This window comes from Pungitius pungitius, chromosome 17 (assembly GCF_949316345.1).
Source record: "Pungitius pungitius chromosome 17, fPunPun2.1, whole genome shotgun sequence".
Classification (NCBI taxonomy): Eukaryota; Metazoa; Chordata; class Actinopteri; order Perciformes; family Gasterosteidae; genus Pungitius; species Pungitius pungitius.
The window spans coordinates 4,018,849-4,242,931 of record NC_084916.1 but is presented as its reverse complement, the minus strand read 5'-3'; the positions used below and the strand labels follow the sequence as shown (position 1 = coordinate 4,242,931).

The 224,083-nt window shown below is 44.5% G+C and overlaps 12 protein-coding genes, 1 long non-coding RNA gene and 1 pseudogene across 13 annotated transcripts; 7 read left to right on the top strand and 7 right to left on the bottom strand.

Annotated features, from left to right (window-relative positions):
• Positions 1–12,762: 12,762 nt before the first annotated feature.
• On the top strand, positions 12,763–103,572 carry LOC134107147 (proteasome subunit beta type-7-like; annotated as a pseudogene).
• LOC134107136 (proteasome subunit beta type-8-like) lies at positions 20,965–28,453 on the top strand. The gene is made up of 6 exons (XM_062558595.1): positions 20,965–20,986; positions 21,052–21,186; positions 21,341–21,449; positions 26,863–26,995; positions 27,184–27,343; positions 27,979–28,453. Exons 1-6 carry the CDS (start codon positions 20,965–20,967, stop codon positions 28,065–28,067), a joined length of 648 nt encoding a protein of 215 aa, XP_062414579.1. The 3' UTR covers positions 28,068–28,453.
• On the bottom strand, positions 72,150–75,080 carry LOC134107058 (uncharacterized). The gene is made up of 2 exons (XM_062558341.1): positions 75,021–75,080; positions 72,150–73,122 (listed from the first exon to the last, which is right to left on the bottom strand). Exon 2 carries the CDS (start codon positions 73,103–73,105, stop codon positions 72,416–72,418), a length of 690 nt encoding a protein of 229 aa, XP_062414325.1. The 5' UTR covers positions 73,106–73,122; positions 75,021–75,080; the 3' UTR covers positions 72,150–72,415.
• Positions 103,573–103,928: 356 nt separating the features above from the next.
• LOC134107067 (proteasome subunit beta type-8-like) lies at positions 103,929–107,691 on the top strand. Its single transcript, XM_062558350.1, has 6 exons — positions 103,929–104,426; positions 104,647–104,788; positions 104,945–105,053; positions 105,592–105,724; positions 105,918–106,122; positions 107,105–107,691. The coding sequence occupies exons 1-6, from the start codon at positions 104,274–104,276 to the stop codon at positions 107,191–107,193; spliced, it is 831 nt and encodes a 276-aa protein (XP_062414334.1). The 5' UTR covers positions 103,929–104,273; the 3' UTR covers positions 107,194–107,691.
• Positions 107,692–110,855: 3,164 nt separating this feature from the next.
• Positions 110,856–124,044, bottom strand: LOC134107052 (major histocompatibility complex class I-related gene protein-like). The gene is made up of 6 exons (XM_062558330.1): positions 123,887–124,044; positions 121,462–121,728; positions 113,069–113,338; positions 112,322–112,618; positions 111,695–111,799; positions 110,856–111,310 (listed from the first exon to the last, which is right to left on the bottom strand). The coding sequence occupies exons 1-6, from the start codon at positions 123,954–123,956 to the stop codon at positions 111,234–111,236; spliced, it is 1,086 nt and encodes a 361-aa protein (XP_062414314.1). The 5' UTR covers positions 123,957–124,044; the 3' UTR covers positions 110,856–111,233.
• A 12,593-nt stretch (positions 124,045–136,637) lies between these two features.
• On the bottom strand, positions 136,638–142,329 carry LOC134107046 (antigen peptide transporter 2-like). The gene is made up of 11 exons (XM_062558322.1): positions 141,764–142,329; positions 141,480–141,594; positions 141,243–141,373; positions 140,869–141,074; positions 140,162–140,359; positions 139,932–140,060; positions 139,539–139,727; positions 139,192–139,365; positions 138,659–138,818; positions 138,191–138,327; positions 136,638–137,318 (listed from the first exon to the last, which is right to left on the bottom strand). Exons 1-11 carry the CDS (start codon positions 142,278–142,280, stop codon positions 137,112–137,114), a joined length of 2,163 nt encoding a protein of 720 aa, XP_062414306.1. The 5' UTR covers positions 142,281–142,329; the 3' UTR covers positions 136,638–137,111.
• Positions 142,330–142,574: 245 nt separating this feature from the next.
• LOC134107061 (proteasome subunit beta type-9) lies at positions 142,575–156,281 on the bottom strand. Its single transcript, XM_062558344.1, has 6 exons — positions 156,070–156,281; positions 155,921–155,988; positions 155,176–155,307; positions 154,755–154,884; positions 143,957–144,098; positions 142,575–143,791 (listed from the first exon to the last, which is right to left on the bottom strand). Exons 1-6 carry the CDS (start codon positions 156,118–156,120, stop codon positions 143,664–143,666), a joined length of 651 nt encoding a protein of 216 aa, XP_062414328.1. The 5' UTR covers positions 156,121–156,281; the 3' UTR covers positions 142,575–143,663.
• A 1,356-nt stretch (positions 156,282–157,637) lies between these two features.
• On the bottom strand, positions 157,638–159,831 carry LOC119218855 (proteasome subunit beta type-6-B like protein). The gene is made up of 6 exons (XM_062558351.1): positions 159,700–159,831; positions 159,194–159,264; positions 158,936–159,067; positions 158,563–158,692; positions 158,323–158,466; positions 157,638–157,923 (listed from the first exon to the last, which is right to left on the bottom strand). Exons 1-6 carry the CDS (start codon positions 159,745–159,747, stop codon positions 157,795–157,797), a joined length of 654 nt encoding a protein of 217 aa, XP_062414335.1. The 5' UTR covers positions 159,748–159,831; the 3' UTR covers positions 157,638–157,794.
• On the top strand, positions 159,780–162,637 carry LOC134107055 (proteasome subunit beta type-7-like). The gene is made up of 8 exons (XM_062558333.1): positions 159,780–159,906; positions 160,076–160,160; positions 160,502–160,599; positions 160,959–161,099; positions 161,190–161,305; positions 161,438–161,496; positions 161,776–161,927; positions 162,415–162,637. Exons 1-8 carry the CDS (start codon positions 159,845–159,847, stop codon positions 162,548–162,550), a joined length of 849 nt encoding a protein of 282 aa, XP_062414317.1. The 5' UTR covers positions 159,780–159,844; the 3' UTR covers positions 162,551–162,637.
• Positions 162,638–163,265: 628 nt separating this feature from the next.
• On the top strand, positions 163,266–167,128 carry LOC119218720 (proteasome subunit beta type-8-like). Its single transcript, XM_062558335.1, has 6 exons — positions 163,266–163,489; positions 163,783–163,924; positions 164,081–164,192; positions 164,935–165,064; positions 165,253–165,457; positions 166,295–167,128. The coding sequence occupies exons 1-6, from the start codon at positions 163,337–163,339 to the stop codon at positions 166,381–166,383; spliced, it is 831 nt and encodes a 276-aa protein (XP_062414319.1). The 5' UTR covers positions 163,266–163,336; the 3' UTR covers positions 166,384–167,128.
• Positions 167,129–178,184: 11,056 nt separating this feature from the next.
• Positions 178,185–181,549, bottom strand: LOC134107146 (serine/threonine-protein kinase pim-1-like). Its single transcript, XM_062558611.1, has 11 exons — positions 181,516–181,549; positions 181,048–181,214; positions 180,179–180,335; positions 179,985–180,095; positions 179,736–179,864; positions 179,512–179,606; positions 179,385–179,432; positions 179,071–179,280; positions 178,795–178,975; positions 178,516–178,683; positions 178,185–178,416 (listed from the first exon to the last, which is right to left on the bottom strand). Exons 1-11 carry the CDS (start codon positions 181,547–181,549, stop codon positions 178,292–178,294), a joined length of 1,425 nt encoding a protein of 474 aa, XP_062414595.1. The 3' UTR covers positions 178,185–178,291.
• A 2,296-nt stretch (positions 181,550–183,845) lies between these two features.
• LOC119218721 (uncharacterized) lies at positions 183,846–185,065 on the bottom strand. Its single transcript, XR_005120416.2, has 2 exons — positions 184,906–185,065; positions 183,846–184,582 (listed from the first exon to the last, which is right to left on the bottom strand). It is a non-coding gene; the product is annotated as an uncharacterized LOC119218721 (long non-coding RNA).
• A 3,566-nt stretch (positions 185,066–188,631) lies between these two features.
• On the top strand, positions 188,632–193,175 carry LOC134107049 (tapasin-like). The gene is made up of 8 exons (XM_062558325.1): positions 188,632–188,767; positions 189,485–189,670; positions 190,125–190,373; positions 190,479–190,838; positions 191,008–191,331; positions 191,844–191,945; positions 192,112–192,140; positions 192,301–193,175. The coding sequence occupies exons 1-8, from the start codon at positions 188,707–188,709 to the stop codon at positions 192,310–192,312; spliced, it is 1,323 nt and encodes a 440-aa protein (XP_062414309.1). The 5' UTR covers positions 188,632–188,706; the 3' UTR covers positions 192,313–193,175.
• An 8,690-nt stretch (positions 193,176–201,865) lies between these two features.
• On the top strand, positions 201,866–207,916 carry LOC134107145 (proteasome subunit beta type-8-like). The gene is made up of 7 exons (XM_062558610.1): positions 201,866–201,923; positions 203,808–203,864; positions 203,965–204,099; positions 204,256–204,364; positions 206,328–206,460; positions 206,649–206,808; positions 207,442–207,916. Exons 1-7 carry the CDS (start codon positions 201,866–201,868, stop codon positions 207,528–207,530), a joined length of 741 nt encoding a protein of 246 aa, XP_062414594.1. The 3' UTR covers positions 207,531–207,916.
• The last annotated feature ends 16,167 nt before the right edge of the window (positions 207,917–224,083 follow it).

Below are 224,083 nucleotides of genomic sequence, written 5' to 3'. Positions count from 1 at the left end.
GACATTGATGATGGCACGGGGTCCAATAATGTTCCTGCCACGTCTCCTGGTTTTACCGAGGTTAAAACCGGCCTCATCTACAAAAAGTAGCTCATGTCCCATGTCCTCTGCTTCTAGTTCCATCCCTCTCTGGACAAGACAAAACAAGTGCAACACATCAGGCCCATGCACAGCACTACAGTATGCACTTCCAAACTCAGAACATATGACCCTATAGCATACCTGCACACAGTCATATCGCAGGTGCTTTACACGTTCTGTGTTTCTCTCGAAAGGAACTCTGTAAATTTGCTTCATTCTTATTCTGTGGCACAAGAACACGACTTAGTGCAGAAATGCTTACACTGTGTATATTTTGAAAGATGGTGTCGTTATCAAGTATGCGCTGCTGTATTTTGCTCAGTCTTATTGCATTATTGTCAATCACCATGTTCACTATGTGGGTCTCTTGCTCTGGAGTGAACATTCTTCCTCTGCCCCCAACATCTGGACATCTAGCAATTCTGCAATTTCAGTAATTTTCCATGTATGGTACTGCTGATCTTATTAGAGTATGGCAGTGCTACAAAGTACTTACCAATTCTCATTTTGAAATTTCGAAAACAGTTGTGGTTGATGACATGGTCCACTATTGTAGCTCTGATGTCATCAGTTATTAGTTGGAATGCTTCAAGCATTCCAAGTATTGTTCTTCTAATCTTTATTCCGCCTTATTCATCTTCTTCATATTATTAGTTGGAATGCTTCAAGCATTCCAAGTATTGTTCTTCTAATCTTTATTCCGCCTTATTCATCTTCTTCATATTATTAGTTGGAATGCTTCAAGCATTCCAAGTATTGTTCTTCTAATCTTTATTCCGCCTTATTCATCTTCTTCATATTATTAGTTGGAATGCTTCAAGCATTCCAAGTATTGTTCTTCTAATCTTTATTCCGCCTTATTCATCTTCTTCATATTATTAGTTGGAATGCTTCAAGCATTCCAAGTATTGTTCTTCTAATCTTTATTCCGCCTTATTCTACTATTTCTTCCGCCGCACCTTTCAACTCCTTCACACTTTCAGCTATTAAGACCATTCAAATATTAAAATGTTCAGCTCATTCAGGGGAGGGGTGCTATGACTTTTCAGCTTTTTAGCTCTTATAATTGAATTAATATAAATTAATATCTTCAACCTTTTTAACATGGTTTCCTAATGGATTAAATTTTCAAATCCTTTCAAAACTTCTTCAACTTTCAACTTTTTCAGCTTTTCCAATCTTTCAGCTAGAGACACCATTTAAACTTTAAAATGTTGACACAAGTCTTAACAATTTTATAAAAAAAACAGCTTGTTGATATCTATTATAGTTTTTTCATAAACACTAATTATGTTTCATTAGTTTTGGGGTTTCTTTCGAATTTAGAGTGGAGTTTTCCGGATTGTCCCGCGATTTAGAGTGAGCGCCGTGTGAGGATTCAGTAAAAAAAAAAGAGGCACTTTTATCTTTACGGCCACAATATTCACTTTTCAGCCTTCATTTAAAAAGAAAACATTAGCCGTGCTTGTGCTGGTTGGACTCGTATAAGTTTGGAATGTCAGAGTTATTTACTTTTTGCGTGAGGAGCCTGATTGTGAGACAAAGTCTGCCCCGAGCCCCATAAGCTTCCATACAAATCTGCCAACATTTAAAAAAAAAAAAACACAGCCGGTACACTTTTTGTAAACGGCTGTTTGAGCAGTTTTAAAACACATAGAGACATACAAACTACACTCAAACGTTCGGTAGAGTCTTGTGTCTCTCAAAATGTCATTATTTTTTGGCTACTCCAAATAGTTTTGCTCCAGGAAGCATTTGTTGGAGGTGTGGATTTTGTCTAAATCTCTTCACTCTCTTCGCCGTGAGCTAATTAGCGATCAGCTGTTGATCTATGGCCATAAAGACGTAGCTCAGGGACGTGCAGGTTTAACCGTGGTTAGATAACGGTACGTGTGGACGTGCGTGTCGTGAGTTGGGACGGAGACCCGGGATGAGCAGACCGTAAGTAATGTGGAGGCTGGACCGTAAGATATTTGAGACATGTGAGAGCCATAAGTACTAGATTGCTAGCTAGCTAAACTGCTAACGAGGCTACTCCCCGCTGGAGACTTAAACCGTGGTTGTGACGTTGTTCCTTCGGTGTTGTCATTAAGCTGCAGGCACGTGAGTTTATTTTTTTACGCGAGTGATACTATTAATAACCTTTTCGCGGACCGCAAGAAGGTCCGTAGGTTAATAAGCACGTCAAAAGTTACGGGGAGTGGCGTGACGTTGTTCCTTCGGTGATTGAACTGCAGATACGTGAGTTTGTTTTCTTACGCGAATGACAGGAGATCGTTTGGTCTTTATTTTACGCAACAAAGCGTCAACTTAATATACTATTAATAACCTTCATCGGACCGCAAGAAGGTCCGTCAGTTAATAAGCACGTCAAAAGTTACGGTGGACCAGCCGGGGTTAGGGGGGAGGAGGGGGTCCGCTGGTGGGCGAAACTGCGCACTGAGGAGTGAACAATTGTAATCGAGATGGGGGCTGTAGTATTTGTGTGTGTCCACTAACATTTAATTGTCCAAGTGAAACACGTAGTACTTGTATTAGTCATTGGCGCTGTATGCGTCCATGTTTATTTCACAAAACCGCGCATCTTTATGACATCATCAAGACATGACGGTTAACTTATCCGGAAGTATCCAGGAGCGTTTTTGATGGCACCGCCACGAAGCTTTCAGTAATTTCTACACTATTTGCAAACTTTTGAGGCACTCACCAACCATGCAAAATGTTTTTATATTTTATTTTGACTTGTTGCCAGGATCTTCTCCTGTCTTGTTTATTCTGTGCACATGGGCAGGTGCCACTGTGTATGGTAGGTTGTGTCATCAGTGTATTAATGGGTGAGAGATGTCATCTAGTATTAAAGCGCTTTGAGTTGTCAGAAGACTAGCAAAGCGGTGTACAAGTTCATTAAGTTTGAATGAAAAAGATTCAGCAATGTTTAGAAGTAATTTAAGCTTTTATTAGTTCTGTATTTTGTCAAATTCATAGAAGCTTCCCCCATTTCTGTTTTTTCCAATTCTTTCAAGTTCGTTTCAGCTTTTCTCATTTCTGTATTTTTAGCAATTTTTAAATGTATTTCAGCCTTTTTTATTTCAGCAATGTTTAGAATAATTTCAGCTTTTATTATTTCTGTGATATCAAATTCATAGAAGCTTCTCCCATTTCTGTTTTTTTGATATTCTTTCAAGTTCATTTCAGCTTTTCTCATTTATGTATTTCAGCTTTTTCTATTCTTTCAGCAATGTTTAGAATAATTTCAGCTTGTTGCATTTTAAGCAACTTTTTGAAATTAATTCCAGCTTTTATTATTTCTGTGATTTCAAATTCATAGAAGCTTCTCCCATTTCAGTTTTTTTGCAATTGTTTCAAGTTCATTTCAGCTTTACTCATTTCTGTATTTTCAGCCATTTTAAAATGTATTTCAGCTTTTTCTATTCTTTCAGCAATATTTAGAATAATTTCAGCTTGTTTCATTTCTGTACTTTAAGCAACTTTTTGAAATTAACTTCAGCTTTTTGCATTCCAACGCATTTTCAGCAGGAAATGCATTTTCTAGTTATTCTTCTATTTCTTCCGCCGCACCTTTCAACTCCTTCACACTTTCAGCTATTAAGACCATTCAAATATTAAAATGTTCAGCTCATTCAGGGGAGGGGTGCTATGACTTTTCAGCTTTTTAGCTCTTATAATTGAATTAATATAAATTAATATCTTCAACCTTTTTAACATGGTTTCCTAATGGATTAAATTTTCAAATCCTTTCAAAACTTCTTCAACTTTCAACTTTTTCAGCTTTTCCAATCTTTCAGCTAGAGACACCATTTAAACTTTAAAATGTTGCCACAAGTCTTAACAATTTCATTAAAAAAACAGCTTGTTGATATCTATTATAGTTTTTTTATAATCACTAATTATGTTTCAGTAGTTTTGGGGTTTCTTTAGAATTTAGAGTGGAGTTTTCCGGATTGTCCCGCGATTTAGAGTGAGCGCCGTGTCAGGATTCAGTAAAAAAAAAAGAGGCACTTTTATCTTTACGGCCACAATATTCACTTTTCAGCCTTCATTTAAAAAGAAAACATTAGCCGTGCTTGTGCTGGTTGGACTCGTATAAGTTTGGAATCTCAGAGTTATTTACTTTTTGCGTGAGGAGCCTGATTGTGAGACAAAGTCTGCCCCGAGCCCCATAAGCTTCCATACAAATCTGGCGACATTTAAAAAAAAAAAAACACAGCCGGTACACTTTTTGTAAACGGCTGTTTGAGCCGTTTTAAAACACATAGAGACATAAAAACTACACTCATGCGTTTGGTAGGGTCTTGGGTCTCTCAAAATGTCATAATTTTTTGGCTACCCCATATAGTTTTGCTCCTAGAAGCATTTGTTTGAGGTGTGGATTTTGTCTAAATCTCTTCACTCTCTTCGCCGTGAGCTAATTAGCGACCAGCTGTTGATCGATGCCCATAAAGACGTAGCTCAGGGACGTGCAGGTTTAACCGTGGTTAGATAACGGTACGTATGGACGTGCGTGTCGTGAGTTGGGACGGAGACCCGGGATGAGCAGACCGTAAGTAATGTGGAGGCTGGACCGTAAGATATTTGAGACATGTGAGAGCCATAAGTACTAGAGTGCTAGCTAGCTATACTGCTAACGAGGCTACTCCCCGCTGGAGACTTAAACCGTGGGTGTGACGTTGTTCCTTCGGTGTTGTCATTAAGCTGCAGGCACGTGAGTTTATTTTCTTACGCGAGTGATACTATTAATAACCTTTTCGCGGACCGCAAGAAGGTCGTAGGTTAATAAGCACGTCAAAAGTTACGGGGAGTGGCGTGACGTTGTTCCTTCGTGGATTGAGCTGCAGATACGTGAGTTTGTTTTCTTACGCGAATGACAGGAGATCGTTTGGTCTTTATTTTACGCAACAAAGCGTCAACTTAATATACTATTAATAACCTTCATCGGACCGCAAGAAGGTCCGTCAGTTAATAAGCACGTCAAAAGTTACGGTGGACCAGCCGGGGTTAGGGGGGAGGAGGGGGTCCGCTGGTGGGCGAAACTGCGCACTGAGGAGTGAACAATTGTAATCGAGATGGGGGCTGTAGTATTTGTGTGTGTCCACTAACATGTAATTGTCCAAGTGAAACACGTAGTACTTGTATTAGTCATTGGCGCTGTAAGCGTCCATGTTTATTTCACAAAACCGCGCATCTTTATGACATCATCAAGACATGACGGTTAACTTATCCGGAAGTATCCAGGAGCGTTTTTGATGGCACCGCCACGAAGCTTTCAGTAATTTCTACACTATTTGCAAACTTTTGAGGCACTCACCAACCATGCAAAATGTTTTTATATTTTATTTTGACTTGTTGCCAGGATCTTCTCCTGTCTTGTTTATTCTGTGCACATGGGCAGGTGCCACTGTGTATGGTAGGTTGTGTCATCAGTGTATTAATGGGTGAGAGATGTCATCTAGTATTAAAGCGCTTTGAGTTGTCAGAAGACTAGCAAAGCGGTGTACAAGTTCATTAAGTTTGAATGAAAAAGATTCAGCAATGTTTAGAAGTAATTTAAGCTTTTATTAGTTCTGTATTTTGTCAAATTCATAGAAGCTTCTCCCATTTCAGTTTTTTTGCAATTGTTTCAAGTTCGTTTCAGCTTTTCTCATTTCTGTATTTTCAGCAATTTTTAAATGTATTTCAGCCTTTTTTATTTCAGCAATGTTTAGAATAATTTCAGCTTTTATTATTTCTGTGATATCAAATTCATAGAAGCTTCTCCCATTTCTGTTTTTTTGATATTCTTTCAAGTTCATTTCAGCTTTTCTCATTTATGTATTTCAGCTTTTTCTATTCTTTCAGCAATGTTTAGAATAATTTCAGCTTGTTGCATTTTAAGCAACTTTTTGAAATTAATTCCAGCTTTTATTATTTCTGTGATTTCAAATTCATAGAAGCTTCTCCCATTTCAGTTTTTTTGCAATTGTTTCAAGTTCATTTCAGCTTTACTCATTTCTGTATTTTCAGCCATTTTAAAATGTATTTCAGCTTTTTCTATTCTTTCAGCAATATTTAGAATAATTTCAGCTTGTTTCATTTCTGTACTTTAAGCAACTTCTTGAAATTAACTTCAGCTTTTTGCATTCCAACGCATTTTCAGCAGGAAATGCATTTTCTAGTTCTTCTATTTCTTCCGCCGCACCTTTCAACTCCTTCACACTTTCAGCTATTAAGACCATTCAAATATTAAAATGTTCAGCTCATTCAGGGGAGGGGTGCTATGACTTTTCAGCTTTTTAGCTCTTATAATTGAATTAATATAAATTAATATCTTCAACCTTTTTAACATGGTTTCCTAATGGATTAAATTTTCAAATCCTTTCAAAACTTCTTCAACTTTCAACTTTTTCAGCTTTTCCAATCTTTCAGCTAGAGACACCATTTAAACTTTAAAATGTTGACACAAGTCTTAACAATTTTATTAAAAAAACAGCTCGTTGATATCTATTATAGTTTTTTCATAATCACTAATTATGTTTCATTAGTTTTGGGGTTTCTTTCGAATTTAGAGTGGAGTTTTCCGGATTGTCCCGCGATTTAGAGTGAGCGCCGTGTCAGGATTCAGTAAAAAAAAAAGAGGCACTTTTCTCTTTACGGCCACAATATTCACTTTTCAGCCTTCATTTAAAAAGAAAACATTAGCCGTGCTTGTGCTGGTTGGACTCGTATAAGTTTGGAATGTCAGAGTTATTTACTTTTTGCGTGAGGAGCCTGGTTGTGAGACAAAGTCTGCCCCGAGCCCCATACGCTTCCATACAAATCTGCCGACATTTAAAAAAAAAAAACACAGCCGGTACACTTTTTGTAAACGGCTGTTTGAGCAGTTTTAAAACACATAGAGACATAAAAACTACACTCAAACGTTCGGTAGAGTCTTGTGTCTCTCAAAATGTCATTATTTTTTGGCTACTCCAAATAGTTTTGCTCCAGGAAGCATTTGTTTGAGGTGTGGATTTTGTCTAAATCTCTTTACTCTCTTCACTGCGAGCTAATTAGCGATCAGCTGTTGATCGATGGCCATAAAGACGCAGCTCAGGGACGTGCAGGTTTAACCGTGGTTAGATAACGGTACGTATGGACGTGCAGGTTTAACCGTGGTTAGATAACGGTACGTGTGGACGTGCGTGTCGTGAGTTGGGACGGAGACCCGGGATGAGCAGACCGTAAGTAATGTGGAGGCTGGACCGTAAGATATTTGAGACATGTGAGAGCCATAAGTACTAGATTGCTAGCTAGCTAAACTGCTAACGAGGCTACTCCCCGCTGGAGACTTAAACCGTGGTTGTGACGTTGTTCCTTCGGTGTTGTCATTAAGCTGCAGGCACGTGAGTTTATTTTTTTACGCGAGTGATACTATTAATAACCTTTTCGCGGACCGCAAGAAGGTCCGTAGGTTAATAAGCACGTCAAAAGTTACGGGGAGTGGCGTGACGTTGTTCCTTCGGTGATTGAGCTGCAGACACGTGAGTTTGTTTTCTTACGCGAATGACAGGAGATCGTTTGGTCTTTATTTTACGCAACAAAGCGTCAACCTAATATACTATTAATAACCTTCATCGGACCGCAAGAAGGTCCGTCAGTTAATAAGCAAGTCAAAAGTTACGGTGGGCCAGCCGGGGTTAGGGGGGGAGGAGGGGGTCCGCTGGTGGGCGAAACTGCGCACTGAGGAGTGAACAATTGTAATCGAGATGGGGGCTGTAGTATTTGTGTGTGTCCACTAACATTTAATTGTCCAAGTGAAACACTTAGTACTTATTTTAGTCATTGGCGCTGTATGCGTCCATCTTTATTTCACAAAACCGCGCATCTCTATGACATCATCAAGACATGACTGTTAACTTATCCGGAAGTATCCAGGGGCGTTTTTGATGGGACCGCCACAAAGCTCTTGGTAATTTCTACACTATTTGCAAAAAGATTTTTATATTTTATTTTGACTTGTTGCCAGGATCTTCTCCTGTCTTGTTTATTCTGTGCAAATGGGCAGGTGCCACTGTGTATGGTAGGTTGTGACATCAATGTATTAATGGGTGAGAGATGTCATCTAGTATTAAAGCGCTTTGAGTAGTCAGAAGACTAGCAAAGCGTTGTACACGTCCATTTACCAAGTTCATTTAGTTTGAATGAAAAAGATTCAGCAATGTTTATAAGTAATTTAAGCTTTTTTCGTTCAGTATTTTGCCATTTCTGTTTTTTCCAATTCTTTCAAGTTAATTTCAGCTTTTCAAATGTACTTCAGCTTTTTCTATTCTTTCAGCAATGTTTTGAATAATTTCAGCTTGTTGCAGTTTAAGCAACTTTTTAAAATTAATTTCAGCTTTTATGTCTGTGATTTCAAATTCATAGAAGCTTCTCCCATTTCAGTTTTTTTGCAATTGTTTCAAGTTCATTTCAGCTTTTCTCATTTCTGTATTTTCAGCCATTTTTAAATGTATTTCACCTTTTTCTATTCTTTCAGCAATGTTTTGAATAATTTCAGCTTTTTGCATTTTAAGCAACTTTTTGAAATTAATTTCAGCTTTTATTATTTCTGTGATTTCAAATTCATAGAAGCTTCTCCCATTTCAGTTTTTTTGCAATTGTTTCAAGTTCATTTCAGCTTTTCTCATTTCTGTATTTTCAGCCATTTTTAAGTGTATTTCAGCTTTTTCTATTCTTTCAGCAATGTTTAGAATAATTTCAGCTGGTTTCATTTCTGTACTTTTAGCAACTTTTAGAAATTATTTTCAGCTTGCATTCCAACGCATTTTCAGCAGGAAATGCATTTTCTAGTTCTATTTCTTACTCGTCTTACCCTTCCTTTTTCCCCTCCTTGTCCTCTTTTTGCTCCTCCTTGTCCTCTTCCTCTAACTTCCTCTAACCTTCTCACTTCTTCAACTCCACGTCCTCTTCCTCCAACTTCTTCACCTCCTCGGCCTCCTCTGATCTCACTCTTCTCACTCTTACTGCTCCTTTCATTGTACTCCACACAGACAGCTCACCTGTGGCTTATTTATAGTGCTTAGGCTGATTGCAAAGTGAACTAATTATCTAGAACAAAGCAAAATAGTGTTAATGATAGCCATACATGTGTCTAATTTTGCTAGGAGTGTGTTGGAAATTTGGTAATTGAGTGTAAGCAGTCAGTTGTGTTTAAATTTTTGCAAAAAGAGTGAATTGTGCCTACAGATATGTAAAGTGTGTGTTACAAAATTGCAAACTGAGTGAAAAGCAGTGTTTGTACTTTTAGTTTTGCAAACTCATTGAGTGGTTTTGCTAAACATATTAATAGTTTTAGAAAATGTGCTACAAGAATCACGATTAGCGCTTAAGATTAAGTACGATTAAGTATTGAGAAAAAACACTAGTACACTAGTGTGTTCCCCCTGATCTGAAAGTGTACGCATATGATGCATGTATGTGTCATCAGAATTACATTTTGACAAAGGAATGTTAGGTTTGGATAGTAGAGTTTAGGTTTTTATAGTAGTTTCAATTTGACACAGATGTGAATGGTATATTTCCCAGTGTTGTGTCATGTTTACTTGTGTGTGAGTTTTGGGACAATGAGCAAAGTTTTGCAAAATGTGTTCAAGCAACAGTCCAAAAGTGTAAAGACATTTAAATGTATCAAATGTAATCAACGTGAGCACAAGTAAGTTGTAAAAAAACCGAAGCATAAACTAGGCTTTAAACCACTGGTCAAGTAACATTATTTTTCTTGCATTAATAAAGAGACAAGAATCAGACTGGAGACTTTAATCAAAGCAATATGACAATGTTTATTTGTGACAGGAGTATTCTGTCCTGCAGTCATGGGCTCACGGACCTGTTTACAGCCATTTAGCAACAGCCGAGAAAGGGCCCTTAACACAGAGTGCGCTCGCATTATTTAGTCTTTAAGAGCATTTTGGATTGGTTTACTATGATGGAGGCGGTAATTTCTGGCTACCAAATTACTTATTTAAGCAGAGGACTGTTTCTCTTTGTGGGCATCCCCATGTGGTTCTGTGGCTTCAGATGTTTCTCTTCAACTTTCTGCACTTACAAACTTGTGGCTTCCTGTGGATCTTCTCTGCACACAACACAAGGCCTGCTGTGCTCAGAGTTGTGAGAATACCACATAACACAGCTGCTGTAAGGTAACCACTTGCCAACCTGAGGTGGTTCCTGGTTGAGGGTGTTACTGATTACGTTTGCAGCTCTGTTTTCATGCGTCCACTAGATGGCGCTCATAAGCAATGATTCAGCCCTTTGGAGCCTTCAGAGAATCCCCTCATTGGGCCAAAGGCAGTTTGCAGGAAATCACGTGACTTCTGATTAAATGGAAAATGCAACCAAACCGAGGCGCTTTTACACTATCTCAAAGGACTCAGCACAGGTCAGGACTGGTGTGTCTTTGCTAAACTGACAGGGGATCAGTTTCTGTCAAACACATAAAACAAGATCAGTTTTTTTGCATCACACCTTCCTTTATGAAGTGGAAATGTCCTTAAAAGGTGTGTTTTTTTGAATGCTTTCCCCTTTTCATCAACTGAGGAAACCACACAGCAGCGTAGTAACACTGTGCTGCATTAATGTTACAATCCTCATTGGGGAAGTTAGTGGGTTGATAAAAGACAGGGGGGGGGGGTATCAACAGTATCACGACTTATCAAAAGGACTCATTTTCATATTAAGGATCAATAGTTGATCATGTTTGACCTTTTTCTATTGAGATGCTTCTGTCACACTGAATGAGACGAGTGTGGAAAAGAAGCTGCATCACTTTCTGTTGTGCTTCATGCTGCATCAGTTGCTCTCTTTCTTTTTGGCTCCTAAAGGAGAAGAGAAGCCGGCATCATGTGACAGTGAAGCCAATCTATCCAGTGACTCAGTCACCAGAGCTTGGCTCGGTTGTGTCTTGGATGAATTGGGTGCTCAATGAATGCACAACAAGCACAGAAAGTGAAAGTAACAAGAGCTCAGCACTCAGTGGTGCACAACAAAAGCTGCTGAGCGCATACGCACATCCAAAGATACACATTTACACACTATATAGGTGCACAAAAGGTTTCAGGATGCACAATCATCTTTTCTAGATTTCTAGATTTTATATTCACATTCATCTGAAAATCTCACTAAGATGTCGAGCCTTTTGCCCTTTTGCCTCCTGTTATTGGAACCTGCAGGCAGCACTCAGGGTTGTAGATGTTTACGAGTCTGTGAGCCAAAACGTCGCCTTTATAAGAATAAGAATATGAATTTGTCCATATCTTACATTTACAGCAGAACAAGATTCTTGTGATGATCAAAGTACACATAAATGTTTTAAATGTAAATGAGTAAACTGTGTTCTGGGTGTACATGTCATTGTTCATTCAGGAATCCCTCACACTCAGGATGGTGACGTCCAGGAGAAGCAACAGCAGCACGTGTGTGGACACGTGTCTTCAGTCCCCATTTTGTGGAGACATCGTAACAAGATGGCGGTTAACGTTGCCGATGCTGAGCCTGATCTTTGTCAATAGAGGGGTTGGTGTTATGGCACAAAGCCTGATGTCACTTCCGTGTTCGTTGGTTTCCATGAAATGTCATCAGGCAACTTTCCAAAAACACACCTGCAGTCAAACCAGAAATACAAGAGACCACACAAACACTAATATGTAGTTACAAAAGCTCAAAGGCCTCAAACTACTAACCAGTAGAACAAATTCACAATCACCACCTAATAATTGTCCTGTATTACGCGTTTTCCTCCTTTTCTTTGCACTGTGTGACTCAGTGTGACTCATGCCGAGTCAGTTGGGCCTGAATAAAACCTGCAAACTCTGCTAAACCCCAACTTAATATATTGTGCTTTCACTTTGTCCTCTGTTGAGTTAATTAGCTTTATTTATTTAGCACTTTACATGCACATAATTCTGCACAAAAGGTACTTACACATATTTAATTACCATGAACAAAAAAGTAGGAAAGAATATTTGTAATATTTGTGAAATAAAACTCCACTAAGTGGTAAATCCTATGTTTAGAGGTGTCTTGGCTCAAAGTGACCTCAAAGTAAGAAAGAGCAGCTTTGATGGATCTTCTGACTCGTGGAGGATTATCAAATGATGATGGAATCCGTCACATAAAGGAGCATAAAACCTCCCAGTTGATGACTGGGAGGTTTTATACAAGGCGAGAATAATACAAGGCGTTACGTTATTTTGCCAGGCCATTTCCTTCAGAAATAGTACTACATTACTGTCGTACTCATTTGGGAGAGTTTCAAGAAGTCTAAATTCCAGGAGCCAACATCAGACTGAGGATGAATATGACTCAGTGAGTGCAGAGAACTTGTGTTTAAGAGCAGGAATTCATCAGATGGATTAGACTTCATGATAGCTCATTAATAAGTTTGTCATGATTAACTTGTCTTTTTAATGACAGGATACACATCTTGGTGAGTAACTGCCTCATATGAGCAAATTTCCTGCATTATCAATGCTGTTATGTAGATGGTTGAGAGCTGGATGCACTAAACACATTAATAGGAATCACCACACAGATAAAATGAATGGAAATGTAGCTACTTGTCGTGTACCTTTGCCTCTACTGTACATAAGAAGTAGTGAGAAGTGATTGATGGTATAGAACTTTTCTAAAATACAAGCCCTGAGGGACATGAAGACGTACCTTGTTTTCACTGGTCATGTCCAGAGAGATGGTTATTTCATCCAGAATGAGGACCTGTGGCTGCCTGACCACAGCTCGAGCGATGGATCAGTATAAACGCATCCTTTCATGCTCACAGCTCGCTCTTCGGGGCCAATTGTGTGGATGCAATAACTTTTCTATGGATGTTGAGTTTAGCAGCTTAAATATTATTAAATAGAAAGTCAAACAGTTCTATCATTAATCAAGCTCTACAAATGGTGTGTTCTGTGCTTTAAGGTAAAAAGAGAGCTCACCTGCATCGTAGCCCTCCTCCAGCTTCATGATGAAGTTATGTGCGTTGGCTTTGCGTGCTGCTTCCTGGATCTCATCCAATCAGCATTCAGCGAGCCCGTAGGCGATGTTGTCTCTGATGGAGCCAGAGAAGAGGACAGGCTGCTGGCTCACCAAAGCAACCTGTCAATCACACTGTCATCAGCCTCCAGTTCCCAGGACCCCTGTGGCCTCCAGGTATCTATGCATGTATGGTTTTCCTTTCTTACTGATGGACTGTAAAAAATCGCTGTGATATCCACAGTTATTTACTGTGTTTGTGAGCAGTAAGCTACTGTAAAACCATTTCACAGTAATTTACTGTATATTCAGTCAAAGATTTGTCACGGATCGGGCTGGTGCAGGTTGAAGGAGGTAGGCAGGCAGGCAGGCAGGACTCAGACGCAGGGTCTTCTGACGAAGTGCTCTTTATTCAAAACAAAAACCAAAGAACGTGCACCAACGATGAGAGACATCAAACAATGATGCGACAAAGAACAACTGGCACACAGGGCTTAAATACACAAGGGAGGTGCAGGTGATTGGACACAGGTGGAAACACTCAAGCAATCACAAGACAAGGCAGGAGGTGAAGTTAACCCAGGACCACAAGGAACATGAAACTTCAAACTAAAACAGGAAGAGAGACCAAACCGTGACAAGATTACAGTAGTCAATAAAAAAGTACTGCAGAACATTACAGTAGCCAAATAGGTACTGCAGTAAATCACAGTAAGTAAAATGTACTGTTGTAAATCCCATCAACACATTGTGTACACAGTAAATATAAAAGCACTGCAGAACATCACAGTAGCCAAATATGTACTGTAGTAAATCACAGTAAGAAAAAAGTTACTGTTGTAAAGTAAAGCAATACATTTTGTACTGTATAAAACACAGGAAATATAAACGGTACTGTAGAAAATCACATTAAACAAATATTGTGAAATAGTTTTTGACTGTGCTTGTGAGCAGTACTACTACTACTACTGTAAAATCACAGTAATTCATTGTGTATTCATTCAAGTCCGTAATTAACTGTATAATATCAAATTAACAATTTGTGTACTGTAGAAAAACACAGTAACCAAATAGTCACAGTCATTAAAAATGTGAGAAAAAATTACTGTAGAAAGTCAGCAAGTAGTGTACTGTGTATTTATTTATTCAACATATGATGGTATTTCTTTACAAATTTCACAATATACACCATATTATGCAAATAGGTTAGTTTAGATGGTAAAGCTCTTAATTGCAATCACATTAAATCAATACGATTGTTGGAACTTGAAAAGTTGAACTTTATGTGCATGGACCGCAAATAGTTAATCTCAAGTTACTTTTTTGTAAAGTGGAGTATTCGTTTGAACTCTCTTTTGGGCACAGCTGCACCCATTCTGTGACTGATTTCAATGGATAGGATGGTCGTACAGCTCAGCACAACAGTACTGGAGAGGAAATAACAAGTTACCCTGCACGACTAGCGTACTAAATTGAGTTACAGGATTTGTGCTGGTTACATTTTTTTTCATGCCACATTTTTTAACGAACAACGAGTGGGACACAATTGAAGGACTGGATCTGAAAAGACAAGATAATTGCCTGTTAGTTGAATGTTTTTCTGAACATGCTCTGTCCTGACTAAATCTAGCATTAATTATCAGTTCAGTAATTTATTTGTAGTGTTTTATGTTAGCAAAAATGTTTTTTAGTTCCAACCGTTTCAAAATTGTGTTTACCTTTCTTCCGTTAACTTATCCAAATGCCATACTAATGTATGGTTTGTAAATTCAGTGCAGCGTCAATTTCTGCATTCATTTTACATGTCTCTTGCGTCTCCTTCCTGTAATGATTGGGTACAGGATCAAAACTGCACCTGAAGGTGATGTTTGGCAGTTATTGCTCAAGCTGAGGGAGGTTGTTGATCTGATATTTGCACCCAAGATCCTCTCACGGTTTGGGTCCTCTTCCTGTCTTATTTTGTAGTTTTCTTGTCTCTCGTGTCTCTGGGTGAGCTTCACTTCCTGTCCTGTCCTGTGATTGCCTGATTGCTTCCACCTGTATCCAATTACCTGCACCTCCCTTGTGTATTTAAGCCCCGTGTGCCTGTTGTCCCTTGTTGCGTCATTGTCTGATGTCAAGTTGTCGTTGGTGCACGTTTTTCCTCGGTTTTGTTTTTTTGGAATAAAGAGCACTTGTTTTGGAAGATCCTGCGCTTGAGTCCTGCCTCCTTACGCCTGCACCAGCGAACCACAGCCTGACAGAATGATGCAACCACGGAAGGACTCAGCAGGGTTTGATTTTGTGAACCCGTTTTTGGGAACCTTGCTGGGCCTCGACGGCCCCCGCAGCGTGCAGCAGCGTTCCGGTCACCGCCCTCGCCGCTCTCCAGGCCCCGCTTGGGCCTTCGCCGATGAAGGCCAGCGTCCAGCCCCCAGTCCTCAGCGCACGCTGGTAGCAGGTGCTGGAGCTGGCCGCCCACCTCCAGGCCACGTATGACACCCACGCCCTGGACCTCCGCGTTCGGCGGCAGAGACGGTGTCAACGACGCCCGTCTCCGCCAGTCTCCGCCCGAACCGGCCCCAAGACCCCCGTCTCCGCCCCTCCCGGCCCCAAGACCCCCGTCTCCGCCCCTCCCGGCCCCAAGACCCCCGTCTCCGCCCCTCCCGGCCCCAAGAACCCCGTCTCCGCCCCTCCCGGCCCCAAGACCCCCGTCTCCGCCCCTCCCGGCCCCAAGACGCCGGTCTCCGCCCCTCCCGGCCCCAAGACGCCGGTCTCCGCCCCTCCCGGCCCCAAGACGCCGTTCTCCGCCCCTCCCGGCCCCAAGACGCCGTTCTCCGCCCCTCCCGGCCCCAAGACGCCGTTCTCCGCCCCTCCCGGCCCCAAGACGGCAGTCTCCGCCCGCCCCGGCCCCAAGACGGCAGTCTCCGCGTTCGGCGGCAGAGACGGTGTCAACGACGCCCGTCTCCGCCCGAACCGGCCCCAAGACGCCAGTCTCCGCCCCTCCCCGGCCCCAAGACGCCAGTCTCCGCCCCTCCCGGCCCCAAGACCCCCGCCTCCGCCCCTCCCGGCCCCAAGACGCCCGCCTCCGCCCCTCCCGGCCCCAAGACGCCAGTCTCCGCCCCTCCCGGCCCCAAGACGCCAGTCTCCGCCCCTCCCGGCCCCAAGACGGCAGTCTCCGCCCCTCCCGGCCCCAAGACGGCAGTCTCCGCCCGCCCCGGCCCCAAGACGGCAGTCTCCGCCCCTCCCGGCCCCAAGACGGCAGTCTCCGCCCGCCCCGGCCCCAAGACGGCAGTCTCCGCCCCAAGACGGCAGTCTCCGCCCGCCCCGGCCCCAAGACGCCAGTCCCTCCCGTCCCTTGATCCTCTCCCCCCCCACCCCTGGGGGCCGTCTGGGATCCGGCCCTTGAGGGGGGGGTCAGGGGTTGGGCCGGCGCCCCCCGCCACGACGCCGCCGGAGCCGCACAGCTCGGCGCCCCCCGCCCTGACGCCGCCGGAGCCGCACAGCTCCGGTTCTGCTCCCCTTTAGGACCGTCTGGAATTTGGTGCTTAAGGGGGGGTTCTGTCACGGTTTGGGTCCTCTTCCTGTCTTATTTTGTAGTTTTCTTGTCTCTCGTGTCTCTGGGTGAGCTTCACTTCCTGTCCTGTCCTGTGATTGCCTGATTGCTTCCACCTGTGTCCAATCACCTGCACCTCCCTTGTGTATTTAAGCCCCGTGTGCCTGTTGTCCCTTGTTGCGTCATTGTCTGATGTCAAGTTGTCGTTGGTGCACGTTTTTCCTCGGTTTTGGTTTTTTGGAATAAAGAGCACTTGTTTTGGAAGATCCTGGGCTTGAGTCCTGCCTCCTTCCGCCTGCACCAGCGAACCACAGCCTGACAGATCCATACCAACCAACTGGCATATCTCAAGATTCTTATTGAGGAATACCTCCATCAAAAAGCACTTTGTTTTCAGGAAAGTCGCTAAAAGCCAAACACCACTACCTTCTGCACAACCATGAGCTCATTCTTCATTTTGGTCCACTTATTAGATTGTGGACATTGCGCTTCGAAAGAAAGCACAGCTATTTTAAGCAGTGTGCTAGAAAAATGCCTAACTTTAAAAACCTCTGCAGTACTTTAGCTGAAAGACACCAATTGCTACAAACATATTTATACTCCGGCAGCTTGTTTCCTCCAATGCTTCAAATAGGGGAAGCAACTAAGTTTGATGACCAACTATACCAGATTTGCATTCAGAGGGCTATCAGGCTCAAAGGCCTTTGTCCAGAAGACACCATTGAAACACCTTCTGTAACACAGGTACACTGTACAAAAAAGGCATGGCAGCTACACCTTTGGAAAAATTGTGCTTATCCTGATCAATCAGTCATGTGTGCATTTTGTTGTAGAGCTGTATTGGTCAGTGCCTGTCGTGGATCTTGGTGTGTCTATAAATCACTAATTCTGCTCATGATGAGTGTCTGACCATTCAGTCTCGCTGATTACTACCCATTGAATGAAAACAATAAGTTTGGTCTTCACTTGATTGCTCTTCACCATTCTGTGTGTTACATGTAAAAGACGAATAAATGGATTCTATTGAGAGTGTGATAAAGGCATTGCTGCCACAACTAGATGGTGAGAGACTGAAGACGGTTGTTACTCAGTTGGTGTCCAAGTTTGGAGTGGAATCACCAGATGATCTACAGTTCATCACGGAGGGAGACATTGGACATCTTCTAACACCCGTTCAGTGCAGAAAAATTATTAATGGCTGCAAAAGAGGTAAGCATTTCGATGTAGAAGCTTATTTTGCTCTGCTATTTATGTACATGTTTGAGTTGTTTGTAGCTCAAATGATTCCAATAATCTTCCAGAATAGATGCAAATATTCTTCTCACTTTTGTTTTTGAATGCAGATCAAACAACATCAACCTTGGCCACATCTTTACCTGAGGCCGAAAACGAGTGGTTCCTCATGTCGTATTTTACCAGTCCAATCAGTTCACAGGAGAACAGCATTTGCTTTATTTGTCTCTCAGAAGAGCCATTGACAATGATGATAGACCAGAGGTAGAAGATCGCAGACACATGGTGAAAGACATCTGCGATTCCATGTGTGGACACTGCTTGAACCCCACACGAAAAGACTGTACAGCAGTAGCAAAAGCTATAACCCAGAAATATCCTGGGAGATTTTTAGATTAAAACTGATGAGGGAGAAATAATCGATGCGGATACTTCAGTTTACTGAATCAGCTCAAGACTAGCGTTGAGTATGTCAACAGTGGCAACACCCTCTCCCGTCTCAGGAATCCCAGCTACTCTCAGACCAGTGATGATGACCAGCCAAGGTTAAAATGTCTAGATTAGTAGTACGTATAATATAAAAATATTAGAAAACAAATGAAGGGGGAAAACTAGTAACATTGGACACTCACACATTCATGCACATCAAGGCTATTGGCAAGACTCTGGTTGACACGACCGTGTATTTCTGGGACCATCAGGTACTGTATGCATGAGTTAGACAGTAATTTCTGTGATGGCCACCAGGTAATTTGGCCAGTTCTTAAGCCTTGAACATTTAAGGCTGTAAAAAATGTCTTTTGTGTCTGTTTTGTATAAGAGACTTTCAAATGAAATGCAGGTCTCAAAACGGCCTGATTCCAAATATTAACATCCATTTTCATTTGTATTAGTTTCCTTTGTCAGGATCAACCCAGAATCCAGCAAATGTGGTGGCAAATTCAAAAAGGGCCAGGAAACCGGAAGACCGGTTAAACGCAAAAGCTCAGGCATCAACCAACGCGTCATATCATTCATGAGGGACTTCTCCATGTTCAACCCTGCTAAATGATTAGATGGAGGTGAGGCTTGTATAATGATGTGGCCTTTAAATTAAGGGGTTAACTGTTTATTTGGGGTAACTGGTTATTTATACATGAAGAGGTTCTTATCTGTCTTTTAATTGTATGTTTTTTTTTGTTAATGTTCATGTTAAATGTGATATTAGCCTCTACAATGATTACATTACATGTCATTTAGCTGACGCTTTTATCCAAAGCGACGTACAATAAGTGCATTTCCACATAGAGATACAAACTCAGAAGAACAAGTAACAAGAAAGTACATTTTTTATCAAATAAGCAGTTTCAAAACATGTTATAGAAAAGTGCCATTATAAGTAAAATTTAAGTGCTTAGTCCGAAGTCAACAGTCAGGTCCTGAGTGGGCGAGTTTTTTCCAGGGAAGAAAAGTAGTTCGGTCTTGTCGGGGTTGATCTTCAGGTGATGAGCGGACATCCACTGGGAGATGTCAGTCAGACATGCAGAGATCCGTGCCGCCACCTGAGTGTCCGAGTCGGGGAAGGAGAGAATTAGTTGTTCTTGTTTAATTAATGTTAATTAATTAATGTTCATGTTAAATTTGATTTTCCCTTCAAAAGAAGTGTTTTTGTTAAATTTGCCTTCAAAATGTGAAAGGAAAATTTCATTTACAAATAAAACCTGCATGGAGTGAAGAAATTCCAATCTCTGTGGTATTCTGTGGGTCTTCGTTACTAAGTTCCTGATAGTTAGATCCGGTGGTGTCTAGTCCGATAAAGAACCAGCCGTTATTATATTGAGTACTGAATTTTATTCTGCAGCTAAAACAGTGTTACCATAAAAGAAACCGTACCACTTATTTTACAGGTCAAACTAACTTGTGAAAAGTGAAAAAAAAATTGTGAAAAAAAAATTACACTACTTGGAGATGGCGTTTATATTGCGGTTATAACACAATTACTACAACAAGAAATATGTTGTTATTACATTTTTAATTATTTGTTTCACTCTTATTTCACAATCGAAAAACTATTCAAAAATGCAATACATAGTAACATTTACAATATTATACTGTGATTTGTTTTACAGTAAGTATCTTGTCACTAGCTGCCAGTTAATAAGTGTGATTCTTTTTACAGTAGTATATTGTGATTCATTCTATAGTAAGTTACTTGTCACTAGCTGCCAGTTAATAACTGTGATTCCTTTCACAGTAGTATATTGTAATTTATTTTACAGTTAGTTACTTGTCACTAGCTGCCAGTTAATAACTGTGAATTTCACAGTTTGTTCGTTACAGTGTGAGTTTCATTCTTTAACACTGTTAATCAAAGTGTACAACACTATTTCATCCTTTCATCACTACATAACTGAACAGTTCACAACTATGATGATAAATACATAAACACACTGAGGGGATCTGCCCAGTGTATCACAGCACTGCTGGGGCCTGTTTAGCTCCAGGGGCCCACTGAGGTATAAAGGCCTCGTTCTAGTGTGAACCAAAGGGAATAATTGTGTAACAATTAGAGTAACACACTTCCCACTGGGTCTGTGTGGGTGCAGGATGGAGTGGTTCTGGGAGCAGACACAAGAGCCACATCCAGTGAAGTAGTGGCTGACTAGATGTGCACCAAGATCCATTACATTGCTACAAATATATAGTAAGTCTTGTATACGCACACTGAAAGACAACCGGAGATCCACCTTTAAAATACTCTCACTGTCATCAGGCTGAATTGTATGTTCCTTCTTGTGGACGTGGTTCCATAAAGTGTCTCCTTTACTTGTGATTTCCTACATATTCCACAATGCCTGTTGAAGTAAAAATGAAAAGATGCTGAAGTTCCTCTTCTCTCTCTTTCCCAATTCTCTGTAGCCTTTTTCATATTTTCCCTCAACTCTTCATTCACAAAACCCTACTTTCTCTGTCCTAGTTGTTGTGGAGCAGGTACAGAAGCAGATACAGAGAAGACCACTGAGCTCCTCTCCTCCAACCTCACCATCTTCTCCCTCAACAGCGGGAGGAACCCTTGTGTCGTCATGGCCGTCAACATCCTCCAGGAGATGTTGTACAGGTTTGTGTAGCACATGAGCTTGTATCCACAGGTGTGTGAATGAGTTCAAGTTCCCTGTTAAAAACCCTGTTCTGATCTGTGTGATCTGTGTGATCTTCAGGGTTTCTCAGAACGTGTAACCGTGATGGTGGTGTGAGTATAGACCTGAACCACGGGACGACCACCCTGGCCTTCAAGTTCAAATATGGAGTCATTGTGGCTGTGGACTCCAGAGCCTCAGCAGGCCGTTACTTGGGTAGACACGTTTTTATTCCTTACGCATCATATCAAAGATGTGTGCAGCTTTGAATCGTAACACAGAGGAACATGGAGCCATACAAAGTAAATGAGGCAACAAGAGTAACTAATTACAAAATGTCTTCTTTGCACAAATGTGTCCCGCTCTGCAGCATCCAACGACGTCAACAAGGTGATAGAAATCAACCCCTACCTGCTGGGCACCATGTCGGGCAGCGCTGCAGACGGCCAGTACTGGGAGAGACTCCTGGCCAAAGAATGCAGCTCCATCTGCAGTGGTTTGAACATCAATGTGTCCCTTCTGACATCTAATGCTCTGTGTGTCTGTGTATTTGACTGTCTGCATACTAAATGTGTTCCATGCAGAGTTGAGTAAAGTATCTGGTCTACGAAAGAAACCGGAGAACACTCTGATCTGGTTTAGTTGGTTTGAGTGAAGCAAAGAGGTTCAGTGGTGAGGAGGACTGAGACTTTAACCCAACACGGGCCGTCTGACGCCTCCCTGTGTGGAGTGTGTGAGGATATGAGTGTGTGAAGACATGGGTGTGTGAAGACATGGGTGTGTGAAGGCATGAGTGTGTGAGGACATGAGTGTATGAAGACATGAGTGTGTGAGGACATGAGTGTAGGAAGACATGAGTGTGTGAGGACATGAGTCTGTGACGACATGAGTGTGTGAGGACATGAGTGTGTGAAGATGTCACGTGCTGGTACGTATCGGGCGGAAAGGATCCACACGCAGAGGGAAATCACAGAAATGAGGGTTTTAATATTCAACTGAAACAACGAGCCGAGCTCGATGGCAAAACATAGAACGAAAATGTATTCTCTAAGAGACCAGCTAAGCAAAAGGCAAAACACAAAGTAATCCTCCGGACGGGAAAGTCTCCTCCTTGATGAGGGAAGCTCGACAGGAGCCCACGGGATGCAGCCCCCGCGGCACGACGCTGGAGACGGGGCGAGCAGGACTAGGCTGTGCGTAAAAGACAGAGGGGGTCTTGAGGCTGCTGGACAGGGCAAGAACTCGACTCACAATAACAATCCGACAAGACACAAAGGGAACACATGCAAGATATAGACAGGGTGATTAGACATGACGAGAAACAGGTGTAACAGCAAACGGGGCGGCAGGTGGATGGGAAGACTATGTGAGAAGTGGGTGTGTGCGCTAAGGTGAGACTAATGGGTAAATGAGTGTGTCATTGAATGTATATGGCAGAGGGGAAGAGAGAGAGAGAGACCCGGATCCTGACAGAAGACATGATTGTGTGAGGACCAGGATTATTTATTTATCTCTGTTCATGAACTTTTTCTCCTCGTTACCCTGAACGGAGATAAATAAATAATCCTGGTCCGACGGGATGTGTTAGCAGCAGTAGTTGACTACACTCGCTGCTCCGCCGCTGCAACGCATACGTCCTGACGTCAGCGAACCGTCGGTCATTTTATTTTGTATAGCCCAAAATCGCAAATTACAAATTTGCCTCACAGGGCTTTACCGTCTGTACACATGCAACATCCTCTGTCCCGAAACCCTCACATCGGCACAGGAAAAACTCCCCAAAATATGAAAAAACCCTTCAATGGGGAAAAAAGGGAAGAAACCTTAGGGAGAACATCAGAGGAGGGATCCCTCTCCCGGGATGGACAGACTGCAATGGATGTTATGTGTACAGAATCAACAATGTAGAAGATGTACAATACATTTAATTTCTCTAACAGAAATGATACAAGTAATTGCAAGTAGCAGAACAGGTGTACGGCAGGACCACTGCAGGGACAACCTCCATCAGATAGAACCACCATCCACAGAGGCTTCTGTGGGGAGGGAGAGCAGAAAGATGTTGGTTTATGATGACAGTAATATGAATCATATTTAAAGTAATGACGATGGCAGCAGCCGGTGTCAGCAGAGCCATGCCAGGAGTCAGAACCGGGGTCCGCACGAAACTATGATTGATGGAGACCTGCTAGGCGAGAAAGCACAAAAAACTCCCGGAAAGAAGCTTAATTAGTGATGTACATTAATAAAACATGGATGATTGTGGAAGGAGAGAGTGAGAGAGTGAGAGTGAGAGAGGGGCTCAGTGTGTCCTAAGAAGTCCCCCGGCAGTCTAGGCCTAGAGCAGCTTAACTAAGGGCTGGTCCATGCTAACCTGAGCCAGCCCTAACTATAACTAACTATATATAAGTGCAGAGAAGTTAATACAGGAGTTATATGATCCCATTTCTTACTTCTTGTTAATACACGTGCTGCAGCATTCTGAATCAGCTGGAGAGGTTTAAGCGATTTACAAGAGCAGCCTGATAACAAAGAATTACAGTAATCCAGTTTAGAAGTAACAAATGCATAAACTAGTTTTTCTGCATCACTTTGAGACAGGAAGTTCCTGATTTTCGATATATTACGTAGATGAAAAAAGGCAGTCCTTGAAGTCTTCTTTATATGAGAGTTGAAGGACATATCCTGGTCGAAGAGAACTCCAAGATTTCTGACGGTGCTGTTGGATACCAGAGCAACTCCATCCATAGAGACTGTATCACGTGACAGCTGACTTCGAAGGCGCTCTGGGCCTATCTGTCATGGTTTTGGGCTCTTCCTGTCCCTTTTCCTCCCCCTACTGGTCTTTAGTTACTCATACATTGTTTCCACAACTCATCAGCTGAATCCCATTATCTCCCCCCCTTTCACACTGTTCTCTATGTTGTTAATTATTTCTGCTATTTCTAGCCCCCCTTTTCCTCTGTTCTCTGTCAGATTATTTCGCTACCCAAGCAGGAGGCACACTCACCGTCTCTTATGCTCAGTCATGTCCTGTTGCGCCTTGTTTTTTACCGTCCAGACTCAGCGTCCGGCCCCGCCGAGTTGGAGGATCCCCCGCTGAACAGCCGCCACCCCGGCCAGCCGACTTTGTCGGAATGACGGACAGTGAACGCCTCTTCCCAGCCACTAACCTCTAGTGCCTCATTTAACCCAAGAGACCTTCTGTTTATTTCTTGAGAAGACTTCAGTTGTCATTTTTGTGCCTGCCTTCGCGGCTACCCCTCAGTTACCACCTTCTGATTAAAGATCATTATTTTTTCTGCATCTCGCTTTTGGGTCCTCTCTCTCCACATCACACTATCATGATAACTTCCGTTTTTTCAGAGTTTAACATCAGGAAGTTGCAGGTCATCCAAGTTTTGATGTCTCCAAGACAATCCTGAAGTCTAACAAGTTGGTTGGTGTCTTCTTGCTTGATCGATAGATACAGTTGAGTATCGTCTGCATAACAATGGAAGTTTATGCGGTGTTTTCTGATAACGTCGCCCAAAGGAAGCATGTACAGGGTAAATAGAATCGGTCCAAGCACAGAACCTTGTGGGACTCCGTGACCAACATTGGTGGTCCTTGATGATTCACCGTTCACAAACACAAACTGGGATCGATCCGATAAATAAGATTTAAACCAGCTGAGTGCAGTTCCTTTGATGCCAATCAAGTGTTCCAGTCTCTGCAGCAGGATACGGTGATCGATTGTGTCAAATGCAGCACTGAGGTCCAGCAATACAAGAAAAGAGACAAGTCCTTGGTCCGACGCAAGTAGAAGATCATTTGTAATTTTCACCAGTGCTGTTTCTGTGCTATGATGCACTCGAAATCCTGACTGGAAATCCTCGAACAAACCATTGTTTTGTAGAAAGTCACATAATTGATTCGTGACAGATTTCTCAAGGATCTTAGCGAGAAAGGAAAGATTAGAGATGGGTCTGTAGTTAGCCAACACCTCTGGAGCTAGAGTAGGTTTCTTAAGAAGAGGTTTAATTACAGCTACCTTGAAGTACTGTGGTACATGTCCTGTCAACAAAGACAGATTCATAATATCCAGTAGGGATGTGCTAATTAACGGAAAAACTTCCTTAAGCAGCTTAGTTGGAATCGGATCCAGGAGACAAGTGGAAGAGTTGGATTTCAAAATTGTAGTCAGTGAAGTCAGTTGATCAAGATTGATGGAAGAGAAATCATTCAAGTAGGTATCAGGACCCACGGCTGCATCCAAGGATCCTACATCCGAGGACGGGTCAGCTCCGTTTGGGGGCAGGAGACCATCAATTTTCTCTTTGATAGTCAGAATCTTATTATTGAAGAAGTTCATAAAGTCGTTACTACTGAGGTCCACAGGAATACACGGCTCGACAGCGCTGTGACTCTCTGTCAGTCTGGCTTCAGTGCTGAACAGAAACCTGGAGTTGTTTTTATTTTTCTTGATTAATGATGAGTAATAAGATGCTCTTGCGTCACGGAGAGCCTTCTCATATGTTTTAACGCTGTCTTGCCAAGTTAGCCTAGATACTTCTGATTTGGTGGAACGCCATAACCGCTCAAGTTTCCGCACATTTTTATTTAAGTTTGAGAGTTATACCAAGGAGCGAACTTCCTTCTTGTTGCCATTCTTCTTTTGAGGGGAGCAATACCGTCCAGTGCCATTCTCAAAGAGCCTGTGGCAGTGTCGACAAGATGGTCAATTTGTGACGGACTGAAGTTTTCACAGGAGTCTTCTGATATCTTGAGACAGGACACTGAACTTAGAGCAGAGGGAATGGCTTCTTTAAATGAGGCTACAGCGGTATCCGATTAACATCGACTGTAGAAACCCTTGGCAGGAGGAGGAGATTCTGGCAGTAGAAATTCGAAGGTTATCAGACAATGGTCCGACAAGAGAGGGTTCTGTGGAAAGATTGTTAAGTGTTCTATCAAAATACCATATACAAGAACCAAGTCGAGCGTGTGGTTAAAACAATGAGTTGGTTTATTTACAGTCTGACAGAAACCAATTGATTCCAGCAAAGAAAGAAATGAAGTACCAAGGCTGTCGTTATCAACATCCACATGAATGTTAAAGTCACCCAGAATAATTACCTTGTCCGATTTAAGGACCAAACTCGTTAAGAACTATGAAAATTCACATAAAAATTTAGAATAAGGACCCTGTACACTATTACAAAGAGAACCGGCTGGATTATTTTCCAGGTTGGTTGTGAAAGACTGAAAGTCAGATTTTCAAATGAGTTATAATCCAGTTTAGGTTTAAAGTTTATTAAAAGGCAGGAGTCATAAATAGCTGCCACTCCACCCCCTCGGCCTGTGCCTCGGGGGATATGAGTATTAACATGACTTGGAGGAGTCGCTTCGTTTGAGCTAGTACTCCCCATCCGATAACCATGTTTCAGTAAGACAGAAAATATCAACATGGTTGTCAGATATTAGTTCATTTACTAAAACAGCTTTAGAGCACAGAGATCTAATATTCAAAAGTCCCCCTTTAATTCTCCTAGTTTGTTGCACAGTTGTATTGTTACATTTAACTTTGATTAAGTTATTAAATATAACTCGGTTGTTTACCTTTAACTTAAATAACAGTGTCCGTGGGGCAGAAACAGTTTCTATAGAGTTGATTACGCTGAGTGACTGCACGGAATGAAGCGCAGAGAAGTGTGTAAGTCTGCGACTCTGCTTCCTGGTGTGAACTCTGGGTCATGGATTAAGTCCATTAGGAAACTAGGTCAGGTTCTTAGAAATGAGTTGAGCTCCATCCAAAGTTGGATGGATGCCGTCCCTCCTAATCAGACCAGGCACTCCCCAAAACAACCCTGATGGATGTTTCTATTGATTGGTTTCATGACTTGGTCCCTCCAGGCTCTACAGGCTGAGGAGCAACCACAGGATCTCTGTGGCTGCTGCCTCCAAGCTGCTGTGCAACATGATGCTGGGCTACAGAGGCATGGGCCTCTTTATGGGAAGCATGATCTGTGGATGGGACAAAGAGGTGAGCTGTGGCTTTGAGTCTCACCGTCTGGGCCCAAACATGAGAATCCTTTTTCTTCCACTTACTGTGAAGCAGGGCCTAGAAATACAAATGTCCTCACTGCACTAGATGATTGGGAGGTTGTCTTCTGAGGCAGGATGTTTAATGTGGATCTTTTATGCTCCTGTTGGATGTGTCTGTGTCTTCAGGCCGGCCGCATGTTCTCTACCGGCTGTGGGAGCAGCTACGCCTACGGCGTGGTGGACAGCGGCTACAGGAAGGACATGGCGGTGGAGGGGCGGTCAACAGTGAGTCCACTCTGGTTTCCATCTAGCAGACAGCAACATCCGTCTCACATTGTCTCCGTCAGTCCTCTTTGGTCCAGACTGGTGTCTCCACTATTGGACGGGTTACTGGGATATTTCAGGACTAATTGTGTCCCTTTGGTGATCCTCTGACCTTCTATGTATCAATATCAAAGGTTCAAAAGGTCAACTTGTCCTTAAGTTTAAGAACTAAGAACATTTGCATGCAACTATTCTCACTTAAACTTTCCATGAGTTCCCTTTTAATCATCTCTGCTCATTCTTTTATAACTGCAGTAGGACAACAATTTACATCTATTTTGACTGCAAATTATTTCCTCAATTCAGTGTCAAGAAAACGTTCATCCAAGTTGCTTAAAATAAAATATATTATGTACAACTGACTAAAGGTTTCAGCCTAACGTTGTAACACCAATGATCCTCTGTGGTTCCTCACTTTTTCAACAGAAATATACAGTTTTTTCTGTTTTTCAAAGGGTTATAAAATCGTATGCTTTGACTGTCGATTTGTGTTCCATTATAAAGTAGCAAATAGAAGAAATATAATAAATTGACCTTAAGAGATGCATCAGAAATAAGGGAAGAGAGCAATGCAATGTATGTAGCCATGGTCTGTGACCACTGGAAACATCTGTGTCCTTATGTGTACATTGGAGTAATGTGTGTGTGTGTGTGCAGTGTACCACATGCAGCAGGACGGCTGGATAAAGGTGTGTAAGGACGACGTCTCCGAGCTGATCCACCGCTACAGGAAGGGAATGTTCTGAATGCTCAGCACTCTGAACACGACTGATGATGCCTTTCTTTCCAGAAGCTTCTTTGTGCACTTTTCTAGTAGTGATTTTGGAGATGATCCCACTGATGTCTCACAGCAGAGAAATGCTCTCCAAACGTTTCTTTCCTTCCACAAGAACCTGAAGTCTACAGGACCAAAGTGTCACTAAACTGCTGAGCTCATTGGGTGCTGTTTGTTGCTAGTGATGTAATGCAGGTGCTGTGTGTGGTGGTTCTCACATGTTTCTGTGTACTAGTGTGTTCTTTGTGTTGACCACACATGCTGTTTAAAATACTTTCACCAACACAACACACCAATCCCAAATACAGCCCTGCTGTCCTGTGATGATTGACATGAACCAACCAAGAAAAAAATTGAGTGTCACGGTTTGGTCTCTCTTCCTGTTTTAGTTTGAAGTTTCATGTTCCTTGTGGTCCTGGGTTAACTTCACTTCCTGCCTTGTCCTGTGATTGCCTGATTGATTCCACCTGTGTCCAATCACCTGCACCTCCCTTGTGTATTTAAGCCCTGTGTGCCAGTTGTCCTTTGTCGAGTCATTGTCTGATGTCAAGTTCTCGTTGGTGCACGGTTTTCCTCGGTTTTGGTTTTTTGGAATAAAGAGCACTTGTTTTGGAAGATCCTTGCTTGAGTCCTGCCTCCCTTCAACCTGCACCCTTGTCACCTGACGGTGAGGGGGTCACATGTTGATGAAAATGGGAAGAATTACATCTTAAAGCCTTTTTATTCTTTCAGTTTTTCTGTCCTTTTACTGTCAACCACATTATTTCTTTCAAAGAAATCCTGTTGTCAAAGTACAATAAATATTTTTTCAAATAATAATTCAGCTATGAAAAACAATTTTTTGGATGCCTGGTGTGAAGGTGACATCAATTAGTTTTATTATTGATGGGCATGAAATGTGATTAAAACATACAGGAAGTGTCAAATCTTCCCAGAACTAAAGCTGTTGGGTAAAATGTTCAAAGCTCTCGTGTTCCTGATGACTGGTCACAGTCTGACTATTAAATGACTATTAAATACTAATTAATATTAAATGAACTGGGTCATATCACAGGGCAAATTATACGTGTATATATTTAGGTTGATTACATATTCATAGTTTAATGTATAATGAAATGATATCATTTTGAGAACGGCTCTGATGTCATCTGTTTCCAGGCAGAACCACAAACACTTTTGACAAAGGAAGTATATTGGTCGGTATGAAAAAAGGTTAAACGTCTTAAGCTTCACAGGTCTGTGAGGATGTTTGTTTTCTTTACCTTAAGTTCAACTTTAAAGGTGCCAAGATTCTAGCAGTGAAGAAATAAACAATTTTCTTTATATAGTAAAGTAGAAAGGCCCTGCAAAGATTTGTTCAAATATATGAATGTATACATACATATTAGTATTTTATAATGTAGGCATAACATTATATACGTACATACATCAATAAGAAGATGTATTTAAAAGAGCAACAGAACCTCCTGACGTTATAAAGTCATCAGTTGCCGGGCAGATTCCAGTGCAACAAGTTTGTAAAGAAGCAAACTGAGGACAAAGAGCAGGAAGACACATGATGAGCAATCACAAATAACATGAATCACATGTATTATTTCTTCTTATGGACATATAGAAATAAATATTATATATATTTATATATATAATATATAAATATATATAATATAGAGGGTGGCGCTGTCGGGGTAGAAACCTGTAGCGTGGCAGCTGACTGGAGAGGAGGGAGTCTTCTGGAGGAGAGACACTGAGGGACGCTCTGGAGACACAACAGAGGGACGGGTAAGAGGTCCTTTATTAATATTTAATGTGTATTAATATCACTCATCTTTGATGTAGTGTATTTATAATGTATTTAAGTTCAGAAGAAGAATGAAATGGAAATAAATATATCTAAAGTTTCATTGATTAAAGAAGGGAGACAAACAGATGAAGAGGGGTCAGACAGATTAGAAAGGGAGGAGGACAGTGTGAGAGAGTAAAGAGACTAGCGAGATGGACAGAAACACAGCAGAGACAAAGACAGAATGGAGGGACAGAGTGGGGACAGGTGTGAGGGGGGAAGTGAGGGAGGGAATGCAGTGAAGGAGAGAAGGAGTTAAGGGGGGGAGACATTTGGGAGACACAGTGGTTCTCTGTGTGTTGCTGACATGTTGCTATGAAACAACAGAAGGTCTAGGAGCAACGTGTCCATGGAAGGACATTAGATCATGTGATCCTACCGGTTCTCATCAGAGAGCTCCTCCCGTAGTTCACGTACTTCTTCAGCGACTCGGGACACAAATGAGTCAGGTAGTTCTTCCAGTATGCTATATCAGCTCTGTTATGATCTAACTTCTGTTTGGGGATGACATGCTGCTGTTTTGGAGCAACCCATTGCTCTGTCTCCAGGTCAAATGATATGATGTCTTCTCCATCATAACCATGCTGATTATAACCCTTGACCTTGTTGGTGTCATCATCCCATTCACAGCCGACCATGAACTGGTAAATGTGGACACCTGAGAGAGGGAGAGAGAGAGAGAGAGAGAGAGAGAACATGTTGACATATTTGCTTGATTAAAGAGTTTAGTCATCATCTGATTATCAACGTTCATGTTGATAATCAGGCGAACCGTCAGTTCATGGGGATGCTCCAGGTCCAGGTGGGGAGGCAGGCCCAGGCGCTGGAGCAATTGGTGGAGCGGTCGGGACCCGCACCTCCACCACCGGGGCCGACAGCGTTGGCAAGCCTGACCCTCCACCGCATGACAGCAGAGGACGACACCCAGGCGTTCATGGAAGTCTTCGAGGGAACGGCGGAGGCGTGCGGATGGCCGGAGGGGGAATGGGCCGTGAGGCTGCTCCCGCTGCTGACCGGGGAGGCGCAGACGGCCGCCATAGGGCTTCCCCCGGCGGCCCGGCGGGACTACCCTGCGGTGCGGAAGGCCGTGGTCGACCGGCTGGGACTGCTGCCCGAGGACCACCGCCGGCGATTCCGGAGTGCCAGGCTGGGACCGGAGGACCGACCCTTCGCCTACGGGCAGCGGCTCCGGGACGCGTCCGCCAGGTGGCTCCAGCCGAACGGGGTGGGGACGGCGTCGGAGGTCGTGGAGAAGGTGGTACTGGAGCAGTTTGTGGAGGGGCTCCCGGCCCGCACGGCGGCGTGGGTCCGGTACCACCGCCCACCGGCGCTGGAGGCAGCCATCACCCTGGCCGAGGACCACCTGGCGGTGCACCCCAGCGGGCGCGACGGCCGGGAGGGCGCGCCACCCTCGACCCTGGAAGCAGCCGCACCACGGGGAGGGGGCCAGCAGCTGACCACAGGGCGACCCCGACCAGCCCCACGGCGGGAGCCGATGACCCGACACCGGGACCCCCCGACCGCAGCAAGCCCCGGCACTCTTCCTGACCCACCCGGAGGTTCTCAAACGCCAGGGCAGGAGTGCTGGAAGTGTGGGCAGCCTGGCCATCTGCGGAGGGAGTGCCCGCTGATGGAGGTGGGGCAGGTCATCCGGGTTGCCGGCGCTCCATCACCCTCCCCCGGCCCGGGAGCGACGTACCGCGTTCCGGTAAGAATCCAGGGGGGTACACGCCAGGCGATGGTGGATTCGGGCTGTTCGCAGTCCATGATACACCAGAGCCTGGTTCGGCCAGGGGCATTGGTAGAAGCGTCGCGGGTGAAAATAAGGTGTGTGCACGGGGACATTCACGAGTATCCCATAGTGTCTGTCGAACTTCGGTTCAGGGAAAAAAAATATAGAATAAAGGTCGTGGTTAGCTCCCACCTGACGCACCCCGTAATTTTGGGAACGGATTGGGAGGGATTTAACACGCTAATGGGGCAGGCTGCGGGGGTGCGTTCACGACCGACAGGGACATGCGGTATGTGTGCGGTGCTCAGCGGTGACGCGAGGTCGTCCGACGCCGCCGGGGGAGAGGGGGAACCGGCGGAGCCTCCCGAGGAGACCCCGGCGGTTCCCGAGTTCCGCTCCATGGAAGATTTTCCACTCGAGCAGTCTCGTGACGATACTCTACGCTCAGCCTACAACCAAGTGATAAGAATTGATGGTCATTTGGTGCGCCCTGACGCAGCACAGTCGTACCCGCACTTCTCATTGATTAGGGACAGACTGTATAGAGTGAGTCGTGACACTCGAACAGGGCAGGAAAACACCCAGTTGTTAGTACCGAAAAGCCGCCGGGAAATGGTTTTCCAGGCGGCTCACTATAATCCGATGGCGGGTCACATGTGATACGGGAAAACACTAGACCGGATAATGGCCCGATTTTATTGGCCAGGCATGCGTCCTGCCCAGAGTGTCAATTGGTTAATTCACCAGCCATACCACGTGCCCCGCTGCGGCCGCTACCATTGGTGGAGGTTCCGTTCGAGCGCATCGGCATGGACCTCATCGGGCCATTTCACCGGAGCGCACGCGGATACCGCTTTGTGTTAGTCCTCATGGATTACGCAACCCGGTATCCGGAGGCAGTGCCATTGCGCAATATCTCTGCAAAGAGCATCGCGCAGGCTCTGTTTCAGGTCATCTCCCGGGTTGGAATCCCGAAAGAGATTCTAACAGACCAGGGCACCTCGTTCATGTCGCGCACACTGGGAGAACTTTACGGGTTACTGGGCATTAAGTCCGTCCGCACGAGCGTGTACCACCCCCAGACCGACGGGTTGGTAGAGCGGATGAATAGGACGCTGAAGTCCATGATTCGTAAATTTATTAGCGACGATGAACGTAATTGGGACAAATGGCTTGACGTAAAAATGTACAATACATTCAAATCCTCTAACAGAAATGATACAAGTAATTGCAAGTAGCAGAACAAGTGTACAGCAGGACCACTGCAGGGACAACCACCATCAGATAGAACCACCATCCACAGAGGCTTCTGTGGGGAGGGAGAGCAGAAAGAGGTTGGTTTATGATGACAGTAATATGAATCATATTTAAAGTAATGATGCTTACTATAATTATGATTAATATTACTGTCATCATAAACCAACATCAGCACAGCCATGCCAGGAGTCAGAACCAGGGTCCGCACAAAACTACGATCCACGGAGACCTGCTAGGCGAGAAAGCACAAAGAACTCCCAGAAAGAAGCTGAATTAGTGATGTACATTAATAAAACATGGATTATTGTGGAAGGAGAGAGTGAGAGTGTGAGAGTGAGAGAGGGGCTCGGTGTGTCGTAAGAAGTCCCCCGGCAGTCTTAGCCTAGAGCAGCTTAACTAAGGGCTGGTCCAGGCTGACCTGAGCCAACCCTAACTAAAAGCAACATCAAAGAGGAACGTTTTAAGCTTTATCTTAAATGAGCTGACCGAGTCTGCCCCCCGGACTGAAAGTGGAAGCTGGTTCCACAAAAGAGGAGCTTGATAACTGAAGGCTCTGGCCCCCGACCTACTTTTTAAAACTCTAGGAACCACAAGTAGCCCAGCATCTACGGAGCGCACATGCCTTGTAGGGCAATACGGTGTAACAAGCTCTTTAAGATAAGACCGTGCCTCACCAGCAAGTGCCTTGTAGGTGAGAAGAAGTACCTTAAATTCAATTCTTGATTTAACAGGAAGCCAGTGCCTTAAAAGTTAATACAGGAGTTATATGATCCCATTCCTTAGTTATTGTTAATACATGTGCTGCAGCATTCTGAATCAACTGGAGAGGTTTAAGCGATTTACAAGAGCAGCAGGATAACAAAGAATTACAGTAATCCAGTCTAGAAGTAACAAATGCATGAACTAGTTTTTCTGCATCACTTTGAGACAGGAAGTTCCTGATTTTTGATTTATTACGTAGATGAAAAAAGTCAGTCCTTTAAGACTTCTTTATATGAGAGTTGAAGGACATATCCTGGTCGAAGAGAACTCCAAGATTTCTGACGGTGCTGTTGGATACCAGAGCAATTCCATTCATAGAGACTGTTTCACGCGACAGCTGACTTTGAAGGCGCTCTGGGCCTATTATGATAACTTCCGATTTTTCTTCGTGGTCACAGTTATTTACAGACGTGCGTCTCTGTGACTCACAGCTGATCCGTATTAGCTGATTAGTGCAGTCTGACATGACCTGAAGGTATTCAGGTTTTACAAGGGACATTTCAGAACCTTCCTTTCCTTGTCTCCACCCCCCCTCCTCCCGAGGTGCTCCTTTGCAGTGGATAGTTTCACACGCGTGCTGCACTCTGTCTCACACAGCTGAACTATAACTGCTGATTAGTGGAGTCACATGACGCAGCTATGCTTTCTATCAACAGACCATCATCATGAACTCCCTTGCTTGCCCACCCCCCAATCCCATAATTTCAAAATGAACCCACCATGGAGGGAAATCTTACTGTAATGTTTGATGAGGCCCATAGATTAATAATTTCTTAGTTTTCTTAGTTTAGGGTCACTGTGGGTGAGTGGGGACGTCCTCCAATCAAAGGGTTGGCGGTTTTAATCCCAGGCCCGGCTAACCTGCATGTCAATGTGTCCTTGGGCAAGACACTTAACTTTCACTTCCCAGCATTGCTCCTCTAGCTGGGACTACAGTGTGTGAATGTTAGTTACTGATGGGCAGGTTCCACTGTGTATGGTAGGTCTTGTCATTAGTATATGAATGGGTGAAGGATGTCATGTAGCGTTAAAGCGCTTTGAGTGGTCAGAAGACTAGAAAAGCGCTGCACACATAAAAACACAATAAAAGCCTCAATGATTATCTGTACCTCAACCATAAAGCACAGAATGAAGCTGTTTTGTTGTATGTATGTAAGTATGAACTGCTCTTTCAAATACTAGTACTTTCTTCTACTGCTACTACCACTAGTACAACTATAACTAGTACTACTACTTCTATTACTACCAAAATACATGTTTTAATTCTCAACTTTTATTATTTCTGTATTTTTTTCAAATTCAAATCAGCTTCTCCCATATTTGTATTTTTCGCAATTCTTTAAAATTAATTTCAGCTTTTCCTATGTCTATTCTTTCAGCAATGATTAGGATTCTTTTCAGCTTTTATTACTGTATTTTTTTAAATTCATATACGCTTCTCCCATTTCGCAATTATTTCAAGTTCATTTCAGCTTTTCTCATTTCTGTATTTTAAGCAACTTTATAAAAATTAATTTCAGCTTTATGCATTTAAACACATTTTCATTAAGAAATGGATTTTCTAGTTAGAAATGTTATGCCAGGGCAAGCACAGAATGGATTGCTGGGTGAGGAGGAGAAAGGCCTCGATAGGGGCCCCCGGACCGTACATCCTGTGGTCTGCACTGAAGGGGACAAAAGACCAACTGGGCGGACTTTCTCTTATTTCAAACTGTTTCGTGCCTCGGCCTGCTTGTGGGAGGGGGTGTGTGTGTGTGTTTTGATTTGTGTTCCCACAGGTGTTCTGACACACCCACCATGCAGTAATCTCCACTGCCCGCTCCCACTAGTCACCCTCACCCACAGTCAATCAACCTCAGGATGCATGGCTTAAAAGGAGGTCGGGAGGGAAAAACAAGCGGCAGAGCTGTTGGAGAGAGCAGAAGGACTGTTGTGAAAAATAACTTTTGGAAGGAACTATTGTTTTGAGCGGAGCTGTGTTCAAGTGACATTTTGTTTTGTTTACATATGCATTTGGTCATTTGAACTGGTGAAGGTTAAGTTATTTTTGTTATTCTGTCTGTTTTTATCACGTTGTTTGTACTATTCAGTTTTTGTTTCTTCAGTTGGGAAAAGGGGACCGCACAATGGGAGTGTGTAGGTAAGAGACCCTGGGGTTTACATACTACCCGTAGATAAACCTCTGTCTATATACACTAGGAAAGAACCGGGGCGGACCACCCCCTGTATTTATCATAGAGAGTTTAGCAGACTGGGTTTGGACTAGATAGGTTTGAGTCTTTTTCATTGGTTAATTTCTCTGCTTTGGTTCGGCTCAGTTCCTTTTCCCCCACTACCGTATTATAGGTAAAATAAACCTTGTTGAAACAATACTGTGTTTTGTTGGTTCTGCTTGTGCGGCCACACAATTTTTTCACTTCACCCACCTTGTGGCCAGCTCACGTGTGACAGCGTGTTACGGTATCCTCTCTTTAGAGGAGTAACACAAACTGTACAGTAAAGTTTTATGGAAATATACATGGGCATCGAGGAAAGAAAATGACAACTATAGTGGCATTTTTGCTGACTTTGCCTTCAATCTTAAAAAGTACACAGTAATATTTGATGGAAATGTACATGGTTATAGAGAGGTTCCTCTGGACATCCTGAAGTTTGTCTACAGAGCCAACAGGACTGTAGACGATTCTGTCAACATGGCCCTCCACTTCATCCTCCAGCATCTGGACTCCCCAGGAACCTACGCCAGGATCCTGTTTGCGGACGTGAGCTCTGCCTTCAACACAATCATCCCGTCTCTGCTGCAGAACAAACTCTCAGCTGCACGGGCCCGACTCCACCAAGTGGATCACTGACTTCCTGTCCAAAGCGAAGCAGCACGTCAATCTGGGGAAACATGTCTTTGCCTTTTGGTCCATCAGCACCGGTTCCCCCCAAGGCTGCGTTCTTTCCCTCCTGCTCTTCTCCCTGCACACCAACATCTGCACCTCCAGTCACCAGTACGTCAAGCTCCTGAAGTTTGCGGATGACACCACCCTCATTGGACTGATCTCTGGTAGGGACTAGCTCGCCTACAGGTGGGAGTCTGACCATTTGGTGTTGTGGTGCAGCCATAACAATCTGGAGCTCAACACCTTGAAGACAGTGGAGATGGTTGTGGACTTCAGGAAGAACGCAGCCCCACCTTCCCCCCTAACCTTGTGTGACTCCCCCATCACCAATGTGGATTCCTTCTGTTTCCGGGGGTCCATCATCACCCAGGACCTGAAGTGGAAGCTAAACATCAGCTCCAGCACCAAAAAGGCTCAGCAGAGGATGTTCTTCCTCAGGCAGCTGAAAAAATTCAACCTGCCAAAGACGATGATGGTGGACCTCTACACGGCCATCATCGAGTCCATCCTCTGCTCCTCCATCACCGTGTGGTACGGTGCAGCCACAGCAAAGGAGAAGGGCAGGTTGTAGCGTGTAATCATCTCTGCAGAGAGGGTGATTGGCTGCAATCTTTAGTCTCTCCAGGACTTGTTCGCTTCCAGGACATTTAAGCGGGCTAGAAAGATTGTAGTCGACCCCTCTCACCCCGGACTTCCCGCCACACTAACAGTACCTTCCCTTCGGCAGTTGGGTTTTCAACCGAGCCGACTGACTCTCACTCTCATGTACATACACTTTGTCACTTTCACTTGTAACTTTCTGTTTAGCTGCTGTAATTTATCATTATTTCTTAACTTTCTAACCTATAGCTTTAGCGTACTAACCCATAGCATATATTTTATATTTTGATCTTATTGCTGCACTACGTTGTCTGTTGTCCATTATTGTACTGTCTTCCGTCATGCACCAACCGCCAAGTCAAATTCCATGTATGTCAAACATATGATGGCAATAAACGTTTCCTGATCCTGATTAAGTGTCAATAGTGTATTACCCAGCTTGGATCTGGTTTAAAGAGTTCAAAGATTAAAAAAAGAAAAATACAATGGCATTATTGACTTTTCCTTCACTTTTCTCAAAATCTGTACAGTAATATTTGAAGAAAATGTATATGATATAGAGGAAGTCAACCTGAACTAGGATCAAGTGTCAAGAGTGTTAGCCAGCTTGCATCTGGTTTAACCCTTTTAGTCCTATAGGCGTTTTTTAGGCTTCATGCTCGAAATTGCATTTACACACTAAAACTTTCCTTGTGGACCAATGTAGGTAATATATATATTTTGCTGTGAGACTGGGTTGTCTAACCTGGAGTTCTAGTTAGGATGAGGGGAAATATTTATCCTCAACAACACAGAAAAGTATGTTTATATCCTTATATTTAGGAACTGGAAGCAGAAAATGTTTCAGTCAGGAAAAGACCTCCAACTGTTTAATCTGTGTGTGTGTTTATGTACTAACAAAAGGATGTAAATATAAACATAGTGTGAAACATAAACAAACCTCCAGTTTGGTTGAAGCGTTGTTTTGCTGTTTCAATGTTGGCTTTGAAGTCCTGCTGTTTGCCCATAAGGAGCTCAGTGTACCTCTTCCAGTACTGAGGATCATCCTCTGTGACTCTGCTCATCCAGTCCTGTCTGGGTTCTACTCTCCTGGTGTTACTGTCATAGTGAACAAACTCTACTTCATCCACCAGCCCAACAGATACAAACTCTGGGAAGTTTGGGACTCCAGAGGACCCAGTGAAGAAATACTTCAGAGAGTGAATCCCTGGAACCAAAAAGGAATCATTTTCACTTCTGATGTCACACTTTAATAAATCAATAATGATGTTGTTTTCCTGCAAACAGAATTCAAAAGAAACACAGAACATCCAAGACACCCTGATAACATTTGCTGTGTTTAACAACTCAATAAATACAGAAATAAATGTTTACTTTGATATTTATGATTTAGCTTCTAAAACATTATATTCTGAAATGAAATATTAAATAAGTCACATATTCAGATCATCATTTGTGTTCCTGACTTTCAGGGATAGAAATCAGTTTGTTAGCCATGTCCAATAATAACGGGGCTATAACTCTCCTTTATGCCATCAGTGTGGTTTGTGTCTGTAAGATTCAGTAATAAACAGCTGACATTTGTACATTAACAGACTGTATTGGACATGAACTAAGCGGAAGTTAAACGAGAGCGTACAGCCGGTCAGAATATGCTTCTTCTTCTAGTTTTGAATTCATTTAATGATGCTGAGATCCTTCGACAAGATGTTAGGAGTGATTGGCGAAGTTTTGAAACCAGGAACGCGCTTGAAGAAGCACATGAGCCGCTGTAGCGGGTGGACACAATACGAACTGCAAATAGCGCAGCGTCTTACATAAAGGGATGTACGTCTTAATGCGAGGCTTTAGAAATGAACACAAAGGGAACGAGAACCTGAAACGAGAACCCATTTTTCAGTGACTGTGTTACGTGCCTACTGGACAAAAGAAATGTATAACATTTTGGCAATAAATGTTACTGATCTGTTTTACTTTATATCAGTATTAGCGGGATGAATTAGAATATTTAAAAGTCTCAGCACAGTAAAATGTCTGCAGGTGTCTGAGAGTTTCGAATTATGTTTCACAATCCTCCAATGTCCTTTTTGTCTGAATTCATAAGTCATATTTAGGAGTTTTTATTTCAGCACTGGTCACTAAAACGTTTTGCAAATCTCTGAGAATAAATCTATTTCCTGTTATTAACAAACACTCAGAGGGTGAAAAGTTTTGAAAATGTCATTCGGGCCCATTCTTCCACACAGTTTTCAAATCTTGAAGGTTCCGTGGGCCTCTTCTATGAATCTTGATCTTCAGTTCTTTCCATAGATTCAATGGGATTTGAGTCAGGTAATTGTGGGCCATTCTAGCAGCTTTGTTTTCTTTCTTTGAAACCAGTTGAGCGTTCCCTTGGCTGTGTGTTTGGGATCATTGTTTTGCTGAAATGTCCACCCTCGTTTCTGTTAGGAACCCGATCTGCATATCTGTTGTTTTTTTGCCCTGTCTGTTTTTTTCCATATAGTTTCCACCTCTGGGCCCCACCTTCAGCCCTGCCCCTCTCTTGGGAGCTCAGCTGTGGCTCATTGCAGTGATCACCTGTGGCGGGTATAAGGCCTTCAGTGTTCCCAGGCGCGTCGTCAGTTCGTCCCAGTTCCCAGGCTGGTCTCAGGTGCGTCTACAGAGCTCTCGGAGTTTGTTCACTGTTTTGCATTTTTTGTTCTTTGGGTCCTGCAGAGCCACGTAGTACCACGGAGTACACGGCGGTACGAGACTCGTGATTGTGGTGTCGGACCGCGGGCTTCCACACCAGAACCCTGCCCCAGCTCGGACTACAAGAAGTCGGTGGAGTTGCCCTCCCGGCCCCTGTTGAGCCTGAGGAGCATTTTGCTTTACCTTTTGAAAGATCTGCTTTGTTTTTGATTCACCTTCTTGGCACAGCGCAAAATAAAAGAATCGGCTGGACATAGTGCTGTTGTGTGCGTGCTTTTGGGTCCACCGACTACACACCCCTAACAGAACGAACTGACCAAATAATGGACCCAGCCCCCGCAGCAGCACCCCCCTCTAAGGACCACCTGCAGAGGGCGGTTTCCAGCCATGGCACTCTTCTCGGGCAACACCAGCAGGTGCTGCAGGAACTACACGACTCCCAGCGTACCCTCGGGGCCCAGATGACAGAGCTCGGAGGCATGATGCAGAACCTGACGCTCCAACGTCCACCTCCTCCTGAACCGGTGCATGAGGACTTATCCAGCATCCGTGAATCTTTTGTCCCCTCACCCGTACCTTTTGATGGGGCGTCCGGGGAGTGCAGAGGGTTCCTGCTACAGTGTGAATTTGTTTTTAACCAGCAACCCCGCACTTTTTCTTCAGACAATGCTAGGGTAGCCTACACAGTGGGCTTACTGCGTGGCGAGGCGCTGGTGTGGGCTGAAGCGTGGCTCAGCAGGCGCAGTGCAGACCGAGTCACCTACCCGTCCTTCATAGAGCAGTTCAAGAAGGTCTTCAACCACCCGGTTTACGCCAGGGATGTGGTCCAGCATCTGCTCAGTCTTCGCCAGGGGACGACCAACGCCGCAGAGTATGCTGTCGATTTCCAAATCCTGGCCACGGAGTCTGGTTGGGGCGAGGAGGCGCTAAAGGGGATTTATCGCAACAGCCTTTCAGATCTGTTAAAGGATGAGCTTCCTGTCCGGGAGGTGCCTGAGTCATTAGAGGAGCTACTCACACTCTCCATCAACATTGATAACCGTATTCGGGAACGCCGTCGGGAGAGGAACAACAGGCCCACCATCCCTGCTCGGCAGCTGACTTTCACCTCCACCTTTCAGTTTACGAGCCCTTTTCAACAATGCAGCCCTGCACGCCACCTCTCTCCCACCTCAGCACCTTCCCCCATGGAGCCAGAGGAGCCGATGCAGCTAGGACGGGCCCACCTCTCTCCTGAGGAAAGGGAGAGGCGTTTTCGCTCCGGAAGCTGTCTCTACTGTGGGCAGTTGGGACACCGCCTGGCCGTCTGTCCTGGTCGGCCAAAAGAGAGAGCTCGCCGGTAAGAGTGGGGGTGCTGGCGAGCGATTCAGGGGAGGTTCCTCCTTCCTGGCCCCAATCATTGTTTCCTGTCACCCTGTACCTTTCGTCTGGACCTGTGCACCTTTCCGCACTTATTGACTCAGGGGCCGAACAGAACTTTTTGGACACCACTTTTGTTATGAGTCAAGACATCACTCTGGAAGCATTAGAACGGCCTCAGCTGGTGAGCGCGTTAGACGGCAGTTCATTGGCTGAGATAACACACCGGACTCAACCCATCTCCCTACTCGTGTCTGGGAATCACAGTCAGAGGATCCAGTTCTATGTTTTCCCTTCCCCTCAAACACCGCTGTTCTTGGGCCTTCCCTGGCTCAAGGATCATAATCCCCAGATTGATTGGGCAGGGGGTAGGATCACAGGCTGGAGCTCCACGTGTCACTCTCGTTGCCTCCGGTCTGCAGTTCCCCGTCAGTTTCCACCCTCAAGCAAACCAGACACCGCCCTCAGCCTCCCCGCGGTGCCTGAGGAGTACCAGGACCTAGCAGAGGCATTTAGCAAGGAGCGGGCCTTCTCACTTCCTCCTCATCGCCCCTATGATTGCGCCATTGACTTGCTCCCGGGCGCTCCACTTCCCACAAGCCGGCTATATAATCTCACCCGGCCTGAGCGCGAAGCCATGGAGAGATACATCACGGACTCTGTTGCTGCAGGAATCATTCGTCCCTCTTCTTCACCGGTGGGAGCGGGATTCTTCTTCGTCTCCAAGAAGGACGGGACCCTCCGTCCCTGCATCGATTACAGAGGTTTGAATCTAATTACTATCAAGAATAAATACCCATTACCGCTTATCTCCTCTGTTTTCGGGTCCTTAGCTGGAGCCAAGATATTCACAAAACTGGATCTCCGCAACGCTTATCATCTGGTGCGTGTTCGGGAGGGGGATGAATGGAAGACTGCCTTTAATACACCGTTGGGACACTTTGAATACTTGGTGATGCCATTTGGATTGACTAATGCCCCTGCAGTCTTTCAGGCACTGGTCAATGACGTGCTACGTGACTTTCTTAACCGGTTTGTGTTTGTGTACATTGACGACATTCTCATCTTCTCTCCCAATCCCCAAGAGCACATTAACCATGTCCGCCAGGTTCTGCAGCGACTGCTGGAGAATAAACTATTCATTAAGGCTGAGAAGTGTGAATTCCACGTCACCTCCGTGCAGTTCCTGGGTGTCTTCATCGAGGAGGGGCAAGTGAGAAAGGACCCGGAGAAGGTAAAGGCAGTGACGGAATGGCCCGTACCCACCTCTCGTAAGAAGCTACAGCAGTTCCTGGGGTTTGCTAATTTCTATAGACGATTCATACGGGACTACAGCCGTACAGCTGCACCCCTGACTCAACTCACCTCCTCCAAGGTACCTTTTTCTTGGTCCCCAGCAGCAGACAAGGCCTTTTGCGCCCTCAAGGGCCGTTTCGCCACAGCCCCAATCCTGGTCCACCCAGACGAGACCTGCCAGTTTGTTGTCGAAGTTGACGCCTCAGACACCGGCGTCGGAGCCGTACTATCCCAACGGTCAGCTGTCGACTCTAAACTCCACCCTTGTGCTTTCTTCTCTCACAGACTTTCCCGGGCAGAGAGGAACTACGACGTGGGCAACAGAGAACTGTTGGCAGTCAAGTTAGCCTTAGAGGAGTGGAGGCACTGGTTGGAGGGAGCGACACACCCCTTTGTTGTCTGGACCGACCACCGCAATTTGGAATATATTCATACGGCCCGACGTCTCAACTCACGCCAGGCCCGCTGGGCTTTATTTTTTGCACGTTTTAATTTTACAATCACCTATCGGCCGGGACACAAGAACACAAAGCCGGACGCCCTCTCCCGTCAGTTTGGCCCCGAGGAGGGTGACTCAACTCTGGACACCATCCTTCCTGCCTCGTGCGTGCTTGGAGCGGTTACCTGGGAGATCGAGAGGGTGGTACGTGAGGCCCAGAACACCCAACCCGACCCCGGGGGGGGGGGGCGCCGAATCGCCTGTTTGTTCCGGTGTCCGTCCGTTCCAAGGTCCTAAGGTGGGCCCATGAGTCCCGCCTCTCTGGTCATCCTGGTATCCGACGAACGATACAGTGGCTTCGCCGCAGTTTCTGGTGGTCATCCCTTGAGGAGGACGCTCGTTCGTATGTGCTGGCCTGCACTACATGTGCCTGCAACAAGGCATCACACCGCACCCCGATGGGTCTGCTGCGACCACTCCCGGTACCCCAACGTCCATGGTCACACATCGCAGTGGACTTTGTAACTGGTTTCCCTCCATCCGACGGCCACACTGTCATTCTGACGGTGGTGGACCGTTTTTCGAAGGCGGCTCATTTCGTTCCCTTGCCCAAGCTCCCATCAGCTTGTGAGACCGCCGATTTGCTGGTTCAGCATGTCTTTCGGCTTCATGGCATCCCTGCAGACATAGTTTCCGACCGTGGCCCGCAGTTCTCCTCCCAGCTTTGGAAGGCATTCTGTCACACCCTCGGAGCCACGGCCAGCCTTTCTTCAGGATTCCACCCCCAGACTAATGGTCAGACAGAGAGGCTGAACCAGGAGCTCGAGGCCTTCCTCAGGTGTGCGACCACCACCGATCCCTCCTCATGGAGCCGTCACCTTCCATGGATTGAGTACGCCCACAATTCCCACACGTCAACGGCCACTGGCCTGTCCCCATATGAGGCCTCCTTGGGATATCAGCCCCCCTGTTCCCCAGCCAGGAAGTTGAGGTTGCTGTTCCATCAGTCCTGAGCAATGCCCGTCGTTGTAGGAGAGCCTGGAAAGCGGCTCGAGCAGCGTTGCTTCGCACAGCAGAGCAGAACAGGAGGGTGGCGGACCGAAAACGCGCATCTGCCCCCACCTACCGAATCGGCCAGTCTGTGTGGCTCTCGTCCAAGGACATCCCCCTGCGCACTGAGTCTAGAAAGCTCTCCGCCAGATATATCGGTCCCTTCCCCATCATCTCAATCATCAACCCAGTCTCTGTCAAATTACAGTTGCCACGCTCCATGAGGATTCACCCAGTATTCCATGTCTCCCTCCTTAAGCCAGTGGTCTCCAGCCATCTCAACCCCCCTCCAGAACCCCCTCCACCCCCCCGTCTCATTGAGGGGGGGCCCGTCTACACTGTTAATCGACTTCTGGATGTGCGCCGTCGGGGAAGGGGGCATCAGTACTTGGTGGACTGGGTGGGTTACGGACCAGAGGAGCGATGTTGGGTGCCCCGTTCCCGGATCATGGACCCGGAGCTCATTAGAGATTTCCGACGTCGGAACCCAGATCGTCTGAGCGGTTCGCCAAGGGGCTCCCGTTGAGGGGGGGGGGGGTACTGTTAGGAACCCGATCTGCATATCTGTTGTTTTTTTGCCCTGTCTGTTTTTTTCCATATAGTTTCCACCTCTGGGCCCCACCTTCAGCTCTGCCCCTCTCTTGGGAGCTCAGCTGTGGCTCATTGCAGGGATCACCTGTGGCGGGTATAAGGCCTTCAGTGTTCCCAGGCGCGTCGTCAGTTCGTCTCAGTTCCCAGGCTGGTCTCAGGTGCGTCTACAGAGCTCTCGGAGTTTGTTCACTGTTTTGCATTTTTTGTTCTTTGGGTCCTGCAGAGCCACGTATTACCACGGAGTACACGGCGGTACGAGACTCGTGATTGTGGTGTCGGACCGCGGGCTTCCACACCAGAACCCTGCCCCAGCTCGGACTACAAGAAGTCGGTGGAGTTGCCCTCCCGACCCCTGTTGAGCCTGAGGAGCATTTTGCTTTACCTTTTGAAAGATCTGCTTTGTTTTTGATTAACCTTCTTGGCACAGCGCAAAATAAAAGAATCGGCTGGACATAGTGCTGTTGTGTGCGTGCTTTTGGGTCCACCGACTACACCCCTAACAGTTTCATCTTCATCCTGGTAGATGGCAGCAGATTTCGGTCAAGAATTTCTCTGTAAATTCGCCCATTCATCCTTCCTTCAATTATGTGAAGTTTGCTAGTACCATTTGCTGAGAAGCAGCCCCACACCATGATGTTCGCACCTCCAAACCTCACTGTTGGTATGGTGTTTTTAGGGTGATGTGCAGTGCCATTTCTCCTCCAAACATGGTGTGTAATAGGGCATCCAAACAATACCATTTTGCTCTCATCTGAGCACACTACATGCTCCCACTGGCTTTTCCAAATGTTGAGCTGCAAACTTTGAACAAGCTTAAACATGTTTTTTTCCCCCCCAGCAATGGAGTCTTGCGTGGTGAGCGTGCATACAGGCCATGGCGGTAAGAGTGTATGGATGCATGTAACTGTAACTGGAGTCACGTGATATCGATAGCACCATGTTCCATATAAGGGCAATGTTTCCGCCCTTACTCTCTCTCTACCGGGTCTCTCCCGAGAGCGGGCAGTTTAGCATGTTTTGCAGGTAATACACAATGCCACGAGCTCAATGGCTGAAGAGATAAACGTCTGGACGTCCGTTCATCCTCTGGTATTATTACTTCGCTGCGAAGGTAGGCCAAAGGAGTAAGCCTACCTAAAAACAGGTTATGGGCCCAGGAACCGGTAATGATTCCAAAGTTTGACGGACTTGTGCGTTGATAGCTAGCACGACCACGCTAGCATACAGAAGTATCCAAAAGAGCTAGTTTAGCATCGGGAGTACCGGGAAGCTAACGCTAAATCAAAGGGAGCTAAACTGAACTAAAAACAACCATAGCAAACCGAAGCAAGAGCCAGTGGCCCACGTTTGACAGGAGAGCAGAGGAGTATGAGCTCTGGGAAGAGAGGATGCTGTGCTGCATGCACGGGGTGGGGCTGAAGCAGACCTGATGGAGCCCGCTGAACGACTGTCGGAGGAAGAGAGGACTAAAGATGATAAGCTGAATGCGGACGCCTACTGTGCATTGGCGCCACTACTTGACAACACAAGCTTGGGGCTGATATTCAGAGACACAAAGGACAAGGGCCGAGAGAGCCTCAAAGTATTAAGAAAACACATCAGAAAAGGTAGGCCCCGGATTGTTTCCCTGTACATAACAATGACAGCGCTGAAGAAAGCTGACAATGAGACTAACCAAATACATCATCAGAGCTGAGCAGATCATTACAGCAGTCAGGAGTGCAGGCGAAGCACCGAGTGAGGGACTGATGATGGCGATGATCATGAGGGGATGACCGGAGAAGTACAAGCCGTTCACACTGATGGTGACGCATGGCTCAGCCGACATAACACTGGGAGAGTTCAAAGCAAAGTTAAGGAATTTTGAGGCCTCCGAAGACGCAGACCCAGTCCCAGAAGAGGCAGGAGAAAGGGTGCTGAGGGCACAAGCGGCGCCGAGGAAAAAGACCGGGCCAGCGGAGATGGTGTGTTGGCGGTGCGGAGAAAAGGGCCACAGAAGGGATGACTGCACAGAGAAAGTCTGTTGCAGTTTTTGCAGAAGCAGGGGGCACACGGACAAAGCGTGCACAAAGAAGGAGCGTGAACGGAGCGCCCGGTGTGCGTGTGTACAAGATGGCGGCGGTGGCCGTAGGTCCGGTTGTGAACCGGACGGCGACCGGGTAGCCGTGGGAGGAGAAGACCGTACCTTCAGAGCAGAAACAGGAAATGCCAGTCTCTCAGGGAAGGCGCTGCATACCCAGAGAAGGGGAATGATCGTGGACACGGGCGCGTCGTCCCACATCCTCAACGATAGGAGTAAGTTCAAAAGCTTTGACAGCACTTTCAGGCCGGAGAGACACAGCATGGAGCTCGCCGATGGGAAGCATACTGTCGGAGTGGTGAAAGGGAGGGGAGACGCACAAGTATGTCTCATAACCAGTGAGGGGCGCCGGTGTACAGTGACTTTAAAGAACGCTCTCTACATTCCCTCGTACCCTCAAGAACTCTTCTCAGTGAAGGCTGCTCCCGCTAACGGTGCCCCCACTAAAGTGTTTTTCTACGAAGGAAAAGACGTTATAGTCACCGGATGGCGCAAGGTTTGAAATCTATGTATACAAGAGAATGTACTACCTGCAAACCGAGTGTGATCTAGATGATGCGTGTCACGTCAGCCATGATATCCAGACATGGCATGAGGTAATGGGTCATTGTAATTTTGACGATATCTTGAAACTGCAGGACGTGACAGAGGGCTTGCACATTAAGGGTCCAAAGCGCAGGCCTGGTAAAGAATGTGCAGTATGCATAGAGGGGAAGTTCACGCAGACGAGAAACAGAGATCCGACTGACAGAGTAAAGACACCGCTTGAGCTGGTGAACACAGACCTAAACGGCCCCCTAGTTTACTACCCCGGTAAAGGAAAAGTGCAGAAGCACAGGCTGGTAAAGTTTGTCATCAAGACGACCTGTGAAAATGAGGCTCAGACACAGGAGCTAGGACTGGATCTTATAGGAGATCGCGATAAGGAAGTAGAGACTTCACAGCCTAGTGTACCGAACACCGATATATTGACTGATGGTACACAATCCGCATCAGAGGACAACCGTGAGAAGCACCCTAGGGTGACACCACACGACAGTGGGAGATACCCTACCATAGAGCGTAAAGCCCCGGGGTATCTCAGAGATTATTCTCTGGAAGATGCTGATGACGACAGTACACTCACTAGTGTAGATTATTGCTACCGAGCAGTTTGTGGTGTACCTCTGACCTTTTAAGAGACCATGACATCAACTGAGTCAGGAAAGTGGAAGAAAGCAATGGACGAGGAAAAGAGGTCCCTAGAGGACAACCAGACCTTTACCATGACTAAGCTACCAGAGGGCAGGAAGACAGTGGGAGGAAAATGGGTGTATTGGATCAAGGGAGACATTGACGGAAACGACCAGTACAAAGCTAGGTTTGTAGCAAAAGGATACAGCCAGAGAGCAGGGATAGATTACAGCGAGACATTCTCACCAACAGCGAATCTGACAAGTATACGTGTAGTGATGCAGAAGGCAGCCCAAGACAATTTGATTTAGCATCAAATGGATGTGAAAACAGCTTACCTACACGCCCCCATTGATCAAGATATCTACATGGAACAACCTGAAGGTTACAAAAAGGAGGGAGATGAGCTGGTGTGTAAACTAGAGAAGTCAATCTACGGCTTGAAGCAGTCAAGGCAAAATTGGAATGAGATGCTCCACATGTGCCTAGTAGATGACAACTTTATTCAGAACCCGACAGACCACTGTGTTTACACAAAAGAGGAGGACGATGTCCAGGCGTTCCTGGAGGCCTTCAAGGTGATGGCGGGGGCATGCGGCTGGCAGGTGATCCGGGTGGCCGGCGCTCCAGCCCCTTTCCCCTGCCCGGGAGCGACGTACCGCGTTCCGGCAAGAATCCAGGGGGGTACACGCCTGGTTCGGCCCAGGGCATTGGTAGAGGCATCGCGGGTGAGGATAAGGTGTGTGCATGGGGATATTCACGAGTATCCCATAGTGTCCGGAACTTGACTGACGCACCCCGTAATTTTGGGTACAGATTGGCCGAGGTTTAACAAGCTAATGGGGCGGACTGCTGCGTTCACGGCCGACAGGGACATGCGTTATGTGTGCTGTGCTCAGCGGTGACGCGAGGTTGCCCGACGCTGCAGACGGGGAGGGGGCACTCCCGTGGAGACTCCGTCGGTCCCCGAACTTCACTCCATGGAAGATTTTCCACTCGAGCAGTCTCGGGACGACACTCTACGCTCAGCCTTCGACCAAGTGATAAGAATTGATGGTCAATGGGTGCGCCCTGACGCAGCGCGGTCATATCCGCACTTTTCATTGATTAGGGATAGACTATATTGAGTGAGTTGTGACACGGGACAGGAAAACACCCAGTTGCTGGTGCCGAAAATCCGCCGGGAAACTATTTTCCATGCGGCTCATTATAACCCTATTACGTCCTCTACCATTGGCTGAGGTTCCGTTTGAACGCATCGGGATGGACCTCATCGGGCCATTCCACCGGAGCGCACGCGGATATCGCTTTGTGTTAGTCCTCATGGATTACGCAACCCGATATCCGGTGGCAGTGCCATTGCGCAACATCTTGGTGAAGAGTGTCGCGCAGGCTCTGTTTCAGGTCATCTCCCGGGTCGGAATCCCGAAAGAGATTCTGACGGACCAGGGCACAACGTTCATGTCGCGTACACTGAGAGAACTTTACGGGTTACTGGGCATGAAGTCCATTCGTACTAGTTTGTACCACCCGCAGACAGACCTGCTGGTAGAACGTATGAATAAGACACTGAAGTCCATGATCCGTAAATTTATTAGCGAAGATGAATGTAATTGGGACAAATGGCTCGATCCTCTGTTGTTTGCAGTCCGGGAGGTCCCCCAGGCCGCCACGGGATTTTCTCCCTTTAAACTTTTGTTTTGCAGGACACCGAGGGGGGTGCTGGACCTTATTAAGGAAAACTGGGAGAAAGGTCCGAGCCCCGGCAAGAATGAGATCCAGTACGTCCTGGACCTGAGAGCAAAGCTCCACACACTGGGTAGGACGTCACGTGAGAATTTGCTCCGGGCCCAGAAACGGAAACAACGGCTGTACAACAGATCAGCCAAGCTGAGACAATTCACACCGGGAGAAAAGGTACTTTTATTACTTCTTCCAGCTCTAAACTCCTGGCTAAGTGGCAAGGGCCCTTCGAGGTCACACGCCAGGTGGGGGATGTTGATTATGAGGTGGTGAACCTCCTCAAAGCCTGGAGGGAGGCGGAGTCTGTTTCTCTGGTTTCCTCAGTATCAGAAAGAGAGGACCTTGGGCCGGAGGTGCCAAAAGCGGCCAATCCCACCCCGCTCCCGTGTGAGGGCCATCTCTCTGAGGACCAGAGGACAGACATTGCCCAGTTGCAGAAGCGGTTTGCTGATGTGTTCTCCCCCCTGCCAGGCCGGACCAACCTGATAGTTCACCACATCGAGACTCCCCCAGGGGTGACGGTAAGGTCACGACCCTACAGGATGCCCGAACCCCCAGGGGTGACGGTAAGGTCACGACCCTACAGGATGCCCGAACACAAAAGAAAAGTAGTTCGGGAGGAATTATTACTATGTTGGAGAATCAATGTAGCCCCATCGTTCTGGTGGCTAAGAAAGATGGGGCTGTACGGTTCTGTGTGGACTATCGCAGGGTGAACGACGTGTCACGATTCGATGCCTACCCAATTCCCCGGGTCGACGAACTCCTGGACCGGCTGGGCACTGCACGTTTTTTTACAACCCTGGATTTAACTAAGGGCTACTGGCAGATTCCGCTGTTGCCAGAGTCCAAAGAGAAAACTGCTTTCTCCACTCCGTATGGTTTGTACCAATTTACCATGCTTCCCTTTGGCTTGTTCGGTGCCCCGGGCCACGTTCCAGCGCCTCATGGACGGGGTGCTGTGTCCGCACGACGCATATGCGGCTGCCTACCTGGATGATGTCATCATCCACAGCACCACCTGGGTGGAGCACGTGCGGCGGGTGGGTGCCGTGCTGGAGTCGCTGAGGTGGGCCGGGCTCACCGCCAACCCGGGGAAGTGTGCAGTTGGAAGGAGGGAGGTACGGTATCTGGGGTACCACTTGGGGGTCGGGCAGGTGCGCCCTCAGGTGGAAAAGACAGCAGCTATTGCGGCCTACCCGCGTCCCAAGACGAAAAAGAGGTGAGGCGGTTTTTGGGGCTGGCGGGGTATTACAGGCGGTTCATCCCCGGCTTTGCGGACCTCACCAGCCCCTTGACCGACCTGACCCGGAAAGGTGCGTCAGATCCGGTCCAGTGGTCGGAGCAGTGCCAGCGGGCGTTTGAGAAGGTAAAACAGACTCTCTGTGGGGAACCGCTCCTCCACACACCTAACTTCTCTCTCCCCTTTACTCTGCAGACCGACGCGTCGGACAGGGGGCTGGGGGCCGTTTTGTCCCAGGAGGTGGAGGGGGTTGACCGCCCCGTGTTTTACATCAGCCGCAAACTGTCGGAAAGAGAGGCCAGGTACAGCACGGTGGAGAAGGAGTGCCTGGCCATCCGGTGGGCTCCCTGCGCTACTCCCTCCTGGGACGCTCGTTCACCCTCTGTTCGGACCACGCCCCGCTCCAATGGCTCCACCTCATGAAGGATACCAACGCCCGGAACACTTGGTGTTATCTGGCTCTACAGCCTTTTAACTTCAAGGTGGTCCATAGGCCGGGGGCACAGATGGTCGTGGCAGACTTCCTCTCCCGCCCTCTCGAGGGAGGGTGGGGAGTAGGCTAGGCCGGACGGCTCCCCGGCCTAAGTCGAGCGGTGGGGGTATGTGGTGGCGGGCGTGGTTTTGGCTCGGCTGCAGGGGGGAAGAGAGGGGGAGTGGTTCCGGGAACGGCGCCAGGTGGAGGCAATAAGCCTCAGCTGGGGGGAAATAATGATCAATTGTGTCCCTATATAAGTTCCAGGGAGGCGGCGAGCAAGGAGGACGAGCGAGCGGGACGCCTCACGAGCTGGAAGCACGAGAAACCTAAAAATACACAATAAAATATATTGAACCTGCACTCTCGCTGCCTTCTTCCGGAGCCCCTTGCACCCACAGCGTTACAGTAGGCCAAAGGAGTAAGCCTACCTAATAACAGAGTGCATTACTTACTGCATTACTGTTTTCTTTTAGACAACAAGTGCCATTGCGCAACATCTTGGTGAAGAGTGTCGCGCAGGCTCTGTTTCAGGTCATCTCCCGGGTCGGAATCCCGAAAGAGATTCTGACGGACCAGGGCACAACGTTCATGTCGCGTACACTGAGAGAACTTTACGGGTTACTGGGCATGAAGTCCATTCGTACTAGTTTGTACCACCCGCAGACAGACCTGCTGGTAGAACGTATGAATAAGACACTGAAGTCCATGATCCGTAAATTTATTAGCGAAGATGAATGTAATTGGGACAAATGGCTCGATCCTCTGTTGTTTGCAGTCCGGGAGGTCCCCCAGGCCGCCACGGGATTTTCTCCCTTTAAACTTTTGTTTTGCAGGACACCGAGGGGGGTGCTGGACCTTATTAAGGAAAACTGGGAGAAAGGTCCGAGCCCCGGCAAGAATGAGATCCAGTACGTCCTGGACCTGAGAGCAAAGCTCCACACACTGGGTAGGACGTCACGTGAGAATTTGCTCCGGGCCCAGAAACGGAAACAACGGCTGTACAACAGATCAGCCAAGCTGAGACAATTCACACCGGGAGAAAAGGTACTTTTATTACTTCTTCCAGCTCTAAACTCCTGGCTAAGTGGCAAGGGCCCTTCGAGGTCACACGCCAGGTGGGGGATGTTGATTATGAGGTGGTGAACCTCCTCAAAGCCTGGAGGGAGGCGGAGTCTGTTTCTCTGGTTTCCTCAGTATCAGAAAGAGAGGACCTTGGGCCGGAGGTGCCAAAAGCGGCCAATCCCACCCCGCTCCCGTGTGAGGGCCATCTCTCTGAGGACCAGAGGACAGACATTGCCCAGTTGCAGAAGCGGTTTGCTGATGTGTTCTCCCCCCTGCCAGGCCGGACCAACCTGATAGTTCACCACATCGAGACTCCCCCAGGGGTGACGGTAAGGTCACGACCCTACAGGATGCCCGAACCCCCAGGGGTGACGGTAAGGTCACGACCCTACAGGATGCCCGAACACAAAAGAAAAGTAGTTCGGGAGGAATTATTACTATGTTGGAGAATCAATGTAGCCCCATCGTTCTGGTGGCTAAGAAAGATGGGGCTGTACGGTTCTGTGTGGACTATCGCAGGGTGAACGACGTGTCACGATTCGATGCCTACCCAATTCCCCGGGTCGACGAACTCCTGGACCGGCTGGGCACTGCACGTTTTTTTACAACCCTGGATTTAACTAAGGGCTACTGGCAGATTCCGCTGTTGCCAGAGTCCAAAGAGAAAACTGCTTTCTCCACTCCGTATGGTTTGTACCAATTTACCATGCTTCCCTTTGGCTTGTTCGGTGCCCCGGGCCACGTTCCAGCGCCTCATGGACGGGGTGCTGTGTCCGCACGACGCATATGCGGCTGCCTACCTGGATGATGTCATCATCCACAGCACCACCTGGGTGGAGCACGTGCGGCGGGTGGGTGCCGTGCTGGAGTCGCTGAGGTGGGCCGGGCTCACCGCCAACCCGGGGAAGTGTGCAGTTGGAAGGAGGGAGGTACGGTATCTGGGGTACCACTTGGGGGTCGGGCAGGTGCGCCCTCAGGTGGAAAAGACAGCAGCTATTGCGGCCTACCCGCGTCCCAAGACGAAAAAGAGGTGAGGCGGTTTTTGGGGCTGGCGGGGTATTACAGGCGGTTCATCCCCGGCTTTGCGGACCTCACCAGCCCCTTGACCGACCTGACCCGGAAAGGTGCGTCAGATCCGGTCCAGTGGTCGGAGCAGTGCCAGCGGGCGTTTGAGAAGGTAAAACAGACTCTCTGTGGGGAACCGCTCCTCCACACACCTAACTTCTCTCTCCCCTTTACTCTGCAGACCGACGCGTCGGACAGGGGGCTGGGGGCCGTTTTGTCCCAGGAGGTGGAGGGGGTTGACCGCCCCGTGTTTTACATCAGCCGCAAACTGTCGGAAAGAGAGGCCAGGTACAGCACGGTGGAGAAGGAGTGCCTGGCCATCCGGTGGGCTCCCTGCGCTACTCCCTCCTGGGACGCTCGTTCACCCTCTGTTCGGACCACGCCCCGCTCCAATGGCTCCACCTCATGAAGGATACCAACGCCCGGAACACTTGGTGTTATCTGGCTCTACAGCCTTTTAACTTCAAGGTGGTCCATAGGCCGGGGGCACAGATGGTCGTGGCAGACTTCCTCTCCCGCCCTCTCGAGGGAGGGTGGGGAGTAGGCTAGGCCGGACGGCTCCCCGGCCTAAGTCGAGCGGTGGGGGTATGTGGTGGCGGGCGTGGTTTTGGCTCGGCTGCAGGGGGGAAGAGAGGGGGAGTGGTTCCGGGAACGGCGCCAGGTGGAGGCAATAAGCCTCAGCTGGGGGGAAATAATGATCAATTGTGTCCCTATATAAGTTCCAGGGAGGCGGCGAGCAAGGAGGACGAGCGAGCGGGACGCCTCACGAGCTGGAAGCACGAGAAACCTAAAAATACACAATAAAATATATTGAACCTGCACTCTCGCTGCCTTCTTCCGGAGCCCCTTGCACCCACAGCGTTACAGTAGGCCAAAGGAGTAAGCCTACCTAATAACAGAGTGCATTACTTACTGCATTACTGTTTTCTTTTAGACAACAGTACCGGTTAATTGCAGGTCTTTTTGAAGCTCTCCATGAGTGGTCCTTGGCTCTTGGACAACTCTTGTGATTATTCTTTTCACTCCTTTGTCAGAAATCTTGCGAGGAGCACCTGGTCGAAAGAAATTTCTGTTGAAATGATTGTCTTTCCTCTTCCGTATTATGGCCCCAACTGTGCTCACTGGAACATTCAGAAGCTTAGAAATGCACCTATAACCAATACCCTCATTAGGTTGCGAAAGTCTTGAGACCGCTCTTTGCTTTTACCCATCATTAGATGTGTCTTGTGTGACACCTTGGCAATGAGACCTTTTTGTAGGCCATCAGTTGGGACTGAACCAGCTGATATTCATTTGCACTGACAGGGGTCTGGATTGCTTTTTAATTACTGATTAATTTTTGATGTTTTCAAGTGTTGTCTCGGCTTTACCTTTTTGCACCTCCTTTTCTTCATGTTCAATCATTTTTCCCTTGTGTCATTTTACATTATTACACATAACTTTATTTCTGAACTTCTTTGTTTTGAGTTGTTACCAACATCTGGTGAAAATGTCATGTCATTGGCTCTTTTGGAAATATATTTACTGAGAAAAATGGTGACCTGTTCATAACTTATTTCACCCGCTGTACATACACTCTTCAAATTCTGCAGAGAGATGCTGGACGTTTGAGGCTGATTCTGACGAAGGGGTCGGCGCTCTCCGCCATCGACGTGTCCTTGACCGCGCTGTACGTGAGGGTCACGCTGTAGGCGGCGGGCTTGTCGCAGCCTTTCCTCCCGCAGCCGCATATCTTGCGGAAGGTGGCGCGGAACTTCTGCGACATGGCGTTGTAGATGACCGGGTTGACGGCGCTGTTGAGGTAGACGCAGACGCGGCAGAAGAGCACGAACCAGCTGTCCAGGTAGGCGTGGTCCAGGAAGGAGTTGACCACCACCAGGGTGCGGTACGGCATCCAGAGCACGGCGAACAGGATCACCACCACGGCCAGCATCTTGGTCACCTGGTTACCCAACAAGGAAAGACGTGAGAACGGATGCTGCAGCAGAACACCTGCAGGAGTCCGTGGGCGCCGAATCCGACCTGTTTGAGGAAGACGCTAGCTTCTTTCCTGTTACAAGTTTGAATTCACCATTCTTAAAGAGAGCATTCTTTAAGTCGACAATGAGAAAGTTCTGGACATTAAATGGTACATGGACTTGCCTCAGAGTAGAGTACAGCGCCTTTCTAGTCCTTTCAAGCCTCAAAGCGCTTTCACACTAGACGTCACTCAGCCATCTTTCACACACCGACGGCGCTGCCTTCAGGAGCAATTTAATTTAATTTAGTGTCTCGTGGAGGTCCGGGATAATCTCAGCTGTTAAAGGGTGAGTTCACCCAAACTACAAGTGTTATGATTCAAAAGACATAATATCATTTAACAAAGACCCCCCCACTCTTGATCGTGTCAGTACTTAACCCTTATTACACGTTGTACTCTGAGAGGCTTATATACCTCACATATGTTTGATAGCAGTAAACTGATTCATGATAAGTTCACTCGTTCGTCTTTGTAGTTGCTTGGGCCCGGCTGGCTTTGATGCTACGCTTGATGGCAACTAATGAGAAGTGAAACATTTTGGTCTACCATTCTCAATATAATCAAACTCGAACCTTCATCCTGTTTGTCTCCATTTAGCTCATTAGGGGCTCTCTGGACGGACACAAATGAGTCTAGCAAGATGGGAAGTGAGCCAATTATAAAGCAGGAACGACAGCCGGGAAGTGAAGTGACGGATCCATATGAGGTTGACGGGTCACCATTTGGTTTTATTCATCGCGCGCGTTTGGGCAAGACTGCTCAGTGCCCAGCATGTCCCTTTGTCAGTCTTTGCAGATTTGGATAATTTTGCCGCCTGCCATTCAAACCTACATCAAACCGAGGTGATTCACGTCTGCACGACGAACAAACACGAGACGAGTGACGCATCAAAACAAAGCACAATGCACATGCTCGCAAACAGCACGCTCTGTTTCTCTTTAGCACAGTAAAAATAAATAATGAGCTTTCTCACGGAGCGCGAGAAACTTCACAGACCTCATTGAGTCGAAGGCTCCTGCCTTTAAATCCCTTTGTAACGCGTGTGACAACATTGCGTCCTCCAACAGCAACAAGCTTTATTTTCATCCCAAGGTGAATTTCTTCTCTGCATGTATTAACTATTCTTTGTGATGATTCCTGTCAAATTTATGAGGATTATTAGCTATTACCTAGAGTTACTATTGATTACAACAAGCCATATTTTTGTGTCATCCAAGTCCCTGACACAGTCACACTGCCTTGTAAAAGTCACACATGTAATAGAAGTCAGAGAAACATCCTTCCGTTAAACCTCAAAAATCAAAGGCTACAGGGATACTAACTCATACAGACACACCTGTGAATAATTATTCACAAACTGTTTGTGTGCTTTATATTTTTTAGATGTTGGAAGATAACGGAAAAACAAGATCTCAGAGGGATTGTGAGACTTTGTGAAATCTGGGCTTAAGGCTTACTGCAGGTAGAGAAAAAAAGGACTTAAAATGCAACGAGTGAGCCATTATCTTTTAAGAGACTGAGTCCCAAATTCATTAGCAGTATCCACACCTTCATTAAGTGCATATTGCATTGCATATCTTACTTCAACTGGCTTTGTTGTCGTTGTTAGGTTAAGATGTTACGCTACGATGTTACGCTCAGAATTTAAGCATTTAGCTGTGGATATGTATAGAACTTTTTTTTCCCCCTACCCTCGCCATTTTCTTCATCTAGAGAGCACATATTGTGTTAATCTGGAGTGTGTGTGTGTGGGCGTGTCGAATGGCGGGGCAAAGCCATCAGGTTGCTGGAGTGTTTGGGATCAAAGCACCAAAGCCTGGTTTCCCCACTACAGAAACACTTAACCTTACAGATAAATTGCTACAGATGACAAAGTGCCTGAACTCCAGTCCCTCCCCTCACTGTGAGTGTGTGCAGTCAACTCAAGGAGTTTAGTTCATTTCATTTAGCCAAGAATACATTAGCACTGCGTCTCCTTTTTCCAGATGTTTAATTCTCTTTTTTATGGGCTTTTTTTCACTCAAGCTTCCATGTGCTGAATACGGCCAGTGAGCCCTTCTTTGTCAAAGCTTGTTAAAAAAAAACTGTGGTCTCTATCACTTCCTTGGAAGCCATAATCGATTATTATATGGACAGATTTTTTCTTTTCTTCACCACTGTTTTCCAGCAGTACATACACACAACCACCTATACACATGGTTATGGAAATAACTTATATATATCTTGTCCAGCCATCTACATAAAACTCGTGGATTAATTTGAAACGCCCTGGTTTTGCATAAATCTCTAGCTGTGACAAACTTAAACAGAGTGAGGTAGATTCTTAGTTAGTATATTCTTAGTTTGGTTTTTCTTCTCTTTTCATTCATGTTTTTCCCTTTCACCCTACAGGCTGCATCCTAAGTGTGCTTTTTCGTCTACCGTTCTCTGCTGTCGATAAAGAATGGACCACCTGTCTTAGGTCGGGTGTGATGCATTGCACTTGTTTAATTTACATGCAATGTTTATCAGACAGTAGTCTACAGAAGTGAATGTACGTGTAGCAATTAACAAACAGACCACCTGTCTTAGGTCGGGTGTGATGCATTGCACTTGTTTAATTTACATGCAATGTTTATCAGACAGTAGTCTACAGAAGTGAATGTACGTGTAGCAATTAACAAACAGTCCATCTCCATAGGAGATTGGCAGCCTTTCGCGGGCTCTGAGCTTTTGGGAACTGTAGGATATAAAAAAAGAAATTGACGACCAGGTTCATAAATTAACTATAAATAAAATGCATTTAGTGTACAACAAAACACAACCATGATTGTGGAGATATGTTTTCAATAAAGTAATGGGAGCATTGTAAAACCACTGTCATTTTGAAACTGTAAACAATAGAACAATACCAATGTACAGTTATGGTTGTATTCAATTTAATGCAATCTACCGAAATGTATTGTAATACTTGATAGCACCACAACTGATATTGACCGAGAGGCCTTCGAAATCCGAGCTACGTTGAACCCACCAGGAGACCACTCCCAGGGGGCGTGGTCACTGACTTTACACCTCCACTGATCTGTGTAAATACTTGGAGTTCTCTGGAGGAGACAGCAGACTAGGGATGGTCAAAGGACTCCCCGTGGTCTGTTGGTTTGTGGAGACCAGCGGCTCCTCAGCTGAGATGTTCTTTTTAGCACAGCACCGTATCTTTTATTAAATACTTTTTTTTTACTGTTCATTCCAAGATGTTTCCAACCGTCTGGTGTTACTCGAGAGAAATGGAGTCAAAGCTTTTAGTGTTCATGAGGTTCAGACGAAGATGCCCTTTCTTCCTTGCTAGAGAAAACTAAAAAACAGCACTGAAGTAGCAGCTTTTCATGAGCAATATTATTTTTATTGTTATATATTTTGAGAGGAGGAAAAACTGTTGAGTGTTTTATCACTCTTCCCTTTGCGCATAAGAATCAGCTCTGTTGGCAGGTTATCTAGTAGTTTTACCTTTTGATATTGATCAGAAAAAGTATATTTCATTGCTAATTCTTTTTGCTTTATATACTTTAGGTTCATGTTCAGGGTCTTTGACTTTAACACTTTAATTTGGACTGCATCAAAATCCCTAAAATATATCTAGTACACATTAAATTCAGCACTCTCAAGTCTCAGTCACCAAATAAACCTAATTACGAGAGTGTAAAATCCAAATTTTAATCTGAATAAATTGTCTCTTAGAGCAGTAGTGAATGATTTGTAAGAGAAAACGCTGACGGCGAGAAGTTGGTATAAATTACATTTGTATTCATGATCATAAAATTGCATTGCCATGTGTGCTTCCATCAGACTCAGTCCAGGCTCTGCAAGGTTTCAAAGCTCGCTCTTGAGTTACGAATCAGGTGTCAGACAGACGCAGCCCGCCGGCTGCTTAAAGAAATGTTTTATCTAGTGGACTATATTCGTGTGTAGGATATTGTTTTTGGATCCACAGCAAACATACACTGTATATTTTACTGTATATTTGACTGGTCTGTCCTGGTCATATATAGATTCAAACAAGGGACTTCAATGACAGCAATTAATCGGCCATCGGTGTGACTTTCATTCCCGGGGCTGGGGCCTTCTGAGAAAGTGTCTCGCCTCTGCTGATGAGTCCACGAAGGCAAACAGCCCCCAGCAGACTATGTCAGCAGAGACGTGCGTTGAAACGTCCAGGGGGGGATAAGAGCCTCTCCCTCGGGACGGGTCGTTGCTCCTGCGGTTTTAATTCCATTGCTTTACAGTCAGAGCGCGGAAACTCATTCTCTTTGACACTTGAGATCCTCGCAGAACAGTGTACCACCTGGTAGTAAACAAAGCAATCTAACAAGAAGGCACTGAATCCGAATTATCACCCAAGGGAGGAAAAATGAAATGAATTTTCTGTTTTGTATGTAATGCTACTATTTGTCTGTCATGAATCACTTTCGTTTTTGCCTCCTGCTCTTCTGTCTTTATTCAATCTTTGGCTTCTGTGGTGCGCCTCCTGTCCAGCTGGCTCTTGCTCGGCTGAGGTGAAGTGGAAGGCATGCAGCCAGTCGCCTGAGATTGAATCCAGAATATTTCCTGATGGACGAGGAGAGAGAGAAGGGCGGGGGGGGGGGAAGTGCGCCAGCGAGGAGCGACATTACATTTTCTCAAATCAAAGTTCTCTTTGTGTTATAGTTCGGCGGGAGCAGCTCTTTCATGGCAAATTCTGACTTATCGCTTATACCACTCATGCAGGCAAATAATAATAATAATGAATGCCAAGTGCACATTGTTCCTGGTGTGCACGGGTTGTGTGAGTGACGAATTTCTAAGAAAGCATATAATAAATGCATCCAAGTGCTGAGGGAACGAATATTACCAATGACCTCATCATTTCTAAAATAATGGCTAGACTGGAACAAATACTTGGCCCCTAAAAATAAGTAACTAAAAGAACAAAAATTGCTTATCTAATACCCGACAGGAATACCAACTCCCAAAAAAACCCTCTTTGGGGAGAAATACATAAAGGACGGCAATTAGCTTTCGTCCCCAGCTTTTAACATCACATGGTGACAGGATGTTAATTTGTACAGTATTTATGATTTACATGACTATAAATTGTTATTGACTATAATGCATTCAGTTCACCTAACATACAAATGTAATATCTACTCTCACAATCATCACACAAACTACAATTCTACACTAAACATTACTACATGTAATATACTATACGCTAGGTGTGCACTTCTACTTAAATCCCTTCTTCTTAAAACAAAATACATCAGAGTAAACTATAAAAGCTGATTTACTTCACACTGTAACAGATTCTGTTCTTTGTTGGCAGCTGAATGAAAGATGGTGTATCTCAATTTAGGATAAAAGTTGATTCACCTCACATTCCCCCACTGGTAGGGGCTACCATCCACGATGGCACCTGCCCATGAGGATTATCCAACTCACACACCGCACGCAAGTTTATTTGGGGTATGTTTCCAACACAAATACGGTATTAATCTATGTTTTTAATTAGAATGACTGAGCCATAATTTGAAGCAGTGGGTCTCAACCTTTTTTTTAGTGACGTATTTCTTAAGGAATATTTCTTACAGTCAAGTGCTGTATGAATAAAGTTGGTACCCCTTAAGCAGTGCAAAGCTTTTTTTGGTTGAAAAAAACATGGTAATAGACAGCAGTGTTCCCTCTGAGTCTGATTTCTCAAACCGAAGCAACACTTTGGGTGGGTTGCACCTTGTGGCCGTCTTTTCTGACAGGTGATAACAATGCGCCAGGTTGGGAAAAAGCATCTTGGTATGGAGGATGTTTTTTTTCTCCGGAAAATAGCGTACAGAATGTCCAATTCAGTTAACGAATTTACACTTATTTAATATTTATTAAACTATTTTTGTTCAAGGTTTTTAAAATGGATGTCAATTTTAAAATGTATATATTTAAAAATCTCAAATACCCTGTAGTGCCTTCCAATAAGGTCACTTCGGACGCCTCAGGGGTTTCAATAGGCTTGTTCATTTATTCCAGTGTTTCTTTCACGTATAATAACAAAAATAAACTGTCACTAAACTTATAAATAAACCAACAAATTAACAAGCAAAAACTAACAACAACAATTGAAAAACCATATGCCTGCTGGCGTCCACGTCTTCCCACCACTCAACACCGAAGCAAAAAAGACAACTTCCAGGATCGTTTGTCTTCCTGTCCACTAATTGCCACAGGTGTGCAACTTCGACCAGCAGGCGTCACCCAATTAACTTTGCTTCAAAAATGGCTCCTACACACCGGCCCTCTTATTGCTACCGGCTAAATAGGTACAATAACAAAGAAACAAAACAAAATATGGAGCCATTTCACAATATACAGTACACAGTAAAGATATAAATCTGTCGAATCATCAATGATCACGATTGGTCACTCATACAAACATGAATACGTTGGTTTCATTTGAAACACGTCAAGTTTTTTTTTTTTTCCAGTTCATTTGTGACCATATTCTTTTCAATTCAAATTAAAGTCCATCAATGAAATAGTAATGCAATCAATGCCCTTTTTTCAGAGTCCTTCTTCAGTGTATAACGCAAATAGTCCATTATGCCACAAAGGCGTTGTGCGTTCAAAGGTCCATGTTAGTGTGCATTGGTATATTTATGTACGCATGTGTGCAGGTTGCAAGAGATTCCTTGCTTGAATTGTCCATAGTCCATTGTGCGTGTGTAAAGATCAGTATACATGTCAATTCCTACAAGGTGGAGTAAACATTACACATACATTGGACATTCATACCCACATGTGATTTTCCAACAATAAGCAAACCTTTGTTATCGGTCTGTCTATAACGCTAGTCTTTGTTTTTAAAGTCAAGCTACGAACGATCCCCTTTGAATCTTTCTTTGTGTCAATAACTCTCCCCAACATCCAAGATCCCCTAGGGGCAGTAGGATCTGCAATTAACACGATGTCGCCATTTGCATAGTTTCTTTTCTCTTTAAACCATTTTTGTCTTTCTTGTAGGTTTGGAATATACTCTCTAACCCATCTTTTCCAAAACATATCAGCTAAGTACTGTACTTGCTTCCATCTGCGTCTACTATACACATCTGCTTTCTGAAATAAGCCAGGGGGTAATGTGGGTTGTCCTTTGAGAAGTAAGAGGTGGTTGGGTGTTAAAGGTTCGAGGTCATTTGGACTATCTGAGTTTGAGGTAAGTGGGCGACTATTCATTATGGCTTCTACCTCACAGATGAAAGTGTGAAGGGATTCGTCGTCTACTATTTGATCCTTTGTTAGTGATAGAAGTATTAGTTTGACCTGTTTTATTAACCTCTCCCATACTCCTCCAAAGTGTGAAGCGGCAGGTGGATTACAAATCCATTCTATGCCATTTTGTTGCAGAGCAACTTGAAGTTTGTTGCTTTGGTTCCATTCCTTTATGGCATTTTTTAGTTCACGATCAGCTGAAGTCAGGTTAGTTCCATTGTCAGATCTTATTTGGCGTACTTGCCCTCGTCTGCTTATAAATCTGCGGATTGCGTTGATACATGAATCTGTGTCAAGTGAATTGGCTATTTCCAAATGTATTGCTCGAGTTGTGAAACACGTAAAAATGACACCATATCTTTTCACTTCACTGCGTCCTCTTTTCACTATGATTGGACCAAAGAAGTCTGCTCCAACAAAGGTGAATGGTGGTAAATCTGGTGTTATTATTTCTTTTGGCAAATCTGCCATTTTTTGTTCTCCCAAATTTGAATGTAGGCGTCTACAGAACACACACTCAGATCGTATCCTTCTAGCAAGGGAAGTTGCTGCTGGAATCCAGTACTTCTGTCGCAGTTTGGCCAACATATGGTTCCTTCCACAGTGGCCTAGTTGTTCGTGAACGTGTTTTAACACCAGCTTGGACACATGATGGTGTTTTGGAAGAATTGTAGGATGTTTTCGATCCTCGGGCATAGCCATTCGGCTTAATCTTCCTCCTGTACGAAGTAATCCGTCTTGCAGAATAGGATCCAGTTTACGAATGTGGCTCTGATGACTGACATGAGCGTTTTCCCTTTGCAAGGTTTTGATTTCTCCTGGAAATGCCTCCATTTGTGTAAAGTGTACGATTGCCTTTTCTGCCCTTTTGACGTCTTCTAAAGTAATCTGCTGCACATTCATGCGTTTTTTGACTGTTTGCATTTTACTTTCCATCAGACGTTGTTTCTCTGCATCTAAGGTCTTAATACTCATGTTGGTAAGTATTTCCTTTCTTTTCAGACTTAATTGCAAGAGAACGTCTTTTAACTTAAGTAGCCATGCTACTGCTCTGGTTAGGTTGTTCCACTTTGAGTGATAATGTATGAATGTGTGAGTAGGATTTTTTTCTTCTTTTACAATCAAGTTCATGGTGAGAACATCTTTCTTCACTTCCGCGTCATCATCATCATCTTCATGTGTTTGTATGGCAATGTCAGAATTTGTCCATTCAGATTCCTGACGTTTGAGAAATTCTGGACCATTCAGCCACACCTTTGAATTCAGAAGAGCACTGGCTTTGAGACCACGGGATGCACAATCTGCAGGATTTTGTTTAGTGTTTATGTATCTCCATTGTTTTACTTTGCTCATTTCCCTGATTGTGTTCACTCTATTAGCCACGAATGTTTTAAATCTTTTGTTCTCATTCTGAATGTACTTCAGTGTTGATGTACTATCCGTCCAAAACATGGAGTTCTCAAGAGCAAGTTGTAACTCTGCTTTGATCAGTTTATCCATTTGTACTGCTAGTGCTGCTGCAGTAAGTTCCATTCTTGGCATTGTAGTTTGTTTTAGTGGCGCAACGCGTGATTTCCCCATTATAAAGGAGGTGTGCACTTCATGCTCTGAATTTGTGAGACGGAGATACGTGACACAGCCGTAACCACTTTCAGACGCATCACTAAAGTGATGTAGTTGTGCAGATGTTATCGGATCAAAGCCTTTTGGCTTGAAACATCTGTTGACACGGAGCTCTCCAATGCAACTTAGGCCTGCCATCCATTCATGCCACAGCTGTATGTAGTGGCTTGGTACAGTTTTGTCCCAGGCGTAATTCAGTTTGCAGAGATCCTGCAGAATGTTCTTAGCAGTAAGGACGAATGGAGAGATGAAGCCGAGAGGGTCGTATACTGAGGATACGATGGACAGTATTCCCCTTCGAGTACATGGCTGTTGTTTCGGGCTCACTGCGAAGGTGAGTTTGTCACTTTCTATGTGCCATTGTATACCAAGAGTCCTTTCTGTAGGAAGATCACTGGATTCCAAGTTAAGGTCTTTGACTTCTTTTGATCTGGCTGCTTGTGGGAAGGACTTTAGGACTGTTCTGCTGTTACTTATCCATTTGTGCAAATGAAAGCCTCCCATTGAGCAAGCTCTTTCAAGCTCTTTGCACAACTTCGCAGCATCGGCTTCAGTAGCCACAGCTTTCAAGCAATCATCTACGTAGAAATGTTGCTTAATTGTTTCCACTGTTTCGGGCAAAAAGAGATCTTTGAAATCTTCGGCAGTTTGTCTGAGGGCGAAACTTGCACAACTTGGTGAAGACGTTGCCCCGAATAAGTGCACTGTCATTCTGTGTTCTTTGAGTGGTTGACCTGTATCACCATTTGGCCACCATAAAAAGCGCAAAAAGTCCACGTGCTTCTCCATAATTCTCACCTGGTGGAACATGCTTTCCACGTCTGCCATAAGAGCGATTGGCTCCTGGCGAAAGCGCAACAAGACGCCTACCAAGTTACTGGTGAGATTTGGACCTTGCATCAATTTGCTATTCAAGGATACCCCCTGGAAGGATGCGGAGCAATCGAATACAACTCTCAGGGAGCCCTTCTTCGGATGGTGCACTCCATGATGTGGAATATACCACACCTTTCCACTTTGTGTTTCCAGTTCATCAGACGGCACGACTTCTGCGTGGCCCTTCTCAAGCATTCCTTTTAGAAATGCAGTGTATTCTCTGTGAAATTGTTCGTTCTTTTCAAATTTTCTTTTCAGAGACATGATACGTTGCTGTGCCTGTTGGTAGTTGTTTGGCATCATTACATCATTTTCTTTAAAGGGTAACGGTAAGTAATAATGACCATTTCTTAGTTCTTTTGAACTTTCCATCATAGACATGAACTGTTTGTCTTCGACTGACATCTCTGATTTCTCCTCAGCTGCCAGTTCAGGAAAATCTTGATGATACTGTTTAATCAACAAGTCATTCAAATCTGCTACCGATATGCGATTAACTACAGTACATGAGTGACTTCCTTGCGTTTGACATGTTGTTTCTTGCATGAGCCCATTGACGACCCATCCTAAAGGAGTTTTAACAGCATATGGCCCATTACCTCTACTGTTTATTACTTTCCAAGGCTCCATAAGCTTTGCAGCATTTGTGCCTATTAACAACTCAATGTCAGCATCCAATTGTGGAACCTTCACCTCATGTAAGTATTTCCATTTGTCTATTGATTCTTGTATTGGTATGTGTTGTTTTGAAACTGGTAATTTTGTTTGAGTATAGACTTCTGGGAGTTTGTGATACAGTAGGCCTTCCATACTGCTGACTTCAAGACCAGAGACTACACTGCTGTGGACATTTTTCTCCTGCCCCATTGTGCACAAGAGAATTGTGGTGTTTTTACCAGTGATGTTTAACTTTCTTTTCAATGAGTCTGTACAAAATGTAGCTGAGCTACCAGGATCTAAAAATGCATGGGTATTTATGACTTTATCTGAATTTGCTACCTTTACTTTCACTGGCACGATTGCAAGTGTGCATTGTTTTGATTGACTGACCCCCATTAGGTCATCGTCTTCTAACGAAACCATAGCACTACTCAGTGGTTTGTTTCCAGTTATCACACCTTCATTTCTAATTCCATCCTTTTCCCTGCCAGTGTGAATGTGGAGGATGGTTGGATGAGACAGAGAACATGTTTCGCATTTCATTCTGTTTTTGCAGGTTTTGCTAACGTGCCCCATGGTTAAACATCCAAAACAGATCCCGTTTAATTTCAGGAATTCTATTTTCTCGCTGTTTGGTTTAGACTTAAACTTTTCACAATTTTCAAATGTGTGATCTCTTTTACAAAATAAGCAAAGCCTTTCAAGTGCACGCTTACTTGTATTCAGTTTGGGTCCACATTGTGACTCGTTCCTTTTTAGTTCAGGTGCTTGAGCAACTGTAGTGGCAAAGCTGGTCCTCCCACCAAGTTTGGTGAATGGGTTTTGTGGTTTAGGTCTTGATGTTACTTTACTCTCTGTCGAGTTGTGTATGTCGCCGAAAATTGGATCAAGCATTGCTCTGGACTGTCTTTCAATGAAGCCTACCAAGTCCTTGAACGTTGCTCTGTTCTGGTTATCTTGCATGCTACACACATTTGCTCGCCATCTATCTCGTAGCCTAAATGGAAGTTTAGACACGATGAGTCTTAAGTTGGTGAAACTTTCAAGCTCTTTTAGGCCATCAATATCTTGCATTGTATTGTGGCAGCTTTGTAAAAAGAGAGCATATGATCGCAACCCATTGCCATCCTCTGGTCTGATGGTTGGCCAGTTCACAACTTTACTAATGTAAGCAGATGCTATTTTATAGCTGTTTCCAAAATTGTATTCTAGCTGCCTTTTAGCTTCTTTATACGCAATGGAGGAATCCATATGCATAAAGCTACTGATGAGGTTTCTGGGTTGGTCTCTTGTATACTGTTGTAAGTAGTATAGTCTGTCATCCATATTAGTTGTTTTATTCTCAATACATTGCTCGAACGCTTTAATGAACGTCCTGTAATGAAGAGCATCACCGTTAAATATGGGAATTTCTCTATCTGGCAAAAGAGAGAGTGTTTGCTGTTTCACTAACATTTCAGTTATTTCTGTTTGTCTCTTTAATACATCCGTGACATTTGTATCATTATGATCCCAGTGAATTCCGCTTCCTATCGGTGCTGAGGCGCTCTGATTGGCATTTTGTTGTGCACCTACAGTTTGAGGGGCTAATCTCTCTCTCTGGGATCTCATTGGTCTTTGTACTGTTGCAGGGGTATCATCTTCCGTTGGTGTAACGTATCGGTATACGCCCGACACTGAACGTTGTTTTTCAGCTTCTCTGAATACTTTAACTCTTGCCTCTGCAGCAGCAAGTTCGGAATCTATGACCATTTTTTCTTTTCGTGCCTTTAATTTTGCAATGATATTTGCTTCTTCAATATCAAGATCAAATTTGTTATCCAAAGCCTGCGCCTTTGCTCTAATTGCCGCACATTCAGCTTCGGCCTTTAGATGAGACGTAGATTCTCGTGACGCGCAACTGAGAGCGCTTGTTGCTTTGCGGCTATGCGTGTCACTGTGCGCTACCTGAGATGCGCTATCTTGTGGCTTAACAGCCCCTATATCCTCCTGCTCTTCTTCTTCCTCATTAACTTGATCAACCTCGAGCCAATTCATGACATCTTTTAAGAAGCCTTTGTGAAGGTGATATTTGGGTTGGTACCAGTCTAAGTTATCAGCCTCCCTTTCGTATTCGTCTTTTGTCAATTTTTGTACGGCTGCTTGTAAACTAATAAACTCAGAGAAAAATCCTTCAAACAAATTAACTTGTTTCCTAACAGTTTCTTTGTCCTGTCCAGCTTCAATTAAACTATGGATTTCGTTTCGTTTGCGTGTTAAAACACCAAGCTTCCCCCTACGTGTTGCTATTATTTTAAACAGTTCCTTTTCTTCATTCCAATCCAGCTCTTCAGGCTCTTCGTCAGCCATTTTTCAAAGATTAACTCAAGAGTTCATCACACACGAAATAAATAGCATTTCAAAGTCAACGTTCAGTTTGTAGTGTAGGCTAAACACGGCAGCTCACGTTCAAAGTCATTATATGAGCGCGGCGGCTCGCTTCAATTCAGCGTTTTACTCACAAACGTCCAAGGAAATAATGGTTGAATCCTCACGTATTTCCAGCGGGAACGTATATAATCCACAAACTTTAAGGAATGCAGCTCCCAATCTTCCAAGTATCCTCAGGGTATGGCTGTAAATCCAACTTTCCAAACTCAGGTGACTTCCGTATATTCCAATGTAGCAGGTTTTCATTTTCCAGTTGCAGAAGGTTTTTCAACTTATGTAGTGCCTTCCAATAAGGTCACTTCGGACGCCTCAGGGGTTTCAATAGGCTTGTTCATTTATTCCAGTGTTTCTTTCACGTATAATAACAAAAATAAACTGTCACTAAACTTATAAATAAACCAACAAATTAACAAGCAAAAACTAACAACAACAATTGAAAAACCATATGCCTGCTGGCGTCCACGTCTTCCCACCACTCAACACCGAAGCAAAAAAGACAACTTCCAGGATCGTTTGTCTTCCTGTCCACTAATTGCCACAGGTGTGCAACTTCGACCAGCAGGCGTCACCCAATTAACTTTGCTTCAAAAATGGCTCCTACATACCCCTTGAAGTGCCTTCACGTGCCCCCAGGGGTACATGTACCCCCATTTGAGAAACACTGATCTAATGCATCCCCACATACTTGTATGTAATATTGTAAATACTATACACAGCACTTAATAGTATTAATACAGAAAACGCAAGTAATACAATTAAAGGCCAATGAAAATTGAAACAATAAATCATAATTTACATGACGTTTTATTTAAGTTGTGAATGATGTCAGATTTCAGAATCCTAAGATCATCAATTTGTTGGAATATGAATTCTTGGCTGACAGCTGCTGACGTCTTCTCTCCGTGGGGCTGGGGCGGGTGGTCTTGGGGTGACAGGTCTGGGACTCACCAGGGTTCTGAGAGGCATTCAGGGGTCTGTGGGGGGTCTGGGTCTGCTTGGCACGACGGGTAGGCTGACTTCTACTCTTAGCTGTCCCAGGAGTTAGACAAGTCTGGAGGAGTCTCTCCCTGTTAAACACAAACACAAGTGATGAAAACATTGAGCTCAACTACACAACCTTTAGATTGTTGGATTGAATCTTTATTATCTTGATACTTCAGTAGTCTTAGTGAGGGATTACTTACTTGGCCCAGTGAAAGAAAGGCGCCAGCCGCTCTTTAGTCGTCCATCCTTGTCATCTGGTCCTGTGTAGTCGTCCATCCTTGTCATCTGGTCCTGTAGTCGTCCATCCTTGTCATCTGGTCCTGTGTAGTCGTCCATCCTTGTCATCTGGTCCTGTAGTCGTCCATCCTTGTCATCTGGTCCTGTAGTCGTCCATCCTTGTCATCTGGTCCTGTAGTCCTCCGTCCTTCTGATCTCTTTGTGTATTAGGCTCATTACTGTAAAAGAAACTTGAAAACCTTTTCTTAACGTCTGGTTCAGTCACCTTCACCTTAATTTTCTTAACTATAAAAGAGACTTTCTGGAGACTTCTGTCGGGTATGCATGTTATTAAAAAGCATAGACTTACCTTTGTCTGAAAAAAACATCTAGACTACATGAATAAAAATACAACACAGAATAACAACCATCCCCTGTAACTTACCTCTGGCCTCTATGAATAGCATCAACTATTAATCAAAATTAAAATGTATAAAGAAGAGATAGTATCTGTGTGTGGGGGGGGGGGGGGGGGTGAGTGAAGGCCGTGAAGTGGGGGGGGGGAAAACCACCGGTAGCCATCTGCTGGGCTCTTCATTAAGAAGGGGCAGAGGCATGAAATGTAGGGAGCTGACTCAGTGTAGTCCTCTTCCCTGGTTCTCTTAGTGGAGGAGGAGCCTAGACGTGAAGTGCAAGGGGCTGTGTCCACATGGTCCTCGACAGTCCCTCTGTCTTTTCACACTTACCTGCCCTGTGTCGTCCTTTTGCCTACTTGGAGGAGACTCCTGACATCTGGGGGACTGGGATTAGCGCTTCATCAGGACATTCCACAGGAGAAGGGAGTGGGGGAGATTGCACTGGACGCAAATGTATCAATCCATAAAGAAGAGATACCTAAAATCTCTTCTGCAAGATGCTACCTATAGCCAACCTCACGGAACACGGGGAATGGCGGCTTTACATCCTGCAGCATGTTGCTGTTAATTCAAGTTTCTGCTTTCAGCCCACTGCCAGCATCTTCTGTGTGTGGGGGCTGAGGCCTGAAGATGAGGAAGGAAACCACCGGTAGCCATCTGCTTCGCTCTTCTTTGAGGAGGGACCGAGGCCTAAAGCGGAGTGTGCTGACTCTCTGTAGTCCTCTTCCCTGCTCCTCTTAGTGGGCCACGGGCCTAGACCTGAAGTAGAAGGGGCTGTGTCCAAATGGTCCTCCTCACTTGGTAGATAAGGGGCTGTCTGGGGCTTTATCAGTCCTGACCAGACACAAAGGTTTCACATCCTGCAGAAAGCAAGCTGTCGCTCTCAATTCAAGTCGCTGTTTTCCGCCCACTGCTAGTATCTTCTTGTCCTCTTCCCTGGTCCTCTTAGTGGACGAGGGGCCTAGACCTGAAGTATAAGGGACTGTGTCCACGTGGGGGAGATTGCGCTGGTCGCGAATTTATCAATCCATAAAGAAGATATGCCTAAAAACTCTGCTGCAAGATGCTACCTATAGCCAACCTCACGGAACACAGGAAATGGCGGTTTTACATCCTGCAGCATGTTGCTGTCAATTCAAGTTGCTGCTTTCAGCCCACTGCCAGCATCTTCTGTGTTGAGGCCTAAAGATGAGGGAGGAAACCACCGGTAGCCATCTGCTTCGCTCTTCTTTGAGGAGGGAAAGTGGAGGCCTAAAGTGGAGTGCACTGACTCTCTGTAGTCCTCTTCCCTGGTCCTCTTAGTGGGGCAGGGGCCTAGCCCTGAAGTGCAAGGGGCTGTGTCCACATGGTCCTCGACACCGTCTCTTTGCCTTTTCACACTTACCTGCCCTGTGTCGTCCTTTTGCCTACTTGGAGGAGACTCCTGACATCTGGGGGACTGGGATTAGTGCTTCATCAGGACATTCCACAGGAGAAGGGAGTGGGGGGGATTGCACTGGACGCAAATGTATCAATCCATAAAGAAGATATGCCTAAAAACTCTGCTGCAAGATGCTACCTATAGCCAACTTCGCTGAACACGGCGGAAGGCGGTTTTTATATCCTGCAGCAAGCAGAATGTCGCTGTCAATCAAGTCGCTGTTTTCAGCCAACTGCCAGTATCTTGTAGTCCTCTTCGCTGGTCATTTTAGTGGATGAGGGGCCTAGCCCTGAAGTGCAAGGGGCTGTGTCCACATGGTCCTCGACACCGTCTCTTTGCCTTTTCACACTTGCCCTGTGTTGTCCTCTTTTCTGCTTGGAGGACACTCCTGACGGAGTCAGCGCTTCTTCAGGACATCAATCCGAGTCGCTGTCTTCCGCCTGCGGCCAGTATCTTCTGTGTGTGGGTGGGGCGAGGCCTGAAGTGGAGGGTGCTGAGTTCCTGTAGTCCTCTTCCCTGGTCCTCTTAGTGGAGCAGGGGCCTAGCCCTGAAGTGCAAGGGGCTGTGTCCACCTGGTCCTCGACACCGTCTCTTTGCCTTTTCACACTTACCTGCCCAGTGTCGTCCCTCTGCCTACTTGGAGGACACTCCTGACATCTGAAGGACTGGGATTAGTGCTTCGTCAGGACATTCCACAGGAGAAGGAAGTGGGGGTGATTGCACTGGTTGCAAATTTATCAATCCATAAAGAAGATATGCCTAAAAACTCTGCTGCACGATGCTACCTATAGCCAACCTCGCTGAACACGGCGGAAGGCGGTTTTTACATCCTGCAGCAATCAGAATGTCGCTGTCAATCAAGTTGCTGTTTTCAGCCAACTGCCAGTATGTTGTAGTCCTCTTCCTTGGTCATTTTAGTGGATGAGGGGCCTAGCCCTGAAGAACAAGGGACTGTCCACATGGTCCTCGTAACCGTCCCTCAGCCTTTTCTCACTTACCTGCCCTGTGTTGTCCTCTTCTTGGAGGACACTCCTGACGCGCTGTCAGCGCTTCTTCAGGACATCAATCCGAGTCGCTGTCTTCCGCCCACTGCCAGTATCTTCTGAATGTGGGTGGGGCTCGGCCTGAAGTGGAGGGTGCCGAGTTCCTGTAGTCCTCTTCGGCTGTGTCCACATGGTCGTCCTCATCCCTCTGCCTCTTCCTACTTACCTGCCCTGCGTCGTCCTCTTCCCTGCTCCTCTTGGTGGACAATCCTGACGTCTGGGGGACTGGACTCGGCGCTTCTTCGGGAAGGTCCACATGTGAAGGAAGTGGGGGATGTTGCAGTAGTACAAACTGCAGGAAAGCTTCTTGTTGCATTTCTTCCGTAGGTGCCACCCAGTCCATCCAATCGTCCTCAGAAAGGGAGTCGCACACAGACATGGAGTCGTACCCAGAATCCTTCCAGTCCTCATCATCCTCTTCCTCCTCATGGTGTTGCTCCTCCAGAAAATACAATGCTGCCTCCAGACCAAAGTGCATCAGTTGCCTGTCCATTGCCAACATGGGCCGCTCCTCTTCCTCCTCCTCTTCATCCTCCTCTTCATCCTCCTCTTCATCCTTTTCCTGCTCCTCGTTGTCATCCGGGAAGGCCAGGGGAATAAAATCAACTTCACCCACAGCATAAATGTCAACCTCACCTACCTCATCCGAGGAGTTGAGGAGAACGCCGTGGTCCTCGCCGAGGGGGCAGGGTTGTGTGGGACGTTCCATGATGCAGGTAACACCAGCTTTAAGATAAAACATTTAAACTGTCAGGATTTCTCATTACATTAAATATTTCTGGATCACATCAGCAATAAAGTTTTGATTTGTAAAGAGCAGATCACTACAGTAACTATGACTGCAGGACCCAAGGGAGTCACTAACACACACAATGTAATGTAATTATTGTCCTCTCTACTGTCATTCTGTGTAAAAAAAAAACACGGTCGGGTTTCTAGTATTAAAAAGCTTTTTATCAGCCAGTTAGCGGGTCAACTAAGACACTGTTCACGTTGATTCTGCAAGTGTGCGCACGTCATTGACTTGCAATAAACAGCGTGGACGTGTTTTATATGCAGTGCGTCAGTGAATCACGGCGGCATTGATACAACAATGAACTTCTTTAATTGATCACTCTTAATTCTACGAGTTGCACATCGCAGCGCGTGGAGGTGGTGCAGCACGCGCACATGCAGTCCCATACGGTTACTTAACAAATCGCTCTCTTGTCACCAGTAATCTGCGGTCACTGGAGGCAGTGCCTTCCTTATGCCATCATGAAATGTAAAAAAAAGATATATATATATATATATCTGTGATCTGATCTGTGATACAAGTGTAATTATAAGATTACAATCAATCCAATGATTATTATGGGCAATATCGCTGAATTTGTGTATTTTCCTGTTCAAATACGTCAGCGACGAGCGCCTCTCGGATTGCGCAATCCCTCAAAAACCCGGATGACCTGCTCTGTTTTTGCTCAATTTGAGCACGTGCAATTAATGTCTCTATATGTCAACAATGTAATGTAATGGTTGTACACATATTTGTATATATAGTTAGCATCTGCTGGCTAAAACAATCAAGTAGCGAACGTCAAGTGCACATCATCCGTCCTTTAAGACTGAAAACGTACAGTCTGAATCGTACAGACCAAAGACGAGCAATAATGTCTCATACGACAAAGAGACCGAACTTAAAGACGACTTTTGTGCCATAGTGGTTGATGATCAAAAATATTGACATTAACTTGTGCATTCCAGGTCTCGTTGCAAGATATTCATTCATTCACAGCACTCATGACGTCGACCTGAATTGTCCTCTTTGGCTTAAAAGGAGCCCTTAATTGATTACGAAAGCTCGCTTTCCCCAAACTCCTCATTTGCGCGTTTCCGGGATGTTTTTAGGCGATCGCCACCGAGCTAAAAACCAAAATGACAACCAACGGTAGCGAAAATTCACCGCACTGAAACAAGTACATTATGGCTCAAGTCAGTACACCCCGTGACTCACTCTCAACTAATCAGAAAGCTTGATTTCATCTACCCGTATACAATAGGGTATATGAAACATAACCAGTAGTCAATGTGCAAGCAGCCAGTTGAATGGTGAATTGATGCTACTACGTCACTGCTTGTAACTCTTATGAAAGGCATCGACCACGAGCAGAGGCATTTCAATGTAAATATCAGAGAAATAGTGTACGGAGCATGTAACAATACATTCATAAGTACGTTTCAACCACGTGACGTACGTTGACTAGACCTGCACGTCTTGACGTCACACGTCAACCGTCTCCATGGACCCGGTGGTTTCCAAATACATTTATTGAGCGTTCCATGGCGTTCTGAGCGCCATCTTTTTTCACAAATTGCAATGTTAATCTTCGACAATTTGATACTCTCAAACCAAAATAACAGTGTTTTAAAACATCTACACTAATTGTTGACACACCCCAGAGATGTCCCGCGAGATGTAACACATCCCGCCCCTCCAATAATCATTTTACACTGAGAAATCCTCGACTGAGTGTCTTTGTCCATCAAATCGTATTTCTTTCACCGTTAAACTCAATGTCTCGTACTCATTTGTAACATGGGGACCCTTCTAAGGGTGCAAGCAGATCAAAACGTTGTCTTACTTGAACACTGAAGGTTCCAATCAGCCAACTTCCTTCAGCCGGTGGTCGTCCTCGATGCTCCGCCGCTCCTCCGCCGCTCCCGAGGGCCTGTTTCAGCCTCGTCTGTGCTCCACTAAAGATGTTATACAGTAGTTCACTTCTCCAACAATATCGGTATCCAGTAGAATCCGCTCAGTAGTCAAAAACTCAAAGGTTTTGTTCTCAGCAGTTTGCTTTCACGGGAGGTTTAAAGTTCGCGTTCAAGTCAAAGAGCAAAGGGAACGTTCAGAAAGTGCGCTGACCTTATATACCCTCGGTCGGGTCATCGTTCGGTTGCCATGGCATTTTACGGCGCGCGTGCGTGCGTGTTTCTACGTGCTCTCGTTTTTATTAAATATATATATCGATTTTTTATTTATTCCGGTATTATTTCGTTATTATTTCGTTCTGGCCATTCAATACAGTTTAATGAACATCTGTTTCTGCAACTTTCCAAAAAAAACGACAACAGCGAAACATGTCGTTTTTACCTGTTTTATATCCGGTCTGCTGAACACAGGGAGACAAACATTTTAGTTGTTTATCATGCTATGTTGTGAACACAGCTTAAATAGTTGTTATTAACTGCAGCAGTTCAATAAATTGCCTTAAGGACTAAGTGGGAAGATGTTCAATGATATATAGGCCTACATGTGATTTCTTTTCATTACAAAGTCTGTCTTTTTAATAATGGAGGATTTATAGTGAGATTTAGATGAACCCACCAGAAATAAAACTGTTCAGATGCTACATAAAAAAATAATATCTTTTGAAATGAAGATAATGTATAACTGATAATATGATTTAATAAGCGTGTAGCGGCTAAGCCTAACTTAAAGCCACTGAGGGGCTGCGTAGACAGGCTAAAAGTAGGGTTTGACGCGCTGGCCACTGCACATGTTTCGTTCGGTAAAATAAACCCGCTTACGCCGTTGATTCTGTGTTTGAATATTTGGTTTATTTAGCACAATGTGGAGTCCATTTAGCTGTCACTTACAACCACGTATTGTGACAGAGAAAACTGTGTGCTCCTCCGTCTCGCAACACCTGCCACCTGGCTGAAAGTTCCCACCTAATAAAGCAAGTGCACCATGGTGACACCTGCTGGCTCAATTTGGTATCTTCCACCCAATGTCAATTAAAACTGGCTCCTACAAAGCGTAGTAAAATATTACATGGAATCTTACACGGAATCCATGGCAGCATCTAGATATGTATTTGTCCGTCTGTCTATCTATAAATCGATAAAACCAGAGGTATCACGTAACAAAGTACAAATACATTGTTACTTTACTTATGTAGATATTTTTACAACTTTTTACTTCTCGTTACATTTTCACGCAAATATCTGTACTTTCTACTCCTTACATTTTAAAAATAGCTTCGTTACTCCTATTTCATTATGTCATCGTTCAAAAACTAACACACACACAAAAACTATCCGGATAAATCGCCTGAATTTGATTGTGGTTGGATGAGAAGCATAAACATTTACCATTCAAACACCCTTGGTTTGCACAATGTTTCCCCATCATTATGACAGCGGTGGTCTTGAAGGCACCTTCCCACCGTGTTGTAACGGACTGTTTGTCCTTAATGGACATTTTTTTCCCCCTCTGTTACTTTTCCTTTTATACTTTAAGTAGTTTTGAAACCAGTAATTTTATACTTTTACTTAAGTAAAAAGCTTGCGTTAATACTTCACTTTCTCCACAAGTATTTTTAAACCCTAGTATCTATACTTCTACTTGAGTAATGAATGTGAATCCTTCTGACTCCTCTGGTCAGCATTCATTGCGTGTGTATAGCTTTTTACAAATCAGATGAGGAAATAACCGAGAGAATTGCAAAGTGATGACATGGCAGTTTTAATCCATTTCTAAGCTTCTGCCTCTACCTAATTCTTAAGACACACTGAGACGTTATGTTTCTCACACTGCCGGCCAGCGAGCGGTGCCCTGCATCACCCTGAGTGAGCGAGAAAATGTGTCTGTGTGGGAACTAAGCTGACATTGCTCCCTACCAATTTGGCCCTCTGGTTCAGCAACATGGGTGAGGTATTCATGAAAAACATGCTCACACTGCTCCATTGCAGAAGGCTCAAGGGGCTCTTGTAAAACCCCTGGTAACACACATCTTTCATTGCACAGTTTTTGATGCAATTAGATTTAGATTTGTCCTTATCCAAGCTTAGATGCATGAGGGACAATGTCGCGCCTGTTTCATTGCTGCAGCCGCACGCCGATCGGCCTGTGAGTCGCCCATTCCATCCCATCCTCACTCGGGAACAACATCCCAAGATACTTGAACCCCTTCACTTGCGGTAGACAGTGCCCCCCCCCCCCCCCCCCCCCGCAGAGAGCGATACACCTGTTTCCAGCAGAGCACCAGGGCCTCAGATTTGGAGGCGGTAACCCTCATCCCTGGCGTTTCACGGACCACATCACGTTTTGAAACATGTGAAAGGAGACAGTTTGATCGGTAGGGTGGCCGAACTCTATTTCCCTGTGGGTTGAGGATTGTTTTTTTGTTCTCACTGCCTGATAAGTGTCCCAAATCCCTGATCACAATCCCTGCTGGCGAGTCAGCTGCTGCATGTCTGACCGGGTGTGACTTCAAAAAACAGCAGGTGGTCTACCTCAGCAAACACAGGGTCCGACTCGAAAGTTGTTTTGAGAGTTCAATTACTTGCAAGATAAAGTAACAACAATTCAGCCTCTAAAATGTTAATGTTTCTCTAAATCTATTTAATTGTCTTGTTAATTTCTTATTTGTGTTGTTTTGCTTTACTGCCAAGACAGAATTGCTCTGTGATCATTGTGCATTGAGGGCTTGAAAACGCTACAGAGGACAATAATTGGCTGTAAATCTGAACTATGTTGTGGAATATTTCAATAAGCTCGGTAGAAGAGAATGATTTGTCTAATAAAAACGGAGTCTTGATAAATGATCAAAGTTGCAGAAAGTCCATTTATTGCTTGCAAGCAGGAGGTCAACTACACAGGCACGTATCACGGTGCTCTGTGGAGATGCACAGCAAATTGAGCGGAGTCAAATTAACACTATTGGAGTTAAATTTAACACTTTAAAAGTGTCCCATGGGGTCCACACTCGACAGTGTCAATCTAACACTTTTTAAAGTGTAGCCATTTTAACACTGTTATAGAGTTAATTTTAACTCTTATATAGTTGAAATTGAACAATACTCAAGTGTTAGTTTCTTAACACCAGTGTGTAGTGTTAGAAATTAATACTCAAAGGAGTAATTAATTAACTCTTATAGTGTGATTTGCATACTATAAAAGGAGTTTCCTCATTAACTCTATAAAGTGTTGTTGCTACTCCCCACCCCCCCTCATTAATTTAAATGTCAATTATAAATCTGTCAATAAAAAAAATCTGAATGACAAGTTGAGTACTTTAACAATTTTATTTTTTCAAATGCATAAACATTGCCAAAGCTTTCATTGCTGTCAATTTATCTAAATGTAACAATAAGGCACTATGTACGCTCTTTGACTATTCTCGTTAGAGCACTGCTTGTCAAATGGTCTAAAATAAGTCAGTGCCTTCACATATATGACAGAAAACAGATCCATTTGGTCTTCTATACAGTATGCACTAAAGTGTTCATCATAGTACATTGTTCGTACATTACAGGATATTATGAAAGCATTCTGATCATGTATTAAGATATCACAGATCTTTTTGAACACAGGGAGATCATCGGTACATTCGGTGCATATGTACAACCCAACCTGGTATTCGGTACCGTAATATTTGACCCATCTTGTACTTGTAACATTTGAACAGGCTTCCAAATGTAATGTCTCACTAATTTCCTCCCCACCTTGCAAGTTGTAGATGTTTTTGGAGGATGTAGGACCAAATTCAAACCTTCTAAAGCAATAATTTTCATAGTTAAATGCCAATTGACGCTGATGTTGTTTTACTAATGATTTGGTGAGATTCTTAAAATTTTTGCGACATCTTTTGAAAAAATTGTGTTTAGCTTCAAATCGCATGCCCCACATATGGATAAGAGGGCCAATTTTTTTAATGCATCTAGGATAGTGTACCATCAAGTGGTGCTTGGGAATCAACCTCTTGTCAGGAAACAATGCTTTGAACTGAGTATGGTGATCACAGATCAGATGTTTCAAGTAACATATCATTCCATCAGTTATGGCATAGGAAAACACTATATTGACAATCTGGATCAAAAGCAGCAGAAAGTTCCAGTGACTGTTATTCTTTTCAATAACATCACCAAATATTAGAGGAGCGTTACGCAGGAGACACCATGACTGGATGGCATTCAAACCTAGATCTTTGCTCTTATCATCCATTTTTATCCCACTTGGTTTGTTTTTTACGGTCTGTGTAACCATAATTAAAGCTCTGTATCCTTTCTGACAATGTGTTCAAAGAGATATAGCCCTGTTTAAGAAGGTACTCAAAATTCAGCTTAAGTTCGTACTGTACCACACCCTCCAGCAGATCATGCATTATATCAACAGCATAGTTATCAGTGCAATGGAAATACTGCAAGGAGTTGAGCACACATGACTTTTTAACACCATATATTGACCGCAGTTCAGGATTTTCATTTAGTGCCTTACAATGTCCAGTATGAAGCTCTTTGGAACGGAAAATTAACCCAGGATGATCTTCAGTAAATACAGATTGAATTTCTTGCTTACTGATTAAACAAAATCTACAGAAATGGGTTGCACTGAATGATTCTACAAAGCCCAACAAGCCATTTAAAGCCAAATTATCTCCCGTTACTTGAATAACTGAGCCAAACAATGGTTGTTCAAAACAAGGAAGCTTTAAGCCTTTGGTTTCTAAAAATTTCAGGTCATCAATAAGAGGCTTTAGTATTACATCAAAACCATATTTCTTCAGGTCTTCAGAATGAAAAAGAGCGGCCAGATGTACATTCATCAGTACGGAGTTACACTTGGGTGGAAGATTTTTTAAAGTAAAGTAGACACAACCTAGTTTGTGGATCCCCTTTTTGGAACCAAGAGGGTTAGCGGTTTCAAAGTCATCGTAATAAAGTAGAATCTGTAGTGCATGTTTTTGCTGTGAGAAGAGGGCATGGTTTTGGCAATATGACCCATCATTGATGTCTTTGTAAATGCCATTTTCACTCTGTTTGTCCTGTAGAAAGCTTTCTCTTACTTGGTCATTTTTGAATATGGATTTAAGTGTACTTAGAATGGGTACATAGGTAAACTTGTCCGTTACAGGAACCTCACTGTATAGCCTTGTTATTCTATCTCTGCGCAAATCCAGCCTCACACCAAGGACAAATTCTTTAGGTTCAACTATTTCCAATTTTTCATTATAATATTTGTGCCTTTTTGACTCTGTGTTTAATGCTGTAAAAGGATTACCTAATTGATCAAAACAATCATCTATTCTGGATCCTGGAGTGTCTGAACTTATATTTTCAGAAGATAACGTTTTAAGAACTGCATTTTTTGCCTGACTTTTAACATCATTGACAACTTCTTCCATTGAACAAACAATTGTTTGGACAGCACTTTCAGAGAGACCTGATGCTTGCAAATGCGCAACAATTGATCCACACATTGACGATAGTTGAGTCGTATCAACAGAGCTTTCTGGGTTTTGCAAAGTGGCAACAACATTTGGGGAATAACTTGAACATTCCGCCTCACATTCTCGCTGAGTTGAAACATCATGAACAATATCAACCTCTTGATCAACCTGACTATGCACCTTGCTGAGGTGCTTTCGGAAGCCACTATAAGTACAAAATGATAATGGGCAATGGAGCTCTCCACATTTTAAACGCAACTTTTTGCCAGGATATAAACCATGTTGGAATTTTAAATGTTGACAAAGAACCACACATGTTTTGTGGTGTGTTTTACATACAAAACATGTGAACATCTTCAAGGCTGTTTATCGGTTACAGCACCTCGCTGCAGCAGTCGTGCTCGAAGTTCTTTAACACGCGGGCTCTCCTTTGTTCTTCCGACATCGATGTTGTAAATAGTGGTTTGGATGAATGTGTAAAAATTACAAAGCGCTTCGTCATATGAGAGACTGAAGACGTAGTGGGCTTTGAACAGTTCATCAAAAGCTGCCACTGATGTGTGTGCCTTGCACGGAATTGGTTTTTGGTCGATAATGATGTAGAACCTTTGGATATTCTTCTTTTGCTCACCGATGCAAAGGAGGAACGGTTGTCTTGCGTCGACACGCCCAAGGAAGGTAGTCATACTGGCTCCTTCCTGTAGGTCAGTTAAGGGACATAAATTACTATCACATCTGTGCATTTCTGCAGATATACAGAGCAAAAATGTGTCAGAATACCAACCTATTCAGGGATTCTTGGTGTAGATTCAGATCTATGTTTAAAAAGGAACTTTTGCATACCTTAAGATATCTAACAAGATGGCTGGTTGCTTGAGCTGAACTGATCTTGGCATTTTTTTTCTGGCCCCTTGAAGTTGGAGGGAGCAGATGCAGCAGCAAAAGGATTAAAGACATATCACTGTCCCATCCTAAAGGCATAAAAAGTATTTATTTATTTAGTAAAACACAGAAATATATATTTCAAAACTTTTTATACTGACCGTTATCTTCAGATTCAGGTTCAGTTGCTGACAGACACTCATCCATATTCTTCGCAGTCTTGCATTCTGTGATGATGTTTGGCTTGAAGAAGGTTGACCACTTGGACAGGAACTTCTGAGACACTTCGTCACCAAACATCATTGAGAAATCCTGGTCGATCTACAAACAGGGAAACCAATATTTTAATATACAGGTTTAAGCATACATGACAAAATTGATGAATGGTCAAATACTAAAATGGAAGATTGAAAAGACGATTGAAGACATTAAAGTATAGTGCAGTAAAATATTATATTGTCCTGCACTGTACTATATTACTGTTCTACACCAGACAGGACTACTACTGCCAAAGCAAAAGATGTTTCTTACCAATCCAGGTACATCATGAAAACGAGGGAACACATCAAGGACTGAAGATGATGCATCATCCCCAACTATCTTCTGTCGATACTGGAAAGTTGCTCTCATCTTCTCTTTGACCACAGATTCATCGCTGGAATGTCTTAATGTAGATATCGCCTCCCTGCACTCCTCACCAAGTAGCTGTTGACAGGTTGACAGAGATTCTCGTCTGGTTTTTGGACCATCCTGAAAAAGGGTCTTGGAACGACCCCGCGAGCCAGAAAAGGTGTTGCGTTGAACAGTCTTGATCCTCCATGAAATAAAGCCAGTATTGCCCTCAGGGTCATAGTAGTGTTCCTTTATAAAGAAATCCAAACAGAGGCATCTCATGCTTCACTATAAGAAACAGTTACTCAGTAATTGTAGACAGTGAATATACTGAAAAACATATTTAAAAAACAGGTTGAAAATGCAAGAATGAGCAACCTCTAAAAATGCATCTGAAACAAGATGAGTACAACTAGAAAAGTTTGAAATCACACCGATTTCGTTTTCAGATAGAACTTACATATCCAAGTTTGGAGAATGGATCCTGGAGGTATGGAAAAAGAGTCACAATTCCCAGTGCATAATTTCTTCTTACACTTGACGGTGGAACCCTCCTTTAAAAATAAGTCAGTTTACTTTTAAGCATGTATGTTTTGTAAAAATAAATAAAACTTATACAGAGCAGCATTCTATAGCTACAACACATGACTGTCCCAATAACCAAGTGAACTGCAATTCTTACCCATGTAGCTCTATCATATCTGCAACCAGGATGTTCACCATTTGTTTACGTGTTGCATCAGTTAGTGATTTAGTCTTCTCATACTCATTGAAGACTTCGTCCCCCTTTGGATTGGCCCTCAGAACACCCTCAACTATCTGCCAAAAGATATTAGATTGCTATGGCATGCCAACGATAATTTGGTGTTTTTCTTTTAAAAGAATTCTATTTTTCTAATGACATTACTTTATAATGAGAATACATTTACAAATCACTTAACAAAAAAAACTAATTAATTTAGGATTTCAAGTGAATGTATTAAAAGCTTACCTGTTTTGCTTCATTCTGGTCAATTAACCCTGTTGGGTTCCTCCTTTTTCTTGTGGACTCCAGAATAACGGTGGTATCAGATGAATGTGATTCAGCTGGGGATAGTGCAGTCTGTGCCACTACCACGGATGAATGGGATGAAGTTGGAGACAGTGCTTGATCTGAGACCACCTCAACATCCAGATCTACAAAATGGCAGACACAACAAAGACAATTTAAATGTCAGTAAAAAAACAATCTTAAATAAAGTATTTAACTAGTTCTAATAATTATTTTCTTCCTTAATTACTACCCAGTTATAGCATGAGGTCTCAAAGATATATTTCCGACAAAACTCTGCTTTCTACTTGACGTGATACCTCATCAAACCCCCGCCTTCACATCCTTACCCATTACTGGTACAGGGACTTTGAAGGTCAGGACACCTGACTTGACAAGCTCATCAAAGATATCTTCATCCACCTCTGTTCCTGACAAATCTGTGATGGTGAACTGGCCCTCACTAAAGCTGTCTGGCTGCAGACTAAACTTCCCTTTCACTAGAAGAATAAAAAGTATAAGTTAGTACGAAGCAATAACAATATAAATTAGGCTAGAGATTTCTTTCATGTTTGGACAAAACCAATTTGGTCATTAATATGCTTATAACTGTTAGGGAAGTGGTGGTGTTCGGACCCCAAAGCAGACACGGAGGAGCAGGTAGTGACAAAGGGAGGTTTATTAGTCGGAAACGTAGTTGGCAGGCTGAAGTGGCCGGGTGCAGGCTGGCTGGAGGTTCCGCGGTGAGGCGAGGAAGACAGCCGAGCGAAAGGGCACAGGGAGATTCACGCTCTCACGGAGCACGACGGAATACTCTGGCGCCGGTTGTGGAGCGGGCCAGATCCTTATAGTGGTGTGATTGGTGATGGAATGCAGGTGTGCCTGCAAGGGGAAAACGGGAAGGGGAGGTGGAGAGACAAGACAGTAACGCAGAACCACCCAAATCCTCACAGTACCCCCCCCTCAAGGGACGCCTCCTGGCGGCCTGCCCGGTTTATCCGGAAACCGGGCGTAAAAGTCTTTGAGGATGGAGGGATCGAGGATCAAAGACCGGGAAACCCATTGTCTCTCCTCAGGCTCGTATCCCTTCCAATCCACCAGGTATTGGAACCCTCGGCCTCGCCGACGTACGTCCAAAATCCTGTTCACCGTGTAAGCCGGGTGGTCGTCAATGTTCAGGGTGGGAGGAGGGGGCTCTGCTGGAGGGCACAGAGGACTTGAGGACACTGGCTTGAGGAGGGAAACGTGGAAAGTAGGATGAATCTTCAGGGACGGGGGCAGCTTTAGTCTTACTGCGCAAGGATTAATGATCCGATCGATCTCATATGGTCCAATGAATCTGGAGGTCAATTTACGGGACTCTGTCTGAAGAGGCAGATCCCGGGAAGACAACCAAACCCTTTGCCCTGGCCGGTAATCCGGGGCCGGTGTTCGATGACGGTCGGCGATCCGTTGGTTGCAGGCAGAGGTCCGGATGAGCGCTGCCCGGGCCTCGCGCCAGACCCGCCGAGCGCGTTGAAGATGCTCCTTGACCGAAGGTACTGCCACGTCAGTCTCCTGAGAAGGGAAAAGCGGAGGCTGATACCCATTAGTAACCATGAATGGGGACATACCTGTGGCGGAGCAGATCAGGGAGTTGTGAGCATATTCAATCCAGGGAAGGTGTGTGGACCAGGAAGCCGGGTGTCTTCCCGTAACGCAGCGTAGGGCTGCTCCCAGATCCTGGTTAGCCCGTTCCGTCTGACCATTTGTCTGCGGGTGGTACCCTGAGGAAAGGCTGGCAGATGCCCCCAAGGCCTGGCAGAACGCCTTCCAAGTCCTGGCGACGAACTGCGGACCCCTGTCAGAGACAATGTCAACAGGAATTCCATGAAGGCGGAACACGTGCATAACCAGAAGATTGGCGGTCTCGAGGGCGGACGGTAATTTCTCAAGAGAAATGAAATGAGCCGCCTTTGAAAAACGGTCCACAATGGTGAGGACCACTGTCTTGCCCTCGGAGGGGGGAAGGCCAGTGACAAAATCCACAGCGATGTGCGACCAAGGGCGGTGCGGGATGGGTAGGGGGCGCAGCAACCCCGCAGGAGCCTGGTGCGAAGCCTTGCTTCTGGCGCAGACCGAACAGGCTGCGACGAAGTCCCTTGTATCAGCGGCCATGGACGGCCACCAAAAGCGTTGTTGAAGGAGTCCCAGGGTCCGACGACAACCAGGATGGCAGGCGATCCGGGAAGAGTGCCCCCACTGAAGAACTGGGGACCTGACCGCCTGGGGGACAAACAGCCGATTCGGTGGACATCCTGGTGGAGCTGGCTGATCCCTCAGGGCCCCCTGGACCACACCTTCGATGTCCCATCCTGCTGCTCCCACCACACAGGCGGATGGCAAAATGGTGCTCCCGGAGGTGTCCTCCACAGGAGCAGCAAACTGGCGAGACAGTGCGTCCGGCTTAATGTTCTTCGACCCCGGTCGGAAGGTAAGTGTGAAGTTGAACCGCCCCAGGAACAACGCCCATCGAGCTTGGCGTGAGTTGAGTCTGCGGGCAGTACGGAGGTAAGACAGGTTCTTGTGATCAGACCAAACTAAGAATGGGTGAGTGGAACCTTCCAGCCAGTGTCTCCATTCCTGTAGCGCCAGCACCACCGCCAGCAGCTCCCGATTACCCACGTCATAGTTCTTCTCTGCAGGGGAGAGCTGGCGGGAGAAGAAGGCGCAGGGGTGCATCCTCTGGTCAGAGACTGTGCGTTGGGAGAGCACAGCCCCTACCCCAGAATCGGAGGCATCCACCTCTACAACAAACTGGAGAGCAGGGTTAGGATGAATCAACACAGGTGCAGAGGAGAACAAAAACTTGAGACGGGCGAATGCCCCCTCAGCTGCCGGTGACCATATAAACGGCATCTTAACCGACGTCAGCTGGGTGAGCGGTGTGGCAACTCTGCTATAGTCCCGGATAAACCTGCGGTAAAAATTGGCAAACCCGAGAAATCTCTGAAGTTGCTTTCTTGATGTCGGAGTGGGCCATTCGGCCACTGCCTTAACCTTGGCAGGGTCGGCTTTGATCTGCCCCTTCTCCACAATAAACCCCAGAAAACTAACAGAAGCCACATGAAAATCACATTTCTCCGCCTTAACATACAGTCTATTCTCCAGGAGTCTCTTCAAGACAATGTTAACATGTTGTACATGCTCCTGGAGGTCACGGGAAAAAATCAAAATATCATCCAGATAAACGAACACAAAACGATTTAACATGTCTCTTAACACATCATTTATAAGTGTTTGGAACACCGCTGGGGCATTTGTGAGGCCAAAAGGCATGACCATATATTCAAAGTGACCCAGGGGAGTGTTAAAACCTGTCTTCCACTCGTCCCCCTCCTTTATCCTCACCAAATGATATGCGTTGCGAAGGTCCAATTTGGTAAACATAGTAGCTTCGTGGAGGGGACCAAACGCGGAGTCAATGAGTGGGAGGGGGTATTTGTTCCTTACAGTAATGTCATTAAGGCCCCTAAAATCGATGCAGGGGCGAAGAGACTTGTCTTTCTTCTCCACAAAAAAAAATCCTGCCCCCAAAGGAGAAGAGGAGGGGCGAATGAGTCCAGTGGCCAAAGAGTCAGTGATGTATTTCTCCATGGCCTCTCTTTCAGGCTTGGACAAGTTGTACAGTTTACTGGATGGGTAGGGGGAGCCAGGGATCAAGTCAATGCCGCAGTCATACGGTCTGTGGGGTGGAAGGGATAGCGCTCTATCCTTACTGAATACCTCCCGGAGGTGGTGATAAACAGACGGGACGGGACTTAGATCCACTGGTTTAGGAGGAGATGGAGTGGTGGCTAACGTGGAGGGAATGGCAGAATGTAAGCAGTGTGAGTGACAGAATAAACTCCAATTAGTGACTGAGACGGTAGCCCAGTCTATGTGAGGATTATGCAGCTTTAACCAGGGGAGACCTAACACAACTGGGGCATTTGGAGAAGGGATCAAAAAAAATGACATAGCCTCATGGTGGTTACCGGAAAGTTGCAAAGAAACGGAAATGGTGCGGTGAGTGACATGGGCGAGGATCCTACCATCCAGTGCAAACACCTTCCTAGGGTGGGGAAGGGGCTGAGAGGGGATTCCTGACTGGGCAGCAAAATCAGAGTCCATGAAACTATCGTCCGCCCCAGAGTCAACTAAAATAGAAATAGGCAGGGAGGCCTGAGCCCAAGATATAGTACCCTTAAGGATCAGGCGGGGAGGAGAAGAAACAACCGCTGAGTGGCTCACCAACGCTCCTCCCGTGGTTGATGAGCCTCCCCTTTTGGTAGAGAAGGGCAGTGTGTCAGCAGGTGTCCGTCCTGCCCGCAGTAGACACAAAGTCCGCTGAGGCGCCGCCGTTGGCGTTCTCTAGGCGTGAGTCTCGTCCTCCCCAGCTGCATGGGTTCCTCCGTGTTTGTGGGGGGAGGGTCGATCCGCGGCAGAATCCTGCTGGAGCCTGGCTGAGGCAACGGAGAGGGCGCAAACCCCTGAGAAACGGGGTACATTGTCCGAGTCACGGGGGGGGCGTGGCCAAGCCTCCCGGATCTCTCCCTGCGCCGCTCGTGAAGGCGATTATCTAAGCGTATTGATAAAGAAATAAGATCGTCCAGCGAGGAGGTCTCATCACGAGCGGCTAATTCATCCCTCACCTCATCTCTGAGTCCCCTGATAAAAACCCCCTGAAGTGCTTTCTCGTCCCACCCGCTCTCTATAGCGAGGATACGGAAGTCTACCGAGTGCGCTGCCACGGAGTTATTCCCCTGGCGAAGAGACAGGAGCCGGCTGCTGGCCTCCCTGCTGCGCAGCGGGTGGTCAAAAGTCTTAAGGAACTCCTCAGTGAAGGAGGAAAAAGAAAAACACGCTGGAGAACTGCTATGAGCGATGGCAACAGCCCAAGCCGCGGCTTTCTCCGACAGGAGACTCATGCAAAAGGCGATCCGCGACTTGTCCGTGGAGTAGGTGAACGGCTGCTGATCGAAAACAAGATTACACTGATAAATAAATTCTCTGCCGGAACCTGACTGTCCCGAAAACCTGGCGGGCGTGGGGATGAATGGCTCCCGCGGCTGGATGGGGAGAGCGCCCGAGGACGCAGCAGGTGGAGGTGTTGTAGCGGGATCCGGAGCCGGGGCTGGAGCGGGAGCTGGGACTGCAAGCGTGGTGAGGTGAGTCGTCAGCTGTTCCATGCGGGCCCCGATCTGCGCCACGTTGGAGGTGAGGGTTTGGAGGGTTTCCATCACCTCGTGTAGAGCCTTCTCATGGATTCCCACACGGGTTCCTTGGGACGAGAGGGCCTGTCGGAATTTCTCCGCGTCTGCGGGGTCCATCTTCTTGGCCAGAGTATTCTGTTAGGGAAGTGGTGGTGTTCGGACCCCAAAGCAGACACGGAGGAGCAGGTAGTGACAAAGGGAGGTTTATTAGTCGGAAACGTAGTTGGCAGGCTGAAGTGGCCGGGTGCAGGCTGGCTGGAGGTTCCGCGGTGAGGCGAGGAAGACAGCCGAGCGAAAGGGCACAGGGAGATTCACGCTCTCACGGAGCACGACGGAATACTCTGGCGCCGGTTGTGGAGCGGGCCAGATCCTTATAGTGGTGTGATTGGTGATGGAATGCAGGTGTGCCTGCAAGGGGAAAACGGGAAGGGGAGGTGGAGAGACAAGACAGTAACGCAGAACCACCCAAATCCTCACAATAACACTAGTACTTTAGACCTCTTTATTCAGATCATTTTTAACATTGCATGTTAAACTACAGTGAGAACAGTAATACATGCAAAATACATAGCCATTAACTACAAACCTTCTTGAAGGAACTTATCAAATTGAAAAAATCCATCAGTCTCTGGAATTCTCACGTATTTTAGGACCCCTCCTATCTCCACTTTAGCCAACATTTCCTGTTAAATGATATAGAATACCATGTTATTCAAGACAGATTTATTCCAAATAGAATCCAGTCATGCCTCTCTAAAACAATGTTTTTTTACACACAAAAACATGAATTAGCACAGAAATGTAGTCAATTATCAAAGCCGATTGAATTTTTCTATTGTCCAGCAGCTCTTGGCTGAGTCAGTCGGTAGAAAATAAATACCCATTTTGCTACTTTAACATGTAAATTAGGAATTCTGGTGTACTCCCTGAAGAAAATAAGACAATATTTTCTTTAAAAAATGTCACATTTATTAACCTATAAACTGGTCAGTTAAATACAAGATTTTTGCCAGATTAGCTGCTACTAGATTTACCGCAAAACTTGCATCTGTGTATCCCGATAATTGTCCAGAAGAATCGCTAACGAGAGAGCACTCCACCCCAAGAGGGACCGATGGGGGAAAGAACGCGCGTGTTTTACCCGCCGCTCCGCAACTCTGCCTTCGTCTGCAGTGGCCTCCAACACCAGATGAAATAGCTGCCAAGAGCCGTATTAACAGTTATTAAACGGGGGGGGGGGCGCGGATTCACTGCCGCGCACAAACACGTCAGACGTCAGGCAGCCACCCGTCACTGGGCCAACAATTATCCGCATACCCCCGGTCGTCATCTTAAAACCCGACACCGCCGGACACCCCCACCCCCCCCCCCCCCAAAAAAAAGAAATCTACACGATTCACGTAAATGACCTATTTTGAGTGAAAACGGCGAATTTCGCCGAAAGGTGACTAGTTTGCAGGTATGCATTGAGCGTGACAGTAACTCCAGTATTTCAACCTACCATAATGACAGCGCCCCCTAACCCGAAATTATCTCCCGCCCCCCTAAAAAAGTATTTTTCCCCCACGTACGGCGATTCCCGCTAGCTTGCGCACGTTAGCTTGCCAACGTTAGCTTGCCAGTTACCATCCAGTAGGCGAAGACGTTAGTTTGGCTTAGGTTACGGTTGCTAGCTAGCTTACATTAGGCCTGGCTGAGTAAAGACGGCAGTTAGCCTACATTATAGCAGGTATAAATATCATTCCAATGTCTAAATATATGTCCATCTGTATATTATAGTAGCATTCATTATGTCATCTAATAAACTGAGACACGAGACACGTTTTCTTCAACTTAGAACATACTCTCTTCGAAAACATGCTGTGCGTTGCGTTCCAGTTAAGTTGTGCAGCGACTGAAGTAAATTACTTGAATCCCGCCAAATTGTTGCTCTCACGAGATTCTTGTTCCCACGAGACTAGAGGGCAGTCACTCCGTACACCCTAGCTGTGAGAATGACGACTCTCAGAGTTGGTTTCACAATAACACTCCATTTTGACACCAACTCTTTTGTGGTGCAGTGTAAAATCGAACAGATTTAACAACATACAGATTTGGATCAACTCCATATAAAGTTTGATTGACTCCAGCTTTATCAACACCAGAAATTTGACTCCGCTCAATTTGCTGTGTAGAGAAAACTAAAAAACAGCACTGAAGTAGCAGCTTTTCATGAGCAATATTATTTTTATTGTTTATATATTTTGAGAGGAGGAAAAATTGTTGAGTGTTTTATCACTCTTCCCTTTGCGCATAAGAATCAGCTCTGTTGGCAGGTTATCTAGTAGTTTTACCTTTTTATATTGATCAGAAAAAGTATATTTCATTGCTAATTCTTTTTGCTTTATATACTTTAGGTTCATGTTCAGGGTCTTTGACTTTAACACTTTAATTTGGACTGCATCAAAATCCCTAAAATATATCTAGTACACATTAAATTCAGCACTCTCAAGTCTCAGTCACCAAATAAACCTAATTACGAGAGTGTAAAATCCAAATTTTAATCTGCATAAATTGTCTCTTAGAGCAGTAGTGAATGATTTGTAAGAGAAAACGCTGACGGCGAGAGGTTGGTATAAATTACATTTGTATTCATGATCATAAAATTGCATTGCCATGTGTGCCTCCATCAGACTCAGTCCAGGCTCTGCAAGGTTTCAAAGCTCGCTCTTGAGTTATGAATCAGGTGTCAGACAGACGCAGCCCGCCGGCTGCTTAAAGAAATGTTTTATCTAGTGGACTCTATTCGTGTGTAGGATATTGTTTTTGGATCCACAGCAAACATACACTGTATATTTTACTGTATATTTGACTGGTCTGTCCTGGTCATATATAGATTCAAACAAGGGACTTCAATGACAGCAATTAATCGGCCATCGGTGTGACTTTCATTCCCGGGGCTGGGGCCTTCTGAGAAAGTGTCTCGCCTCTGCTGAGTGCGCCAGCGAGGAGCGACATTACATTTTCTCAAATCAAAGTTCTCTTTGTGTTATAGTTCGGCGGGAGCAGCTCTTTCATGGCAAATTCTGACTTATCGCTTATACCACTCATGCAGGCAAATAATAATAATAATGAATGCCAAGTGCACATTGTTCCTGGTGTGCACGGGTTGTGTGAGTGACGTATTTCTAAGAAAGCATCTAATAAATGCTTCCAAGTGCTGAGGGAACGAATATTACCAATGACCTCATCATTTCTAAAATAATGTCTAGACTGGAACAAATACTTGGCCCCTAAAAATAAGTAACTAAAAGAACAAAAATTGCTTATCTAATACCCGACAGGAATACCAACTCCCAAAAAAACCCTCTTTGGGGAGAAAGTTAGGAGAAATACATAAAGGACGGCAATTAGCTTTCGTCCCCAGCTTTTAACATCACATGGTGACAGGATGTTAATTTGTACAGTATTTATGATTTACATGACTATAAATTGTTATTGACTATAATGCATTCAGTTCACCTAACATACAAATGTAATATCTACTCTCACAATCATCACACAAACTACAATTCTACACTAAACATTACTACATGTAATATACTATACGCTAGGTGTGCACTTCTACTTAAATCCCTTCTTCTTAAAACAAAATACATCAGAGTAAACTATAAAAGCTGATTTACTTCACACTGTAACAGATTCTGTTCTTTGTTGGCAGCTGAATGAAAGATGGTGTATCTCAATTTAGGATAAAAGTTGATTCACCTCACATTCCCCCACTGGTAGGGGCTACCATCCACGATGGCACGTGCCCATGAGGATTATCCAACTCACACACCGCACGCAAGTTTATTTGGGGTATGTTTCCAACACAAATACGGTATTAATCTATGTTTTTAATTAGAATGACTGAGCCATAATTTGAAGCAGTGGGTCTCAACCTTTTTTTTTGTGACGTATTTCTTAAGGAATATTTCTTACAGTCAAGTGCTGTATGAATAAAGTTGGTACCCCTTAAGCAGTGCAAAGCTTTTTTTGGTTGAAAAAAACATGGTAATAGACAGCAGTGTTCCCTCTGAGTCTGATTTCTCAAACCGAAGCAACACTTTGGGTGGGTTGCACCTTGTGGCCGTCTTTTCTGACAGGTGATAACAATGCGCCAGGTTGGGAAAAAGCATCTTGGTATGGAGGATGTTTTTTTTCTCTGGAAAATAGCGTACAGAATGTCCAATTCAGTTAACGAATTTACACTTATTTAATATTTATTAAAAAACTATTTTTGTTCAAGGTTTTTAAAATGGATGTCAATTTTAAAATGTATATATTTAAAAATCTCAAATACCCCTTGAAGTGCCTTCACGTGCCCCCAGGGGTACATGTACCCCCATTGGAGAAACACTGATCTAATGCATCCCCACATACTTGTATGTAATATTGTAAATACTATACACAGCACTTAATAGTATTAATTAGTATTAATACAGAAAACGCAAGTAATACAATTAAAGGCCAATGAAAATTGAAACAATAAATCATAATTTACATGACGTTTTATTTAAGTTGTGAATGATGTCAGATTTCAGAATCCTAAGACCATCAATTTGTTGGAATATGAATTCTTGGCTGACAGCTGCTGACGTCCTCTCTCCGTGGGGCTGGGGCGGGTGGTCTTGGGGTGACAGGTCTGGGACTCACCGGGGTTCTGAGAGGAGTCTCTCCCTGTTAAACACAAACACAAGTGATGAAAACATTGAGCTCAACTACACAACCTTTAGATTGTTGGGTTGAATCTTTATTATCTTGATACTTCAGTAGTCTTAGTGAGGGATTACTTACTTGGCCCAGTGAAAGAAAGGCGCCAGCCGTCCATCCTTGTTATCTGGTCCTGCAGTTGTCCATCCTTGTCATCTGGTCCTGTAGTCCTCCGTCCTTCTGATCTCTTCCTGTATTAGGCTCATTACTGTAAAAGAAACTTGAAAACCTTTTCTTAACATATGGGGGATATTACTTAAACGTTGTCTGGTTCAGTCACCTCACCTTAGTTTTCTTAACTATAAAAGAGACTTTCTGGAGACTTCTGTCTGGTATGCATGTTATTAAAAAGCATAGACTTACCTTTGTCTGAAAAAAACATCTAGACTACATGAATAAAAATACAACACAGAATAACAACCATCCCCTGTAACTTACCTCTGGCCTCTATGAATAGCATCAACTAATAATCAAAATTAAAATGTATAAAGAAGAGATAGTATCTGTGTGTGGGGGGGTGGGGGGGGGGGGGCTGAGGCCGTGAAGTAGGGGGGGGGAAAACCACCGGAGTCAGCGCTTCTTCAGGACATCAATCCGAGTCGCTGTCTTCCGCCTGCGGCCAGTATCTTCTGTGTGTGGGTGGGGCGAGGCCTGAAGTGGAGGGTGCTGAGTTCCTGTAGTCCTCTTCCCTGGTCCTCTTAGTGGAGCAGGGGCCTAGCCCTGAAGTGCAAGGGGCTGTGTCCACCTGGTCCTCGACACCGTTTCTTTGCCTTTTCACACTTACTTGCCCAGTGTCGTCCCTTTGCCTACTTGGAGGACACTCCTGACATCTGAAGGACTGGGATTAGTGCTTCGTCAGGGCATTCCACAAGAGAAGGAAGTGGGGGCGATTGCACTGGATGCAAATTTATCAATCCATAAAGAAGATATGCCTAAAAACTCTGCTGCAAGATGCTACCTATAGCCATCCTCGCTGAACACGGCGGAAGGCGGTTTTTACATCCTGCAGCAAGCAGAATGTCGCTGTCAAGTTGCTGTTTTCAGCCAACTGCCAGTATGTTGTAGTCCTCTTCCTTGGTCATTTTAGTGGATGAGGGGCCTAGCCCTGAAGAACAAGGGACTGTCCACATGGTCCTCGTAACCGTCCCTCAGCCTTTTCTCACTTACCTGCCCTGTGTTGTCCTCTTCTTGGAGGACACTCCTGACGCGCTGTCAGCGCTTCTTCAGGACATCAATCCGAGTCGCTGTCTTCCGCCCACTGCCAGTATCTTCTGAATGTGGGTGGGGCTCGGCCTGAAGTGGAGGGTGCCGAGTTCCTGTAGTCCTCTTCGGCTGTGTCCACATGGTCGTCCTCATCCCTCTGCCTCTTCCTACTTACCTGCCCTGCGTCGTCCTCTTCCCTGCTCCTCTTGGTGGACAATCCTGACGTCTGGGGGACTGGACTCGGCGCTTCTTCGGAAAGGTCCACATGTGAAGGAAGTGGGGGATGTTGCAGTAGTACAAACTGCAGGAAAGCTTCTTGTTGCATTTCTTCCGTAGGTGCCACCCAGTCCATCCAAACGTCCTCAGAAAGGGAGTCGCACACAGACATGGAGTCGTACCCAGAATCCTTCCAGTCCTCATCATCCTCTTCCTCCTCATGGTGTTGCTCCTCCAGAAAATACAATGCTGCCTCCAGACCAAAGTGCATCAGTTGCCTGTCCATTGCCAACATGGGCCGCTCCTCTTCCTCCTCCTCTTCATCCTCCTCTTCATCCTCCTCTTCATCCTTTTCCTGCTCCTCGTTGTCATCCGGGAAGGCCAGGGGAATAAAATCAACTTCACCCACAGCATAAATGTCAACCTCACCTACCTCATCTGAGGAGTTGAGGAGAACGCCGTGGTCATCGCCGAGGGGGCAGGGTTGTGTGGGACGTTCCATGATGCAGGTACACCAGCTTTAAGATAAAACATTTAAACTGTCAGGATTTCTCATTACATTAAATATTTCTGGATCACATCAGCAATAAAGTTTTGATTTGTAAAGAGCAGATCACTACAGTAACTATGACTGCAGGACCCAAGGGAGTCACTAACACACACAATGTAATGTAATTATTGTCTTCTCTACTGTCATTCTGTGTAAAAAAAAACACGGTCGGGTTTCTAGTATTAAAAAGCTTTTTATCAGCCAGTTAGCGGGTCAACTAAGCCACTGTTCACGTTGATTCTGCAAGTGTGCGCACGTCATTGACTTGCAATAAACAGCGTGGACGTGTTTTATATGCAGTGCGTCAGTGAATCACGGCGGCATTGATACAACAATGAACTTCTTTAATTGATCACTCTTAATTCTACGAGTTGCACATCGCAGCGCGTGGAGGTGGTGCAGCACGCGCACATGCAGTCCCATACGGTTACTTAACAAATCGCTCTCTTGTCACCAGTAATCTGCGGTCACTGGAGGCAGTGCCTTCCTTATGCCATCATGAAATGTAAAAAAAAGATATATATATATCTGTGATCTGATCTGTGATACAAGTGTAATTATAAGATTACAATCAATCCAATGATTATTATGGGCAATATCGCTGAATTTGTGTATTTTCCTGTTCCTCTCGGATTGCGCAATCCCTCAAAAACCCGGATGACCTGCTCTGTTTTTGCTCAATTTGAGCACATGCAATTAATGTCTCTATATGTCAACAATGTAATGTAATGGTTGTACACATATTTGTATATATAGTTAGCATCTGCTGGCTAAAACAATCAAGTAGCGAACGTCAAGTGCACATCATCCGTCCTTTAAGACTGAAAACGTACAGTCTGAATCGTACAGACCAAAGACGAGCAATAATGTCTCATACGACAAAGAGACCGAACTTAAAGACGACTTTTGGACCATAGTGGTTGATGATCAAGAATATTGACATTAACTTGTGCATTCCAGGTCTCGTTGCAAGATATTCATTCATTCACAGCGCTCATGACGTCGACCTGAATTGTCCTCTTTGGCTTAAAAAGGAGCCCTAAATTGATTACGAAAGCTCGCTTTCCCCAAACTCCTCATTTGCGCGTTTCCGGGATGTTTTTAGGCGATCGCCACCGAGCTAAAAACCAAAATGACAACCAACGGTAGCGAAAATTCACCGCAATGAAACAAGTACATTATGGCTCAAGTCAGTACACCCCGTGACTCACTCTCAACTAATCAGAAGGCTTGATTTCATCTACCCGTATACAATAGGGTATATGAAACATAACCAGTAGTCAATGTGCAAGCAGCCAGTTGAATGGTGAATTGATGCTACTACGTCACTGCTTGTAACTCTTATGAAAGGCATCGACCACGAGCAGAGGCATTTCAATGTAAATATCAGAGAAATAGTGTACGGAGCATGTAACAATACATTCATAAGTACGTTTCAACCACGTGACGTACGTTGACTAGACCTGCACGTCGTGACGTCACACGTCAACCGTCTCCATGGACCCGGTGGTTTCCAAATACATTTATTGAGCGTTCCATGGCGTTCTGAGCGCCATCTTTTTTCACAAATTGCAATGTTAATCTTCGACAATTTGATACCCTCAAACCAAAATAACAGTGTTTTAAAACATCTACACTAATTGTTGACACACCCCAGAGATGTCCTGCGAGATGTAACATATCCCGCCCCTCCAATAATCATTTTACACCGAGAAATCCTCGACTGAGTGTCTTTGTCCATCAAATCGTATTTCTTTCACCGTTAAACTCAATGTCTCGTACTCATTTGTAACATGGGGACCCTTCTAAGGGTGCAAGCAGATCAAAACGTTGTCTTACTTAAACACTGAAGGTTCCAATCAGCCAACTTCCTTCAGCCGGTGGTCGTCCTCGATGCTCCGCCGCTCCTCCGCCGCTCCTGAGGGCCTGTTTCAGCCTGGTCTGTGCTCCACTAAAGATGTTATACAGTAGTTCACTTCTCCAACAATATCGGTGTAGCAGATGTGGTTCCTCGGCTCGGTTTCCCGGAGGCGAGACAAACGGACACCAGGCAGCTCTGTACGTTTTAATCTTTTTATTTATGTTTTAAGGTTGTCGCTCGCTCGTTCCACGCTCGCTCCTGAGCGTCCGGTACAACCCCCCCCCTCCAGATCCGCTCACTGGTTTTAAGCACAGGAGAGACAATTAGGCTGATGCCCCTCAGCTGTGCTTGTTAGCGGCCGGCACCCCTCCTCCCAGCTCTCCCCCCCCCCCAGCAGCTGAGCTAATCACACCCCGCCACCACAATCGGTATCCAGTAGAATCCGCTCACTAGTCAAAAACTCAAAGGTTTTGTTCTCAGCAGTTTGCTTTCACGGGAGGTTTAAAGTTCGCGTTCAAGTCAAAGAGCAAAGGGAACGTTCAGAAAGTGCGCTGACCTTATATACCCTCGGTCGGGTCATCGTTCGGTTGCCATGGCATTTTACGGCGCGCGTGCGTGCGTGCGTGTTTCTACGTGCTCTCGTTTTTATTAAATATATATATCGATTTTTTATTTATTCCGGTATTATTTCGTTATTATTTCGTTCTGGCCATTCAATACAGTTTAATGAACATCTGTTTCTGCAACCTCCAAAAAAAACGACAACAGCGAAACATGTCGTTTTTACCTGTTTTATATCCGGTCTGCTGAACACAGGGAGACAAACATTTTAGTTGTTTATCATGCTATGTTGTGAACACAGCTTAAATAGTTGTTATTAACTGCAGCAGACCATAACTATTATTCAATAAATTGCCTTAAGGACTAAGTGGGAAGATGTTCAATGATATATAGGCCTACATGTGATTTCTTTTCATTACAAAGTCTGTCTTTTTAATAATGGAGGATTTATAGTGAGATTTAGATGAACCCACCAGAAATAAAACTGTTCAGATGCTACATAAAAAAATAATATCTTTTGAAATGAAGATAATGTATAACTGATAATATGATTTAATAAGCGTGTAGCGGCTAAGCCTAACTTAAAGCCACTGAGGGGCTGCGTAGACAGGCTAAAAGTAGGGTTTGACGCGCTGGCCACTGCACATGTTTCGTTCGGTAAAATAAACCCGCTTACGCCGTTGATTCTGTGTTTGAATATTTGGTTTAGTTAGCACAATGTGGAGTCCATTTAGCTGTCACTTACAACCACGTATTGTGACAGAGAAAACTGTGTGCTCCTCCGTCTCGCAACACCTGCCACCTGGCTGAAAGTTCCCACCTAATAAAGCAAGTGCACCATGGTGACACCTGCTGGCTCAATTTTGTATCTTCCACCCAATGTCAATTAAAACTGGCTCCTACAAAGCGTAGTAAAATATTACATGGAATCTTACACGGAATCCATGGCAGCATCTAGATATGTATTTGTCCGTCTGTCTATCTATAAATCGATAAAACCAGAGGTATCACGTAACAAAGTACAAATACATTGTTACTTTACTTATGTAGATATTTTTACAACTTTTTACTTCTCGTTACATTTTCACGCAAATATCTGTACTTTCTACTCCTTACATTTTAAAAATAGCTTCGTTACTCCTATTTCATTATGTCATCGTTCAAAAACTAACACACACACAAAAAAAACTATCCGGATAAATCGCCTGAATTTGATTGTGGTTGGATGAGAAGCATAAACATTTACCATTCAAACACCCTTGGTTTGCACAATGTTTCCCCATCATTATGACAGCGGTGGTCTGAAGGCACCTTCCCACCGTGTTGTAACGGACTGTTTGTCCTTAATGGACATTTTTTTCCCCCTCTGTTACTTTTCCTTTTATACTTTTAAGTAGTTTTGAAACCAGTAATTTTATACTTTTACTTAAGTAAAAAGCTTGCGTTAATACTTCACTTTCTCCACAAGTATTTTTAAACCCTAGTATCTATACTTCTACTTGAGTAATGAATGTGAATCCTTCTGACTCCTCTGGTCAGCATTCATTGCGTGTGTATAGCTTTTTACAAATCAGATGAGGAAATAACCGAGAGAATTGCAAAGTGATGACATGGCAGTTTTAATCCATTTCTAAGCTTCTGCCTCTACTTAATTCTTAAGACACACTGAGACGTTATGTTTCTCACACTGCCGGCCAGCGAGCGGTGCCCTGCATCACCCTGAGTGAGCGAGAAAATGTGTCTGTGTGGGAACTAAGCTGACATTGCTCCCTACCAATTTGGCCCTCTGGTTCAGCAACATGGGTGAGGTATTCATGAAAAACATGCTCACACTGCTCCATTGCAGAAGGCTCAAGGGGCTCTTGTAAAACCCCTGGTAACACACATCTTTCATTGCACAGTTTTTGATGCAATTAGATTTAGATTTGTCCTTATCCAAGCTTAGATGCATGAGGGACAATGTCGCGCCTGTTTCACTGCTGCAGCCGCACGCCGATCCGCCTGTGAGTCGCCCAATCCATCCCATCCTCACTCGGGAACAACATCCCAAGATACTTGAACCCCTTCACTTGCGGTAGACAGTGCCCCCCCCCCCCCCCCCCCCCCGCAGAGAGCGATACACCTGCTTCCAGCAGAGCACCAGAGCCTCAGATTTGGAGGCGGTAACCCTCATCCCTGGCGCTTCACGGACCACATCACGTTTTGAAATATGTGAAATTAGACAGTTTGATCCGTAGGGTGGCCGAACTCTATTTTGCTTGGTATTGTTGTTTTTCCAGCTATCAACTAGTTCAATTTATTTTTTTTTAACCACTGGCGCTGCAGGCTTTCTTTTACTCTCCATCGACTTTCTGGCAGCCGTCGTAGTTTAGAGGTGTTTGATCACTTCCCCCTGCGCCAATAATTCATTTGACTCAGGAAACCAAAGCAAGACTGCTTTCTTAAACAGAATGGATATTTCTAATGGCTCTGTGGTCAGAGCTGCTTGGAGCTGAAAACATCCCTGTGGGTTGAGGATTGTTTTTTTGTTCTCACTGCCTGATAAGTGTCCCAAATCCCTGATCACAATCCCTGCTGGCGAGTCAGCTGCTGCATGTCTGACCGGGTGTGACTTCAAAAAACAGCAGGTGGTCTACCTCAGCAAACACAGGGTCCGACTCGAAAGTTGTTTTCAATTCAATTCAATTCATTTTATTTTGTATAGCCCAAAATCGCAAATTACAAATTTGCCTCAGAGGGCTTTACAGTCTGTACACATGCAACATCCTCTGTCCCGAAACCCTCACATCGGCACAGGAAAAACTCCCCAAAATATGAAAAAAAACCCTTCAATGGGGAAAAAAGGGAAGAAACCTTAGGGAGAACGTCAGAGGAGGGATCCCTCTCCCGGGATGGACAGACTGCAATGGATGTCATGTGTACAGAATCAACAATGTAAAAGATGTACAATACATTCAATTTCTCTAACTGAAATGATACAAGTAATTGCAAGTAGCAGAAGAGGTGTACGGCAGGACCACTGCAGGGACAACCTCCATCAGATCGAACCACCATCCACAGAGGCTTCTGTGGGGAGGGAGAGCAGAAAGATGTTGGTTTTTGATGACAGTAATATGAATCATATTTAAAGTAATGATGATGGCAGCAGCAGGTGTCAGCAGAGCCATGAGCCAGGAGTTAGAACCGGGGTCCGCACGAAACTATGATCCACGGAGACCTGCTAGGCGAGAAAGCACAAAAAACTCCCGGAAAGAAGCTTAATTAGTGATGTACATTAATAAAGCATGGATGATTGTGGGAGGAGAGAGTGAGAGTGAGAGAGGGGCTCGGTGTGTCCTAAGAAGTCCCCCGGCAGTCTAAGCCTAGAGCAGCTTAACTAAGGGCTGGTCCAGGCTAACCTGAGCCAGCCCTAACTATAAGCAATATCAAAGAGGAACGTTTTAAGCTTTATCTTAAATGAACTGACCGAGTCTGCCCCCCGGACTGAAAGTGGAAGCTGGTTCCACAAAAGAGGAGCTTGATAACTGAAGGCTCTGGCCCCCATCCTACTTTTTAAAACTCTAGGAACCACAAGTAGCCCAGCATCTATGGAGCGTAGATGCCTTGTAGGACAATACGGTGTAACAAGCTCTTTAAGATAAGACGGTGCCTCACCAGCAAGTGCCTTGTAGGTGAGGAGAAGTACCTTAAATTCTATTCTTGATTTAACAGGAAGCCAGTGCAGAGAAGTTAATACAGGAGTTATATGATCCCATTTCTTAGTTCTTGTTAATACACGTGCTGCAGCATTCTGAATCAGTTGGAGAGGTTTAAGCGATTTACAAGAGCAGCCTGATAACAAAGAATTACAGTAATCCAGTCTAGAAGTAACAAATGCATGAACTAGTTTTTCTGCATCACTTTGAGACAGGAAGTTCCTGATTTTTGATATATTCCGTAGATGAAAAAAGGCAGTCCTTGAAGTCTTCTTTATATGAGAGTTGAAGGACATATCCTGGTCGAAGAGAACTCCAAGATTTCTGACGGTGCTGTTGGATACCAGAGCAATTCCATCCATAGAGACTGTATCACGTGACAGCTGACTTCGAAGGCGCTCTGGGCCTATCATGATAACTTCCGTTTTTTCCGAGTTTAACATCAGGAAGTTGCAGGTCATCCAGGTTTTGATGTCTCCAAGACAGTCCTGAAGTCTAACAAGTTGGTTGGTGTCTTCTGGCTTGATCGATAGATACAGTTGAGTATCGTCTGCATAACAATGGAAGTTTATGCGGTGTTTTCTGATAACGTCGCCCAAAGGAAGCATGTACAGGGTAAATAGAATCGGTTTTGAGAGTTCAATTACTTGCAAGATAAAGTAACAACAATTCAGCCTCTAAAATGTTAATGTTTCTCTAAATCTATTTAATTGTCTTGTTAATTTCTTATTTGTGTTGTTGTGCTTTACTGCCAAGACAGAATTGCTCTGTGAACATTGTGCATTGAGGGCTTGAAAACGCTACAGAGGACAATAATTGGCTGTAAATCTGAACTAATAGAGTCATGCAGCAATTGTACAGATTTGTGTAGCACATGAGCTCGTATCCACAGGTGCGTGAATGAGTTCAAGTACCCGTTAAAAACCCCGTTCTGATCTGTGTGCTCCTCAGGTATCACGGCCAAATTGGGGCCAGTCTCATACTGGGAGGAGTAGATTGCACTGGGAACCACCTGTACACGGTGGGGCCGTACGGCAGCGTGAACACGATGCCTTACCTTGCAATGGGTACCTACGAGATAGAAGGATATTCTCTAAGCATCGTGGCTCCAGAACATTCACCATTTAGAATAACATTTGAATCTGCTGTATTTATTCATTGGATTCCTTCTCAGACCTCATGTCTGTTTCATCCTGCAGGCTCTGGGGATCTGGCTGCTTTGGGGATTCTAGAGGACGGGTACAAACCCGACCTGGAGGTACGCCTCCTGGACACCTGTTACACACTGTGACAAGGATTGATAGTCAGGATCATTTACACACCATCACAACGTTATTTCACTTACTTTTGGTCATCTTTAACTTAATAATTGGCATAAAGTGGGATTGTAGGTCAAATAATCAGGTACATGCAAACAATATGGAAAATGTTTTTAAAAAATGATTCCTGTCACTATTGAATGACGAAATAGAAAAACTGTTTGGGTATTTGGGGAGTTTCTCTCTGTCATTTCCCTGAATTCTTGCAACTCTCCCAGCTGGACAAGGCCAAGGAGCTGGTGCGTACCGCCATCCACGCAGGAATCATGAATGACCTCGCCTCAGGCAACAACATCGACATCTGTGTCATCACCAGAGAAGGAGCGGACTACATCAGGCCGTACCAGGTGTCAGAGTACACAGACAAAAGGTAGGAGTGTGACTGACATCTGCTGTATGGATCAATTCTTAAAGGAGCTGTGAGTAGGATTTAGTCTCTGGTGACGAGGCTGCAGATTGTTTCCCCTTCCTTTCCAAGTGAGTCAATGATGTAAAAACAAGGACGGCTCCATAGAGCCAGTATTCAGTCTGTAGAAACATGGCTGTGCATGAAACTCCATGAAGAGGAGCCGCTCCTGTAGATGTGAAGGGCTCATTCCAAGCTTAATAAAACACACGATTCTTAGCTTTAGGTGATGATACTTTAATGAAAATATGCTATGAATATTACACTGAATTTATTTTCATTAATACCTCTAATCCTACACACTGCTCCTTTAAAAAGAGATTATGTTGAACCATGTGTACAAATAAGGTTTCCCTCTCAGAGTGGTAGATATCATTCTGTATGTCATTATACACATAATACTTTTTAGTTATTGAATCCCTCTAACCATCCATTCTTCTATCCTAGGAAAACAAAATACAAATATGGTGCAGGTACAACAGCGGTTCTGACGGAGAAAGTAGTTCCTGTAAAGCTGGAGGTTGTAGAGGAGACTGTGCAGCGGATGGATACAGCTTGATCTGTGATGCAGTCACACCTTAAAACAACACATTTAGCAGAAAAGTGAATAAATGTCTTTTTTTCACTTAAAAAATAAAATGCAAGCCGTGAAAACCATTTAATGAACATTGTCATGTTTTCTATTCTTCACTGTGAGGTGACAGAAATGCATGAAACAGACTGTTTCGTCTATTGTATTTCAGACCAGATGAAAAAAATATAAAATGTGGCAAAATAATTCAAATTGAATGAAAATCTATTCCATCCCTCGCTGTTTATTTTCATGTTTTGAAATGATCTGCTAAATGTATTATTAATTTCAAGCCTAAAGCAGTGTATTTATTTATAATAATATTCCATCAACCCGACTACAGTAGATACAGCGTATTGTTATAAATATGAATTTCAAACACGCATTGATGACGTCATTACACCTCCGCTGCTGGGTTCAAACCTGATCGCTGCATTTCGCTCAGTAACTGATGACGAAACATAAACAGAGCTCTCCTATTGGTCGATGCAAGATGTATGCATGATTGTTTTTATTAACAGTAAGATTCTAACCACAGTTTTCTCTTATATGTTTAAATCGGGTTTTAAGTTATATAATGTTCATCTGAATGTATTCATGTAAACTTGTTGGTTTTATGTAGTTATCTGGTTCTTTTAGCATGCAGGGCTACAATAAAACAGCTTTTAAACCCTTTCACTTTCGAATTCGTCGTCCCTTCCCAGGAAGTTATCCGTGACGTTCTTCAGACACCTTCGTCATTCAGGAAAACTTAAGAGCAGAATATAATTCCAATATAGTTGGATACATGATGGCTCTTTTCCAAGTATCTGGTTTTAAGTCTTATGCTGAACTCCGTGAGCAGATTCTTCCAGCCAGACAGACGCATCTCTTGGACCGAACCAACCACTACAACTTCGGGACCAGAACTCAGGAATTTGCTGTCCCTCTGGGTGTAGACGTGAGTATCATTTCACCGAGTTTTGCTACGAAATGAAAAGTCGCCATCGTATCAGGTGACCCTGATGCAACAAGCGTGACGCGTCAGACGCGCTGTGGTTCAACGTCTTTTACGCGTCTGTGGTGCACGTGCGCTTCTCATGCAGCTTCAGATGATGCATTCACCTTAACAGTTACTGTGGGATAATATAACATGTATGATATTCCACTTTCTATTTCAGCCTTCAGGGTTTCTCAGAACCTGTAACCGTGATGGTGGTGTGAGTATAGACCTGAACCACGGGACGACCACCCTGGCCTTCAAGTTCAAACATGGAGTCATTGTGGCTGTGGACTCCAGAGCCTCAGCAGGCCGTTACTTGGGTAGACACGTTTTTATTCCTTACGCATCATATCAAAGATGTGTGCAGCTTTGAAATGTAACACAGAGGAACATGGAGCCATACAAAGTAAATGAGGCAACAAGAGTAACTCTAATTACAAAATGTCTTCTTTACACAAATGTGTCCCGCTCTGCAGCATCCAACGACGTCAACAAGGTGATAGAGATCAACCCCTACCTGCTGGGCACCATGTCGGGCAGCGCTGCAGACTGCCAGTACTGGGAGAGACTCCTGGCCAAAGAATGCAGCTCCGTCTGCAGTGGTTTGAACATCAATGTGTCCCCTCTGACATCTAATGCTCTGTGTGTCTGTGTATTTGACTGTCTGCATACTAAATGTGTTCCATGCAGAGTTGAGTAAAGTATCTGGTCTAGGAAAGAAACCGGAGAACATTCTCATGAGTGTGTGAAGACATGAATGTGTGAGGACACGAGTGTGAGGACATGAGTGTGTGAAGACATGTAGTAACGCATCAAAACACAAATTAAAACCAAATGACTAAATTGTAATAATATAAATGTAGCCACAGTAATTATATCATAAATGTGTTGTTTCTGTTCATTGTTGAGATTCAAACAGACACAAAGGTCGACTTGGACTCGAAGCCGAACAGATCCCTGACTTTACAAAAAACGTCCATAAGCCAAAGATAACAACAACAGGGTCAATGATGCAGTGGTGATGTTTTGGACGGACATGGATGTAAAATGGAACATGACAGGTCGACCCTGGAAACAACCCTGATGGATGTTTCTATTGATTGGTTTCATGACTTGGTCCCTCCAGGCTCTACAGGCTGAGGAGCAACCACAGGATCTCTGTGGCTGCTGCCTCCAAGCTGCTGTGCAACATGATGCTGGGCTACAGAGGCATGGGCCTCTCTATGGGAAGCATGATCTGTGGATGGGACAAAGAGGTGAGCTGTGGCTTTGAGTCTCACCGTCTGGGCCCAAACATGAGAATCCTTTTTCTTCCACTTCCTGTGAAGCAGAGCCTAGAAATACAAATGTCCTCACCTCACTGCACTAGATGATTTAGAGGTTGTCTTCTGAGGCACAATGTTAAATGTGGATCTTTTATGCTCCTGTTGGATGTCTCTGTGTCTCCAGGGTCCCGGTCTGTACTACGTGGACGACCAAGGGACGCGTCTGTCCGGCCGCATGTTCTCTACCTGCTGTGGGAGCAGCTACGCCTACGGCGTGGTGGACAGCGGCTACAGGGAGGACATGACGGTGGACGAGGCGTATGAGCTGGGACGCCGGGGCATCGCTCACGCCACACACAGGGACGCCTACTCTGGAGGGGCGGTCAACAGTGAGTCCACTCTGGTTTCCATCTAGCAGACAGCAACATCCGTCTCACATTGTCTCCGTCAGTCCTCTTTGGTCCAGACTGGTGTCTCCACTATTGGACGGGTTACTGGGACGTTTCAGGACTAATTGTGTCCCTTTGGTGATCCTCTGACCTTCTATGTATCACCATCAAAGGGTCAAAAGGTCAACTTGTCCTTTAGTTTACGATAAATTACCTCAAAACTAAGAACATTTGCATGTAATTCTTTGCACTTTAGTGGTAAACAAAACCATTGACAGACTAGAGAGAATCAAACCATAAATAACAGTGATCATTATTAAATGAAATAACCAAAGGGAATCATTATTGATCTGTCCAGTCTGCAGCATTTTGCTCTTTAATTATGAATGAAACTATTCTTACTTAAACATTCCATAAATTCCCTTTTTATCATCTCTGCTCACTCACTTTCATAACCGCAGTAGGACAACAATTTACATCGATTTTCACTGCAAATTCAGTATTTCCTCGATTCAGTATCAAGAAAACGTTCATTCAAGTTGCTTAAAATAAAATATTATGTACAACTGACTAAAGGTTTCAGCCTAACGTTGTAACAGCAATGATCCTCTGTGGTTCCTCACTTCACAACAGAAATATACAGTTTTTTATGTTTTTCAAAGAGTTATAAAACTGTATGCTATGACTGTCGATTTGTGTTCCATTATAAAGTAGCAAATAGAAGAAATATAATAAATGAACCTCATTAAACAAGAACAAGCTGATGCTGATGAGTCGACCTATAAACTCACACGTGTTTGATGTCGTTCTCGTCTTCCTCTCACACTCATTTCACGTCTCTACTGATACCTGCAAAGAGATGCATCAGAAATAAGGGAGGAGAGCCATGCAGAGTATGTAGCCATGGTCTGTGACCACTGGAAACATCTGTGTCCTTATGTGTACATTGGAGTAATGTGTGTGTGTGTGTGTGTGTGTGCAGTGTACCACATGCAGCAGGACGGCTGGATAAAGGTGTGTAAGGATGACGTCTCCGAGCTGATCCACCGCTACAGGAAGGGAATGTTCTGAATGCTCAGCACTCTGAACACACTGATGATGCGTTTCTTTCCAGAAGCTTCTTTGTGCACTTTTCTAGTAGTGATTTTGGAGATGATCCCACTGATGTCTCACAGCAGAGAAATGCTCTCCAAACGTTTCTTTCCTTCCACATGAACCTGAAGTCTACAGAACCAAAGTGTCACTAAACTGCTGAGCTCATTGTGTGCTGTTTGTTGCTAGTGATGTAATGCAGGTGCTGTGTGTGTTGGTTCTCACATGCTTCTGTGTACTAGTGTGTTCTTTGTGTTGACCACACATGCTGTTTAAAATACTTTCACCAACACAACACAACAATCCCAAATACAGCCCTGCTGTCCTGTGATGATTGACATGAACCAACCAAGAGGGAAATTGAGTCAGTGGGTCACATGTTGATGAAAATTAGAAGATTTAGATCTTAAGGCCTTTTTATTCTTTCCTCTTTCACTTTTTCAGTCCTTTTACTGTCAACCACATTATTTCCTTCAAAGAAATCCTGTTGTCAAAGTACAATAAATCCTTTTTCAAATAAATATTCTATGATAAATTATTTTAGATGCCTGGTGTGACGGTGACGTCATTTTGTTTTATTATTGATGGGCATGAAATGTAATTAAAACATACAGGAAGTGTTGAATCTTTCCAGAACTAAAGCTGTTGGGTGACATGTTCAAAGCTCTCGTGTTCCTGATGATGACAGTCTGACTATTAAATACTTATTATTAAATGATCCGGGTCATATCACAGGGCAATTTATTCATATTTACGTTGATTACATATTCATAGTTTAATGTATAATGGAACGATGACATGATTGTGAGAACGGCTGTGATGTCATCGGTTTCCAGGCAGAACCAAACACTTTTGACAAAGGAAGTATATTGGTCTGTATGAAAAAAGGTTAAACGTCTTAATCTTCACAGGTCTGTGAGTATGTTTGTTTTCTTTACCTTACGTTCAACTTTAAAGGTCCCAGGATTCTAGCAGTGAAGAAATAAACAATTTTCTTTATATAGAAAAATGGAAAGGCCCTGCAAAGATTTGTTGTTCAAATATATGAATGTATATACATATTAGTATTTCATAATGTAGGCATAACATATACGTACATACATCAATGAGATGTATTTAAAAGAGCAACAGAACCTCCTGACTTTATAAAGTCATCAGTTGCCGGGCAGATTCCAGTGCAACAAGTTTGTAAAGAAGCAAACTGAGGACAAAGAGCAGGAAGACACATGATGAGCAATCACAAATAACATGAATCACTTGTATCATTTCTTCATATAGAAATAAATATTACATACATACATATATACACATATATATATATATATACACATATATATATATATATATATACATATACACATATATTAATATACACATATAAACACTCACCGGCCACTTTATTAGGTACCCCATGCTAGTAACGGGTTGGACCCCCTTTTCCCTTCAGAACTGCCTTAATTCTTCGTGGCATAGATTCAACAAGGTGCTGGAAGCATTCCTCAGGGAGTTTGGTCCATATTGACATGATGGCATCACACAGTTGCCGCAGATTTGTCGGCTGCACATTCATGATGCGAATCTCCCGTTCCACCACATCCCAAAGATGCTCTATTGGATTGAGATCTGGTGATTGTGGAGGCCATTTGAGTACAGCGAACTCATTGTCATGTTCAAGAAACCAGTCTGAGATGATTCCAGCTTTATGACATGGCGCTTTATCCTGCTGAAAGTAGCCATCAGAAGTTGGGTACATTGTGATCATAAAGGGATGGACATGGTCAGCAACAATACTCAGGTAGGCTGTGGCGTTGCAACGATGCTCAATTGGTACCAAGGGGCCCAAAGAGTGCCAAGAAAATATTCCCCACACCATGACACCACCACCACCAGCCTGAACCGTTGATACAAGGCAGGATGGATCCATGCTTTCATGTTGTAGACGCCAAATTCTGACCCTACCATCCGAATGTCGCAGCAGAAATCGAGACTCATCAGACCAGGCAACGTTTTTCCAATCTTCTATTGTCCAATTTCGATGAGCTTGTGCAAATTGTAGCCTCAGTTTCCTGTTCTTAGCTGAAAGGAGTGGCACCCGGTGTGGTCTTCTGCTGCTGTAGCCCATCTGCCTCAAAGTTCGACGTACTGTGCGTTCAGAGATGCTCTTATGCCCACCTTGGTTGTAACGGGTGGTTATTTGAGTCACTGTTGCCCTTCTATCAGCTCGAACCAGTCTGGCCATTCTCCTCTGACCTCTGGCATCAACAAGGCATTTCCGCCCACAGAACTGCCGCTCACTGGATGTTTTTTCTTTTTCTGGCCATTCTCTGTAAACCCTAGAGATGGTTGTGCGTGAAAATCCCAGTAGATTAGCAGTTTCTGAAATACTCAGACCAGCCCTTCTGGCACCAACAATCATGCCACGTTCAAAGTCACTCAAATCACCTTTCTTCCCCATACTGATGCTCGGTTTGAACTGCAGGAGATTGTCTTGACAATGTCTACATGCCTAAATGCACTGAGTTGCTGCCATGTGATTGGCTGCTTAGAAATTAAGTGTTAACGAGCAGTTGGACAGGTGTATATATATATATATTTATTCTTACTTAACAAAGCAGCAAATTATACAGGAGAGAAACCTAAATAATGTTATTGTCACAGCAGTTGAAGCGTTGTTACTTTAGGACGCCATAGTGTGTGACCTCCCAGCAGAGAAGCCTGGAGGAGTAACTGGTGTGTGTTTTCTCAACTAGGCGGAGACGCAGACCTTGGAGAAGCCTTGACTCAGTCAAGTTTCTTGTTTAAGGAAAAGTTAAATCCTCTTCAGATATTTGAAGGATCACTGCTTTGCTCCAACAATGTTTACTCTTCTTGCTCTTTTGTTGGACGTCTACAGGTCAAAGACTCGTCCATTTGTCCTCAGAGACAACAGAGGACACTGAATATTCACATCATTGTAGATTCTCCAACCACAACATGTGCTGATAAGACTCAGGATTTAGAAATGTTACTCTGTTATAATAAAATGATCTCAGGTGATGAGAGTCTTCCATCTGCAGCAACTCCCACATGCTTTAAAGCAGTAAAGTGAAGAACCTCACGTTTAGAGGTCAAAGGGCAACAACAACATGCATGTGATTGTGGCTGCAGTCACAGAGGGGAAGCACATGGAATCACAACAACACAAACATCTGGAGCAGTGGAGCATTTATTGAACAGCAAGACAAAGGAACAAAAAGGGAAAATGGAGCCACTTCATCTACAAAACCACAAGTGATTTAGAGCTTTACTGTTCAACTCCCACGAAAACAAGAAGAAACACGTCCATCGATCCTAAACAGCAGTAAGAAATTTTAAACTACATTTCAATCAATTACATGATTCAACCAGAAACCCAAACAGCAGAAGCATCAAAGAGTAAATCTGGTGGATTAGTTTGAGATGAACACACTCGTAACAAAGAGAAAACTAAATAATTTACCACAAACTACTTTGACTCCATTTGGATAAAGATGTGTTAGTGAGTTCCTAGAAGTTAATGTAAGAGCTTTAAATATCAGACTGTAACAGCTGGGTTACTAGGGGGGAACGTAATGACCCACAGGCACCTGTTCACCGTTGGTAATGGTCTTTATTATTTCTCCGGCTTGCTCTCGCCCCCACACTTCTCCCACTCGCTCCAGTCTCCCTCTTAAATACAGGGAAGCATTTCCTCAATTGGCCTCAGCTGGAGGTTCATCACCTCCAGCTGTCACCATTCCCCGAGCCACTCCCCCTCTCTCCTCCTCGGCAGCCGAGCCGAAACCACGCCCGCCACCACACAGACTTTATCTGAGGAGCTGATGTGAAGCTTTGTGTGTCTTTCTCTTAATAATCTCTCATATCTTTGTTGTAGAAAAAGTCAAAGAGTGTCTTTACATGAGAAGCTCCTTGTGCTCATACTGAGGGAAGCTTTGTGAAGCAGCAGCTGGGAATAGTTCATGTCCCACGTGGAGCTACTCACTGTGTGCAGGACGCTGACTTCAAGCTTTAGGATTCAGTTCCTCAGCGAGCTCAGAGCCTTCAATAGAAGAACGGAGTTTGTCTGAAGAGCGTTTGGCTGGAAAAAAAAGGAAAGAGAATTTTAGGGTCAGTGTTCTAACGGCTTCCTCCCAGTAGATACAATCTCAGTTTTTTATACCTATTTTCTCTTAAAATTACTATCTGATGAATGTGTAGAAACAACATCAACAACATTTAAGTGTCTGTCTACAAAACAAGTTTTGTCTTAACGTAGTATTGTCTAAAAGGTAAATTATACTAAACATATGAAGTATATAAGCTAATATGATTTAATAACATGTACATAGTAATACATCTTACAAAGATATGAATTTGCTTCTTCTAGTGATGACATCATGACATCATGTGACTGATGAAAAGCATCAACTCAAAGCCTAAAATCAAATGCTCCTCAACACTGGTCTCTGATTGGCTCTCTCACCGTTCCTATTTCTCTTATACACCAAGAATCCAACCACAGCAGCGATGAGGCCAAGAATAGCCACAGCAGCGATGATGATGATGAAGGTGAAGCCAGCAGGTTTCTCTGTGGAGCACAAAACAACCAAAGAGTCTCAAGATGAACAGATGAAGCAGGTCACAAAAGAAGATCCACTGAACACACACCATGTGACGTCATGTCTTCATGATGACTGAGACACATATTGGATGAACTTGACTCTGTCTGATTCACTGATGGATACATGGATTAATCCCAGGATTTACTCATCTTTAAGGGACCAGTAGTTGTGTGAATGCAGATTCTACAATGTTCCACATTACAATAGTTCACCATGGACTCAAATGAAGCTCTTACCTGGAATGACTTTACAAAAGGATGGTGAAAAAGAAACTTATTGACAAAGTCAAATATTGACACATTTGTGTATTAATGTCGACTAGTAAACAGAGTTCAGAACTCTTGCTGTGGTTTGATTCTTAAAATGACTACAAATAAAAACGACATGAAACAAATGTAAGAAAACACAACTTTCCAAATCCAAAAAACACAAAGTGAACAAAGTGAAGGTGTGCGTCCCTCCTTCACCGCTCCGGGTCTCAGACCTACCCGTGTTGGTCCTGGTCTTGTCCAGTTTGGTGACCATGTCCTCGTCCACACCAGACAGCTGGAACACACACTCGTACCTCCTCCAGTCTTCAGCAGGGACGGAGGACAGTTTCAGGTCAACCCTCATCTGGAAGGTGCCGTCGTGGTTGGGGAGGACCTCTCCGAGGTCCACGTCCTCATGGAGCTCCTCTCCATCTTTCCTCCAGAAGAGGGTGGCGCTGTCGGGGTAGAAACCTGTAGCGTGGCAGCTGACTGGAGAGGAGGGAGTCTTCTGGAGGAGAGACACTGAGGGACGCTCTGGAGACACAACAGAGGGACCGGTAAGAGGTCCTTTATTAATATTTAATGTGTATTAATATCACTCATCTTTGATGTAGTGTATTTAAATTGTATTTAAGTTTACTAAAAGAATGAAATGTCTCTAAAGTTTCATTGATTAAAGAAGGGAGAAAAACAGATGAGGGGTGAGACGGATTAGAAAGGGAGGAGGACAGTGTGAGAGAGTAAAGAGACAGCGAGACGGACAGAAACACAGCAGAGACAAAGACAGAATGGAGGGACAGAGTGGGGACAGGTGTGAGGGGGGAAGTGAGGGAGGGAATGCAGTGAAGGAGAGAAGGAGTTGAGGGGGGGAGACATGTGGGAGACACAGTGGGTCTCTGTGTGTTGCTGACACGTTGCTATGGCAACAACAGAAGATTTATGAGCATCGTGTCCATGGAAGGACATCAGGTCATGTGATCCTACCGGTTCTCGTCAGAGAGCTCCTCCCGTACTTCTTCAGCCACTCGGGACACAAATGAGTCAGGTGGTTCTTCTTATGTGCTATCAGAGCTCTGTCATTATCCCACTTGTGTTTGGTGATGACAGCCTGCGGTTTAGGAGCAATCCACTGCTCTGTCTGCAGGTCAAATGATATGAAGTCTTCTCCATCATAACCATGCTGATCATAACCCTTAACCTTGTTGGTCTCATCATCCCATTCACAGCTGTACATCCTCTGGTAAATGTGGACACCTGAGAGAGAGAGAGAGAGAGAGATTTGATTTTTTTTTGATTTTTTAAACAAACGCTTTATTTACATCTTTATAGTCTTTTCAAATTCAGACATGTTAAAAGTTCACGTTGTTTTGTTTTTCTTTAAAAATATACACCCTTCATTTTTTAAAAACTGGTGCAAACACCAACTCATTTTTGATCACAGAACAAACAACATTATTAAAACACCAATTCAATTCAATTCATTTTATTTTGTATAGCCCAAAATCGCAAATTTGCCTCAGAGGGCTTTACAGTCTGTACACATGCAACATCCTCTGTCCCGAAACCCTCACATCGGCACAGGAAAAACTCCCCAAAATATGAAAAAACCCTTCAATGGGGAAAAAAGGGAAGAAACCTTAGGGAGAACGTCAGAGGAGGGATCCCTCTCCCGGGATGGACAGACTGCAATGGATGTCATGTGTACAGAGCGTACACCAGCGTTGTTTAAAAGCGTCTACGTCTCCAATGTGCTTATAAAAACAAAACTCGAGGCCGAGCCTGGCCCTGATGTTCACCAGCCACACTGCCCTGGCTTCCTGCCCCTCTCCGTTCTTTACTTTGGCTTTCCGGCTCAGGTAGATGGCCATTTTTGCTTCCCCCGAGAGATAGTTAAGGAGCTGCCACTTTTCTTTTTCTGCTTTTTTGTAGGCAGCTCCCATGATAAAAATTTTCTCTGTAAAAACCACATTAAAAAGATTAAAAACCAATGTTAAAAGAGAGAAGAAACTCGCAAGTCTCTTGCACTCAGTAAAAACATGATAAATAGTCTCTCGGAGGTCACAGAAGGGGCACTTGCTCAGGACAGTGGGGTTGATGGCAGAAATAAAAGCGTTGGAGGCGACAGCACCATGTAAAATTCTCCACTGGAGGTCGGCAGTCCGTTTTTTTAGGGGAGGTTTGTATAAAATCCTCCACTGTGGGCCAGGTCCATTTTGTCCCAGTCTGTTTGACCACACAGTGGGTAGTCTGTTGCATAGTCCAGCCCGGTTTATGCCCTTCACACAGTTAAAATACAGAGTCTTCTTGTCTGCCTCATGTAGTGTTAGTGCCTCCGGGCGTGTTGTAGCGAGCAGGGGGCCGGTGAGGTCCCCCAGCCCCGGGCTCAAATAAATCTCGGGGAAAGGGTCTGCAGGGTCCGGCTCCAATAGGCTCTGGCTGTAGTTTTTGAGGAGGGTCCTTTCCTCTCCCGTCAGCCTCTGGTTCCACAGCTCAAGGACCATCCTTGCCACTCGGACGGAATGCAGTCCCAGTAGAGAGCCCAGGGCCGGGGCGTCGTTCAGCGTCGGCCCCACTGCGTCCACCAGCTGCTGCAGGCACAGGACTCGTGCTCTCAGCAGCGCCCCCATCAGGCCAGGGGTACCACTGCTGCAGATGTCTAGCTTCGCTGCATGAATCAAAGGTTCTCTCAACAACCAGTACAGAGAGGAAGACTGTGGGCACCTTTTACGCTTAAAAAGGGCCCAAGACTTAAAAACACCCTGATAAAACAGAGGTAGCCCATTTAGCTTTAAAACATTAGAATCAATTAAAAACAGAGCAGTATCCAGCCCCATGTTGTTTGCACGCCTGAAAATGCAGCTTGCCACGTCTCTCCACACTAAACCATCTGGACCTGTGAGGTATTTCTGTATAAACTGGAGTCTAAAAGTGGCCGTCCGGCTGGCCAGGTGGACGAGGCTCTGTCCCCCCTCCTCCCTGGCTAAAAACAGCACCCCTTGTGGCACCCAGTGTAGACCCCCCCAAAAAAAGTCTACCATTTTTTTTTGTATGTGGGCCAGGAAGCCCGAGGGAGGGTCTAAACAAGTGAGTCGGTGCCACAACTGAGATGCAATCAAGTTGTTTAAAACCAGAATTCTACCTTTAAAAGACATTTGAGGGAGCAGCCACTTCCACTTAGAAAGTTTCCCTTCAATTCTTTCTGTGACGCCCTCCCAATTCTTCTGGACCATGCTCTCTTGTCCGAGGTATATTCCCAGATATTTAAAACCGTCCTTCTTCCACACTATGTTCTGGGGAAGAACTGGGAGGCCGCCACGCCATTCACCGACAGCGAGGGCTTCACTTTTCTTCCAGTTCACCCTCGCTGTCGATGTTTTGCTAAACTTCTTTACAATGTCGGTTAAAAGGTCTGCATCCCTCTGGTTTTTAATAAAAACAACAACATCGTCGGCATACGCCGATAAAATCATTCTTCCTCTAAAACCAGGCAAAACCAGGCCTTCCAGGCTAGAGCGTATTTTTTCAAGGAGGGGTTCCAGGGAGAGTGCATAGAGCATCCCGGACAGAGCACAACCCTGCCGGACCCCTCTATACACTCTAAAAGGTGCACACAGACTTCCGTTTATCTTCAGCACACTCTCAACGTCCTTGTACAACACTTTGATCTTAGCTATAAAACCAGCGCTGAACCCATACTTCCCCATGACTTTCCAGAGGAAGTTGTGCTCAACGCGGTCAAAAGCCTTTTCCTGGTCTAGAGAAATCAGGCCAGTATTAATGCCCAATGAGCTGGAGACCTCCAAAACATCTCGAATGAGGTAGACATTATCTACCATGGACCTGCCGGGCACACAGTAGGTCTGGTCCCGATGGATGACCTGCTCCATAGCTTCCCTCAGCCTGGAGGCAAAGACTTTGGACAGAAGCTTGTAATCCACACACAGCAGGGACACAGGGCGCCAATTGCCGATGTCCTGCAGGTTTCCCTTTTTTGGCAGCAGTGTTATTATGGCTCTGCGGCAGGACATCGGCATGGAACCAGAGGCCAGACTCTCATTGAACACATCTAGTAGGTCCCCTGCAAGGATGTCCCAGAAAGTTTTATAAAATTCAGCTGTGAGGCCGTCAATGCCTGGTGCACGTCGTCCGTACATTCCCATCAAGGCGGTCCTCAGCTCCTCTACGGTTATGGGCTTGTCTAGCCACACGTTGGTCTCATCAGAGACTTGAGGTAGTTCGTCCCCGAACTCCTCTGTCAGTGGTTCCTCCCCCCTGTACTCACTGGCATACAGGGAGGAGAAAAACCCCACAGCTTGCCTTCGAATCTGGCATGGTTCCACAACTGGTTGCCCTGCGTCACCTAGCAGTGAGTGGATCACCCTCCCCTGCCCACTCTTCTTCTCCAGGCCGAAGAAGTAGCCAGAGGGAGTGTCCATCTCTGTGATGTTCTGGAATCGGGACCTGACCAGTGCACCCTGGACTTTAACATCAAACAGGTCGGCCAGAGCCATTTTTTTCCCTTTGAGGACTTCAATATGTCCTCGATCTTCTGTGGACTCGCTTAAACGCTCTAGTTCCACTATATCAGTTTCCAGGTCCTTCATAGATCTGGTGATGTCTCTGGTAACGTTGAAGGTGTGCTGTTGACAGAGGAGCCTAATCTCAATCTTACCATGATCCCACCATTGCCTAAGACTGCTAAAATCGCTCTTCCTCAGCCTAAAAACACCCCAGAAATATAAAAGGACCTCTCTAAAATTCTTAAAGTTAAAACTGAGTTAAAATGCCAATATGCACTTTTAGGTGAACAGTTTCCAATAAAAACATTACATAGAAGCAACGAATGATCGGTAAAACCAGCAGGGACAATATTGCACATCTTAAAAATATTAAAATGCTGCTTAAAAACATAAAAACGATCTAATCTGGCTAAGGAGATTCTACCTTCTCTAAAATGGGACCACGTGTACTGCCGACAGTCTGTGTGCATCCTTCTCCACACATCCACCAGGCCGTGAGAGTGGACCAGCTGCCTCAGAGCGTGCTGTGAAGCTGGATGTGGCTCTGCGTGATTACGGTCTTTTAATTCATTTTCCGTGCAGTTAAAATCCCCCCCAAGAATAAAAAATCCTCTGAGGCACAGCTATATAAAACATCATCAATTCTTTGTAAAAACAGCTTCCTTTCTGCACCGATTGTTGGGGCATACACATTGATAAAAACAACAGTAAAAAGGTCGAACCGCGCCTTGACTAAAAACAACCTCCCCTCGATGATGTGTTTGACCTCCAGTGACAAAAGATTAAAAGACCTGGAGAAGAGGAAGCCTACTCCTCCACTGAGGTTGGTGTTGTGGCTTAGGAGGACTTTCCCTTCCCACTCCTTCATCCAGTCGGCCTCGTTGGTGCTGTCGATATGGGTTTCTTGTAAGAAGAGAACATCAATACACTTAATTTTTTTTAATTCATAAATAGATGCTCTCTTTTCATCTCTGGCTCCATTCACATTTAAACTCCCAACTTTAAAAGTATTCATTGTGGGTAGGTATGCAGAAAAAAGTAAATAAATTAATAAAAATCAATAAATTAATTAAAACACACATTGGAGATTTCAACATTACCCTTCTTCAATGCTCTGCGTACTTTTGATAAGTTTTTTTAATCTAAAACCCTCCTGCTCAGTGAGGCCAGCCTCCTCCCTCCGACTCATGTGGTGTCTAGCAGAGGTGTAAAACAAGTTTAGGTCTGGAAAATAATCTATCACTTTTATTCCCTTTTTGCCTTTTGTTTTTTTCAAGAATGTTCCTATTCTTTCAGCGGTGTACATCTTCTGCTGCTGGCTGTTGCTAAAAAAAAACGTCGGCGCCTCACTGCAGTCTGAGAGCTCCCCTTCACTCTCGCTGTCCTCTGACTGCCTTTGTCCCCGACCCGTCTGTGGATCTTCCCCGCCCTTGCTGGCCTTGGCTTCGCTGCCTGTATTCTGGGCTTTTTTTTCCTTTCGGGGGCAGTTGTTTGCTCCCCTGCCTCCTCCTCCTCCATTTCAGCTTCCTCTACCTGTTCTGCCCACCCGCGCCCACTTGTACCTTCCCCAACTCCTCCGCCACCCTGCTCTGTTTCCTCTGCAGGCTCCCCATTCTTTTCACCCATTCCTTTCCTTTCCCCTCCATCCTCTCCATTTTCCACCACACCCAAAGCCTTCCCCCCACTTCCCTGGACACCATCACCATTCACACTCCTACTCATACTCACCCCGTGCAGGTCAGGCACAGCAGCGCTACCACTACGCCGCCTTGGCACAGAAACGGGCGCCGCAATCGCCCTTCCCCCGCCGGAGACGCGACCGCCGGGGGCCCGACTGGAGCGGCGTCCGCCAACCCAGTCTCCAAAAAAAGCGTGAAATAGCTACGTTGGTCCACCGTGATAAACGTAGTCATGTTACGTTTTCCCTCAAAATAACGTTACTATGTTACGTTTCTTTTGGCCCATTCATTTACATTGCTTTGCAAATAGGTCACGTGACTATCAAGTTTCCCGTTAGTGAAAAGAAAAACATGGCGGACGGTCAGCATAATCTCTGTGAAAAACACAATATTTTAAGAAAGCATCAGCATTTGTATGCATTTCGATGGCATTTCTAGCGAGAAGTATGCGTTATTCTTTCATAATCTTCTATCAGAGACTGTAGAAGACCTTCCGTTTATTCGTTTCTGCGAAGATTTGAGTGTCCCTTTGGGAAAGCGTGGCTACGCAACGCCTTTAACGGCGCATTATTAAAAAAACACTTCCAGTGGGGGCGTTACCGTAAAGAAGCGTTCAGCCTTAAAGCCACTAATCGCCAAACAAAACAAACTCAAAGCACTCGAATCACATTATGACTTTTTAAACATAAATTCCGTTATTCCGCCTAAAACTCTCGGTTGTTGTGTGAGTGCAACTTCCCCCCCCCGAACATTACGTCTTGTTTACATGGGAAAGGGGGGCGGGGCTTCGCCCTCAGAGCGGAGCGTCATTTCTCGCTCCACACGTCTCCTCTTTTTACTGGCCAGGAAAACGGGCGATCCATCCCACGTGGGTCTGGCTCCATTCCATTGGCTCTGACGAATCCATAGAGAGGCGGGACTTATAATTTGCCCGGCAAACGGAGAGATTTGAGCTGCATTGCTTGCCCTGTGCGTGAAGTGGCCGTGAGGCCTCCACTAAAGTCTCTCTCTATTTGTTCTGCTTTACTCAATAAAAGTAAAACCTTTACAGATATACTGTCCACACACTAGGCTAACATAACGGAGACTTCCAGGCTTCGTCCTTTATGTTTTATGGGGATAAAGCCCCTGTAAGTAGTTTTTTCCCAAGCAAATCTGAGTTTCTTCTTTTTTTGTGTGTCCCATACAAATATCAAAATATATATACTGATTTTGACATCCAAACACACTCACTTATGTTCCCTTTTATCATGACAACAAGAAATTTCAAGATATACCTTTTGCTTTCATAAATATGACAGTTTTAGTGTGTAAATGCCCAGCAGTGTACGGTCCGGGGGCCCCATGTTTTTCTTTTCACTAACGGGAAACTTGATAGTCACGTGACCTATTTGCAAAGCAATGTAAATGAATGGGCCAAAAGAAACGTAACATAGTAACGTTATTTTGAGGGAAAACGTAACATGACTACGTTTATCACGGTGGACCAACGTAGCTATTTCACGCTTTTTTTGGAGACTGGGTTGCGTCCGCCGGGGGTCCGACCGGAGCGGCGTCCGTCGCGCCCCCCGCCGGAGACGCGACAGCCGGGGGCCGGACCGGAGCGGCGTCCGCCGCGCCCCCGACCGGAGACGCGTCCGCCGCCGGAGACGCGCCCGCCGCGCCCCCCGCCGGAGACGCGTCCGCCGCAGCCCCCGCGGCCGCACCCGGGCCAGGTGGAGCAGGGACCCCCCGCCTCGGACAGGCTCTCACGGAGTGCCCCTCCTCACCGCAACCGAAGCATTTCATCAACGAGGATGTTGCAAAAATCACGTATTCATAATCATCTACCTTAACATGGAAGCGGAGGTTGAGCTCTACATTCCGGTTGTTAAGGATCATATACAGGTGTCTGCGGTGAGACACTACGTGCTTCAGCAACGGAGACTTACATCCAGACAAGATCTTTTTGATCGGTGAAACCAACTTTCCGTGTCTAGAGAGCTCTCTGCTGAGGAACTCGTCGGTAATAAATGGAGGGACATTGGACAAAACAATTCTTGTTGCCGGTTGCGTTAGCGGCAACACCTGCACAAACAAATCATTCACCGTGAGGCCTGTCTCGACGACGCGGTTCACCTTCTCCACCTGGTCCAGGAAGATGACCACGGCGCCGTTCATGCGGGAGGCCGATTTAACGCTGCCGTGCCCGACCTTCTCCCCCACAGCCAACCCGATGTCCTCTACGCTACACGTGAAGTCAGCGGCGATCTTGATGCCGTGCTTCCTCGTGAGCTTGGACAACGTGTCTCCATTTACCATGGCGTCTAGAGACGCCGACCGGCGAGACACCGGCAGGAGAAAAAGAAACCACCAAATAAAGAACCCAAAGACTAAACCCTCAACTAAGGTGAAAAACAAGCCATTAACCACATTAAATTAAATATATATAACTAAGAAGAAAAACAATGTAAGAAAATCGCTCAATTCGCCACTCGCCCACACACGCTCACACACACTCACTCCCAGCATGCACCGAGAGAGAGAGAGAGAGAGAGAGAGAGAGAGAACATGTTAAGCTATTTGCTTGATAAAAGACTTTAGTCATCCTCTGATTATAAACATTCATGTTGATTCATATAAATAATTCATCATCTAATTGATTGATGTTTCAACACTAAAATCACTGAATGTTTCTTATAAACACTGCAGTCCACTTTAGTTCATGAACTCTCATCTGTATCATACTCCAGATTTCGGGCTCACACTAATAATTCTAGTCTTTGCAGATGATGTCATAACTATTTTGAATGAATCCATGAATTGTTCACACTGTAAAATGTCAGAGAGGCTGATGAAACCTTGGAAGTGCTTCTTTAGTGGGAACAACACTGAGCAGTATTTCATTCATCACCATTTCAAACAGACAAAGAGGAACAAGTCGTCTCAGTGAGAAACCTCAACTAGAAAATGTTGGACGTCATCTGATAAAAACCTGGAATGAAAAACTGCAGCATCGACTCCCTGAGATCAAGTAAAGCTCATCTAATGGGAAAAGTATTCATTATGTTTATATACTTTATAAAAAACTTGTTTCAGTCAAGAAAAGACCTCAAACTGTTTAATGTGTGTGTGTGTGTGTTTATGTACTAACATAAAGGACACAAATATAAACATAAAGCGTGAAACATAAACAAACCTCCAGTTTGGTTGAAGCGTTGTTTTACTGTTTCAATGTTGGCTTTGAAGACCTGCTGGTGGCCCATAAGGATCTTAGTCCCCCTCTCCCAGTACTGAGGATCCTCCTCTGTGACTCTGCTCATCCAGTTCTGTCTGAATTCTGCTCTCCTGGTGTTACTGTCATAGTGATAAATCTCTACTTCATCCACCAGCCCAACAGACACAAACTCTGGGAAGTTTGGGACTCCAGAGGACGCAGTGAAGAGATACTTCAGAGAGTGAATCCCTGGAACCAAAAAGGAATCATTTTCACTTCTGATGTCACACTTTAATAAATCAATAATGATGTTGTTTTCCTGCACACAGAAATAAAAAAAACACAGAACATCCAAGACACCCTGATAACATCTGCTGTGTTTAACAACTCAATAAATACACAAATAAATGTTTACTTTGATATTTATGATGATTCAGCTTTTAAAAACATTATATTCTGAAATGAAATATTAAATAAATTGCTTATTGAGATCATCATTTCTGACAATTCTGGTTTGTAAAACCACATTAATTGTTATTGTATAATGTTCCTTATATTTACATTTAATTTGATCGTTTACATCAAACTATTTTATGTCATAAATTGTGACCTCAGACGTTTCTTCTTGTGAGGTTTTAAACATTAACTTTGAACTCTGAGTTTCTTGAAGTGAAGTAGCAGCACAAACAAGTTCAAAGGTCATTTATTTCTGTTTATATTCTATATGATTAAAATATTTATTCATTCTGTTCTTTTTTGGATTCAACTGTCAAGAAACAACAAACAAATCTGACCAGCTTCTTGTGTATTTCTATATTTAAGCTTAACTTTAGAATATCTTTATAAAAAACTAAAGTATAAACACAAGGACACAGATTTAAATGTAAGAAACGTCTCCTCAGTGATTTGTGACTGACTGACATCCCTTTTTTTCACTGGTCGCTGCCTTCACTTTCACATACAACACAGTTGGTGATCTGTTCACTGGTGCACTTGATGTTTTACTTTCATTTCAGCTTTTCTTTTTTATTCTACATCCCCTTATCCTTTAGCCTTTGATTTTATACTGCCGAGTTAAATTGTAATTTAAACATTCCATTTCTCTTGCATGTTATTTGTCTTGTTGTCCATTGTCTCATTGTCTTACTGTCCAATGTCATGCACCAAACACCATGTCAAATTCCTTGCATGTCTAAATGTTACGGATTTATTTGACTTTCGATCAGCTGGATGAAAAGAATCTAAGAAGATTAGAATATTATTCTAAAGTCTCAGCACAGTAAACTCACTGGTTGTCCTTGATCTACAAGGCTCTCCTCGGTATGGTCCCGTCTTATCTATGTTCACTCCTCCGTGGAGCAGAGAACCGGTACGCTTTAAGGTCCAGCGACATTTACTGCTTGTACATTCCACGAGTGCGGACTGAATTGGGGATAAAAGCATTCAGTTTTTCCGCCCCATCAACATGGAACAATCTCCAGGCTGACCTGAAATTCTCTCAACTTGTGTCTTTTAATGTTTTCCGACGTCTCCAAATGGACAGACAACAAAAATCTAATCAACGGTGCCTCTGCTTTTGACCATTTTTTCTTTGTATTTTAGTTTTTAACTTAATTTGTATTGTGGTTTTAGTCATGTCATGTATATGTATTTTATGGCTGTTTTTTAACGACGTGTGCTGCTGCCTTCTTGGCCCGGTCGCCCTTGAAAATGAGATCTCAATCTCAATGGGACTTTTACCTGGTAAAATAAAGGTAAAATAAAAAAAAATAAAAAAAAATGTTTTTTAATCTGTCAGAGAATAAATCTATTTCCTGATAATGCATCAAATACTGCAGAGAGATGCTGGACATTTGAGAGTCATTCTGACATCAATAAAGTCTAAATATCAAATATTTTAGCTGATAGCATTTTTTAATATAAACACATGAGCTAAACTCACTGGATTCAGATGGATAAGTTGTTGTTTTTGTGACTGAGACACAAACTAAGAGTTTAAAATCAACTTTGAGCTCAGACTGAGTTTGACATTTCTTCACTTCTTTCTTCTCACTCATGAGACAACAAGCTGATGTCTACAAGGAATATTGATGACTGATTCATCGGTCCAGATTGACCAAACAGCGTCAGTGTGACGTCATCTGTGACGTGCCGCGTCATGTCTGCTAAAAGAGCGGTCCCTCCGTTTAATGTCCCGAAGACAGAGACAGCAGAGTGAGACAAACACACTTCTGTCCTTTACACAAACTCACGAGAGGAAACACGCGCGCACTTTGACAACATTTGTTACTTTTTACAACTTTGTCTGACGTCATCAAGAAACATCAGAGACACTTCACCTGATGACTGCAGCCTATGAGGACACGAAGCGTCTCTTCTTCTACAATTAAACAAAGCGTTAACTCACGTGGTGCAGCGGCGTGAAGGCTTATCATCAGGAGAGCCAGAACCGAGCTCTGCGCACCGAGACGTCGCATTTTAAGTTCCGCTTGTTTTACCGGGAAGGAGAAAAGGTTTCACCGTCCGTTCTGTTCCGGGATCAGTCCTCAACTGAGGGAGGAGGAGGTGGACCGCTTCTTCTTCTTCTTCTTCTTTGGGATTTTACGGCAGCCGGCATCCAATGAGTTGCATTGCTGCTGTTACAGGTCTCAGGATGAGAGAGCCTGATGACAGACTTGTGCCTGAGGAAAGTAGAAATAAATTACACCAGCAGACGTGTGGCTTCTTCTATCAGCGTCTCCTCAAGCAATGATATTTATTTCACCATTGAAGTGAAAGCAAGCATATACAAATGTCTACATTTTCGCCTGACAACATACTTCAAAGATACAAACAATACAAATTCACAGACCAAACCATAGAGGCTTGCATTAATACTCTGGATTAAATCCGTACTTTTGGTCCAAATAACCGTGACTTTGGCAAGGTGCCCACACTACTGTGGTGTATGTGAGAAGGACGCCATTGAAGATGGCGGCGCTGCTTCTGATACAGCAAACGGCTAACACGTGCTAACAAACATTTTAAATACATTTTGCAGTCACATGAATTAGCATATGAAATCTGAGTCAACCTAACATCACATCACATAACAAAACATAACAAATTGATTGGTTTGATTACAAAGGAAAAGTATAGCGTTTACGAGCCAGATAGAACAAGGAGGTAAACAGGGCTACTATCATTCTAGCTAGCTCTCGACAGTGGGTCCTTCTTAACAACGTAGCGTTAGCTACTGAATAAAACCAAATTGTCCCTAAGAATTGCAGGTGGTTAATGTCGAACTTCTAAAAGTTGTTTACCCATATTGGTAAGTGCACTTTACTGGTTACTGACCTGAGGAAAGTAGAAATAAATTACACCAGCAGACGTGTGGCTTCTTCTATCAGCGTCTCCTCAAGCAATGAGACGCTGCACGCACAAATACAGAGTTAGGACCCCGAGGCGAAGCCACAACGCTGCACTGCCACCTACTGGGCATAGATAGCGCCACACACAATGACGAAACGTTCATTTAAATGAATAAGAATTAAACCCAAATGTGACCATACACCGTGTGTGCGTCACACTGCCATCTATGGGCCTATCCCACTATTGCTTTACACTCTGTCATACACTCCAGCATCTCTCAAAAATTTAACAAGGCATTTCTTTCCCCACTCGCTTACTCCTAGAATATTTTCCAGAGTTAGATCTTCCACGCCAATTTCTCTCAGTCCTGAGAATAGCTCCTGCCTTTGCCGGTCATACTTCCTACACAACATCAGCACATGCTCCACTGTCTCAGGTTCCATACATGAGCACAGGCCACTCTGATGCTTTCCTATAATATATAAAGTGCTGTTCAGTCCTGTGTGACCAATTCTCATTCTAGCCATAGTAACCTGCTCTTTACGACTGCCCCCCCCTCTGCTTTTATTGATATTAACCGTAGCATGTACCCTGAATAGCTGCCTCCCTTTGGCTTCCTGCTCCCATACTTGCTGCCACTTTAGCATTGTTTCCTGCCACACTACACTTTTACCTTCTGCCTTAGATAGGCTTAAATTTACCTCTATAACCTCTTTTTGAGCAGCCCTTTTCGCCAATTTATCAGCCTTTTCGTTATACGTAATGCCTACATGAGCTGGAACTTGCAGCCATATAAATACTCTGCCTCACCTCGATTTCGTTCCTTTCAACATCCATTGTTTCCTGATCTGACCTAAAATATCAATCACTTATTTCTATAAATCTCTCCCATTCTGCTTTATTGAACATCCACCTTCCATACCGAACTTCTGTGCTCCCCCTTACCTCAACATTCAGTTTACATATGACTGGGTAGTGGTCACTTCCAAAAGTGCCGTCTTTATACACTTCCCACTCACATTTTAAAGCCAGCCTGCTAGACACAAGTGTAAGGTCTAATACTGACTCCCTGCCCGATCTAACATCTATCCTAGTCTTTCTACCATCATTCATACACACTAACTTCCTATCATTCATTATCTCCTCAATCACCTGTCCATTATTATCTGTCTTATCCCCCCCCCACACTGTGTTGTGAGCATTAAAATCTCCACACCATACAACATTATCCCTATCCTGGCCTTCTATTTCCTCCATTTCTTTTACTTCTGGCTGACGTCCAGGAGGAGGGGGCCACGCTGGACTACGAGGGCTTGCACCAGAGAGGGAATGCGTCCCTGATCCTGCGGGAGGCTGAAGTGCGTCACTCGGGCTTGTATATTTGTACGGTGTATCTGCCCCACCTCGTGGCTCAGGTGACCATGGAGCTCCAGGTTGTAGGTGAGGGAAAAGGGACGCTGTTGTTGTTTAGTACCTGCTGTCATACGAGGCTGAAATGAAGAGTTCATAAGCTCCAGAAGAACCGAGAATCCATCGCACCACATTGTTATTAACTTTCTCTTACTGTCTCTCTTTGTCTTTGCTCCTCTCTTCTCCCTCTTGTTCCCAGAACCTCCATCCCTCTCCATCCACCCGTCCCCTCTGCCCCTCGCAGTCCCCGGCCAGTCTTTGGCGGTCCAGTGTGAGGCGTCTGGCTTCGCCCCCCTCGGCCTGGAGCTGAGCTGGGAGTTCAAAGGCTCCGATGGGAGGTCCAGGCCTCTGGGGTCGGGCAGCTTGACGGGCCACCGGGAGGCCTGAGACGGAACCTACAGCCAGAGCACCCGGCTGGAGCTCGACTCCACCCAGCTGGACCTGGGCCCAGGAGGGGAACTCACCTGTGTGGCTGTCCATCTCGGGGGCCCCCGACGGGCCAGCGTGGCCCTCAACCGCATTGGTAATGCTGGAGAATGTGCCGAGTTCTTTATGAAGCACCTTTGGTGGACTTTGTCTAATGAAAGAGGCCCAGTGGGGATTTTTCTGCACATGGCCAGTGTTTGTGGAACGAGAAAAGGATTGACGTTAAACTGTCCACACGTTGTTGTGAAGGTTGTTTATTATGAGATTTTTATTATTTTTAAGTTTTTTCCTGGTTGTAAAGGAAGCATTCCAGTTAGGTGATGTCATCTTTTGTTAAACAGTGCTGATAACATCTGACCTTCTTAGTATAAAACGTGGAATAAAAGGAGCTCGTATTATCAACAGAGTGAGGAGCTCACAATGCTGGCGTATACAGCTTATGACTGCTGTTTGCCCAGTAATGACATCCTCCACATCTACTATATATGTGATGGCCTCTGTGGAATATGGAAGTCTTTAAATAAAAGACTTGAATCCAGCTGGTCCACTAAGATGGACGTCCATGTGTAGGAAGTATTTAAGGCTTGAACTCCTCTCTTGTCCTGTCAGGGTTCAGCTCCCCCTCCATCGAGGACTCCATGGCGATGGTGGGTGTGGCGCTGGTGCTCTACGGTCTCATCAAGTTTGTCTCTTGGACCGTCACCAGCTCAGGTAACAAAGAACCCAGACACAAAGCCACGTGTACAAACTAAGAATTGATTGATTGATTTGAAACTACAAGACAGATTGATACTGTCTCACCCTTTTCATTTAATTATATTGATTAATAAGATATTTTAAATCCGTTTGTGTGACTCTTCATCTTTTTACTGCACAGGCTCAGATGAGGCTGGTCAACAAGAAAAGGTGATGATGCTTTTTAAACTATTAACTAATCCCAAATGTATGTTCCTGGATGCTTTCACCCAGACCGCTGGTCCACTCATGTCACGGTTTGGTTCTGCTCTATGTCTTATTTTGTAGTTTTCATGTCTCTCGTGTTCCTGGGTAACTTCACTTCCTGCCTTGTCTTGTGATTGCGTGATTGTCTCCACCTGTGTCCAATCACCTGCACCTCCCTTGTGTATTTAAGCCCTGTGTGCCAGTTGTCCTTTGTCCCGTCATTGTCAAATGTCTCCCGTGGTTGGAGCACATCGGTTTTTGTTTTTTTGGAATAAAGAGCACTTCTCGTGGAAGACCCTGCGTCTGAGTCCTGCCTTCCTGCCTGCTTCCGCCTGCACCCCAGCCCGATCCTGACAGAATGACGCGACCACAAAGGGACTCAGCAGGAGTCAAGTTTGTGAACCTGTTTTTGGGAACCCGTCTGGCCTTTGGTGGGCCCCGCAGCGTGCAGCAGGCCGCCCGGCGCAACGCCAACCCCGGCTCGCCAGCAGGCTCCGGGCAGCGTTCCGGTCACCGTCCTCGCCGCTCCTGCCGCCCCACGCTGACCTCAGGGGAGGTCACCACCGGGCATTTTCCGGCCCCGAGACGCTCGCCTCCGCCCGTTCCGGCCCCCAGAGTCTCGCCTCCGCCCGTTCCGGCCCCCAGAGTCTCCCCTCCGCCCGTTCCGGCCCCCAGAGTCTCCCCTCCGCCCGTTCCGGCCCCCAGAGTCTCGCCTCCGCCCGTTCCGGCCCCCAGACTCCAGTCTCCGCCCCCGTCCCCACGGCCCCTGACCATGACCCCTCCCTCCCACCCTCTTGGGACCGCCTGGAAGTCGGCCCTTGAAGGGTGGGTGGGGTCAGGGGTTGGGCCAGCGCCCCTCGCCACGACGACGCCGGAGCCGCACAGCAATGCGCCCCCCGCCACGATGCCGCCGCAGCCGCACAGCTCGGCGCCCCCCGCCACGACGACGCCGGAGCCGCACAGCTCGGCGCCCCCCGCCACGACAACACCGCACAGCTCGGCGCCCCACGCCACGACGACGCCGGAGCCGCACAGCTCGGCGCCCCCCGCCACGACGACGCCGGAGCCGCACCGCCCGGCGCCCCCCGAGACCCTGAGGCCCGGCCGCCGACCCGGCAGACCCCCCGAGACCCTGAGGCCCGGCCGCCAACCCGGCAGACCCCCCGAGACCCTGAGGCCCGGCCGCCAACCTGGCAGACCCCCCGAGACCCTGAGGCCCGGCCGCCGACCCGGCAGACCCCCAGAGCCCCCCTACGCCCGGCCGCCGCCCCGGCAGGCCGCCGGACCATAGCTGTCGGGTCCCTACCCTCCCGCCCCTTGTCTGATTTTCATGGTTCTGCCCCCCTTTAGGACCGTCTGGAATTCGGTCCTTGAGGGGGGGGTTCTGTCACGGTTTGGTTCTGCTCTATGTCTTATTTTGTAGTTTTCATGTCTCTCGTGTTCCTGGGTAACTTCACTTCCTGCCTTGTCTTGTGATTGCGTGATTGTCTCCACCTGTGTCCAATCACCTGCACCTCCCTTGTGTATTTAAGCCCTGTGTGCCAGTTGTCCTTTGTCCCGTCATTGTCAAATGTCTCCCGTGGTTGGAGCACGTCGGTTTTTGTTTTTTTGGAATAAAGAGCACTTCTCGTGGAAGACCCTGCGTCTGAGTCCTGCCTTCCTGCCTGCTTCCGCCTGCACCCCAGCCCGATCCTGACAACTCATACTTTATTATAACCCTGAAGAGGCTCCTGCTTGTTTTGCACGTCTCAATCAATAATGACTTCTACTCCTTCCACTTACAGAAGGACAAGTGAAGAAGACTGAAGTCCACTGCTGGGAAGTGTCCAACAGAACCAACCGAGCCGCCTGTTTTTGGTTCTAAGGCATCAGTGAGGAAGGGCCTATGTTTTAAAGTATAGTATATATATATATATATATATATATATATATAGTGCATCTTGTCACCCTTGAAAGGGGCAAACTTAGAGGAGTATTTTTGTGGAAGATGCTTCATTATGAATCTCCTTTATATTTAAGAAATAAAACTAAAATGATATCTTTTGTAAAGAGTACATGACAGATAAATAAATATAAAACCCACAAAATCCTCTTTTTGTAAATATTGAAAAAGAAATGTATGTGTATTGTGATATTTTGGTTTGTTGTTTGTGTATTGATCTCATTATGTGTCTGTAGGAATGCTTCAACAGCCTGGAGTATTGCACAATCAAATATATACAGTTTTGAGGAAACATATTTCTATCACAAAGAAATTTAGAAATTCTAAATTAGTGTTTAAATTCAGATTCTAATTAGTCCGCATCTGAAATGAAATATTTCTACATTTCTTTCTCAACCTTTTGCTGGTAGTTTCCTGTTTTAAATGATCATCAAGCCTGCTGGTGTGATATAATGTTGGAAAATAAACTTTAAATGATTATCCGTGGATTTAAGATAGTATAATTGGCAAATCTGTTCATATACATATTTTAAAAGACTTGGTTTTGGTTTTGATGTTTTTGTTTTTGGACTTTTAGGTCTGCAGGGATGAGACATATTTATTACAGTTTTTCTCGATTGTTTAGACACATTTTCCTAAAGCATGCCTCATACTCTCAGAACTCTACACACAAATCAAAAAACACACACACAATGGGCAAAACGCAAAACCCCTCAATACTCCTGAAAATCGCTCAGCATGTCCAATCCAGCCATGAAAAGCATAAACTGCTTTATCTCCACATAGCTTGGAGAAGGGGGATATGCGTTTGTGGATTTCAGTCACACACGTTCCATCTCCAGGCAGAAAAGAATTTCTCAATAGCTTTTGTCAACCAAAGTGATCAGAGTTTACGGTCCTTGGCCTTCCTCGTCCTTGTCCTCCTCCTCCTCGGCCTCTTACTCTCACTCCTCTGGCTCTGTTTCTAATGTTGTCATCCATTGCTCCAAAACAGAAGAGCTCACCTGTTGCCCTTTTATGCTAAAGCTCCGATTCCTAATTGTAACACTGTGTGACAGGTGTTTTCCCATGTGACGAGTCAGTGTGCTTAGTAGGGCAATTGACTTTAGAATTTTGAGTGAAAGTGTTTTTCTTGTGAAAACAAAAATTTCTTCTTCCTTGTCCTCTTTTGGCTCCTCCTTGTCCTCTTCCTCAAACTTCATCTAACCTTCTCGCTTCTTCAATTCCACGTCCTCTTCCTCCAACTTCTTCACCTCCTCGGCCTCCTCTGATCTCACTCTTCTCACTCTTACTGCTCCTTCCATTGTACTCCACACAGACAGCTCACCTGTGGCTTATTTATAGTGCTTAGGCTGATTGCAAAGTGAACTAATAATCTAAAACAAAGCAAAATAGTGTTAATGATAGCCATACATGTGTCTAATTTTGCTAGGAGTGTGTTGGAAATTTGGTAATTGAGTGTAAGCAGTCAGTTGTGTTTAAAAGTTCTGCAAAAAGAGTGAATTATGCCTACAGTTTTGCAAAGTGTGTGTTACAAAATTGCAAACTGAGTGAAAAGCAGTGTTTGTACTTTTAGTTTTGCAAACTCAGTGAGTGGTTTTGCTAAACATATTAATAGTTTTAGAAAATGTGCTACAAGAATCACGATTAGCGCTTAAGAATTCAGAAAAAACACTAGTGTGTTCCCCCTGATCTGAAAGTGTACGCATATGATGCATGATTATGTGTCATTTTGTCATCAGTTACATTTTGACAAAGGAATGTTAGGTTTGGATTGTAGAGTTTGGGTTTTTTATAGTGGTTTCAATTTGACACAGATGTGAATGGTATATTTCCCAGTGTTGTGTCATGTTTACTTGTGTGTGAGTTTTGGGACAATGAGCAAAGTTTTGCAAAATGTGTTCAAGCAACAGTCAAAAACTGTAAACACATTTAAATGTATCAAATGTAATCAACGTGAGCACAAGTAAGTTGTAAAAAAACAGAAGCATAAACTATGTCACAATCGGGTGGGTGCAGGTTGAAGGCAGGCAGGACTCAGGCTTCTCCAGGTTTCCAAAAGTGATCTTTATTCACCAAACAAATCCCAGGAACATGCACCAACGATGAGAAACATGGGCAATGACGCGACAAGGGACAACAGGCACACAGGGCTTGAATACACAAGGGAGGTGCAGGTGATTGGACACAGGTGGAATCAATCAGGCAATCACAGGACAGGACAGGAAGTGAAGCTCACCCAGAGACACGAGACACAAGAAAACTACAAAATAAGACAAGCAGACCCAAACCGTGACAGAACTCCCCCCTCAAGGACCGAATTCCAGACGGTCCTCAAGGGGAACAGAACCAGAGAAAAACAGACAAGGGGAGGGAGGGTGGGGACCCGACGATCCTAGACCGCGCAGGACACTCAGGGTGATGGCGGCCACTCGTCGGGTCTTTCGCGGGGCCGACCGCAACGGCGGCCGGGCCTCAGGGTTTCGGGGGGTCTGCCGGGGAGGCGGCCGGGCCTCAGGGTCTCGGGGGGTCTGCCGGGGAGGCGGCCGGGCCTGAGGGTCTCGGGGGGTCTGCCGGGGCGGCGGCCGGGCCTCAGGGACTCGGGGGGTCTGCCGGGGCGGCGGCCGGGCCTCAGGGTCTCGGGGGGGTCTGCCAGGGCGGCGGCCGGGCCTCAGGTTCTCGGGGCGCGCCGGGCGGTGCGGCTCAGGCGTCGTCGTGGCGGGGGGCGCCGAGCTGTGCGGCTCCGGCTGCATGGCGTGGGGCTCCGGCCCAACCCCTGACCCCACCCCCCCTTCAAGGACCGACTTCCAGGCGGTCCGAGGAGGGTGGGAGGTAGAGTGGGGGCCGGGACGGGCGCGGGAGGGAGACTGGGGGCCGGGACGGGCGGAGACGGGACTCTGGGGGGCCGGGACGGGCGGAGACGGGACTCTGGGGGGCCGGGACGGGCGGAGACGGAACTCTGGGGGGCCGGGACGGGCGGAGACGGGACTCTGGGGGGCCGGACGGGCGGGACGGGCGGAGACGGGACTCTGGGGGGCCGGGACGGGCTGGGGGGCGGGACGGGCGGAGACGGGACTTGCGGAGACGGGACTCTGGGGGGCGGGACTCGGGGGGTTCGTCGTCTTCTCCCCCCCGGTCTCCTTCTCCTTGGATTAAGGAGATCCCGGAGCCTGAAGCATTCCTCCTGGTAGCTTCTGGGGCCAACAACGACATTTGTTTTCCATTGAAAAATTGGGCTTCTCAAGTCGAGGTAGTCGGCCCCAGGTCGCTCCAGGAGTCCGCTGGCAAACCGGTGCCGGTGTTGCGCCGGGCAGCTCGCTGAACGCTGCGTGGACCCCCACGAGCCAGGCGAGTTCCCCAAAAAGGGCTGTTAGAATCGAAACCTGCTGAGTCCTTCTGTGGTCGCGTCATTCTGTCACAATCGGGTGGGTGCAGGTTGAAGGCAGGCAGGACTCAGACGCAGGCTTCTCCAGGTTTCCAAAAGTGATCTTTATTCACCAAACAAATCCCAGGACCGTGCACCAACACAGAGTGCACTCGCATTATTTAGTCTTTAAGAGCATTTTTGATTGGTTTATTATGATGGAGGCGGCTCCTTGTTTAGGACCCTCAGAGTCCCATTGGATCACAGGGACGTCCATCCCTTCAAGCTCTCGATCATCAGGCCTCTCGTTGTTCACAAGTTCACTGCATATCAGCATGTTTTGCGGTGCATGTGTTTACGTGTGAGAGCTAGGCTGCAGCCCCATATATGGACATGTTGGAGTTTCCTGTTTTTTCTACATTTGACCGTGAGAGTGCATGCAGCTTTTCATCTACATGTTTGTGTGCTCCAGCCAGACGCTGCCTCCACTCAGTAAAGCTTAAGCGATAGTTCTGGAAGGAAGACTCCCCTTTCACGGTGGGTTAATAGGGGTGGCTGGCGTCTTAGCTGTTTACAAACAGCGTAGGGGGCGGGGGAGGGTCGTTTCCACCAGTAACAAACAACCAACCAGAAGTGGCTATGGGTCGGGTGACCAATCATAGCATTGCTGTCAAACTTTTTAAGGAGTGATCTTGGCGGGTCCTGTCAGCTGTCATTTCAGGTCGGACCTGACGCAACCCTCCTTCACCCCAGGCACCTCCGGTCTAACAACAGGCAGCATCGGCCACTACAACTTCCTGGCGTCACCACCACCACCAATGTCTGGACTCTAGGGGGGAATTCTGGAGGAGCCGTACTGTACCGCCTCCCCCGATTATCCTGTTCGAGGATAGAGTCCAAATCGCCAAAGACTATAATTCTGTTTCATTCGTAATAAAGGGGTCTATTTGCAGAACGAGTCTCTCCTGATTGAACTGTTATTATTCCATTATTATTCAAGTGTAATTACAGTCTAGCGTGAGCATGCATGATTATATTTAATACTCAACAAGTGTGTTGGAAAAACTGGAATAATGTTCTACCACCATACGCCAGGAAGTCAGAGCTCTTCCACATTGAGGCACATTCTGGGTCCTCTGATAATCAACATGTTTGTGCGTCGATGTTATTACCAGCACCTGGGTTTTGTACAGAGCCCCCCCCCCCCTCTGTTATATTATGTTTATCTTCAAACCACATATTCCTGCTCCAGAGATGAAAACCTTTGAGTCGGCTTGGTGCATGACTTGTATGTGTGTCGACTCTGTCTCTATCTGCAAACATTAAATGTTCTGTTGTGAAACCAGTATTCAGTGTTAATTAGGGTTAAAAAGGTTGAGGTCCACTATGTCCCATCAGCATCTGAACAATATCTCTGTACGCCATGTGCATCAACATTGAGCTTAAAGATGTAAGCAGTTCATCTCTCTGAATGATGGACAAAGGAGTCTTTTTGGTGCAGAACATAGAGCGTTTCAGCATTTATCAATTCACTATATTAGTCATTATTATTATTTATTTGGTGCACAATACTGTTTTTTGGTTTTATCACTGTTATGTTTAAATAAGTTCCAAGTTATTCAAATGTTAATATATGCTAATAAAGTTTTTCTGTTCAACATAAAATCAACTACGTTTTTTTAAGGTGGGGGGGCTGGTAGACCAAACCTTACATGTGTTATATTACATGTAATTTCTGGCTACCAAATTACTGAGGAATGTTTCTCTTTGTGGCCCTTTGGAGCCTTCAGAGAATCCCCTCATTGGGCCAAAGGCAGTTTGCAGGAAATCACGTGACTTCTGATTAAATGGCAAATGCAACCAAACCGAGGCGCTGTTACACAGTCTCAAAGGACTCAGCACAGGTCAGGACTGGTGTGTCATTGCTAAACTGACAGAGGATCAGTTTTTGTCAAACACATAAAACAAGATCAGTTTTCTGGCATCACACCTTCCTTTATGAAGTGGAAATGTCCTTAAAAGGTGTGTTTGATTGAATGCTTTCCCCTTATCATCAACTGAGGAAACCAGACAGCAACGTAGTAACACTGTGCTGCATTAATGTTACAATCCTCATTGGGGAAGTTAGTGGGTTCATAAAGAAAGACGGGGGGGGTATCAACAGTATCACGACTTATCTAAAGGACTCATTTTCATATTAAGGATCAATAATTGATCATGTTTGACCTTTTTCTATTGAGATGCTTCTGTCACACTGAATGAGACGAATGTGGAAAAGAAGCTGCATCACTTTCTGTTGTGCTTCATGCTGCATCAGTTGCTCTTATTCTTTTTGGCTCCTAAAGGAGAAGAGAAGCCGGCATCATGCGACAGTGAAGCCAATCTATCCAGTGACTCAGTCACCAGAGCTTGGCTCGCTTGTGTCTTGGATGAATCAGGTGCTCAATGAATGCACAACAAGCACGGAAAGTGAAAGTAACAAGAGCTCAGCACTCGCTGGTGCACAACAAAAGCTGCTGAGCGCATACGCACATCCAAAGAAACACATTTACACACTATGTAGGTGCACAAAAGGTTTCAGGATGCACAAACATCTTTTCTAGATAATTTCTTTATTTTATATTCACCGTCATCTGAAGATCTCACTAAGATGTCGAGCCTTTTGCCCTTTTGCCTCCTGTTATTGGAACCTGCAGGCAGCACTCAGGGTTGTAGATGTTTACGAGTCTGTGAGCCAAAGCGTCGCCTTTATAAGAATAAGAATATGAATTTATCCATATCTTACATTTACAGCAGAACAAGATTCTTGTTATGATCAAAGTACACATAAATGTTTTAAATGTAAGAGTAAACTGTGTTCTGGGTGTACATGTCATCGTTCATTCAGGATCCCTCACACTCAGGATGGTGACGTCCAGGAGAAGCCACAGCAGCACGTGTGTGGACACGTGTCTTCAGTCCCCATTTTGTGGAGACATTGTAACAAGATGGCGGTTAACGTTGCCGATGCTGAGCCTGATCTTTGACAATAGAGGGGTTGGTGTTTTGGCACAAAGCCTGATGTCACTTCCGTGTTTCTTTGGTTTCTATGAAATGTCATCAGGCAACTTTCCAAAAAGCCTCACTGCCAGAATGAAACAAAGGGCAGGGAGTTGGGACTTTCCAGGTCGCTCACACAACAAAAACACACCTGCAGTCAAACCAGAAATACAAGAGACCACACAAACACTAATATCTGGTTACAAAAGCTCAAAGGCCTCAAACTACTAACCAGTACAACAAATTCACAATCACCACCTAATAATTGTCCTGTATTACGCGTTTTCCTCCTTTTCTTTGCATGGTGTGACTCAGTGTGACTCATGCCGAGTCAGTTGGGCCTGAATAAAACCTGCAAACTCTGCTAAACCCCAACTTAATATATTGTGCTTTCACTTTGTCCTCTGTTGAATTTATTAGCTTTATTTATTTAGCACTTTACATGCACAGAATTCTGCACAAAGGGATTTACACATGTTTAATTACCATGAACAAAAAAGTAGGAAAGAATATTTGTAATATTTGTGAAATAAAACTCCACTAAGTGGTAAATCCTATGTTTAGAGGTGTCTCATCTGTCTGGGGTGTCGTGGCTCAAAGTGACCTCAAAGTAAGAAAGAGCAGCTTTGATGGATCTTCTGGCTCGTGGAGGATCATCAAATGATGATGTAATCCGTCATATAAAGGAGCAGCCGGGCTATTTTTGGAGGATCGGAATAAAAAGGGTTACAGAAGTAAAGACTTCAAACTAAAGCATGAATAAGGCCGTTCTGGTTAATGAATTATACTGAACTTTACAGTCCAGGTCCATATCTAAAATCATTTATTAATCTTGTTTGACTCATTTACAACATCCAATGTCATTTCAAAAAAATAAATAAGAACAGAAGTCTAGTACTAGAGTTGAGGAGGTTCCACGTCTTTTAACTGAAAATCATTGGTCCGCTTTCTTTCATTTTTAATATTCACAAAACAATATTTACACAATTATTAAAGGTATGTTTGTATATGTACAGCATGTGTGTGGCCTTTGTCTTCATATGTTCTGTGAGCTCTTTATCACTTAAATAAATCCTGATATATTCTTTGCGGCTGCTGGTCCAACGTGGTCCCACAGAACAACCGTCCCACAGATGGGTCCAGGGGGACAGCGCTGCGTCACTGGGCTGGATTTTCCTTCTCAAAGAGCTCCTCCCTCAGTCGGTAGTAGCTCCCCTTCAACTCCATCAGTTCCTGGTGAGTCCCTCGCTCCTGAACTCTGCCGTCATACATCACGACAATGTGATGGGCCCTCTGGATGGTCCTCAGCTTGTGGGCGATCACCAGCAGGGTCTGGTTAGGACAACTGGCCAAAGCCTGGTGAACCTGTGCAGGGTCAATGACACACACACATTCCTCTGTGTTGTTAGAGGAGAGCAGGGCCAAGGGGGTCACAAGGGACTTTAGACATAGGATTTTTTATGCTTTCTGTAAATGTATTTAATAAGCACACATGGTATTATCTAATTAAATAATGTGCCTTTAATTAATTGGCAGAACAGAGACGGGAAAGTTCAAATTTCTTAATTTTCAAAAAAGTAAAAGCTCAGCGAACCTCGTTTAAATTTCACACATTTTGAAGAGATATAATAATAACAGATTTCTCCATAAAACTTCCCAGTGGATGACTTTCTAAAACAAAGTCACAGAACTGCCCAGAACCTGAAAGCAAAGTTTTTGCCTGAGTTTCCTCCCCTCAATAAACAATAAAAGAATAAGAGAATAATACAAGGCGTTACGTTATTTTATCAGAAATATTTTCGTTATATATTTTCATTTGGGAGAGTTTCAGGGAGTCTAAATTCCAGTAGCCAACATCAGACTGAGGATGAATATGACTCAGTGAGTGCAGAGAACTTGTGTTTAAGAGCAGGAATTCATCCGATGGATCAGACTTCATAATTGCTCATTAATAACAGTTTGTCATGATTAACTTGTCTTTTCACTGACAGGATACACATCTTGGTGAGTAACTGCCTCATATGAGCAAATATCCTGCATTATCAATGCTGTTATGTAGATGGTTGAGAGCTGGATGCACTAAACACATTAATAGGAATCACCACACAGATAAAATGAATGGAAATGTAGCTACTTGTCGTGTACCTTTGCCTCTACTGTACATAAGAAGTACTGAGAAGTGATTGATGGTACAGAACTTGTCTAAAATACAAGCCCTGAGGGACATGAAGACGTACCTTGTTTTCACTGGTCATGTCCAGAGAGCTGGTTATTTCATCCAGAATGAGGACCTGTGGCTGCCTGACCACAGCTCGAGCGATGGCGATCTGCTGCCTCTGGCTCTTAGATAGTTGGCCCCCACCCTCACCCACCTCTGAGGAATGGACATGATGACATCATAAGGGGTTAAGGTCAGTCGCCCGGGTTGGACCCTGTTGTCTCAGTTCACACGTGACGTAGTGAAGCAGATGCCGGACGCTTGTGATGATGCTGCGTTTGTCTGTAATGTGATACTTGACTTGTTCCTTTACAAAACCTGTACACAGGCAATAAAGAGGTTCCTCCAATGTGAGGGATGACTTCACTGACAATTCCTCCTGGTCATTGTACAGCTTTTTACAGGTTACACTTGCATCCTCCATGATGGACACTTGTTACCTTTTGTATTCTTCACAGTTCATTTTGTTTGTTAAAAGAGAGCTTACCTGCATCGTAGCCCTCCTCCAGCTTCATGATGAAGTCATGTGCGTTGGCTTTGCGTGCTGCTTCCTGGATCTCATCCAATGAGCATTCAGCGAGCCCGTAGGCGATGTTGTCTCTGATGGAGCCAGAGAAGAGGACAGGCTGCTGGCTCACCAAAGCAACCTGTCAATCACACAGTCATCAGCCTCCAGTTCCCAAGACCCCTGTGGCCTCCAGGTACCTATGCATGTATGGTTTTCATTTCTTACTGATTGTTCTTGTTGATGCACTATCCACTTTGCTGCAGTATAAGTACAAATGTACTTGCTGTGGTACTAATGAAGAATAATCTCATCTCATTATATTTTTTATTTACTCGTCAGGCCACTAGTTAACATGCAGCACAAGTTATTGTTCACCTGCATACTGGTCTAAATATGCCAGTAATTTTTTCTCAATAGGCTTTTAATCTATAAGAAGAAATAAAACACAGTTAAGAGACATTGTCCTAAACAGGGGAGTGGTTTGTGTGATCAGAGACATGTTGCTGAATCACCTTCTTGTGGAGGAATCGGTGGTCATAGGATCTCAGTGGTTCGTTGTCCAATAGGATTTCTCCATCCTGCTGCTCATAGAAGCGCTGCAGCAGACTCACACATGTGCTTTTTCCTTGTCCAGATGTTCCCACCAGCGCTGTCATCTGACCTGACTTCAGCTCCAATGAAAAGTCCTAAAAGAGGAGATATCAATGATACAGAAAATAGAGATTGGTTTTTGTAGTTTATCATCCATACATTTATAGGTAAATACCGAGGGATCCCTTGTGTACATTTACTTTAGCTTGTCACTTGTATAAATTCAGGCTAAAGAAGTCGCCCCCTGTCTCTGCCGGCCAGAGCTCACCTGCAGTACTGTTTTGTCGGGGTAAGTAGGATAGGCGAAGCTGACATTGCGGAAGATGACGTTCCCGGTCAGCTGATCCGGTTTGAGTTTCCCCTCCATGCTGACCTGAGCTTTACGGTCCAGGTGCTCAAACACTTTCCCAGCAGCCCCCACCGAGTTCAGCATGTCGCCAAAGATGTAGGTCAGTGTCTAAAAAGAACATCAAACTGAGCTTATAACATGACTTTGTTCTTTAGTCAAGGCCGCTGTATGTTGAATATGATTATTTATGCATGCAATCATGTTTAGAGTCTTTAAAGCTAAGAGCCAATTAATTATCACACCCAGGATATTTATTAAACATCAACCACAAAAACCCTCAATAAAACACAACCAAACCAAGCAGTTATTTACCCTGATATTGTCTCCAAGATCTGACTGGTAGAGGATGAAGGAAACCAGGTTTCCAGTGGTCATCTGTCCGCTCCGGATGAACAGCCTGCCGTAGTACATCATGACCACCTGCATGCCTAAGCCTGTCAACTGTACACACACACACACACACACACACACTGTTAATGGAGGTGATACACAAGTACATACTCAGTAGTACCTGTTGTCCAAAAGAACTACAAACTTCTCACCCTGCGTGCGAGAAGGTAAACAGCGCTGACAGCGTTCTGGCGGGTCTTCAGGATGTGTGTGTCCATCAAGCGGTCGTCATAGCGACGGGCTTCGTGTCTCTCTGTGTTGAAGCTACGTACTACATGAATACTGGACACGACCTCGTTAGCAACTTCATTGGCCAGAGCCATCGAGTCGTGCACTGCCAGGGACAGCCGCTGAGGGGGGGGACACAAAAGTCTTCTTAGGATTAAGGGAAGGGCAGCTAACTTATATTAGAAACTTTAAAAAGACGGAAGCTAACTGAAACGTCAAAACGTCCAAGAAGATCATGATGAGATGTTCAATCGTTAAGGAAATAGAGAAGTTTTCAAAACAAACTAAAAGTGAAGGAAAGAAACTACAGCTTTTGTCCACAGGAAGTGTAAAAAAAAAAATCAACACAAAAGCAAAGTTTAACATAATAGCTTTGAGTTGAACGAGGTAAAGGAAAAAAACTTTTTTATATATTATAATAATATATTGTCACAAAAGATGATCAACCTATTTTTGATTCATCGCGTCATTTCTTTTTTGAAAGGCATAAGAACCTTTCTGCTACATTATTTTGATAGAAAGATTTTTTTGGATGCCTTGAAATGTCTTAAAATAGCTTGTTGGGGATTTAATCAAATGATCCTTTAGATCTCAGAGTTAATTCAGTGTTTGTCATGAACCTGCCTTTCACCTGGTAGTGTGTGTCATAGATGTTCTGAATGAGGCTGGTGATGGGCACCTCCATCAATACGAGGAACGTGAGCTTCCACGAAAGATTCATCATCAGGGAGATCATGCCCAGCGTCTTGATGAACGTCCTCAGCAGCACATTGACATTGAGACAGACCGCTCTTCCCATCAGGGTGGTGTCTTTAGACAACCGTGATGTGATTTCCCCTACACACAAACACAGAGTTTACATTCGGTCTTATTCTGTGACAATCCTTCTATGTATGTTCTGAAATGCCTTTTATCCAAATGATTTATTGCTATGACATGTTCCATTGGTCCATCGAGTACTCATACAGTAAACTGTAGTATATGTGTGTTATATGAGAGCCTTACCTGTCTTTGTTGTCTCAAAGAAGCCAATCTCCTGTTTGGTCAAAGCCCCAAACAGCTGGACTTTAGTTCTGCACGTGAAGGAACTGATGGCACACATTAAGAAACCTCCTCTGCAGCATGCACTAAAAGAGCTAAACGGATCATAAAAAGACAGAGACAGTCACATATTACAGTGTGAGCTACAGGCGCATGCCCCTGAATGAGAGAGAGTGAAGAGGGGGACGAAGAGTCTTATACCTTCCCAGAGAGTAAAGTCCCATGAATAGAAGCGCAGATACAAATTCATTGGGCAGATACTGAGTGCCAAGAATGTCAATGACTCTGCCAGTGTAGAACGGGATGAACATCTCACCTGAATAGATGGACATGCAGAACCAAGTCAAGTCAAGATCATCATCATCATCATTCCAGCTTTACTTGAACCTGAGCTCTTGACTCCACTACCTTAGTAAATCCTAATCTAAATCCTCTACTGGTATGACATCATCACCCTCACATCATGTGACCTAGTCTATACTTACACAAAACTGCCAGCGTCAGCATCACCAGCCCCCCAAAAAGCAGCAGATATTCGGGTTTGTACAAGCCCAGGACTCTCCCAAACAGCACTCTGGCCTTCTGTTTCTTCTCGTCACCGGCGGCAGCATCTTCCGCGTCCGGCACGGTGATTTCCCAAAACAGCGCAGCGAGCAGCGACGCTGCGGCGCAAACGAGCCAGCAGCGCGCACCCGCCGCCGGGCCACATTCGGTGTCCTCGTGGTAGAGCGCTTTGGTTCCGGTCTCAAACACCGCGGGCAGCAGGCTGTGCGACGCGATAACACGAATCAGCAAAGGGTTGAGATCTCCGAGGGTGAGCAGAGTCACGGCGCTCAGTGCCGAGCACCGGAGAGCCGCGTGGACCCAGAGACGCGCAAAGTGTCCAAACACGCTGCGAGTCGCCACCAGTCCCGCTGCGTAAAACAAGGACAGGTCGACGCACACTGCGGACACCAAAGCGACGCCTTTGCGGGTTATTTTTGCCATTTCACCTGTCATCATGCAGCTGGAGTCGTGTGCAGTCTGCCACTGATGTTTAGTCCACTTTCACTTTCATTGTGTGCTTTGTGACGGTGGTTTCCCCGAAATCCCAACGGCTCCCTATTGAACTATTTTGGACTCCTAAACTGAGTGGGTTTCACACGTTAACTATCTTTTATTATTACTTATATATAACAACTTGGATGAACACGGTGCCAACATCCTGTTTCAGTTACTGTCAGTTCAGTTTTCTTCAATGAGAACTTTACACCAGCATTAAACCCCAAACACATTCATAAATAAATAGATCATAAAATCTTTCTACACAGGCTTTTATTTATTTTTTAAATTGCACATAAAAGAAAAGCATATGCAGGCACACTTGCATAATGATTTATAATCAGAAAGCTTCTAGACTGGCGTTTAAGCAGGTTGACCTACTATCAACTGCCCAGGCTTCTTACATGTGAATCAATGTAACAAACTTGACTTTGACTGTTTAGATGCTTGTGACACTAAATACCACAGAGACAACCACTGCTGCTAAGTGAGAGGCTCATTCTTTACTTTTATTTACCAAGAATTGTAGGTTTATGGCAGAGAATCTGTTTTCACAGTGAGCTTTGACCATCACAATTGAATCAGTTGAAAATGGAATTACTCATTTCAAAGTTGTCCAATGCAGCACTGACCATGATGCATGCTCTCCTCTTATCCTTCAAAAGAAAACCCCTAAATACACTGTATAATATTTGCAGGCAATTGTTGCTATCTTTCCTGTGTTTGCTAGACATTTGGTTTGTAAAGGCCTTAAATAATGTGTTTAATGTGATGTTTTAAGCCACTGTTTTGTTTAATCAGATACAAAAATAAAGATAACAACAAAGATGTATCATTACATTACACATCATGCTGCTTGTTCCTCCCTCACTGAGAGAAAAGCACTCGGCGAGATCGTGACTCTTTGCTTCATTGCTCCCAGATGGTGGAATGAGCTCTCTGATGACATCAGGACTGCAAAGAACCTTTACATCTTCCACCGAAAACTCAAGACACACCTCTTTAGACTCTACCTTGACTAAAACAATAACTGTAGCACTAACAAATTAAAGCACGTAAATTGTACTTATAGCGTTTTGAAACTGCTTATTTGATGAAAATTGCACTTTCTTGTTCTTCTGTCGACCACTAATTAAAACATTACTGTTAATTAACCAAATAAGTCACCGTTTGTTATAATTCTCTTCATAATTAACCACAAATTACTTTTGGATTTGTAATGACCTCATATGAAATAGCATTGTGTATCACACAGCCATGCAATGATTCTATTTAAATCAAACTTTTTAGTAAAAGTATTTAGATGTGATGTTTGAAAAGCTGCATTAGCTGAAACAGGAAGTGTCACTGGTCAAAGAAGGTGGGTAAGTCATTTCCTAGAACCACTTTCTCCTCCGTGCCGTGTTCATCAATGGACACAATATAGGCCACGCCTCCACTGGAGCCATCGCGGTTCATCGCCAAAGACAGAGCTGTGAGAGGAGAGGACGAGAAGAGAAGGTGTGAGGAAGGAGAGGAGAGGTTACCTCCCATAAATAAAACAAGCAATCAGTAGGCAGCAAATGTCTGGTGTCTCTTTCACCATCCAATCAACTGTCTGAGAAAAGCAAAGCTTTCTGTGGAGAAAACCAACGTACTGTTGACAACAAACTGCTGGCACTCCTCCTTGCTCATGCCTCTGTGAAACTCAGCATCAACAAAGCCATAAACATATGAGCTTCCAGAGCCCCCCACGGCAAAGGGCTGCCTCGTCAGGAGACCACTCAGGGTTGCAAACACCTGGAGAGGTCAAAGGGCACAGGAACAGAGAGGAGCAAGTCAGATGTAGGGTCTCCTGTAACATCAGATCTGTTGGCTGGGTGGGATTTTATCTTTGATATGCAACCTTAACGTCACTTTAGTGAAAGTTGCAGACATTCATTTTGACATTGTTGGGTTCTGAAGGCCGAAGGGGAGACCAGCTTCCCTTTGTTCTCGTCCAGGCAGGGTACAGTGAATCAAAAGTCAACTAGCTCGGGTTTTAAAAATCAAAAAGTATTTAATAACTAAACAAAGAGTAAGGCCTACAATTACAAAGTGAAAAACAATTGTGAATAGTGATATATTTCGCGAAATAGAGATTTCCCCGGCCAAGTCAAAAGTGACTCCTCAGGACGGCTGCAGGAAAAATCTGCCTGTTCTTCTCCCGGTTCGATGATTTGAAGCTCCCGGGGGGGTTGTCTTCGGGGTGTATTCGAATGTCATTGGCTCCTTCAATGTATCTCCTCCTGGTCCAGCCTTTTCACACCTAGGTGTGAATCTGCTGCAGTAACCTGAAACCCTCTCTGTCTCTTCTGTCCCTCACACTCCAATGCATTCTCTTGTAAACATCTGGCTTTATGCCTCAAAGAGTGAAAATAACATCATATACATAGTTTGTCTTCATCTTATAACTAGTACACTTCAATTACAACACAACATATAAGATCACAGTACTTAATGGTTTATCACAGTTTATCTGGTGCAACACATTGCCTCATGCGGCTGTCTTGCATCCAATTGCTAAATTAATACCTGACAGGAACAAAAACTCCTACCAAAAACCCTCTCTGGGGAAAGGTAGGAGAAATCCATTAAGGACGGCAATTAGCTTCCGTCCCCAGGTTTTAACATTACCTCATGACAGGATGTTAATGTATACAGTATTTATATGACTTTGAATTGTTATTGACTATAATACATTCACTTCATTTAACATACAAATGTAATATCTACTATCTAACATCACACAACTACAATTCTATACTAAACATTGTTATATGTAACATACTTCTCACCGCTAGGGGTGCACTTCTACTTAAATTCCTAACAAATTCCCTCCTTGCTCACAGTTCACTGTGAGCATCTCTCAGGGACAAAAATTATCACACAGTCATATCCATCAACAAAGCTTGTCCTTCAACATTTATTCGCTACCGCTTTCCCTATACTCTAATCTCCCTAAGTGCTGACCCATGTTGACGAATCCCTGCTGGAGTCCAAAAATGCAGGAGTTGTAGCTTCTTCCGCAGTGGACTAAATTACAACTGTAACACAAGAAGGGTTAACGTAGACAAGAACACACTTTTCCATTGTGCAAAAATACTGACAAACCCGTTGGTGAGAGGATGGTTGTCGCCTTAGCTGTCTGTCAGCTGCTGGTGGTGCCAGTCAAGCCGGTGCTCTGGTCACCGAGTCATCAGGAGCTGTGTTGTCGGAGATGATCGCACAACAAACAGACCCAAACATTTTGCAGAAGCTACTGCTTCCAGCTACCATCATGTCTAAAGCCACTTTATTATTCCAGGCCATGAGTCTCATGCATCTAATGACTCATGCAGGTCTTCATTCGTAGCACCTGTTGTTATCAAATGCAGTTTCATTCAATCAACAATTTTATTACTGTTCACAAATCCATCTGCGATCTGATTCTATCTCATGTCAATCTCCTGTGGCACCCTCCTTGGCACTTTCATAGCATCCTTTCTCTTACAAATGTGACTTTTAGACTAATGTAGTTCATTCATGCTTCTCAAGGCTTTCTCTGATGGTATTTTCCCAGTGATGTGATCTTAACTACCAGTAACTGAGTCTATTGTTAACCCTCTTTAGGTGACTCGTGAGTCTCTCCCCTGAGAAACCAGTGTAGTTCTATCACAAAAAATCTTATTCAATCTTTTCCCCTTATGGCTGCTGTAGGAAAATCTTCCTGAAGATGTTCCTCTGGATCTCCTTGTGAATTTAATCTGTGAAGTAACTTAGTTGTTTAAGGTTTAACACACATTAATTTGCAAGAGACAAAGTATCTGAAACTAAAGAACAAGTATTATAAGGAATATAATTTACCCCCGCTAGGGGCAGCTCAGGATGTGACTTTCAAAAAATGCTCCCCCTGTTTGTTTCCAGAAGGATGACATCATCAAACCGGATATCCGTTTTATAAATGGCAGCGCCACAGTGCTTTATAATAAAAATTACACATTAAGGAAGAGAACATAACCACCGGGTCAATGGATGTGACCTTGTCCTTTATAGTTTTACCCTTCTTCACCAATGGACACACTCTCTCCACCTGTTGTTGTGTGGAGTCATTTGCATTGAAGAATGATCTCAGCCCTGTTTGGAGTGAAATGGAAACAGCACATACAAGAACCTCTCGCCATCTTAAAACAATTATCTCTGTAACGACAAATCCTTTTAACTTGAGAAAATACTGCAGTTATCTAATTTAAGGACAATTCTACGAAATGGTGAACTTCTCTTTCACCGTATGCCCAGTAGATCACATGTCGATGTGTCTAATGTTGCTTAATTTTAACCTCGGTAATAATGGTCATTGTGACCCTATAGCTGCTCTGAATGCATTCAAACCCCTCAAATTCTGTTCTGCTTTAATCTCCTTGGCATTTGTTTCTATGCCTCCTGATCATGTCCATCATAAGTGTATTCAAATGTAACAGCAGCTCCTGGCCCTCCTCTACTCTGGAAATGGTGTGTGACATCAGCTCAGTGTTCGTGGATTTCTTTGTTGTGTGTGAGTGTGTCTATACTTCTCTTTGATGTTCCTCTACTGGAACATCTGTTGTGGTCAGCAGGTTGGTCCAATGACACGTAGCTGCCATCCTAGACGTGTGATTTAGCTTCACACTCCCTCCTTGGTCCTTGGACACCCACAGTTCCTATGAGCTGTCTGCTCTGAGAACAAGATTCCTCAATCCGCTGTTGAATAGAGAAGCACAAGTGGCGCGGCTATGTGTGCATGTGTGTAGATGTGTGTGAGAGAGTGGATGTACGTGTGCTCTACTCCCGTTGCTAAAGCAAATCAGTTCTACCATCTAGTGTGTGCATATTTAAACCATAACTGGAACTCAACATTTTACCCAATCATTTCCCTAATACTCAGTTATTTGTATCATCTGTGTGTCTCATCAGTCCTTGTGTCTGTGAATGAGAAGAGCAATGTTACTACACATCCGTTCCAGAAAGAAAAGTCAGCTTGGTTCGTCCTGCGTCTGCTGTTATCTCAAAACCGCCACACGAGTATCTAAACTCCTTTGGGACCTTCAGGGGTTTTGCCACAAACATTCTAATCATTTTGGAAGTAATTTCTACGAGAACTATTAAGTAAGACTATATTTTCTTCTTAACACCTTTGAATCAATGAAATCTACACATCTATGTTGGAATAGACATTCTAACTCTGTTATTTAAAAGCTGATGTTTTTGGTTTACTCTCTAAAAGCATACTATAATTTCCTAATTGGCAGAATCTCTAGTTGTACTCAGTCTCTAGGTGTTATAACATCCTTTAGCCTCTGTAATGCTAAACACCACCAGGCCTCCTTCTGCCTCACGAAGGCGTAAAGCCCCCTCAACGCCGTTTCTACTGGGTGTCGTAGCCGATCTGGACTTTCTTGCATTGAAGTCGCCTGTTCCTGATTGAAAAGCAAAACAGAGTTAACAATTGTCATGCACTGATATTTGAGGAAAAATGTGTAAGTTAAAAGTATCATAGAAAAGGATTGCTTCCGTTCAAACCGTGTGTGATGCTCAAACCTGCATGCGTGACTCTGAGATGGAATACAACCTGTGGATTTTATGGCTCCACCAGATTCCTCCTCTTATCAGTCGTTGTTGCAGCAGGGAGTCCTGCTTACTTACCTCCCCCATGTCGCCATCACCTTCCAGACTCTGCATCTCTTCTGAAATGCAGCCTCTCAAACTTGTCCCTAATTTACTTCTAATTCTATATCTGCTCATTGCTAGTCCCTCTAACTCCTAAATCATGGAAAGAGTTCTCTACTAATATTAGGACAGCATAAAGCCTATACAGCTAAAAATACTTCTCTACCCACTACAACTAGAGTAATTAGCACCTAGATGACACTTGTAAATCTTGCTTTCTTAAAAGGAAAATCTCTTCTTTGTTCTTGCTGTACTGGTCCTGTTCCCTCATGCTCAAACTCCCTGCAAGTTGCTTGGGATTAGAACATCAGCTGATTAACAATGTTATGCATGCCACTCAAACAATGCTTCTGCATAAATCTATCTGACCCTGGTGTATTTACCTATTGCTTGTAAAAAATACTCTCTTCTAACGGCCTTGTTTCCGACCAAATTGAGGAGCAATTCAATTATCAAAAATTCAAATATCCTATATAACTGATTATTGACCCCCATGGTCAACTCAGAAAAATTAACACCCCTGTTGTCATAAATGCCCCGTTCGATGTTCTCTTTGTGTTTTCGCTTGTAGGTCCCATCCCAAAAGTGTAATATGACAATTCCATGTCTTAATCAACTTCATCCACCAAACCATCTTTGTTCATTCTAACCTTGAAGCAATAGATCTGCTCACGCTAGGATTCACAAAAATATTGCTTCACATTTCACCATCCTACAATCAGTTCTCTCATTGCTGTTAAACTATTCAACATCCTTTACCTTCTTTCCACTTCCACTTACCCTCTGTCATACTTTCAAACACCTGGGCTTTTCTCTCATAACCTTTCAACTTTCTTTACTCTTCTTCACTTACTTACTTCCTTATTTTCCTTCCTATAGATAAATCTAGATAAACCATCCAATGGCCTCATTGAGGTCCCCCATCATTACAGTCAATCTGCTATAACCTTGTAAACCACAGTCACTAGTGGATGAGCATCCGCAGATGTATTGTTGTATCATTAAAACCCACAGCTTAAACAATGTATCAGAAGGTTAGTCTCAACCCCCTCAGTGAAATAACAAAAGGTTCTCTAACCCTTTTAAAACGGGGTCACAAAACAACAGGGAAGATAGTGATTCCCTTGATCCTGAAAAGCACCCAGAGATAGTGAAATCAATTTGCATCCGACCCATCTGGTCAGGACCTCCTCCACTACTTTGTCCTAAGTGTTAATCTCCACTTTTACTGCTCTGCCGCCCAAAAGCAAAGCAGAGGATCAGGGAGGCATCTCTGTTACCTGCAAACTCAAACTTAGCTCGTGTCCAAGTTTAGATTCCATACATTCACTCATTCATTCAACTCTGATAGATCACAGATCTTTCATGTTTAGCACAGTCAAATGTAGCGTGTACTCTTCATTGAACCATTACAAGACGACCGTCTGTAACTAAGTTCCCATATTTCCTGTACTGCTACTATCAATGTTCCTTGATCAGACATTTGCTTCCATCATCAAGATACTGTATCAAGTGTATCGTGCACTATACACTCAATGGCAGCACTCAACAATTTACAGCTCATCTCTGAGTGTAGGAAAAGACTACAACAACAAACATTAATACCAAAACACGACACTATACACAAAAAGTTCTCCTCATTACTCATCACCTTCACTCCTCATTTAAATCTTTCATAACCTTGTCTCCTAGTTTTCAATGACTGTTTCCCTTCCCTTATTTTAAATCAATCTTCAGCTGACACTCTTAGCGGTCTATATTCTCTATTCTTCCTCTTCTACCTGGAATGTGAGTCGTAAACTGTGGAGGCTAGGGTCTTTATCTGCGCAGTTGGTAAGGAGCGGGGGTCGGTGTGTCACCAGTTAGTTGTTGGGCTTTGTCTGCTTTGGGGGTTTGGCATAAGTGGGGTGGGGGTGAGGTGGATCCGTCCTCTGGTTCTGCTGGGGCGGCGTTGGTGCAGTATTGAACCGCATGTTCCTTGGGCAATCTCTCGACCAATGACCCTCTCTTCCGCACATGTAACATTCATTTCCAGTTACTCCTTGGTGGAATTCTCTCCTCCTGTTGCATTCACGCCATCTGCCTCGGCCCCGCCCCCTGTACTGTGGTGGTTGGTGGTGACCCATTGAACGGTCTCTGAATGCTGGGGCTGGATATTGGGCCTGTGGAGGAACGGGGATTTGGGTCTGTTCATCACTCACCGGCAGTTGTTTTTTGGCTCGCTGTTTACTCTTTGCTTCAGCATCTACTTTTCCCAGTTGGATCTTTAGGAGCCGTTTTGTCAGTCTCTTAATTTCTTCCTGTTCGCTCGTCTCCACTGCCTGCTGTCTCTGGTGATAGTGGGTGAGACAGTCTCTCCATGTGGTGTCATCCATGCTGTTCAGTCCCACTACTCCTCCCAGCGCTGTTTGAATTGGCAGGGACAAGCCTTGCTCCACAGTGTATCGCCAAACTACACAACTAGCTTCATTACTATTGTGTCCTTCACCTGTGGCCTCATGCCATTCCGTTTCTGCTCTCCTCAGATACTGAGACATGTCTTCGTCTGGTTTCATACTCAGCCCCATCAGGATGGTCAACCTTAGTTTTGTAGGCCAGATGTTTCGCATTGTGGCCCAAAAGACTCCTCTGATTTGATTGAATGGAGTCTTATCTTCGTGGTTGGTCGTTCCTGCTCTCGCTTCTAAGGCTCTTAAATTGTCAGCACCCTCCTTGTGGGCTATTAAGGCTCGTATGTCTCCAAGAGCCAACTCATCATCTTCTGTGTGCCTTTCAAAGAGCAGGATCCATAGGCTAGCTCCTCCACCCAATGGCGGCAGTCCCTTCTCCAGCGCCACCATATCCCGATGACTCCAGGGCACAAACTCTGTCTGATCGTTGGCTTTTCTTAGTAGTGGGCACTGTGTGACAAAAGAGGCTGCAGGCGGCTCAATTCTTACAGGGAGAATGTAGTCTGCGTGGCGGTTTGGAGCCATCTTCACCAGGATTGAATGTCTATAGGGATGATGTCCTCCAACAGCACCCTCTCCTTCTTCGCCGTTGTGTGGATGAGTTCTCTGCACATGTAGTTTGATAGACAGGAGTCCTGTTGTGATATGCAGCTCTTCTGTGACCCTCTGGCTTTCACTTGGTGTTTTCCGGCCATGCTCACAGCTACCTGCTTCGTCTTCTTCCAGTTCATCATCAGAGTGGGGAGTGGCTGGGTCGACTGACTTCCAGTAGGCAAGCAGCCGCTTGGTGCGGACACATCTCTTTTCCTCTTTTTTGAGGGCTCTCTTCTTACTCAATCTATCAGAACAGCTGGCTCCTACATAAGCCGTAGTGGCTTGATCTCTTGCTGTTACAGTCTCTCTCCACACCTTGCGCCTGTCTTCACCCACTGGTGGTGACACTGTTGGAAACCACCCATTCTTTTGCCATCTTTTCAAACAACTCTTCATCCTACTCCACTCCTTCTCTCTTTCCTTGGCCTCTGTCTGTTCCTCCATCCGCTCTCTGGCCCTACCCAGCAACTCCTGAGTCGTAAACACAGCCATGATACAACCTGGTGTATTCTAAACACAAACAGTCCCTTCTGTCGAAGATGTTACTCTGATACTAACTGTGAAGAAATCCAAAACGAATTAAGTCTAACTCTCTGAAGAAGTGTCAAAACAAACTATAACCATAACTTGATGAATACAGTATAAACATCTAAACCTGTAAAGAAACTAAATGAACAACATCAAATCAACTACCCCAATGCAATTTTAAAGCTATCCTGTTAGACCGCCAAGCTGAATCAAATTAAAATTATTCCTATCCGAAAAATATCTATCTAAAATCAAATCAATAAATGAACTTTAACGGCCAAAATCAAACCATACCGTACTGAAAATGCAAAATCAACAATCCAATTCAAAGACTATAATTACGATTGAGCAGAGCAAAAGGAACGAGTGGAGAGAAAACTGGAGAAAAATTAAAGTCAAAAAATTAAAAATTAAGATTAAAATTAAAAATTCATAAATGTCAACATCAAAATTCAAATTTAGTATCAAAGTCCAAAGACCAAAGTCAACCGAAAATAAATTTTCTGTCTAAAAATTATTCAATCCAAATCAATAATTAATTCACAAAATTAATCAAAGTTATGATGGTACAGTCAAACTACTGGTGATTTTAATCAGTGGTAGAGCGGAGTCATCCCCTCAAATGCTGAAACAAAACAAACAACGATGCAACATGAACAATGATGCAACCCCCAACCCACAGACAATGCAATGACAGTCAATCTGGAATCAGTTCAACATTCAAATCAAAACCAAACACGTTCACCACGGCTTCTCAAATTACACATCAAAATTAAGTCAACCCTCAGATCCAATTTAAAATCAAATCCAACCCAGAGTACAAACCAATTCCAACGCCACACTACAACACACAATGTTTGAAATAAATTTCAACACCAATCCAGATATCAGTCAATCAAGTTTTCTTATTAATCTTTACACAACCCCAGTAAACAAAGTCAAGTGTACATCAATGTCAACGTCCGATCACAGCAAGATATTGATATGATATGAAAATATTGAACTCCCCTCTTTCACCCACCAGATGGCACACTCAGGGGTATTCCCCTCAACGTGCACTTACTACTCCAAACCACACAAAGCGCTGTCAACACAACAGCTGACGATCGAACAAAGAACCACCAAAGAGGAAGTTCCTCGACACCAAAGCACATGGATCGTAAACCGCCGAGCACATGGATCAAGCTAAATGCTATCCCACGTTGTTGCAAAGCTAATCACCAGCCGTGCTATCAGCACCCCGCAGGCCTCTGTAGATCAGACCGTTTCACCAACACTTTAATTTCCAACAATATAATGAACCGACGCCGGAGATGGCCCGTCTCCTGATCGGATTCTATTCATACAAAATTATCTGCCGCCCTCTCTCCATTAAATATCCTATCGTACCCAATTGTATAGAATTTCTAGAGAGTGGAAAATGTTAAGCAGAACCCAATCCAGGCGACACTGGAACCAGACGACACTGGAATTTTACCAACCATTAATCCAGACGACACTGGGATTTTACCAACCATTCATCCAGACGACACTGGGACCAGACGACACTGGAATGAATAGAGTGAGCTCTCCTCCCCCCCCCTCTGTAAATCCCGCTATACCTAATTGTGCAAGACTTTATGAACAGAGAGGAGAAATGAAGAGAAGAAAGCCTTCCCCTCTACCATTAACCATTAATCCAATTAAAGACAGCGTAATTATTGTGAGATATCCTGGGAACTACGCGGGTGTCGTCACACGTCGCGGGAACACCCTCTCATCTCATACGGGTCTATTACTATTAATTTGTACCGCGATTCTCTACGATCTCGCAGACCAGTTTTAAAACCGGATTTCCTAACGCTCAAGGTCTGTACCTGAACGCACCAAATAGCGATTTGGATTTTCTAAAAGAAACAAAACCGGCTCCCATTCACATTCACTTTGCAAGAGTATGCCTCTATAGTTATGCAATAAAAGCTTATTGCATTCATAAATGTTACAGTACTAGCTTTAACCTTTAGCTTACAGGCCTCGCCGCCAGCACCATTCTAAGTTGTCCTAAATCTACCTATCACAGATTTCATGAAAAAGGTTCTGTTTACCTTGTCATCGGGCCCAATGGTACTCGCGGCCAGAACTCCTCAGCAACGTCTATTCTCCCCTCTCGAGCCCCACGTTGGGCGCCAATTGTTGGGTTCTGAAGGCCGAAGGGGAGACCAGCTTCCCTTTGTTCTCGTCCAGGCAGGGTACAGTGAATCAAAAGTCAACTAGCTCGGGTTTTAAAAATCAAAAAGTATTTAATAACTAAACAAAGAGTAAGGCCTACAATTACAAAGTGAAAAACAATTGTGAATAGTGATATATTTCGCGAAATAGAGATTTCCCCGGCCAAGTCAAAAGTGACTCCTCAGGACGGCTGCAGGAAAAATCTGCCTGTTCTTCTCCCGGTTCGATGATTTGAAGCTCCCGGGGGGGTTGTCTTCGGGGTGTATTCGAATGTCATTGGCTCCTTCAATGTATCTCCTCCTGGTCCAGCCTTTTCACACCTAGGTGTGAATCTGCTGCAGTAACCTGAAACCCTCTCTGTCTCTTCTGTCCCTCACACTCCAATGCATTCTCTTGTAAACATCTGGCTTTATGCCTCAAAGAGTGAAAATAACATCATATACATAGTTTGTCTTCATCTTATAACTAGTACACTTCAATTACAACACAACATATAAGATCACAGTACTTAATGGTTTATCACAGTTTATCTGGTGCAACACATTGCCTCATGCGGCTGTCTTGCATCCAATTGCTAAATTAATACCTGACAGGAACAAAAACTCCTACCAAAAACCCTCTCTGGGGAAAGGTAGGAGAAATCCATTAGGGACGGGAATTAGCTTCCGTCCCCAGGTTTTAACATTACCTCATGACAGGATGTTAATGTATACAGTATTTATATGACTTTGAATTGTTATTGACTATAATACATTCACTTCATTTAACATACAAATGTAATATCTACTATCTAACATCACACAACTACAATTCTATACTAAACATTGTTATATGTAACATACTTCTCACCGCTAGGGGTGCACTTCTACTTAAATTCCTAACAACATTATTAACACCCCCCCAGTAATCTTTGTTTGTCTTCCTTTCAGAAAGGAGCCATGTTTTTACTGACCTGTCCCCCATCTCTTCTGTCCCAGCCGGCCACGATGAGATGGGCCGACAGCTCCTCTTTGTACTTGTACGAGATGTTCCTCACCAGAGTGGCTGCTGAGCGAACCTGTGGGTCCTCATCGATCTCAATGCTGACGGAGGGAGGACACAGGACGTCCAATGAAAACAGCCCAAGATAAACGCTGTGTGCATTGTGGTTTAAATGACTATTCTTAAAGGGAAATATAATACAACTAATCACTTGAATCACTGTACAAACTTTGAAACTAGATTTTTACTGTGTGTTTTTTTCTTTGAGAAAGCTTTGCAAAATTTGCACTAATTTAGGAAACAATTATCTGAGCAGCTCCTGACCGAGTTAAACTGCATCATGGGATATTTGATTAAAGGTCGACCAGGTCTCGTTTTGGACGTGTCTTCACCTGTGGACATCGAGCTGGTAGTTGACGACCTCGGCGATGGTCTGAGCGTCGGCTGCAGAGCCGGACAGAGCACAGTAGATCTTGTCATGGAGGGGAGACAGCTTGTTCATCACCCTGTTCACCACCGAATCCCTGCAGGGAGGAACAGGGAGAGCTGGGGTTTGATACTTCTTGTATTTCTGGTTGGAGGCTCAGCTGTGTGTCATTGTCTCAGTAATGATCAACACCCAGCATGCAACGCTACTGATAGCACTGATGTTCAACTCTACCCTCTGATTCCAGTGTGTTCATTGTGTGTCTCTCTCTGCTCACATTTATTCCTTAAGTAGTCCTGTAGTTCTATGTAGAACCTTCTGATATTAGAACACAGTTAAGTGTATTTGTCTAGCAAACGATACTTGGAGTGTTACAATAGCCACTATTATTTTATGTGAATGAAAATATGTATTATTATTTAAAAAAACACATATATTATTCTCTCTAATCATCCGAAATAATGTTATGTGTGATGCATTGAGTGGGTCGGTCTGACTTCCTGGTCCACTCCCCCCCCCCAGTCCCCCCTGAGTACTTGTTTGTCTAAACTAGAGACACTGCATGTTAGTAAAGATGAGAAGGTGGAGGATTTAGTGTCAGTAAGCATTCATGCAAACACTATCTAACACATATAACACTATGTTTCCTCAGAGAGAGAGGTAGTATCATGCAGACGCAAGTAGGCGCGCACGCGCACGCACGAGCTCACCCTGCAGACACTCTGGAATCAGAGCCCAGCACGACCCCTCCGTCAAACTCTATGGCGATGATGGTGGTCTACAAACAGAGGAAAAGGTCCTTCATGATTCCTATCCAGCGGTTCTCGGCGCTGTCTCCGACGTGTAGGACTCTACTTACTCCGGTCTTCACCTCCTGAGACAACCACTCCGTCCCCGTCTCCTGCAACATGTGGATCCGCTTCTGGTACCGACCGACCGATGTGGAGCCAAACGTCCACTCGAGCAGCTCCGGGTTTACGACGTTTTCCTCGGAAAGCCTCTTTGAATCTGTGGATCTGTTCTCACGCGTTTGGCCACACGTCAGACGGACTCCATGTTGTCCTCAATCAAAGTGAACTTGTCCCTCCTGCAATGAGCTGCAAACACGTACAGTGGGTCTAAAATATATTACATGGGTAGATGTGATAAATCAGTTTACAACGCCTTTGTAAAAGTCTTGTTTAAATAAATAAAGTTTAAATAACTGCTCACAACAACACATGTGGAGCCCATTTTTTTTGCAGTATAATAACACTAGAAAGAATAGATAGTTGACCTTTGACAAACGTCTTAATTTCACAGCGAGTGTAGCTGAGTGTAGGAAGAGAATTCAATGAGAGGACTTCATGGTTCATCAGACCACAAATGAGACAGGAATCTGCCTCACTTCTAGCCTCCAGGGGACCCTCTGTCCAAGAGGAGAGCAGGTCAGCTGAGTCAAGGGATCCGTTCCTGCTTAACAGATGTGAAGCCCCCTTCCTTGGTGAGGTGGTGATAAGGGTCGGTTGGGTCAAGTTGAAGGGGACACACTAGCAGACAGCCTGAAGACACTGGAGACAGTTAGCTGTTAGCTGTAGCAACTCCAAAGGACCCCAGTGTGGGGAGTCACTCACTATCAGTACAGTCAGTAAAAGGAGGAACAGCAACATTTGTGCAGCTACAACCATGAAGTGGTTTTTCGCAATATAATAATGTCCAATACATTTTCTTTTCATCAAATACTTGATTTAAAAGCTATAAAATATACAGCTGAGGAAAACAGCTGTGAACAATAAGCAACTTTGATTGTCTTGGCACATGTTGGACTGTGTCTGTCACGGTTTGGGTTTGTTTCCTGTTTTATTTTGTTGTCCCTGAATAGTGTCCCTACGTCTCTACGTTCCTGGTCTTCGTCTGCGTTTGGATTTGAATTTATTAAAGTATTTCTCTGTGCAGAATTCTGCGTTTGGGTCCTCCTTCCTGCCTACGTTGGTCTTGACAGTGTCTTGTTCATTCTGGGCCCTCCTGCCCTGTGACACCTTTGAGTGACGACCTCGTCTTTAAGTGTGTTTCAGACTGTGTGACGTCCTCACTGTTAGATTGTGTGGACCAAAGTGAATCCACAGCCATGAAACAGTGAAGACATACGCTATGCATCAGAGTACATTCTAAGACCTTAAAATGATACATGAAACTACAACAGAGAACACGCATATAATAATGATCAAGATATTTTAATGCACTCAACAAATAGAAAGTGTAGAATGTAAAATCTTCATTTATACTTCAAATATTTCCAAACATCTACTACACAAAATGTGAAGGCTGATGGAGTCGTTTTTAAGGTTATTGACTTTGTAAGAACTATGAAACTTATCACCACTGTTGCCATATCTATAATTTGCAATTAGCAGGAATCATTTTCATGGTCTTGTTCTTAAGGTGTGTGTGTGTGTGTGTGTGTGTGTGTGTGTGTGTGCAGAATGTGTTACATTCCAGTCCTATACAGGACATTATTGATGAGATTGTGGATCAGGAATTTCAAACAGTTACTGAAATAAAGCTGAAAAACAAAAGTCAAGAATTCCTTGTTTGTTGGACGCTGTCACTCGTTGTGAAACTTGGGCAGCTGGTTGCCGGGGACAACCACGTGCTCCACCCCAGTTTCCGTGATGACCACAAGGTGAGCCACGCCTCCGCTGACGTTGTCTCTGCCCATAGCAAGAGCTAAAGCTGTGACCCAGAGAGAGAGCAAAGGGGGGGGCAAAGCGGGGGGGGGGGGGGGGGGGGACAACAAGCGGGACAAATACAGGTTTAACAACTGAAGTTGAGCAGCATGCAGCGTTTATACACCTCCTAAAGGCTGCATGGTCACCAACTACAACATAGATGTACATCACACCACTCAATCTGAGTGCAACCAGAGGCCTTTGTCCCGGCTGAGCTGTGGGACATTATGTCAAACTCTCATATTATAATATTTATAATATTATGATATTTACTGAACACCTATTCTCATTGTCTGCATCATACTGGAATCATAGAATCACAACCCAAGATCCCCCCATTGAACACCAAACAAGTAGCAGCGTATTTAGGTCAGCGTGCACAAGTAAACCAACAGGACCGTAACATTAGTGGCAAACTGCAGGCATTCCTCTCTGCTCATGTGGGCTTTGTATTTGGCGTCGACGTAGCCGTAGATGTAGGTGCTGCCTGAGCCTCCGATGGTCACCGGCTGACCGATCAACATCCCACCAAGAGACACCACGTACACCTGGAGAGGGACGCAGGATATCAGCAGTAGGTGGAGTTACTTTGGACTGCTGTGGTCTCTGCTTCCTGTGTGACTGTCATCCCGACCAGCCCCCACCTGAGGTCCCTTCTTCCTGTCCCAGCCTGCTGTGATGAAGCCCGCCTGCAGCTCCTCTTTGTTGTTGTAGCACAGTTCCTGCAGCACCGATGCTGCTGCTATCACCAGTGGAGGGCTCTCCATCTGCACACTGTGCAAAAACAACTATTGTTTTGGGCTCTCTAATGATTTTATATAGCTGTCATTGTAACAAGTGTTTAGGGTTAGTTCGTTAGTTGTTGTTCTTCTCCTCTTGGAGGATTAAAATGAATCAATAACCAGCGTGATTAACAAATTATTCTATTAATGAGTGATTTGAAAATGGGATTTAGCTTCCTTTCTTAACACAAGTTTAGTTAACATGTGCTATTGTATTCATACGAGTGTGTGGCACCTATGGAGTGACAGGTGGAACTTTGCAGCCTTGGTGACAGCCTGAGCATCTGCTAGTGAGCCGGCCATGCAGCAGAAGATCTGGTCATGAACCTGGACCACCTTGTTGATGGTCTTAGATGACACGTATTCCCTAAAGAGAGAGAGGAATGTATGTGATGAAGTGACTTGGATCCACCACAGTCACAGGGACATTTCTGTTTCTTACTAATGGCTTTAACAATGGAGGCATCTTCATGTATATTCCCAGCACCCTTACCCTCCAATGGAAGCCCTGGAATCTGAACCAATCACAACCCCTCCATCAAACGTGGCAGCCAGGATGGTGGTCTGGGGGAAAGGGGGGGGGATATGTTCTCACATGCAAGTAATGAATAAGTAGTTACATCAAGCCAAACACAGCAGGAGACATAACACGCACGTGACTCCTGGCTTCCGTGTCCATTTCAGCCACTCTGAGCACCGCTATGCATCATGGGATTTAGAGTTTCTGGAATGATTGTTTTAAAACTGAAAATAAACGTGTAGCTTGTCGCTTCTTTGTGTGTCCAGTTCTAAAAGATGTTGTAAAGATGTGACTCATTCAGGACTAACGTGCAAACACGTGGGACATTAAAACACGCGACAGCTCCGGTCCTCGTAGTGTTTGGCTTCCTTTCAGGTAACTTCTAGTCTCACCTGTTTATGCGCAGAATCACTGATCGATCATTTGATCCTTCAGCAGGTTCTCCGATGACACTAAGGAGCCGGTCCGGATGTACTCACCCCTGTGCTGACTCCTTTGACCCGTGAGTCCACGCTGCGTTTCTCCATTTTCACAGCAAAAGCGAAAGAGAAGAAGGAGGTGACGCTCCAAACAGCGACCTCAGGCGCATCGAGACGCGCAGAGGAGCCGCAGTCCAGGATCCATATGGCGCTATCCAATGTCCTCCAAGCTCCTGCAGCGGGGTTTAACTTCGACCACGCAGCCAGGTAGAAGCTTCTGTTCGGCTCTTCTAGGCACCACTTGGTGTCGGTTTAGATGTAGAAAACCAATGAAGCTTTCAGATCCATTTGATCCGTTTGTTTGTCACGTTGATCAATGAAACAACTTGGTTATTATAGATATTACATCCATTAATAAGTATCTCCCTCCCTGTAGGAATGCTGAGTTTGAGGCTCTGTTTGATGGACAGGTACCTAAACCTGTGAAAACAGGCACCACCATTGCGGGAGTGGTGTTCAAGGCGAGTACACAAACTTGTGTTAATCTGCATGTGTATGAAAAGGGAAAGAAGTGGAACGTTTAGTCCATAAAGCCTGAGTTTCATTCTTTAACACTGTTAATCAAAGTGTACCTCACTATTTCATTTTCCTTTCATCACTACATAACTGAACAGTTCACAACTATGATGCTAAATACATAAACACACTGAGGGGATCTGCCCAGTGTCTCACAGCACTGTTGGGGCCTGTTTAGCTCCAGGGGCCCACTGAGGTATAAAGGCCTCGTTCTAGTGTGAACCAAAGGGAATAATTGTGTAACAATTAGAGTAACACACTTCCCACTGGGTCTGTGTGGGTGCAGGATGGAGTGGTTCTGGGAGCAGACACAAGAGCCACATCCAGTGAAGTAGTGGCTGACAAGATGTGCACCAAGATCCATTACATTGCTCCAAATATATAGTAAGTCTTGTATACGCACACTGAAAGACAACCGGAGATCCACCTTTAAAATACTCTCACTGTCATCAGGCTGAAACGTATGTTCCTTCTTGTGGACGTGGTTCCATAAAGTGTCTCCTTTACTTGTGATTTCCTACATATTCCACAATGCCTTACAGAGCCCTCAGATAAGCACTTGGGTTTTTGTACTTGCAGTGCATTCTGGGTTGTTGAGGCTAATGCAGTAGATGGAATAAGTCTGTGACTTTTGGGGTATAATGGATTTCTATAACTCTTCTCTCTCTTTCCCAATTCCCTGTAGCCTTTTTCATATTTTCTCTCAACTCTTCATTCACAAAACACTACTTTCTCTGTCCTAGTTGTTGTGGAGCAGGTACAGCAGCAGATACAGAGAAGACCACAGAGCTCCTCTCCTCCAACCTCACCATCTTCTCCCTGAACAGCGGCAGGAACCCTCGTGTCGTCATGGCCGTCAACATCCTCCAGGAGATGTTGTACAGGTTTGTGTAGCACATGAGCTCGTATCCACAGGTGTGTGAATGAGTTCAAGTAGCCGTTAAAAACCCCGTTCTGATCTCTGTGCTCCTCAGGTATCACGGCCAAATTGGGGCCAGTCTCATACTGGGAGGAGTAGATTGCACTGGGAACCACCTGTACACGGTGGGGCTGTATGGCAGCGTGAACACGATGCCTTACCTTGCAATGGGTACCTACGAGATAGAAGGATATTCTCTAAGCATCGTGGCTCTAGAACATTCACCATTTGGAATAACATTTGAATCTGCTGTACTTATTCATTGGATTCCCTCTCAGACCACATGTCTGTTTCATCCTGCAGGGTCTGGGGATCTGGCTGCTTTGGGGATTCTAGAGGACGGGTACAAACCCGACCTGGAGGTACGCCTCCTGGAAACCTGTTACACACTGTGACAAGGATTGATAGTCAGGATCATTTACACACCATCACAACGTTATTTCACTTACTTTTGGGCATCTTTAACTTAATAATTGGCATAAGGTGGGATTGTAGGCCAAATAATCAGCTACATGCAAACAATATGGAAAATGTTTTTAAAAAATGATTCCTGTCACAATTGAATGACAAAATAGAAAAACTGTTTGGGTATTTGGGGAGTTTCTCTCTGTCATTTCCCTGAATTCTTGTAACTCTCCCAGCTGGACAAGGCCAAGGAGCTGGTGCGTACCGCCATCCACGCAGGAATCATGAATGACCTCGCCTCAGGCAACAACATCGACATCTGTGTCATCACCAGAGAAGGAGCGGACTACATCAGGCCGTACCAGGTGTCAGAGTACAAAGACAAAAGGTAGGAGTGTGACTGACTTCTGCTGTATGGATCGATTCTTAAAGGAGCTGTGAGTAGGATTTAGTCTCTTGTGACGAGGCTGCAGATTGTTTCCCCTTCCTTTCCAAGTGAGTCAATGATGTAACAACAAGGACGGCTCCATAGAGCCAGTATCCAGTCTGTAGAAACATGGCTGTGCATGAAACTCCATGAAGAGGAACCGCTCCTGTAGATGTGAAGGGCTCATTCCAAGCTTAATAAAACACACGATTCTTAGCTTTAGGTGATGATACTTTAATGAAAATATGCTATGAATATTACACTGAATTTATTTTCATTAATACCTCTAATCCTACACACTGCTCCTTTAAAAAGAGATTATGTTGAACCATGTGTACAAATCAGGTTTCCCTCTCAGAGTAGTGGATATCATCTGTATGTGATTATACAATAACGTTTTTGCTTTTTAGTTATTGAATCCCTCTAACCATCCATTCTTCTATCCTAGGAAAACAAAATACAAATATGGTGCAGGTACAACAGCGGTTCTGACGGAGAAAGTAGTCCCTGTAAAGCTGGAGGTTGTAGAGGAGACTGTGCAGCGGAATGGATACAGCTTGATCTGTGATGCAGTCACACCTTAAAACAACACCTTTAGCAGAAAAGTGAATGAATGTCTTTTTTTCACTTAAAAAATAAAATGCAAGCCGTGAAAACCATTTAATAAACATTGTCATGGTTTCTATTCTTCACTGTGAGGTGACAGAAATGCATGAAATAGACTGTTTCCTCTATTGTATTTCAGACCAGATGAAAGAAATATAAAATGTGGCAAAATGATTCAAATTGAATGAAAATCTATTCCATCCCTGTTGCTGTTTATTTTCATGTTTTGAAATGATCTGCTAAATGTATTATTAATTTAATATTTCAAGCCTAAAGCAGTGTATTTATTAATAATAATACTCCGTGAACCCGACTACAGTAGATACAGCGTATTGTTATAAATGAAGGATTTCAGACACGCATTGATGACGTCATTACACCTCCGCTGCTGGGTTCAAACCTGATCGCTGCATTTCGCTCAGTAACTGATGACGAAACATAAACAGAGCTCTCCTATTGGTCGATGCAAGATGCATTGTTTTTATTAACAGTAAGATTCTAACCACAGTTTTCTCTTATATGTTTAAATCGGGTATTAAGTTATATAATGTTCATCTGAATGTATTCATGTAAACTTGTTGGTTTTATGTAGTTATCTGGTTCTTTTAGCATGCAGGGCTACAATAAAACAGCTTTTAAACCCTTTCACTTTCGAATTCATCGTCCCTTCCCAGGAAGTTATCCGTGACGCCTCTTCAGAGGCAGACACCTTCGTCATTCAGGAAAACTTAAGAGCAGAATATAATTCCAATATAGTTGGATACATGATGGCTCTTTTCCAAGTATCTGGTTTTAAGTCTTATGCTGAACTCCGTGAGCAGATTCTTCCAGCCAGACAGACGCATCTCTTGGACCGAACCAACCACTACAACTTCGGGACCAGAACTCAGGAATTTGCTGTCCCTCTCGGTGTAGACGTGAGTATCATTTCACCGAGTTTTGCTACGAAATGAAAAGTCGCCATCGTATCAGGTGACCCTGATGCAACAAGCGTGACGCGTCAGACGCGCTGTGGTTCAACGTCTTTTACGCGTCTGTGGTGCACGTGCGCTTCTCATGCAGCTTCAGATGATGCATTCACCTTAACAGTTACTGTGGGATAATATAACATGTATGATATTCCACTTTCATGTGCTGTTGCATGCACCCCCCCCCCCCCCCCCCCCCCCCCCCACACACACACACAATGATCTCTTTGGTTCTATTTCAGCCTTCAGGGTTTCTCAGAACCTGTAACCGTGATGGTGGTGTGAGTATAGACCTGAACCACGGGACGACCACCCTGGCCTTCAAGTTCAAACATGGAGTCATTGTGGCTGTGGACTCCAGAGCCTCAGCAGGACGTTACTTGGGTAGACACGTTTTTATTCCTTACGCATCATATCAAAGATGTGCGCAGCTTTGAAATGTAACACAGAGGAACATGGAGCCATACAAAGTAAATGAGGCAACAAGAGTAACTCTAATCACAAAATGTCTTTTTTGCACAAATGTGTCCCGCTCTGCAGCATCCAACGACGTCAACAAGGTGATAGAGATCAACCCCTACCTGCTGGGCACCATGTCGGGCAGCGCTGCAGACTGCCAGTACTGGGAGAGACTCCTGGCCAAAGAATGCAGGTCCGTCTGCAGTGGTTTGAATATCAATGTGTCCCCTCTGACATCTAATGCTCTGTGTGTCTGTGTATTTGACTGTCTGCATAATAAATGTGTTCCATGCAGAGTTGAGTAAAGTATCTGGTCTAGGAAAGAAACCGGAGAACACTCTGATCTGGTTTAGTTGGTTTGAGTGAAGAAAAGAGGTTCAGTGGTGAGGAGGACTGAGACTTTAAACCCCACACGGGCCGTCTGAGGCTTCCCTGTGTGGAGTGTGTGAGGACATGTGTGTGTGAAGACATGAGTGTGTGAGGACATGAGTGTGTGAAGACATGGGTGTGTGAAGACATGAGTGTGAGGACATGAGTGTGTGAAGACATGAGTGTGAGGACATGAGTGTGTGAAGACATGAGTGTGAGGACATGAGTGTGTGAAGACATGTAGTAACGCATCAAAACACAAATTAAAACCAAATGACTAAATTACATTAATATAAATGTAGCCACAGTAATTATATCATAAATGTGTTGTTTCTGTTCATTGTTGAGATTCAAACAGACACAAAGGTCGACTTGGACTCGAAGCCGAACAGATCCCTGACTTCACAAAAAACGTCCATAAGCCAAAGATAACAACAACAGGGTCAAATGATGCAGTGGTGATGTTTTGGACGGACATGGATGTAAAATGGAACATGACAGGTCGACCCTGGAAACAACCCTGATGGATGTTTCTATTGATTGGTTTCATGACTTGGTCCCTCCAGGCTCTACAGGCTGAGGAGCAACCACAGGATCTCTGTGGCTGCTGCCTCCAAGCTGCTGTGCAACATGATGCTGGGCTACAGAGGCATGGGCCTCTCTATGGGAAGCATGATCTGTGGATGGGACAAAGAGGTGAGCTGTGGCTTTGAGTCTCACCGTCTGGGCCCAAACATGAGAATCCTTTTTCTTCCACTTCCTGTGAAGCAGAGCCTAGAAATACAAATGTCCTCACTGCACTCGATGATTGGGAGGTTGTCTTCTGAGGCAGGATGTTTAATGTGGATCTTTTATGCTCCTGTTGGATGTCTCTGTGTCTCCAGGGTCCCGGTCTGTACTACGTGGACGACCAAGGGACGCGTCTGTCCGGCCGCATGTTCTCTACCGGCTGTGGGAGCAGCTACGCCTACGGCGTGGTGGACAGCGGCTACAGGGAGGACATGACGGTGGACGAGGCGTATGAGCTGGGACGCCGGGGCATCGCTCACGCCACACACAGGGACGCCTACTCTGGAGGGGCGGTCAACAGTGAGTCCACTCTGGTTTCCATCTAGCAGACAGCAACGTCCGTCTCACATTGTCTCCGTCAGTCCTCTTTGGTCCAGACTGGTGTCTCCACTATTGGACGGGTTACCGGGACGTTTCAGGACTAATTGTGTCCCTTTGGTGATCCTCTAACCTTCTATGTATCACCATCAAAGGGTCAAAAGGTCAACTTGTCCTTTAGTTTACGATCAATTACCTCAAAACTAAGAACATTTGCATGAAACTATTCTTACTCAAACTTTCCATGAGTTCCCTTTTAATCATCTCTGCTCATTCTTTTATAACTGCAGTAGGACAACAATTTACATCTATTTTCACTGCAAATTAAGTATTTCCTCGATTCAGTGTCAAGAAAACATTCATCCAAGTTGCTTAAAATAAAATATATTATGTACATCTGACTAAAGGTTTCAGCCTAACGTTTTAACACCAATGATCCTCTGTGGTTCCTCACTTTACAACAGAAATATACAGTTTTTTCTGTTTTTCAAAGAGTTATAAAACTGTATGCTATGACTGTTTGTGTTCCATTATAAAGTAGCAAATAGAAGAAATATAATAAATGAACCTCATTAAACAAGAACAAGCTGATGCTGATGAGTCGACCTATAAATTCACACGTGTTTGATGTCGTTCTCGTCTTCCTCTCACACTCATTTCACGTCTCTACTGATACCTGCAAAGAGATGCATCAGAAATAAGGGAGGAGAGCCATGCAGAGTATGTAGCCATGGTCTGTGACCACTGGAAACATCTGTGTCCTTATGTGTACATTGGAGTAATGTGTGTGTGTGTGTGTGTGTGTGTGTGTGTGTGCAGTGTACCACATGCAGCAGGACGGCTGGATAAAGGTGTGTAAGGACGACGTCTCCGAGCTGATCCACCGCTACAGGAAGGGAATGTTCTGAATGCTCAGCACTCTGAACACACTGATGATGCGTTTCTTTCCAGAAGCTTCTTTGTGCACTTTTCTAGTAGTGATTTTGGAGATGATCCCACTGATGTCTCACAGCAGAGAAATGCTCTCCAAACGTTTCTTTCCTTCCACATGAACCTGAAGTCTACAGAACCAAAGTGTCACTAAACTGCTGAGCTCATTGTGTGCTGTTTGTTGCTAGTGATGTAATGCAGGTGCTGTGTGTGTTGGTTCTCACATGCTTCTGTGTACTAGTGTGTTCTTTGTGTTGACCACACATGCTGTTTAAAATACTTTCACCAACACAACACAACAATCCCAAATACAGCCCTGCTGTCCTGTGATGATTGACATGAACCAACCAAGAGGGAAATTGAGTGAGGGGGTCACATGTCGATGAAAATTAGAAGATTTAGATCTTAAAGCGTTTTTATTCTTTCTCTTACTGTTTTTCAGTCATTTTACTGTCAATCACATTATTTCTTTAAAAGAAATCCTGTTGTCAAATTACAAAAAATATTTTTTCAAATAAATATTCTATGATGAAATATTTTAGATGCCTGGTGTGATGGTGACATAATTATGTTTTATTATTGATGGGCATGAAATGTGATTAAAACATACAGGAAGTGTAAAATCTTTCCAGAACTAAAGCTGTTGGGTGAAATATTGAAAGCTCTCGTGTTCCTGATGACTGGTGACAGTCTGACTATTAAATACTTATTATTATTAAATGATCTGGGTCATATCACAGGGCAAATTATACGTGTATATATTTAGGTTGATTAATTATTTATAGTTTAATGTATAACAAAACAATGACATTGTGAAAAGGGCTGTGATGTCATCTCTTTCCAGGCAGAACCACAACACATAGCTTTCGATAAAGGAAGTATATTGGTCTGTATGAAAAAAGGTTAAAGGTCTTAATTTTCACAGGTCAGCGGGGATGTTTCTTTCACTGAAGTTCAATTTTAGAGGTCCCAGGATTCTAACAGTAATGAAATAAAGAATTTTATTTATATAGAAAATACAGTAAAATGGGCTTGCACAGATTTGTTGTTAAAATATATTAATGTAAAAAATGCATATTAGTATTTTAAAATGTAGGTATAGCATACATCAAAAAGAAGGACAGAGTGTAATTAAAGGAGCAACAGAACTGAAATATCTCCTGATGTCCTAAAGCAGTGTTTCTCAACTGGTGGGGTCGCAGACCCGTTTGTAAAGGGGTGATGGTGGGTCCCGGAGCCAAACCAGTTGAGAACCACTGCACCAGTTGAGAATCACTGCTCTAGAGCAGGGGTCCCCAAACTTGTTCCTGTGAGGGCCAGATAACTTTTCCCTTCCCTGGAGGGGGCCGGGGTCAGAAAAAGTGTGACGATTGCAGTGGGTGCCTAAATGTAAACATTTATTGTCTTCCAGAAAGCCACATATAACCAAATAATAACAATCCGTGATCTTCACAGAAAAAAAGTCAGGAAAATAAATAATATCACTTAATGAAATAAATAATAACCAAATAATCTTCTCTGGGATCTTTACAGAAAACAATGAAATAAATAATAACCGCCACCGCATCTTGACAGAAGAGAGCATTAAACAAACAAATAATCGTTTGACCAATGCAGGTTAAATACCTGCATTCTGAATCAACCTTTTCTCCATTATTCCGTTCTACTTCACAGGGGCTAGTCTAGGATTTGCGTGGCCAGACTGAAAAAAAAATCATAATGCCCCTCTGGTATTGTTCAGGGGGCCGGGCCAAATGTGGAGGCGGGCCGTATTTGGCCCGCGGGCCTTAGTTTGGGTCCTCAAAAGGGGCTCTTTTACCCCTGGGGGTATGTGAAGGCACTTCAGGGGGTACGTGAGATTATTTTTGTAAATGAATTTAAAATTAGCATCTATTCAAAAATCCTTTGAAACATTTTTTTTTCTTAGGGGGATAAAGAAATATTTCTTAGGGGGTGGATCACTAAAAAAACAGGTTGAGAACCACCTTTCTAAAGACAGTTCAGGAACTAAGGGACAGACTGTGGACGGAATTTTAAACAAAAAACTATTGTGAATCTAACGTTCCTAACATTAGACTTTTCAGTTTCCAATGAGATAATGAATAATTAAATAAATTCCTCAAGACGAGAGCTTCCCTAGAAAAACATTATTTTTTAAGAGGAACAATTTGACATGTTGGGAGAAAAATAATGATTTATTCAATTGCTTAAAAATATTTCATAAATTTGAAGTATTAGCATAAAGACTCAAAAGATTTGGCTCTGCTCATCTCTCTTCTGAGATCTCTTCTTCTGTTGTCCTACTGCAGTCAACGGCTCAATGTGACACTGTGTCCAGAGCCTTTTTCTATTGTAATGTAAATATTCAAACAGTTTCAACCATAGATGGTTCTTCTCAGGTCAAAGTGGAACTTGTGAGGTAATTAAGGATGAAACATCACAACATTATCTTTACCAGAAATGAGTTGTCTAAGAGAGGGACACTGTGCTCACTGTGGTATTTAGGGTCCGCGCTATGACTAGTCGTAGAGGAACCTATTGTTTTTCAAGGAATTATCATAATTATTATTATTATTCTCACAAACCGCGGGCCTTTTTTTTGGGCCTTTATCATATTCAAAAAGTTGTTAAATTTGGCATGGATATCCAGACTGTTAAAAAATGTGATAATTTTTGGGTCTTACGTTTGGGTATAAAGAAATATCTCTATAGCGCCCTCTAGAAATTTAAAAAAGACCACACTAAGCCAGTTTGTGCCCCGGATGTCCGATCCACTTGAAAGTTGGCACACAGGTCCTCTTTGGCATCCTCTACAAAAAAAGTCAATCATGGTATGCAAATGCACCTAACTAGATTTTCCACCTTTTTGAATTTAGTGAAAAACACATTTTTGGCAATTTCTCCTAAACGCTGAGTTTGATTGTCACGAAACCGTCGGTGGATCATTATTGGGTTGATGTGCCCTTTATATATCAGAATGGTGCTGATAACTCATTGTTTTGATGAGATATGGTCACATTTTTCAAAAAACTACCATTCGCCACGAACGTCTAATCTGCTCCATATTTCTCATATAGCATGAACTTCTCACCCTTTAAAAATCCATATGATCATTTCTGACCTCTCTTATGGTTTAACAAGATATTACGATTAATGAACTTTTCAAGGGGTGTGGCTTAATCTGGCAAGATTTATAACTTCCAATAGCTTGGCCTGCCTACACCAAAATTGCAGGATGTGTGAACATTGAACCCCTGAACCCAAGCTAATTTTATCAGAATTTTTGAAGATTAGGGGGTGCTGCATTTAATCACTAAAGATGTGCCTTTTTGGCATATTTTCATCATTTCTTACAGTTGTAAAAGACCAAACTCCTCCCAGGGATTAAACCTGATTCTTTTCAAATCCACGCAGTGTGTTCTTGAGACCTTGGCCTCTAAAAGTTGCAGTTGAAATATTAAACTATGTGCATAGGGTATGAAGGTAGATTTGTGTCTTTATTATGCAAACCAAAAAACATGTTTGGAGAGAAAATTTCTTGCATTGCATGCAAAAATGAAGTTTGTAAGTAAAAATATATAAACTGAGAAATAATTATTTGTTAGTTTTGCTTATGAAACTATTGTTGTTGCTCTCAGACAATAACTTTTGCTCTCAAAACAAAAACTTTTGGTCTCGAAACAAAAACAATTGGTCTCGAAAAAAAACTCTCTCTCAGATTTTTTATTGTAGTGGCTTATGCCGCTGAATGAACCAGGAGTTTCTATTGGTGGATCGACTGAGCTCTTGGCGTCTGTTCCGCCTTGAACTCTAACCGGAGGCGACTATGGGGAGCGACACGGAGGTAAGCGGACTTTGTATTTTGTCAAAATCATTTAAAATGTTTTCATGTTGTTAGTGTAGCGGAGAGTTTTATTAAGAACGACATGGAGGGCTGCTGTGTTGACATGAAGCCTCGCTTTCAGTGTTGGGAAAGTTCACTTTCTACATGAACTAGTTCAAAGTTCAGTTCACAAGTTTTAAAATGAACTAGTTCAATTCATAGTTCAAACTTCAAAATATTTGAACTAAGTTCACAGTTCCAAACAGTTCAGTTCTTTTTTTCCATATTGTAGCAGACGTGCGGAATAACACACGAACACCGGGCAGCTCAAGTGTATTTTTCTTTATAATACTGCGACGTCGCTCGCTCGCTCCGCACTCGCTCCTGAGTGTCGGGTTCAGCGTTCCTCTCCAGACCTGCTCACTGTTTTTAAGCACAGGGAGACAATCAGTTAAATGCCTCCCAGCTGCGCTTATTACCTGCCGGCACCGTTCCCTGCACCCCTCCTCCCAGCTCTCCCCCCCCTGCAGCTGAGCTAATCACACCCCACCACCACATACCCCCACCGCCCGACTTAGGCCGGGGAGCCGTCCGGCCGAACCAACTCGCAGCGCCAGGCGCTGTTGGACTCCTCTATTACCCCCATCTCCAGCATCGCCGCTAATTCCCGCTGAACCACTTTTCTCTTGTGTTCAGGTAACCTGTAGGGCCGTGTTCGCACGGTCACGCTCGTCTCAATGTGGTGCGCTATGAGGTCCGTGCGACCTGGCAGGAGAGAGAGAGATCATTAAACTGACTTTGCAACCGGGCTAAGTCTGTTTTCTGGGCCGCAGAGAGATGGGCATCGAAGTGGAGCCGGGTCGGATCGGTGGACTTAGGAACCTCGGGCCCCAGCTCCTCTCTCTCAGCTACTGCGGACACCAGCGAAACAGACTCCGCCTCCCTCCATTGTTTGAGGAGGTTGAGGTGGTAGATCTGCGTAGCTCCGCCCCTGTCAGATCGCACCACCTCATAGTCGACGTCCCCCACCCGCCGTGTGACCTCGAAGGGCCCTTGCCACCTGGCGAGGAGTTTTGAGCTGGAGGAAGGAAGCAATACAAGAACATTTTCTCCCGGTGTAAATTGTCTCAGCTTTGCTCCTCTGTTGTACAGCCGTTGTTGATGCTCCTGGGCCTCGAGCAAATTCTCACGTGACAACTCACCCAGTGTGTGGAGTTTGGCTCGCAGGTCCAGGACGTATTGAATCTCGTTCTTACCGGGGCTCGGACCCTCCTCCCAGTGTTCCTTAAGCAGGTCGAGCACCTCCCGTGGTTTCCTGCCAAACAGCAGCTCAAAGGAAGAAAATCCCGTGGAGGCCTGAGGCACCTCCCGTACTGCAAACAACAGAGGATCAAGCCATTTATCCCAATGACGTTCATCGTCGTGAATGAACTTACGAATCATGGATTTTAAGGTTTTATTCAGCCGCTCCACCAGCCCGTCGGTCTGGGGGTGATAGACGCTGGTCCGAATAGACTTAACTCCCAGTAATTCGTAAAGTTCCCGCAGTGTACGTGACATGAACGAGGTGCCCTGGTCCGTCAGAATCACTTTCGGGATTCCAACGCGGGAGATGACCTGAAACACTCCTCGCGGAGATGTTGCGCAATGGCACTGCCTCGGGATATCGTGTTGCGTAATCCACCAGAACTAGCACAAAGCGATATCCCCGTGCACTCCGGTGAAACGGCCCGATAAGGTCCATACCTAAGCGCTCGAACGGCACCTCCATTAACGGGAGCGGTCGCAGCGGCGCTCTCGGAATGGCCGGCTGGTTCACTAGCTGACACTGCGGGCAGGACGCGCACCATCGGCGCACATCCGCCCAAATGCCTGGCCAGTAAAATCGGGCCGTTATCCGGTCCATAGTTTTGTCACTACCCATGTGGCCCGCCATCGGGTTATAGTGAGCCGCCTGGAAAATTATTTCCCGACGGCTTTTCGGTATTACTAACTGAGTGTTCTCCTGACCTGTACGAGTGTCACGACTCACTCTGTATAACCTGTCCCTGATCAATGAAAAGTGCGGGTATGATAATGCGGTGTCAGGGCGCACCATGTGACCATCAATACGTATCACCTGGTCGAAGGCAGAGCGTAGAGTATCATCACGAGACTGTTCCAGTGGAAAATCTTCCATGGAGCGTAATTCGGGAGCCCGCGGAGTCTCCGTGGGAGGCTCCGTCGGTTCCCCGTCCCTGTCTGCAGTGTCGGACAACCTCGCGTCACCACTGAGCACCGCACACATCCCGCATGTCCCTGCTGATCGTGACCGCACCCCCGCACCCCCGCACACTGCCCCGCTAGCTTATGAAACCCTGCCCAGTCCGTCCCCAAGATTAGGGGGTGCGTAAGGCGGGAGCTAACCGCAACCTTTATCTTATGCTTTTTACCCCCAAACCTAATCTCTACCGGTACCACTGGGTAGTCGTGAACATCCCCATGCACACACTTAATACACACCCGCGATGCCTCCACCAATGCCCCGGGTCGAACCAGCCTCTGGTGGATCATGGACTGCGTGCAGCCCGAATCCACCATCGCCTGGTATGTACTGTCGCTCCCGGACCAGGGGAGGGTGTTGGAGGTCTGGCAACCCTCACCGTCTGGCCCACCTCCAACAGTGGGCACTCCCGCCGGTAATGCCCGGGCTGCCCGCACCTCCAACACTCCTGCCCTGGCGGTTGAGGCGCTCTCGGCGGGTCGGGAAGAGTGCCGGCCCAGGTCGGTTCCGCATGGTCGGCCCCCCTGGTACGAGCTGGTGATCGCGGTGTCGGCAGGGGCCACGCCGCGGCCGGCTGCTGGGTCCTCCTTCGCGGCGTGGGGACTGGTTGCGGTGACGCGGGCGGGCGTCCGCCGTCGCCCCGTCCGCCGGGGTGAACCGCCAGGTGGTCCTCCGCCAGGGTGACCGCGGCCTCCAACGTCGCCGGGCGGTGGTATTGGACCCACGACGAGGTCCGCGGCGGCAGCCCCTGCAGAAACTGCTCCACCACCACTTTCTCCCCCACCGCCGGTGCTCCGCCCGCGCCCCCCGCCCGCGCCCCCCGGCTGCAGCCACCTGTTGGCCGCGTCTCGTAGCCGCTGAGCAAAGGCGAATGGACGGTCCTCCGGCCCCAGCCTCGCCTCCCGGAAACGCCTCCTGTGGTCCTCGGGGGAGAGCCCCAGCCGGTCCATGATGGCCTTCTTCACCCCGGCGTAGTCATGCCTCGCCCCGGGTGGCAGACCCAGGGCTGCCGTCTGCGCCTCCCCGGTCAGCAGTGGCAGAAGGCGGATCGCCCATTCGTCCGCCGGCCACCCGCACGCCCCCGCCATCGCCTCGAACATCTCTAAGTACGACTGCACCTCGTCCGCCGGCGTCCTCTTGTGCAGCACTACTCCCGCGTACGCCGGGGGACCCGTCACCGGTGCTGCCGCGACTGGCCGGGCCACCAACTGCTCCAACACCCGGGTCTGCCGATCCGTCTGGGCTTGGAGCGCCCCCAGAAAGTGCCGGTTGGACTCGGCCTGCTCGCGATGCATCGCGGCGATCTCGCCCAGCATCCGCCCAAGCGTGACTGCCGGCTGTGCCATCCCCTCCACGTGGTGATCACCGGGTTCCATTCTTCTAGTTGGGCGCCACTGTAGCAGACGTGCGGAATAACACACGGACACCGGGCAGCTCAAGTGTATGTTTCTTTATTTTTCTTTATAATACTGCGACGTCGCTCGCTCGCTCCGCACTCGCTCCTGAGTGTCGGGTTCAGCGTTCCTCTCCAGACCTGCTCACTGTTTTTAAGCACAGGGAGACAATCAGTTAAATGCCTCTCAGCTGCGCTTATTACCTGCCGGCACCGTTCCCTGCACCCCTCCTCCCAGCTCTCCCCCCCCTGCAGCTGAGCTAATCACACCCCACCACCACACATATGTTGCTGCAAGCTATTATTTTTAAAAAAACATAAAATGCCTAAGACCATCATAATGTTAAAGATAAAGTTTGCAAAGCGGCAAAGGAGTAGCGAGGACCCGTCCAACGCTGCTCATTCATTTACAGTCAACTACTTATGCAGTTTGTCGGGTAGACCCCAGTTTAAAGTTTAAAACGGCACAATAAAGAAATACTCAAACCATGAATAATAAAAATAAAAGTTCATCAGATTCAAGCTTAAGTTTGGTTGTTGAGTACCACTATGAAGCTTGGCTACAACACACAGAAGGTTTCCTCTTTCTAAATGTGCGGGTTACATTTTAGGATCAATTTTTCTCTCTTCTCTGAAATACAACATGATTGAAATAGTGATTAAAATGCTTCAGCAGCGACATCTTCACCCCAAGTTCTCTTTTTATTGTTTGTGCCTGAATCATATAAATAAAGTTTGTTTATTTGTAATGAATAGAATTAGTTAGTGCTTTTAAATGTCTGACTTAATTCTAATAAAAATGATCATGTTAACCACGATAATATACTTGAATGAACACTTTAAATCAGGATTAAAATATTAGTTGAAAAGCAATCAAACTCCCATGTGTCATTTATATTCAAACTCATTAACTCAAGAACACTGTAGCTTAACATAAGTCAAAAAGTAATAATAAAGAACAGATTAATTAATCTTTGTGGTCTAAAGAAAAGAAGAATTCATTTGGTTTAGATCATATACGAATGTATTTATTCAGTAATCCTATTTTGGAGAATTGGGGTCCCGTAGCTCATCACTGGATTTCCTCCGATGTAGTTCCTCACATACTCCTTTCTGTCAAAGTAAGAGAGCAGTGGGTATCAGGGTATTTATATACATATATATAAATTAATATATGTATTTATACGTATATATATTATATATATTTAATATTAAATGGTTGTATATATTACATATATTTGTATTAGATATAAATATATACTTATTTTTGGCCGCCAGCTTCAACATGATGGCGATCTCAATGGAAATTTTGTTCCCTTCGTCGTCCAGTAACGCGAGAGTTAAGGATCAGAGTGTCAGGATGGGGTGCTGGAGCAGGTTGCAGGCGGAAGGAGGAAGGACTCAAACGCAGGCTTCTCGAAAACCGTGCTCTTTATTCAAACCGGGGCAGGACGTGCTCCAACGATGGGTAACATTGACAATGACGCGACCAAGGACAACAGGCACACGGGGCTTAAATACACAAGGGAGGTGCAGGTGATTGGACACAGGTGGGAACACTCAGGGAATCACAGGATAGGAAGTGAAGCTCACCCAGAGGCACGAGAGACAAGAAAACTACAAAATAAGACAGGAAGAGGACCCAAACCGTGACACAGAGAGGTTCCTCCGTGATACATTCACAAACAGAGTTTCGAACACAGAACATTTTGACAGTGTCAGGCGTTGCTCACTCACCTCATGTGTGCAGTAGACGTCATCATTAGGGATGTGTTTAATGGCATGTGTTTTATGTATATATTTGTCTGTTAGTGTGTCTTTATGTATATTTATATTTTAGTTGCTATAAGTGTTTTTATATATATATGTTTTTGTGTGTGTTAGTGTGTCTTTGTGTATATTGATATTTTATTATGTATAAGTGTATTTATATATATTTTAGTGGGTATATGTGTATTTTTTATGTATATATTTGTCTGTTAGTGTGTCTTTATGTATATTTATATTTTAGTTGCTATAAGTGTATTTATATATATATATATGTATTCGTGTGTGTTAGTGTGTCTTTGTGTATATTTATATTTTATTTGGTATAAGTCTATTTACCTATATTTTAGTGGGTATAGGTGTATTTATATATATATATATATGTATTTGTGTGTGTTAGTGTATCTTTGTGTATATTTATATTTTATTTGGTATAAGTTTTATTTATATATAATTTAGTGGGTATAGGTGTATTTTTATATATATATATATATATATATATATATTTGTGTTAGTGTGTCTTTATGTATATTTATATTTTAGTTTGTATAGGTGTATTTATATATATATATATATATATTTATATATATATATATATGTATTTGTGTGTGTTAGTGTGTCTTTGTGTATATTTATATTTTATTATGTATAAGTGTATTTATATATATTTTAGTGGGTATAGGTGTATTTTTTATGTATATATTTGTCTGTTAGTGTGTCTTTGTGTATATTTATATTTTAGTTGCTATAAGTGTATTTATATATATTTTAGTGGGTATAGGTGTATTTTTTATGTATATATTTGTCTGTTAGTGTGTCTTTATGTATATTTATATTTTAGTTGCTATAAGTGTTTTTATATATATATGTTTTTGTGTGTGTTAGTGTGTCTTTGTGTATATTTATATTTTATTATGTATAAGTGTATTTATATATATTTTAGTGGGTATAGGTGTATTTTTTATGTATATATTTGTCTGTTAGTGTGTCTTTATGTATATTTATATTTTAGTTGCAATAAGTGTATTTATATATATATATATATGTATTCGTGTGTGTTAGTGTATCTTTGTGTATATTTATTTTATTTGGTATAAGTCTATTTACCTATATTTTAGTGGGTATAGGTGTATTTATATATATATATGTATTTGTGTGTGTTAGTGTATCTTTGTGTATATTTATATTTTATTTGGTATAAGTCTATTTACCTATATTTTAGTGGGTATAGGTGTATTTATATATATATATATATTTGTGTTAGTGTGTCTTTATGTATATTTATATTTTAGTTTGTATAGGTGTATTTATATATATATATATATATATATATATATATATTTATATATGTATTTGTGTGTGTTAGTGTGTCTTTGTGTGTATTTATATTTTAGTTGGTATAAGTGTATTTATATATATATATAAATAAATGTATATATTTATATATATTATATATATAATTAATTTATAAAAATATAGATATATCTGCATATAGATCTATTTAGTATATATAAATATAATTTTAAAAATGTATATATATATAAATATGTAATACATATTTATAATATATAAAAATGTAATATATATATAAATATAGATATAAATAATATATCAATCCAACATATATATATATTATAGATATGTAGATAGATATAATAAATATATATATTATATTATATATGTAAATATTTATATATCTATATATTATTTTTAATTTTATTTATTATATATTATTATATAGATTTATATTTAGATATATCTATTTTAATGTGTATATATATCTTTTTATAAGTGTTTTAGTTTCTTTTTGTGTGTGTATATATATTTTAGTGGGTATAGGTGTATTTATATATATATATATATATATATATATATATATATATATATATATATATATACATATATATGTATATATATATGTATTTGTGTGTTAGTGTGTCTTTGTGTATATTTATATTTTATTTGGTATAAGTGTATTTACCTATATTTTAGTGGGTATAGGTGTATTTATATATATATATATATATATGTATTTGTGTGTGTTAGTGTGTCTTTGTGTGTATTTATATTTTAGTTTCTATAAGTGTATTTATATATATATATATAAATGTATATATTTATATATTTATATATATTATATATATAATTAATTTATAAAAATATAGATATATCTGCATATAGATCTATTTAGTATATATAAATATAATTTTAAAAATGTATATATATAAATATGTAATACATTTATAATATATAAAATGTAATATATATATGAATATAGATATAAATAATATATCAATCTAACATATATATATTATACATATGTAGATAGATATAATAATTATATATATATTATATATATATATATTTATATACCTATATATTACTTTTAATTTTATTTATTATATATTATTATATAGATATATATTTAGATATATCTTTTTTGGTGTGTAAATATATATCTTTTTATATGTGTTTTAGTTTGTCTTTGTGTATATATATATATATATATATATATATATATATATATATATATATTTATCTTTTTATACGTGTTTTAGTTTATTTTTGTGTGTGTATATATATATACACACATTAGTGTTAGTGTGTCTTTTAGTGCATCCCTGTCATTTTGTCTATTGTCTATTTGTGTTTGTGTGCTGAGGTCTTATCGGATTTTCTGAGCCACTGGTGATTCTTCAGCTGCTCCAGCGTGGGACGTTCGTTGGGGTCAATTCTCAGGCACATCTGGAGGAAGTCTTTGCAGTCTGAAAAGTGAAAGAGAAGAAAGGTGAAGATCATCATCAGAATTTAAAATAAAAGAGCAGATTTGTGTCTCTCGACATGTTTGTGTATAGTGTTCTTACTCTTGGAGATGCTTTGGGGGAGATTTTGACGCTTTAAATAAAAAACTAACGTGTCAAATTTTTCAAATTTGTGGAGGGTGTTAAACAGCACCGCTCCAATCTGGAACACTGTGGTGGATCCTGCTTTGTACCCCTTGTTAAGGTGAATCTCTGGGGTGTATATAGATCCTAGAACACGCAGACATAATGAAAAAAGTCAGTGGGGCTGAAAAGCTTTGTTTCAGTGCAAAAGTCACAGATGGGTTGGTGAAGAACCGGAGCAAGAGCCAGACACCTTACCGAAAAACTCATGATAAGTCTCTTTTTTATCGTCGTAACAGCTCAGACCAAAGTCGATGACACGAACTCGTGGGACCTTCGAACTTGTCTCGATCAGGATGTTCTCCACCTTTATGTCCCGGTGGAAAATGTTCTTGTTCTCCAGATCGAGCGCCGCATCGACCAGCTGCCTCAGTATGATCTGACGGAAACAAAAAGAGAGATCCGAGGGATCAGAGGAGGACGCCGTCGACGCGCTTTCATCGCTGTGAATCTGAGCTGATCACAGCAGCTCACCTTTGCTTCTTTTTCCTTCACGAAGCCTCCTTTGCCCATGATATGGTCAAATAAATCTGTAGCGGGGATGGGCCTCTCGATCACCATCACCAGCTCCTCCTCTAACTGGTACCAGTCCAGCAAGGTAAGGTATGGCGATGCCCCCTCCGATTTGGCCGCCAGCTTCAACATGATGGCGATCTCAATGGAAATTTTGTTCCCTTCGTCGTCCTGTAACGCGAGAGTTAAGGATCAGAGAGGTTCCTCCGTGATACATTCACAAACAGAGTTTCGAACACAGAACATTTTAACAGTGTCAGCCGTTGCTCACTCACCTCATGTGTGCAGTAGACGTCATCATTAGGGATGTGTTTAATGGCAACCTACAAAACAAGACTTTTATCAGAGGGTCTCTGCGCATGTGTGTGTGTGCGTTTTGGAACGTGTGTGTGTAGCACTTACGGGTAGGTTGTCGGCCCTGCGGTGGCCGGCGTACACATTTCCAAATCCTCCCGCACCGAGGAGCTCCAGTTGCTCATATTTGGCCTCTAACTCTTCTGCAGACACAAACATGTTGTTTTAATACATTTGTGAGTGACATCGACTACATGTCACCTAAACTCTACCCATCCTGGTATGGTAATACCAATTTCAATTTGACTCTAACAAAACCTAAAACTACTGACCTTGTTTGGTTTTTTTCGGGTCCTCGCTGTCCAGCCTTTGTCTTTTTCTGCTTTGTCCTCCCTCAGCAGTGGCGACCTTCCTCTTGACGCCTCTCTTGCCAACGACCTCCACAGAGGTGTTGCAGCTCCCTACAGAGGAGCGAAAAAAAAAACAGAGGATTGTCAGTTTGTTGTGAACTGTCGAACCCCGTGTTTAGTGAACTGATGACAGGAAGCATCTCCAGGAGCAGTTTCACGCGATCAGCTTACCAGTGACTGCTGAGGTGGACGCTAAATCGACCGTGAGCCTTTGTTTTTCGACCCGCGAAATTCTGACGAGTGTTGGGATATTCTCGTCGGACGATGAGCTTGTATCGTCATCTACAGATGAGAAAAAAACCCAATGAAACATTGAATTGTTGTGAACTAAAGTAACCAACTGCAACAGGAGACAAACTACTGACCTTGTTTGTTTTGTTTCCGGTCCTCACTGTCCAGCCTTTGTCTTTTGCTGCTTGGTCCAGCCTCAGCAGCGGCGACCTTCCTCTTGCCGCCTCTCTTGCCAACGCCCTCCACAGAGGTGTTGCAGCTCTCTACAGATGAGCAAAAAACACAGAGGATCTTCAGTTTGTTGACAGTCACAACAACAACGTGGACAAAAAGCCCCTCAAACCAACAGACAAAACGGTGTCTTTTCTGCCCGGCTAAATCTTATTTAATATTTTAGGAGTTTTATTTTATTTCTAGCAGATCCTCCCAAAAATGCTCAATATGGGAGAAATATCCAGATAACTGCACAATAATAGTTCTAAATTTCATGTGTGCCCCCGCAATTTACAATTTAACTTCACATACGTATCTCCTCAATATCGCCCAACATCGTAGGTTGCTTCTTTTCTTTTTTAACTTGCTTGGATTACAATGTCGGCATAAGTTTTGTAATAAGGCGGATATTATGCTCTCAGGTTTTAACGTATAAGTAAAACAAATTATGAAACCACCGTTGAAGTAATATGGGAGACAGACATTTAAAATCCTGAGGGTAAAGTGTTTGGCGAACTGGTGCTGGGCGACGGTGCACGGAGCTAAACAGGGTGCTCTGGGAACCGTAAGGTTGGTGGTTCAAACCCTGGCTGCTCCATCATTTCCCTTATTGTCATTGTCCCTTAGCAAGTCACCCAACCCCTAATTGCTCCCCGGGCAAAACGTAAATGTAGCAGTTTGACACGATGAGCTTACCAGTGACTGCTGGGGTGGATGCTGAATCAGTGTCATCGAAGACCTCTCGCCTCCTCAGATTTGTCTTACTTTTGTCTTCCTCTTTGCGTTTCACCATTGTTCGAGTGACAATGACGCTTTGCAGGGGGCTTTGGGGACCTTTGCACGGGGCGAGCAGTGCCGCTCTGACGTTGTCGTCAAGAACCTGGTTGCTTCGTACCCTCTTTATTGGGATTCGCCCTCTGGATGACGAACCTTCATCTGATGAGCTTGTATCGTCATCTAGATGAGGAAAAAAAACGTAAAAAGGAGTATTAATTTTGAGGTTAACTAAAGTGGATTGAAATGGTCTTGGGTTAAAAAATACAATGTAATTGTTTTGGATAAATGAGTCAGCTAAATGACGTGTAATGTAATTTTAGCCTTTCACGGCTCAGTCAAAAGAAACAGTAAGAAAAAGTACAGTAGGAGTCAGAGGTTTATCTCAAAGTAACCACTGTAAATTAAAGCCTTCTCCACCTGACAAGTCCAATAAACCATCAAAACCAGTTAACAAAGACTTCTGTCTGGATTCCTCACTTACCTTGAGTTCTTTTTTGGGGCTGAGTACGCGTCATTGTTGCCTTTTCAACAAACTTGGGGCAATGCAAAAACTTGTGTGTGTTCGTGCAGTTGAATTTGCCAGTGTTCTTATGCTGTGAAGAACGGAACATGGAACATGGAACGTGGAGCATGTAACACGGAACGTGGTGAAACATTCTCAGTGAGGTGTTCTGAGGAATCTGCCAATCACTGTTTGGAGTGAACGTGTCATAGAAAGCAGGCTTATTGCTGCCACCAGTACTGATGAAACATGAGATTTTGTGAGTATCGAGAGAGGGCCCATACAAATCCACACTAATTAGGGTCCTCGCTACGACTAGTCGTAGAGGAATTTCTAGTTTTTCTAGCGCCCTCTAGAAATTTTAAAAAGACCACACTAGGCCAGTTTCCGCCCCGGATGTCCGATCAACTTGAAAGTTGGCACACAGGTCCTCTTCGGCATGCTCCACAAAAAGTAAACCATGGTATACAAATGCACCTAACTAGATTTTCCGCCATTTTGAATTTTGTGAAAAACACATTTATGGAAATTTCTCCTAAACGCTGAGTTTGATGGTCACAAAACCTTCAGTGGATCATTATTGGTTCAATGTCCCCTTGATATATCAGTGCTGATAACTCAATGTTTTGATGAGATATTGGCTAATAAACTTCGCAAGGGGTGTGGCTTAATCTGTCAGATTTTTAACTTCCAAATGACTGTTATGCCCTCACCAAAGTTATAGCATGTGTAAATATTAAAGCCCTGAACACACCCTATATTAGACATGATATAACAGATGCTATATTTCCCCACTAGCCATGCCTTTAATACTTACAAACTATAGAGGAGGACATGTGAGTCTACCTAGCATGTTGTATGAAATTAATCTGAGAACCCACTTTCCAGTGATGGTTTAGTTCAGTGATTCTCAACTGGTGGGTCGCGACCCACTAGAGGGTCGCGGACCCGGTTTTAATGGGTCGTGGGCCTTTGCATGGGTAAATTAAAATGTGAATTAAAAAAAAAATCACAAAAAAAATCATCCTGTGATTTTATTTTGAAAGGACTTTTTTAATGCAGTGGAGAGTCGTTTTTTTGATGGCTCTCCCGTCCATGTTTTCAGCAGCGTGTGCCAGTTTGGGTCAAACCATTCTGATATGGGGGAGAAATTGGGTTTTTAGGATAATTAAACATCCTGAATATAAAATTCAGCTTATGAACTTGATTTTGAATAAATTTGAGATGTTGAGAATGATCCTCGATTTGGGTCGCGGCTTGTCATGAAGGGGTGATGGTGGGTCCCGGAGCCAGACCAGTTGAGAACCACTGTCCAAAAGTCATCAGTTGCCGGGCAGATTTCAGTGCAACAGGTTTGTAAAGAAGAAAACTGAGGACAAAGAGCAGGAAGACACATGATGAGCAATCGCAAACAACATAAATCACTTGTATGATTTCTTATGGACATATAGAAACTATATATATATATATATATATATATATATATATATATTCTTATTTGACAAAGCAGCCAAAGATACAGGATAGAAACCTAAATAATGTTTTGTCTTAGTCACAGCAGTTGAAGCGTTGTTACTTTAGGACGCCATAGAGTGTGTGACCTCCCAGCAGAGAAGCCTGGAGGAGTAACTGGTGTGTGTTTTCTCAACTAAACGCAGACGCAGACCTTGGAGAAGCCTTGATTCATGTCTTGTGTGTTTATGTCATGAATTGGGAGACTAAGATGCAGACCTTCCACCTTAACGCATAACGTGTGTGTGTGTCATCTCAAGTACATCATTCAGAGGGCTGAGACGCAGACCTCACAGATCACATGACTTCTATGTGTTTCAACTCTGCTACTTGAAATTAATATTGAATAAATGTCCTGTTTTACACCAGAGTCAAGTAAGGTCTTAATCAACGTCTCATGGTTTCTTGTTTAATGAAAAGTTAAATCCTCTTCGGAAATCTGAAGAATTACTGGTTTTCTCCAACAATATTTTCTCTTCTTGCTCTGTTGTTGGACGTCTACAGGTCAAAGACTCGTTCATTTGTCCTCAGAGACAACAGAGGACACTGAATATTCACATCATTGTAGATACTACAACCACAACATGTGCTGATAAGACTCAGGATTTAGAAATGTTACTCTGTTATGATAAAATGATCTCAGGTGATGTGAGTCTTCCATCTGCAGCAACTCCCACATGCTTTAAAGCAGTAAAGTGAAGAACCTCACGTTTAGAGGTCAAAGGGCAACAACATGCATGTGATTGTGGCTGCAGTCACAGAGGGGAAGCACATGGGATCACAACAACACACAAACATCTGGAGCAGTGGAGCATTTATTGAACAGCAAGACAAAGGTACAAAAAGGGAAAATGGAGCCGCTTCATCTACAAAACCACAAGTGATTTAGAGCTTCACTGTTCAACTCAAACGAAACCAAGAAGGAAAATGTCCATCGATCCTAAACAGGAGTAAGAAATATTCAATTACATTTCAATCCTTGTGTTCCAAATTTAAATAATATGATACTTGATCAACTGATCAAAAGACACCAATAAACAAACTGATTTATTCATAAAAAAAATTATAAAAATTATTATTTTCTTCAGCCTGTTGAATTCAATGTAAAGAGAAACACAAGTAAAATATTTACACAATCGGAAAATAAATGTTCTAATGTCTATATTTGGTCTGTGTGTGTGTGTGTGTGTGTGTTTTACAGAAACCCAAACAGCAGAAGCATCAAAGAGTAAATCTGGTGGATTAGTTTGAGATGAACACACTCGTCTGTGAGGACTTTGATGCTTTCATTGATTCAAATGTCTCCTAAAATAATCCTAATTTTATTTCATCAGAGGAAATTCAACCTTTTTATTAAAATCAAACAACCCAAATACTTAAATGTCACTTTTGATGTTTCCTCACAGCTTCCAGATGTTCACCAACCCTGATTCACACCGTTTAAATGAAAGATGAATAAGCCATAAATTCACAGTTTATGGAGAAGAATGTGGAGACATCGGTTGTTGATCCAGAGGAAAATTCACCCATAAACCTGAAGAGAGAAACATATAAAACATAAAAGAGAAAACTAAATAATTTACCACAAACTTCTATGACTCCATTTGGATAAAGATGTGTTAGTGAGTTCCTAGAAGATAATGTAAGAGCTTTAAATATCAGACTTTATCTGAGGAGCTGATGTGAAGCTTTGTGTGTCTTTCTCTTAATAATCTCACGTCTCATGGAACCAAACTTCACCTTTGTTGTAGAAAAAGTCAAAGTGTCTTTACATGAGAAGCTCCTTGTGCTCATACTGAGGGAAGCTTTGTGAAGCAGCAGCTGGGAATAGTTCATGTCCCACGTGGAGCTACTCACTGTGTGCAGGACGCTGACTTCAAGCTTTAGGATTCAGTTCCTCAGAGAGCTCAGAGCCTTCAGTAGAAGAACGGAGTTTGGTTGAAGAGTGTTTGGCTGAATTAAAAAGGAAAAAGAATTTTAGTGTCAGTGTTCTAACAGCTTCCTCCCAGTAGATACAATCTCAGTTTTTTAATGTATTTAAGTTTACTAAAAGAATGAAATGTCTCTAAAGTTTCATTGATTAAAGAAGGGAGACAAACAGATGAAGAGGGGTGAGACGGATTAGAAAGGGAGGAGGACAGTGTGAGAGAGTAAAGAGACAGCGAGATGGACAGAAACACAGCAGAGACAAAGACAGAATGGAGGGACAGAGTGGGGACAGTTGTGAGGGGGGAAGTGAGGGAGGGTATGCAGTGAAGGAGAGAAGGAGGTGAGGGGGGAGACATGTGGGAGACACAGTGGGTCTCTGTGTGTTGCTGACATGTTGCTATGAAACAACAGAAGGTCTATGAGCATCGTGTCCATGGAAGGACATCAGGTCATGTGATCCTACCGGTTCTCATCAGAGAGCTCCTCCCGAAGTTCACGTACATCTTCAGCCACTCGGGACACAAATGAGTCAGGTAATTCTTCTTCTGTGCTATTAGAGCTCTGTCATTATTCCACTTGTGTTTGGTGATGACAGCCTGCTGTTTAGGAGCAATCCGTTGCTCTGTCTTCAGGTCAAATGATATGAAGTCTTCTCCATCATAACCATGCTGATTATAACCCTTGACCTTGTTAGTCTCATCATCCCATTCACAGCCGTACATGTTCTGGTTAATGTGGACACCTGAGAGAGAGAGAGAGAGAGAGAGAGAGAGAGAGAGAGAGAGAGAGAGAGATTTTGATTTTGAAAAAAACCTTTATTTTTACATTAACTAATAACAATATGTATACAAATTAGACGGGTATATAATATAAAATTTATCTAGTAATCAGTTTGGACGATCTGGACTCCGCCGCACTCCTCCAGCATCTATTTGTCCGCGGGTCGCCCCGCACACGATCCTCCTCAGCCAGGCTGACGCCTCACTCTGTCCCGGTTGTGCTCCCCCCTTCTCTGTTGAGCTTGAGGAGGAACTTCCTCAGCCTGAAGACCTCCTGTTGGGTGAAGTCTCCTGCGCCCTTCTTCGTACTGCCGTGTCGGGCGGAGCGAGCAAACTTCTCCAGATCGGAGAAGTACTCCTCCAGCTTCACTCCCCTCTCGTTCTTGGTGAGATGCAGGAACTCCTTCACCTGCCCCACCCCGTACCTCCTGGAGACCGTCCCACCTGAGGAGACGCTGATGGAGGAGCCCCACTCCGAAGAGGAGTCGGACTCCCCACCCCCCGCCTCCCCTCTGCTCGACACCCCTCCCCTCTTTGCCTGAGAGCCTCCTCTACTGGCCCTCGTCTTTCTCTTCAGGTGGGGGACCTTAAAGCCCACCCCCCCCTCTTCCATCTCCTCCTCGCTGTCGGAGACCCCCCTCTCACGAACGGGCGACCCCCGAACTCCTTCACCATGGTTCTCCCGACTCACCCCACTCGTCCCCTCTTTCATACGGTCACACACGAGACTCGCCCACTGGGCTGCATTCACCTCCCCATTCACACCTACATTCACCCCCTCCCTCCCGTGATCGATCAGCTGGGCTTCGCCCATCCCCTCCCCCACCTGACTGACCGGTTGGGCCCCACTCACCCCTTCACCTGACTCCCCACCGACCTTCTGAGTCCCACTCACCCCTTCACCTGACTCCCCACCGACCTTCTGAGTCCCACTCACCCCTTCACCTGACTCCCCACCGACCTTCTGAGTCCCACTCACCCCTTCACCTGACTCCCCACCGACCTTCTGAGTCCCACTCACCCCTTCACCTGACTCCCCACCGACCTTCTGAGCCCCACTCGCCCCTTCGCCCGACTCCTCACCGGCCTGCTGGGCCTCACCAGCCCCCCCTTCCTCCCTGGCACCCCCGGCACCCTCCCGGTTCTGGTTCTGAGAGGAGGGAGTCTTCACTGGGCAAGACCTCGCCAGGTGTCCCTCTCCACCACACCGGAAACACCTCCCATCGTCCGATGTGGCGAACATGACATAGTCGAACCCCTCGATCCTCACCTTGATCACCAGGTTGAGAGCCTGGGTCTTGGTGAGGACCATGTGGAGCTGTCTCCTGTGAGACACCACATGTCTCAGCAGAGGAGACCTGCAACCTGAGGACACCTTCCTCATTTGGGACACCACCGTCCCGTGCTTCACCAACTCGCCGAGCAGCGCATCGTCCGGTACGAACGGCGGAACGTTCGACACCGTGACTCTGACCGCCGGCTCGGCGAGAGGCAGCACGGGAACGAGGGTGCCGCGCACCACCACGCCGCTCGCCACCACCTTGCGCGCCTTCTCCACGCTGTCTACGAAAATAACCACCGCGTGGTTCATTCGTGCAGCGGACTTCACGCTCCCGTGACCCACCAACCCCCCCACGGCCAAGCCACAGTCCTCCACGGAACACGCGAAGCACGGCCCGCGTTAGCCCCGCGAGGTTCATCTGTCCGTGCTGCACGCCGATCGGCCACAAGCACGCACAAACTAAGACCGACAGAAAACAAAAATCACACACACACAATCACACCATAAAAACTCGTAAATAAACGAAATTCCAGCTCAAACGGTCACAATCAAACAATTCACCTCACGCTCCGCTCACTCCGCACTCCTTCCACTCAGAGAGAGAGAGAGAGAGAGAGAGAGAGAGAGAACATGTTGACATATGTGGTTGATAAAAGACTTTAGTCATCATCTGATTATCAACATTTATAATGATTCATATAAATAATTCATCATCTAATTGATTAATGTTTCAACACTAAAATCACTGAATGTTTCTTATAAACACTTTAGTTCATGAACTCTCATCTGTATCATACTCCAGATTTCGGGCTCACACTAAAAATTCTAGTCTTTGCAGATGATGTCATAACTATTTTGAATGAATCCATGAGTTGTTCACAGTGTAAAATGTCAGAGAGGCTGATGAAACCTTGGAAGTGCTTCTTTAGTGTGAACAACACTGAGCAGTATTTCATTCATCACCATTTCAAACAGACAAGAGGAACAAGTCGTCTCAGTGAGGAACCTCAACTAGAAAATGTTGGACATCATCTGATAAATCAAATGTATCAAAGCTCTGAAAGACACAACACTTTAGTGTTAAAAGCTCTTAGACGAAGATACACATGAAATAAAATGTAACACGTACTTGTTTGAGTTGCCACTGAGCCTCGCCCTCCCTCTGAGGACACCTGCATGCTGCCATCTTGTGTGCTCCTTTGTTGTTTGGACGTGTGTGCTTTGTCTATTTCTATTGTACACAATACACTAAGTGATTATAACTTTTCTATAATAATAATCATAATAATCATGTGATATTATTTCCATAAATGAAAGGTTTTCAGAACCAACAAGGTCACAAAACGACACATGAGGCCATGATTCGTTGTTTTGTGGTGAAGGGCGCCTTCTAGTGGCAGAGCTGAATATATTATTTTTGTCCATTTCAAATTATTTTATTTTTTAATAAAAAACTGCTGATTGTTGTTCTGTCGTTGAGTTTAGTTGATTTAATTTTTAGTCCGAACTTTACCTTTGTTATCGCTAGGGGTTGAATGTGTTTTTTTTTATTTTGAAATCAGGGTTACCCTAACCCGGAAATACATACTATGTGTTTCTAGCTTGTAGGTGAAAGTAAAACTAAAATGTACCACTTGGTTGGAGTGTAGCAGCATCGTCAGACCAACCATGAGCAACATGTCTCCAATGTACGCGCTGTGCCTGGTAGCAGCGGTGTGCTGCGGTGAAGGTGAGTTCACGTTAACAGGCTCTCTGGAGTCTTTTATTCAAATGTGTCTCTGCTGCTGTCCTCACTGCAAACACCGTCATTTACAAGTGGGACTGCTATTGAAAGATAGTTATATGTCATTGTCCATCGGATTCTTCATATGCCGAACTAAGCACGACATACATTCATATAATATAATGAGTTAAGCCATTTCCTGCTCATTGCATATTGTTAACTTTAACATAGATGATGTTAAATAATGGTACAAACAAGGGAATCTGATGTGACGCGTTCAGGGCATCAGCGCCCCCTCGTGGCTGAACATGTTACCGCGCAGCATCGAGAGGGGAGAGAGATAACCAATACTCCGAGATCACTTTAAAGAGTCCACAGCTACATATTCTAAACTGGAGAAAAGATTGTCTTTAAGTTTTTCTTTTTGGTTTTGATTCCTGCAATGCTTTGTCTGTATTTTGTATTCCTATAATATTAACAACTGCTACATAAAACTGCACAAAAAATATAGTAAATACATTCAATCAAAGGTTATGACCAGATGCTAAGACCCAGTGCTTGTGCTGTATGGATGAATATTAGGGGATTGTTGAAGTTGCCACTGAATAATCAGTGATAATAATGATAATCAAATACTGTGGACTATAATATCAGACTGTAGTGTAACGTGATGATCTTGCTGTTCCTGATGTCGTTCCTTTCTTGTGAATGTGTGGTCTGCAGCCTGCTGCAGCAGCTGTCCTGTGTTGGAGTGCTGGTTTGTGCAGGAGAAGACGGGTCGAGGTGGAGGTCTCACTGCAGCTACAACCCTGGAGAAATCCCTTCTGCACATCCAAACCGACCATCACCCTGCAGAGAGCCAGCAGGCTCCATCCGACATCCACCCCGACAGAGTCTACCTCATCACCGGTCAGTCCGGGTGACGCACAGAGCAGCATGTGTGTAGATGTGGGAGAGAGAGAGAGAGTGTGTGTGTCTGTGTGTAGTTTTCTGTTAACCTTCAAAGTCAATCAGAGAGCGTTTAATAGCTATGCTCCACAAATGTACCGATCATGTGCATTTATGGATCAAATATCTTACCTTTCTTGTTTGATAGCCCATCATTATATGGATATATGAGTTCAATGTTGCTTAATTACACCATTCTTTTCTCAACCAAGTATCTGTTAAATGTTGAATTATTAGGAAGGGATCAGGAAAGCAAAAGGTATTTATTTGTCACGTTTTTTAAGCAGGCGTAGTATTCATCTCCGTCTTGAGATGTTGTGATTTATTTGATGTAGAAATAGTTTGAGCATCTGTAAACCTGCAGTTGACCATAACAGAATAAAGATGTAACTTCGTATGACTCGTGCCTCCTCAGACCCAGCCGGCACTCTCTGCCACCGCTCTCTCAATCCTCCCAGAGGCTCAGTGGAGAAGCCTCAGTGTGAGATCAACCCCTTCCTGCCGCAGCCCTCCACCCTCAAATGGGCATCTCCACTCACAGACTCCGCCTCCAGCCCCATCTACCTGCAGGCCCATTGGTTCTCCACTGCCATTCAGGGCCTCAACGGACAGCTGGCCGTTTCCACCATCACTCGTGCTCCCACGGCAACCAAAGAGCACAAAGGTAAGGATTCACGACCCAGGAGACCGGTCCGAAAGACGACTTCTGTCACCGAGAGCCACGCACAACCCGGCTGAGATGCACACGACTCTTTGTCCGTCTCCTCAGTGATCCTCAGTGTGACCACTACAACCGTCTCCGTGCAGTCCAGACTCGGGGGGCCGGTGCTGCTGGATTGCGGCCTCTGGGCCGACCCGGCGTCGCCTCTCTCCGGGTCGGGTTTTGCCGTAGAGTGGCGCTACCAGTTCAGAGGGGAGGGGCGCTTGGTTCTGGCCTACGACGGCAAAACGGACCGCCTGGCTGACGTCCAGGAGGAGGGGGCCACGCTGGACTACGAGGCCTTGCACCAGAGAGGGAATGCGTCCCTGATCCTGCGGGAGGCTGAAGTGCGTCACTCGGGCTTGTATATTTGTACGGTGTATCTGCCCCACCTCGTGGCTCAGGTGACCATGGAGCTCCAGGTCGTAGGTGAGGGAAAAGGGACGCTGTTGTTGTTTAGTACCTGCTGTCATACGAGGCTGAAATGAAGAGTTCATAAGCTCCAGAAGAACCGAGAATCCATCGCACCACATTGTTATTAACTTTCTCTTACTGTCTCTCTTTGTCTTTGCTCCTCTCTTCTCCCTCTTGTTCCCAGAACCTCCATCCCTCTCCATCCACCCGTCCCCTCTGCCCCTCGCAGTCCCCGGCCAGTCTTTGACGGTCCAGTGTGAGGCGTCTGGCTTCGCCCCCCTCGGCCTGGAGCTGAGCTGGGAGTTCAAAGGCTCCGATGGGAGGTCCAGGCCTCTGGGGTCGGGCAGCTTGACGGGCCACCGGCAGGCCTGGGACGGAACCTACAGCCAAAGCAGCCGGCTGGAGCTCGACTCCACCCAGCTGGACCTGGGCCCAGGAGGGGAGCTCACCTGTGTGGCTGTCCATCTCGGGGGCCCCCGACGGGCCAGCGTGGCCCTCAACCGCATTGGTAATGCTGAAGAATGTGCCGAGTCCTTTATGAAGCACCTTTGGTGGACTTTGTCTAATGAAAGAGGCCCAGTGGGGATTTTTCTGCACATGGCCAGTGTTTGTGGAACGAGAAAAGGATTCACGTTAAACTGTCCACACGTTGTTGTGAAGGTTGTTTATTATGAGATTTTTATTATTTTTAAGTTTTTTCCTGGTTGTAAAGGAAGCATTCCAGTTAGGTGATGTCATCTTTTGTTAAACAGTGCTGATAACATCTGACCTTCTTAGTATAAAACGTGGAATAAAAGGAGCTCATATTATCAACAGAGTGAGGAGGTCACAATGCTGGCGTATACAGCTTATGACTGCTGTTTGCCCAGTAAAGACATCCTCCACATCTACTATATATGCGATGGCCTCTGTGGAATATGGAAGTCTTCAAATAAAAGACTTGAATCCAGCTGGTCCACTAAGATGGACGTTCATGTGTAGGAAGTATTTAAGGCTTGAACTCCTCTCTTGTCCTGTCAGGGTTCAGCTCCCCCTCCATCGAGGACTCCATGGCGATGGTGGGTGTGGCGCTGGTGCTCTACGGTCTCATCAAGTTTGTCTCTTGGACCGTCACCAGCTCAGGTAACAAAGAACCCAGACACAAAGCTATGTGTACAAACTAAGAATTGATTGATTGATTTGAAACTACAAGACAGATTGATACTGTCTCACCCTTTTCATTTAATTATATTGATTAATAAGATATTTTAAATCCATTTGTGTGACTCTTCATCTTTTTACTGCACAGGCTCAGATGAGGCTGGTCAACAAGAAAAGGTGATGATGCTTTTTAAACTATTAACTAATCCCAAATGTATGGTTCTGGATGCTTTCACACAGACCGCTGGTCCACTCATACGTTATTACAACCCTGAAGAGGCTCCTGCTTGTTTTGCACGTCTCAATCAATAATGACTTCTACTCCTTCCACTTACAGAAGGACAAGTGAAGAAGACTGAAGTCCACTGCTGGGAAGTGTCCAACAGAACCAACCGAGCCGCCTGTTTTTGGTTCTAAGGCATCGGTGAGGAAGGGCCTATGTTTTAAAGTATAGTGTATATATATATATATATATATATATATATAGTGCATCTTGTCACCCTTGAAAGGGGCAAACTTAGAGGAGTTTTGAAGTATTTTTATGGAAGATGCTTCATTATGAATCTCCTTTATATTTAAGAAATAAAACTAAAATGACATCTTTTGTAAAGAGTACATGACAGATAAATAAATATAAAACCCACAAAATCCTCTTTTTGTAAATATTGAAAAAGAAATGTATGTGTATTGTGATATTTTTGTTTGTTGTTTGTGTATTGATCTCATTATGTGTCTGTAGGAATGCTTCAACAGCCTGGAGTATTGCACAATCAAATTTATACAGTTTTGAGGAAACATATTTCTATCACAAAGAAATTTAGAAATTCTAAATTAGTGTTTAAATTCAGATTCTAATTAGTCTGCATCTGAAATGAAATATTTCTACATTTCTTTCTCAACCTTTTGCTGGTAGTTTCCTGTTTTAAATGATCATCAAGCCTGCTGGTGTGATATAATGTTGGAAAATAAACTTTAAATGATTATCAGTGGATATAAATTGTATAATTGGCAAATCTGTTCATATACATATTTTAAAAGACTTGGTTTTGGTTTTGATGTTTTTGTTTTTGGACTTTTAGGTCTGCAGGGATGAGACATATTTATTACAGTTTTTCTCGATTGTTTAGACACATTTTCTTAAAGCATGCCTCATACTCTCAGAACTCTACACACAAATCAAAAAACACACACACAATGGGCAAAACGCAAAACCCCTCAATACAAATTAAACTTTACATTCAAAACAATGTAATTTCTTTTCAAAATGGTATTTTGTTTTCAAATGACAAACACAAACCATCAAATGAATAGACTTTTATAAGAACCAGTTGATCACTGATGTGCTCAATGTAAAACACTGTGATGAATGGAAAAAAAACTTTTCCTTTGACCTTTTTTTTGTTCAGTGTTACACTTACTACAGACAGTACATACATATGTGTTGTAAAATATTTTAGAATATTGTTTTTATACTCAGAACACACAAATACACGGTAACAAATATATTTTATCTTTCCCACGAAAACAATGCACACAGTTTACATCCCAACCAACACAAAGTTGCACATAGAATGGTCTACATACAAAACAAGAGAAGAATTTACTGTATAAGTTACAGTAAAAAAGACTGTGCTGCATCCTGTCTTCTGTTCCGGTTTGTTCCACAGAACCTCATCCACAACACAAGCAATGTTTTCACTGGCCAAGCAGAGGGGGAAATATCGCTCAGCATGTCCAATCCAGCCATGAAAAGCATCAACTGCTTTATCTCCACATGCGTCTTCCATAGCTTAGAGAAGGGGGATATGCGTTTGTGGATTTCAGTCACACACGTTCCATCTCCAGGCAGAAAAGAATTTCTCAATAGCTTTTGTCAACCAAAGTGATCAGAGTTTACGGTCCTTGGCCTTCCTCGTCCTTGTCCTCCTCCTCCTCCTCGGCCTCTTACTCTCACTCCTCTGGCTCTGTTTCTAATGTTGTCATCCATTGCTCCAAAACAGAAGAGCTCACCTGTTGCCCTTTTATGCTAAAGCTCTGATTCCTAATTGTAACACTGTGTGACAGGTGTTTTCCCATGTGACGAGTCAGTGTGCTTAGTAGGGCAATTGACTTTAGAATTTTGAGTGACAGTGTTTTTCTTGTGAAAACAAAAATTTCTTCTTCCTTGTCCTCTTTTTTCTCCTCCTTGTCCTCTTCCTCAAACTTCATCTAACCTTCTCGCTTCTTCAACTCCACGTCCTCTTCCTCCAACTTCTTCACCTCCTCGGCCTCCTCTGATTCTCACTCTTCTCACTCTTACTGCTCCTTCCATTGTACTCCACACAGACAGCTCACCTGTGGCTTATTTATAGTGCTTAGGCTGATTGCAAAGTGAACTAATTATCTAAAACAAAGCAAAATAGTGTTAATGATAGCCATACATGTGTCTAATTTTGCTAGGAGTGTGTTGGAAATTTGGTAATTGAGTGTAAGCAGTGAGTTGTGTTTAAAGTTCTGCAAAATAGTGAATTGTGCCTACAGTTTTGCAAAGTGTGTGTTACAAAATTGCAAACTGAGTGCAAAGCAGTGTTTGTGCTTTTAGTTTTGCAAACTCAATGAGTGGTTTTGCTAAACATAATAATAGTTTTAGAAAATGTGCTACAAGAATCACGATTAGCGCCTAAGTATTCAGAAAAAACACTAGTACACTAGTGTGTTCCCCCTGATCTGAAAGTGTACGCATATGATGCATGATTATGTGTCATTTTGTCATCAGTTACATTTTGACAAAGGAATGTTAGGTTTGGATAGTAGAGTTTAGGTTTTTGTAGTAGTTTCAATTTGACACAGATGTGAATGGTATATTTCCCAGTGTTGTGTCATGTTTACTTGTGTGTGAGTTTTGGGACAATGAGCAAAGTTTTGCAAAATGTGTTCAAGCAACAGTCCAAAAGTGTAAAGACATTTAAATGTATTAAATGTAATCAACGTGAGCACAAGTAAGTTGTAAAAAAACAGAAGCATAAACTAGGCTTTAAACCACTGGTCAAGTAACATTATTTTTCTTGCATTAATAAAGAGACAAGAATCAGACTGGAGACTTTAATCAAAGCAATATGACAATGTTTATTTGTGACAGGAGTATTCTGTCCTGCAGTCATGGGCTCACGGACCTGTTTACAGCCATTTAGCAACAGCCGAGAAAGGGCCCTTAACACAGAGTGCGCTCGCATTATTTAGTCTTTAAGAGCATTTTGGATTGGTTTACTATGATGGAGGCGGCTCCTTGTTTAGGACCCTCAGAGTCCCATTGGAGCACAGGGACGTCCATCCCTTCAAGCTCTCGATCATCAGGCCTCCCGTTGTTCTCAAGTTCACTGCATATCTGCATGTTTTGCAATGCATGTGTTTACGTCTACATGTGACCCTGAGAGTGCATGCAGCTTTTCATCAACATGTTTGTGTGCTCCGGCCAGACGCTGCCTCCTCTCACTGTTATTATTCCATTATTATTCAAGTGTAATTACAGTCTAGCGTGAGCATGCATGATTATATTTAATACTCAACAAGTGTGTTGGAAAAACTGGAATAATGTTCTACCACCGTACGCCAGGAAGTCAGAGCTCTTCCACATTGAGGCACATTCTGGGTCCTCTGATAATCAACATGTTTGTGCGTCGATGTCATTACCAGCACCTGGGTTTTGTACAGAGCCCCCCCCCCCCCTCTGTTATATTATGTTTATCTTCAAACCACATATTCCTGCTCCAGAGATGAAAACCTTTGAGTCGGCTTGGTGCGTGACTTGTATGTGTGTCCACTCTGTCTCTATCTGCAAACATTAAATGTTCTGTTTTGAAACCAGTATTCAGTGTTAATTAGGGTTAAAAAGGTTGAGGTCCACCATGTCCCATCAGCATCTGAACAATATCTCTGTACGCCATGTGCATCAAAATTGAGCTTAAAGATGTAAGCAGTTCATCTCCGTGATTAATGGACAGAGGAGTCTTTTTGGTGCATTTAAATAAGACATCAATAGAAAAGTAGCTATGCATAAAGGAGGAAAGCACTCTATTTATATTATGTTAAGTGCTGCAAGTTTCCCAGTCTGCACAACTGGAAAATGTTTTTTTTTATATTTTGAAAACAGAACATAGAGCGTTTCAGCATTTATCAATTCATTATATTAGTCATTATTATTATTTATTTGGAGCACAATACTGTTTTTTGGTTTTATCACTGTTATGTTTAAATCAGTTCCAAGTTATTCAAATGTTAATATATGCTAATAAAGTTTTTCTGTTCAACATAATATCAACTACTTTTTTTAAGGTGGGGGGGCTGGTAGACCAAACCTTACATGTGTTTTATTACAAGTCATTTCTGGCTACCAAATTACTGAGGAATGTTTCTCTTTGTGGGCGTCCATGTGGTTCTGTGGCTTCAGATGTTTCTCTTGAACTTTCTGCACTTACAAACTTGTGGCTTTCTGTGGATCTTCTCTGCACACAACACAAGGCCTGCTGTGCTCAGAGTTGTGAGAATACCACATAACACAGCTGCTGTAAGGTAACCACTTGCCAACCTGAGGTGGTTCCTGGTTCAGGGTGTTACTGATTACGTTTGCAGCACTGTTTTCATGCGTCCACTAGATGGCGCTCATAAGCAATGATTCAGCCCTTTGGAGCCTTCAGAGAATCCCCTCATTGGGCCAAAGGCAGTTTGAAGGAAATCACGTGACTTCTGATTACATGTAAATGGCCAATGCAACCAAACCGAGGCGCTGTTACACTATCTCAAAGGACTCAGCACAGGTCAGGACTGGTGTCTCTTTGCTAAACTGACAGGGGATCAGTTTCTGTCAAACACATAAAACAAGATCAGTTTTTTGGCATCACACCTTCCTTTATGAAGTGGAAATGTCCTTAAAATGTGTGTTTGATTGAATGCTTTCCCCTTATCATCAACTGAGGAAAGCACACAGCAAAGTAGTAACACTGTGCTGCATTAATGTTACAATCCTCATTGGGGAAGTTAGTGGGTTAATAAAGAAAGACGGGGGGGGGGGGGGGGGTATCAACAGTATCACGACTTATCTAAAGGACTCATTTTCATATTAAGGATCAATAGTCGGTCATGTTTGACCTTTTTCTATTGAGATGCTTCTGTCACACTGAATGAGACGAGTGTGGAAAAGAAGCTGCATCACTTTCTGTTGTGCTTCATGCTGCATCAGTTGCTCTCTTTCTTTTTGGCTCCTAAAGGAGAAGAGAAGCCGGCATCATGTGACAGTGAAGCCAATCTATCCAGTGACTCAGTCACCAGAGCTTGGCTCGGTTGTGTCTTGGATGAATCAGGTGCTCAATGAATGCACAACAAGCACAGAAAGTGAAAGTAACAAGAGCTCAGCACTCGCTGGTGCACAACAAAAGCTGCTGAGCGCATACGCACATCCAAAGATACACATTTACACACTATGTAGGTGCACAAAAGGTTTCAGGATGCACAATCATCTTTTCTAGATAATTTCTTTATTTTATATTCACCTTCATCGGAAAATCTCACTAAGATGTCGAGCCTTTTGCCCTTTTGCCTCCTGTTATTGGAACCTGCAGGCAGCACTCAGGGTTGTAGATGTTTACGAGTCTGTGAGCCAAAGCGTTGCCTTTATAAGAATAAGAATATGAATTTGTCCATATCTTACATTTACAGCAGAACAAGATTCTTGTGATGATCAAAGAACATATAAATGTTTTAAATATAAATGTAAGAGTAAACTGTGTTCTGGGTGTACATGTCATCGTTCATTCAGGAATCCCTCACACTCAGGATGGTGACGTCCAGGAGAAGCAACAGCAGCACGTGTGTGGACACGTGTCTTCAGTCCCCATTTTGTGGAGACATCGTAACAAGATGGCGGTTAACGTTGCCGATGCTGAGCCTGATCTTTGTCAATAGAGGGGTTGGTGTTTTGGCACAAAGCCTGATGTCACTTCCGTGTTCGTTGGTTTCTATGAAATGTCATCAGGCAACTTTGCAAAAACACACCTGCATTCAAACCAGAAATACAAGAGACCACACAAACACTAATATCTGGTTACAAAAGCTCAAAGGCCTCAAACTACTAACCAGTAGAATAAATTCACAATCACCACCTAATAATTGTCCCGTATTAAGCGTTTTCCTCCTTTTCTTTGCACGGTGTGACTCAGTGTGACTCATGCCGTGACACGGGCATGTGGCGGAGCCAAATGCAGCACAACGGCACAGAGTGTTTGGTTAACGCTTTTATTACACACGGCCTCACAGCAGGCGTTCGGGCACAATGAGAGGCAGGGCAGAGTTCGGTCCTCAGGATCGGGGAGGAGATGCCGGGAGACAGCTGGTGCGAACGCTGGGCCGGTCGGGGGTCCGGGGCACCGGAGCAGAAGCGCCGGGCAGTCCAAGGGACAGGCAACAGAAACCTGAGGCGCTCAGGCAGGACTCGTGGTCGGGGACAGAAGGCTGACGTGCTCACCGGGGCGGAGAAAGAGCAGCTTTGATGGATCTTCTGGCTTGTGGAGGATCATCAAATGATGATGTAATCCGTCACATAAAGGAGCATAAAACCTCCCAGTTGATGACTTTCTAAACCAAAGTCACAGAACTGCCCAGAACCTGAAAGCAAAGTTTTTGCCTGAGTTTCCTCCCCTCAATAAACAATAAAAGAATAAGAGAATAATACAAGGCGTTACGTTATTTTGCCAGGCCATTTCCTTCAGAAATATTACTACATTACTGTCGTACTCATTTGGGAGAGTTTCAAGAAGTCTAAATTCCAGGAGCCAACATCAGACTGAGGATGAATATGACTCAGTGAGTGCAGAGAACTTGTGTTTAAGAGCAGGAATTCATCAGATGGATCAGACTTCATAATTGCTCATTAATAACAGTTTGTCATGATTAACTTGTCTTTTCAATGACAGGATACACATCTTGGTGAGTAACTGCCTCATATGAGCAAATTTCCTGCATTATCAATGCTGTTATGTAGATGGTTGAGAGCTGGATGCACTAAACACAATAATAGGAATCACCACACAGATAAAATGACTGGAAATGTAGCTACTTGTCGTGTACCTTTGCCTCTACTGTACATAAGAAGTACTGAGAAGTGATTGATGGTACAGAACTTGTCCAAAATACAAGCCCTGAGGGACGTGAAGACGTACCTTGTTTTCACTGGTCATGTCCAGAGAGATGGTTATTTCATCCAGAATGAGGACCTGTGGCTGCCTGACCACAACTCGAGCGATGGATCAGTATAAACGCATCCTTTCATGCTCACAGCTCGCTCTTCAGTGCCAATTGTGTGGATGCAATAACTTTTCTATGGATGTTGAGTTTAGCAGCTTAAATATTATTAAATAGAAAGTCAAACCGTTCCATCATTAATCAAGCTCTACAAATGGTGTGTTCTGTGCTTTACAGTAAAACGAGAGCTCACCTGCATCGTTGCCCTCCTCCAGCTTCATGATGAAGTTATGTGCGTTGGCTTTGCGTGCTGCTTCCTGGATCTCATCCAATGAGCATTCAGCGAGCCCGTAGGCGATGTTGTCTCTGATGGAGCCAGAGAAGAGGACAGGCTGCTGGCTCACCAAAGCAACCTGTCAATCACACTGTCATCAGCCTCCAGTTCCCAGGACCCCTGTGGCCTCCAGGTATCTATGCATGTATGGTTTTCCTTTCTTACTGATGCACTGTAAAAAATCGCTGTGATATCCACAGTTATTTACTGTGTTTGTGAGCAGTAAGCTACTGTAAAACCATTTCACAGTAATTTACTGTATATTCAGTCATAGATTACAGTAGTCAATAATGTAGTGTGAAAATCACAGTAAGTAAAATGTACTGTTGTAAATCACAGAAACACATTGTGTACTGTATAAAACACAGTAAATAATAAAGTACTGCAGAACATCACAATAGCCAAAAATGTACTGTAGTAAATTACAGTAACTAAAAATTACTGTTGTAAATCACAGCAACACATTGTGTACTGTATAAAACACAGTAAATAAAAAAGTACTGCAGAACATTACAGTAGCCAAATAGGTACTGTAGTAAATCACAGTAAGTAAAATGTACTGTTGTAAATCCCATCAACACATTGTGTACACAGTAAATATAAAAGTACTGCAGAACATCACAGTAGCCAAATATGTACTGTAGTAAATCACAGTAAGAAAAAAGTTACTGTTGTAAAGTAAAGCAATACATTTTGTACTGTATAAAACACAGGAAATATAAACGGTACTGTAGAAAATCACATTAAACAAAAATTGTGAAATAGTTTTTGACTGTGCTTGTGAGCAGTACTACTACTACTACTGTAAAATCACAGTAATTCATTGTGTATTCATTCAAGTCCGTAATTAACTGTATAATATCAAATTAACAATTTGTGTACTGTAGAAAAACACAGTAACCAAATAGTCACAGTCATTAAAAATGTGAGAAAAAATTACTGTAGAAAGTCAGCAAGTAGTGTACTGTGTATTTATTTATTCAACATATGATGGTATTTCTTTACAAATTTCACAATATACACCATATTATGCAAATAGGTTAGTTTAGATGGTAAAGCTCTTAATTGCAATCACATTAAATCAATACGATTGTTGGAACTTGAAAAGTTGAACTTTATGTGCATGGACCACAAATAGTTAATCTCAAGTTACTTTTTTGTAAAGTGGAGTATTCGTTTGAACTCTCTTTTGGGCACAGCTGCACCCATTCTGTGACTGATTTCAATGGATAGGATGGTCGTACAGCTCAGCACAACAGTACTGGAGTGGAAATAACAAGTTACCCTGCACGACTAGCGTACTAAATTGAGTTACAGGATTTGTGCTGGTTACATTTTTTTTCATGCCACATTTTTTAACGAACAACGAGTGGGACACAATTGAAGGACTGGATCTGAAAAGACAAGATAATTGCCTCTTAGTTGAATGTTTTTCTGAACATGCTCTGTCCTGACTAAATCTAGCGTTAATTATCAGTTCAGTAATTTATTTGTAGTGTTTTATGTTAGCAAAAATTTTTTTTAGTTCCAACCGTTTCAAAATTGTGTTTACCTTTCTTCCGTTAACTTATCCAAATGCCATACTAATGTATGGTTTGTAAATTCAGTGCAGCGTCAATTTCTGCATTCATTTTACATGTCTCTTGCGTCTCCTTCCTGTAATGATTGGGTACAGGATCAAAACTGCACCTGAAGGTGATGTTTGGCAGTTATTGCTCAAGCTAAGGGAGGTTGTTGTTCTGATATTTGCACCCAAGATCCTCTCACGGTTTGGGTCCTCTTCCTGTCTTATTTTGTAGTTTTCTTGTCTCTCGTGTCTCTGGGTGAGCTTCACTTCCTGTCCTGTCCTGTGATTGCCTGATTGCTTCCACCTGTATCCAATCACCTGCACCTCCCTTGTGTATTTAAGCCCCGTGTGCCTGTTGTCCCTTGTTGCGTCATTGTCTGATGTCAAGTTGTCGTTGGTGCACGTTTTTCCTCGGTTTTGTTTTTTTGGAATAAAGAGCACTTGTTTTGGAAGATCCTGCGCTTGAGTCCTGCCTCCTTACGCCTGCACCAGCGAACCACAGCCTGACAGAATGATGCAACCACGGAAAGACTCAGCAGGGTTTGATTTTGTGAACCCGTTTTTGGGAACCCGTCTGGGCCTCGGCGGCCCCCGCAGCGTGCAGCAGGCTGCCCGGCGTGACGCCAACCCCGGCTCACCAGCAGGCTCCGGGCAGCGTTCCGGTCACCGCCCTCGCCGCTCTCCAGGCCCCGCTTGGGCCTTCGCCGATGAAGGCCAGCGTCCAGCCCCCAGTCCTCAGCGCACGCTGGGAGCAGGTGCTGGAGCTGGCCGCCCACCTCCAGGCCACGTATGACACCCACGCCCTGGACCTCCGCGTTCGGCGGCAGAGACGGTGTCAACGACGCCCGTCTCCGCCCGAACCGGCCCCAAGACCCCCGTCTCCGCCCGAACCGGCCCCAAGACCCCCGTCTCCGCCCCTCCCGGCCCCAAGACCCCCGTCTCCGCCCCTCCCGGCCCCAAGACCCTCGTCTCCGCCCGAACCGGCCCCAAGACCCCCGTCTCTGCCCCTCCCGGCCCCAAGACGCCCGCCTCTGCCCCTCCCGGCCCCAAGACGCCGGTCTCCGCCCCTCCCGGCCCCAAGACGCCCGCCTCCGCCCCTCCCGGCCCCAAGACGCCCGCCTCCGCCCCTCCCGGCCCCAAGACGCCAGTCTCCCCACCTCCCGGCCCCAAGACCCCCGTCTCCGCCCGAACCGGCCCCAAGACGGCAGTCTCCGCCCGCCCCGGCCCCAAGACGGCAGTCTCCGCGTTCGGCGGCAGAGACGGTGTCAACGACGCCCGTCTCCGCCCGAACCGGCCCCAAGACGCCAGTCTCCGCCCCTCCCGGCCCCAAGAACACCAGCGAACCACAGCCTGATGCAACCACGGAAGGACTCAGCAGGGTTTGATTTTGTGAACCCGTTTTTGGGAACCCGTCTGGCCCTCGGCGGCCCCCGCAGCGTGCAGCAGGCGTTCCGGTCACCGCCCTCGCCGCTCTCCAGGCCCCGCTTGGGCCTTCGCCTGTCCTGTGATTGCCGACGCCCGTCTCCGCCCGTCTCCGCCCGAACCGGCCCCTAAAACTGTGTTACCATAAAATAAACCGTACCACTTATTGTACAGGTTAAACTCTAACTTGTGAAAAGTGAAAAAAAACTTGTGAAAAAAAATTTCACTACTTGGAGATGGCGCAATTACTACAACAAGAAATATGTTATTATTACATTTTTAATTATTTGTTTCACTCTTATTTCACAATCGAAAAACTAATCAAAAATACAATACATAGTAACATTTACAATATTATGATGTGATTTATTTTACAGTAAGTTACTTGTCACTAGCTGCCAGTTAATAAGTGTGATTCTTTCCACAGTAGTATATTGTGATTCATTCTATAGTAAGTTACTTGTCACTAGCTGCCAGTTAATAACTGTGATTCCTTTCACAGTAGTATATTGTAATTTATTTTACAGTTAGTTACTTGTCACTAGCTGCCAGTTAATAACTGTGAATTTCACAGTTTGTTCGTTACAGTGTGAGTTTCATTCTTTAACACTGTTAATCAAAGTGTACAACACTATTTCATCCTTTCATCACTACATAACTGAACAGTTCACAACTATGATGATAAATACATAAACACACTGAGGGGATCTGCCCAGTGTATCACAGCACTGCTGGGGCCTGTTTAGCTCCAGGGGCCCACTGAGGTATAAAGGCCTCGTTCTAGTGTGAACCAAAGGGAATAATTGTGTAACAATTAGAGTAACACACTTCCCACTGGGTCTGTGTGGGTGCAGGATGGAGTGGTTCTGGGAGCAGACACAAGAGCCACATCCAGTGAAGTAGTGGCTGACTAGATGTGCACCAAGATCCATTACATTGCTCCAAATATATAGTAAGTCTTGTATACGCACACTGAAAGACAACCGGAGATCCACCTTTAAAATACTCTCACTGTCATCAGGCTGAAACGTATATTCCTTCTTGTGGACGTGGTTCCATAAAGTGTCTCCTTTACTTGTGATTTCCTACATATTCCACAATGCCTGTTGAAGTAAAACTGAAAAGATGCTGAAGTTCCTCTTTTCTCTCTTTCCCTATTCTCTGTAGCCTTTTTCATATTTTCGCTCAACTCTTCATTCACAAAACACTACTTTCTCTGTCCTAGTTGTTGTGGAGAAGGTACAGCAGCAGATACAGAGAAGACCACTGAGCTCCTCTCCTCCAACCTCACCATCTTCTCCCTGAACAGCGGGAGGAACCCTTGTGTCGTCATGGCCGTCAACATCCTCCAGGAGATGTTGTACAGGTTTGTGTAGCACATGAGCTTGTATACACAGGTGTGTGAATGAGTTCAAGTTCCCTGTTAAAAACCCTGTTCTGATCTGTGTGATCTGTGTGATCTTCAGGGTTTCTCAGAACGTGTAACCGTGATGGTGGTGTGAGTATAGACCTGAACCACGGGACGACCACCCTGGCCTTCAAGTTCAAACATGGAGTCATTGTGGCCGTGGACTCCAGAGCCTCAGCAGGCCGTTACTTGGGTAGACACGTTTTTATTCCTTACGCATCATATCAAAGATGTTTGCAGCTTTGAAATGTAATACAGAGGAACATGGAGTCATGCAAAGTAAATGAGGCAACAAAAGTAACTCTAATTACAAAATGTCTTCTTTACACAAATGTGTCCCGCTCTGCAGCATCCAACGACGTCAACAAGGTGATAGAGATCAACCCCTACCTGCTGGGCACCATGTCGGGCAGCGCTGCAGACTGCCAGTACTGGGAGAGACTCCTGGCCAAAGAATGCAGCTCCGTCTGCAGTGGTTTGAACATCAATGTGTCCCTTCTGACATCTAATGCTCTGTGTGTCTGTGTATTTGACTGTCTGCATACTAAATGTGTTCCATGCAGAGTTGAGTAAAGTATCTGGTCTACGAAAGAAACCGGAGAACACTCTGATCTGGTTTAGTTGGTTTGAGTGAAGCAAAGAGGTTCAGTGGTGAGGAGGACTGAGACTTTAACCCCACCCGGGCCGTCTGACGCCTCCCTGTGTTGAGTGTGTGAGGATATGAGTGTATGAAGACATGAGTGTGTGAGGACATGAGTGTAGGAAGACATGAGTGTGTGAGGACATGAGTGTAGGAAGACATGAGTGTGTGAGGACATGAATGTAGGAAGACATGAGTGTGTGAGGACATGAGTCTGTGACGACATGAGTGTGTGAGGACATGACAGAGATGCTCACGAGTCCCAAAGCTCGAGTCCGAGTCGAGTCTGAAGTCTTTCGAGGACGAGTCTGAAGTCGAGTCTGAAGTGACCGTGTGTGCGACTCGAGTCGCACTCGAGTCCGAGTCTCAAACTCGAGTCCCCATGTCTTATCAACGTCCCTTTTACCGTAAAAAAACATACCAACAACTTTTTACTCCTCCTTTACTCTTTACTTAATGTTTTTTTGTGGTTTTTCCCATAAAATGAAAATACGAAGGGTAGCCGCTAAACCGGAAGTACGTAGATTTTCACAGTAAGAATCGACGCAACCGTCTGTCATGACAGCGGTTACCAGGGTAACGAGGAGAAAAAGTTCATGAACGGATATAAATAAATAATCCTGGTCCGACGGGATGTGTTAGCAGCAGTAGTTGACTAAACTCGCTGCTCTTGTCCACGTATTGTTTTTCTTCAGTGAGCAGAGCAGAAACAGTTTAAGGAGATCGCAGAGTAAACGGTCCGCCGCTGCAACGCATACGTCCTGACGTCAGCGAACCGTCGGTCGGACCGCCAGCGGCACCCCCGCCTCCCCGTCAGTGCCACCCAGCAGCGGCATTCGACATCTTTCTTGTGTGTGGCCGCGCGTGCCCTGAGAAAACAATGAGTTGGTTTATTTACAGTCTGACAGAAACCAATTGATTCCAGCAAAGAAAGAAATGAAGTACCAACGCTGTCGTTATCAACATCCACATGAATGTTAAAGTCACCCACTATAATTACCATGTCCGTTTTAAGGACCAAACTCGTTAAGAACTATGAAAATTCACATAAAAATTCAGAATAAGGACCTGGGGCCCTGTACACTATTACAAAGAGAACCGGCTGGATAATTTTCCAGGTTGGTTGTGAAAGACTGAAAGTCAGACTTTCAAATGAGTTATAATCTAGTTTAGGTTTAAGGTTTATTAAAAGGCAGGAGTCATAAATAGCTGCCACTCCACCCCCTCGGCCTGTGCCTCGGGGGATATGAGTATTAACATGACTTGGAGGAGTCGCTTCGTTTAAGCTTGTACTCCCCATCCGATAACCATGTTTCAGTAAGACAGAAAATATCAACATGGTTGTCAGATATTAGTTCATTTACTAAAACAGCTTTAGAGCACAGAGATCTAATATTCAAAAGTCCCCCTTTAATTCTCCTAGTTTGTTGCACAGTTGTATTGTTACATTTAACTTTGATTAAGTTATTAAATATAACTCGGTTGTTTACCTTTAACTTAAATAACAGTGTCCGTGGGGCAGAAACAGTTTCTATAGAGTTGATTACGCTGAGTGACTGCACGGAATGAAGCGCAGAGAAGTGTGTAAGTCTGCGACTCTGCTTCCTGGTCTGAACTCTGGGTCATGGATTAAGTCCATTAGGAAACTAGGTCAGGTTCTTAGAAATGAGTTGAGCTCCATCCAAAGTTGGATGGATGCCGTCCCTCCTAATCAGACCAGGCACTCCCCAAAACAACCCTGATGGATGTTTCTATTGATTGGTTTCATGACTTGGTCCCTCCAGGCTCTACAGGCTGAGGAGCAACCACAGGATCTCTGTGGCTGCTGCCTCCAAGCTGCTGTGCAACATGATGCTGGGCTACAGAGGCATGGGCCTCTTTATGGGAAGCATGATCTGTGGATGGGACAAAGAGGTGAGCTGTGGCTTTGAGTCTCACCGTCTGGGCCCAAACATGAGAATCCTTTTTCTTCCACTTACTGTGAAGCAGGGCCTAGAAATACAAATGTCCTCACTGCACTAGATGATTGGGAGGTTGTCTTCTGAGGCAGGATGTTTAATGTGGATCTTTTATGCTCCTGTTGGATGTGTCTGTGTCTTCAGGCCGGCCGCATGTTCTCTACCGGCTGTGGGAGCAGCTACGCCTACGGCGTGGTGGACAGCGGCTACAGGAAGGACATGGCGGTGGAGGGGCGGTCAACAGTGAGTCCACTCTGGTTTCCATCTAGCAGACAGCAACATCCGTCTCACATTGTCTCCGTCAGTCCTCTTTGGTCCAGACTGGTGTCTCCACTATTGGACGGGTTACTGGGATATTTCAGGACTAATTGTGTCCCTTTGGTGATCCTCTGACCTTCTATGTATCAATATCAAAGGTTCAAAAGGTCAACTTGTCCTTAAGTTTAAGAACTAAGAACATTTGCATGCAACTATTCTCACTTAAACTTTCCATGAGTTCCCTTTTAATCATCTCTGCTCATTCTTTTATAACTGCAGTAGGACAACAATTTACATCTATTTTGACTGCAAATTATTTCCTCAATTCAGTGTCAAGAAAACGTTCATCCAAGTTGCTTAAAATAAAATATATTATGTACAACTGACTAAAGGTTTCAGCCTAACGTTGTAACACCAATGATCCTCTGTGGTTCCTCACTTTTTCAACAGAAATATACAGTTTTTTCTGTTTTTCAAAGGGTTATAAAATCGTATGCTTTGACTGTCGATTTGTGTTCCATTATAAAGTAGCAAATAGAAGAAATATAATAAATTGACCTTAAGAGATGCATCAGAAATAAGGGAAGAGAACAATGCAATGTATGTAGCCATGGTCTGTGACCACTGGAAACATCTGTGTCCTTATGTGTACATTGGAGTAATGTGTGTGTGTGTGCAGTGTACCACATGCAGCAGGACGGCTGGATAAAGGTGTGTAAGGACGACGTCTCCGAGCTGATCCACCGCTACAGGAAGGGAATGTTCTGAATGCTCAGCACTCTGAACACGACTGATGATGCCTTTCTTTCCAGAAGCTTCTTTGTGCACTTTTCTAGTAGTGATTTTGGAGATGATCCCACTGATGTCTCACAGCAGAGAAATGCTCTCCAAACGTTTCTTTCCTTCCACAAGAACCTGAAGTCTACAGGACCAAAGTGTCACTAAACTGCTGAGCTCATTGGGTGCTGTTTGTTGCTAGTGATGTAATGCAGGTGCTGTGTGTGGTGGTTCTCACATGTTTCTGTGTACTAGTGTGTTCTTTGTGTTGACCACACATGCTGTTTAAAATACTTTCACCAACACAACACACCAATCCCAAATACAGCCCTGCTGTCCTGTGATGATTGACATGAACCAACCAAGAAAAAAATTGAGTGTCACGGTTTGGTCTCTCTTCCTGTTTTAGTTTGAAGTTTCATGTTCCTTGTGGTCCTGGGTTAACTTCACTTCCTGCCTTGTCCTGTGATTGCCTGATTGATTCCACCTGTGTCCAATCACCTGCACCTCCCTTGTGTATTTAAGCCCTGTGTGCCAGTTGTCCTTTGTCGCGTCATTGTCTGATGTCAAGTTCTCGTTGGTGCACGGTTTTCCTCGGTTTTGGTTTTTTGGAATAAAGAGCACTTGTTTTGGAAGATCCTGGCTTGAGTCCTGCCTCCCTTCAACCTGCACCCTTGTCACCTGACAGTGAGGGGGTCACATGTTGATGAAAATGGGAAGAATTACATCTTAAAGCCTTTTTATTCTTTCAGTTTTTCTGTCCTTTTACTGTCAACCACATTATTTCTTTCAAAGAAATCCTGTTGTCAAAGTACAATAAATATTTTTTCAAATAATAATTCAGCTATGAAAAACAATTTTTTGGATGCCTGGTGTGAAGGTGACATCAATTAGTTTTATTATTGATGGGCATGAAATGTGATTAAAACATACAGGAAGTGTCAAATCTTCCCAGAACTAAAGCTGTTGGGTAAAATGTTCAAAGCTCTCGTGTTCCTGATGACTGGTCACAGTCTGACTATTAAATGACTATTAAATACTAATTAATATTAAATGAACTGGGTCATATCACAGGGCAAATTATACGTGTATATATTTAGGTTGATTACATATTCATAGTTTAATGTATAATGAAATGATATCATTTTGAGAACGGCTCTGATGTCATCTGTTTCCAGGCAGAACCACAAACACTTTTGACAAAGGAAGTATATTGGTCGGTATGAAAAAAGGTTAAACGTCTTAAGCTTCACAGGTCTGTGAGGATGTTTGTTTTCTTTACCTTAAGTTCAACTTTAAAGGTGCCAAGATTCTAGCAGTGAAGAAATAAACAATTTTCTTTATATAGTAAAGTAGAAAGGCCCTGCAAAGATTTGTTCAAATATATGAATGTATACATACATATTAGTATTTTATAATGTAGGCATAACATTATATACGTACATACATCAATAAGAAGATGTATTTAAAAGAGCAACAGAACCTCCTGACGTTATAAAGTCATCAGTTGCCGGGCAGATTCCAGTGCAACAAGTTTGTAAAGAAGCAAACTGAGGACAAAGAGCAGGAAGACACATGATGAGCAATCACAAATAACATGAATCACATGTATCATTTCTTCTTATGGACATATAGAAATAAATTAGGGGTGTCAAATGATTAAAAATTTTAATCAAATTAATCAGAATTTTCAGTGGATTAATCATGATTAATCACACCTGAATCCTAACCATTTTTTCTTTCTGAAATGCATACCAAAAGATAGATAACAGGACACAGATACGTCATTTTCATATTATGTCTTTTTATTAACACAGCCAAATAATGGTGGTTTAAATCAAGCTGAAACATACTACTTTAACATACTTTAAACTTTTAAATCAAACCAAAGAACAATCTTTTATCTTTTCCTCCATTCTTTAATCCAGTTGCTAACTACTATAACATGTTGCACTGAAACTGGTCCTTTTGTTTGAACATCACCTTTCAAATCTACTGAGCTTCATCTTTCAACCAGTTGCTGAGGCAAACTAACTTGTTCACATTTTCTGAAAGTAAAGCTGACCTTTTCTTGTTCACAATGTGACCTGCAACTGAGAAAAGTCGTTCACAGGGAACAGTGGTTGCAGGAGTGGCTAGATATTTGTGAGCTAGTGAGGCCAGCTTCTCATGGGCTCCTGAATGAGATGCCCACCACCTCAAGGGGCAGTCCTCCAAATGAATGGTGGGCTCTGCTCTGTACCTCTGTATGGCAGGTTGGACCTCTTCATCTTCTGATTCTGAATCTGAGCCCATTTGCAGAAGGCTGATTTTCTTCCTGGGTGGCCCATCATCATGTGCCTGTGAAGACCTTCTGGGTGATTCTTGTTGCAGCATCCCTTCAAGTGTGGTCCACACCTCTTCCCTGTCTGTCTTGGGCATGCATTTCAAGTCTTTGAAACGAGGATCTAAAACTGTAGCAATCTGGAGCCATGCATTGTTAAGCTGTTCTTGACGCGATGCTAGATCCTCCTGGAACTTTGTCTTGAATCTCACCAGATATGCAGGGTCCTCATCACAGGCTTCCATCTTCAGACGCAAGTGGCAGAGAGAAGGTAGTACCACAGAACAGGAGACATAGGCCTCTCCACCCAGGAGCTCGGTTACATACCTACGCGCACAAACACACACACATGCACACAGAGACAGTGTATTATTAGAACAGTGGTTATCAACATATTATTAATAATGATAATAATAAATTATTATCATCATTATTATTATAATAATTCTGATAATAATTTATTATTATCATCATCATTATTATCATTATTATTTTTTACATACATGTTATTGATATTTGACTTGGTTTAATTCATTCCAGAAAATAATCAAAGCAATGTTATTTGATAAGTTACAGACTGATTTACCTGCATGGCTCTAGAAGGGTCTCCAGCCTCTGCAGTTTATCCCACTCTGCTGCGGTTGGCAAAGCGAGCTTATGCTCCTGATGGTCGAGGGCTGCGAGGACGGCATCTTTATTTTTGATCACGCGCTTGACCATTTCCAGCGTCGAATTCCAACGTGTTGGAACATCCTGGATCAGTGGCTCTTGCTTCTTTCCCAGACTGACTTGTTGTGCTTGAAGCTCCGCAGCATTTGCTGGGCTGTGCTTAAAATGACCGACAACTTTGCGAGCCTTGGCCAAAGCATTTACAAAGCCGCTGTCAGCAAGGCTCACTGTGACACTTCTCTGCACCATGTGAGCGACACAGTTAATGTGTTCATAGCGTGTAAGTCGAATTGCGGCAACCATGTTGCGCGCACTGTCAGTCCCAATGGTTGTCGTCTTGCTCTCGATGTCCCACTTACGTGCAACAGACAGGAACTGATCTTTACAAGCCTCCGCAAAATGACGCTCCTCAGTTTTTGATATAGTCAGCGCAAAAGACTTCAGTTCCCACGTGTCACTGATGAAATGTGCAGTTACTCCGAGGTAATTGTTGTTACTCACTGATGTCCAATGGTCTCCTGTCAGGGCGATATGATTTACTTGAGCCAAGACCGCTTTCCTTTTTTCTTTTTCGTTTTCATAGAGCTCGTGGATTTTCGTCATAACTGTGGCTCTTGACGGTGGGTTATAAGATGAGTCTTGAGACGCCACTTGCAAAACATCAAGGAAACCTGAGTCTTCTACAATGCTAATGGGTCTACAATCCTTTGCGATCCATTTTGCTATTGTGTGGGTCAAATTATCAGCGCTTGATTTGGTTAATGGCCGCCGAACATTCAGCGTGGACTGGCGCAAACGACTTGCTGATCCTGACGGCCCAGCAGACACATGTTTGGCGTTGACATGGTACCTCAAGCTTGAACAGCTCCGGTGAAATTGAAACTCCTTGTTACAAATCTTGCAAATAACTTTGTACTTGTTAACTGTACCATCATCATTCTTTTTATATTTGAATCCGTCCATAGGCCCACTTTGCTCACCTTGCTCCATCTCGCCTCTAGCTCCCAACGGCACGGCACCTCCCTAGTGAGAATCTATTGTGATGAGTACTGATTTATGCCTGCAGGTGGCAGTAATGTGTTCTATCAGATGAAGTGCATTCCCAAGAGGAAGAGGCACTTTCCGGACCTGAATAATTTCTCACACTGCGCATGCGTGAAATGCGTCAAAAAAATTGACGTAATTAAAAACAAACAGCTAATTAACGCCGTTAACGCGCTATTTTTGACAGCCCTAAAATAAATATTATATATATTTATATATATAATATATAAATATATATAATATAGAGGGTGGCGCTGTCGGGGTAGAAACCTGTAGCGTGGCAGCTGACTGGAGAGGAGGGAGTCTTCTGGAGGAGAGACACTGAGGGACGCTCTGGAGACACAACAGAGGGACGGGTAAGAGGTCCTTTATTAATATTTAATGTGTATTAATATCACTCATCTTTGATGTAGTGTATTTATAATGTATTTAAGTTCAGAAGAAGAATGAAATGGAAATAAATATATCTAAAGTTTCATTGATTAAAGAAGGGAGACAAACAGATGAAGAGGGGTCAGACAGATTAGAAAGGGAGGAGGACAGTGTGAGAGAGTAAAGAGACTAGCGAGATGGACAGAAACACAGCAGAGACAAAGACAGAATGGTGGGACAGAGTGGGGACAGGTGTGAGGGGGGAAGTGAGGGAGGGAATGCAGTGAAGGAGAGAAGGAGTTAAGGGGGGGAGACATTTGGGAGACACAGTGGTTCTCTGTGTGTTGCTGACATGTTGCTATGAAACAACAGAAGGTCTATGAGCAACGTGTCCATGGAAGGACATTAGATCATGTGATCCTACCGGTTCTCATCAGAGAGCTCCTCCCGTAGTTCACGTACTTCTTCAGCGACTCGGGACACAAATGAGTCAGGTAGTTCTTCCAGTATGCTATATCAGCTCTGTTATGATCTAACTTCTGTTTGGTGATGACATGCTGCTGTTTTGGAGCAACCCATTGCTCTGTCTCCAGGTCAAATGATATGATGTCTTCTCCATCATAACCATGCTGATTATAACCCTTGACCTTGTTGGTGTCATCATCCCATTCACAGCCGACCATGAACTGGTAAATGTGGACACCTGAGAGAGGGAGAGAGAGAGAGAGAGAGAGAGAGAACATGTTGACATATTTGCTTGATTAAAGAGTTTAGTCATCATCTGATTATCAGCTTTGGCAAGCCTGACCCTCCACCGCATGACAGCAGAGGACGACACCCAGGCGTTCATGGAAGCCTTCGAGGGAACGGCGGAGGCGTGCGGATGGCCGGAGGGGGAATGGGCCGTGAGGCTGCTCCCGCTGCTGACCGGGGAGGCGCAGACGGCCGCCATGGGGCTTCCCCCGGCGGCCCGGCGGGACTACCCTGCGGTGCGGAAGGCCGTGGTCGACCGGCTGGGACTGCTGCCCGAGGACCACCGCCGGCGATTCCGGAGTGCCAGGCTGGGCCCGGAGGACCGACCCTTCGCCTACGGGCAGCGGCTCCGGGACGCGGCCGCCAGGTGGCTCCAGCCGAACGGGGTGGGGACGGCGTCGGAGGTCGTGGAGAAGGTGGTACTGGAGCAGTTTGTGGAGGGGCTCCCGGCCCGCACGGCGGCGTGGGTCCGGTACCACCGCCCACCGGCGCTGGAGGCAGCCATCACCCTGGCCGAGGACCACCTGGCGGTGCACCCCAGCGGGCGCGACGGCCGGGAGGGCGCGCCACCCTCGACCCTGGAAGCAGCCGCACCACGGGGAGGGGGCCAGCAGCTGACCACAGGGCGACCCCGACCAGCCCCACGGCGGGAGCCGATGACCCGACAACGGGATCCCCCGACCGCAGCAAGCCCCGGCACTCTTCCTGACCCACCCGGATGTTCTCAAACGCCAGGGCAGGAGTGCTGGAAGTGTGGGCAGCCTGGCCATCTGCGGAGGGAGTGCCCGCTGATGGAGGTGGGGCAGGTCATCCGGGTTGCCGGCGCTCCATCACCCTCCCCCGGCCCGGGAGCGACGTACCGCGTTCCGGTAAGAATCCAGGGGGGTACACGCCAGGCGATGGTGGATTCGGGCTGTTCGCAGTCCATGATACACCAGAGCCTGGTTCGGCCAGGGGCATTGGTAGAAGCGTCGCAGGTGAAAATAAGGTGTGTGCACGGGGACATTCACGAGTATCCCATAGTGTCCGTCGAACTTCGGTTCAGGGGAAAAAAATATAGAATAAAGGTCGTGGTTAGCTCCCACCTGACGCACCCCGTAATTTTGGGAACGGATTGGGAGGGATTTAACACGCTAATGGGGCAGGCTGCGGGGGTGCGTTCACGACCGACAGGGACATGCGGTATGTGTGCGGTGCTCAGCGGTGACGCGAGGTCGTCCGACGCCGCCGGGGGAGAGGGGGAACCGGCGGAGCCTCCCGAGGAGACCCCGGCGGTTCCCGAGTTCCGCTCCATGGAAGATTTTCCACTCGAGCAGTCTCGTGACGATACTCTACGCTCAGCCTACAACCAAGTGATAAGAATTGATGGTCATTTGGTGCGCCCTGACGCAGCACAGTCGTACCCGCACTTCTCATTGATTAGGGACAGACTGTATAGAGTGAGTCGTGACACTCGAACAGGGCAGGAAAACACCCAGTTGTTAGTACCGAAAAGCCGCCGGGAAATGGTTTTCCAGGCGGCTCACTATAATCCGATGGCGGGTCACATGGGATACGGGAAAACACTAGACCGGATAATGGCCCGATTTTATTGGCCAGGCATGCGTCCTGCCCGGAGTGTCAATTGGTTAATTCACCAGCCATACCACGTGCCCCGCTGCGGCCGCTACCGTTGGTGGAGGTTCCGTTCGAGCGCATCGGCATGGACCTCATCGGGCCATTTCACCGGAGCGCACGCGGATACCGCTTTGTGTTAGTCCTCATGGATTACGCAACCCGGTATCCGGAGGCAGTGCCATTGCGCAATATCTCTGCAAAGAGCATCGCGCAGGCTCTGTTTCAGGTCATCTCCCGGGTTGGAATCCCGAAAGAGATTCTAACAGACCAGGGCACCTCGTTCATGTCGCGCACACTGGGAGAACTTTACGGGTTACTGGGCATTAAGTCCGTCCGCACGAGCGTGTACCACCCCCAGACCGACGGGTTGGTAGAGCGGATGAATAGGACGCTGAAGTCCATGATTCGTAAATTTATTAGCGACGATGAACGTAATTGGGACAAATGGCTTGACGTAAAAATGTACAATACATTCAAATCCTCTAACAGAAATGATACAAGTAATTGCAAGTAGCAGAACAAGTGTACAGCAGGACCACTGCAGGGACAACCACCATCAGATAGAACCACCATCCACAGAGGCTTCTGTGGGGAGGGAGAGCAGAAAGAGGTTGGTTTATGATGACAGTAATATGAATCATATTTAAAGTAATGATGCTTACTATAATTATGATTAATATTACTGTCATCATAAACCAACATCAGCACAGCCATGCCAGGAGTCAGAACCAGGGTCCGCACAAAACTACGATCCACGGAGACCTGCTAGGCGAGAAAGCACAAAGAACTCCCAGAAAGAAGCTGAATTAGTGATGTACATTAATAAAACATGGATTATTGTGGAAGGAGAGAGTGAGAGTGTGAGAGTGAGAGAGGGGCTCGGTGTGTCGTAAGAAGTCCCCCGGCAGTCTTAGCCTAGAGCAGCTTAACTAAGGGCTGGTCCAGGCTGACCTGAGCCAACCCTAACTAAAAGCAACATCAAAGAGGAACGTTTTAAGCTTTATCTTAAATGAGCTGACCGAGTCTGCCCCCCGGACTGAAAGTGGAAGCTGGTTCCACAAAAGAGGAGCTTGATAACTGAAGGCTCTGGCCCCCGACTTTTTAAAACTCTAGGAACCACAAGTAGCCCAGCATCTACGGAGCGCACATGCCTTGTAGGGCAATACGGTGTAACAAGCTCTTTAAGATAAGACCGTGCCTCACCAGCAAGTGCCTTGTAGGTGAGAAGAAGTACCTTAAATTCAATTCTTGATTTAACAGGAAGCCAGTGCCTTAAAAGTTAATACAGGAGTTATATGATCCCATTCCTTAGTTATTGTTAATACATGTGCTGCAGCATTCTGAATCAACTGGAGAGGTTTAAGCGATTTACAAGAGCAGCAGGATAACAAAGAATTACAGTAATCCAGTCTAGAAGTAACAAATGCATGAACTAGTTTTTCTGCATCACTTTGAGACAGGAAGTTCCTGATTTTTGATTTATTACGTAGATGAAAAAAGTCAGTCCTTTAAGACTTCTTTATATGAGAGTTGAAGGACATATCCTGGTCGAAGAGAACTCCAAGATTTCTGACGGTGCTGTTGGATACCAGAGCAATTCCATTCATAGAGACTGTTTCACGCGACAGCTGACTTTGAAGGCGCTCTGGGCCTATTATGATAACTTCCGATTTTTCTTCGTGGTCACAGTTATTTACAGACGTGCGTCTCTGTGACTCACAGCTGATCCGTATTAGCTGATTAGTGCAGTCTGACATGACCTGAAGGTATTCAGGTTTTACAAGGGACATTTCAGAACCTTCCTTTCCTTGTCTCCACCCCCCCTCCTCCCGAGGTGCTCCTTTGCAGTGGATAGTTTCACACGCGTGCTGCACTCTGTCTCACACAGCTGAACTATAACTGCTGATTAGTGGAGTCACATGACGCAGCTATGCTTTCTATCAACAGACCATCATCATGAACTCCCTTGCTTGCCCACCCCCCAATCCCATAATTTCAAAATGAACCCACCATGGAGGGAAATCTTACTGTAATGTTTGATGAGGCCCATAGATTAATAATTTCTTAGTTTTCTTAGTTTAGGGTCACTGTGGGTGAGTGGGGACGTCCTCCAATCAAAGGGTTGGCGGTTTTAATCCCAGGCCCGGCTAACCTGCATGTCAATGTGTCCTTGGGCAAGACACTTAACTTTCACTTCCCAGCATTGCTCCTCTAGCTGGGACTACAGTGTGTGAATGTTAGTTACTGATGGGCAGGTTCCACTGTGTATGGTAGGTCTTGTCATTAGTATATGAATGGGTGAAGGATGTCATGTAGCGTTAAAGCGCTTTGAGTGGTCAGAAGACTAGAAAAGCGCTGCACACATAAAAACACAATAAAAGCCTCAATGATTATCTGTACCTCAACCATAAAGCACAGAATGAAGCTGTTTTGTTGTATGTATGTAAGTATGAACTGCTCTTTCAAATACTAGTACTTTCTTCTACTGCTACTACCACTAGTACAACTATAACTAGTACTACTACTTCTATTACTACCAAAATACATGTTTTAATTCTCAACTTTTATTATTTCTGTATTTTTTTCAAATTCAAATCAGCTTCTCCCATATTTGTATTTTTCGCAATTCTTTAAAATTAATTTCAGCTTTTCCTATGTCTATTCTTTCAGCAATGATTAGGATTCTTTTCAGCTTTTATTACTGTATTTTTTTAAATTCATATACGCTTCTCCCATTTCGCAATTATTTCAAGTTCATTTCAGCTTTTCTCATTTCTGTATTTTAAGCAACTTTATAAAAATTAATTTCAGCTTTATGCATTTAAACACATTTTCATTAAGAAATGGATTTTCTAGTTAGAAATGTTATGCCAGGGCAAGCACAGAATGGATTGCGGGGTGAGGAGGAGAAAGGCCTCGATAGGGGCCCCCGGACCGTACATCCTGTGGTCTGCACTGAAGGGGACAAAAGACCAACTGGGCGGACTTTCTCTTATTTCAAACTGTTTCGTGCCTCGGCCTGCTTGTGGGAGGGGGTGTGTGTGTGTGTTTTGATTTGTGTTCCCACAGGTGTTCTGACACACCCACCATGCAGTAATCTCCACTGCCCGCTCCCACTAGTCACCCTCACCCACAGTCAATCAACCTCAGGATGCATGGCTTAAAAGGAGGTCGGGAGGGAAAAACAAGCGGCAGAGCTGTTGGAGAGAGCAGAAGGACTGTTGTGAAAAATAACTTTTGGAAGGAACTATTGTTTTGAGCGGAGCTGTGTTCAAGTGACATTTTGTTTTGTTTACATATGCATTTGGTCATTTGAACTGGTGAAGGTTAAGTTATTTTTGTTATTCTGTCTGTTTTTATCACGTTGTTTGTACTATTCAGTTTTTGTTTCTTCAGTTGGGAAAAGGGGACCGCACAATGGGAGTGTGTAGGTAAGAGACCCTGGGGTTTACATACTACCCGTAGATAAACCTCTGTCTATATACACTAGGAAAGAACCGGGGCGGACCACCCCCTGTATTTATCATAGAGAGTTTAGCAGACTGGGTTTGGACTAGATAGGTTCGAGTCTTTTTCATTGGTTAATTTCTCTGCTTTGGTTCGGCTCAGTTCCTTTTCCCCCACTACCGTATTATAGGTAAAATAAACCTTGTTGAAACAATACTGTGTTTTGTTGGTTCTGCTTGTGCGGCCACACAATTTTTTCACTTCACCCACCTTGTGGCCAGCTCACGTGTGACAGCGTGTTACGGTATCCTCTCTTTAGAGGAGTAACACAAACTGTACAGTAAAGTTTTATGGAAATATACATGGGCATCGAGGAAAGAAAATGACAACTATAGTGGCATTTTTGCTGACTTTGCCTTCAATCTTAAAAAGTACACAGTAATATTTGATGGAAATGTACATGGTTATAGAGAGGTCCATCTGGACATCCTGAAGTTTGTCTACAGAGCCAACAGGACTGTAGACGATTCTGTCAACATGGCCCTCCACTTCATCCTCCAGCATCTGGACTCCCCAGGAACCTACGCCAGGATCCTGTTTGCGGACGTGAGCTCTGCCTTCAACACAATCATCCCGTCTCTGCTGCAGAACAAACTCTCAGCTGCACGGGCCCGACTCCACCAAGTGGATCACTGACTTCCTGTCCAAAGCGAAGCAGCACGTCAATCTGGGGAAACATGTCTTTGCCTTTTGGTCCATCAGCACCGGTTCCCCCCAAGGCTGCGTTCTTTCCCTCCTGCTCTTCTCCCTGCACACCAACATCTGCACCTCCAGTCACCAGTACGTCAAGCTCCTGAAGTTTGCGGATGACACCACCCTCATTGGACTGATCTCTGGTAGGGACTAGCTCGCCTACAGGTGGGAGTCTGACCATTTGGTGTTGTGGTGCAGCCATAACAATCTGGAGCTCAACACCTTGAAGACAGTGGAGATGGTTGTGGACTTCAGGAAGAACGCAGCCCCACCTTCCCCCCTAACCTTGTGTGACTCCCCCATCACCAATGTGGATTCCTTCTGTTTCCGGGGGTCCATCATCACCCAGGACCTGAAGTGGAAGCTAAACATCAGCTCCAGCACCAAAAAGGCTCAGCAGAGGATGTTCTTCCTCAGGCAGCTGAAAAAATTCAACCTGCCAAAGACGATGATGGTGGACCTCTACACGGCCATCATCGAGTCCATCCTCTGCTCCTCCATCACCGTGTGGCACGGTGCAGCCACAGCAAAGGAGAAGGGCAGGTTGTAGCGTGTAATCATCTCTGCAGAGAGGGTGATTGGCTGCAATCTTTAGTCTCTCCAGGACTTGTTCGCTTCCAGGACATTTAAGCGGGCTAGAAAGATTGTAGTCGACCCCTCTCACCCCGGACTTCCCGCCACACTAACAGTACCTTCCCTTCGGCAGTTGGGTTTTCAACCGAGCCGACTGACTCTCACTCTCATGTACATACACTTTGTCACTTTCACTTGTAACTTTCTGTTTAGCTGCTGTAATTTATCATTATTTCTTAACTTTCTAACCTATAGCTTTAGCGTACTAACCCATAGCATATATTTTATATTTTGATCTTATTGCTGCACTACGTTGTCTGTTGTCCATTATTGTACTGTCTTCCGTCATGCACCAACCGCCAAGTCAAATTCCATGTATGTCAAACATATGATGGCAATAAACGTTTCCTGATCCTGATTAAGTGTCAATAGTGTATTACCCAGCTTGGATCTGGTTTAAAGAGTTCAAAGATTAAAAAAAGAAAAATACAATGGCATTATTGACTTTTCCTTCACTTTTCTCAAAATCTGTACAGTAATATTTGATGAAAATGTATATGATATAGAGGAAGTCAACCTGAACTAGGATCAAGTGTCAAGAGTGTTAGCCAGCTTGCATCTGGTTTAACCCTTTTAGTCCTATAGGCGTTTTTTAGGCTTCATGCTCGAAATTGCATTTACACACTAAAACTTTCCTTGTGGACCAATGTAGGTAATATATATATTTTGCTGTGAGACTGGGTTGTCTAACCTGGAGTTCTAGTTAGGATGAGGGGAAATATTTATCCTCAACAACACAGAAAAGTATGTTTATATCCTTATATTTAGGAACTGGAAGCAGAAAATGTTTCAGTCAGGAAAAGACCTCCAACTGTTTAATCTGTGTGTGTGTTTATGTACTAACAAAAGGATGTAAATATAAACATAGTGTGAAACATAAACAAACCTCCAGTTTGGTTGAAGCGTTGTTTTGCTGTTTCAATGTTGGCTTTGAAGTCCTGCTGTTTGCCCATAAGGAGCTCAGTGTACCTCTTCCAGTACTGAGGATCATCCTCTGTGACTCTGCTCATCCAGTCCTGTCTGGGTTCTACTCTCCTGGTGTTACTGTCATAGTGAACAAACTCTACTTCATCCACCAGCCCAACAGATACAAACTCTGGGAAGTTTGGGACTCCAGAGGACCCAGTGAAGAAATACTTCAGAGAGTGAATCCCTGGAACCAAAAAGGAATCATTTTCACTTCTGATGTCACACTTTAATAAATCAATAATGATTTTGTTTTCCTGCAAACAGAATTCAAAAGAAACACAGAACATCCAAGACACCCTGATAACATTTGCTGTGTTTAACAACTCAATAAATACAGAAATAAATGTTTACTTTGATATTTATGATTTAGCTTCTAAAACATTATATTCTGAAATGAAATATTAAATAAGTCACATATTCAGATCATCATTTGTGTTCCTGACTTTCAGGGATAGAAATCAGTTTGTTAGCCATGTCCAATAATAACGGGGCTATAACTCTCCTTTATGCCATCAGTGTGGTTTGTGTCTGTAAGATTCAGTAATAAACAGCTGACATTTGTACATTAACAGACTGTATTGGACATGAACTAAGCGGAAGTTAAACGAGAGCGTACAGCCGGTCAGAATATGCTTCTTCTTCTAGTTTTGAATTCATTTAATGATGCTGAGATCCTTCGACAAGATGTTAGGAGTGATTGGCGAAGTTTTGAAACCAGGAACGCGCTTGAAGAAGCACATGAGCCGCTGTAGCGGGTGGACACAATACGAACTGCAAATAGCGCAGCGTCTTACATAAAGGGATGTACGTCTTAATGCGAGGCTTTAGAAATGAACACAAAGGGAACGAGAACCTGAAACGAGAACCCATTTTTCAGTGACTGTGTTACGTGCCTACTGGACAAAAGAAATGTATAACATTTTGGCAATAAATGTTACTGATCTGTTTTACTTTATATCAGTATTAGCTGGATGAATTAGAATATTTAAAAGTCTCAGCACAGTAAAATGTCTGCAGGTGTCTGAGAGTTTTGAATTATGTTTCACAATCCTCCAATGTCCTTTTTGTCTGAATTCATAAGTCATATTTAGGAGTTTTTATTTCAGCACTGGTCACTAAAACGTTTTGCAAATCTCTGAGAATAAATCTATTTCCTGTTATTAACAAACACTCAGAGGGTGAAAAGTTTTGAAAATGTCATTCGGGCCCATTCTTCCACACAGTTTTCAAATCTTGAAGGTTCCGTGGGCCTCTTCTATGAATCTTGATCTTCAGTTCTTTCCATAGATTCAATGGGATTTGAGTCAGGTAATTGTGGGCCATTCTAGCAGCTTTGTTTTCTTTCTTTGAAACCAGTTGAGCGTTCCCTTGGCTGTGTGTTTGGGATCATTGTTTTGCTGAAATGTCCACCCTCGTTTCTGTTAGGAACCCGATCTGCATATCTGTTGTTTTTTTGCCCTGTCTGTTTTTTTCCATATAGTTTCCACCTCTGGGCCCCACCTTCAGCCCTGCCCCTCTCTTGGGAGCTCAGCTGTGGCTCATTGCAGGGATGACCTGTGGCGGGTATAAGGTCTCCAAGAAGGACGGGACCCTCCGTCCCTGCATCGATTACAGAGGTTTGAATCTAATTACTATCAAGAATAAATACCCATTACCGCTTATCTCCTCTGTTTTCGGGTCCTTAGCTGGAGCCAAGATATTCACAAAACTGGATCTCCGCAACGCTTATCATCTGGTGCGTGTTCGGGAGGGGGATGAATGGAAGACTGCCTTTAATACACCGTTGGGACACTTTGAATACTTGGTGATGCCATTTGGATTGACTAATGCCCCTGCAGTCTTTCAGGCACTGGTCAATGACGTGCTACGTGACTTTCTTAACCGGTTTGTGTTTGTGTACATTGACGACATTCTCATCTTCTCTCCCAATCCCCAAGAGCACATTAACCATGTCCGCCAGGTTCTGCAGCGACTGCTGGAGAATAAACTATTCATTAAGGCTGAGAAGTGTGAATTCCACGTCACCTCCGTGCAGTTCCTGGGTGTCTTCATCGAGGAGGGGCAAGTGAGAAAGGACCCGGAGAAGGTAAAGGCAGTGACGGAATGGCCCTTGCCCACCTCTCGTAAGAAGCTACAGCAGTTCCTGGGGTTTGCTAATTTCTATAGACGATTCATACGGGACTACAGCCGTACAGCTGCACCCCTGACTCAACTCACCTCCTCCAAGGTACCTTTTTCTTGGTCCCCAGCAGCAGACAAGGCCTTTTGCGCCCTCAAGGACCGTTTCGCCACAGCCCCAATCCTGGTCCACCCAGACGAGACCTGCCAGTTTGTTGTCGAAGTTGACGCCTCAGACACCGGCGTCGGAGCCGTACTATCCCAACGGTCAGCTGTCGACTCTAAACTCCACCCTTGTGCTTTCTTCTCTCACAGACTTTCCCGGGCAGAGAGGAACTACGACGTGGGCAACAGAGAACTGTTGGCAGTCAAGTTAGCCTTAGAGGAGTGGAGGCACTGGTTGGAGGGAGCGACACACCCCTTTGTTGTCTGGACCGACCACCGCAATTTGGAATATATTCATACGGCCCGACGTCTCAACTCACGCCAGGCCCGCTGGGCTTTATTTTTTGCACGTTTTAATTTTACAATCACCTATCGGCCGGGACACAAGAACACAAAGCCGGACGCCCTCTCCCGTCAGTTTGGCCCCGAGGAGGGTGACTCAACTCTGGACACCATCCTTCCTGCCTCGTGCGTGCTTGGAGCGGTTACCTGGGAGATCGAGAGGGTGGTACGTGAGGCCCAGAACACCCAACCCGACCCCGGGGGGGGGGGGCACCGAATCGCCTGTTTGTTCCGGTGTCCGTCCGTTCCAAGGTCCTAAGGTGGGCCCATGAGTCCCGCCTCTCTGGTCATCCTGGTATCCGACGAACGATACAGTGGCTTCGCCGCAGTTTCTGGTGGTCATCCCTTGAGGAGGACGCTCGTTCGTATGTGCTGGCCTGCACTACATGTGCCTGCAACAAGGCATCACACCGCACCCCGATGGGTCTGCTGCGACCACTCCCGGTACCCCAACGTCCATGGTCACACATCGCAGTGGACTTTGTAACTGGTTTCCCTCCATCCGACGGCCACACTGTCATTCTGACGGTGGTGGACCGTTTTTCGAAGGCGGCTCATTTCGTTCCCTTGCCCAAGCTCCCATCAGCTCGTGAGACCGCCGATTTGCTGGTTCAGCATGTCTTTCGGCTTCATGGCATCCCTGCAGACATAGTTTCCGACCGTGGCCCGCAGTTCTCCTCCCAGCTTTGGAAGGCATTCTGTCACACCCTCGGAGCCACGGCCAGCCTTTCTTCAGGATTCCACCCCCAGACTAATGGTCAGACAGAGAGGCTGAACCAGGAGCTCGAGGCCTTCCTCAGGTGTGCGACCACCACCGATCCCTCCTCATGGAGCCGTCACCTTCCATGGATTGAGTACGCCCACAATTCCCACACGTCAACGGCCACTGGCCTGTCCCCATATGAGGCCTCCTTGGGATATCAGCCCCCCTGTTCCCCAGCCAGGAAGTTGAGGTTGCTGTTCCATCAGTCCCCGTCGTTGTAGGAGAGCCTGGAAAGCGGCTCGAGCAGCGTTGCTTCGCACAGCAGAGCAGAACAGGAGGGTGGCGGACCGAAAACGCGCATCTGCCCCCACCTACCGAATCGGCCAGTCTGTGTGGCTCTCGTCCAAGGACATCCCCCTGCGCACTGAGTCTAGAAAGCTCTCCGCCAGATATATCGGTCCCTTCCCCATCATCTCAATCATCAACCCAGTCTCTGTCAAATTACAGTTGCCACGCTCCATGAGGATTCACCCAGTATTCCATGTCTCCCTCCTTAAGCCAGTGGTCTCCAGCCATCTCAACCCCCCTCCAGAACCCCCTCCACCCCCCCGTCTCATTGAGGGGGGGCCCGTCTAC

Bases quoted from the DNA above. Each gene is read 5' to 3' on its own strand.
- LOC134107136 (XM_062558595.1), top strand. From the start codon at position 20,965: ATGAGCTTGTATCCACAGGTGT. The intron at 20,987-21,051 runs GTGAATGAGTTC...TGTGATCTTCAG, and splicing joins GAGCTTGTATCCACAGGTGT to GGTTTCTCAGAACGTGTAAC. The intron at 26,996-27,183 runs GTGAGCTGTGGC...CTGTGTCTTCAG, and splicing joins TCTGTGGATGGGACAAAGAG to GCCGGCCGCATGTTCTCTAC.
- LOC119218720 (XM_062558335.1), top strand. From the start codon at position 163,337: ATGATGGCTCTTTTCCAAGTATCTGGTTTTAAGTCTTATGCTGAACTC. The intron at 163,490-163,782 runs GTGAGTATCATT...GTTCTATTTCAG, and splicing joins CTGTCCCTCTCGGTGTAGAC to CCTTCAGGGTTTCTCAGAAC. The intron at 163,925-164,080 runs GTAGACACGTTT...CCCGCTCTGCAG, and splicing joins CTCAGCAGGACGTTACTTGG to CATCCAACGACGTCAACAAG.
- LOC134107067 (XM_062558350.1), top strand. From the start codon at position 104,274: ATGATGGCTCTTTTCCAAGTATCTGGTTTTAAGTCTTATGCTGAACTC. The intron at 104,789-104,944 runs GTAGACACGTTT...CCCGCTCTGCAG, and splicing joins CTCAGCAGGCCGTTACTTGG to CATCCAACGACGTCAACAAG. The intron at 106,123-107,104 runs GTGAGTCCACTC...GTGTGTGTGCAG, and splicing joins CTCTGGAGGGGCGGTCAACA to TGTACCACATGCAGCAGGAC.
- LOC134107058 (XM_062558341.1), bottom strand. From the start codon at position 73,105: ATGGAACGTCCCACACAACCCTGCCCCCTCGGCGAGGACCACGGCGTT.
- LOC134107052 (XM_062558330.1), bottom strand. From the start codon at position 123,956: ATGCGACGTCTCGGTGCGCAGAGCTCGGTTCTGGCTCTCCTGATGATA. The intron at 113,339-121,461 runs GTTTGTTTATGT...TCTCTCTCTCAG, and splicing joins ACGCTTCAACCAAACTGGAG to GTGTCCACATTTACCAGAGG. The intron at 111,800-112,321 runs GTAGGTCTGAGA...TGTGCTCCACAG, and splicing joins CAAGACCAGGACCAACACGG to AGAAACCTGCTGGCTTCACC.
- LOC134107046 (XM_062558322.1), bottom strand. From the start codon at position 142,280: ATGATGACAGGTGAAATGGCAAAAATAACCCGCAAAGGCGTCGCTTTG. The intron at 141,374-141,479 runs GTATAAGACTCT...TGATCCGTTTAG, and splicing joins GGACTTTACTCTCTGGGAAG to CTCTTTTAGTGCATGCTGCA. The intron at 137,319-138,190 runs GTACGTCTTCAT...GACCCTGCACAG, and splicing joins ACATGACCAGTGAAAACAAG to GTTCACCAGGCTTTGGCCAG.
- LOC134107055 (XM_062558333.1), top strand. From the start codon at position 159,845: ATGGCGCTATCCAATGTCCTCCAAGCTCCTGCAGCGGGGTTTAACTTC. The intron at 159,907-160,075 runs GTAGAAGCTTCT...CCCTCCCTGTAG, and splicing joins AACTTCGACCACGCAGCCAG to GAATGCTGAGTTTGAGGCTC. The intron at 160,600-160,958 runs GTAAGTCTTGTA...TCTCTGTCCTAG, and splicing joins TACATTGCTCCAAATATATA to TTGTTGTGGAGCAGGTACAG.
- LOC134107049 (XM_062558325.1), top strand. From the start codon at position 188,707: ATGAGCAACATGTCTCCAATGTACGCGCTGTGCCTGGTAGCAGCGGTG. The intron at 191,332-191,843 runs GTAATGCTGAAG...TTGTCCTGTCAG, and splicing joins CGTGGCCCTCAACCGCATTG to GGTTCAGCTCCCCCTCCATC. The intron at 191,946-192,111 runs GTAACAAAGAAC...TTTACTGCACAG, and splicing joins TTGGACCGTCACCAGCTCAG to GCTCAGATGAGGCTGGTCAA.
- LOC134107061 (XM_062558344.1), bottom strand. From the start codon at position 156,120: ATGTTGCAGGAGACGGGGACGGAGTGGTTGTCTCAGGAGGTGAAGACC. The intron at 144,099-154,754 runs GTCAGTAAAAAC...TGACCTCTCCAG, and splicing joins ACAGAAGAGATGGGGGACAG to GTGTTTGCAACCCTGAGTGG. The intron at 143,792-143,956 runs GTACGTTGGTTT...CTCCTCTCACAG, and splicing joins CCAGCAGTTTGTTGTCAACA to CTCTGTCTTTGGCGATGAAC.
- LOC134107145 (XM_062558610.1), top strand. From the start codon at position 201,866: ATGACACCCACGCCCTGGACCTCCGCGTTCGGCGGCAGAGACGGTGTC. The intron at 201,924-203,807 runs GTCTCCGCCCGA...CTCCCTGAACAG, and splicing joins AGACGGTGTCAACGACGCCC to CGGGAGGAACCCTTGTGTCG. The intron at 203,865-203,964 runs GTTTGTGTAGCA...TGTGATCTTCAG, and splicing joins CTCCAGGAGATGTTGTACAG to GGTTTCTCAGAACGTGTAAC.
- LOC134107146 (XM_062558611.1), bottom strand. From the start codon at position 181,549: ATGACGCGTACTCAGCCCCAAAAAAGAACTCAAG. The intron at 179,433-179,511 runs GTAAGTGCTACA...CTTGTTTTGTAG, and splicing joins GCAGGGCCGACAACCTACCC to GTTGCCATTAAACACATCCC. The intron at 178,417-178,515 runs GTAAGAACACTA...TTCACTTTTCAG, and splicing joins CCCCCAAAGCATCTCCAAGA to ACTGCAAAGACTTCCTCCAG.
- LOC119218855 (XM_062558351.1), bottom strand. From the start codon at position 159,747: ATGGAGAAACGCAGCGTGGACTCACGGGTCAAAGGAGTCAGCACAGGG. The intron at 159,265-159,699 runs GTGAGTACATCC...CCTTTCCCCCAG, and splicing joins TCAAAGGAGTCAGCACAGGG to ACCACCATCCTGGCTGCCAC. The intron at 157,924-158,322 runs GTTACGGTCCTG...CTCTGGGTCACA, and splicing joins GCCTGCAGTTTGCCACTAAT to GCTTTAGCTCTTGCTATGGG.